The 288,358-nt window shown below is 37.6% G+C and overlaps 1 protein-coding gene and 1 pseudogene across 12 annotated transcripts; both read right to left on the bottom strand.

Moving 5' to 3' along the window:
* Positions 1-50,415: 50,415 nt before the first annotated feature.
* Positions 50,416-51,032, bottom strand: LOC115864244 (RNA-binding motif protein, X-linked 2 pseudogene; annotated as a pseudogene).
* A 9,426-nt stretch (positions 51,033-60,458) lies between these two features.
* Positions 60,459-251,142, bottom strand: NRIP1 (nuclear receptor interacting protein 1). Of its 12 annotated transcripts, none has more exons than XR_009563680.1 (4): positions 249,457-249,633; positions 231,053-231,130; positions 205,886-206,009; positions 60,459-60,558 (listed from the first exon to the last, which is right to left on the bottom strand). XR_009563680.1 is itself a non-coding variant. In XM_060297892.2 (4 exons), the coding sequence occupies exon 4, from the start codon at positions 159,169-159,171 to the stop codon at positions 155,701-155,703; it is 3,471 nt and encodes a 1,156-aa protein (XP_060153875.1). In that variant the 5' UTR covers positions 159,172-159,529; positions 205,886-206,009; positions 231,053-231,130; positions 250,981-251,142; the 3' UTR covers positions 155,154-155,700. The 12 variants fall into 12 exon arrangements, 8 of the variants coding, with proteins under 8 accessions (XP_060153875.1, XP_030733627.2, XP_060153874.1 ...); XR_009563682.1 differs by lacking the exon at positions 60,459-60,558 and adding an exon at positions 64,974-65,037; XR_009563681.2 differs by lacking the exon at positions 60,459-60,558 and adding an exon at positions 111,426-111,587.
* Between the last annotated feature and the right edge of the window lie 37,216 nt (positions 251,143-288,358).

Below are 288,358 nucleotides of genomic sequence, written 5' to 3'. Positions count from 1 at the left end.
CTGAAATTGTATAATATATAAAACATGCAGCCAACTTTGCTCTAAATAATCTGAAAACAAATTTATATTCAGGGTTTAAGCTTAAACCTTAATCTTACCAAAGATTAAATATATCCTGTGGTCCAGTAGTTTGTGTTCTGTAAATCTTTCTTTAAACAATCTCAAATGAATGAATTTATGCTCACAATTTGTGCATTGTTAGAATTGTCCAGTAATTTCATCTTAAGTAAATAACTATATTTATTTATGCCAGTAATGTTACAAACCTTTATCATTCTTCCTGAAATCACTTAGCTGGACTTGCCCACTCATTTTTAACAGATGGCCTAGCCTCCTACCTCACAGAGAAAATAGCAACCATCAGTCACAAACTCCACCCCCTACATTATCTGCATGTTCCTCTTCCTTCCAAAGATAACACCTCTATCTGTATTCTCGATTTCATCTTCCCCTCCCTTCCCTTTTCCTCTCTTCATGGGTTCTTTCAATAACTGCTTATCGAGTGCCTTCTAGTGTCAGAATATTCAAAGCTGGGGATACAGTGTTAACCAAAACAGATGAAGGCCCTCTCCTCATGGATTTTCCATTCTACTGTGTCCTCCAAGCCCTTGTTAACGTTCACCTCCTTTTTCATCTTCAATATATCCTCTCTTGGTGACTCTTCTCTTTCAGCTTACAAGCCTACGTAACTCATCTTCACACTAAACATGCATCTTCTCACTTTGCTGATCCTGAAGGTATGTGTCTCCTTCCCATACTGCTGCAATCTAGAATCAGCTGCAGTTTCTGTCTCTCCTTGCACTACCTTTTTTCACTCCTCACTGCACAGCAATTTTACTTTTGGTCTCTTACTCTAGTGAAACATTATTTATCCTCAGCCTTTGACTTAGTCCTACTTCCTTTGAATTCTCATGAATTCTAGGACAGAATGTAGTTTATTCTCTTTTTGCTGCCACCTGTTCCTCTGCCTGCACCTTTACTGCTGGACTCCCCGAGATTCCTACTTTGGCCCTCTTTTCTCATTCTATCCATTTTTCCTGAACCATCCTACATATGGTTTCAACTTCTACCTATGTGCCAATGACTCCAAAATCCTGTATATCCAGACCCTCCTAAATACCTTATCTACATTTTCAGGTAGCCAAAAGACATTCGCTCTTAAATGCCCACCAGCATCACATGTTAAAGAGATGGTACTTACTGCTACAGAGTAGCATAAAGAAAAGTATTACCAGCTATGGAACAGAAAAGCTCCAAAATGCCAGTGATTTAGTGAAATAGAAGTATTTTTCTTGCTTATATAAGGTTCAGTTGGTGTTGGTGGTGGCAGTGTAGTGCAGGGGTAAAGCTTAGGTCCCCCGACCTAAGTTTCTAGAGACTCTTTTATTTTGTGGCTTCCAAGGTCATCCAGCAGGGCTTCATCTGGCCTGCAGCTGGGAAGAGAGCTCATTAGATGGTGCGGAAGGCTTTTACACACCAGTTCTAGATGTGGTGTATTTCACTTTTACCCATATTCCAAGGAACAGAATTCAGTCATATGGTCCCATGTAGATACGAAGGGCTTGGGAACGATAGCCCATAGTCAAGCAGCCACTTTCCAGCTGTACGAGGGCAATGCAGATTTCCAATAGACAGCTAGCATCTCTGCCACAGAAGTCATGGGTGACCTCTGCAGAGACAGACTTTTGTTTCCAGTCAGTTGAATAAGGACTGGGAAGTATGAAAGTGGAGACTATCTGGGCACTTCTCTTTCTGGAAGCACAACTAGAGGTGCTAATTTAATTTAATGTTTACAGAACCAAAACTTGTTTGTTAAGGCAAGGAAAGAGCTTGGAAAGCAACTGGCCTCTCTGTCTTCTATCTTTATTCCTTTAATCCAAACTTTGCATAATTACCAGAATGTCATAGGTTTCTTCCCTAATTTTTTCCTCTGTAAATGTATAGAATTAGTTTTCTGCTAATAAAAGTAACAGATTAATCTTTCTGAAACTCAGTTAAGCATTTCATTCCCTGTGTTAAGACATTTAAAAATTTCCCCAATGATTCTAAGATAAAATATAAGCACGTACTGGGTCATGAAAGCCTTACAACAGGATGCCAGCCAACCTTACCTATCTCACTGAACTCACTTGTCTCCCATCAGTTCAGCAACATTCTAGTCTCCCTAAGGTTGGAAGAAGCCAACAACAAAGAGGATGCTGGGAATATCCTTCCTATGAGGTTTTGAGTTAGAATCAACCATTGAGAGGCACCATACAAGACTTGGAAGGTAGAGAGAAAAAGAGGGCATTATTCCTCAGATATTGCAAGCAGGTGCTTGGGTGGTTATGAGATCTGAAGCACCTTCTGAGTGGCCCTTCAGAATCATTCCATAGATATTCCGCACTACAGTTATCTTTATCTCCCCAAGGCCTTCCAATGAATATAAGCTTCTAATTCCCTGAATTAAACATTTCAACCTTGAAATTTAGAAAGTGTCTGAAATTTTCCTGAACAAACATTGATATACCCACCCAAGTGGACACACGCACACACACAAAAACACACCCTACGCTCCAGCCAAACCGAAATTCTTGCCGTTACTAAAATCCAGTTCATTGTTTTGATAGCTGTTGCTCTCTTTGCGTGGTGCAAATTTTCCCTGACATTTCTGCCTGAAAAATTCCCACTATCTTTCAAATTCACCCATCATCTTCTAACTGAAACCTTCCCTGCTTCCCCCAGTTACTGATACATTCTCCATGGGAAGCCCATAACATCTTGTTCATACCTCTCACAGGGTGCCTAAAACATTGTTTCCATACCCCACCTTGTCGAGAAGAATCATGTTTTGTTATACTTTGTGGCCTCAGTTGCTAGTGCAAAGACTGTCACATAGTAGGCTTTCAACAACATGGGTTATAGGTTCCACTTTTGAAAAAAAGGTTCCATTTTGAAATAAAATGTCATTAATATAAATGAACATTTTCTTCACAGCATACTCTCAAAATTGAGAGAGTAAACTTGTATGTGAGGAATGCATCTAAGGCTCAATGAAGCATCTTGGGAGCCCCTCTCTCCTGGAGTACGTGAATATGAACGGACAGATAAGCAAGTTATCCTGCCCGCTCCCCGCCCCCACTCCACTTGCCTTTCTCCTCTCAATCTCTTTATCACTCACAGATGTAATTATTCCATACACTGGCATCCTAGGAAGCAGGTTTTATCCCAATTCCTGACTCCGGGATCCTCATAAATTTCGCTCCCAAACACCTGCTGTAGAGGAAAGGGCTCCTCCATGTCGTCACATGAATGACACTGCACGGCTGACCTTCCCACAGGAGATGCCCTGGTTGCCCAGGCAAGTGGCACCACCTGCCGTCTCAGTGGCAGCCTGGGTGCAGGGGACCGTACTCCAGCCACATGTGCAAGGCAGTAGCAGCACAGCCAGGAGAGGAGCCCCAGCTGCAACGTCAGTTTCCCCTCATTAACACGGGGTCAAAGTGACTCTGCTATTTCAAATGGCTCCTCTTTAATTAAACTGATGCCTGCTTCTGTGTCTTGCCCTATCCCAGGAATTTTCAGACTGCTTTTGAAGTCAAAGACAGAGAAAAAAAACTAATCTGATGAGCCCTTTTGCTTGGTTTTAATTTCCATGAGAAGATTTATTCAGATGAAATACTTTTAAACATTTTAAACAAAAGTTACAACCACTTGATTCAGCAAATATGGCATTTATTGGGCATTGGCTTGACCAGGGTTGTCTTAGGAGCTAGAGTAGACTGATAAAACAAGATAAGCACGTTCCTTGCACTCTTGGAGCTTAGAGTGGGGTTTTATTGAAGAGTTTGGGGAATAAATAAAAGAATAAACGTGCAATATAAGAGTAAGTGGTATGAAGAAAAACAGAGCGGAGCAAAAGTATAGAGAGGGCCCATGGGGGTAGATGGAACACACTCTTTAAGCCGGCGTGGTCCAACAACGCCACTGTGATGCGGAGTCCTTAGTGTCAAAATCTGAATGCAGCAAGGGAATAAACCAAGAAAGTATCTATGGGAAGAGCATTCCAGGCAATGAGAAGAGAAAGGCCTGGGGTAGTAGAGTCTGGAGTGTTCAAAGAACAGCAAGAGGGCTAATGTGGCGTGAGAGGTGGGAGACGAGCTAGAGAGGTGAGCAGGGACCAGGTCACTTAGAGATTTGCAGCTGAAGTCAAGGCTTTAGTGCGAGCCTAAATTTCTATGACACTTGTGACAGGACTTTAATTAGGGCCATGCTCAACGTTCCTTGCTCCTCTTGGGGAATGAAAATAAATTAGCCAATCTAGAAGGAGTAAAACCAAGAAAGTTATTCCTGGTGCCAATTGTTCTGTAATTTGTTATGCTATCTATTTTCTGAAAGTAATTACCTTGTTAAAACATCTCATTTATTTACACCCAAAGGACTTTGAATAAACTGAAGTTAAATGGGTGTGGGTGTTTTTACAAAGTTGGGGGAAATTCCTTAGCCTGTGGTAGAAGAGATTTTGCCAATGCCCTTGTGAAATTCTTTTAACTTCCTGGGAATGCAGTCATGGTTTTAGATTTTTGATTAAACCTTAGAAGATGATCTACTGTTTTACATATGAGAACACTGTGACTTTTGCAGAAGTCATGCAGGTCACGGTGGCTGTTCCAATCAGATTTTGTCAGCATTTCAGGATGTGGGGTGGGCTTGGGAGCCAGATACACCCGGACTTACAATCCATCCATATTCCTTCTGCTACTCTGAGCCTCATTTTCCCCAAATTGGTTGATAATTGGAATCAAATGTAAACATCTAGCCTACCGCCTGGCTCATCACATGCACTTTAAACTAGTATTTCTGTCTCTTTAGTACCAGTCATTACACTTCATGAAGCTGGTGAAAAAGAATATTGCTATACTTCTTCTCTGCAGAATATTCCCCACGGCCACAGCGTATTTTGTTTTCTCCATTAACTTTTCCCTTTCTCTTACCATGTCTCTTAGAAGCGAAGTCAGAGTAAGAAAAACCCTCCCTTCTCCCCAAATATAACAACCTTCAAACAGAAATAGGCTGCTCTTGTAAGCAGGACCTCTGCCACATCATATACACAACAGACACATGGACCCCAAACCTATCTGGCAGGATTTTAATACCTACTATTGACCCTTCTAGACCCGCATGCCGCTACATTTTGGTTTGAAAGACATTTCTACACATGTAAATTCACTCCCATTGATGGATCAACCACTTAATCTCGAAGTACGTTACATGAGTGCTCTCTGGTTCTAGGATTCATAGTAGCAATTTGTAACTTGAAGAAAGAAAAATATACAGTGGCACCTAGCAGATATTTATCTCTGGCTTCTTATGTGACAAAACCCTCTGGAACTTTTGTAGTTGCTTCAAGCTTCTAAGCTCCCAGGGAAGCATCTTTGAACAGCAACAAACTTGCTGATATAAGGGAGAATTCTTGGGGTTGTTATTCCAGATTTCATGAATCATCAACGATCTGAGGTAAACCCAAGGTTTACCAACTGGCAGTTTTGTTCATTTGCTTCCAATTCATTGTCACCATTATGTAAAAATGGCCCACCCTACACAGGATACATGCCTAACTGCCTATTTGGTCATGAACTGCCCCCGGCAACTAGAGCCTCAGCCCAGTGCTGGGCTACATATTAACTTTTGGCATTGCTCCTAAGTCTATTCTTGTCACAAACTCATAGTATAAATCATTTTCAGTTTATTAAAATTCAAAGCATGAATATTAAAAATTTAAGTATCAAAATTGCAAGAAATTTAAGAAATTAGAAATTTCTTAACAATGTCAAGGTGTAAAACCCATTTGCTCTCTCCCATGGCCTTTGGTGCTCTTTCCTTCTAAGCAGGGGTGCTTGGGGGAACTTATTTCAGAGTCAGATTCCCTGGACTTCAAAAGATTCCATGTAGAATATTGGAGGTATTGAGGAATATATTTTCCTGCTTTTCCCAATGAGGTTCTAAGAAACTAGCAGACTGGCTAGAGCTGTATTGAAGAAAACAAGTCAGAAAAGAGAATTAGAAATCCACTGTGACATCATGGAGAAAAGGGAAAGTAACGCTTTTTATTATCATCTTTTTCCCTCTTCTTTGATCAGAATTCTTTTCATCTCCTCTGAAACTTCCACTTGCTTCTATGCTTCCAAAGCCCATGTCTACTGTATCTTACATGTAACCTTGCCATGTTCAATAAATTGAACAGAGAATTTTTTTTTCAGTGTCTCCATTTACAGATTCGAGTTTTGACCTTTCTCTTATATAGTAATATCTGGTATTATATACTCGGTATTAATAAATAGTAACCACTATTATGATAACCAATTCATCAATATTATCTTCATTAGAATTAGTGATAATTACCATCAATAGGAATTACATAACGTGAAAGAAATAACTGTCATCTGTAAGAAACAATATCCTACTTTGCTGAAAGATTTCCCACCTTCACAATGAAATATATTTCTCCTTTCCCACGAAAAGGAGATAACAAACATTTTTGAATAGACATAGCCTCATTCAGTGTGGACAATTATACCACTGACAAAAGTACTTTACTACATTCTGGGATAAAGTTTTAGGAGATATTTCCTATTTCATTCAGTAGATGAAGCATGAGTATTTGGTTCAGTAGATGAAGCATGAGATTTAAATCAGGATTAAAAAAAATTTCCCCTGAACATTTCACTTCCAATGGAGAGATTTGAATGTTAACAATTCATTTCTTCTTTGGCTCTCCATTGTCACCAGACCCTCTTACTGTCTTATGTTTAATATTTATAGGGTCATATTTAGATAAAGCAAGAAAATAAATAAGAGATTAAAAACAAGCTCATCATTGCATGGTACATATAAGGAAATGTCCTAAGTATCATTAATGACCAGGTTCCTTTCTTTCCATGCCACTTTTTTTCTCAGGTTTCTACTCTATGCACATTATTTGATGGGATAAGTATAAAATATTTATAGTAACATGTATATTACAGATATCCCCAGAGACATGAAGCAGCAAATGTGTGCTTTTTCATAAATAGAAAAAAAATAAAAATAAAACAAACTAAAGCAGTGGTTTCTAAAGCGTGGATGCTGGACTAGTAGTAATATCATTACTAAGAACTCATTAAAAATGCAAATTATCGGGCTTCCCTGGTGGTGCAGTGGTTGAGAGTCCGCCTGCCGATGCAGGGGACAAGGTTTCGTGCCCCGGTCCGGGAAGATCCCACATGCTGCGGAGCGGCTGGGCCCGTGAGCCATGGCCGCTGAGCCTGCGCGTCCGGAGCCTGTGCTCCGCAACGGGAGAGGCCACAACAGTGAGAGGCCCACGTACTGCAAAAAAAAAAAAAAAAAAGAAAGAAAGCAAAGACATGTGCATCCGTGGAAGTCAAAATGCCATTACTTAAATGCTACCTACATGTTCATAACTATTCCAAAATGAAATAAAAATTCATTTAGGTAAGCCAAGGGAATATCACTTAAAGATGTGTGGTTGGCAGAATTCTGGCTCCTTTAACATTTGTTCATTACTCCCAGGAATATATTAGATTATATAGCAAAAGGAACTTGGAAGATGTAATTAAGATCACTAATCAGCTGACTTTAAAATAGGGAGATTATCCAGGTAGACCTAATCTAATCACATGAGCCCTTAAAATCAGAGATCTTTCTCCAGCTGGTCGCAGAAGAGAAAGTCACTCAAAGCAGGAGAAGGATTTGACCTGCTACTGTTGGCTTGAAAAAGAAAGGGGTTAAGGAAATGGGGACCTCAGTCCTACAACTGGATTCTAAAAACCACCAGTGAACTTGGAAGCAGACTCTTCCCCAGAGCCTCCAGGTAAGAGCCCAGGCTGTCTGGCACCTTGATTTCAGCCTTTAGAAGGTGCTGAGCTGAGAGAACCTAGCTGAGCCATGTTATGCCCAGATTCTGACCTCACGGACGATAAGATAAGGAATGGGTGTTGTTTTAAGCTGCCGAATTTGAGGTAATTTGTTATGGCAGCAACAACAAACAAATACTAGCTGTTAACTTAAAATGCTGTTGCAAGTCACCCACATTTTGCAATGAACCTGCTACTTTTGATGACAAAAGAACCACTTGAAAATTTAACATTCAGAACATGAGGTCTTCCCTAGTGAGCTTTTGTAATAGTCAGATTATCTGAACTATCCCTTTGGCTTCCTAAAGGCAGTCACTCCTTCAGTACATTTGTCTTGAGGGCACACTCACTCTCCTTTTAGGCTGGATAGCAGCATCTAATATTCATATATCAATCTCTGGAAACTAGAAGGATGTGCCTACCTTTTTTCTTTGCTCTCCTCCTTCAGAGGAATCTTTCTGTGTAAAGGGAACTTAGTTCATGGGTTCAGAGAAGAGCCACAGCTAGCCACATTGCCATATCTTGATGGGCTTTAATCTATGACATATTGTCAAACCCCAGCATTTAAAGGAAAACAGAGTCTTTCAAATGTGAGTTCAGTCATTTTTCACTTTGCAGACATTTAATTTAGTTCTTTTTATTTAAGGGAAGCATGAAGAGGGCTCCTCATAAGTTTATGACATTACCCACATAGTGAAGTCCCCAAGCCCTTGAAGAAGCCAGTTTAACAAGGAGACTCTGGGCAAAGGTGACAGGTGGTATATTAGTTGCTAGGGATGCTATAACAAAGTACCATAGACCAGGTGGCTCAAACAACAGGAATTTATTTACTCATGGTTCTAGAGGTTAGAAGTCCAAGATCAAGGTGTCAGCAGGGTTAGTTTCTTCTGAAGGCCTTGTATGTGGCTGTCTTCTCCCTGTGTCTTCACAGGGTCTTCCCTCTGTGTATGTCTGTGTCCTAATCTCCTCTTCTTATAAGGACATCAGTCATATTGGATTAGGGTTCACTCCAGTGACATCATTCAACGTTAATTATTTTCTTAAAGGCCATATCTCCAAATACAGTCCCATTTTGTGGTACTAGGAGCTAAGACTTCAACACATAAATTCGGGGTGGGGGGTGGAGAGGGAGACACAATTTAGCCCATAACAAGTGGCATTCAGTTACTTACTTCAGGAGTATAGCTCATCTATTCATGGCTACCAATGGTCCTTCCAGAGAGAGCATCAGAACCTTTCTCACTTTTGTCAAGGGGCTCCAGAAGCAGTTTATCTCCTATGTAAGGCCAGAAAGGATAATAGCTATATTTGCAAAAATTAGGTAATAGGAAGTGATAGAGCCATGATAAAGCAAAGTCTACTGATACAAAGCCCAGTGACCTTCCTATTGTGTTGTACCGTTAGTTCTGCTTTACAACAAAAAGCTTCTCAAGAAACCATTTGCATTCTCTTTATATCATAGTTACTAAGACATTCCATTAAATTATAAAAATATTAACATTTATCCATTCAACTGTTTATCTCTCTTGTGTCCTCTCCATGCTTCCTGAAGTATCCATAATGGAGAGGATTCAATTTTATTTAATTTCATGTATTTCACTGAACATAAAAGCTAATTAAAATAATCCTTGACATTGATTTCATCGGTATGGCAGACACTGTAACTGAGTGGTTTACGTGCATTATCTCGTTAAACTCACAATAACCCTGTGAGCTAAACAAACGTCAGAAATGGGAACTGAGGATTAGAGGTTCAGTATCTTGCCAAAAGTCACACACCAGTATATAACAGAGCTGGGTCTATCAAGATATATACAACTGCCACTCTGATGGTGATTAGCTTCAGAATATGATAGGCAAAAGTTCTATCACAGAATGAAGAAAAGTGGCATCATAATTCATGAGTTCCAATATATAATGAAAAAATATATTGGCAAGAGGTAACTCACTAATTGTATTGCTATATAATATAAGCTCTGGCCATCAACCTGTCCTTACAAAGTTTGGACACTTCTGCATATGAAACAAATCATGGGCTTTTAGAGGTGGAAAACCCCTTTCTATTTTGTACCAAATTATAAGATCCTCTAGAAACATTATGTACAAATATCTAAAATGGAATTAAGAATAGAATAGAATTTTCAGACAAGAGGCACACTACTCCGGTACTCAGGTCAAAATCATTAATGTAATGGCTATGACTACCTACTTCAGAGACAACATGAAAAAGGAATGGGCATTTTCAAGAGGAAAAACAAACAAGCACTGCCTTGGAGAGAACAAACAGACATACATCAAAAGCAAACCTAGACCAATTCTTCTCCAGGAATGAAAATCAATCTAAAACTCACACTAGTAAACTTCTTGCTAGGGAAAATAAAAAAAATCAATATTTGAATGACACTACAAATTCCTATTGATCTATTACAAGTAAACTATTACCATTTCCTAGTAATATTTTTATTGTTCTAGCAGACTGTTGAGAGCAACTATTCTCTTTTCTTGTCAAGCCTTGAATTGAAACAACCTCATCTACAAATTCAGTGCCACGACCAGGAAGGACTCCAGCTTCATTGAGAGCCTGGAGGTGTAGGTGTGCCTCCCCGTCTCCAACTGTGGAGAGGCACATCGCCTTCCGCTGGTTAAAACCCTGAGGGCACAGCATAAATACCCTTCAAAAAAGTGAAGTAAAGAATCCAGATAAACATGTGCTGCAAAAATTTTCCACCAGCAAATCTGCACTGAAAGGAATGTTAAAGGAAATTTGGGGGGCACAGGAAAAGTGTATCAGATTGAGATTTGAATCTATGCAAAGGAATTAAGAACACCAGAAACAGTAAATATAAGTAAATATAAAAGAAAATTGTCCTCATTTTTAATATACTTAAAAGATAATTGGCCCACAGGCACATGAAAAGATGCTCCACATCTCTAATCAACAGGAAAATGAAAATCAAAGCCACAGTGAGTTATCACTTCACACCCATCAGAATGACTATCATCAAAAAGAACAAAAATAACAAATGTTGACAAGGATATGGAGAAAGGGGAACCCTCATACACTGCTGGTGGGAATGTAAATTGGTGCAGCCACTGTCAAAAACAGTATGGAATTTTCTCAAAAAACTAAAAGTAGTAGAACCATCATATTACCCAGCAATTCCACTCCTTGGTATATATCCAAAAAAAAACCCCAAAAACAAAAACCCCAAAACACTAATTTGAAAAGATACATGCATCCCAATGTTCATAGCAGCATTATTTACACTTGTGAAGGTATGAAAACAACCTAAATGTCCACCGACAGATAAATGGATAAAGAAGATGTGATATATATATATATATATATATATATATATATATATATATATATATATATATATACACATATATATATAGTTCATGTTTTTCCTCTTGAAAGTTATTTCCTCTTGAGCCCTCCTGGGGCTCTTCTCTAAATTTTCTTCCTGGGTGATCTTATTCATTTCAGTGGCTTTACATGTCGTCTTCATGCTGAAGACTCCCAAATTTTTGTCTCTTTTGAAAGGGGTTCCAATGCTGGCTCAGACTAAGCCAACCATGGTACTGCGTTCTGTGGCCACAGAGATTGGTTTAGGGAAGAGCATTAGACATGGTTAGAGCCTATGGGACTTTGATGGAATTTTTTCCAGTTCTTTCCTCTGTTCATGTTTTTCTTCTTGAAAATGCCCATTCCTTTTTCATGTTTTCTCTGAAGTAGGTAGTCATAGCCATTACATTAATGATTTTGACTTGAGTACCAGAGTAGTTTGCCACTTGTCTGAAAATTATATTCTATTCTTAATTCCATTTTAGATATTTGAGCATAATATCTTATTTCTAGAGAATCTTATAATTTGGTATGAAATAGAAAGGGGTTTTCCACCTCTAAAAGTGTATGATATGTTTCACATGCAGAAACATCCAAAAAGAAAAAAAAAATATATATATATATATATATATATAATGGAATGTTACTCAGCCATAAAAAAGAATGAAATTTTGCCTTTGCAGCAATGTAGATGGACTTGGAGGTCATTATGCTAAGTGAAATAAATCAGACAGAGAAAGACAAATAATGTATGATATCACTTATATGTGGAATCTAAAAAATACAACAAACTATTGAATAAACAAAAAGTAGACTCACAGACATAGAGAACAAACTAGTGGTTATCAATGGGAAGAAGGAACGGGGGGAGGAGCAATAGAGGGGTAAGGGGGAAAAAGGGTTATTATGGGAAATTATATGTGTGAAACTTTTGAAAATTGTAAAACACTATAGAATTTAAAGAATCTTTCATTCAATAAAAAAAGAAACCTTTAAAAAAAGAATATAGTACACTGTACTACACGCACACAAAAAATAGACTATTTAAATAAAAAATAAAAACCATATGCTGGGATTTATAAATGTATGGTAGGGTTTGTAAATGTATGATACAAATAGCACAAAAAACAGGAGGGAGGAATGGCAGTATACTGTCATAAAGTAGAGAAGAGATATATTATTTGAAAGTAAACTGTGATAACTTAAGTATGCATATATAAACCTTCAACACAGAATAATCACTAAAAAAATTGAGAATTGAAGTATAGATATTAATTTGAGTGGAGATAAAATGATAGTCAAAAATACTCAACAAAAAACATAACAGGAAAAGAAGAAGAAAACAACAACCAAAGGAAAAAAAAAGAAAAGAAAAAGAAAAAACCCTGAAACAAATAGAAAATGTAGAGTAAGGTCATAGATTTAACCCAATCACATTGATAGTTATAATAAAGGTAAGTGAGCATGTTGGACTAAAACAACAATAAAAGAAAATGACAATAAGAATCACACTTGAAATGTAAAATTTCAGATAGGGTTCAAATAAAAGGATGGGAAAAAATATGTATTATGCAATTATTAAATACAGGAGAGTTGGGTAGTTATATACAAAGTAGACTTCAGAGCAAGGAATATCATTAGGGAAAAAAAATGGACCTTTCCTTATGATACAGTGGTCAATCACGAACAAGACATAACACTAAGTAGACATGCACTCAAGAACAGAGCTCCAAGAATGCACTAAACAAAAATTAATATAACTGAAAAGAAAAACAGAAAAATCTGCAATTATAGTTAGAAATTTCAAAATTCCTTTCTGTTAATTCATCGAACAACCAGACAGAAGATCAGTGAGGCTACAGAAGACTTGAACAACATTCTCAAAGAACTGACTTAATTGATAGTTATCAAACACTCTAGCCAACAACACTGGCACTGGAAAAGTTACCACAGACCAAATAGACCTGAGACATAAATCAAGTCTCAAAAATTGTCTTAATAGACAGTTTCAAAATTATTATACTCAGAAATAATAGCTAACAATTGTTATTGTGGTAAATACACATAGCATAAAAGTTACCACTTTAACCATTTTTAGTGTACAATTCAGTGTCATTAAGTACATCCACATTATTCAAATTTTAAAATTATTAAAATAAATCAAAATATGTTCTCTGACTATAAAGGATTTAAACAAGGCATCAATAACAAAAAAAAATCCAGAGAATCCCCCAGTATAGGGAAATTAAACAAAACACTTCTAAACAGCCACAGGTCAGAGAGGTCACAGGGAATTTAGAAAATATTTTGAACTAACAAATATGAAAACATAACTTATCAAAACCTTAGTTGCAGTTAAAGCAGTGCTTTGAGGGAAATCTATAGCTTTACATTCTTATACAAGGAAATAAGAAAGATCTAATATCCATGATCCAACAATAGAGAAAATCAATGAAAGCAAATGCAGATCTTTGAAAAGGTCAATTAAATAGGTCTAGCTAGGCCAATCAAAAAAAAATAAAGGATCTAAATTACCAATATTTTGTAAGTTAAAGAAGAAATATCACTGCAGAAGTTACTAATGTTAAGAGAAAATTATAAGGGAATATTGTGAACAACCATATCCCTATAAATTTGACAACATAAATGAGAAAATTATTTGAAAGACAAATTACCAAAGCTGACTCAAAAAATAATAAAATTCAGTATGCTTTTGACATTTATAGGAACAGTTTTAAATTTTAAATTTTAATTTAAAATTTCTTAAGGAAAAATCCTGAAGAAAATGAGCAAATCAAATCCAGTAATGTTAAAATAAACCATAACAAAGGATAATTCATCCAAGAATGTAAGGTTGATCAAACATTCAAACATAAATATAATGTGGGACTTCCCTAGTAGTTCAGTGGTAAAGAGCTATGGATGTAGAAACAGCATAGAAGCATTTCAAAAATATTATGCAGCACAAAAGATTGAATACATTAAAGCTACTTTACTCAGTCATTGGTTGCCTGGAGCCAGGGATAAGAGGAATCAACTGAAAGGGATATACGGTTACTTTGGGAGGAGTGATGAAGTGTTCTATGTCTTGATTTTGGTGGTGTATGTGAGTTACACATTTGTTAAAACTCATCATACTGTAAGTGCATTTTATTATATGTAAACTATACTTCAATAAAACTTGAAGGGGGAAAATAAACAAACCTGGAAGCCTTTCTCCAAACTCTGTGATCATCTCATCCCCTCTTCTCAGTTCAATTCCCAGAAAACTCCTACTCTTACCTTACGAATTTGTGGTATTTGCCCTTAGACTTTATTCTCCTGATAAGCACCACCACTACTCTTGACCCCAGATTGTTCTGGAAAGCAGTATATAGACTTCTCAACTTTGCCCTCTCTAAGTCTGAAATAGACTGAGATACTTTTTGTTTTCCCATTTTGACTAGAGTTAACAACAGACCAAGAGAAGTAGTGATGATAACCAAGAATGGAGAAATTTAAGTATTTATCAAATTTTTCACAGAGTACTCGAATATACTATCCATTCTCAGGTTTATCTTAAATGATCAAAGTAAGCAAGATGCTGAATATTTGCCTTTGGAATCAGCCTTCAAAACTAAGAGTGCCCTAGATGTTAGAACAAGTTAGATCAATATCTTGGTCTTTCTGTGATAGTTGGTATGTTCTGCCAAGTCTGGTAAATTCTTGTTCCCTCCAACATCGGGTAATAGTAAAGGTTTTAAATGACTTTATAATAAATCATACCTGAGGTTAAACATCAATTCTATCACTTATGTGTATGACCTACAGGCAAGTAGCTTCAGATATAAAATGGCTGGGCTGCCTCCTTAAAAGAGAGCAAGATTATCTTTTATGGCCGCTAGGATTTCAGATTCTCCCTTATGTCCTTCCTGTCATCTCCTATTCATCTATTCATTGTAGGCTTCCATGTCTTCACACTGGAAGTCCTACCACAAATCTTGGGATCATATTACAGAAAAGCTGGCAACTAGGCAGTAGATTTAGAATTGATGAACAGGAAGTAAGGAAAGACTTAAAGTTTCTAAACAATAGGTGAGTGATGAAAGCAAAATTTGATAAGATTTATTTGCCAGAGATCAGAATTCTCTAAGAAGCACTCAATTTGATAAGGTTCTTAAGTGACTATTTATTTTCATATTATGATTTTTAGAAAAGGGAAAAGATAGAAGAACAATAGATAGGAAGAATCAAATATACTACTTATTGCTCGTGTATATATATATATTATTAAAATTAAAATGCTTATTGTTTCTCATAAACATCCATGCTTTTCCATCTCTGACATTTTGCTCATGAATCTGACCTTCTGGAATGTCTTTTCCTCCATCAAACCTCGTTAAGGTAAATCCTTCCTTCCCAGTCAATTCAAATGTCACTTCCTCCATAAACGTGACTTCGCACCACCTCCTGAAACGAGAAATCTATACTCTTCCCTCAGGATTTCCACCACCCTTCATACATTTCTTGTTCTAATCCAAGAATCTGTCTCTTCCTTGATAATATCCTCCTAGTCCTCATGGGAATAATTGATGGATGAATAAAGAATGAAGATACCATAGTTCTTCTAAACAGTCACTTTCCTGAGAAACTTCTAATGTCAAACACTTATAACAGACTAATATGTACCACATTTCTCTTTTTGAACTTAAGCTGCTCACTGCCATCTAGCCTATTGATCATCCATTATATAGTGATAGAAAACATGCATACTTATGGATATTCTTCACAGTTGAGAGTTCTGTTCCTCATTACGTTCAAATGTGTAAAACAATGGATACCATCAGTCCTTTCTTAATGAGTGCAAAGGGACAGCCTGCGCTATGGTTGGCAGTCATGGAATATTGTCCACAGGGTCCATCACAGTATATGACCATTTCACAGTCTATATACTGTACTAATCAGCTTTGGTTATGGTAACAAACGACTCTAAAGTCTAAGGAGTTTGCAACAATAAACATCCATTTCTCACTCAAGGTCTAAGAGTTACTATAACTCTGCTCAACATTGTTCCATATATCTTATTCTGGGATCCAGGCTGATGAAGAATTATTTCTGCTCTTGTGCAAATAAAGTCACATGGTCAAGCTTAACAGTGACATGGGAAGTGTATTTTGCCTAGTGGAAGGCGTTGACAGTCACATGGCAAAAGGAATGGATGTATACCTCTTAGGGACAGAGCACATGTTTGGGAACAATAATAAAATCCACCCCATGTGGTTAATTAAGCTGAAAGAGTGCTTCCACTCTTCAGAGTCAGGCTACGCTCTCGCCTGCTACTCTTCTCCAGCCATCCACAGCTTAAGACAATACATATAGCAATCATCACTCCCTTGATATATTTGCATAAGCACTTAAGTTCACCTCCAAAATGCAGGCTACAAACATATGGAAAGAGAAAATAAGGCAGTTTCTAGAAAGAGACCTTGGGGGTGTGGCTTCCCTGCCATCCATCAGATGCCCAGAATCAATTATACAGTAAGTGCTGGAGCCTGGATTTAAAAAAAAGAAAAAAAATCCGTCGGATCAGGAGTAAAGCCTAAATACTCTTTCATTCATCTGTTCTGAGTGAAAAATAGATGCAATTTAAATGAAACAAAATTCCTCCAACTAGTCAAGGATGATCACTTTGATAAGCCACCGATTGACATGTTAAACTTACTATTTTCATCAACTCTTCAAATCTTATTATACATGTCAACTGGTCACAGAGATAACCCAACTGTGATCTTCCTTCAACAGTCTATTGGAAAGGACCCCAGTTTTACCAATTCCTTTTTTGTTCACAAAAGAGAGGTAAGGAGTCCTAAACTGTGAAAGAACTGTTTTCAATCCAGTCTTGCATGCAGATGAATAACTGTGGAAACATGGACTCTAGGGGTGAGATGGCATAAAAGGAATTCTACCACCTTATATAAATATCCTCAGTGAGGCCTCCTTCCAATCTGCTTTATAGAGAGAGATTCAGAACTTTGAAGAACTGGCCAAACAGGCTAAATGCTGTGGAGGAAGCCATGGGAAAAAAATAAGCAAATGTCTGCTTAGACCTGAAGCTTTGTCTTTTTACCAAGTAATCATTAAGGTAAGGACTTATTGAATTTACAGGCTAGTCTCACAGAAATCACCATCTAAGGCAGGGGATATAGGCCCAGAATCCTCAGACAAGGTAAGCAACTCTCTCTGTCAGCAAGTAAGGAGAACCATTTCCTCTCAGTGGTAGCCAGTCTCCAAAATGGCTCCCAAGGATTCCAGTCTCCTGCTTACTGTAACATCTCCTCCCACTTCTTATCAGAGTTGGTATGTATGAGCAACAGGATATAGCAGAAGTGGTGGTGTGTCATTTGCAAGGTTAGGTTATAAAACCCTGTGGCTTCTGCCTTGGGCCCTCTCTCTCTTGAGTCACTTACTCTAGGGAAAGCCAGCTTCTATGTTGTGAGTTGCCCCATAGAGAGGCTAATATGACAGGGAACTGAGGAGGCCTCTGGCCACTAGCCAGAGAGAAAATGATACTCTCTGTGCAGCAGCCTATGAGGAACTGAGGCCTGCCAGCACCATGTGAATGAGATCAGAAGCAGACTTTACCTTAGTCAAGACTTCAGATGAGACTACAGTCCTGGCCAACAGCTTGACTTCAACTACATGAGACACATTAAGGCAAAACTGCCCAGCTAAGCCACTCCCAAAGTCCGTGAAATAAGAAATGTTTGTTCTTTTAAGCTGCTAGGTTTTGGATTCATTGTTATGTAGCAGTAGATTTTAATATACCCTTAATCTTGAAGTATGTCTGTTGGATCTTATTCTTCAAAGGACAAAGGAAAAAAAAAATGAAACTGTTATTTTGTTTCTTACTTGTTTCTATTTTTTCTTAGCATTAAATTACTATCAATATTTTATAATATATACCTTCTAATTTCTAAATGCATTAGAAATCTTAAATTAGGTATATATACATTAAAACATCAGGGTCAATATCTATCAATATAGAATTTCCCTTTGTACAGTGGGAGGTTAAAATTCTATTTTTAGTGATATATAATTCACTTTTCTGGCAGTGAGCAATATAATATGAAATGATAAGATCCTGTTCCCATTGCTTCTGTTAGACTAACACAACAGACACCAAACTTTTCTAATTTTTTAATAATTGTAATAGAGAAAAATCTACTGTAGTATTTATATCATCACCATATGTTACTTATCAGCATTATTTCAACACTAATTACATAACTTTTTAAAGCAAAGAGTTCTTATTAAACACATTTCATTGAGAGATCCTTATAAAAAAAGACAACAAAACTGAAAGTAAAATGGAAAAGAAATAGCAAAATAAATATTTCTAGTTGTTATTAAGACAACTTAAAATTTCATTTATAACCTTGGCAAAATCCAAGCTTGATGTGACTAAATTTTGAGAGTTAAGCTTTATGTGTATAGTACGAGCTAGTTTGAATATATACTTCCTCTGGCTGTACTGATCTAACTAGCCAATTGCCAGATTTTATCAAATTGTTCGGTTAGTAGTAAAATAAAAGCTAACATATACTGGATATTTATAATACACCAAGTTTGTGCCCCTGATACACTTGGGCATAGGTTTTATCATTATAAACTGGAGGAAACTAAAGCTTTTAAAATTATAACTAAATTGTCCATAATTCTAATGTTAGTAAGTGGCAGAAAATTTATACCCAAATTGTCTTTCTCTAGAAGACTTAGTTTTACAAGTGTGTACTGTGGTTTTCTACTACCTGACTGCCAATCTGCTTTCTCCATTCTTCATTATCATTCTTTTATCTAAACTCCTATGGCACTAAATATAGTCTTTGCCAGATAACATAGAACCAATGCTGCTGCTGATGGTTTCACATACTGAGTCCTTACTATGTTCCTAATAATTAATATTTGCTTTACAAGTATTTCTTCAGTTAATCCTCACAATGATTATGATAAAATGCATAAGGCATGATAATAACACCCATTTTACAGAAGGAGAAAACGAGGCACAGCCATCTTTCATTGTTTAATGTAGAAAGAAAGAAAAAAAATCCTTGAGTTGAGCCCCAGCTCTGCCACAAAATTCTATCATCCTATGAATACCTAAAGTAACATAATTTCCTTATTTATAAAGTAATGTGGTTAAACAAGAAATTTTAAAAATTTTATTCGCCCATACAAATATGTCTTATCTAATTGTAAACATCTTGAAATCTAGAGCTATATTTGGTTATTTGTTTTCTCATTACCTGCAAAAGTAGAAGCAGCTCAGAAAATACTACAGAATACCCTTGAACTTTAACTTAAAAGGAAATAAAAATGCCAGCCTCCGTATTAGAGGCTTGCATCAATCACAAGCCCTCTTTTCTGATGTTCTTGAACACATGAATGTCTCCTATGATATCTTGACTCCTATGAACAATATTTCTTTCAACATAGTAATGCATCTTCTTACTGATTTATTGCTATATATAATTAAAGTCCAAGAAATTTATGTAATTTTCTATAAAAAGTCTGCATACTATTTAAATATGGCTCCTGGGTACTTAATATTTTCATTATTATTTACCTAATTTTGTGTCAAACATGCTTTTTTTTAAATGTCAAAGCCAAATTTTGGCTTCCAGAACAATCTATTATTTGAAAGTCTATTAGATTAAATGATTAAGTGCTTTTCTAAACACTGAATAAACAATGTCATAAAATAAACTGCCAGTGTCAGTCTGTAATATAATTTCATCATAACAGTTAAGGTTAATTAGGAAGAAGCCCATCCTTCTACATCCAAATAGGTTTAACATAATGAAGAATGGATCAATTACTAGATATAACACAAGAACATGAATCCATATAATAGATTTGAATACTTGGCAATGATGTCAAAAAGTCAAGGTCATCAAACATGACAAAGACCAATTATAAATTTCAAATGTAAATTATGTATAACTGAAGGGAAAAATTATTTTTGTAAAATTGTTCAGATATTTATTGATCTAAACCTTTCAAAGCCAAGTTCAAAGCATATTTCTCTACTATTATGACATGTATTTCTGAGTAATAACCAGGATTAAAGGTGGAATATTAAAATGTCTATCTTTATAGAAGGTTCTCAATAATGACTAATCTTAAAAATATGACAAATATTTAATAATTTTAGTAACAAAAATAACAACAGTTTTAAATATCTGTTACAAAGGTAATGATATATTCATATTTAATATTTTTAATGATATATAAGCTTAGCATACCTGCTTAAAAAATGCTCCCAAAATCTGTCAAATAAACAATATTTTAGTAATTACCACATGCCAAATTTTTTTCTAAGCAATTTAATGCATTATTTCATTTTATGTGTGCAGTAACCATATGAAGTACTATTATAATTACCCCATTTAACACATCTGACACCTTTGAAAATTGATTTTTACTGGTTCTCCAAAATTGTCTATATGTCTTAGCTATGCCTGGAATATCTTTTCCTCCATCAAACCTCATGATGTAAATCCTTCCATTTCCAATTCAAATGTCACTTTCTCCGTGAATCTGACTTCCCACCACCTCCTGAAACCAGAAGTCTCTACCCTTTCCTCAGAATTCCCACCACTCTTGGTACATTTCCCACTCTAAAATCCAAGAATCTGCCTCTTCCTTATTAATATCTTCTTAGTTCTCATGGGAATAATAATTGATGGGTGAATGAATGAGTGAAGATTACATGGTTCTTCTAAATAAGGCAGTTTAATGAGAAATTTATAATGTCAAATCCTTATAATAGATTATCATGTACCACACTTCTCTTTTTGAACTTAATCTGAGCATTCATTAAAATTAAGAGAAAACATACATAAGATGTAGCTAATATAGCACTACAAAAACTTCCACTACAGAAATTTCCCAATAAAGCTTAAAAGCAACACTCAAAATGATTAATCACATACTCTAGAAAATTAACTGTCTACTTGAACATAATTCAACATTCTATTAACAAAGACCATAAAATCCAGACAGTCAAGAAAGTAAGCTCAATAATGTCCATCATCCAATAAAAACTTACTAGATATGTAAAGAAGAAGAAAAGAAGAAAAATAAGTAAATAGGCACAGATTCCAAAAAGGAAAAAAAAAAAAAAAAAAAAAGATGGAATTACCAGAGACTGTAAAGCAGTGATTCAACATATATTGAAGTATTTAAAGTACTGGGTTGGCCAAAAAGTTCGTTTGAGTTTTTCCATAAGATGTTATGAAAAACCCAAACAAACTTTTTGGCCAATGCAATAAAACATACACATAATAAGGAAACAAATAGAGAATCTCAATAGAGAAATAGAAACTATACTATAGGATAGGCTTAGCAGATTAGACACTGGTGGAGAAAAGATCAGTTAACTTAAAATCAGGGCACTAGAAACTATCTAAACAGTTTCTAGTGAATTGTTAGAATTCACTAGAATTGTTAGAATGGTAATTTCAGCAGAAAAATGAAAAATATAAGAGTTTAAAGAAATTTTAAAAATAAAAATCAATGATAGTAGTCATAAAAAAATGACTTTGAGAGACTCATCTGCAGACTTGAAATACTCAAGAAAAGAATCATGGAGTCTAAAGGTAAGTCAGTGGGAATTATCCAAGTTAAAACATAAAGATTAAAAAATCTAACATAAGCATAACTGGAATCCCTGAAAGAGAACACAGAGAAAATAGGGCAGAGAAAAAAAATGCTCAAATCTAGGCACATCAGATTCAAATGGCTGAACATTAAAGGCAAAGAGAAAATATTGAAGACAGCCAGAAAATAAAAGACAAATTATATACAAAAAAAGTAAGAAATTAGAGAAGTTTTGACAGAAACTAGGCAAGCCAGACTATAGAGTGACAGAAGGAAAATAACTGTAAAGCCAGAAAAATAAATTCATCAAATATAACTTTCAAAAATAAGGGTAAATATTTTTTCAGATTAAACAGAATTGAGAGAATTCTTTACTAACAGACCTGAGCTATAAGAAAAGCTAAAACAAGTTCTTCAGCAAGAAGAAATATGACATAAGACATAAACTTGGGTCTATAGAAAAAAAAATAAACATTGCTGGATATGGTTAAAATAAAGGTAAATAGAAAATATCTTCTTAATCACACTAAAAAAATTCACTGATTGTCTAAACAGGAATTGTCAAACTTTTTCTTTAAAGGATAAAATAGTAAATATTTTCGGCTTTGTGGGTCATTAAGGTCTCCCTTGCAATTACTCAACTATGCTGTTGTAGCATGAAAGCAGCCATAAATTACACAAAAATGAATCAATATAACTGATTTTGGCCTAAGGGTTGTATTTTTTAATGCCTAAAAAATATTTGGGCAACAATAGCAAAAAAATTGAGAAGGGTGCTTTGGAAGTATACTGTTGTAAGTTTCTGACATTATACATGAAGTGGTGTAATGTTACTTAAACTGTGATTAATCAAAGATGTATATTGTAAATCCTAAGGAAACACTAAAAATAATTTAGTAAGAGGTATAAATAATAAGCCAATAGTGAAGTTAAATGGAATCACAATAATTCAGAAGCAGGCAGAAAAAGGAAAAGTGGAAGAGAAAAACAAGTGGAACACATAGAAAACAACCAGCAATTGAGTGGCTTTTAATCAAATCACATATATAGTTACATATGTAACTATAAACGATCTAAACATACTAATTAAAATATGGAGATGGTCAAATTGAATAATAAAGCAAGACGCAAGTATTTACCATCTACAAGAGACTCACATATGAAGACATAGAGAGGTTAAAAGGTAAAGGATGAGGAAAACTCACTATGCATACACAAATCAAAAGAAAACTGGAGTGGCTATATTAATAACAAAGTAGACTTCAGAAGGAGTAGTATTACCTGGGATGAAGGGGGAAATTTCATAAAGTATTAGATTTACCAAGAAGACATAAAAATCCTAAATGTGTATGAATTTAGCAACACAGCTTCAAAATACATGAAGTAAAAACTGATAGAACTAAAAGGGAAAATACACAAATCCACAACTATTGATGGAGAGTTCAACACAACACTCTCAGAAACTGATAGAACAAGTAGACAGAAAATCACTAATCAAGAAGACCTCAGTAACAATAGCCACTGATTTAAACTAACAACAGCAAATTAAACATTCTTTTTGAGTGCATGGAACATTTGGAAGATAGACCATAACCTGTGCCCCAAAGCAAACCTCAACCAACTGAAAATAACTGATACCATACAGAGTATCTTCTCCGATCATAACAAAATTAAATTGGACGTCAATACCAGAAAGACATTCATAAAACCTCCAAATATTTGGAGATTAAACAACATACTTCTAAATATCACATGGGTCAATGAGCAAGTTAAAAGGAAAATTAGAACATATTTTGAATTGAAGGAAAATAAAAACAGAATGTATCAAAATGTATGGTAAGGTGCTAAAGCAATGTTTGGAGGGAAATGTACAGTGCAAAATGCTCATATTGGAGAAAAAAGAATAGTTCTAAATTATCTAAGAACAATAACCCTAACACCTGGTCTTCTCTTCCTTTCCATCAGAGTTAATTATCTTAAGGAAGATACATAAGTACAACAGATAGATTTTCCAAACGCATGCATGTGCATTTTGAAGTCAGACATTATAATCAATTAAGATGAATTCCTAGAACATCTGGTCACCAGCCAGGTATCCGATTTAGGACATATCACTTTAAGCACTAAATGCAACCGCTTTCAATAACATTTTGCTGCCTTCTTCCTTTGAAAGCAAAAATGTCCACTTCAAAACTATAGTGTTTTAATTTAAAGAAAAGTTTATTGTTTACTGCTTATTATTCTTACAGATAAAGATGTAAAAGGGCAAAACACATGATAGGAAAATATAATTAATATGTATATAATAAAATGATAAAGATATGATTATAAATAATGTGTCTTGAACTTAGGGTGACCAACCATCACCGATTGCCCAAGTCCAAAGGGATTCTGGAAACATGGGTCTTGAAATGCTGAAACTGGGAAAGTCCTGGGGAAATCAAAACAAGTTAGAGATCCTGCTTCACCTATACTCCAGACAGGTTTACTTTTAAGACATCTAAAAGACTAATTGAATGAAGCATACATCTGTAATGAAACATAGGGGTCTATTTTAACAATTTAAAAAACAAACTTATCAAATCCCTAAAAACAAAGTAATTCAATGTCTTAAAACACATGTTAAATTGATTTTTTTTTCTTATTTTCATGAGATCTAACTATACGTTTGTTGATAAATCCACAGGTTATGCCTCATGACCTCAGTCCTGGGCCCACTGATAGTTCCTAGACTGCCTCTGTGCATTTGCCATCTTTTCAGTTTGTTTTCTCTCCCTCTCTCTTTTTTTCATAGCTACCACTTTTATTTCTCGGCATTACTCTCCAAGATTCTTGGCCAAAATATACCCACAATCCCCAGTTCTGCTTTCCTCAGCTTCTCAAATGTGTTACAATGTAACCAAGGATAGGCCAACTACTGACTAGTTTTCCTTTTTTCTCCTCTTTAGATGGTGTAGTCAGTGCAGTGGTTCTCCATAGACGTGTGAGTGCTTGTGTGGTAGTGTGTAAGCCTGTATGGGGTGATCTGTTGGGGATACCACAACCAGCAAAGGGCTTCTACAAATGACAGAGACTCCCACCCCTGAAGACTCTACTTTAATTCCTGGAGAACTGGGCTTGGAAGTAGCAAAGAATAATTTGAAAAGACCTCATGATTGATTCTGATATATCTATCCCTAACTCCCCAAGTTCTACCAACACACACACGTGAGTGTGCACACACACACATATACATGTGAGTGTGAGCACACACCCACGCACACCACACACACCAACATAACAATGGAATCCTGATACAAACCAATTATCGATTTCATTCCTGCTAGTAGGTTCTCCAAACTTCCTTCTTTCCCATCCTGCCTCCCTCACACCTACCGCCTACACACACACACAGACATGCACACACACGCGCACACACACACACTCCAGGAAGACATTTTTCTTTGGGCAGAAAAACAATAGTGAAATAGAAGGCAATTCAAATGATGGTGGGTTGATCTTAGAAGAACTCTACCATCCAAGTGCTCCCCTTGCAGTCTAACAGCTCTGAAGAGAGACTGTGCTATGTTAAGCCTATTATTAACTCACAATAACCCAAAGAGGTAATTACTGTTCTCAGCATCACGTTATAGAAAGGAAAAGTGAGATACAGAGACAGAAAGTAGAATGGGGCTGAGGGGAAGGGACAGTGAGAAGTTATTACTTAATGGGTATAGAGTATCAGTTTGGGTGATAAAATAATTCCTCAGATGAATACTGGTAATGGTTGTGCAACAATGTGAATGCATTAATGCCACTGAACAGTATACTTAAAATGATATCAGATAATGATAATAGTATTGAATGCAAACAATTATTTCAAATCTTAGTTTACCTATTACATTTTTCAAAGCAAAACATATACACTCTTAAAAATATCTACTAATTTTAAAACATTATACAATTCAACTCTACCCACAACAAAGATTTATTCCCAGGTAATCTGAAAAAGGTAGTATACAGGACTGACTCAGTAGTCAGACTACCTGGATTGAGTCCTTCACCACTTGCTAGCTGTGAGGTTGGACACGCCTCCTAATTTCTCAATATATCACTTTACCCTTCTATAAAGTGATGCTGAAAACAGTAACTAATATTAGGGTTATTGTGAATTAATATATATAAAACACTTTGAGCAGTTCCTGGCACATAGCAAACATTCAGTAAACGTTGGCCAAAATGTTTTGTATGGTGTAACAAAAAAGATAAGCTTTTTACTATGTAAAACATTTATATACTGATATAGTATGGATTTTTTAAAATAACATACAAGAAAAACTTTTGATAACTAACAAAGAGAATATGCTAAAGAATTTGCAAAATAAATAAATAAAACTATTCCAGTTGTGTATATTTAAAGTTTTATAGATGATTTATTTTTCCATTGTATAATGATTCTGCAACTCAGGAGTATGGTTTATGTAGGTATGTCCTCTAAGCAGTAGACCATGTGCAATAACAAACAGCCATTGACACTTTTCACTTGCAGACTATTAATGGGAAACAACTTTAATTGCTATTTATGCTTAAAACTTAATGAAGATATGAATAATTTAAATTTTTTGCTATATATACACAAAAAAAGGAATATTAGACTTGCAGTGTTATCCAGCCATTTATTGCCTAGAAGCACATCAAATGGAATTTACCACAAAAACATTTATTAAAACATATGGACTTCTCTGGTGGCGCAGTGGTTGAGAGTCCGCCTGCCGATGCAGGGGACACAGGTTCATGCCCCAGTCCGGGAAGATCCCACATGCCGCGGAGCGGCTGGGCCTGTGCGCCATGGCCACTGAGCCTGTGTGTCCGGAGCCTGTGCTCCGCAACGGGAGAGGCCACAACAGTGAGAGGCCCACGTACCACAAAAAAACAAAAAACATGAATGAACTTTAATAATGAATATTAGGAGTGGCAATTACCTATTAAAACCATCACTTATTACAAAGAAGGAAATATTATACTAGAATCCCTGTTTCTCTTTCATAAATCTTATTCAGGGGTCCAGCCTTCCAATGAACTGACACTAACTAATTGTTTACTGTCTATACCAAAATTTTCTCCAACTGTTGACAAACCAGTCACAAGGGTACACAGCAGGGGATGGGACCATTTCTTCTACTAATCTTTTAGGCAATTTCTCCTGCATATCTTGGCAGGAAGCCTGTAACAGTTTGAACAGAGTTGTGCACAATATGTGCAGTGCAGCCAAAACTCATTAAGTGCCTTTGTCTCATGCATCTTGTGAAATACAATATTGCACTCCGGATGAGCAATGCCTCCAAATGTTATGTTAACGTTAAGATCACCAGAAACCATTAATTTACTAGTCAAATTACATCTCTCAGAAGCATTTAGACAATGTTATAGGGAATGATCTGCCTATCACCAAATATAAATGAAATTTTAATGACTGTTTTCCAGGTGCTTCAGACACAGGTTAAGAAAGTGTTCTACAATATACTTAATGACTAATTTGTTACAGCATTAAAGTTTATTTTAAACTTTAATTTAAATGTAACACTTTCTATACATTATTTTCCAGGTTAAAAGTCTTGGTAGCACTCTGTATTCATTAAAAGACTACTTTCTTTCAGAGATTTAAGAAAAGACTTCAATTTTTAGTTCCACCTTTTTTTTTTAATTCAACTATAATTGACTTACAATATTAGTTTCAGGCATATAACATAGTAATTTGATATTTTATACATTACAAAATGATCACCACAGTAAATCTAGTTACAATCTGTCATCATACACAGTTATTTACAATATTATTGCCTATATTCCCTATACTGCACATCACATTCCTATTACTTTTTTTTTTTAACATCTTTACTGGAGTATAATTGCTTTACAATGGTGTGTTAGTTTCTGTTTTATAACAAAGTGAATCAGCTATACATACACGTATATCTCCATACCTCCACTCTCTTGAGTCTACCTCCCACCATCCCTACACCACCCTCTAGGTGGTCATAAAACACCAAGCTGATCTCCCTATGCTATATGGCTGCTTCCCACCAGCTATCGACTTTACATTTGGTAGTGTATGTATGTCTATGCCACTCTCTCACTTTGTCCCAGGTTACCCTTCCCCCTCCCCGTGTCCTCAAATCCATTCTCTATGTCTGAGTCTTTATTCCCGTCCTGCTCCTAGGTTCTTCAGAACCTTTTTTTTTTTTTTAGATTCCATATATATATGTGTTAGCCTATGGTATTTGTTTTTCTCTTTCTGACTTACTTCACTCTGTATGACAGACTCTAGGTCCATCCACCTCACTACAAATAACTGAATTTTGTTTCTTTATCTGGCTGAGTTATATTCCACTGTGTGTATGTGCCACATCTTGTTTATCCATTCATCTGTCGATGAACACTGAGGTTGCTTCCATCTCCTGGCTATTGTAAATAGAGCTGCAATGAACATTGTGGTACATGACTCTTTTTGAATTATGGTTTTCTCAGGGTATATGCCCAATAGTGGGATTGCTGGGTCATATGGTAGCTTTATTTTTAGTTTCTTTAAGGAACCTCCATACTATTCTCGATAGTGGCTGTATCAATTTACATTCCCACCAACAGTGCAAGAGGGTTCCCTTTTCTCTACACCCTCTCCAGCATGTATTGTTTGTAGATTTTTTGATGATGACCATTCTGACTGGTGTGAGGTGATACCTCATTGTGGATTTTTTTTTTTTTTTCCGGTGTGTGGACCTCTCACTGCTGTGGCCTCTCCCGTTGTGGAGCACAGGCTCCGGACGCGCAGGCTCAGCGGCCATGGCTCACGGGCCCAGCCGCTCCGCAGCATGTGGGATCTTCCCGGACCGGGGCATGAACCCGTGTCCCCTGCATCGGCAGGCGGACTCTCAACCACTGCGCCACCAGGGAAGCCCCTCATTGTGGTTTTGATTCGCATTTCTCTAATGATTAGTGATGTTGAGCATCCTTTCATGTGTTTGTTAGCAATCTGTATATCTTCTTTGGAGAAATGTCTATTTAGGTCTTCTGCCCATTTTTGGATTGGGCTGTTTATTTTTTTGATATGGAGCTGAATGAGCTGCTTGTAAATTTTGGAGATGAATCCTTTGTCAGTTGCTTCATTTGCAAATATTTTCTCCCATTCTGAGTGCTGTGTTTTCATTTTGTTTAGGGTTTTCCTTTGCTGTGCAAAAGCTTTTAAGTTTCATTAGGTACCATGTGTTTATTTTTGTTTTTATTTCCATTTCTCTAGGAGGGGGTCAAAAAGGATCTTGCTGTGATTTAGGTCGAAGAGTGTTCTACCTATGTTTTCCTCTAAGAGTTTTATAGTGTCTGGCCTTACATTTAGGTCTTTAATCCATTTGGAGTTTATTTTTGTGTCTGGTGTTAGGGAGTGTTCTAATTTCATTCTTTTACATGTAGCTGTCCAGTTTTCCAAGCACCACTTATTGAAGAGGCTGTCTTTTCTCCATTGTATATTCTTGCCTCCTTTATCAAAAATAAGGTGACCATATGTGCGTGGGGTTATCTCTGGGCTTTCTATCCTGTTCCATTGATCTGTATTTCTATTTTTGTGCCAGTACCATACTGTCTGGATTACTGTAACTTTGTAGCTTTGTAGCTTTGTCTGAAGTCAGGGAGCCTGATTCCTCCAGCTCTGTTTTTCTTTCTCAAGATTGCTTAGGTTATTCGGGGTCTCTTGTGTTTCCATACAAATTGGGAAGTTTTTTGTTCTAGTTCTGTGAAAAATGCCATTGGTAGTTTGATAGGGATTGCATTGAATCTGTAGATTGCTTTGGGTAGTATAGTCATTTTCACAATGTTGATTCTTCCAATCCAAGAACATGGTATATCTCTCCATCTGTCTGTATCATCTTTAATTTCCTTCATCAGTGTCTTATAATTTTCTGCATACAGGTCTTCTGGCTCCTTAGGTAGGTTTATTCCTAGGTAGTTTATTATTTTTTTTGTTGCAGTGGTAAATGGGAGTATTTCCTTAATTTCTCTTTCAGATATTTCATCATTAGTGTACAGGAATGCAAGAGATTTCTGTGCATTAATTTTGTATCCTGCTACTTTACCACATTCATTGATTTGCTCTAGCAGTTTTCTGGTACAATCTTTAGGATTCTCTATGTATAGTATCATGTCATCTGAAAACAGTGACAGCTTTACTTCTTCTTTTCCAATTTGGATTCCTTTATTTCTTTTTCTTCTCTATTGCTGTGACTAAATCTTCCAAAACTATGTTGAATAGTAGTGGTGAGAGTGGGCAACCTTGTCTTGCTCCTGATCTTAGAGAAAATGGTTTCAGTTTCTCACCATTGAGAATGATTTTGGCTGTGGGTTTGTCATATATGGCCTTTATTATGTTGAGATAAGTTCCCTCTATGCCTACTTTCTGGAGGGTTTTGATCATAAATGGGTGTTGAATTTTGTCAAAAGCTTTTTCTGCATCTATTGAGAAGATCATATGGTTTTTATCCTTCAATTTGTTAATATGGTGTATCACATTGATTGATTTGCGTATATTGAAGAATCCTTGCATTCCTGGGATAAACCCCACTTGATCATGGTGTATGATCCTTTTAGTGTGCTGCTGGATTCTGTTTGCTAGTATTCTGTCGAGGATTTTTGCATCTATGTTCATCAGTGATATTGGCCTGTGACATCTTCTGTGACATTTCTTTGTGACATCTTTGTCTGGTTTTGGTATCAGGGTGATGGTGGCCTCAAAGAATGAGCTTGGGAGCGTTCCTCCCTCTGCTATGGTTTGGAGGAGTTTGAAAAGGATAGATGTTAGCTTTTCTCTACATGTTTAATAGAATTCACCTGTGAAGCCATCTGGTCCTGGACTTTGGTTTGTTGGAAGATTTTTAAGCACAGTCTCAATTTCAGTGCTTGTGATTGGTCTGTTTATATTTTCTATTTCTTCCTGGTTCAGTCTTGGAAGGTTGTGCTTTTCTAAGAATTTGTCCATTTCTTCCAGGTTGTCCATTTTATTAGCATATCATTGCTTGTAGTAATCTCTTATGATTCTTTGTATTTCTGCAGTGTCAGTTGTTACTTCTCCTTTTTCATTTCTAATTCTATTGATTTGAGTCATTTCCCTTTTCTTCTTTATGAGTCTGGCTAATGGTTTATCAATTTTGTTTATCTTCCCAAAGAACCAGCTTTTAGTTTTATTGATCTTTGGTATTCTTTCCTTCATTTCTTTTTCATTTATTTCTGATCTGATCTTTATGATTTCTTTCCTTCTGCTAACTTTGGGGGTTTTTTGTTCTTCTTTCTCTAATTGCTTTAGGTGTAAGATTTGGTTTTTTACTTGAGATGTTTCTTCTTTCTTGAGGTAGGATTGTATTGCTATAAAGTTCCCTCTTAGAACTGCTTTTGCTGCTTCCCATAGGTTTGAGTAATATTGTTTTCATTGTCATTTGTTTCTAGGTATTTTTTGATTACCTCTTTGATTGCTTCAGTGATTTCTTAGTTATTAAGTAGTGTATTGTTTAGCCTCCATGTGTTTGTATTTTTTACATATTTTTTTCCTGTAATTGACATCTAGTCTCATAGCGTTGTGGTCAGTAAAGTTAGTAGATATGATTTCAGATTTCTTAAATTTATCAAGGCTTGATTTGTGACCCAAGGTATGGTCTATCCTGGAGAATGTTCCATGAGCACTTGAGAAGAAAGTGTATTCTGTTGTTTTGGGATGGAATGTCCTAGAAGTATCAATTAAGGCCATCTTTTTAAATGTATCATTTAAAGCTTGTGTTTCCTTATTTATTTTCATTTTGGATGATCTGTCCATTGGTGCAAGTGGTGTGTTAAAGTCCCTTACTATTATTGTGTCACTGGCGATTGCCCCTTTTATGGCTGTTAGCATTTGCCTTATGTATTGAGGTGCTCCTATGTTGGGTGCATAAATATTTACAATTGTTATATCTTCTTCTTGGATTGATCCCTGATTATGTAGTATCCTTCTTTGTCTCTTGTGATAATCTTTATTTTAAAGTCTATTTTGTCTGATATGAGAATTGCTACTCCATCTTTGTTTTGATTTCCATTTGCATGGAATATCTTTTTCCATCCCCTCACTTTCGGTCTGTATGTGTCCCTAGGTCTGAAGTGGGTCTCTTGTAGACGGCATATATACAGGTCTTGTTTTTGTATCCATTCAACCAGTCTATGTCTTTTGGTTGGAGCATTTAATCCATTTACATTTAAGGTAATTATTAATATGTATGTTCCTATGACCATTTTCTTAATTGTTTTGGGTTTGTTTTTGTAGGTCTTTTCCTTCTCTTGTTTTTCCTGCCAAGAGAAGTTCCTTTAGCATTTGTTGTAAAGCTGGTTTGGTGGTGCTGAACTCTCTTAGCTTTTGCTTGTCTGTAAAGACTTTAATTTCTCCATCGAATCTGAATGAGATCTTTACTGGGTAGAGTAATCTTGGTTGTAGGTTTTTCCCTTTCATCACTTTAAATATGTCCTGCCACTCCCTTGTGGCTTGCAGAGTTTCTGCTGAAAGATCAGCTGTTTACCTTATGGGGATTCCTTTGTATGTTGTTTGTTTTTTCTCCCTTGCTGCTTTTAAATTTTTTTCTCTGTATTAATATTTGATGGTTTGATTAATATGTGTCTTGGCATGGTTCTCCTTGGATTTATCCTGTATGGGACCTTGTGTGCTTTCCGGACTTGATTGACTATTTCCTTTTTAATATTGGGGAAGTCTTCAACTATAATCACTTCAAATATTTTCTCAGTCCCTTTCTTTTTCTCTTCTTCTTCTGGGACCCCTATAATCCGAATGTTGGTGCATTTAATATTGTCCCAGAAGTCTGTGAGACAGTCCTCAATTCTCTTCATTCTCTTATCTTCATTCTGCTCTGAGGTAGTTATTTCCACTATTTTATCTTCCAGGTCACTTATCTGGTTTTCTGCCTCAATTATTCTGCTATTGATTCCTTCTAGAGATTTTTAAATTTATTGCATTGTTCATCATTGTTTATTTGCTCTTTAGTTCTTCTGGGTCCTTGTTAAATGTTTCTTGTATTTTCTCCATTCTACTTCCAAGATTTTGGATCATGTTTACTATCATTACTCTGAATTCGTTTTCAGGTATACTGCCTATTTCCTCTTCATTTGTTTGGTCTGGTGGGTTTTTACCTTGCTCCTTCATCTACTGTGTGTTTCTCTGTCTTCTCATTTTGCTTAAGTTACTGTATTTGGGGTCTCCTTTTTGTAGGCTGCAGGTTCGTAATTCCCATTGTTTTTGGTGTCTGCCCCCAGTGGCTAAGTTTTATTCAGTGGGTTGTATAGGCTTCCTGGTGGAGGGGACTAGTGCCTGTGTCCTAGTGGATGAGGCTGGACCTTGTCTTTGTGGTGGGCAGGACCGTGTCTGGTGGTGTGTTTTGGGGTGTCTGTGACCTTATTATGATTTTAGGCAGCCTCTCTGCTAATGGTGGAGTTGTGTTCCTGTCTTGCTAGTTGTTTGGCATAGGGTGTCCAGCACTGTACCTTGCTGGTTGTTCAGTGGAGCTGCATCTTAGCATTGAGATGGAGATCTCTGGGAGAGCTTTTGCCATTTGATATTACATGGAGCTGTGAGGTCTCTGGTGGACCAATGTCCTAAGCTCGGCTCTCCCAAGCTCTCCTCTGAGCTCTCAGAGGAGAAAAAAAAAAAGGAAGAGAGCAACCAAATCAATAAAAAAAATCTACCAGGTATAATAAACTCTAAATATTAAACTAGATAAACATAAAATCCAAAAGAAGTTAAATGCAGAAGGCAAACCCCAAGTCTACAGTTGCTCCCAAAGTCCACCACCTCAGTTTTGGGATGATTCGTTGTCTACTCAGGTATTTCAGAGATGCAGGGTACGTCAAGTTGATTGTTAGGATTTAATCCGCTGCTCCTGAGGCTGCCAGGAGGGATTTCCCTTATCAAGCATATCGTTTGCAAATATCTTCTCCCATTTAGTAGGTTGCATTTTTGTTCTTTTGATGGTTTCCTTCACTATGTAAAACTTTTCAGTTTAATGTCATCTCGTTTGTTTATTTTTGTTTTTGTTGCCCTTCCCTGAGAAGACAGAGCCAAAAAAATTTGTTAAGATCAACGTTGGAGAGTGGACTACCAATGTCTTCTTCTAGAAATTTTATAGTTTCAGACCTTATATGTAAGTCTTTAATTAATTTTGAGTTTATCTTTGTATATGGTATGAAAAAGCAGTTCAGTTTTATCATTTTGCATCTAGCTGTCCAGTTTTCCCAACACCATTTATTGAAGGGACTGTCTTTTCCCCATTGTATATTCTTGCCTCCTTTGTCATAGATTAATTGACCATATGTGTGTGGATTTAGTTCTGGGTTCCCTATTCAATTCATCTATACATCTGTTTTTGTGCCAGTAACATACTCTTTTGATTACTATAGCTTTGTGTTATAGTTTGAAACCAGGGAGCTTGATACCTCCAGCTTTGTTGATCTTTCTCAAAATTATTTGGGATATTCAGGGTCTTTTGTGGTTTCATTCAAATTTTAGGATTATTTGTTCTAGTTCTGTGGAAAATGCCATAAGCATTTTGATAGAGATTGCATTGAATCTGTATATTGCTTTGGATAGTATGGACACTTTAACAATATTAGATCTTCCAATCTATGACAACAGTATACCTTTCCATTTAGTTGTGCCATCTTCAATTTCTTTCATCAGTGTCTTATAGTTTTCAGAATATAGGTCTCTCACCTGCTCGTTTATATTTATTCCTAAGTATTTTATTTTTTTCATGCAATTATAATTGAGATTCTCCTCATTTCTTTTTCTGATAGTCTGTTATTAGTGTATAGATATACACTAATAACTTTACTGAATTTATTTATGAGTTCTAATAGTTTTTAGGTCGAGTCTTTAGGGTTCTATCTATATAGTATCATGTCATCTTCAAACAGTGACAGTTTTACTTCTTTCTTTCCAATTTGGATACATTTTATTTCTTTTTCTTGTTTTATTGCTGTGGCTAGGACTTCCAAAATTATTTTGACTAAAAGTGGGAAGCAGCTGCATAGCACAGGGAGATCAGCTCGGTGCTTTGTGACCACCTAGAGGGGTGGGATAGGGAGGGTGGGAGGGAGGCTCAAGAGGGAGGGGATATGAGGATATATGTATACATATAGCTGATTCACTTTGTTATACAGCAGAAACTAACACAATATTGTATAACAATTATATTCCAATAAAGATTTTAAAAAAATAACAAAAATTTTGAAAGAACAATAAAAGTGGTGAGATTGAGCATCTTTTATTGTTCCTGATCTTAGGGGAAAAGCTTTTAGCTTTTCACCATTGGGTATGATGAACCTATTTACAAAACAGAAGTTGAGTCACAGATGTAGAAAACAAACTTATGGTTACAAAGGGGGATGGGGGGAGGGATAAACTGGGAGATTGGGATTGACATATACACACTACTACATATAGAATAGATAACTAATAAGTACCTACCAAATAGCACAGGGAACTCTATTAGATACTCTGTAATGAGGTATATGGAAATAGAATCTTAAAAAGAGTAGGTATATATGTATGTATAACTGACTCACGTTTTTGTACAACATAAACACAACATTGTAAATCAACTATACTTCAATTTTTAAAATTAATTTAAAAAACTATGGGATGCAGCAAAAACTGTTCTAAGAGAGAAGTTCATAGGGATACAGACCTACCTCAAGAAATAAGAGAAATCTCAAATAAACAATCTAACTTTATACCTAAAGGAACTAGAAAAAGAAGAACAAACAAGCCCAGAATTAGTAGAAGGAAAGAAATAATAAGGTCAGATTGGAAATAAATGAAATAGAGTTTCATCTTCTATTAATTTATGTGTATTGCCAGGTCCACATTTTACTTTGCCTCCAGTGCTATCATTCCACATATGTATTGTCCTATGTTAAAGTCTGCTCCTAGAATATCTTTAGTACCCCAAATAAAGCCCACTAACAGCTACTTCCCTCTCTCTCCAACTTCTCTTGAAAATGCACCCCATCGATGAATTATCTCTGACTAGAAAGAAGGCAGAGTGATCTCCTCTAATGCCCTTTGTTAAACATTCTCAATTGATCCTTGATACAACAAAATACAGTTATACTTTCTTGTTCCACATATAATATATTAATTATTTAAACTTACATTTTAAAATTATGCTTTTTTTTTTGTCCTAGATTATAAACCTAAAGCCATCAAGTTCTTTGCCTGATTTGGCATGGAATCTAGATCATCACCATATACCAAGAGGTATTTAACAAGTAACGTGCAAATCATTCATTATCTACAAAATTTTATAAACATAAATAGCCAAGCTGATTAAGCAAAATACTAAAGAATTATGTTCTTCAACATCAGTGATTTCATTAATTCAATGTTCTAACTTCCTTATTATCTGAGACACATCCCTAATTGATAGGTGAACAATCCTTTATCGTTTAGTGACAAAATCAAATAAACTACATGACAACCTGAACAATAAGGCAAAAATTGATCTTAAAACTTCCTCCAAAAGACCCCGAATCAACAAGAAATAGATCAATTTAGTCATTAACAGTAGACAAGGCCATCACACCCAGGTCAAAAATTCAACTACATTTGATCTAACGATCAAGAGGTCATTTTTTCCTTTTGCCATTTGCTAAAGTCTACTCATTTAGCCTCCCTTAACTCAATTTTTAAAAATATTTTAAGACAATGATAACATAGCACTTATTGATTTGAAAAATATCCCAATTTATAAAATAGCTATAACACAAACACATTTTTATTGACTTTGTTTTTAATAGACAGTGGGCTAAGACTTAAAAGCACATTTTACAAGTGTAAAGTCCTCATATTTGAGCCACACAGAAGAAATACTGCCTCCTTACTTACTGATAGATAGTATTAAAGAAGAAGGCAAATAAAATGGATTGTACAAGCATCTGAGCTCATCATTCAATAGAATCCATGAGAATGATAGGTCATGTGCTAAAATGGTTATTTCTGGAGAGCTGAACATGGCAATATTGTAAGATCAGCCTTATTCAGATTTTGTGACTGGTGATTCAGAAAAAGTCAGGCTGGAAACAAATGTAGGCTTGGGACAACTTCTCAAATGTTAGGTGCTCTGAGAATTTTGTAGTGACTTCAACTTTTTATTAATTAAAAAATGTTTTCAGGGTATATGCCCAGTAGTGGGATTGCTGGGTCGTATGGTAGGTCTATTTTCAGTTTTTTAAGGAACCTCCACACTGTTCTCCAGCGTGGCTGTATCAATTTACATTCCCACCAACAGTGCAAGAGAAAACCATAATTCAAAAAGAGTCATGTGCCACAATGTTCATTGCAGCTCTATTTACAGTAGCCAGGACATGGAAGAAACCTAAGCGTCCATCAACAGATGAACAGATAAAGAAGATGTAGCACACATATACAATGGAACATTACTCAACCATAAAAAGAAATGAAACTGAGTTATTTGTAGTGAGGTGGATGGACCTAGAGTCTGTCATACAGAGTGAAGTAAGTCAGAAAGAAAAAAACAAATACTGTATGCTAACACATATACATGGAATCTAAAACAAAAAATGGTTCTGAAAAACCTAGGGGCAGGACAGGAATAAAGACGCAGATGTAGAAAATGGACTTGAGGAAACGGAGGGGGAAAGGGTAAGCTGGGATGAAGTAAGAGAATGGCATTGACATATATACACTACCAAATATAAAATAGATAGGTAGTGGGAAGCAGCCGCATAGCACAGGGAGATCAGCTCTCAGTGCTTTGTGTCCACCGAGAGGGGTGGGATAGGGAGGGTGGGAGGGAGATGCAAGAGGGAGGAGATATGAGGATATATGTATATGTATAGCTGATTCACTTTGTTATACAGTGGAAACTAACACAGCATTGTGAAGCAATTATACTCCGATAAAGATGTTTAAGAAAAATGCAGAATCTAGTGTCTTCTATAAGGCAACATTAAAGAGATTTGTAAAAATAGAAAATGATTCTACTCTTTCATTAGTATTTTTGGAAAATAAATTTTTTTAAAAAACCAAAAAAAAAATATTTTCAAAGCCCCCATAAAGGTTTGAAAAACTATGAAAGTTCAAATGAATGTTTGTCCTTCAAAAAGCAAAATTAGACAAAACAATCAAAAACCTGGAGAAAGACATCAGGGCACAAAACTAAAATATGACAATTGAAGGTTGATTCTGAAGCCAGACTACCTGGTGAAATTCCAGCTCTAGCACCTGTTAGCTGAGTAGTTAGGAAAAGTTTCTTTCAAGTAACAAATGGGGATAATAATAGTACCTGCTTCAAAGACTTCTGTGTTCATTTAGGTACAGCTATTAGAACAGTGCTGGGCACATAGGAAGTACTACATATGATAATGTTGATCATGATGACAACAATGACGACTTATAAACTTTTCTGTCATTAGTGCATTTTCTGAAAGCATCACCAGATTAGTTTGTCTGTATTTCTTTTATTGAGGTTCTTTGCACTTAAGCCAAAAGAGAAGTAGCTGCTTGTTTTCTGATATTCCTAATAAGATGAGACCTATTCCAGTGAAGCATTCTTTTTAGAAGAGTAGTTGAAATTCCCCAACGTGATGAGTCCTCCAGGGGAGAATAATGGTCTTCAACTTAAAATTGAAGTTAAAAAAAAAGAAATTTCAAAATATTAAAAGTACTATGATGATGTCTGAAAATTAAAATAATTGCAAAAGATAAAAACAGCCATTTCTAATATGGTAATTATTGTCTGAAATGAGTGCCAATTATAGGTCAGAGGAACCTACAAAATACTGCGTATTCTATTATATATTACCAATTTGGTTAAAGAGGGATGGCAGTATCTGTATGCATATTGTGCAAAGAGAACAAATATATTGCAAATATACCTCTATAGTTATATTACCTATTTTACTGCTGCATGTCTAATGAACAAGGGAATTCCACTCTTCATTATTAGCCTGCAAAACTGGCATTTGCTTTACAAGGGTATTGTCAATACAGGAAAGGGGAGATCTCAGAAGTTATCCACTCTACCAATCAGCTCATTTACCACTGGCACATGGATTTAAAAATTGCCCAGCATGGAATCAGAAGCCAGTAATACAGTGTTTTATATCTAGGCATGAGATATAAAATGGTCAATTAGCAGTGTCCTAATAAACAAATGTATTTTGAACAAGAAAGCATTTCAAAACCATTTTTGCTGTGTCCTAATGTTTCAAGCACTTTACCCAAATACTCTTACCATATAAGTACTCTCCCACTGGGAGGGACTGGTCCAGGATATTTCAAAATATCATTTTGAGGAGCACATTCTTGTTTCTCCCTAATCTTACAAGCTTTACTTTCAAAGACCTTTAACAACAGGTGCTAATAAGGTAGTTATCACAATTGGCTACTGTTTATATATATTTAACACTAAGTATTAGAGAATGTAGTGATGATAGATAGAATATATTATCATCATTATTTATTTTCCATTATTTTCTGGAGTGTCTGTTGCCTTTAGGAAATATTACTTGGCAAAAGGCACAATACTCTCCAGCACCACTTTTGCTGTGGTTTTCCGGAAATGCCAAATGCTACAAGCCTCCTGGGGATGAAGACAGTTTTGCAAACATGGATGAGGGCTTCATTTGCTGCCTTTTCACTTAAGAGTCCTCAACAGAACCAATTCTGCACTGATTATTTCTGACGCCATTCTATTTTGAAATGATTTCTCTAGCAAAATTTACGTTGGAAAAATCACAAACACAAGGAGAATGTTTTTTGTTCCCATAACACATTATTTAATAGCATTTTCTCCAAGTGACAGTTATTTTTCCTTCTGGAATATTCTTCTTATGAAGAACTATTTTAGATATGTAGAGGTATTGTTTTACAAATAAATTATGACAGGGATTTCTGTGAAGATGCTAAGTAACTTATATGAGAACCACTGTTTCAGATTTTGCAGGAATTTCAGAATCCTACTTTGAAGAGAATGTTATGGCCAGGATCACTGTAGCTAAATGGGAACTAAAGCAATTATCTCCTACAGACAGCCTTTAAAAGAAACCACCTTTACTCAGTTCTCCAGATACTTATGTAAAAAATGATGTTTGGCATTTGATTCTACTAGAAAACCCTCACCTTTCCTTCGGCTATTTGGTTATGTAGACTTGACCTTAGATATCACAGAAGAAATACAGACTTCAGGTAAATGAAACCAGAGTAACACATGAACATCTAGTGTTTCCAATTCTAATGATTTCTTGGGCAACTAGAGTTTACTTCACTTTACTTCACTCTTGATAAGAAAAATAATCATCAGTGATATATTGATAAAATACCTTTAAAATCCTGTATCTGACAGTTTAAGGTAAAGTTTATGCTCTGGGAGTTCAAATTTTACTGCCTTTTTAATAATTTGTAAATTATGTTGACACTTTTAAGAAAAATGTCCATATTATCTAAGTCCAAATTTTACCGCTTTATTATTTCTATTATGTATTTTGAAAATGGAAGTCTTTTGACCTTAAATAACCAAGTAATAAAATAAAGTAGCAAAAGAAACTGAAAAGCCATGCATCTGACTCTTTATTTCAAACCATTAAAACTCAGAAAAAAATTGATGACTTAATTCATAACCAATAGAAAAAATGAAAAAAATCCTTCTTTATACTGAAAGTATACAGCTAGAGAATAAAAATGAGTAATTTCTGGTTGGTCAAGATAATGGGTAGTTATTATTGTACCGATATATTTAATAGCTTAACCCAGATGGCACTACCTTCCTTCGTCTGTTCTTTGTGAGAAATTACTTGGCTATTTACTACACTTATTTCCCAAAACAGTGCTTATTATTCTGGGAACACTACTTTACAAACACTCTATCATAAAGAAAAATAGGAAAAGATAATGTCCTCCACCTTTGAAATCGCAATAACATTTTAATGTTAAAAATGATTTGCTTTTTCCTATATCAGTGGTAACACAAATACAGGCATATTTCAGAGATATTGTGGGTTTGGATCCAGACCACTGCAATAAAGTGAATATTACAATAATGTGAGTCACACAAATTTCGTGGTTTCCTGGTGCATATAAAAGTCATGTTTACACTATACTAAAGTCTATTAAGTGTGCAATAGCATTATGTATAACAATGTGCATACCTTAATTAAAAATACTTTATTAATAAAAAATGCTAACCATCATCTGAGCCTTCATAGAGTCTTAATCTTTTTGCTAGTGGAGGGTCTTGGCTTGATGCTGATGCTGCTGACTGATCAGGGTGATGGTTGTTGAAGGCTGGGATGGCTGTGACAATTTCTTAAAATAACACAACAGTGAAGTTTGCTGCATCGATTGACTCTTCCTTTCACAAATGATTTCTCTGTAGCATGCAATGCTGTTTGATAGCATTTTGCCCACAGTAGAACTTCTTTCAAAATTGGAGTCAATCCTCTTATGCCCTGCAGCTTTATCAACTAAGTTTATGTAATATTCTAAATCCTTTGTTGTCATTTCAACTATCTTCACAGCATCTTCACCAGCATCTTCCATCTCAAGAAACCACTTTTTTTTTTTTTTGCTCATGCATAAGAAGCAACTCCTCATCCACTAAAGTTTAATCATGAGATTGCAGCTATTCAGTCACATCTTCAGACTCCACTTCTCATTCTAGTTCTCTTGCTATTCTTACCACATCTGCAGTTACTTTCTCCACTGAAGTCTTTAACCCCTCAAAGTCATCTATGAGAGTTGGAATTAACTTCTTCCAAACTCCTGTTTATGTTGATATTTGACCTCTTCCAATGAATCACAAATGTACTTAATGGCATGTAGAATGGTGAATCCTTTCCAAAAGGTTTTTCCATTTACTTCACTCAGATTCATCAGAAGAATCACTACCTATGGCAGCTATAGCTTTACAAAGTATATTTCTTAAATAATAAGACTTGAAAGTCAAAATCACTTCTTGGTGCATGGCTGCAGAATGGATGTTGTTTTAACAGGCATGAAAACATTAATCTCATTGTACATGTCCATGAGAACTCTTGATGATCAAGTTCATTGTCAATGAGCAGTTATGTTTTGAGAGGAATCTTTATTATGAGCAGTAGGTTTTAACAGTGGGCTTAAAATACTTAGCAAACCATGTTGTAAACAGGTGTGCTGCCATCCATACCTTGTTATCTCATTAACAGAGGACAAGCAGAGTAGATTTAGCATAATTCTTAAAGGCTTTAAGAGTTTCAGAATGGTAAATGAGCCTCAGCTTCCACTCAAAGTCTCAAGCTCCATTAGCCCCTAACAAGAGAGTCAGCCTGTCCTTTGAAGCATTGAAGTCAGGCATTGACTTCTCTCTAGCTAAGAAAGTCCTAGATGTGGCATCTTCTTCCAATAGAAGCCTGTTTCATCTACATTGAAAATCTGTTGTTTAGTGTAGCTAGATCTTCTGGAACACCTGCTGCAGCTTCTACATCAGCACTTGCTGCTTCACCTTGCACTTTTATGTTATAGAGGCAACTTCTTTCCTTAAACCTCATGAACCAACCTCTGCTAGCTTCAAATGTTTCTTCTGCGGCTTCCTCACCTCTCTCAGCCTTCACAAAGTTGAAAAGAGTTAGGGCCTTGCCCTTGATTAAGCTTTGACTTAAGGGAATGTTATGGCTGGTTTGGTCTTCTATCCAGACCACTAAAACTTTATCAGCAATAAGGCTGCTTCGCTTTCTTACCATTTGTGTATTCACTGGAGTAGCACTTTTAGTTTCCTTCAAGGACTTTTCCTTTGCATTCACAACTTGGCTAACTGTTTGGCACAAGAGGCCAAGCTTTCAGCATAACTCAGCTTTCAACATGCCCTCCTCACTAAGCTTAATCATCTCTAGCTTTGGATTTAAAAGTGAGAGACAGCAGCACTTCCTTGCACTTGAACACTTAGAAGCCATTGTAGGGTTGTTCATTGGCCTAATTTCAATATTGTTGTGTCTCAGGGAATAGGGAGGCCTGAGGAAAAGGAGAAAGACAGGGAACAGCCAGCTGGTGAAGCAGTCAGAACACGCACAACTCTTATCAATTAAGTTCATCTTAAATAGGAGTGGTTGGTGATGCCCCTAAATAATTACAGTAATAACATCAGGGATCACTGAAAACAGATCACGATACACATATAATAATGAAGAAAAAGTTTGCAGTATTGTGAGAATAACCAAAATGTAATACAGAGACATGAAGCGAGCAAATGCTGTTGGAAAAATGGTGCCAATAGACTTTCTCAACACAGGGTTGCCACAAACCTTCAGTTTGTATAAGAAAACACGATTATTTGCGGTGTGTAATAAAGTGCAATAAAGTGAAGTAGGTCTGTACTAAAAAATCCTATTTGACAGAAATCCAACAAGAAGCTGAAGTAACATGCCAGGCATGTGGGAAAAACACTGTGGAAAACAGAAAAAAATGCAGTAACCCTTTACCCAATAAATTCCTAGCATTTTAACAGACGGCTTTGTTATTGGCATTCCCACATTATTTCAACAATTACCATGCTGTCTGCCAATCATTGCTTACTAAAATTTGTAAGGACAAAAATGATGCCCATTTCTGTGAAAATACAGTTGACCCTTGAACAACACAGGTTTGAACTGCATGAGTCCACTTATACGTGGGTTTTTTTCAACAAATACATACTGCAGTATTATACAACCTAAGGTAGGTTGAATCGATGGATGTAAGACCACAGATATGGAGGTTAGTGCCCTTAACTCCCATGTTGCTCAAGAGTCACTTGTATTGAATTAAGAAGTTCAAAAGTATGATACCCTTATTAATATTACTTATTGCATATTAAGTCAAATGAAGTATAATACTAATCCTGAGAAGTAGCCTCTTAAAATATAAAAATACCTCGCCTGAATCTATTTCTGCTCTGTACTCTTATTCCACCAACTCGGCTCCCTGTACAAATCTAATCTATGTTCAAGCTTATTTAAACATATGAAACATTTCAGAGTTTAAATATGAAATGTATCCTGTTACTCAAGCTTTCCCTACTAGCAAACTTGGCTTCAAGCAGACCCTAGAGGCAAACCCTGTCAGAGAAATATTCTCTAGGCCTACCTACCCTCTTCCAAATCCATCTCACTAGAGTAAACAAGCCGCGAAAGAAAATCCCCATCCCTAAAATGTTGCTTAGCTTTTGTGTTGCACTAGAGGGTATTATCGACATCCATTCAGAGTTGCGGTCCAGATTTCCCCTGTATTGGTTTCCACTACTACATCTATTATATGATATTCTTTTCAAGCTTATGTTTATAGGAGAAAATCTGAAATACTCAGCCATTGAGCAGACCAAACTCCTAAGCTCAATATACTTCTATCTTCTATGTATTTATGGTCCAAGACTGGTCTTCAGTTTAAAAGTAAAAGAATCAAATGAGACAAAGCATCAAAAAATATATTGCAACTCAATTTAGGGTTTAGTCTAGAAGGCCAAGGAGACTGTCACTTAAGAGAGAACTTCAACCTCTCAACAAATCAAAGTTTATTTTCTTTGACTAGTTCCTTAACTGAAATGAAAAGGTAATTTGTATCATTTCTTGACATGCACAAGCAACTAGTAAATTGAGTCAATCAGCCATAAGAGGTACAATAAGCATTAATGTAATTGATATTAATCATATCCACTGCAATTATGTAAATATAGCTTGGAATGCCATGTGTCAATTTAGTATGCTACTGGTGCTTTTAGAGAACCTATGAATTTCTAAACTCAAAGGCACTAAGAATGCTTGAAAAGCATTGGTATTGCCATTAGCTATGTTCCAGCTGACTTAGGTATTAAAGATCACCTTGACTTAAGATGGTTACATCCCAATAAACCCATGGTTAAGTTGAAAATATCCTAAGTTGAAAATGTATTTAATATACATAACCTACCAAATAACACTGCTTAGCTTAACTGCCTTAAATGTGCTCAAAACACTTACATTAGCCTACAGTTGGGCAAAATCACCTGACACAAAGGCTATTTTATAATAAAGTGTTGAATATCTCCTGGAACTTACTGAATACTGTATTGAAAGTTAAATAAAGAATGATCATATGGGCACAGGATGGCTGTAAGTGTATTGATTGTTCACATTTGTGATCACATGGCTGACCGGGAGCTGCAGGTCATCACCACTGCGCAGCATCATGAGAGAGTATCATACTGTATATCGTTAGCCTGGGAAAAGACCAAAATTCAAGCTTCGAAGTACAGTTTCTACTGAACGCGTTATCATTTTCACATATTGTAAAGTCAAAAAATCGTCAGCTGAACCATCATAGGCTGGGAACCATCTGGATAGGTTAAAAGCTACTCTTGCCACATCTCACAAATAAAGCTGTGAGTGATTCCATCCTAGCCCTCTGGTGAAGCACAATTAGATGAACTAGATGAATTTTTATGCCTTGTATTACATTAACAGCCAATGCATTGAGGTTCTTCATTTGCACGTGGGGGCATGAGAGGAAAGGAAGCACTGAATTGTCCTTCAGAATGTGTGGTCCTGAAATCTATTTTTGTAGGTGAGCTCTTTGAGATGCCTTCTGAATAAGGGCTCAAATTATTAAAACAAAATGCCATCGTCTATGGCAAAGAAAGAGTTTGACTACATGAATGAGACAAAACAGAAACCCCTGCGAGTTAAAGGAATGCTTTAAAAGAAGGATAAGACGGGGCTTACCTGGTGGCGCAGTGGTTGAGAGTCCGCCTGCCGATGCAGGGCACGCAGGTTTGTGCCCCGGTCCGGGAGGATCCCGCGTGCCGCGGAGCGGCTGGGCCCATGGGCTGTGGCCGCTGGGCCTGCGCGTCCGGAGCCTGTGCTCTGCAGCGGGAGGGGCCGCAGCAGTGAGAGGCCAGCGTACCGCAAAAAAAAAAAAAAAAAAGAAAACTAGGATAAGACAATTGTGTATCTGTCACATATTACAAAAATATAACTTCAGGAACATCCACCTCTGTTTCTGCTTTTGCAATTTTAAGTTTTAGTCAAAAACTCTCAGCCATATCTTTCTCTCTTCCTATTGCGGAGATATAGCTCATGTGATGTCACAAGATGAAGGCTGTTAAGGCAGCTGCTCATCATAAAAGGTCTCTAAAAAGCAATAGCTTCAGCTGTATCAAATCTTCCCTGTGGAGCCATATTCAGACACATGAGCCAAACTCATACCATGTGCCTTCTTCCTCTCATACCAATGAAAAGCAAAACACTGGGGGGAAAAGACAGTAAAATCAACATTAGGCCTGTCAACTTAATTATTTCAGCACAAGTTATTGAGTTTTATGTAATGGATTCACCCCAAATTATATGCTCCTATAAAAAAATCATCTTTGATAACAGATATTGTTATTTAACTTATGGCTTATTTTCCATTTAGAATCTCCAGGTATTTAATGTCACATGTTTTAGGCAATAGGACTCCTCTATATAAATACAATGCATCAAAAATTTAACCTGGGGGCTTCCCTGGTGGCGCAGTGGTTGAGAGTCCGCCTGCCGATGCAGGGGACACGGGTTCGTGCCCCGGTCTGGGAAGATCCCACATGCCGCGGAGGGGCTGGGCCCGTGAGCCATGGCCGCTGAGCCTGTGCGTCCAGAGCCTGTGCTCCGCAACGGGAGAGGCCACAACAGTGAGAGGCCCGCGTACAGCAAAAAAAAAAAAAAAAAAATTTAACCTGCTTGCTCTTCTAATCAGAGGCAGCTCTACTGTGAAGTGATCGAGGTAGCTACCAAGGACTTCATAGAGGAAGTTTCAAGTAATACAGTCAATTTTACTCTCACCTTACAGAATTAAGAATAAAATTCAGTTTTCCCAACATTTGATAAAACATGTGTTTTGTTTCTTCTATTACAATTTTAAATAACAAGATAAACAAGTGTATCACACACACAGGCAAGAGTATTATGAAGTCACAATACAGCTTTGGTTGGGTATCTCACTAATTCTAGGCCCACCTTTATTTCAAATGGATAATATTTGAGAAAAATGATTAGCCTCAATCCAAATGCCTAATATATCCAGCCATATTCACCAGAGCTATGCATTTCAGTTCAGAATTTTGTCATTTTATTTCACTCACAAAATTCTTTATGACTGAATCAATTCACTTACATCATATGTATAAATGATGATCAATGGTTTGGAAAAACCAAAAAGCCAAAAACACTCATATTCTTCAACCCAGTGATCCAATTCCTGAAAATTTGTCCTATGGAAATAACATAAGAAACAGCAGCAAAGTAAGCACGTGTTCAGTGCACTGCTACTTTAAGGGAAAAATAAATACTTCTACATGTTTGCTAAATTATTCTATATTCACTATATGACATTATATAGCTATTAAAATTATTGAAAGCTGTGTATTCTTATATTTAATAAGCAAAAGACTGTTTGAAGGTGCTGTTTATATTTGCTCACCTTTAGTGCTACCTGGTGTTCTCCCTCATCTTTCTTGTGAACTGCACGTACACTGGTCACCAATAATTTCCTAATGGTTAAATTCTGGGCCACTATCAACGAGTTATTTTGATTGACTTCAACAAGGAGCAAAAGGAACTCAACCTTCTCTGCCATCATCTTCCATTTCTCCACTCCCTCCCTACCACATATACTTTGCTCCTTTTCCTGTATGCTCTAGTCGTAAACTTGGGGGCCTTCCTTGTCCCCTAAAATGATCTCTTAAATATCTGTTGTAATCCTGAGTTCCTCTCTATCTCCTGCACCAAGCTGCCTCGTTCAGTCCCTCATGATCTCCTCCCTAAACTACTGCAATTGCCTCCCTACTCATCTCTCTGCTCCCAGTTCCTTCCCAGTCTACTTCATCCTCCACCTTCCCAATTTCTCACCATGTCACTTTCTCTTTAAAATCATTGATGCCTTCAAATTAAACTCAAATAGCTTGTATAGTATGCAGGGACTTTCTCGCATCTCGCATCTTTCTCGCATCTCTCCTTTTCTCAAAGGAGAAAAGGCCCTATTTCACATTGCTATGTGCTCCCACTTATACTGAACAACTTGCATCTCTCCTCATTTCTGCACCCGTTGGAATCCCTGCCTGCAACGTCTTTTCTTACCTTATTTGCCTCACTCACTCACCTGTGTCTCCTTTTACTATTCCAGAGTACTCTAAACATAACTTCTAATTTAACTGTTTACATGTACATCTCTTCCACTATATCTTGACCTCCTCTGGTCAGGCATTGTGTCATATTCATTTTTTTATCCCCAACTATGTTATAACCTCTGGTATTTAGTAGAAACCTAAGAAATATTTATTGAATGAATGAATGAGTGAATGAAAGGAGTAAATAAAGGACCTACAGCTATGTAAAATATGCATACATGTAGGCAAAGACTAGAAGTAAATGTGGGAAATAGCCAATTTCTGATAACTGAATTAAAAGTATTTCTATTTTCAGTTATTTTATGAAAATATTACAATTATAAATATCTTTAAAATCCATAGTAAATGCCTACTATAGAAATTTCCATTGATGAGTAAATACTGATTAGCAGTATTCTCCTTGCTTATAGTACTGGTAACTTCTGTATGTACTAGTGCAATATAAGTAGAGATCTTTTGAGAAAACTTTTAGGCCAAATAGAGTTCCTGTATAAAAAATTACTGGTCCAAAGTCACAATATTCAAAGTCATTCAAGATATTAGAATCTTGGGGACTTATTTGAAATGGACAGGCAATTTCTGAAAGGTTTGCTTAAGGCTTCTGTCCTAAGTAGTAACCCTGCTAGTTCATGTATGCAGTTCTGTCCATAGGCAGAATATGAAATTGCAAATGGGAGTGAAATGCTCATCAATCAAACATCAAATACTAACAAAATCCAGAAAATCTTTGCATTTTCAATTATGCTAGATCACTTTACATATCCCAAGCTCCCTAGCAGGTAAGCAACTTCTTGTGAGATATAATAAAATACCATGCTTTCTTGGAATACACACACACACACACACACACATATATGTATATATGAAGTAGAGAAGGATAGCAAGAATATGTGATCAGAAATAATCTATTTTAATCAACCATGATTAGTCATGTATCTCAACTGATACTACTTTCTGTAAGAATATTCTTTGCCCTTTATCATTAGCTGAAGGTACAGTGGAAAAAAAAAACAATTTCCATGACTACTGATATATAAAATCATATAGGAGCAGAAACCTAAATATTTTAAATATGTTTTACTGCTTATTAGAAAAATCACATAATATTAATCAGTTCCCTCTCTGCTGCCTGAAATTCTTCCATGGTAGCCTAAAGAGCTTAGAACCATAAAAGACTATAGAGATCATCTAGAGCTTCTAACTTTTGCACATCCTGCTACCTAGAAAATGGTAATATTTAAGCCAAATACTATGGGAGGGGAGTTACTACATGGTGGATCACCACAGAGAACTACTCTTAAATCTTAGGCATCAAAATCTCAGGAGTTTATCGGGACGTCCCTGGTGGTCAGTGATAAAGAATCCACCTTCCAATGCAGGGGACTAGGGTTCGATCCCTGGTCGGGGAACTAAGATCCCACTTGCTGCGGGGCAACTAAGCCTGGGTGCCACAACTACTGAGCTCCAGCACCTCAATGAGAGAGCCCGTATGCCGCAAACTACAGAGCCCACACGCCCTGGAGCCCGCGCGCCACAACTAGAGAGAGAAAACCGGCCGCCACAACTAGAGAGAAGCCCGCGTACCGCAACAAAGAGTCCGCACACCTCAACAAAAGATCCCGCATGTGGGTGCTGCGACTAAGACCCAAGGCAGATAAGAAAGAAAGAAATGACGAAAGAAAAAATCCACTGAAAAAAAAAATCTCAGGAGTTTATCAAAGGAGCCATACAAATCTGGTAATGTAATTTCAACTGTTGTAAAATTTTGAATGGTTGTAGGAATACAGAACAAAACAAATGATGCTCAAATTTTAAAGAAATTCTATTAAATTAATTTATTAACATATAATTAATAAACCATAAATTTAATAATAATTAAAATTAATAAAATTTTAATGAATAAAATTAATATATATTAATGACTTTATATTATAAAATTATACAAAATTAATAAATTAATTCCAGTCCCATAGCATTTTAAATATCACATTTCATTTCAAACTTTAAGGATCTAAGCAGGCTGCAGTCTTGGTCTAGCCCGTGGTCACTGGGATTGGAGAATATGTGTGGCTGTGCCTTCATATCAGCTAAAATCTATCTGAGCTTCACCTCGGTCCCAATCCCTGCTCTTCTTCTCTTTCCTCCTCTGGTCTCTGATCAAGGGCAGGTGGACTCAGAGCCTGGGTTCTCCTTCCTCAGCCCCCTCTCCAGATCCCTCCGTACCCTGCAGTAAGCTGTCCCCTGCAGCAGCCATCCCGGCCTCGGGGTAGCTGGGTGTTAGGGCTTCGTGCCCTCTGTAGACTCTAGCTTAACCTTGGTAGGTTTATGGGAGCCTAGAGCATCCTCTTTTTTTAAATCTGGCCTCTGGCTGGCAAGGACCATGGCTTATTTGTTCCTCTTCATCTTTAACTTGTATATCAGTATTCACTTTGATATTCTTTCTTCTCTGTTTTTCCCATTTGTGCCATTCTGAGAGTGCCTCATCATCCAAGCTTTCAGATGAACTAGACAAGGGGATCTGAGCCCCATAGCCCCTCTCCCAGAGCTTTCTGGTGGCATCATCTGCATCCTCTGAGGACTGAGGGGGACGGGATGGTAGCTAGGTATGTGGTTGACTCGGATAACTCTTCCCTTGATCTTGATTCCATTAAAATTGTCAATGGTCAAACTTGTACTCCTCTGGTCCTCATAGAAGATAAAGAAGAATCCTTTAGACTTCCCTGTCTTCCTGTCCTGCACGAGAATAATGCTAACAATCTCCCAGTACTGGGAGAATACACAGAGGCTATCTCCTTCAGTCAATTCATAAGAAAGGCCTCCCAGGAAGATCCAGGCACTGTCCTTGTACTCGGAGTGCCATGATGCCTCAGCTATCACCATAGTACCAGCCTCGCATTCATTCAGCTTGTCAACCAGCTGCACTTTGGTTAACAGGTTCATCTCCCTGGTCTGGGGCACCACACAAGAGCACCCCAGTGCCTGGGCAAAGCCCACTTCTGGTGGACGCAAGAGAGCACTGCTTCTGGTGAAGACCTTCAGGGCAGGTGACCCATCCCTGCCCTGCTCTCCCCACATGCCCTCAGCTGCCGTTCAAGTTTCAACTTTTCATGGTACCTCATTCACTATGAAGAAGTGTGCTACTGCTCACTAGTTTGAAAGCCCTAATCTAGTCCATTTAAAAAATAGATGATTAGGTTGAAACAAAGGCTTCCATTCTGAAAAGATGTCTGATCATAGAAGTTGTAACTTCTGTTTCATTTTTTTCCCTTATAATAAATCCATTTGAGAGTCTACAATGTGCTAGTTTCACTTTGGCTAAATTATTAAAAGTAAATATGTTACAAGGAAGAAACTTAGATTGAGCTTTACTTAATATGACTCATTGTATTAGAGTTCTCCAGAGAAATAGAACCAAGAGGATGTAGGTAGGTAGGTAGGTAGGTAGATAGATAGACAGACATATATCTATGTATAAACAGATTTACTATAAGGAATTGGCTCACGTTGTTACAGAAGCCGAGAAGTCCCAAGATCTGCAGCTGGCAAGCTGGAGACCCAGAAGAACTGACGGTGTAGTTCGTGTAGTTCCATTCTGAAAGCTGAAAGGCTCAAGACCCAAGAAAAGATGATATTTTAGTTCAGGTGGAAGGCCAGAAAAGACTGATGTCCCAGCTCAAAGCAGTCAGGCAGAAGGAACTCCCTCCTACTAAGGGAGGGTTAACTTTTTTATTCTATTCAGGTCTTCAACTGGTTGGATGAAGGCCACCCACATTAGGGTGGGCAATCTGCTTTACTCATTCTACCAATTCAAATCTTATCCTCATCCAGAAACACCCTCACAGACACATCCAAAATAACATTTGACCAAATATCTGGGCACCACATAGTCTAGTCAAGTTGACACATGAAATTAACGATCATCCCCATCAGATTTCCAGATTAAGCCCCAAAGCCACTCTAGTTCTGCTTCACTTTTTCATACTTATTTTATTGATGTAGAGAGTGATCCTTTGCTCTCAAAGACGGAAGTTCCCAGGGTGAATGCAACACATGTTTGTGTGTACAGCCTAAAATGGCAATGAATAACCAATACCTACTAACATAAGCAATGACTCCATTGAGTGACTCGTGGCATTTTGCAGAGTCTTAGTTTTATTTGATTTCTCAAAATCAGCCACCCAAATTTCTGTGAAACTACTGCTACTTCTGTAACCCACAAGTCTATAAGAACTGACCTTTTTTTCCCCCAAAGTTGTGCCTCACTGGGTATGTCAGTCATTTGCTAGTAGTCCCACTTGAAAGCTTCGTGAAATAGTCACTCAGGTGCAATGCTCATATTCAATCTCGTCATATGTCCAACCTGTTAAATTTGAAACCCAGAAGATAATCGCACACTTGTCACCCTGCTTTTGTTACTTCATTTCTATCATTATTGCTAGCACAGATAAACGCACTCAAAATTGGCATATAATAGAGAAGTTGAATAAGTATTAGAAACCCCTTTATACCTCTAGCACAGAAAACACACCTCTACAGTTGTACAACTTGACCCATAATTAAATGTCATGTAAGAGGCAAGATATATGTATTTCTAGTGAATAAGTGGACTTCTTGATTTATTTTACTTATGAAAGATGGACTAATGACATATGCTTCAGTGAGATGTTATCATGGATATAGCTGATAAAATATAACCCTGTGTGTTAGAGAAGGGATTTGAAAATACTTACTCAGCTCTGTCCAGGAGCTTAAATAATTTACCCCAAGTCTTTTCTATCACAAGCCTCCAGGTTATTCTACACCCTTGAGACCATATGGGAATCAGGAGGTGGAAGTCAACCACTGTCAGTTATAAATCTGAAAGGCATTAGATGGAGGAACACACGAGGAAAAATATCCTCTCCAGCATTGATATTACTTGTATCATCATTAACAACAACACAAGTTACAAGTGTCTTACTGGAAAAATGATGAGAACAGACTTTGAAAAGCCTAGCTAAATAGGAATGTGTAGCTATACATACATACTCCCTCTTTGTCTAAAAAGTCCACTTCACTAAAAAAAAGCTATATGAGGCACAGCAGGCCCAGTACCTAGGACCAGAATACTTTTTGAGGCCCATGAAAATGTCTTAATTCTTTAAAATCAGGAGAAAAATTAATTTCATGTCAAAGAAAATGTTTTAATGTATAATTATATCTTTAAATCAATGTAATCATAGAACATAATTTTTACTAATTGTGTTTAGGGATGATGGGGTCTATGAAGACAAAAGTCCTTAAAGTCCATAACAGTCGCAATGTGGTCCTACTCCCCAAAGCTATGTTTATCCTACGTAGCCCTGCCTTCCTGGCCGTAGCTGATTGAAACAGGGATAGATGCCTGACCTACGTCAGGTCTATCAGATTCTGTCTCCTATGGGTTTGGAATTGAGATTTAAACTTAATATTAATAAGTATTTGTTAGTTTATGGGACCTGCACCTTTTGTAGCCTTTGGTACAGTCATGTGTGTGATACAGTGATCTGTCCGCAAGAAAGAGAAAGGAATGAGAGATGATGTGGCCTGTGGGACAGAGAGAATGAGATGGGGAGATGCTGCCTGAGCTCCTGGTGTTCCCTAGTCTCTGTAGGCTGGGGCTGGTTGTCCAGACTTTCTTGGAATCTATGAGGTGTCCCAGTCTCCTTTCTTAAATTCTATTTTTTGGCTAAGCTGTTTGAAATTTTTTTTTGCTAATTTTAATCTAAGAGTACTGCATTAGTTTGCTAGGGCTGCTATAACAAAGTACCACAAACTGGGTGGCTTAAATAACAGAAATTTATTATCTCACACTTCTGGGGACTACAAGTCTGAGATAATATTATCAGCAAGATTGGTTTCTTCTGAGGGCTTTGAGGGAAAGCTATGTTCCACAATCTCTCTTTGGCTTGGAAATGTCTATCTTCTCTCTGTATCTCTTCATATTGTCTTCCCTCAGTGTGTGTCTGTGTCCAAATTTCCTCTCCTTATAACAGTCATACTGGATTAGGGCCCACCCTAATAAGCTCATTTTAATTTGATTAACTCTGTTAAGACCCTGTCTCCAAATAGGTCACATTCTGAGGTATTCAAGGTTAGGACTTCAACATATGAATTGGTGGGGGACACAATTTAACCTATTACAAGTATTAAAACAAGAGGGTAAATGTAGATTAAATTGTAGAGTGCCAGTGTATTATTGTCATTGATATTTTTGATATATTTCTTCCATTTTATTGAATTTGAATTTTTAAAAAGCACTTGAACACATAGAGGAAATATCTCTGTAGAAGCAGTCTAAGGGAAAGGATAATTGCACAGGGCAGAGGTGATGGCTAGAAGACATGAAAGTGGAGACAGCATCCAAAATGGTGTGGAATGGTTTTTTGGGAATGAATCTCATTTTCATGTTAAGAGCTGCCTGTGCAAAACCTTCATTCTAGTAACTTGGACTTTATAAACCATGTTTTGTTAAATAATTCTCATATATAGACAGAGCCTTCAGAGAATGTAACAGAAGTTCCTGAGTACATGTGTTAGCGTTTCTGCAATTTCTGGACTACGGTAAATAGCACAGTATATCATGTAATGTATAGCAAGAAGCTGGGAATCTAAAGATAGCATTAAATTAATGAAGTGTTGTACAGACAAGGGACATTCTCATTATCTTTCATTATTATTCTTTTTTTTTAAATTTTATTTATTTATTTTTGGCTGTGTTGGGTCTTCGTTGCTGCACATGGACTTTTTCTAGTTGCGGCAAGCGAGGGCTGCTCTTCGTTTGTGGTGTGCAGGTTTCTCATTGTGGTGGCTTCCCTTGTTGCACGCGGTCTTCAGTAGTTGTTACACGCGGGCTCAGTAGTTGTGGCGCACGAGCTTAGTTGCTCTGCGGCATGTGGGATCGTCCCGGACCAGGGCTCGAACCCGTGTCCCCTGCATTGGCAGGTGGATTCTTAACCACTGTGCCACCAGAGAAGCCCTCAAAACTGTTTAATACATTAGATGAAAGGGAAATAAATAAATAAATAAATGGCCCTTTATATGTTTCCTCCTCCTTCCCCTAAACTTGACTACCATAAACTTAATTTTGCCCATAATTTTCTTAGGTTTTAAATTTCCAAAACATGATACAGTATCCCATAATAGCAAAGAAAATGTACTGTAGAATCAGACCACCTGAGCTCAAAGCCTTCCTCTGCCTCTATAATGCAGTTGTAGGCAACCTATTTAATCTCTTTGTGTCTCAGTTTCCACCACTATCAAGTAAAAATAAAAAGAGAACGTTGGGCTTCCCTGGTGGCACAGTGGTTAGGAATCTGTCTGCCAATGCAGGGGACATGGATTCAAGCCCTGGTCCAGGAGGATCCCACATGCTGCAGAGCAACTAAGCTCATGCGCCACAACTACTGAGCCTGTGCTCTAGAACCCGCGAGCCACAACTACTGAAGCCTGTGCACCTAGAGCCTGTGCTCCACAACAAGAGAAGCCACCGCCATGAGAAGCCCGCACACCACAACGAAGAGTAGCCCCCACTCACCGCAGCTAAAGAAAGCTGGCGTGCAGCAACGAAGAACCAACACAGCCAAAAATAAAAAAAAATTAAAAAAATTTAAAAAAAGAGAACCTTATTCTTAGGGTTGTTAGGAAGATTAAATTAATTGCTAGAGATAAAGTGCTCGGTGTAGAGAGAGCGCCATCTAAGGCTTTGCTATTATTATTGTAGAGAATGAGCCCTGGCCTTCTTTTATGAAGTTTGCCTTTTATGACAGTCCTAAGGCAAATCTCAGCTGCTGACTGCCGTTCTTAGGTAGGTTAAAAGCACAGACTTACCTTGAGGTGAGGTTGTCTGGGTTCAGATCCACCACTTACTTCCCTAGCATCACAGAGTATGTAACTTCACTTTCCCCATCCGTGAAATGGAGATAATGGTACCTACTGTACAAAATTTGTTGTTATAATTGAATGAGTTAATTTATGTAATGCACTCAGTACATACCAAGTGTACACCTACCTTAGTTATCATTGCCACTACTGGCTGAATTAACCAGGTGGCAATCCCTGACACTGAGCAGAGCCACCAATGACATAGCACTGACCCTGGTGAAGCTCATGGCCAGACCACTGCTGGACTCGACAGAGTTTTGTGAATTTTCGAATACTCTTTACTCTCTTGGAATTTATAGTCAAAGTCCTAATCTGAATAGCTTTGACCTATGTATAAACACAATTTAGTTTTCTTTTTTGGTTTGTTTCAAACAATTTTTTAAAAATATTACAAGAGCAGTGCTTGAGAAACATAACTCTTAAATTTGTCACTTTAATTGTAAGTTAAGGACAGACATAACCTCAATGTAAAATACCTATAACCCCATGCCATGCAATTAAATATTTCTGGACCACTGCTCCCAAAGAATGGGGTGGGGGTGGGGGAATTATGTATGAAACATATATTGATGTTCATGCAGTATTTATAAGTACTTAAAATTTTTTGGCCTCCCTTTGGGGAAGGGAATCTAATTTTCTGATTAATTAGTATAAGACAGGGCTTCCCTGGTGGCGCAGTGGTTGGGAGTCTGCCTGCCAATGCAGGGGACGTGGGTTCGTGCCCCGGTCCGGGAGGATCCCACGTGCCGCGGAGCGGCTGGGCCTGTGAGCCATGGCCTCTGGGCCTGCGCGTCCGGAGTCTGTGTTCCACAACTGGAGAGGCCACATCAGTGAGAGGCCGGCGTACCGCAAAAAAAAAAAAAAAAAAAAATTAATATAAGACAATTAATTTCCCTAAGGTATAAAAATCAAAAGAATTTTACAGGTATTTGATAACAATTTGATGATCACTCTCTTCAAAATGTCTGTATATGTGACACAGAGAAAACAACAATGAGATGTAAAACATGTAAAACAAAGCTCTTATTTTATTTGCATTTCAGAGCAAGAACATTGAATGCAGTATTACTTTGCTGATATTATAGCACAAGAAAGAAATTTAGTCACACCTCTGATAAAAGAGATCATCTTGGAATTCTATACTTGTATAATTGGGGAACTCTAATGCATAGAAGTAAAAACATTTCCCACAGTGGTGCTAATTACTGTACAGTATCCATAACCTTTAGAGCACTGAGCTTAATTCAAACAGAAATAACAGATGGTGTTTCAGGAAAACAAGCGTTTATATTGCTTTTTTTCCCTTTTCATATGCAGCTATAAGAGAAAGGCATGTTGGAAGTTTATTGAGACCCAATTCTATTTTGTTTTCTATTCTGCATTCTATATATTTTATTCTAATAACAATGAAATTAAATTAATTTTAACTTAAGAAAGAATATTATACTCATCAAATATCATGTAGAAAATATATTTTATTTATCTTGGCAAAAGTGCCACTCATTTGATAAGATAAAAGAATAAGCTTTTCAAATGTATACTGTATTTCAGATCATGATTTATTGTTTTGTGCTCTATATTTGCTTTTGGAAGTGGACCACTTTGGGAGAATTCAGATTAGAGCAAGTGGAAATACTGGCTAGAACTTGAAACAACTGACATCTTCTGACATCAATTTCTACCATTTTCTATAAACAAACAAGAAAAACAAAGCCTGGATAAATCTACAACAATAATTGGAAGACTTGCAGGCAGAAACGCCCAGAGAGGCTCTCTCAAGTGGACCACTTTGGGAGAATTCAGATTAGAGCAAATGGAAATACTGGCTAGAACTTGAAACAAGTGACATCTTCTGACATCAATTTGTACCATTTTCTATAAACAAACAAAAAAACAAAGCCTGAATAAATCTACAACAATAATTGGAAGACTTGCAGGCAGAAACGTCCAGAGAGGCTCTCTCAAGGGGATGACAACATGATTTATAACAATCTTGTTAAACTTAAAATATATTCCTCCTGAGTATAGTTTTGTGTATCTGTCTTTACATCTACTCTTTGGCTTCCATTTTTATTTCTCTATTTCTATGAATATTCACTTATTCCAACCAAAAGATCTGGAAATCAATTTATTAGCGACTGAATTAAACAGCCCACTCCCTAAAGTTTTTGAAAAAGACTGAAGTCAAATTTTATTGTGTAATATATGGAACTCAATATATAGCAGACCAAGGTAGGATGACCTACACTATGTGAGCATTATTTGTATTAGCTGCTACTGCTATGCTTACCATCCAGAGAGTTTCCCCATCCTCCCAATAAAACAGCTGGATTCATTTGAATCATCAATACCCTCAGGTATAAACTGTGTCAACTATTTGCCCTAATTTTGCTAGTATATAGCCAGTATTAGAGGAGATGTTCTAATCTGATTTACTTTAACATGGTCAATTTCAAAAAAAAAAATAGATCAGTGATAGTTGTTCTTTACAGCCCAAACCCCACAACTGATGATACTTCTCTGAATTGATTTAGATTTGGTCCTGCTTGAAAATGACCTGTCTAGATTCCCCTTTGCCTTGTTATTCTAAGTCTCTGCTAAAACCAGCACGTACGCTATGGTCTGGCCATCAGGACTGCATTATAAGTGAGTTGATATCTTTCATGGTCATTTGGACAGATTCTAAAGCAGTCTTGAATTAAATGGTCTTTATTCTGTTAATGTCATGTTACACAGAAGTTCCAGACTGTAACATAAGACCTAAGGCAAATACACCAAGATCTCACTTTAGCTGGGACCACCCTCCTTGATATTATTCTTAGAATCTCACAAATAACCTCAGGAATTGGTTCATTCCTCATATCAGAATATATGAGGCCAGAATTTGGCTCATGTGATTAGACTGAAGACAAAATTTTCACTAAACCATGAACTCTATTTGGCAGTGGAAATGACATTTTTTTCAAAATGAGTCCCATCATGAAAGCCATTGGTCCACTCACTCCACATCAGTATAAATCCTTGCTGAGTCTAGAGATTTATGTTTTCAGTTTGGCCTTCCTTTTCATTACTGGAGAGCTTTAATTTCTTTTCATTACTTAGCGTTCTCTCATTTTCTTTCCTCACTTTCAATGCTCTGCATATATTACACACCTGTATTTGTCTTTGATAATGGAAAAAAAACTCATCACTTTCAATGCTCACTCAACATATCTTCATTATCTTGGGAATATCTTCACCAAAATATATTAAAATGTCACTAGAGAAAAATGAATGCATATAGAACATATGAATATTGCTGGGCTAGATCTGTATCTCTATCTCATTAGTCAGCATGCAGCCTTTTGGCTGAATGCCTACATTTCAAGCCCAGCAAAAAACAAACATCAAATAGATTTGAGAACATCAGGCACAAATAGAAAGAGGCCCTTTTCTGTGTTATTGTTCTACCAGTTATTTATCAATTTACGTCTTTTCCTTAGTCTTTTTTTTTTTTTTTTTTTTGCTTCAGAGTCAGGCAAATTCCATTTGTTCCTTTTTTCTACAAATATTTATTGTGTACCTTCTATGTGCCAGGAGCTGCTATAGACACTGGGAACAAAGAATGAATAAAACCAGTAAAGTCCCTGGTCTCATAAAGATTACATTTTAGTGGAAGATGAGAGTCAGCAAACAAATAAATACACAGATTGTTAAATAGTGGTAAGGGCTAAGGAGAAAAAAAAAAAAAACAGACAGGGTGAAAGGTAGAATGTGCTCTGGGGACAGGGGGGATGCTATTTTATGTAGGGATACTTGAGTAGAGACTTAAAGGAAAATAAAGAAGCAGGTCACATGAGTATCTGAGAAAAGAGTGTCCCTGGCAGAAAATGGAATGTGCAATAAAATCCTTCATAATATGAACCGATCAAGACTGGCTTGGAGATGTCAACTCCCAAGTAATGAACAGGTCAGAATTGTAAATTGTTTAAAATATCATACACTATTTTATTTTCTTAGATATTTTGCAAAATTCCTCCAAAGATATTGTTCAAGTAACCTTTACTCATAGTTTCTAAATTCTTACAAGTTTGTATTACAAAATTGATGACTCTAAACTTCCTCTCTTTAAGGTTGTTTTACATCTTTGAATCAATGGTGGGTGAGGTTTTATTGTACTGTGTAGTTGTTTGGTTACTTGCTAAGAAAATTTTCTGCAAGTTTCCAGACTGTGGGTGTATAGGGAGCACAAGCAGTATAACCAGATGTCCTCTTTCTCATTTAAGAGCTTAGATTTCAAGTGACACTTGCATATTTTTCATATAGACTGCTGCATTTCATAGTAGAATGAACGTTCTCTGCAACGAGCTGCTGTGATCTTTGAAAATGAATGTAAATCCCTATCCTCACAGGCAGTCTCCAAAGGCAATCTGAAAAATGCATCTAGATGTTTGAACATAAACAGTGAAAACAAGAGGAAAAGAGTCCTTACCAAATGGAGTAGAATACCAAATGAATGGAGTGCCAGCTCTTTTATTCTTGCAGAGGAACAAAATGTCTCCTTTTTATTCCTTTTCTTTAGTGTCTGTAACCATCAAATGATTTAATTAATACTTGGCACTTAGACAATAAATATTATACCCCTTTCTTCTTTGACCATAAGACCAGCAGGAAGATAAGCAAAAAAGTAAATATTTCTAGAGGTTCACAAATACCTGAATTCAAACTAATAGTGGGTGCAAATGAGAGATAACACTTTCATCACTGGATTTAAGCTGCTTTTTAACCTGATAAAGTCTCAACCTCAACAATGATTTTTCTCTAAAATAAATAACTTATCTGGAGGAAGAACAGATGAATTTACATCCTGCAGAAATAACTTAGGATGCTGATTCTCTAAGGTTTGTTGTAAGACTAAGAAATATTGACCAAGAACAACAAGAAAATTCCCATCCAAAATAATGTGAGCAGTTTAAAACTTTATTTTTGTATTTTGCCTTTATTCTCGGTACTTCCTGTAAAGAGCTTAGTAATCACTCTGTCATTTATCTTCTCAATATTTACATGTATAAAATAGTGAAGGGAAAATAATCATTTCTAATGACTAAAACAAAGAGGGTTTAGATAAAATTTTAAGGACCTAAGTGGATTATTGGAGCAATTAGACAGATAATCCCTGCAAAAATTCACAAATGTGGTTGAGGTAAACATTGTTTTGTTAGACTTTGAGCCTATAGATTTCAGATAATCACCTTGATTTTCTCTTTACTCTTCATGAAGACACACAGGCTAAGTAATTTGTGTAACATATATTATCTATATGCTGCTTTCAGTACCATCATCTGTTTAATCAACATTTATGGTTAGTTGACTTTCCTTAATTAAAAAAGGAAGATTAACTTAGCCATTAATTTGCAATCTAAAAGTATAAGCTTCCACCTTGCCAAACAAATAACTAGCACTGGCAAATGACTGTGTGATTCCACTTGACTGATTTTTAGTGACAACATGGCGTAGTGACCTTAAGAGGGATAACATGGTACAAATGCAGTGTAAATATATATCAGATAATGTTAAGTGAAAAAAATAGACCACACTATTACATCTCCACTATAATTAAAACTGTTAAAAGTAAGACAAGAAATGAATGGAAACAGGGAGAAAACATAATGGGTTAGTTCATTGCCATCATCAAAAATTTGGGTTCAACTAGATTTAGATTCAACTGAAATTTAGTGAATCCCTACTATGTATCAAACACTATGCCAAGTTCTTTCATTCTCCTTTATCTCATTATCTTTCATCAATCTTGTAGGAATGGTTTATTATTATCCTCATTTTACCTAAGAAAAAAATAAATTTCAAAGAAAAGACTAGATTATATAACTTTGTGAGAGACCAGAGTAAGCCAGGGTCTCTGATGTCTTTCATGTATTTCTTACAACACATAGTGGCTTAAAAATAAATATAACTCGAAAGCCTAATCAGTTCAACTATCCAGTGGTTTAAAAAATACACAATATATGCTATATGTAATACACTAGGCCTCACTGTCATTAGGTATGAGGCTTTCAGGAATTACATCTTGCATTACAGAGTAGGACAGTCACGGAAGTCCACGTGGATAAAGCTGCAATGGACTGTGGAAAGAGATCCAGAATATACCTCTGTGAAGAACCTTTATTCTGAACTCCTCTTCTCTGTCTAAAGGCAGAGACTCCCCAAAGAATTCAGCTATCATAAATCCCTTTTCCAGGGGATTTTTGTGGCCATGAAGAAGGTGAGAAAAGACCACTTGCACCTGCATAAACAAACATTATCACAAACTTTCTTATCTCTGTTTTTTCCTCTAAGAACCCATGTATTTTTTCTAAAGAAACCCATCTTTTTCTGAGAATCCTTTTCTCACCCCTGCCTTTCTACTTTTAAGTTAGATATATAAGCCCCTAATCTTAGCTGTTTAATGAGCCACTTCATTTGTGTACTCCCATGTCCAAACAAACTTTTTTTTTCTCTTGCTAATCTGTCTTTTTTGTCGGCTTAATTTGCAGTACCCCAGTCCCTTAATATAAGTGGGTAGAGGAAAAAGTTTTCCTCCCCAAGAGTTTGGTGATGAGAATAGGATGGTTGGAACTCATCAATCACTCTGGAGGCTGCCATATTGAGATATTTTACTATAAAGAAGCATATGCCTCTATACATTATGAAACTGTGTATTCATAAACTTGCCAGTATACTAAAGAATGCTGGTTTGTAGCAGACAGTTCACATTGCCTGCATGTTCTTTTTCTCTGGAAATTGAGGTCACTAAGTGTTAAGAGTTGTAAACAGGACCTCCCTGGTGTTGCAGTGGTTAAGAATCTGCCTGCCAATGCAGGGGACATGGGTTCGATCCCTGGTCCAGGAAGATCCTACATGCCATGGAGCAACTAAGTCCATGCCCCTAAACTACTGAGCCTGCACTCTAGAGCCTGAGAGCCACAACTACTGAGCCTGTATGGAGCCTGTTCTCTAGAGCCCACAAGCCACAACTACCGAGCCCACATGCTGCAACTACTGAAGCCCACACACCTGGAACCCATGCTCCACAAAAAGAGAAGCCACCACAATGAGAAGCCCAGGCACCTCAACGAAGAGTAGCTCCTGCTCACCACAACTAGAGAAAGTCTGTGCGCAGCAACGAAGACCCAATGCAACCCCCCAAAAAAAGAATTGTAAACAGTATGTGTGGATAGAACTAAGACTAATAAGATTGAAGAAAAAAATCCTATGCAAAGTATTTAAAGAATGTAGAATGTTTTTATTTAGGAAAAAAAGGAGAGTAATCTTGCCCTGAAGTAATTTTTTAGAGGTTTTCAACACATTGTTCCAAAACAAGAAAGAGGAAAATAAAGGACAAAATCCTGATGGAAATAAAAAGTTATAAAGAGTTGGTAGAAAAGAAACAGGAGAAAGAAGAGAGCAAGAGAGAATAGCTTATGTGGTTAAACTGGCTAAGATTGAATGGATTTGTTACAAGGAGATTTTTATCAATAACCACTGTAAAACTAAAATGACAAGGTTTTCTTGGATTACTTGTCTGCTCTTAATAACAGATTATAAAAGGTTTTTCTTTACCTTTTGAGTCTTTCACCTAGGAACAAAGATTCTGTGTCTTACCAGAATAATTTCTTGTGCTTTATGTTGTCTTTATCGTGTCCTGAAAATGAACAGAACCAAAACTAAGTTCTCTAAATGTTAAAAGAGCTAATTTGTGTATTTGTTTTAATAATCATATAACCTCCTATATTTACTTAAAAAATTATTTTTTATTGGGTAAAAGTCACATAATATAAAACATACTATTTTAACCATATTTAACCATACAGTTCGGTGGCACTAAGTACATTCACATTATTGTGCAACTCTCACCATCATCCATCTCCTGAATTTTTCACCTTCCTAAACTGAACCTCTGTCCCCTTTAAACACTAACTTCCCATTCCCCCTATATTTACTTTTTAAATCTTTTATTATCACTTTGGTTGAATAGTATTGTTTCATATTGATCTGTGATCCTGTTTAATCAAGTGTTCAAACCTTTTGACATTTTTGATAACTTCTCCAAATCAAATTCTAAATAAAGTCTTATTGACCTTGAACTGACCTTTAGATTTCCCAGAGGATCCCTGGAAATTTTCAAAGAATTTCTTTTCTTACCTTGTAAAAAGAGAGATGTCACACTAATTAGGTTTATTTGATAAGCTAAATTGCATGGGAAGCATTGTCAAATAAGTAGAGATACTTACATTCCTAGTTATATTTGTATGGGTATATGTTATTAATGTAAGTATGTCAGAAATTATATAAAGTTTTTTAGAAATTTGACAATGTCCTTACTATCCATAATATGTCTTGTTATAATTTTATCAGTCGTAATTCCAGTTATTTTTAAAAGTCGTATGTGACAAAGTCATCTAAATTTCCTTTTCAATTGCCTTATAATAAACTCTCATCAGATCTTTAACCACAGTCATTTAAGCCTTTAGTGATTCACACATAGTTACTGTTTTACTCTGATTCTTTTCTGAAAGTTCTTACAATCAGCTACTGGCCAAAGTGCTTCATCTTCATCAAAAAGGACTGTCTCAGAGACTCATGAAAAGGACTATGACAGGTATTCTGAAGTATAAGCTTCTAATGGCATTGCTTAAATAACTTTAAGATCATATACTGGAATGAATAAGGATTTCCACAATGAATGGAAAAGCTAATGAGTTCACAAAACCACTAACCCAAGATCAAACAGAATAAGAATTAATTATGTGGAGCTGAAAGAACTAATGAAGAAGGATTATGGTTTCTTTTTTGACTTTTTCTCAGAGTGTTACTGGTTTTTTAATGTTCTGTTTTCTTGATATAAAGAACCTCTTTCTTTTAAGCTATCTATACACAATAATTGAATAGATGGTACCTTGTAAGTAAAAATGAAGCATTTATCTTTTTCTTGTTACCTGATCCCTCCAGAATGCAGAAACTCTGGCAATATAGTTATTTGTGTAAGTTCAATAAGAATATTTTCTCCCTGTAACAGGACATAATTGAAAACATTAGTTTTACTAAAGCTTTCACTGGAATGTCATATTTGAGAATGATGTGCATAGCATCAGTTATAACCATACAGTTTTAAGAAACTAGGTTGACTTTATTTTTGTTTTTATTATTATTTTTTTGTGTGGTATGCAGGCCTCTCACTGTTGCGGCCTCTCCCGTAGCGGAGCACAGGCTCCGGAGGCGCAGGCCCAGCGGCCATGGCTCATGGGCCCAGCTGCTCCACGGCATGTGGGATCCTCCCGGACCGGGGCATGAACCCGTGTCGCCTGCATCGGCAGGCAGACTCTCAACCACTGTGCCACCAGGGAAGCCCCTAGGTTGACTTTATAAAGCCAATGCTTACAAAGCCCTCCTTAAAAAAACTGGTGCTGTATCTGATTTATAGGATTCCAAGCCTTACAAATAAGTAAGGATAGTAACTTCCTGACCAGCTCAGGAATTGTAGAATATTTGGGGAACCTTAAGAAGAGACAAATTCACCCAAATCTACAGATACTGCAAATAAAGTCTGATGGCGAGTTCTTGGCTTGACTTCCCGAATTCAAGAGGCTTTAAAAAGTTCCAGCATGGGCTTCCCTGGTGGCGCAGTGATTGAGAGTCCGCCTGCTGATGCAGGGGACACGGGTTTGTGACCCGGTCTGGGAAGATCCCACATGCCGGGGAGCGGCTGGGCCCGTGGGCCCGTGGGCCATGGACGCTGAGCCTGCGCGTCCGGAGCCTGTGCTCCGCAACGCAAGAGGCCACAATAGTGAGAGGCCCACGTACCGCAAAAAAAAAAAAAAAAAAGTTCCAGCAAAGCAAACTTCAAAAGGTCTATATAGTCAATTTCCATCCTTGCCACATTTATGTAAATGACCAGGCCAAATTTAATGAAACTAGACTTATTTTGTAAGCAAGAGTAATTTTACTTTGCCTATTTTTGATCAAAATTGGGGTGACCATAGAGAAAAAAATTATATTTTATTGAAAATCTGTAATGCATCCTTGTGGGTTATCAGATTCTAGTCCTATTCATTGTCTTTGAGCTGTTCTTGCCTCTTTCTAAACTGGATCCTACAATCTTGTTGGCAATTAATCTTTCTAGTTTTACTCCTACCCTCCTGACTTGGCATCGCTGAGGACTAAAACTGCCCTTTTCCCAAAGAGCTGCAAGCTGAAGCTAGATGAATTAGCACAAAAAATTCATCACCATAACTGTGGATCACTCAAAAATTTTACTAGAAACCTGCATCTTCCATACTCTGCTCCAGGGAATAACCATGACTGTGATACTGTCACTACCATCCTTACTATCCCATCTAAAGACACTTTGAATGGAACAACAAACAAAACAAAACCCCCGGGTTTGTAGTCTATTCTGGTCATTATTCTTTATTTTTCTTTTGTTTCCATAGAAATATCCCCCATTAAGTGCCTAATTGCTTACACCATATAAAGGTCTAACTTTGGTGGGTGCCCCACCGCTACTTGTACCACTGCCTCCTGAAATAAGATACAACTGTATAATTTTACTGACCTATTCCCAGGACTAGAATGCTGATTCAATGAGATATGGGGCAATCAGACAACCCAGCTTATTTATGAAACTTATGGGAAGTTTCAGACAGGGAAATTAAACACATAAAGCACAAAATTATAACAATGTGTATGATTTTTTTTTTTTCTGAACTTCCTTTATTTGTCTAAAGAGATTTCTCCCCAAAGAATTCAACTATCATAAATACCTTCTCTGGGGGTGGTGGTGGGGAATTTTATGGCTATGAAGAAGACAGAAAAAGACCACTCACACTGGCATAAACAAACATCACAAACTTTCTTATCTCCCATTTGTTTTCCTAAGAACCCATTTATCTTTCCTAAAGAAACCCAGTTGTCAGTCCCGTAGAAGTTTTTCCTCCTTCTCGCTTTCCCCTGTTAAATTAGAAATATAAGCCATTTACCTAAGTGAATAGAGGATAAGACCACCTCAACCCCTGCCACAGTGATTAAAGATTTAGTTCAGCAAAAAGAATGGGCTCAGAAGATTTAAAGGTAGTAAATAAATGACAATGCCCACTGAAAGGGGACAAAGGGACAAAAGAAGAGAAGAGAAATGTAGAAAAGCTGAAAAGTCAATAGAAACAAAGCACTCTTTGGTTGATATTAAAACAAGCCTATAAACTAACCATTACATAAATAAATATGGCAAAGTAGGGCTCAGTAAACTAAAATCAATTCTTTATCTTACATAGACCATTGGAAAGTAAACATTGGACTGAGAAGAATTTATGTTAGCCCAAACAGTATTTAGAAAATAGGATTCTCATCTATTAAATACATTTAAGTAATTTGTATTTAATTCCTTTCAAAAGAGTGGAATGAAAACATTCGTAAATGCTCCTTATTGTTCTGACATGATCAGAATGAAATTCCACATGCAAACTAGAACTTTCTAATTTCATGCTCAAACTAAATCTCAGATGAAGATGACCATGACCTCTTGGAAAGAATTATAAACCTGGAATAAGAAACCTTGGTCCTCATCTCCACAGTACACATCTATATTTTGTCTATATTTTCTAAGGCTCTTTGCCACTATGAATGGCTTTCTAGAACCAGCTCGATGAAGCTGACATGTTAGACATCCAAAGCTAATAAGTCAAAATGCCTAAAGAAAAGGCAATTATTTTGACCTAGAGGCCACAAAATATGGGCATTCCATACGATCCTCCCCCACTACCACATCTCCACATACACAAATCACACTAGGTGTGTCATTTCCTAAGGTTGGAAGACAGGTCAACTTATCCTCAGGCCAAGAACTATAGCTGGATGGTGTAATCTGAAAAACTTCCCAGGTATTTTCCTCCAAAAGTTTATCCCCACACTTGCTTTACAGCCTCACTGTTAAACCTCTCTTTGGGATCAAAGATCTCTCTTCAGATTAAATGACGGTGTAAAGGTGAAAACAACTGTCCCAGTGCTAGTCACATAGCACATCCTCAATTAAATGCTTACTGAAAAAAAATGAGCTATACCTCCGAATAAATGCCTTAAACAGTTACAGACAGAGTCACCATTTTATGGCCACTTCATAACCAATATTGACTGCACAATTCTCTTCTCCTCTTCTTTAGGCGTGTGGAGAAGTGCAAGCTCTGTCACCATTCTTTCTACTTATCCTGCTCCATTGCCTCATAACACTTGCTCCATCGATAATCCTGTATTTATCTTGTATTTTCAATCACTTGTTTTACACTGGCTTTTTCTCTCAGGCCATAATTATGGTCAAGTCTCTCACATACTAAAATGATCCACATTTGGCCCTGTTTGATCTTTTAATGAGTAGCCTATCTTCATCCTTCAGGTCAAAGTGTTCTTTAAGGAAGTCTGTATGCAGAATCCTCTTTCTCTGATCAAGTCTCTATTCAAACATTTTAATCTGGCTTCTCCCTTACAATTAAAATGTGGCAAAAATGGCTACCACAAGCTTCTTAGTTGCTAATTACAGGAGCTTCTGTTCAAAAGCCACATTATTTTATTTCTTGTAAAAAATTTTTTTAATGACACCCACCTTCCTGAAACCCACTTAGCTTCAATCACACACAATACTCCCGGTTTTCTTTTCTTTCTGATCTTTCTTTTCCAATTGGCTTTTCTGGCTTTGTTTTCTCCTTTCACCCCTCAAATACTGATGTTACTCATGGTTCTTTGCTCGACTCTACCTTCTGTTCTCAGTCTTCACACTTTGCTTGGTGACCTCAACCATCTTTACAGTTTCAATTTCACCTATGTTCCCAAACATCGCTCTCCAACACTAGCTACTCTACTGACTTCCTGTAAAATATTTATAACTGCTTCTCGACAGGACTTTCATAGAAACTTCAAACTCAACCTGTTCAGTGTGGACAATTTATCCAAATATTCTCATCTGCCAGGAATTTAAATTATGTCCATTACCAAACAACTCTCAAGACTTGTCCATTCTAAGTCATAAATATGTCTTGAATATGTCTCTTCCCCTCACTCTCCACCATTCTCCCTTAGCTCTTGTCTTGGACAATGATGATGCCCTAAAATTCATTTTTTTGGGCTTCTCAATTCATTCTCCTCCCTATGCCTGTCTGTCACCCACAAGAAAAAATCCAAAATCCTTAGCTTAGCAAACTCATTCAGACTTCTTCTAGTCTCCTGCCATTGCCCCACCATTCATGTATTCATTCAGTCAAGAAATGTTTATTATAATTACTTAATATTTATTCTTTTAAATATAACGATGAATAAGGCATAGTCCATGAACCTGTAAAATTTACAACCAAGTAGAGAGGAAAGACAAATAAATATTTTTAAAGTGATAGAAACTATGTCTTTGGGGTATATATTCAATACAGAAGTAGCATGAGAGAAAGAGTACGTAATTTTTCTGAGTGATATATATTAGGAAAAGATTCATAGGCAAAATTATGCTATACCTGAATCTTGAAAGAGCAAAATGGCGAAGGAGGGAGAGTTTAAGAAAGCCCTGTGCTCTAGAGAAACCAAATTACTTGAAGTTTCCTGTATTATCCCTGGGCTTTCATACATGTAACTATACATACTGCTCCAATGTCTTCTCTCTTGGACACCTAATACAATTTTTCTGAGCCATCTAAAATGTCACTTATCATGTGAACCCTTTTATGACCCTTCCATAGACTAAATCCTTTTCTTCTCCCTGATCCATAGCTTGCCCGTGCCTCTAACTGCATTGTGGTTGTTTGTTCCCTCTTTAGTTATTCGTAGCTAGGAATTATGTGGTTTTCATCTCTGCATCTTGATTTCTGGTAGATAACAATCACAGTTTCTATCATTATCTGTTGAATGCCCATAATTTACAGTGTCTGATGTACATAATCTCTAATTTTCACAAAAACCCTTAAGTGTACACATTATTATTATGTTTATAAGTGACAAAACTATGGGTCAGAGAGGCCATATTTGCCCAACTGGATACAGTTGGTAAGTAGTTAAGCTGATATTAAAACTTAGATGTCAATCTGTCTCCAAAGCCTATATCCTTATAAATGAACTACAGTATCATCCTAGTGGGTCCTGAAGAAATGTTGAAGGAATAAATGGATGAATTAATAAATGAATCATTGAATTTATGATTTTCTGGAGTTGAAATGATAAAAAATTAGGGCAAGCCCCATACTCATTAGCTCCCTTTCTTATATGAGTCACTGTCTGAACCCACAAAATTTCATTTGCAGTCTTGCTGCATGTATCCTAATCATCTGTCCTGATCTGTTTGTATCTTGAATACAACTATCCCATTAAAAAAATTGGGGTTTTTCATGAGCACTTCCACATCATAAAATTCCACCTGAAAGTAATTACATAATGGTGACTAAGCACAAGATATTATCTGCAGATTAAAAAGTCTTTTTGTCCACATAGGAAAACAACCTAATAAATAAAATGTGGTTACTGCTATAATTAAATAAGTTTTTGAAATATAGTCTCACTCTTCGCAGATAATTTACATATCTGTTATAATTCCTTCAGATGCAGTTATACAATAAGTAATGTGTAATATAAAAATACCCAAATAGGAATAAAGTTTGTTTTGGTGTTATTTGGTGTTTACCTTGTCTGGAAAACCTAGAAATCAAAAATTTGAGAATGATACATAATTATCATTTTGTTTTATGCATTTTGTACATATCTTTCATAAGCAAGTTCTGTACTTTGTAACCTCATAAAGAAAAATTGAGACTATCTGAACCCACTAAATAGCTACTTTAAGCATACTCATACCCCATTAATGCAAAATGAGGTTCTAGTGGCTTCTGTATTACTCAGTATACACTAAACTATGCTGTAGTAACACATAAACCTCTAAATCCAAGGATATGGTAGGTTACATGTCTCCAATTATGTCCATATCCTAATCCCCAAAACCTGTGAATGTTGCCTTACATGCAAAAGGGATTTTGCAGATTAAGTTAAAAATTTTGAGATGTGGAAATTACACAGGATTATCTGGATGGATCCAATGTATTCACAAGTATCCTTACAACAAATGAAGGCAGGAGGCTCGGAGTCAAAGAAGGAAACGTGAAGATGGAAGCAGAGAAAAGACAGAGAGAGGAAAAAAAGAGAGAGAAAGACAGAGACAGATTTGAAGATGCTATGTTGATAGATTTGAGGATGAAGGAAGGGACCACAAGGCAAGGAGTGTAGGTGCCCACTAGAATCTTGAAAAGGCAAGGACACAGATTCTCCCCAAAAGCCTCTGGTAGGAATGCAGCCTCAACAAAACTCTGATTTTAGGACTTCTGACTTCCAGCCATGTAAGGTAATAAATTTGCGTTACTTTAAGACACGTAGTTTAAAGTAATTTGTTACAGCAGCAACAGGAAAGTAAGACAAAGGGTCTTAACGTTTTAAAAAGTTGTCACTTTAGGCATGATACATGTCCATCACTGGACAGTGCAGGGACTTTCTTTTATGTATTATAGTTAGTCAAGGACCCACGTTGACAGAGACTCCACCAATTGAAAATCATCAGTTGCCCCAGCAAGGGGGAAGAGAGTGTGTGGTGATTTCAGACCCATTCTTCTATATTTTGGTCTACAAAGTAACACATGGCGCTTCTGTTTACAATCCTTTGGCCAGGAAAATCATATGATCCTGCCTAACTGAAAAGTTGCTGGGAAGTATAACCTTCCATAAGCCTGGAGGGAAAAACTGGACATTGGTGGGCACTAGTAAGGTCTGCCTCCACCATACCTGATGGAGTTGATGAAATCCTTGGTCAAGATAGGTGAAAAGAAATCTTTCTGACCTGGCCTGGTCTAGATTCTACTCTTTCATAGATCAGAGTCTGCTCTTCTGTGCCAGTTTGTGTTGGGATGACCAGCTCCTTGTATTGTCAGAACCTATATTGTTAATTACAGAGAATTCTCAATTATCTGAAATCATTCATATCTAGATGTCATGTAAAAAATCTTTATTAACTCTCTCTGTAACTCTAGCTATTGCAAAGCTATGCACAATTGAGAATCTGAGAAGTTTATTTCTCCGTATTGTGTGAAATACCAGCTGCAAGTGCAAATCATGCGGGGTTTGGCATCTCCTTATTTTTCAGTGTTGTTTTCTGTATCTTTATTTGAGCCACATTGGAGCAGACCAAAAAATTATAACCCGCTCTTTCTTTTTGTAGAAGAGAACAGCTCACAGGTAGACTGAATTCTGAAAACAGAATCCTAATGTACTATTGGACACCCCAAATTTTCACTAATGCTGCTAGAGTAGTCTAGAACTCTATGCTTAACCACTTCATGTAAATTTCATGTATATTACAATGTTCTCACTAGGTTGTGATGTTAAATATATGTGATTAAATGTTATAGATAAGAAAAACCAAGTTTTTTATATATAGAGAGAGAGAAATTATATATATACACATATATATATGGAAGGGAGACAACAGTAACACAATAACAGCTGGACCACTCTAGCTATGATAGGTATTCTTCTAAGAAGCTCCTCCTGTATACTTTCACACCCTGTATGAACTCCTCCCTTTGAGTGTGGGCTGGACCTAGTGACTTGCTTCTCATGAACAGAATATAGCAAAAGTGATGGGATGCCATCTAAGTGATTAGATTACAAAAGATTGACTTTCCTCTCACTTGCAGCTTCTCTCTCTGGCTGGCTTTGATGAAGCAAGCTCTCATGTTGAAGAGGCCCATTTGAGAAGCAACTGAGGCTGGCCTCTGGCCAAAAGTGTGGAAGCGAAGCCCTCTGTCTGACAGTCTGCAAGGGATTGAATTCTGCCAGCAACCATATGAATGAACTTGGAGGTTGATGCTCACTCAACTGCGCCTCAAGATTAGACCACAGCCCCAGATGAAACCATGATGTATACATGATGTATACATGAGATATGCTGAGCAGAGGACCCAGTTAAGTTGCTCATAGATTTCTCACCCACAGAAACTATGAGATACTAAATGTCTGTTGTTTTAAGCCATTAAGTTTTGGATAATTTATTGTACGGTAGTAGATAACTAAACACTAGGCTTTAGTTTGTTTCATCTTTTTTATTGGAAGAACTAAATAATTTGTAACTAGGAAAAATGAAATGATTTCAATGATATTAATATGGTCTCTTCTGAATTTTGGTGACAGAAAAGCATAGTACATTAAACTTTTAGGCATATCTCTTCTTCCCCAAGAAGGGAAGTATTTTGTGGGAAGTATTATGTATTTTTCCTTTAAATCCTTTGAACGTTGTCACAGACATAAAAAATAACCTAAGCTCATAGAGAGGAAGACTAGAGAAATCAACTTATTTCAGAACATAAATATAGATTTATTGTGGTCAACTAATGATACTATAATATTGACCAAAAAGTGCACACTCAATAAATCAATGAAAATCAAAATGAATTAATTCCAGTGCCATATGTTTGGAAAACGTGGTCCTTAAAAGCAAGTCAACATCAGAAGAAAGAAAAATTCATTTAAGAACTATTAATCATCTCCTATCTCCAAGACGAGAAAGAAAAAAATAATTGACATAATTAATAATCTACTAGATCAAGATTAAGAAAATAAGACACATGCTTAATAAAAGGAAATCATATTAAATATCAAACTATTAAAAGAGAATACCATTCTGAATATACACTTCTCAATCCAAATTCATTGCCATAGGAAAGGTGTAATTCAGTAAAGAACCCTATATTTTAGATCCAAAAGCTTGAGTTATAATTGAAAAGAACCCATATGATGTTACCCTTGTATATATTCCACAGTAACATTTCCTCCAGTTCCAAAGTTTAGGATTTTATTTCCAATAGTGTTTGAGAGGTCAAGAGTTAAAACAATGTGCCGTTGTTATACATGAAAGACAAGAATTTGAATTGCAACCTGAAATCAATTGGAAACTAGCCCAGTCTCTAGAGGACAGTTGTAATGTGCTTCACAGGGCTAACTCCTTAAGAATCTAATGCAACTACAGATTCAGCACACTAAATGAAGCTTTTCAATTGCACAAGAAAATGGATTTGCATGAATGACAATTTCTGCAATGTAATATATGCTTAGTCTTGACAAAAATCTTTAACCTTAAAGATAATATTAATCAAAACAATTCCAAGCAACATTGTTTATTGTGCTGTTATTTGGAATTATCTGGTAAGACTTTACCAGTTTGTCAATAATTAGGTGTTTAGGTTTTTACTAGTTTGTCAATAATTCGGTGTTTAGGTTTTACATAAATGAGGACTAGAACGCTCAATTCTAAAATCTGGGGAGGTTAGTAGCTTCATAAAGTTGGAGAAAATGTAAATCCCCAGGCTCGGTTTTCTCACTTCTTTTTTTTTTTTGAATTTCTTTTTTTTTTTTAACATCTTTATTGGAGTATAATTGCTTTACAATGGTGTGTTAGTTTCTGCTTTATAACAAAGTAAATCAGTTATACATATACATATGTTCCCATATCTCTTCCCTCTTGCATCTCCCTCCCTCCCACCTTCCCTATCCCACCCCTCCAGACAGTCACAAAGCACGGAGCTGATCTCCCAGTGCTATGCGGCTGCTTCCCACTAGCTATCTATGTTTGGTGGTGTACATATGTCCATGCCACTCTCTCACTTTGTCACAGCTTACCCTTCCCCCTTCCCATATCCTCAAGTCCATGCTCTAGTAGGTCTGTGTCTTTATTCCCGTCTTACCCCTAGGTACTTCATGACCTTTTTTTTTTTTTTTTCTTAGATTCCATATATATGTGTTAGCATACGGTATTTGTTTTTCTCTTTCTGACTTACTTCACTCTGTATGACAGACTCTAGGTCCATCCACCTCACTACAAATAACTCAATTTCCTTTCTTTTTATGGCTGAGTAATATTCCATTGTATATATGTGCCACATCTTCTTTATCCATTCATCTGTCAATGGACACTTAGGTTGCTTCCATATCTTGGCTATTGTAAATAGAGCTGCAGTGAACGTTGTGGTACATGACTCTTTTTGAATTATGGTTTTCTCAGGGTATATGCCCAGTAGTGGGATTGCTGGGTTGTATCGTAGTTCTATTTGTAGTTTTTTTAAGGAACCTCCATACTGTTCTCCATAGTGGCTGTATCAATTTACATTCCCACCAACAGTGCAAGAGTGTATATCAATCTGCTATTGCTGCCAAACAAACCATCCCAAACTTAGTGGCTGAAGACATCAGCCACTTATTCCTTTCTTTCAACCTGTGGGTTGGCTGATCTCAATTAGGCTCACTCATACATCTGCTGTCAGATGACTGATCGGTTGTGATTAGCTTATCTTGATGGCATCACTGGGAAAACTCAGCTCTTCTTCATCGGTCCTTCATTGGCCTTCTCATGTGTCTCTCCTGCAGACTAGTCAGGGCATGTTCTCACAGCAGTGGCAGGAATCCACAAAGAGAAGCAGAAATGCAGAAGTGTTGTTTCAAGTTTCTACTTGCATCAAGTCAGCTATAAGCCCATTGGTCAAAGCAAGTCACAGAGCCAAGTTAGGACCAAGATGGGAGGTTCTACCAAAGGGCATGGAACAATTGTCCATGGAAAATTGGAGCCATTAATAGAATCAATGAATCATACTGTCTAAGGTTCTTTTTCAGCATAAAATTGATTGATTATAGGGTTGGGGGGTTTTGTGGTTTTTTAAGAGGTCTCCAGCACAAAATACTGGGAAATATACTGAGCATGAAGAGGGAATATAGAAGAAAGAGAACCAAGTACCTCCTCTTTGACAATAAGACTCTGTGTAATTAGATATGAATAGCCTATACCTGAAAAAAGTTCGACATATTTTAATTAAAAGTTAGTGCCATACAACCGACTGATCTACCTTTCATTCATTTCCTCTTAATATTTTTCTATCAAAGTTTTTCAAAACAATATAATAACCAGGCAAGAAAAATTCAAAGGATAGCCAAGTTCAATGAATGAATGATTACATACATTAACTTTCACTTCTCATTCCCATTCACAGAAGAAAAAGAAATTTTAAAAAGGGGAAAGTGATAGAGTATTTTTTAAAAGAAAGAATATTAGGGGTTTTATTTTTGCACATTTACTTTAACGCTCATCAGAGCTTCAAAATAAAAAGGTATCTTTTCCTTGGGATAGCAGTCCCGACAAATATTGAGGAGTGATTTGTACCAAGTAAGTGGCACTGCGATGTCATTCCTAGGAACTCTTTTATAAACTACAACTAGATAAAAGTAGTCTTCCCTTATTGACCTCTTCTTTTAGGACCAGAGAGGGAATCTATTAAATTTCAGGCTCAAATTATGACCATAGACAGTCTTAAAATCCAAGGTTATAAGTCATAATCTTGGTCACTGGTTAAATCATCCAGTAATAAAAATGCATTTCTTCCCTGTTTTGAAGAATAACCCTGAGAACTAAGGTATGGTAGAGGACAAAGCTATGCAAGCACATATAAATCACAGTTATGTTTTAGTCATAGTCGTGATATCTCTGCTTCCAACCCCTTTCCTTTTCCTCTCAGGTAGATCCCAAGACTCTCAACAAACACATTTATAGTGATGTTTATACTTTACCCATATAAATGATATAAGGCAATAGTCAACTCTATAATCCTAATTTTCTAAGAATTCCTTAATTGGGTTAAAAGCTGTGATCAATTTTACTGATGCATAAAGCGTTTACTGAATCAACCATTATGCCAAGATGAGAAATCTGATAGTTTGGCTTCCAGAGCATTTATCTTACTGGTATCCTGGTGTATGGGGTGGGGGGATTGGGGGGAGGGGAATGATCAATCTATAGTGGACATTTGCATGTTCACAATTTCTTAAAGGTTCATATTGTATCTAGGCAAATCATTTGAATTTTATATTCTGCTTTATAACATGGCACTATTGGGTTAGCATAAAGGTGTTTGAAAATTTTTTTGACAGTTAAATTACTTCTTTTATTCCAAATCCCTGTGTAAATTGGCACAATAGAAAGTAGCTGTAGGCTCATCCTATGGTTTCAGTAACCCATGTCCCAGTTTGGGAAACAGGACACTAAGTCGGTCTGTTCTGTATTATCTGTATTTCCCTGACAATCGAAGTTTCATTTTCCAAAGTTAAAACAAAATCCTAACATAATTTTGGATATTGGATATTGAACCTGGAATTACTGACTTCAAAATCCTTATAGAGGTCTTGTTTTCCTCCTCTGTCAGGACCCAACTCTTATTTGAAAAAGTATATAAGGTCAGTTTCTATTTATCTCGAGATTTCACTTGGATAACACAAAATGCCACAATTTTGCCTTCCGATTCCCTGTCTGGTGAATTGTTGTATGCTGTCAGTAAAGTTCTTGAGCCTATGTCTGTGAAATGGGCCCCCAAAAGAAGGTAAAGAACCAGGTAAAACTTTATGCAGATCAAACAGGACGGGAAGATGATTTGGAGTTATGTTCCAAGATCGGTCAGATTAGTTCTGGATGCCTTTCACACACTCTCAAATTCCTGCGAAAACATAACACTCTTTTAAAATGTCATATTACACGGCCATTCATTACCTTTTATACTACTATTCAAGCCCATCATTTCAGAAAGTCCTTCCCGAATGCTTCACGGTGAAACCAGGTTTCTCTAACTGCCATTTAAATCATCAAACCAGACTATACTTCTTTGCTCTTAATTTAATTTTAATTTACATCTGGTGGAAAGTCTGTCATCCAAATCTCCCTACCCTGCCAGGAAGTTTTCAAAAATAGAGTATTAATTTGGGATGGGGAAGCTGGTGCAGCGCCAGCAGTGGCCAACCCAGGCAGCAGGGAACACATTTTACAGGTCTTGAGAAAGAATAGTGGTGAGAAGGGGAGTAGAAAGGAGGATAAACGAAACAGAAGAAAAACATGTTTTGTTTAAACTTTATTCCTGATTCATGAAACTAAATACTAAAATGCATTTTCAGTTTAGCACTTAATTTAAAGGAGAAAGCTAAAAGAAGCCCCCTGCTGGCCACTCCAATTTCTACCCTATTGGCTCCAAATAAAAAGAGAAAGGGAGAAAGAAAGACCTCTTTCTTTATCTATATTTAAGGCATAATTTAATCTACTATCATTATTTTTGTTGTATCATATCTCTCCTTAATTGAAATAAATACACTCATACCAACATAAATTCCTAACGGCAGTTTGGTAACTTGTCTTTCCTTGATCATAAAAAAAACAATTGGTCCTACATATTTTGTTTTAAAATTGCATTTAAAACTATATCACTAGCAGATTTCTTTTTGTTCTTTATACTGCATAAGAGCATGAACGTTTGTGTTAATTATCTCAAACTCATGGAGGTCTTTAAAATAAAATGATAATAAATCAGAGTTTTATTCAAAATTACTTATTATAACTGTCTTTTGTCTTGTTCTAGAAAATTAAGGTACTATGCATAGCAAAAGTCCCCAGGCTGTATTTGTTTCATGCTGTAACTTGAGTCTATGATGGAGTCACCCTATAGACTTATTCTTTAGAAAACAGAACTCCTTAGGGCAGCATGACCCAAGTTGCACAGGAATGTAAATTAAAATGATTGAGCATTTCTCTCTTTCCATAAAACAAATATTTTACTACATTGCATACTATAATAACCTTTCTCACATCCAACATAGAAATATTAACGTCTATCATATATAATTAAATACTCAAAGCCTATTTGTAAAGCAAAAGCAGAGCAGAAATGACATTTAGTTACATTTTCAAAAGAAAAGCGTGATCAATGAAACAGAAGTATTCGCATAGAGAGCTTGTGCCCTATGACAGGGACAGTTATATCAGAACAAACTACATATAACATTTATCTGCATTTTGTTCCAGTATCGGCTGAGTGCATTGTTTGGGCATGTGTGAAAAGTGCAGAGAGATTGACAGCTTCTTTGGTACCGACTTGGCCTTTGTCTAGGCTTTCTCTGACTTGACTGACCCCTTCCTCATTTCTACTGTCATTGACTTTGAGGAAGTACATGGCTGGGCCATTTTACATCCTCTCTGTTAGACCAAGGATAAGTCAGCTACTCACAGCCCAGTTCATGAGTCAATTTTAAGAATCTTACTATTATACATAATACTCTTGACTTCTCAGAGTTGGTGTGTGAGCATAAAGTTTGCCAGGACACAGTAAAGTTTTCCTGAGACAGGCCAGTAAACAACTTTATGACAGTGCTTCTAGACTGTTTTGCCTAATACCTACAAGTTGGTCATGAGACTGTCAGGGGATTGGAAATGTATCGCTTGACTGGGTTTTCAGGTTGATAACAAGAGGGTAAGCAACTGTGTCATCCAGAAGGTTCCAAAGTCCCGGGGTCATTCAGGGGCAAGTACAGCAGCTTCCCTTCCTAAGTCCAGGAGTTCTCCCACCAACCAAAGCCCAATAGGGGGCAGCTTCCCTAAGTTAAACCTAAAAGCCCATAGCCTGCTCAGCTAAAAGCCAAATGAAAAGGCAAAGTTGCCCAAGAGTCATGAGACAGTTGGAAAATCCCTGCGGCTGGCACACTCTGTAACAGAATCTGCACATTAAATCAGGGAGGATTTGTTTGGACCTCCAGTTTAGATAGAGAATAATGATTTCTCTCTTACTTTTGTTGTTTTGTTAGTTTATGAAAATTGAATTTCATTCTCTGGCCTGACTGCGTCCCTGCTCTTCTTTTTTTTTTTTTTTTTGTCTTAAAAATAAAACTAATTTTATTCTTAGTTTAGAGCAACCATTTCCTTTTTTAAGAGATTATAATATTAGCTAATATATCCTTTTTTAAAAATTTTTATTGGAGTATAGTTGATGTACAATGTTATGTTAGTTTCAGGTGTACAGCAAAGTGAATCAGTTATACATAAACATAAACCCACTTTTTTTTAGATTCTTTTCCCATATAGGCCATTACAGAGTATTGAGTTGAGTTCCCTGTGCTATGCAGTAGGTCCTTATTAGTTATCTACTTTATATATAAAATAGATAACCCCTGCTCTTTAAACAGCTGGACAGTCATTGCAACTTTCCATTGCAGAGATGTTCCTGATGGGGGCAATATCGAACCTGGTCAGGGGATGGCTTTCCTCTCCCTGGCTGTGGCTTCCCTGTGCATGACGCCATAGCCTTCCCAGACAGGACTTCACTGTCCTTAAAAGGAAAAAGGCCAGCACGCTTGAGAATTGGATTGAGCCAGTGAAGTAACCCCTGAGAATCACTAGGTACAACTTTAATGGTTCCTGTTTACTTTCCTGAGAAGAGATTATGAAAAGGAAATAAGATCACATTTTAAAGCATTTTCATAATGGAAATTATCACTGCAACCAAATACTCTTTTGAATCAAACAACCCTAAAGTGATGTACAATTCTAAGATCTGTTTAATTAATCAAAGTATTTCCTAATAAATAACAAAAATACATTCTATTTGTGTTTTAAAGGGTACATATAATGTATATTCTCATAAATATTTAAATATAGGCAGTCTGCTTGGCAGAGAAAATCTTAAACTTTTCAGAAGTCTTCATTACCCTGAAAAGTTTTGAAGGGAAATAGAATGTTAATAAAACAGCTTTTTACTTAATCATAGAAAATATCAAATGAAATGATTTTCTAAACTCTGAAGGAAAAATAGATATATTAGTTTATAGACTGCAGATGCCTTTCTCATTTCAGACCTATGACAACATTGCCTGCCTTAGTAACTGTGGAGTATTAGGAATCTTGGGAGATAGTACAAAGCATGAGAAAATTTTTATATTTACATGTATTCAAACACATTTGTATGTATGTGAGACTATATAGAGAAAATCTAATAAGCCTATATCAGTATCAGTATTTTAATACTGATTGGAATAGCTTAGGAGCTCATATTAATAAAAAACACATCCTGATTTACTAAAACTTTAATAACTATATATATACATATATACGTATACATAAATAGGGAGAATGCCATGTGACAATTGAATTATACAGCTGAAAGCCAAGGAACACCAAAGATTGCCAGCAAACTACCAGAGGCTAGGAAGAGGCAAGGAAGGGTGCCCCTACAGTTTGCAGAGGGAGCATGGCCCTGCCAACACCTTGTGGTGTTATACATCTCTGTTTATTCATAGCTTCTTTTATGGTTGCTATGGTCTGAATGTCTCTATCCCCCAAAATTCATATGTTGAAATTCTTACCCCCAAAGCTGAGAGTATTAGTATTAGTAGGTGTGGCCTTTGGGGGTTACTTTTAGGTGAGAAGCACCTAACATTGCACAGATGTGCCATCTCCTTAAAACATTTTATAGATTAAATACAACTCCAATAAACTTTCAGAAATTAATTTGACAAACTTTTTTTTTAATTATACAGGTGAGAATTGCCAAAATAGGTTTGTGTAAGAAGAGTAATGGGGACAAGACATTTTTCATAGTAACAGATACATTGAAAAGATATAGTAATTAAAACAGTATGCTGGAATAGATAGATAATTTAGTGGGACAGAAAAACAAACTCGGCAAAAGCCTCAAGTATTTATAACTTTGTAGTAAATGATAAAGTTGGAATTATAAATTATTGGGGAAATGTATTGCTGTTCAATAAGTTGTGATAGGAAAAATGGTTCAATATCTTGGGATAAAGCATATAGTAAAATAAATTCCAGCCGAACTAAATAGATAGATGTAGAAAAATGGCAACATGAGAAAATAGGAGAAAATATAGATAGCTATTTATGTGATATTACCATGAGAAGCCCTAAGTATTAATGCAAAGTAAGAAATTGTGAGGCAGTATTTCACAGTGTGGTTTATTAACTACTTCATTTAGAATCAGCTCAGTTATTGCTAAAGTTGCCAGGACCAACCAAAGAGTTATGGGATAATACCCCCTGATGGTGGAGCCCAGGAATCTGTGTTTTCATGAATACATTAGGAGATCTTGATGCGCATTAAATTTGAGAATCACTGCCCAGCAGGATAAAATTGATAGATTTACTACAGCTGTGAACATTTCTATAAAATAAGTACCCTAAATCAAGAGTCAAAAGAAAACCTGTCAAAAATAAATTGCAATGTTATATGACAAAGAGTTGAACAATAATAAATCAACAAAAGAAAAAATTAGTAAGAAAACTTTGACTCCGTTAAAAGAAAAGCAGGGGGCTTCCCTGGTGGTGCAGTGGTTAAGAATGCACCTGCCAATGCACGGGACACGGGTTTGAGCCCTTGTCCAGGAAGATCCTAAAAGCCGCGGAGCAACTAAGCCCATGCGCCACAACTACTGAGCCTGTGGCACTCTAGAGCCCACAAGCCACAACTACTGAAGCCTGCGTGCCACAACAACTACTGACGCCTCAGAATGAAACCTACTTTGCCAGCACCTTGATCTTTTCCAGCTTCTGGATCTGTGAGAAATAAATTTCTGTTGTTTAAACCACCCAGTCTCTGATATTTTATTATGGCAGCATGAGCAGACTAATAGAGGTAGTTTTTTCAGTCTTATCACCCTACTTGGTTTTAAACAAGTTTGTTAGTTTGCAAGATTCAAATCTACTTACCAAGAAGCATGATAGCATGATATAGCACTTAGGTGGATAGTAATAGAAATATGCTTTTAAAAAAAAAAAAAAACTTTTGTGAGAGAATCACCTTGCAAAGGGAGGGACTAATTAGAGGGAACACCATTCCTTTGGGTATGTTCTATTTACTTATTAAATAAACTTGTCACATTTCACGTGGGAGTGGATAGAAAGAGGATCAAAGTCATTGACTGTCAGTTTTTAAACTTTTCAATGACTTCACTGATTTATTGAATCTTTGAATATTGATTACTGGATTTAGAATTGATTACAAATAAATTTAACAATTCTATATTTATGTTTTAGCTTGCATTGGAGTAGGAAGAGGAACAAAGAAGATTTCAAACAGGTAAGTTTTAGATCTAAACTCACTAGTAAAATCACAATCACCGGAAAGAAACATCTTAGTGTTTAAAATTTCCATTTTTGATGTATGTCTTCATTTTATTTTACAAAAAAAAGGGAAAGATTCTGTTATTTCTGCTCTATTATATACTTCATATGAGAATAACTAAACTCATCAGGACTCAGTCTACTCCTTAGGAGAAACATGAAAGACATTTTTTTTTTTTTTATGAAAGACATTTTAAAAGATAAATGCCTACACTTCCATCCTACCTTTCTAAACAATCACTTTTTTTCTGAGTGATTTATTGAAAATGAAGACTAGATCCATGGATAAACATATGTGCTCAGAGCTACACATATACATGTTCTTTACATTTATTAACATAAATTCATATATATGTGTATATATAATATACTATACCTATATACAGGTATATAATTTTTATCTGCTTGGTTTAGGGACCAAGTATCTGTTCACTTTTCAGAAAACTTTAGGAAGTATTTATTTTTAGAAAGGCATGTAGAAGAATACAGCTCAATTTGGACTATAGCCACCATTTTCCAAGTGGCCAATTAGCCACATATGGATAGCAGATACCCTATTAGCACAGATCTACATGAAGGACATATGCATGTTTAGCATATTGTACTTGCAATCTTCTGTAGGTTTTAAAATTTTCAAAATAAAAAGTTGGAGGGAAAAGACATGTAGAAATATCAATACTTCCAATCACGTTCATTTTGCTTCAGATAATTTACTCTTTCTCATTCCTGCGGGGACATGTTTAATACACGAGCATTTTTGCTTTTCGAGCAGTGGTATCCCCTCAGGACCATATTATGGTCTTTCTATTCTTTGCTTAGTTTCATGGTCCTTAAAAAATGATATCACACATGGAAGCAACCTAAGTGTCCATCAACAGATGAATGCATAAAGAAGATGTGGCACATATATACAATGGAATATTACTCAGCCATAAAAAGAAACGAAATTGAGCTATTTGTAGTGAGGTGGATGGAACTAGAGTCTGTCATACAGAGTGAAGTAAGTCAGAAGGAGAAAAACAAATACCATATGCTAACACATATATATGGAATCTAAAAAAAAACAAACAAAAAAGGGTTCTGAAGAACTTAGGGGCAAGAAAGAAATAAAGACACAGATGTAGAGAATGGACTTGAGGACACAGGGAGTGGGAAGCGTAAGCTGAGACTAAGTGAGAGAGTGGCATAGACATATAAACACTACCAAATGTAAAATAGCTAGCTAGTGGGAAGCAGCCACATAGCAGAGGGAGATCAGCTTGGTGTTTTGTGATCACCTAGTGGGGTGGGATAGGGAGGGTGGGAGGGAGATGCATGCAAGAGAGAAGGGAGATGGGGATATATGTATATGTATAGCTGATTCACTTTGTTATACAGCAGCAATTAACACAACAATGTAAAGCAATTATACCTCAATAAAGATGTTTTAAAAAATGATAGGACATATAATAAGCAAACTAACTACTAGTGACACTAAAATGGGAAAGGGGTCCTTGGCATGGCTCAGAAAGTCCTGTATATAATTTTTAAATCAGTGCTGCAATTTGTGGTCCAGCAAGCGAGATGGTGTCTTGCTTGATTGCTCTGCCAATAAGCACTCGTCATTCTTGTCATGAACCAGAATCACAGCTTCTGCACTTTGGTTCCGGGAGGCGGAGTTTTCTCTGACCTCGTCTGTCTCCTCTGACAAGGAAACAAATTTCAGCTCCTCCGGGAAAAGATAACCCCTGCTGCTCCTTGCTTGGGAGGGAAAACACATTCTCCTTCTTTGCAGAGGTTGAAAGAAGAGTTGACTACAAAGCAGTATATAGAAAGCCTTCATTTTCAACTCATCTCCCTTTCATTTTTAGGCTGAGTGCAGCCTTGCCTTGAGTGATGGTGACAACGGGCTGAATTTTCCTTCCTTGCTCAACTGATCACTTATTTTGACAATAGTATCTTTTCGGTAATAAGAAATCAATTCTAATTTCCCCCATTTACTTAACAAAAATAACAAAAATATGGTCTGCTTGTTGATAGGACTGTCACATAGTTTTCTTTTTTTGTGATCCAGAATGCTGAAGTTTGGGAGATAGGGAGAAACACAGAGGAACAGCTTTTACTGGGGAAAAAATATATATAAAGCAGTAATGCAGCTACCCTAATTTGAATGGAACAAAGCCATCTTGTACTTCTTGTTCTTTTCAAGTACCTTTCTGGCATACCTGAGCTCTCACCGTTCCGAAGAATCATTAGAGACGAGAAAACTTTGTGATTGTTTTAGAACTTCAAAACTCCTGCCAGGATTGACTCTAAATATCAGAGGTCCTTGTGGAAGAGGATGTGAGGATATCTTGCTAAGCCAGCTATCAGCTGCATAGCCAGACCTTTAAGGTAAAAGTTAAGAACAAAAACTTATTTTAGCTCCTCAAATGAAGGAAGGAAGAAAAGCAATTTGTGCCTGATTCAGAAAAAGTTGTTTAAATGTAATGAAAACTTTAATTTGTGAGTGGATAAAAACATTCCATTATTAAGGCTTTATAATTGTATTAATATTCTCAATTATGAATATGTAAAATATATGTCTAAATATATGTGTATTTAGTTCCAAACTTGAAGTTTAAAGGCGATCTCTTCCCACTCTGTATTTGTATCTTTTAAAATCGAATATAATATTTATTCAGATTCTTTTTTTCTTATTCAATCTTCAGTGAAGAAAAATAAAATTTTCTTCGTAGGGAAGCAGAGATTTCACACTGGCTTTAATAAAATCAGTTTCACCACTAGATATAGAATATTTCCCTAAGGGTCACAAAAAGCTGAAGTTGATTTGTCTTCATCAAAGCAGACAAGTTATTAAAGGAAAGAACTGGTATGAGAATACTTCCACTAACTGAGCCAGGAGAGAGGAATGAATGAGACAAACTTTACATGCAAACACACATATAGTCCTTTTCTCTTTATATGCCTCTTTCTCTGCTGTCTCCTTGGTACCGTCTGCAGTAGCAGACATAAGGAAAAGTCACCTCAACTCCACTGAGTGATACTGAAACTTGAAGGGAAAGGAAACTTGAAATGTGCAAATATATTATTGTTCAACAACTTTGCAGATGATTTTATTACCTTAAGGTTTCATGGCTTCTGTCTCCTCTCTCTGTGTCATTTCTCTGCCACTATCTCTCTCTCATGCACACCCACCCAGAGGGACACACATATTGATACCTGGTGGGGATTTCTTACTTAAAGCTATTTCTTCTCCAGACTGAGAAAAGTCAAAGACCTGGATCCTTTAAATGAATGATTATTTCTTGATATTTAAAGTAAACAATCTGGGAAACCAATTTAAATGAATAGGAGGATTCTACCCTTGAACAACACGGGTTTGAACTGTGCAGGTCCACTTATACGTGGATTTTTTTTTTTTAAATAAATATGTACTACAGTGCTACACGATCCACCCTGGTTGACTCTGTGGATGCAGAGCCCTGGATATGGAGGGCCACCTGTGAAGTTATACTCAGACTTTTAATGGAGGGGTTTCAGTCCCCCCAACTCCACATAGTTTAAGAGGACACATAAGAAGCTTTCTTTTATCACTTCCTCATGCCAAAAACAGAAATGGGAAGTACGGCACACATGAAAATAATATTTAATATAATAGTTCCAGTTTCAAACTTCATCCCAATAAATGTAGACATAACAACTTCAATCTAGTTCTTCATTCTGGATACCAAATTCAAATGTTCTACCAAAAGTCTTAAGGTATCTCTGAATAAAACTATTTTTTCTCCCTAAGGCTAAGCCCTGTGGATAGAGAACTTGTAAAACTGGTTCCACTAGCAAACTATAAAACCTTCATGCCCTATTTACCACATTAGAAGAAAGCAACGTTCTCCTTTTTTCTCATTCTTGTTTTAGCCTGAACACATGGCTTTTTCTGAAGCTGTGCCAGGTTCAGGTCAGATACTATTAGGGCAGTGATGACTGTGGATTACTGTACACACTGCCCCCATGGTTTTGTCTGTGAGAGCCCTTTAAAGTCTCTATCTGGCCCTGTTTTCATGTGAATGTGTTTGTTTCAGCACCTCTGGAAAATATTAAGTAGTTGTATCATCAATAAGTGTTGTTGATTGCGTATCTCTCTATTTCTCTGGATTCTAACACACAGACTTTTGAGATGACCTACTAAGATAAAATCTAAGTGACATGTGTTAAAGAAAAAGGACACAATTTGATTGGAAAAGACTTAAGAAGAAAACGTGGAGGTTACTTTCTGCAATATGTGTCCAGGGTGACTGTTCTCCCAGGGCTTATTTTAGAACCCCGGCTAAATTCTTGGTGTTTGACTCACTGGAATGAAGAGTGAATCAAACACAAAGAATTTAGAATTCATTAGCTGGTGACATCCAATGAGGTTAGAATACTCAATAAAGACTATATATATATGTAGTTTAAAAAAAAGTGGGGAGGGTTTCTGTCTCAATTAAAAAAAAATTTTTATTGAAGTATAGTTGATTTACAGTGTTGTATTAATTTCTGCTGTACAGCAAAGTCATTCAGAAATATATATATTCTTTTTTTTAATATTCTTTTCCATTATGGTTTATCATAGAATATTGAATATAGTTCCCTGTGCTGTACAGTAGGACCTTGTTGTTTATCCATTCTATATATGAAAGCTTACATCCGCTAACCCCAACCTCCCGCTCTAGCCCTCCCCTACCCCCCTCCCTCTTTGGTTCAATTTTTTAAATGTTCTTAGTTCACTCATTTCTGAGGAAGTGAAAACCTCTCTGTAGTTCAATTCTTGCCTCCACACTGCCTTCTCCACCCTTGACCTACCTCTCTTTTATTCTTCTCTCCTGTGCTCCTAACCTTCCCCTCCCCATCAAATATACAATGGAGAGAGGGCGTAAAGTCAGGGCTTGATCATTTTCAGTCTCATCACCAGTCCTGACTTAAATGCTCTTGAAGTTTTTCCTGGTAAAATCGAGTAGCTGTCCATATTAATTAAACTGCTGAATCAATATCCCTGAAAATGTAATGGCTGAAATAAAATACAAGTAGATTTATCTCTCAAGAAACCGTCTGAGAGGGAAGGGGGATGGTGGGGAAGCTCTGCTCCACTCGGTCATGCAGAAACCCAGCGCAGAGTGAGGCTAGTTCTGACACCTTCAACAGGTGGCCCCTAAGGTCCATCCTTGTCATCACTATTTCAGCCTGTCGGAGAGGAAAAAACAAAAAAAGCTGTAGAAGTGAGTGTGCAAGTTTTCAAGGCAAGCCTTGAATGGCATCTATCACTTTTGCTTACACTTCCCTGGAGAGAGCTTAGTGTTATGGCCACACTAGCTGCAGAGGGAGCAGGAAAATACAGTCCATGGATGGGCAGCTTTATCTCAGTTATGACATTACCTTACTGCAGAAGCAATAGAGTACAGATTTGGGCGGACAAATTGTAATCTCCACCACACCCTCTAAGCCCTTTTATGGTCTTATTAAGAACATGAAGGGAACATGCAAGTACAAGAATCATTGTACTGGGTCCTTCGCAGAGCAAACTGTTCCTATGGCTTATATTAGTCATCTGTAATGGGAATGTATTTGCTTGCTCTCATGAATTAGCATATACTCCTATTTCATAGATGACTTATGAGAGTAAAATGAGAAAATATATCTGAAAGCTCTTTGGAAAAGCTAAAGGTATAGTCCTACAGTGTTAGAAATTGAATTTTTCCTTCATTGGAATATTACTCAGCCATAAAAAAGGATGAAATAACACCATTCGCAGCAACAGGGATGGACCTAGAGATTATCATACTAAGTGAAGTAAGTCAGGCAGTGAAAGACAAATACCACATGAGATCACTTGTATGTGGAATCTAAAATATGAAACAAATGAACTTATCAATGAAACAGAATCACAGATATAGAGAACACACTTGTGGTTGTCAAGGTGGGGGTGGGTGGGAGGGATGGACTGGGAGTTTGGGATTAACAGATATATAGGTTCAATTTTAAAAACTTGAAACTATATATAAAATAGGTAAACAACAAGGACCTAGCGTATAGCACAGGGAACTATATTCAGTGTCTTGTAATAACGTATAATGGAAAAGGATCTGCAAAAGAATATATATATATATATGTATGTATAATGGGATCACTTTCCTGTACACCTGAAACATTGTAAATCAACTACCCTTCAGTTTAAAATATATATATTATTCCTTCATTATTGAAATCACAGTTTGAACCTATGAAGCCAGTGCCCAACATTTCCATAGTCAAATAAGGTATAATAACTAAGAGGTAAACCCAAAAAGCAATCAACCTTCAGAGTCCAAACAGAAAGTATATAAGTAAGGGTAGAATATATATCGTAGTTAAGCTAGCACCCTTTTGTTAACAATGGGTCCGAAACATAAAGGCAGATTTAGCAATATAGACGGCAAATTTTATTCAATCATTCAGGATCACAGCTCAATGAACATCAAAACTGACTACCCTTCCGGTAACATCACTGAAGTTTGGAGGATCAATGAAGTTTGAAGGCAAAATATAGAGTGGAAGCCTAGAGAATGTTAAGACCCTCAGTGAATGAACACTGGATAGAGAGTGTTCAGAAGAAGACTCAAGTTTTGTCCAGGGAGTACAGACAAATCAAAATAGGAGGATAAATAAGAGACAGAGCAGACCCCTTCTGTGGGATCACACAAAAATGCAAATCATGGCAGAATATAACATACTAGTTAGACCCAGTTTTTTAAGACCTGTAAAATAAGGATAGAGAACTCCATGCCCAACCTCACATAACCACCTGGATCAATACTCTGATATGTCATGGAAAGAGACCAGCTAAGGTTAGGTAATGGAGGTGCCCTGACCCATTGACTTTGTTATGGCCTTAGAGAGCCAACGTTTTGCCATTAAATGTCAGATCAATTCCCAATGATTTAAACATTACCCAGAAGTCTCTAGTTTCTTGGAATCTTTAATAAAAAAAAATGCAAACTTCAAACAGTACCATTTTCAAGAGTCTAAGGAATTATTTACTACATTAGCTTAATCCATCTCGCTCACTCTTTAACATTCTTGTCTCAATTGCTTTCTACAATTTATAAAGCACTGCCTGCATTTTAAAAAAATCTATATTATTATTTTTAATATACGTTTATATCTATCTTTTGATGTTCAAGAAATAAATTTTCTCTCTGGGATTCTTATAAACAACTTACCACAGACTGTCCATTTTCTCATACAGCCCTTACCAGAATTATACTGCAATTACATATGAAAAGGTTTTTCTCCCTTTAGGTCAAGGACGGCCCATGTTTAATTAATCTTTTATCCACATGATGCCTTGCATATGTAGGTATTTGAAACATAAATTAGTACAGTTTTAGCCCAACTCCACTTCCCTCAACTCAGGCCGTAGGAGGGAGATAAAAGGAAGGCCCATTTATACGGCTACTATAAATTTGTAGGGGAACCTCTTAATTTTCCTCTCAGGAGTAAAGTGGACCAGTTTCTCTGGTTCTTCACAAGGAGAATCAAATTTGGTGTTCAATACTCCATAAAATGTCAGAGCTCCTCTAGGGGCGTGCCCTCTGTCTAGCAGTCCTGGATAAACAGGCATTTAGCGGTGATAATTCCAAACTTGCTCTTTTATATCTCAGGGATCATCAAAAGACTCCTGCGTCCAGAGGCTGACATATCTTCTTGATGGGCATGACCCATGTTATTTGAATGACCGACTGAATGAATAAACGAGCCAAAAATCGCCATCCCTAGATATCAACAAATTTCCAGCTGGCATCCGGCTGCCTGATGGTGTCACTGGCGTCAGGTGTGACAAGCTGTAATCTAAAATAACACCTAATTTAGATCCTCGTGCACTTTCTGAACTGCTGGGGCAAAGAAGGGAGACGATTACAGCTCCTTGAACTCCCAGACTCCCCCTCGCCTTGTACCTGCTGTACAATTATTGCTGCCTTGCCTGCCAAAGTTCCATTAAGGGCTCTGGCGCTCCTGGCGCTTGCATGGATACCCTACTAAATTTAATCACCATGGATGACTTATGCTTGCCAGCTGGGTGCCTCAAACCAAAGGAATAATATCAGACAAATATATGGGGATCTAGTTTATCTAAACGTATACAGGAAGAAAACAGAGAGGAGGGGCTTTTTAGCTGGTGGGAGACCACTTGTGCACCGTGTGAACTTTAAACTTGCTCTTTTTTTTCAGGGTAAAAAGTTCAATAAAAACTTTTTTTTTTTTTGAAGTTTTATCGTCAATTCAAATAATCATGCCAAGTGAGGTCATATTGCCAGAGGCAATAGACAGCTGTAGAGAATCCATCAGCCTTTGGCTGCCTCCGGATGCAAGATCTTGGCTTGTCTGCTGAGTTGGGGTTGTGGGATGTAATTAGAGGCAGCAAAGGCTATCTAGTGCCTACTGCCCTCCCATTAACCTTGGATGTGGCTGGGGCAACTCAGAAATGGGGTGTGGGGCTTGGCTACCCTTCACAGCTCTCAGACTCTCCTACCTGCAGGGCGAGATTCTTGGGCCTGACTTTAAAAAGAGTCTTCAGGGCAGAGAATTCACATACTGACTCATTTGGCACTGGTTCTCTGGGTTGTGTTTGACTCTCTGTTCTTCTTCCATTGCCTGAAGGTACAGAGACTTTACAAAAAGAAAAATAAGTAAATTAAAAAAAAAAAATCATCGTAATCACCCCGAACTGAGCCACTAGTGATTTGCTTTAGCCCATCACTGAGAATAGTGGCATAAACCTTTTTTTTTTTAATTTCACAAGTACAACATTTCTTATTTGCATTGTGATGTTTTCCATTGTAAGTAGAGGTAGCTGGCAGACAAAACCCAGTCCTTTATTTATTTCCTCTCTAGATGTTGATGAAAGTGTCAATGAGGCATTATGACTTGTTTCATGATGACAGTCCTGCTCTGCTTGGTGACCTGTGACCTCCCTCCTCAGGAGATATTGAGGTTAACATGACGGCACACTGGACATCTATACAGGAAGGAATGTATTCAACACCGGAAAACGTGGGAGGAATTTAGTGAATGAATGGGCCTTACTGAGCAGAGGAAACAGTTGGGTAATTTTGCCCACCAAAAACCCCGATGAACGATTATTTGCAGCCCACTGGTCTGTAACTTCAATCATCTGATGAGACATATTCACATTAGTGCAGTCTCTTGCTCAAATAATCATCACCCGCCTTGGCTGGCCCTTGTAGGAGGGAGAAGGAGTAGAGGAGGTTGTAAAGCAGAAGTAAATTAGTGTAAAGCAGCTGAGAGTGGTTGAGGAGCTGGGTGGGTAAACATCTGTGATGGCATAGGAGTCAATTACAGCTGTTGACACTTGGTCCAGGCAGTGACCCCAGGCCCTCTGCTACCAGGCCGAGCAGACAGGCCTCCAGCCCTCCAGCAAGCCATGATGACCTCCTTTTCCCACAGCTGTCTCTGCAGGAGGGTCTTGGGCAGGACCCTACAGTCACATCTCTCTCATTTCTTGGGACCAGGAAATGAGAAAATCATTGCTCACCCCACTCCAAACTTGCCTCATCTCAGAGCTCAGTATCCGCTCCATGCTTTGCAGCCACGCTGGGAGGATCTCTTTAATAGAAGAAAAGAAGGACAGAATGTTGGAAGGGAGCTCTCCTTGACAGATGGGAATGAGCGCAGTGTGAGTAACTAACTGGAGGCAATAAAGGTGTTAGCAAATAGCAGGAGGCAAGAGCGGGCCCGGGATGACTGGCTCTGCCACACACTGCGTGCTGTACGGGCGCCAGTGAGAGCTGCCTATCTCAGCTTCAGTGTTAAGAGCATGTGGCTCCCACAGATTCACAACGTAGTCCTCGGCTTTCTCAGTAGCACAAGCATTGACTGGGTCCCCATCCAACTGAGGGGTCTACCATCTCTTTGTTACCCTCCTTCCTAATGCCTGTTCTCCTGGTCATCCCTCCTTTCTTTGTCCTGGTTCCTTTGTTCTTCTTTTCCCTGTTCCTTATGTCTCGTTACACGATAGTCCCCCTTTTCCTTTGGGATTTTTTTTTTTTTTTTTTGCGGTACGCGGGCCTCTCACTGCTGTGACCTCTCCCGTTGTGGAGCACAGGCTCTGGACGCGCAGGCTCAGCGGCCATGGCTCACGGGCCCAGCCGCTCCGCAGCATGTGGGATCTTCCCGGACCAGGGCACGAACCCGCGTCCCCTGCATCGGCAGGAAGACTTTCAACCACTGAGCCCCCAGGGGAGCCCCCTTTGGGATTTTTGTCTTTTCTTAAAGCAAGGAGAGCCTCCTCATCAGTGTCAAGCCCAGCGTCATGTAACCAATTACCCTAAAATCACAGCCATCTAGCCCTACCCTCTGTGTTCAGAAAACCCAGTTGTTGCTGAGAATTGTATATCTATACAGTGTTTACACATGAACCGTAGCAGGAATTCTTAAGGCAAGGATACCATTGAACCAAAAAATGTCATAACACAAAGGAGTCTCAGACGCTTATTATCTCCTCCCAACTACATTCCATTTGACAATCAAGCAAGTCATGACTTGGGAAAGTTAAATGAGTTCCTAAGGCTTACACAAACCAGTAGAGTGAAGGACCCAGGCCTCTTGACTCCCTAATCAGTGATTTGTTTTTCCACTTTATGCATTTTAACGTAAAAATAAAAGCCACAGATTCTCTAGACCCCTGCGCTACCTAGGGGAATATTTCTTACCCCCAATCATGCTTGAATCCCTCTACTACAGAAATAAATACAGCTAATGAATCAGGGATGCTCTTTTGTGCTCCTGTTGTGTCTGACCTTAAGGAAGTTGCTCGCCTCCCTGGTTCTCTATTGTCTTTCACAGCTGAGGAGCCTGGACAGATCATCTAGGGTTGCTTCTAGTTCCAAAATTCAATGACCCTTTAAGCTTAACTTCTTTCACCAGAATACCTGTCATTTCTAGGTAAATGGTGTTCTCAGTCCTTTCTGCTAAAAGAGGTTAAGTAAATAAAAAGGAAAGATCAGGCTCTGCTTTTGGCCTAAATTATAACTTCAAGACCAGGGATGAAAGAAGTTAATAGCAATAAGAAAGCTTCCAGAGTCTACCATTTACAATTTAAATCCTTTACTTGGGAGGTGAAAAGTTCAAAGTTGAGTCATAGTCTGAGGTGGCTCTGCTCTTTCTTTTTAATTATCTGAGGTCAGGAAGTTAATAATACCAGAAATCCCCAGTGGAGACCTCTTGTGCACTGTGTGAACTTTAAACTTGCTCACTTTTTTTTAAGGGTAAAAAGTTCAGTAAAAACACAGTGGACTTTTCCTCTTAGCCTCCACCCATTCATCCCCCAAGGTCAAAAGTTGAACTGTAAAACAGAAACCCTTGTTCTCTGATCCACATTTAAACAGATCACTTATTAAAGGGTAAACATTCTAAATGCAAGCCAAGATCCAAAGTGAATCTGTTCAATAAAAATAAAAATATTGTAATAAAATGAGTCTTTGATCTTTATCACTTGCCTTGGAGTTGAACATCCGAATTTATTTTATTTTTTGAATCTCAGAGAGCAGTCACAAAAGCTCTTTCTTAACCTATCTCTGCCCTGAGATTGGCATATCTGGAAAAGGTAAACCTAAGACATTTTTAAAATAATTGTGTTCACAGTCTTATCTTAAGGCAATTTCTACAACTAATTCTACACCGTTATGTTTGTTTGTTTGTTTGTTTTGTTCAAACAGGAGTTCAAGTGTGGTTTAAACCTGAAAGATTTAAAGGACTGGGGAATTAAAAGGTGTTTGCTGAAAATGATGGGGGATATGGAGAGGATAAAGAAATGGATGAATCAACCCAATGAACCTCATGGGAATTAGGAATGGACTATATTTGAATCTTCGAAATGTTAAAGCTCAAACATGAAGCCAAGAGGACAGCTGTAGAGCTCTAAATACGTACAGCCGACCCTCCATACCCGAGGGTTCCACATCTTCAGATTCAACCAACGGCAAATCAAAAATATTGAGGAAAAAAAATTCCAGAATGTCCCACACATGTCAAGGGATGACTATATTTACTTCATAAGGATAAGACTAGCTTTCTTAAAGTAACCATGGCACATTTAAGAAGTATGGAAGAGCCAACTAAATATTAACCCAATCCAACCAGCTTGCTTAGAAAAACTCCCTAAACCAACATCATATTAAGCTGCTATTTCATGCAACACCTAAGTGTCCTTTTCTAATAAAGTAAATGATGTATGTGTCCATTCTTTTCATTGCATGCCCTTTGGAAACTCTTTGTTAAAAAAAAAAAAAAAAAAAGCCAAATCTGTGAGAGCACCTTTGTCACAATTTATCCAAAAGAGAATAATACCACCTGCTTGCCTACCTTAATAATTTTTGTACAGTCTAATGAGAAAATCACAGAAAACAGTGAGAACCTTGAAATAAAGATATATAATGAGCACATTCATAATAAATACCTTTCACTGATGTTTGCTTTGACAAATGTCAGTTAAGTTCTTGGACTTTCTGATTAATTTTAATACAAATTCAAACTAGAAGATACAGCTCCAAAGAAGTTGTGACCTAGGTCCATTTACCCTGTAATTTTCACAGTATCCTCTGGGACTCCTGGATGCAGCTGGATGACCCAGACCCAGGAATAACAAGCCAGGAAGGAAGTGGGGAGAGCACATGAGACTACTTCCTCTTGTAAGGAAGGACTCCCCTCTCAACAGTTGTAAGGAAGGGTGGAAATTCCTTATGAGTCAAAGTGTGACTTCAAAGTAAAGGATGAAATTTGAGAGATGTGATCATATTGATTAGGATGTTGACCAAGAGGAAGTCACTGAATTTAGAAGAGTGGACAGGGAAAATCAGGCATTAAATCAGAAGGTGAAGGGCATCTGGACACTGCTCACTTAGGCTGGTGTTACATTCGTGAGAATAACTTCTGGTTTCAATTCATCTTGTGAATATATTCCCATGAATATTTATGTTTCTTCTTTTTTACTTTTAAGTCACCACATTGTATTTGAGCTAGCTGTTTTCAGCCTTCTGTCTGACTGAATTCCGTATTTTTTTTTTCCTGCCAACCACTTCATTTTGTAAGAGGCTATTATAGGGTAAGACCATGTTGTGTTATGGGCATACTTATCCTAAATGTTCTCATAGGATAGAAATAGGACTGAATCCGTATAACATCAACCATACAGAACACTGTAAGGCGTGTATTATAGGTGGTATGAACAAAGTGTCATGACAATCCTGGGTCTTTGCCACGTTTTCTCATGCCCCCTTGCCTTACACATTCTGATCCCTCTTCCTGGAATAATCCACTAGTCCTTGATCCCTGGGACCCTGTACTCTGCCTCAGTACTGTTCTTCCTTCACGCCTCACCTTCCTCTCCCTCTCTGAATGCAAGTGTCCCTTCCACAGCGATCTGTGTAAGCAGTGACATCAGAGTAATTGTCTCACTGTATTGTAATGTGTAGTTAATTTTGCAGCCTCCAGCAATAACTTACAATCAGATTGAGAGAGAGAACTCCCACGCAATTCCTTGGGAGGTCCTTCTTCCAAAATACTGAATGAAACCTGATAGGAACAGGATCCAGTGTATACCTTAAGGGATGGCAAAGGTAAGCTGAGACTCAACAGGGTCTATGACAGACTGAATTCACGCAGTCCTGCCAGCTTTCTGAAACACCATGAGCACACCAGTTCTCAACTTTGGCTGTGCTTTGATATCACCTGGGAACTTTAAAATATCCTTGATGTCAGTGTCCCAGCCCTAGAAATTTTGAATTAATTGAACTGAGGTAGAGCAGGATCATTAGGGTATTAAAATGCCCCTGGGTGATACCTGTGACAATAAGAACTGAAGAATGAGGGGCACTGCACAGGAAGATGCTGTGAAATGCATACAGAAATTACCAGTGCCATTGAGAGTCACAAATGGACTGTCAATTTACATATACCTTATTTTCACAATTCTCTTGAAGAATAAGTCACTCTCCCATCTAAACTGATTTAGCAATTCTCTATTATCCTCAGGATAAAATCAAACATCTTGACCAGCCAACGTATTACACTAGCCTCTCCACAAAATGGTCCCATCTTTTTTTTCTTCCTTATTAGTATCGTTTGTGCTTGAGTCATGCAGAACTGCTTGCTATTCCCTGAATGTGCCATGCAAACCCTTCTTATATCTTCCCATGCATCTGCTCTTAGGAATACTTTTCCTCTTGTTCCTCCAGGTAATTCATATTCATACTTCAAGACCCAGATCAGGCTAGTCCTTCTCTGAATTCCTTTACTAGCGCTGCTGGTTTTATAAAGTGCTTCTGTTCTGCGATGCACACAACTGAATTCACTGCTCAGTCATAGCAGTTAGCACATTGGCTGAAACCAGCTCTCTATCAGCCACTGATGTATTGTTTTAGATTCCCAAGAGCAGAAAGTGTGTCATTTTTCTGGACCCACTTTCCCCTGTATCCAGCATAGTGTTTGACACATGGTAAGTGCTATGTGAATGGCTGTTGAATAAATGGATAGAAGGATAGACAGATGGACAATAGAAAGATGATAATATAAATAACTCCTTTATCTTTAATATCTAGAAGGACTCTCATGATGCTCATCATTGATGAGAGAGAATAATAACTTCCTGTTAGATTTATTTCATATTTATCTTCCAGAGGTTGGAGACCCAGGAGCCTGAGCCAATTATAGAAATATGAGACTCCAGGCCAGGGCAAGTGGCCCCAGAAAAAAGGGTTACAATCATGGTTTCCTTGGTTATGTTAGGATTTTCTAGATAAATAAATAGAAGCAAACCACTGAGTCATGTAGTGTTTCAAAATTGTGACATTTCTAGATGGTTGCTTAGTCCTGAGCCATGTCACTTTCCATTTGTTCTTTCCTCCCCTCACATTGGCCTTGGCTGCTTCTTCATAGAATCACAATCAGTTTAAATGAATTTGCTCCTCCTCTCCCAACCTGGGTTCCAGCTGAAATGCACGAGTTCATAGCTTCTTAAAGCTAAAAGAAATTTTAGGGATCATCTCATGCAACTCCTCCATTTTGCAGACCTAGAAGCACTTGGGGGAGGTTCAGGGAATGCACAGCCTATGGCAATTACCAGTGTAGCTGGGTGGTTCTGAGCTTCATCAGCATAGGAAGGCCAATGAGGTCACATCAACTGAAACATCCAAATCACTTAGGAACTTGGGTTCCCCCTTAAGATCTTCTCTATTTCCACAAAGCCCCATGGAGAGAGCCTGTGTATATGCTCAGAAACAAGCCACTTGCTATTCTTTGTCCCTGGCCCTTTCCCTAAGGCCCATTGCTCACTGGTTCCCTGCTCTGGGTCCCCCTCTGAGCATAGCCCTCCCTGTGTACTACTGTCTTCTGTAGAAGTGCTCCCAGGCTGCTGCACAGTAGTCTCTTTTTTTTGGGTGGGAGGACTGGTTGACAGAGTGAGAGGAAGGGTGGGGGTAGGGAAAGGAAGGCTGTTAAAAAACATAAGAATAAACTCTCCCCCAGCTTTTGAGCTGCACATCGTTATTGGTGAGCCAGAGCAGTACCATCCAGTGCTCTAGAATTTGGCTCTAAAAGCGTATCTGGATTCCAAACTTGTCCCTGCCACTTGTTATCTCTTTGACCTTCAGCAAGGTATGAAACCTTTCTGAACCTGAATTTCTATTTTTCCCTTCTTTATTATAGTGGAAATGATAATTCCTTCTTCATAAGATTATTGGGAGAAGTAAATGAAATACTGGTCTTAATAAATCAGGTGCTTAGCATAGTGCTAGAAGTTGGTAAGCACTCAACAAATGGTTTAGACATTATTATTTTCAACTTCGTCATTCTTATCACTGTCACTTTAGTTATTCATTGAAATAGCTTCTTTGGCCCCTAACCCTGATTTCAGTTGGGTCTTAACGGCGGTCCCTCAGGCCAGCTGGGGGAAAGCAATGTCTCCCCAACCTCTTCTTTTCTCCCTCAATGCCTTTCCCGCACCTGTACTCAACACTCATTTTTCCTCCTTTTCTCCACCCCAAGCAGTTTGGTTATCAGTTGGTACAAAGAGTTCCTCACATAGCCAAATTTTCATCCTGTTAGAGTATCAGCTAAGACATCTCCATTGTTGTACTATCAAAGTCAGCCTATACTTCTGAAATAAGGGAAGTCTTTATTAAATTCCAGTTTTCAATATAGGGGAAAAAATATATTTATATATATGTTTTGGTGTTCAATTTCCTCCAAAGAAGCTCTTCCCTTCTACAGAAATAGAGTTCTACCTTGACACGTGGTTTCCCGGAGAGAGTATCTCTCACCTTTAACCATGCCAGTGAGAACAATACCCTGGCAGTGAGCACAGCAAGGAGATGGAAAAACCTGAGGCCCTGGGTAACTTTGTGCTTGTCCACCCAGTTACTCTGATACGTCTGGACTGTTTGGGCCATGGTATTTAGACATCTCTCCTCTCCTTAGAGCCTGACATAGCAGTAGTGTAGTTTCTAAACATGGCAAGAAGAACATCTACCCCCATTGTGTTTAGACGTCAATGCAAGCCTAAAATACAATGTTTAGTTAAAATATTAATACTGGTTATATTCCCACAAAGAGGTTGGGGAAGCAAACATCTTCCCATTCCCAATATAGAAGATTTCAAAATTTGGTATTGCAAAAGATTTCAAGATCTCTGACTCAGCCAAGAATTAAACATTCATGGTCACCCTCTTGTTGTTAACTGAAGAAAGAGTCATAGATCAAAGCAGGGAAACTATGTGCTTTATACAAATAATTTGTGTAAGCAATAATTCAAGTCGCCTTTTAACTGCAAATAGATAATGGACTGATTCACCCTTCAAGCAAATTAGGGGTCTTTAGATCAAACAAGGAAGACTTATATTGAAATAACTGGAGAGATTGCCCCAAATGCTATTAGTCTTATAGTCCCAATCACAGGGAAAAGATTTTACTAGTTCAGGGCTTCCCTGGTGGCGCAGTGGTTGAGAATCCGTCTGCCAATGCAGGGGACATGGGTTCGATCCCTGGTCCGGGAAGATCCCACATGCTGTGGAGCAACTAGGCCCATGAGCCACAATTACTGAGCCTGTGCTCTAGAGCCTGTGAGCCACAATTACTGAGCCTGCATGCCGCAACTACTGAGGCCCGTGTGCCTAGAGCCTGTGCTCCACAATGAGAGAGGCCACCACAGTGAGAAGCCCACGCACTGCAAGGAAGAGTAGCTCCCCGCTCGCTGCAACTAGAGAAGGCGCGCGTGCAGCAACGAAGACCCGACACAGCCAAAATAAATAAATAAATAAAATAAATTTATAAAAAAAAAAAAAAAGATTTCGCTAGTTCAGGCTTAGGGTAAGACTGGGCAGCTCAGCTTAGTTCAGACATCTAAATCAGTTGTGGGATTAGCCTAGACTGTACACAGACTGACAGCCTTGATTTATGTATTTTTTATTATATATTTTTATATTATATGCTTGATTATATATATTTGACTGAACTTATATAATTTATGAATCAGAGTCCATGGATTATTCTCATAATGACTGGCCCATCAGAGAACAAGTTTTAGCACTCAAATGAATCCATTTGCGGTAGCTACAGACGCTCAAAACTCTCCTCCCTCACTCACCACACCCTGGAATGAGATCAGCCTTCAAGACTGAGGATACCAGCTGTATCTGATAAGGGGTGAATATCCAAATTGTATAAACAAATCACACAACTCAGTATCAAAAAACAAACAATCTGATTAAAAAATGGGCAGAGGACCTAGATAGACATTTCTCCAAAGAAGACATACAGATAGATGGTTAACAGACACATGAAAAGATGCTCAACGTCACTAATCATCAGGCAAAGGCAAATCACAGCCACAATGAGATATCACCTTACCCTTGCCAGAATGGCTGTTATCAAAAGGACAAGTAACAAGTGTTGGGGAGGGTGTAGAGAAAAGGGAACACCTGTGCACTGTTGGTGGAAATGTAAATTGGTGCAGCATCTATGGAAAACAGTATGGAGATTCCTCAAAGATTTTTACATTAGAACTACCATACAATCCCACAATTTCACTACTGGGTATTTAGCCAAAGAAAACAAAAACACTAATTCCAAAAGATATATGCACCCCTTTGTTCACTGCAACATTATTTACAATAATAAAGATATGGAAGCAACCTAAAAGATGTCCATTGATAGATAAGTGGATAAAGAAGTGGTGATACACACGCACACGCACACGCGCACACGCGCACACGCACACACACACACTAGAATACTACTCGGACATAAAAAAGAACAAAATTGTGCCATTTGCAACAACATCGATAGACCTGGAGGATATTATGCTAAATGAAACAGGTCCGACAGAGAAAGACAAATACCGTATGGTCACACTTATATGTGGAATCTGAAAAACAAAACAACCAAATAAACAAAACAAAACAGAAACAGACTTATAGATATAGAAAGCAAACTGGTGGTTTCCAAAGGGGAGAGGAGTGGGTGGTTGGGTGAAATAGGTGAAGGGGATTCAGAGATAGAAGCTTCCAATTATAAAATAAATAACTCACAAGAATGTAATATACAGCATAAGGAATATAGTCAATAATACTGTAATAATTTTGTATAGTGACAGATGGTTACTGGATGTGTTGTGGTGATCACTTTGCAATGTATTTGATTGTCAGATCACTATGCTGTACACTTGAAACTAACATAATATTGTACCTCAACTATACTTTAATTAGAAAAAAAGAGGGCTTCCCTGGTGGCGCAGTGGTTGAGAGTCCGCCTGCCAATGCAGGGGACAGGGGTTCCTGCCCCGGTCCGGAAAGATCCCACATGCCACGGAACGGCTGGGCCCGTGAGCTATAGCCGCTGAGCCTGCACGTCCGGAGCCTGTGCTCCGCAACGGGAGAGGCCACAACAGTGAGAGGCCCGCGTGCACAACCGTGAGAGGCCCGCGTACCGCAAAAAAAAAAAAGACAAGACTGAAGACACTAGGCTCCATGTGACCAGAGATCCCATGCCAGGGGAGAGTAAGCTAAAAGTAGACACAGGTAGCTATGTATGACTCCTTTTTGTGAGCTTACAGGCCTCCAAGGGGCAAAATTGCTGATTTGATTCCAAAATGTTGTATTTATCTTATCAGAAAGAACTACTAAGCAGAATGATTTGCCCAAGAGAATATATGGTCACCATAGAGTGGAGAAGTGACGTCTTATCATTCAAATAATTATTTAAGCCTATATCTTTTTACTCAAGTTTTTTGTTGTTGTTGTTGTTGGCTTTTTTTTTTTTTTTTTTGCAGTACGCGGGCCTCTCACTGCTGTGGCCTCTCCTGTTGCGGAGCACAGGCTCCGGACGCACAGGCTCAGCGGCCATGGCTCACGGGCCCAGCCGCTCCGTGGCATGTGGGATCCTCCCAGACCGGGGCACGAACCCGTGTCCCCTGCATCGGCAGGCGGACTCTCAACCACTGCGCCACCAGGGAAGCCCCCTCAAGATTTTAATGATGAAATTATTAGAAAAACTAGTACGTTTTTATGGTACCTATCAGTACCATAAATAATGACTTTTCCATGCATTATTTTTGCCTTCATTTCTTTTAAGTTTAAATGTTTCTCCCAAATTTTCTTAGATCATAGCCTTTGTTTGATAATATTGTGAGATGTATCTGATTTCTTATTCACAGTTGTATAAAGTGTCTTTCCTTTTTCACCATGACATTGCACTATCCTTTATCTAGACATCAGCTCTGTGACAGGGGGTATTTGATATTGTGACTAATCTAACATCCACTGAGTCAAGGGTAATAACACAGTCCTAACAGTTGTTACACGCTTATAATGTGTCCGACACCTTCTAGGCGTCTTATGTTTATTAACACATAATGTGCAATGTATATACATATACATGCACGGTTGCTTCTCACAACAACCTTGAGAAATAGATAATTTTATTACTCCCATTCTACGAATAAGAAACCTGAAGTTAAACAATTCAGCCTGCAGCGTGCCACTAAGAAGAAGCAGGGCCAAAATCCAAAACCAGACCATCTAGCCTCGTGATGCAAAATCTACCAGTGGTGCTACCTACGTTTAATCAAGACTATTTGGAAAGAAGTAGTAAAAGTACACGAGTTAAAAAGTTATAGAATCATAGAATCTGAGGAGAAAAGACCTGAATATATCAGAGAAAATAGCCCAAACAGATGACTGAACAGAACCACTTCCAAAAGAAGAAGGTTAAGGCATTGGTGAATAAAAGGCAAACTTCTGAAGCAGAAATCCAGCTTGGCCAGATATCAGACTCACTAGCATATAATTCGCTGGATATGATGTTGTAAGGCGGTCAGGAGGGGAATGATAATGTTCGAGGAACACAAGCGCAAAGAGGGTTTTTGTTTGCTTCTTTGGCAGCACTGAACTCTAGGAAATGATTGGGGAAATTCAAATTTCTGAGAACGCTTTTCACAAGAGAGACAGAGATTAGAGTTTCCAATGAAGAAGGCATGCTGCAATCGAAGAAAGCAAAGTGCAATAAAGCTCTCAGGCCAGATGGCATTTATCTGAGTGTTCTGAAGGAAATAACATGTGAAACAGCAGAGATGGATGAGGGCACATACTATGTTTGTAAAAATAACAACTGTTCTTGAAGTTTGTCCAGTTTCTAACACAGAGTCTATATTTTTTAAAAAGGAACCAAGAGAGATTCCAGGAATTCAGTCAAGTGAACTTTGTCTTCATGTTAGGATACTGTTTGGGAGAAAAAAAAAAAAATCTGAGGACTATACCAAATAAAATCTGGCACTGAAATTTGACCAGCTCCCATCAACTCTACAGTCATGGGGGTTTCCACTTCTCCAACCTTAAAACTGATGACTACTTAGAGCAACATCACGTATTTGCCTTTCAAAAGGTTTGAGAATGAAGAAAGAGAGGCGTGCTTGGATTTAAACCTAGCTAAAGAAATTAGAATCATTTATAGGGTATGTTTATGTCAAAGAATAGAGATGAGCGTGCCTGGAATCTGATGTTGGGATGAAACTACAGTTTCACATTCATTATTTTTTAAATGATTAGGAGGTCTGAGTGAGCCATAAGCAATTGACTCTCATGTGACTGACACTGTGTGGGGCAAGCAGTGCAAAAAGAAATGGTAACCACATGATTGTACGGTCATCATCACTAACGTTTATTGAGTGCTCACTACACTGGCAGGCGCGGGCTTCCCTGGTGGTGCAGTGGTTGGGAGTCCGCCTGCTGATGCAGGGGACGCGGGTTCGTAACCCGGTCCGGGAGGATCCCGCATGCCGCGGAGCGGCTGGGCCCGTGGGCCGTGGCCGCTGAGCCTGCGCGTCCAGAGCCTGTGCTCCGCAACGGGAGAGGCCACAACATGAGAGGCCCGCGTACCACAAAAAAAAACACACACACACAAAAAAAACTACACTGGCAGGCGCACTGCTTAGAGTCTGAGATCCATTATCTCAGTTATTCTTAGTCTGTGAGTGACAGCATAGCCTACTTCAGAAACATCTGCTGTTCAGAAAGAAAAATGTCCTAAGGGGTCAGACAGGATATCAGCCACGGTCAGAGTTCAGACGAGCTCCAAACAAAGTTCATCCAAAATGTTCTGAACAAAACGTGGTCTCCATTTAGAACTGAGTGACGCCAAGTGGAATCTGTTCTCTGCCCCTCAATCCCCGGGACCAGCCAGGAGCTCTTATCTTCTAAACCTCCAGATAGTCAGGATGATGTTGATTCTAAACTCCATCTGAATCACCGGCCCCGAGACTGGAGAGTTCTTACTGTTTTTTACATTTCCTGGTCCTTAAACCCACTTCCTCACCTAACATCTGTCCCTTGCTAATTATAACTCTTTTGTGTTTGTTTGTTTCCTGAGTCCTCTGGCTCAGTGTCTTCCCGTGGCCTTCATCTCTGTTGCCCACCTGGGATTTCAGACCCATGTGGATCTAAAGCCTTGTCTCAAGCTTTGTCTGAAACTTTCCCAGGCCTTTGTCCACAACCTTCTGCCACCCAACCCAGTGCTGACAGACAGAACAATCTGGAGCCCATAAAGATTAGAGCTGTTGGATTAGTTAGTGACCCTTCCCAATTAAAATACTTAGCTCAGGGTTCTTCACACAATGCCCAAAGTACTTTCTGTTCAACAAAGGCTTGTTGACTGAATTTACAGCCTGTGCTGTAACATGAACTGCAGACCAAAGTCCAAATTACAACACATGACCTCTATGGCAAGAAAGAGTGAAAAAATAAAACAACCTTGGACAGATGCCAGATGACGCTGGACCCATGAGAAACTCCAGAGAGAGAAAAATGCACTAAATAGAAATAGCAGTGCACACACCACAGCCTTGCTCTCTGATCCTTTGTGAACTATGATTGCTCCCCTTCACAAAATTATAAGCCTATTGAGAGAAGGGCACAATGAAGTGTCAAGTGCTGGGTGCCTACCTTCCTCATCGCGCCTGTCATCAGGGAACTTGGCAGGAATTGAACTTACACGTTAACCTTGTGAGTGGCCAAGCACTCACGATAGACTTGGGTACCAAAAAGCCACAACAAGCAAAGTGTGAAGCTTTGTCAACTTCACATCACATCTTGACAATTATTTGGAAAAGAGTCTTTCGGCATTTTCATCTTATGTATAAATTATTCTATACAGTCTCTCTTTTTCATCACCCAAGTCTGGTTTCTTCCCAGTCAGAGCCTGTCTCTAGCTCTTCAAGGAGCTTACTTTTCCTCTTGGTTTCTCTAAGCAACAACTCTCCCTAATGCCTGGTGTGATGGTTAGTTTATGTGTCAACGTGGCTAGACTATAGTACCTAGTTATTCAAATCATAATCTAGGTGTTGCTGTGGAGGTATTTCATAGATGTGGTTAACATCTATGATCAGTTGCTTTAAGTAAGGGAGACTATCCTCAGCAATGGGGGTGGGTCACATTCAATCAGTCAAAAGGCCTTAAGGGCAAAACTAAGTTCTCCCTGGGGAAGAAGAAATTCTGTCTCATGTCTGCAAGATCAGCTCCTGTCCAAGAGTTTCCAGCCTGCCAAACTGCCCCCTCCCCACAGATTTTGAATCTACCAGCCTCTAAAATCAGAAAAGCCAATTACTGAAATAAATCTCTTTATAGATAAAATCATATATATATGAAATCTTTTTATGTATTATATATGTTTCTATATATACATATATAAGTTCCCTCACTTATAAATATCAGAGTTCCAGCAGCAAAAATCATTTATTCTCAATATTTCAAATGAATAGAGTTTAATGAAGGAACCATGAAATTGAAGTGTGAGCAGAGTTAAGGAAACAAAGAAGGGAAGGGTACACACCAGAGACTAGAGACAGAGGGAAACAGTTACCACCACAGGGCTGAAGGGGCAAGGGGAGGAAGGAGCTGGGTTCACAGCCCAGTGAAAGCCGAGCCTTGAGCGGAGCCTTCTCCTGGCCTCCCTGCTTCGGGGGAAGATACTATACGAAGGGAGCAGGGAAGAAAGCTCTGACCTCTCTTTCTTGCTCTGTAATCTCCTGTCCAGGGAGTCAGCCTGCAGGTGGTACAACCCAACAGAAGCCAGCCAGGAAGGGAGCCTGGAGAAACTGTTAGTAGGAATCAAACTCCGAGGGCACAGACCAAGCAAACAGGGGAGAATACATCTTGGGTGGAGAGGGGGCCAAGCAGAAAATATCCATGATAGCCTGGTTCTCCTAAGACTCAAGCTACAAGTTCATACCAGTTTCCAGCTTTCATAAAAGACTCTTTTTAATTTAACTTCTTACTTACTAATCTACCATATCCAATTAATCCCTATTTTTTTCTTATTCAATCCTATCATTTTCCCTCATTCCAAGTCTTATTTTTTTATTATTCAGTTACATTCACAATATCCCAGAATTTAATTGCTCTCCCTACAATATTTATCTCTTTTATCAAGCTCCCCCTGAACCCCCAACTCAATTTTAATCGATTAATAAAGATACACACATCCATTTACAGGGAAAGCATAGACAATGATATTTTATAAAAGAATCTATATATGTACAGTAGGCTTGGGGCTAAATATTTTATACCCATCAGATTATAATCTACCACAATTTGGAGAACATAAAGTATGCATTCCAAAATATGTGTTTAATGGGATAATTTTCTTTCCTTTATGTGTTCATCTCCATATGATTAAGAAAAGGAGACTTCTCATATCTCATTTATTATGGTGGAAGAGAGAAAAGGGCCTATTGTTATGTATAGGCAAGGCGCTAACTATAGAAGACACATATGCGGTTATCTGTCCAGCCCTCTCAGGTGGGAATTGCCTGTCTTCCTCACCGCATTTATGAGGTTATCATAAACTGTTCTAGGGCAACAATGGATTGGCCCAGTAGTAAACACTAGACTCAAGATGACATCATCATAATCCCTACCCCAGACCTCATCTTCCTAGCCAAAGCTTATAAATCCCAGCTGGGCACCTGATACAAATGGGAAATTGGAATACATCCTTGAGAATATTTATCTAGAACTGGTAGTCACTCTTTGGGTTCCTGAACTATGATGTGTAAAACTAAGAGGCCAACTATCAGTAACCACATATTCCATCATGTGGAACAGAAAAGTGGAGGCAATAAGAGAGAGAAAGAGAAAGAAAGAGAGAGAGAGCGTGTGCACGAGAGAGAGAGAGGGAAATAAAGCATAACCCAGAAAATCAAAGAGGCAAGAACCACACGGAGTCCTAATGGTGTTAGGTCTCTATTTCCAGTTCTGCCTCAAATCCAGATGCATTTCTACCCTGGGTTGTCTAAAGCCCCCACTTTGCTTAAAATAGTTTTTAGTTGGATTTTGTCCCACTAAGCCAAAGAGTGCTGATAAAAAAATTCCCACCATTTAAACTCATCGAATGGAAGGATGAGCTTCAAAGAGATCAATGGACTTGTCAGGAACGTGTAGAAAAACTTATGAAAGAAAAATTCAAGCCACACTTACTAATTTCTTGTCAAAGATTCTGAGGGACTAATTTTCTATTTCTACGATGTTGTCTTCAGGGGCAGGAAAATTTAAACCTATCTTTCCCATTGGGCTTTACACTAGGAACAACAATGAACCTTAAATGATTCAAGCATGGACTCCTAGGTGGAACAAAAGCACGATTATATTGAATCCTCATTTTAAAAGCTAAGTGAGTCATATTTCTCCTACAACACTTTGAAGTGGAGTGAACACAGTACAAAATCCAAAAGAAAGTCAGTTACTGAAGTACAACATGATCAGCCTATCACAAAACAACTAGGATGTCTGTGTCAGATGTTCAGGGCCACCGTACGGACAGAAAGGATCTCTATCAATCCTAGTTTCTATTTCTCATCTGAGTTTTCTACAGTCTCTAAAATATCAATATCTGCTCTGTTTAAAGGAAACATAAATCTAGTAAATAAGAAAATACATGAATTAATAAAGCGACTAACTCATCTGTTCCATTTTTAGCACCCATAGGGGAAGAACCAAAGGACAAAGTACCTTGCACAATGGCCATAGTTGAGTAAAGCTTACAAATATATTACAGGCAGTACAAAATAACTGAGGTTCCTAAGAAGGGAAACGTCCTAAGGAGCCAATACTAGGAGCTTCTTCATGTATAGGGTACTATGGTCTTGTGTTTAGGAAGTTGAGTTTTGGAGCTGGACTGCTTCGTTTCCAATCTTCAGTCTGCCATTTATTATCTATATGACCTTGGTCAAATCACTTATCTCTGTGCCTCAGTTTCTTAATCTGTAAAGCAGGAATAAAAACAGGGGTCCCACAGTTGTAGTTGAAGATAGTAAATGAGTTCATAGATTTTATGCACGTGGGAAAAAAACTGCCAGATAGTAAGCACTAAACAGATGTTAGCTCTTATTATTAAGAGGTCATGAATCACTTAGGTCTGTACCTTGAAATAAAGCACACACACATACACACACACACACACACACACACACACATATCTGTTGGTTATTTAAATTAAAAAGAAAACATAAATTAACAGAGTAAATTTTCATTAAAGCAGCTAATGGCATAGTATAGATCAGCTGGGAGAATGAGTTTATTTCACACAGTATTTCTAGTATTGTTCCTCATAAAACAGTAGGACCTCATTAGATACATACATTTAAAGGGAACATTAAAAATACATAATGTATAACCACACAGTTTGCTTAATGTTGCTTTTTAAAATTATTACTCTTCAAGTTATTGTTAGTTTAAGGGGACTGTGTGAATGATTTTCTCAAGGAAATCAATAACCCTGTTTGTTCAGTCCCTTGAGATCACTGGGTCATAGCAACTACCAGTATTCAGACGTTTGGGAACTGTTCAGGGAAAACGCAGCAGCTTTGAAGTATCCTCAAGTATGAGAAGGGCATGAAGAAACAATTAATCATAAACAAGTCATTAAAATTAAAAGTGTATTCTTAAGTAGTTTCTTGATTAAGAACAAATGCCTCATTAATCTGGAACATATTGACTTGAGAACACAAGTAAAGTCAAAGAGAGTAATGACTGACGTGACATGGAACACAACATGCTGTGTGTTCCCATCTCAAAAGCTTTAGAAGAACAGGCTCCCCAAAAGGTCACTAGACACAGTGAATTGAACAGGAAATCCAGTGTCACCCAATGATGCAAAGATAAACTTTCAAAAATCTAGACAACAGAGAACATTGTGTACCAGCATCGCTGAAAATTTCCATCTATAGATTGAGTGCTGTCCATTTATTTCAGAATGAAAGTAAGTCTAAACCCAAGATCTAAAAAATAAAAAACAAAAATATATGTTTATAAAAAATAATAAGACATCTAATTTTAAAGAAACTTAGTGTCCTTCTCCCCCACCCCCGTCTCCCAAGTTTTAGTTAAATTTGTGAACAGAAGTTAAAAACCAACACAAATAGCTTTGAAGGTAATTCTAACAACATAATTGGATGTGAACTTTCTTTGGACCAGACTCAAGTGGCATTTCTTAAAGGAGCATATGGTACTGAGAAAATAAAATAATAGATGCCCATCAATATGAGATGTGCATTAAAAATCACATACATAATTTTAAAAAACAGATCAGACATTAAAATTAAACATCCATACAAGGATGACTATGCAGTTTTTTAAGGACTGAATCTTGTTTGGAAACAGCCATTAAAATATACCATATATTCTTCTGAAAAGCTTCATGATTTCTAGTCCATGGAGTAAGGGACTTTTTTGGTCTCAGTCACTGCTAAATCCTCAGAACAGTGCTTAGGGCATAATCATGCTCCCCATGTATTCGATGAACAAAGCACTTCAGCCATGGCTGAAACTATAGCTTGGGTATGTATGTTGTGATCTGTAATTTTTACAATCAGCTTCAGGCCCTCACACTCTGCAGCTGGCCCCTTACCCACGTCATTCTACACCTTTCCTGTACCCAGCATGATTTTCACAGAGATGTCTCCTCACAATGAAGAGAAAGAAAATATCATGAAGGATGGTTGTAGTTTTAGATGAGTATCATGTGCAAAAGACTTCCCAAATGCCATTTTCTATAGCGTGGTACAAAAAGTTATGATAATTTTTCCAGGACCGGAGTAAATTCTTCTGAAGTCAATCAAAATTTCATATGATTTTCAGGGTCAGATTCCAGGTAGAACACAACATTATCCTTACTTAAATCGTACACTTCATTTTAGACTTCAGAACAAGGGAAAGACAAAATTTTTCTAGAAAGATGAAGCGGTGGTATGAAGAGAAAGAAGAGACATTACTTGCAGCAACTATAATCAGACTTTATTTTTAGTAATATTTAAACTCTACCTTTCCCAAGGTTTTAATCTTAAAAGCAGGATGGATAAAGAGCCAGCGCAAGAACATTTCCTATTTATTGAATGTACACCCATTTTGTGTAGAATAGAAATTATGATAGCCCATGCTCATGAGAAACAAACAATCTAGTTACAGGGATACATCTAGTAATCAGGAAACATAATCATATACTTCCTTATATTATCTTAAGTATTAAATTGTATAGAACAAATTCTAGATGGCCTAGAGAGATAATTCCAGCACCTAGCACATTATCCAGCATATATTAGACATGCAATAAATACTTGATAGGTCACTGGAAGCTTGAATGAATGAGTAAACGAATGAATGAATGAATGAATGCTTTTAGGAGTGAATCCTGTTTAGAGTCCTGGAGGATGACGTCCAGCACTTGGTTGATGTTTCCGCAAATGACATTTCAATTTTTCCTACCTCTCCATCTCCGTGCACATGACAGAAACTGTATCAACCTTGTATAGAAAAGATGGAAAGGTAAAAAATCCAATTGACCTCTTCACAGTATTGGTGGTCTTGGAGGCTCATATTGCAGTGACTCATGTGGCCTGACCAATCAGATTCTTCCTGTTAGGAATTCATTCTAAGAGACTCAAAGGGTTGTGATCAATAGGCTGTTGCATTGGAGCCTGAGGCCATGCGAGATCAAGGCCAGGGCAGCCATCTGAGGCCCTGTGGAAAAATAAGCAAAAGAAGCCAGTAGAAATGAGAGAGAACTAGAATAAAAGCAGATTAAAAGGCAAAGTCCAGAAAAACATGGTCCTTGAAAGAGAGACAGCTTGAGAGAGGTGGACTCTGTTTGGAGAGAAGGGCTGACTCAGTCCTGCAGCTTCCGTTTTATCTGGATTACAGGAAGACCTCTTTCCCTTATTTGAATTAAACTACTTTGGGTCAGTTTCTATTCCTTATGATTAAAGGAGCCCAATTTAAACACTTAACTTTTGGTAATTTATTCTTTTTTCCCATTGTAATTTGCTAATATTGTCTTTCCCTAACTTTAGATAATATAAATATTGGCTTAGAAGTTCTTTCTTAAAGTCTTTTTAACTATTTGGTTATGCTAAGAGAGTTCACTTTCTTTCTTAATATTTCACAGCAATTCCAAGAGAAAAGGTGAATTTATTGTTCCTGTGAGTCTCTATTCTGTTCAAATGTTTAAATTCAAAAAATTTAAATTGTTATAAACCAAATTAAGCATACAAGAATACTATCCATAACCTTGAAGAGAATGCTTCAGGCTAGCAGCAGATATGTTTATTAAAACAAAATATTTCATCAGTCTTATAGAGCTTTTGTGTGAACTTAGCAAATTTAGCATTTATACAAGGCCCAAGGACCACTGGAAAAGTTCTAAAAAGAATTCATTATCCAGGGCTTCCCTGGTGGCGCAGTGGTTAAGAATCCACCTGCCAATGCAGGCGACATGGGTTCGAGCCCTGGTCCGGGAAGATCCCACATGCCGCAGAGCAACTAATCCTGTGCGCCACAACTGCTGAGCCTACGCTCTAGAGCCCGCAAGCCACAACTACTGAGCCTGTGTGCCACAACTACTGAAGCCGCATGCCTAGAGCCCATGCTCCGCAGCAAGAGAAGCCACCACAATGAGAAGCCCGCATACCACAACGAAGAGTAGCCCCCCCTCGCCACAACTAAAGAAAGCCCACGTGCAGCAGCAAAGACCTAATCAGCCAAAAATAAACAAATAAATTTATAAAATTTTAAAAAAAAAGAAAAGAAAATAATTTGGCAAAAAAAAAAACGAAGAAGAATTCATTATCCAGTTGTTCATGTCTACAATGCAAGGACAAGTTTGAACAGAATATTCTATCCAGTTTTTTTTTTTAAGTGCTTTGTTAAAGCAGCTTGGGGTATCACTGTTTGAAAGTTAACCCCTGATATGTGTTTGGCTGTTGGGTGTTTTTGTTTTGTTTTGTTTGTTTAATTTGCACATCTTGGTCATTTGAATGATCTAGGTGATCTGAAGCTGTTTGCAATAGAACACCCAAACCTTCATCCCCAAAGTACGTGGAACGGGACCTATCAGGATAAGGCAGGTGCGGAAGGAGCCTCCCTAACCCTGCTGCCAGCGACTTTCTGTACTTTGCTCCCAGAGGCCTCATTAAGAAGAGATGCCAGGTTACATGCTCAATGAGGAGATAGATCCTTGAGTCCTTTCTTACACCCAGAGTGTCTGGGTGATAACCAAAGACCTCTGAGAGTGTGACCTATGACCAGTGATGCTTAAGAGAAGCACATGCTAAAAGGAAGTGAAATGTACTTGATCTTTTGGTGACCTCAACACGTATAGGAGATAGAAAGCTAATAGTCTTGTTCTTGGAATACTTATTCTACTAAGATTTAGCAAAACAGCTTGAAAAGTAGGTTATTAGGTTTCCTGCTAGGACTCGAGCCATAAGACTGCAAACAAACCCCCCAAAGGAAGAATAGATTGAGGTATTCATGCTATAATCAAAAGGGTAGCTATTTATATGCACAGAATCCAAATCACATCTAAAATTTTCCATCTTGCACATCAGATTTGACGTAGAAAAAAGCAAATTTATAAAAGTTATAAAAGAAAAATTGAAAAATTTTGAAGTATGAAAAAGTATTGTATCTGGAATTTCAAATCTAATTCCAAGCTGTGACTAATGGACGTACCGCATGTTTCTGGCTTCAAACCATATGTCACTGGAAGTGCAGAAAGGAGATTTTGAAAAGCATCTTCCCTTATAGTAAATATTTGCATTTTGACAGATTTCCAGGTTTTTTTTTTTCCACCCATGTAATGAACCCAACATTCTCTTCCTCTTTCTTTATTTATCAAACCCCAATGTTCTCAGACTTCAGTCTGCAACCGGAATGAAGGTGCATTAATATCTGCATACAAAGTTACAGGTTTGGGCTTCCCTGGTGGCGCAGTGGTTGAGAGTCCGCCTGCCGATGCAGGGGACACAGGTTCGTGTCCTGGTCCGGGAAGATCCCACATGCTGCGGATTGGCTGTGCCCGTGAGCCATGACCACTGAGCCTGCACGTCCGGAGCCTGTGCTCCTCAATGGGAGAGGCCACAACAGTGAAACGCCCGCGTACTCCAAAAAAAAAAAAAAAAAAAAAAAGTTACAGGTTTCTCTCTTCTACCTGCTTATAGTCTTAGGCCCAGAAGAGTTTTCCTACCACGCAAGAAATTCTGGCACTTTCCAGTGTCTTGAGTGTTGAAAAGCCAGCTGATTGTGCTCGTTCAGACTCTCCTGGCTTTTTGCCAGGTCCATGGGGCATCAGGGTGCCTGCCTATCTGAGGTCACTGACCCTTAAGAAGAATATGACTTTATCCAGCACAGCTGCTGGTGTTCCCAATGTTACACAGCACTGGGGTGTCATCCTGGCACTATCTTTCCTCCTTAGAAAATATTTCCAATTCCTTTAGGGATTAGAAATATTCACAGAACTATCCATTGCCCCCACCCCATCAAGGAAACAGATGCCATATTATCCTCTACATTTTCTTCATTTTCATCTCCCAAAGCCCTCTCATGTCTTCAGACACGAAACTTCCTCCTCTCTCCTCCTTTCTCCAAATGCAAATCAGACATGCAAATATATGCCTGGGAGGGTTGCTGAATCCAAAAAGCTGTTCTCAGTTTAGGCTTAGAAAAGACCACAGTCTACATCTACATTTGCCCCTGTGGAACACCAGACTGCAATAGTTAATAAAGATGAGATGCAGAGTCACCTTTATACCTTAGTCTTTTGTATTTTCAGGAAGACGAGCACCATGGTTCCTTCTAGCTTGCCAAAATAATTGAATGGAAATGTGCTGAACTAGGGGTAAAACTTTGTGCTGGCTACGTAAAATGACATGTGCTATTGTTCACAGGAAATAATGGCAAACAGAAAGATTTTACGTCTTGTCAAACAGATGGAAGAGGCATGGATAGAAAAAAGAGAGAAAAACGGTAGAATAAACACCAGCGGTGAACTCCACTGAGAGAATTAATAGGTGTTATACATTAAAGAGATGGCCCGAAGTGGTTTATAACTGTGACAAGATGTAATCTGTTTTACCAGTGTGATTTTATGTCATCTGGAATTATGCATGGGATATACAGTACAAGGAACTTGGAAGTGGAAAAAAATGAGCTTCCAACAGAAGCGTTGAGTTGGCCCACTGATTTCAGGTGTGCTACCAAATAGTGAGATGACTCAGGAGTGACCCAGGACAAAAGGGTCACCCAGCTGAAGGCTTGCCAAGTGGGAGCTAAAACAGAGAAAAAAAGGGAAGTAGATACCTGAATGAAGGACAGTTACAATAGCCTAAAAGGAAAAACAAAAAAGGAAGAGTATGTACTGGAAAATGACAACTCCCTAATTAAGAAAAACTAAATTTAGAATATAGTATGTACGCTTTATAAATCCTTAATTATCACAGCAAAGAAGAAAACAGTTTTTAAATTAGGCTCTTGGAAAATATTTAGATTATTATTTTCAAAATAGAGACAAATCTCTAAATATAAAATCTTCTGAGTCCATCCTACTTTTCATCATGCTAGAGATGTGAGACTTACATATTATTTTCAGATGCAAAGTTCTGCTCAATTAAATAGAGATATGATTGACATCTTAAACATAAACTGGATCGTCAGGCTCTGTTACTTGCACGGAGTCTGAATCCGTGCCATCCCCTTTTTCAGAGTCAATACCTATGGATATTTCACAATATTGTGTTGACCTAGTTACAAAACAGAAAGTGTCGTTTCTAAATTCCGTGTGTGTGTGTGTGTGTATCTCTTTGTATGTGTGTGTGTGTGTACGTGCGTGTGCAAGCATGCTGGCTGGTGGGGTAACAAGCAGCCTTTGGTCTATAAACATTCCCAAGGAAGAAATGCACTACTAGGAAAATTATAAGACATAAACTAGCATGATATAAAAAACCATCAGAGGGCTTCTCTGGTGGCGCAGTGGTTGAGAGTCCGCCTGCCGATGCAGGGGACACGGGTTCGTGCCCCGGTCCGGGAAGATCCCACATGCCGCGGAGTGGCCGCGCCCGTGAGCCATGGCCGCTGAGCCTGCGCGCCCGGAGCCTGTGCTCCGCAACGGGAGAGGCCACAGCAGTGAGAGGCCCGCGTACCGCAAAAAAAAAAAAAAAAAAACCATCAGAATTTACACATCCAAGTATATGTGTAGCTCTTAAAGTATCCATTTGGGAGACTGCACACTTATTCTAATAAGGTCGCCATTGCTCCAAACATTTTTTAGAGTTTCTTTTTGAAGATGGCTTTCATTTTCTGTGCCACATTTTTTTGAATGTTCAAATGGTAATGTATGTTCATCTTCTGAGTATAAATTTGATTTAGAAATAACCAAAAGAGTAAGTCAGAAGTAAATCAGGAAAGGCAATTAAATTGGGCAATATCATAACGAGGTAAGGTGAATACTGGAAAAGTTCTGTGGATGTATCCTTTGGGATATACTTAATTTCGCGAGCTATTAATTTTGTTACACATCATACTTTCAAGGGTTTTTTTTGAGATGATTTTTTTGCCCTCACTTTCAAAATTAGTAACATCCTGAATTCTGCTCCTGAAAAACATACATACACATGTGTATGTGTGTTTCATTACATAATGAAAACAAAATGTCTACAGGATTATTTACATTTAGCAAGAAAAAAAAAATGTTGCTCCAGATGTAGTTCAATCCACCATTAATAACTAAAGCAAAATACTTGCAACTAACTCAAACATACACTTCTAAAAAGATACACCAAAATATGAGAGTTCTTGTAGCTAATTCTTTCCATCTATGTAAGGACCCACTCTGCAAGATGCTCTGACAGGAATTTTACTAACGTTTATGGTATCATATTATTTTATTAAGGATTTTCTCCTTTTGAAAATATTATTTTATAACCACTCCCATGCTATTCAGTTGTAACTGTTAATATTTGTGCATTTTTTTCCTGTGATCTGTATGGGAAATTTTTGATACAAAATGCAGTAAAATAATGTTTTGGTTTAAATTTTAGAACTTGAATTTGATATAAAACCATTCTACTAACCCTTAACTTATATCAACTCAGCCAAACTTCTTCAGGCAAAATGTTTCTCCCTTCCACTGTGCTCAGTGGCAAAGACTGCTGACTCTGGTGTTTTGCAGCTTCTAAAATAATTATTCAATATGATATTAGGTTATAGAATGTGGGCCATAAATCCTAAAGCCTAGAGAGGCCCTAAGAGGTACATTCTACTGTCTTTCAACTCTGCCATGCTCAAGCTTGCGTCTTCTGTCTCTCCTGGCTATTTAACTTGTTTTCTGAACTATAGAATACATGTTTCGAAAGTCAAGCCTTACCAATGTCAAAAGTGGCAAGAGTACTACAATTGTAATACAGTGAAAATCTGCAGTGAGGTTAGGGGTCAAAGGCTAACACAGATATAGACATGGCTGCAATAAGGTGGTGGATTTATGAGCTAAGTTTTCCTTCTTTCATACTTGTATTTAATTTACTTATTTTTCCAAGGGACATCATTTCTCTGAGATGTAGTCTCTCAAGCAGGGTTGCTTTACTTCAAAATTATTGGTGTTTGGGACTGGATAAGTCATTGCTGGGGGTGGGGTTGGTGCTGTGTTAGGCACTGTAAGATGTTCAACGATATCCCCAGCCTTTGCCCACCAGATGCCATTAGCATCCCTGCCCCCAACTGTGACAGCCAAAAATGATTCCAGACATGGCTCAGTGCTCTCTGGGGGACAAAATCTTCCCTCCTTCGTCTCCTGAGTTGAGAACCATTGCTTTAGAGTAACCATGTGGATATTTAGAGTAAGTTTCTGACAATAAGTTACAGAAGGGGGTTCACATCATGTCACTTACCATCCACGTTCGCTTAGCGTTTTACTACAAGTAGTTTAAGGCCAAGGTAATATACCCTAATCCATGTAATATAAATTCTTATCAACTACGTTCCTACATCCTGATGTTCTTTTTAAACTGTGAACCTGTGCTCTCATAGTTACCTAAAGTGTTCACAAGAAAAATGTACTGATTATAGACAATCAAAATTTTGATATGAAAGAATATCATCTCGAATATCTGCATTATAAAGGATATCATCTCATATATGTGCAGCATTTCATGGCCACAAAAGTTGCTGTAGAGTATATGGGTCAGAATTACCATCGGTGAAGTAATACCTGAAATACCTTTAGATTATTATAGGCCGGGCCAAAGCAAGCAAAGCTCATTATATTTGAGAGCACTCCTTTGAGGTTTCTGAAGTATCACCAGTCAGATGGCATTTGCGGGAAACATAGGTGTGAGACAACCAAGTGAGCACCTAATGAGACTTCGAATACTGTGAGAACAAGCCTGATTCTGTATGTTATGCTCACAGAAGTTCCGGGTCTATTCTTGCCTAGCCCTGGGATTTTATTAGGCAAGCAACAAAAAAGATGAACTTCAAATTTCACTCTGAGTAGTATCAGGCTTTATGGAACATAAAACTAACTCAGGAACAAAGCAAACCTTGAATAATAAACAAACTCTGATGAAAAGTGAATAAAGGAGCCCAGAGTGGCTTTCCAATTTCCTTGGCAACCAGATAAGCAAGCAGAAATCATCAACCAGCTAAAAAACTCCCCTCCATACACACTTCATGCTCGCAAATACCTGAATAATAAAGATGATAATCAGACTGAGTGACAAAGTGCAGATAAACTCACTCCGGCTTTGCAAGTACAAAACCAGTTATTCTACTCTTGATGTTTTAATAAGTAGAACTTTCCAAGGATCATCAAGGTCACAGTGAACTATGTGAAAGTTTGCAGAGCCTGGGGAGGGGGAAACTGGCCTAACATCACCAGGGTCATCCACATTTGTGACCCCTGACAAATTCCAAGTTTCTGAGAAGATGGCAAGAGGAGAATGCTGCTTTACCAAAGGTTAGAAATATGGGAATACAGAACGTGCGTGTGAGCGCAAGCTATGCGGCTTTTGCATTCCAGCAGCTTCCAAAGCTAGCTATGAGAGGTCGGTGGATCACACCGAGCTGGAGAAGCACAGCAACACTTAAGATGTTTTGCTCTCCACACCCCGACTTGCTTAAGGTGTTCACTCTGTGCCATCTGAATCCCAATCGCATCTCATTTGCAAATGACGCATGGAAATCGCTTCTCCAAGTCTTAATACTTCTTTTCCAAATAATACTTACTTTCACGTGGCATCCCTTTTTTTTTTAAAACTAATTATTCTTGGGTGCAGCACATTTTGTAACCACCTAAGAACACACTGATCCCAAACTGAACATATAAATAGTTATAGTCACACACATCAAAAAGCTGAAAGTTAGAGTGGGCTGAAGAAAAAAGTAGGAGCTAGAGAGAGAGTACGAGATTGGATAAAACAATAAAATAAATGAAGAACAGAAGTCATTTCTATGTATGAAGTAGGAGAGAGAAACTATTTCCTGAGGCTTTGGGGGAGGCAGATTTCCCACACAAAAGATGGCAGTAGATTGAAAAACTCACACGAATTGCTTTCCACTTTTCAGAGATTCTAAAATTGTAGGCATCAAATACAGCGTTAAAACTACATACGGGTTCTTTTCCTCATAAGTAAATTACATTGCCTTAGTACTACGGTGTGTGGTTCAAAAGGCAAGTAATTATTTTTAGTGGCTGAGAAGAGATTAGCTCCACAAATAAGGGGCAATTTGGCAAAAAGAAAAAATAACGTAGCCAATAGAATTATGTTTCTTTGGGCTTGCACTTAGAATTAAATTCTAAAACTTGCCCAAACCCCCAGAACCAGTGTGCAAATATTGTACTCCACCTTCTGTCCATCCTTACCAATATCATCCTTCACCCACAAGACTTTTCACCCTCTTCCTCCAGGCACCTCAAATATCTCCAGGACAAGACACTATAAACAGATGCCTGTGGCCAAAAGCACAGAGCTTTGTCGATAAATTCTTCTGAAATCCCACAAATGGAACCCGAGGGAGGCAAGAAGGCACATTTCATATTTAGCAGCTATAGCCTGAAATCTCAGGTTCTACATAAATTATTTTGTGATTAAATCCTAATCTGGTCAGTTTAAACAACCAAAGACCCAGCTCAATAGCCCATCACAATCCCACCTTAAAAATGCTATTTTGTTATTTGAGTGTCTTCTTTAAGTACTAATCTGTTTCTTTTTTTTTTTTTTTTCTGAAAATTCTGCCCCATGTTGCTATTTCTCTGACACTCAATATATTTTATTAAGAATTCCTATCATGTGTAAAAGATATCTTTGAATAATCTGTGCAGGAGTTCTTAAACAGTTTTCACAGCTATCCATAAAAAGCATGGATATTCATTTTAAGACACAGTTTGAAAGTTTTAGTGATAATTTGATAAGTAACAGCTATTGGATAACTAAAGAGAATAAACGTTCACGTATATAAGTCTTCCTTTTGTGTTAGATTTTAAAAATTACCATTTCATTCATGGTGGCTTCTTATATTAAATTTCTCAGGGTCACCAGACCTCAGATGCTAAAAGGGCAGAAGAAAGAGATAGATGAGAACAGCTCCGAAACGACAGTGAAAACATATGGTGTCCATCTTGCAAGCATGAGGCTCACGGGTATTATTGCCGCTCTCCCTGTGTTCAGAAAAGCTGGAATAAGCCAGCAGGCAGCCTGGTGTCTAGTCTGAAGAGTGCCAGAAACAGGTGGTGCCGACCTAACCTTTTCTTTCCACCACAGATACTCTGAGCAAATCCTACGTTCTTCATAGTATTGGCTTGAAAACACACTTATTAGAGGAAAACCAAGTGTTTAAAAAAGACAGTTCATAAGGAGTCATGATGCCTGAAATTGTTGTTGTTTTTCTTTTACTTTGTGAAAATTATGTAATTTTAAAATTAAAGTATAATATGCACATTTTAAGTGTTCACTCGTATGAGTTTTGGCAAGTGGTATATACTCCAATGGAACACCACCCAAGCCATAGATAAAACATTTCAATCACCTCAGACATTTTCCTCATACTCCTTTCCAGTCAAACCCCACTGAACTAAATTCTATTGCCATCCATTATTTTTGCCTATCCTTGAAGCAACTTACCATATGCATCTTATATCTGGCTTCTTTTGCTCAATATTATGTTTTTGAGATGCATTCATGTTGTTGCATATATCACTTGCTCATTCCTCTTTCTTGCTAATATTTCATTGTATATAATGCTCATTCCTCTTTCTTGCTGACTAATACTTTCATTGAATATAACAGAATTTGCTCATCCATTTTCCTGAGATACTTAGATTGCTTCCGGGTTTTCTCTGATCATTCTTATACAAGCCTTTTTGTAGACGTATGTTTTCACATCACTTGGTTAAACATCTAGGAGTGGAACTCCTGTTACACAGAACATTTAACTTTTAAGAAATTGGCAAACGATTCTCCAAAATAGTTGTGACATTTTACACTACCAACAACAATCTGTGAGTATTTCAGTTACTCCTCATTCTCACCACTATTTGGTAGTGTCAGTTTTTAGCCATTCCAGTAGGTGTGAAATGCTATCCCATTGTACTGAAATTGTATCTGCCTGAAGACTTATGACGTTGAGTATCATGTGTTCATCACCCTCATTCACGTATGGGATGATGGCTCATTCCTACATTTCCTTTTGCCAAGTGTCTGTTCAAGTCTTTTTTCCCATTTTTTAATTGGATTGTTTAACTTTTTATTGCTGACTTTTAAAAGTTCTTTATGTATTCTGGGTATGAGTTATTCATGAAATAAAAATGATAAGAATATTTTCCCAATCTGTTGCTTGTCTATTCATTTTCTTTCCAGAAATTTTTAATTTTAATGGAATCAAAACATTGTTTTCAGTGGTATTTTTAAAATTTTGTCTAATAAATCTTTGCATACCCCAGAGTGGCAAAGATATCCTTACTTGTTTTCTTCTAGAAGATTTTTTATTGTAATTTGTATATTTAATTTCACGTAGGGGAGGCAAAACTTTATCCTCTTAGGCTCCCTGGCTAGTTCTGAGAATTAAATTGACATAAGGCAAATTAACAGGAGAAAAAATACAGTTTTATTTTTACATGTACGTGGGAGCCCCATAAAAAAAATGAAGACCCAGAGAAGCGGCTAGGTCTAAGTGTTTATGCAATAGGTTGAACAAAGAGAGACAATTGTAGAAAAGTAAAGGTATAGAGAGACTAAAGAAAGGTAAGAGTTATTTTAACAAGGTCTGTTTGTACAGATTTCTTTCAGCCTTGACTCCCCATCTCTGGCGATAAGAATATTTCTTTCCTCCTGGTTTAAGAAGGACATCTTTCACATGGAAATGTTATTTCTTCCTTTCAGGAAGAAAAGGGAGGTCAGAGTGTTCTTCTTACACCTGCTGTTTTTCAAGTGTCTTTAGCTCAAAATATTCCTTTTGCCAACATGGCATATTTGGGTGGGGTGAGGGGTAGATTCTACCACCTTTCTTTCATGGTCCATCTCCAAATAATTTTTGGTGTATTGAGTGAGGAAAGGTCAAAGTTCAATTTTTTTCTAATGGATAGCCAGTTGCTGCATCATGCTAGAAAGAACTTTCTCTTTCTCACTAATGTGACTTGCCATTTTGGTCAGATATCAGTATATTTGTGTATGTATATATTATATATTTATATATATGTGTGTGCATATAACCTGTATATGTGTGTATACATCATATAACGTGTGTATATATCACATTCATGTGTATGCACCTATTTTTGGATTTTTAAAATTCTATTCCATCAATCTATTTGTTTGTTATTATGCCAATACCACACTGACTTGATTATTGTGACATTGTATTAAGTCCTGAAATCAAGTAGTGTAAACCCCTCAGTTTTGTTCTTCTTTAACAATATTGCTTTGGCTATCCTAGGTCCTTTGCATTTTTGGACTGATTTGTAAATTCTTTTAAAAAGTTTGCTGATATTTTTATTGAAATTGTATAAAATCTATAAATAATTTTGGGGAAATGGACATCTTAACAATACTGAGCTTTCCAATTCATGAATATGGTATTTATTTAGGTACATTAAAATTTCTTTCAGTAATGTTTTATAATTTGCTCATCTTTTGTTAGGTTTATTTCTAAATATTTAAGGGGTTTTGAGGTTATTTAAATGGTATTTTTAAATTTCATTTTACAATTGTTAAAAATTAGAAAATATAGTTGCTTTTTGAGTTTTGGACCTATATCTGAGAATTTGCTAAAGTCAGTTATTAGTTCTAGTAGTTATTATTTTGTATGTGTGGATTCCATGGAGTTTTTTTTTTTTTTTTTTTTTGTGGTATGCAGGCCTCTTACTGTTGTGGCGTCTCCCATCGCGGAGCACAGGCTCTGGACACACAGGCTCAAGGGCCCAGCCACTCCAAGGCATGTGGGATCTTCCCGGACCGGGGCACGAACCCGTGTCCCCTGCATTGGCAGGCGGACTCTCAACCACTGCGCCACCAGGGAAGCCCTCCATGGAGTTTTATACACACATAATTATGCCACTTGTGATTAATGACAGATTCATTTCTTCCTTTTGAATCTTTATGTCTCATTTCTTTTTCTGATCTTATTGTAGTAAATAAAATTTCTGGTCAATGTGGAACAGAGGTGTTGACAGCCATACAAATATTTACTTATATATTTTCTCTTTCTGTTGCTCTTTGTTTTTTCTTGCAGATCCTGGCTTCCATGTGGTTTAATTTCTCTTCAGTTCAAAGAACCTCTTTAAGCTTATTTTGTGGCACAGATATGCTACAGACAAACTCTCAACCTTTTTTCCCTCTGAAACTGTCTTTATTTCATCTTCATTTTTTAAGGCTATCTTTACACAATATGAATAATAGGCTGAAAAATCTTTTCTTTTAACATTTGAAAGATGTTGTTCTATTTTCCTCTAGCCTTTACTGTTTGTGATAGAGTTCTTATCATCATTCCCCTCTTTGCCATTGTCTTCTTTATTTGTCTGTTTTTAATGTATTCTTTTACATTTGGTTTATGGTACTGTGTCTATAATGTACTAAATGGGAGATTTCTTTGTATGTACTCCACTTAAGATTTGTTGGGCTTCTTTGATGTTTTTCATCAATTTTGGAAAATTTTTGTTCATTTTCTTTTCTTACATTTCTTCTGCCCCATTCTTTCTCTCCTCTCCTTAGACACCAATTACACATATGTTATATCACTTGATTTTGTCCCATTGATCTCAAGATATTCTACTCCATTATTTTCACTGTTTTTTTTTTTTTTTTTTTCTCTGTGTGTTTCATTCTGGATAATTTCTACTGACCTATCTGTAAATTCACTAATTCTTTTTTGTGCTCAGTCCAGTTGTCAATAAACCCATTAAATGAATTCTTCACTTCTTGTAACATATATTTCATTTCTTGCATTTTCATTAGACTTTATAAAAATGTCCATGTCTCTAATAAAATTCCTCATCTATTCACACATGTAATTCATCCTTTCCACATATTGATCATAACTAAACTCTCTTTCTGATAATCCCAACATGCGGAACATCTTAGTATTTGCTTCTATGGACTATTTTCTCTCTTTAACATGGATTAGGTTTTCTTCTTTCATCACCTGCCTCATAATTTTTTATTGTATTTTGGACATAGTATGTAGAAAAACAGTAATGACTAAAGTAAAACATTATTTTTCCACAGAAAAATCATGCCTCTTCTTCTGCCAGAGGGCAAATTTGGTGAGCTGGGTCAATCTAATCCAGTATCAAGCTGTGTTTAGACATTTTTGCAGGTTTATATTCAGTTCACCACTAACTTCAAATTATTTGATAACAGGATCAGGAATTTCTCTTCAGTTGTACTTGGGAATTTTAGCACCAGTGATACTCTGGAGATTTCTTTGTAATTCTCATCCAGCCTCCAGTTTTCTGAACCATGGGCCATCTCTTTTTTGACTGATAGCCTTGTGACTAGATTATTAGTCATTGGGGAGTTCTCTTTGCATTTCTGCCAGAATTCCTAAATTTTAACCTTGGACCTACCAATGACTGATTGTCTGACTTGGGTGAACTTATTAAACTTTTTCTTCTCATTGCTAAAATAGGATAAGGATCACCACTCCCATGTTTATTAACCAGAGACCTAGCATTATAGAGCTAACATGCATTTAGGAGAAGCACAATATGTTCTGGTTGAACTGAATGTGAAAGTCAAAGTCAGATTTGTTGTAGAAAATCAAATATTCTTTTTGGATTGATCTGTCTTTGTCAATAATAATTTTGAATTTAATACTGTATAATCAATTGTTAAACTAGTTTTTCTACTATAGGTCCATCCCCTTAGAAATAAGAAAGTATTAAATCAGTCTGAGTTATTAAAAGAAACAATGGGAGTACCAAATCAAATTTTAAAAACTGTACGGACTCCAGAGATAATTTTATTATTTGAAATTTTCTAAAGACCTCTAGAACTTTAGAAGTTATGATATTTTCATGCAAAAACATGAGACACACAACATAGATATTTACAACCTGCTGCAAGAAAGAGGTAGATAGGAAGAGAGGGAAGGAGATCAATATAGAGTTAATATTCAGCATTACTTCATCAACCATCTGCAATGGCTTCTCATTTATTACTCTAGGATAATAGTCACATAGAGTAGCACAGGGAGTTTCTGGTGCTCTCTGTCTGTAACTGCAGTTTAAAAAGAGAAGTTTGCATTGTTGAAATTAACCCATATCCACTGTCAAAAGTACATGATCCAGTGGCTAGCATGTAATGAAGCTATTTCTGAAAACTGTGTTGTAATTAAATGTCACAGTCTTGCATATATTTCAGACAACTCAGCATTGAAGTCAAGTCAGGTCACCGATAGAAAGTTATTGGTCAATGATCCCATTAAGCAAGTTAAGGGATGCTCTATATTCAAAATGACTTCATCTTCTCTAAGGATAAAACTATCACATGATCCCAAAGGATGTCTCCTTGTCCTCATGAGAACTCCATTAAAAATTAATATATCAACCAATTACAAAAAACTGTAAGGAGATTTCACATTTATTGTGGGAAAATTTTATTATAATGAGAACACTGCTAGGAAAAATAATCCCCAAATAGCAAGGTATAAGGTCAAAAAAAGAATTGAAAGAACCTTCTCTTCACCTTATTATCTCATAATAAGACCTAAGAAAATATTTGCAATGCAAGATAGTTTGTGATATACAATTTACCATGCCTGTATTTGTAAAGCCCTGTGCTAAAAGCCAAATAAACTCTTGAAGTGTTTCCCCTGAACTGGGGGGACATAAATTCACTTTTGTAAGCTCTTCTTGTAAAGATGATTTCTGGTGTAGGATAGACTGAGCACACATTTATATTCTCCCTCTCACACCAAATCACACAAGATAATGACAGCTGAAAAAAGAAGTATTTTAAAAAGTACAAAAAGTAATTTTAAAAATATAAAAAATAAAATCAATGAACCACAAAGTTTTGGAGTTTCTGAGCTATAGGAGCATATACAATCAGATCTTTAGCAAAACAAAACTGGAAGAAACTATTAGTTATAACATATGTAGGAGGTAAGAGGTTATAACATATGCTGTGGAGGTAAGAGGTTTGAAGATCTCTAAGCCTAGTATCAGTAATTCCAAGAATTAAAGGAAAACTCTGGAACATCTAGAAAGAATCTTAATTAGAGACCTGCATTTGGAGCAGTGGGCTAGTCAATTTCTTCCTTTCTCCTTCTTTTGTGCTATGTGGGCTTTAACAACTGGTTAAAGAAGAGTACTGGGGTTGGAGAGGCCTTATAGTGATCAGGTAGCTACCGATTTCGGGGAAGGGTGGGTACTCCGACACTTGGAAGACAAGCTTCCATTCCAAATGCTTCCTCTGTGCACTGGAGGTAGATTACAGAAATACAAAAGGCACAGGAATGGTGATTCTCAAAATCAAAGCTAAAGACAGCCAAGAAGCGCTAATCATTTTAAGAAAGTCTACAATATAAAAGCCAAGCAATAGCAAAATGAATGAACCCCCCTAGAAAAAAAGTTAATAAAGCTAACAAAAAGATTTAGAATAAGTATATAGTTAGATCTGAAAGAACATTGCGTCTATGAAAATATATTCCCTAGAGCTCTTAGAATAAAAACAAAACAGAAATGAAAAATTCATTAGATAGGCAATAATAGCAGTAATACGTACTATGTAGTGCATTAATGGGTTGGAAAACTGAGCTGAGACATTCTTACATGAAGCAAAACATATGGACCAAGGAGGAAAAATGTAAGTGTAGAGTTAACGGATATGAAGAATATATCCAGAAATTCCAAAACCCAGATTATAGAAATTACAGAATGAGAGAAAAGAGAAAATGCAGAGAAATATATCATCAAATAAATAGCAACCGAAACTTTCTCAGGCCTGAAGAAAGCATGAATCTTCAAATTAAAAGTGCTAAGCTAGACTTTAAATGAGCCAAAACCCCTGAAATGTCAGCCTGCCATCAGCACAACTTCTCATGAGCATAATTCAATACTAGAAGGTAGAGATTACTATCTTCTAAATTAAAGCAGGGAAATTATTTCAAACTTATAATTCACTCAGCCAAACTGGTATTTAAAGTAAAAGATAATATAAACAAATATTCAGAAAATCAAAGCCTGAGGGTTTACCAAGTTAAGCAATCCCTGAAAGAATTAGTTGAGAAGATACACCAACAAATAAACAATGAATCCCCCCAAAAAAGGCATTATGTATTCCGAATATACAAAGGAATAGCAGCAGATTCATAGAACGCCTACCTAATTGTCGATGGGCAGTGGAAAACCAAAAGCATAATAAACTCCAGTTAAACTCAATATGAAAGGCGGTAACATTAATGAAGAAGAAAAAAATGAAAATGAGGTAAGATTCTTGCCCTGTTGGGGGAACAGATACAGACTTTTTTTAATCCTAAATGTCAATAGAAAAATACAAATTTTAAAAAACTTGTTTAAACTTTAAAAATACGTATTAGAAGAATAGGATCTTTAGCTTCTCAATCACAATGTAAGAATAAATGGATCTTAGAGAAAATACTGATTTGAAATTATCATGCTTTCAGTCTTCCTCTTGTATATTTGAGGTTGATGCCAAATGCAATCATTTTCTGCCAAGGATGCACTACCTTTGCTGAAATGTTGTCTAGCTATTTGTCTTTTCGTATATTATGTTACCACATATGCTACATAGTGTCACAATGCCAAGAATTTTCTGACAATTTACAACTCTCCGAAGCTAAAGGAGATTATTAGATCTGCTACACAGTACAGGCTGCCATGTGCCTTCAACTCTCTTCAAGCTAGGTTTATTCAGGGGCTCCACTACAATGCACTTGAAAAAGCCCTAAAAAACTCCCAGGCCAGCCATTACTGGAGTATTGGGCTCTAGCAGAGTCATCTGGATTTTGCAAATGTCTGATTCATGCATTCTGGTATAAACTCTAATCTGAAAAACATTCCATGCTTGTTTAGATGAGGAATGTGCCCTGATGTGTAGAAATTTGTCTTCCCTTAAATCCATTTAGACACAATAAGAAGAAATTCAGAAAAGGACGATCACAGGTAATTTTATTAGCATCCCATCATAAAATGCAGCCATTTACAAAACTAGCTTGTCTCTCCCTAGTTGGTCCAATGAAGGGTCCTGTGGAGGGTGAGGCAAGGATAGACTTGAAAGAAAAACAAGATCCCTGGGGTACCCAGAGATAGTATTCATTTAAGTACATTGTACCTGGAGTCTTTTTGACACTATGACACACTTTAAGGTAATTTGTTTAAGTTTTGAGAGATGGTTGCTCTTTTACAGATGTGTGCTTTTGAAGTTATCATCAGACAATTATTGATATTTCAGTAAATTTAACTGTTAATTAGCTGAATAGGCACAGATATCATTCATACATACAGTGTGAATAGCAAAACTATTTGTTCCAATTTCTCTATAACCTGCATTATATTTTATGAAACCCATGTGAAATAAAAAAAGAAAGCTCCCCAGTAGATCTAATCTAATACATCTGTAAAATCAGTTATGACTTGGTAGACATGTGTTGAAATCTACCTAACATTCAGTTCTAGCTATTCTTCTATAAGGGCTTGACATTATTTAAATAAAATGGAAAATACTGAGTTTGCAAGAATGAGCAAATACTCAGCTTTGTCAAACAGCACATAGAAAACCCCTGTAGTAGATTCTTCATGTATTGAATACAGTCCTTGAAAAAGAAGAGGCAAGATTAGAAATAGAGTTATTGATATATCCAGCAAGACCCCTGGCCCCTGCATATGCCCAGACACTTATTCTACCAACAACAGCAAATGATTTCATCAGAAAACAAGAACATATAGAGTCAGTGCCTAACTGAATGGGGTGACATGGGTTCTTTGTTTAAGAACTGTAGGGACTGGACGATCCAACAATATATCTCATACAACACCAAACTTTGAGATCTCCTGCTATGTAGAGAAGGGAAGCAGAAACTCTAGATTTAATAGCATCACACAAAATGCTTGAAAGACCTTGGTACTTTGGTTTTTAGGATTTGTTTGTTGGATTGTTTTCGGTTTTGATTTTTTTATGTATATATAAAGCAGAAAAACTATTTAAGGTCTACTAATCTGTGGGAGTAATCCAATTGTACACAGTAAACATTTGCTTTTTAAGAGCTGATGGAAATGTAATTGAGAAAAAAAATTACTTTGAGAGTCTCTACTTCATAGGGCTTTTGTCTGAAACGCTGGGTCTGTCATGTATGCACAGACTCACACACACACACACACACACACACACACACACAACACAATGTTGCCTCGAAGGTATCTATTTGTAGCCCCAATCCATACTGCACAAATGCCGATGTTTACTCTAAAAATAGCAAGTATTTAGATCTTACTATGTTCCAGACACTATTCTAGGTGATTTACATATATTAATCATCACAAGAACTATATTATGATCCCCATATTTTATGCAATCAAACTAAGGAGCAGAGGTGTTAAGTCATTCCTTCAAGTTCACACAACCAGTAAGTGGAAAGCCAAGCTTTCAACTCAGAGGGTGGCCTACAGGGCCCACAATCTTCCCACTACATCCTACTATCCATAACTTGCTAAACTACTTCTCAGCATGATTGGGAAAGGACAAAATACATATTCCATAATTGTGTCCTCTGAGTAGTGGGCAAGAATGAAGACTGGGATTTTCCCGTAATGGGAACCACTTCAGAGCCACAATAGCAGCCATAATGGGGATTTTTACTTTGCTTCTTAGAGAGGGTGGGGACAGAGAAGCAGCTCTGCAATACTGGGACATGTCTGGACAGGATTCACATTATTTATGCTAGGTTGCATCACTAAAACAGGTTCTCAAAATAAGGTGGGTCTGTTCCAAGATCCATTTATGTTCTTATGTATTCATTTGATTTAATCTTTAAAATTGTATCTGTCTTTCTGGAAATTTAGCTAATTAACTTAAGAGATCCCCCCACGCTCCCCCCTTATCTTCTTCTCCCAATGTACTGTAACTCTATGGTTGAGCGCGGAACACAGAAGGTTGAAAAACCTGCATTCTCTCCCTGACTCTGCCACTGCATAACCTAGGTCGAGTCGTTTAACAGTTTTGTGCCTTGGTTTCATCATCTGTAAGTTGTAAGGATTTCTTCCCGATTTACAACTCTGATATTCTAGCTCACTGCATCCTTTGTGGACATTTCCGTAAATTCCATGAACATTTGAATAAAATAAGAAAAAACTTAATGAGAAGAGGGGTCATGTCCATCTTAGTCACCAGTGCATATGCAGAACTTAGTACTTAGTTTGAAGCCTTTAAATATTTGTTGAATTTTTGGAAATGTAAGAATATTCCATATATGTAATAAGCAAAAATAAAAGTAAAAAGCAAGTATCTCAGAAAAAAGCCCTACATTTGGATCAGTAAGTGGGGAATGGCCAGAAGTATTTAATTCACAATTTGAGGCATTTTCTAAGAAAGACCTGATGAGGTTCAGGCCATGCTATCCCAGAATATGGTACCTTGGCATGTTGAATATTTTAAGCTGAAGGGAGTTTGAGAAAATGGCAGAAGCAGAAAGGTCAACTCTCACCTGCCCTCCTTGCCTTTCTTCCCTGAAACAGGTCATAAAACTCCCACGTGAAATGTACCCTCCCTGTACCAAAAGGAAGGAAGACATTCTAATCACCAGAAACAGGGAATTGGGGGGCAGAGAAATCTACACAAACAAACCTTGTTAAACTAACCCTTACCTTCCTAGTTACTTCTTCATCATTTACTACTCCTAACCCAAATTCCTGTCTTGCTAATTCTTCACAAATTTATTGTTTTTGTGTCTAAAAGATCCTGCTCTGGTCACTTCTTTGAGTCTTCATTGTCTTGTAAAAACTCTCATATACAGGTAAAAATTCAATAAAATGTGGATGCCTTCTCCTCTTAATCTGTCTTTATCAGTTTAATTTTCCCAGACCCAGTCAGGGACCCTAAGAGGGGCAAGGAAAACTTTTTCCTCCCCTGCAGGTCTAATAAGAGTGCTTTTTCTCAGAGATTTAACTTTTAAAAGCTTGCAAATACCTTTGCTTTCCTTGCAGTGTTTATTGAATCATTATAGCCTGGGGGTTGCCAATAAATACATCTCATACACAAAGGAAAAGTGCTACATACATCACTGTCCTTACTCTTATAGTCCAAGCTCACAAAATACAATGGAAAACTAAAATGCTATGTAGACTTACACACTGCTCTTTCAACAATCACCCTTGTCTCACGAGTACCTACACTTCGTAGCACCTCACCTAGTTTGATTTGCTAACATTATATTTGGGCACACACACCACACACGTACGCTTAATGTAATTATTATCTTGGGAACCCCCAAATGACCAATGATGGAATGCTATGAAATCTTCTAAGCTGTTCTGCGAAGTTTCTAGATCAAACCTAAGCAACTATTACTGATTTTTGGCAGATATTTTGAACCTGAAATTATTAACTCGAATTCTCCCTCTTTTATCCATATTTTGCCCCCCCAAATGCTATTATCACTAAAAGTTTCACTTAGGTTCAGTCAAATTAGTTTTAGAAAAACAGCAAGAGAGAACTGTGTGTTAGTTCTACACTGTTCTGAGCGCTTATGAATTGCTCCTAAATAAATGAAGTCTTATGGCTGTCAAATTCTCCCACCTACCCTTGCGCTGATGGGATTAAAAGGGAATAATGGTATAACTTCTTAGAAATAAATAAACATTTGTTTGACTTGCCTGCTGTGTTTCCATTCCATGTTGGATGAAATGTTTTTCAGTAACCGAATGTTAAATTTCCATGCAATTGACTTAGATTAGAAATGAGAATTTTATATCTAGTGATATTTATTTTTGCTGTTAATGTGTATTTATTATCCTAGAGTTGATAGGGTTTAACAATTTTCACACAAATCCATTAGAAAATCTTGTCTCCACATTAAAATATACTCAGAAGAAGAAGAAAACTTCTCCGACTTGCACTTCTGTTGCTACCATCCTAATACAAGCAAGAATCATTTTTCTACTGGATTACCATAAGGGTCTCCTAACCTGTCTCCCTGTTTCCATCCTTGCTTTCCCCTACATCTACTTTTAACAGAGCAGATCAGGTAATCTTGTTAAATGAAGGTCAGACCATGTTATAATTCTGCACAAAATCTTCAAATGGCTACTCATTCCACCCAGAAAAAAGGTGAAGTCCTTACAATGACCACAGATTCTGCATGATCCTCCACTCTTTCCCACTGCTCACTTCACTCAGCTGCATGTGGTGCCCTTGTGGTTCTTGGGGTGGACTGGGTGTGCTCCTGCCTTAGAATCATTGCCCTGGTCAGAGCCAGTGTCTGAACTGCTCTTCCCTGAGATAACCACAAGACTATTCTCTCCCTCCTTCAAGTCGCTGCTCAAATGTACTGAGATCTTTCTATTCCATCACTATATTTCCCAAATTTCATTTTAGCATGAGTATCATCTCTTGAAAAAATATCACCAAACAGCAATTTGTTATCATCAAGTAACAAGATCCTTATTATTCTCATCCTGGCCTTCCTGTGTCCAACTGTAGCTGTGTTGCTAGTAAGTAACAAAAATTTGTTCAAGATTTGTTTCAGGGCTTCCCTGGTGGTGCAGTGGTTGGGAGTCCCCCTGCCAATGCAGGGGTCGCGGGCTCGTTTCCCGGTCCGTGAGGATCCCACGTGCCGCTGGGCGGCTGGGCCCGTGAGCTATGTTCGCTGGGGCTGCGCGTCCGGAGCCTGTGCTCCGCAACGGGAGAGGCCGCAGCATACCGCAAAAAACAAAAACAAAAACAAAATTTGTTTCAAGTAAAGGAGAGTGCAGAGACATGTATCAACAAAATCAGGTGGAAAATTGGGTAAGAAAAGGTCAGTGTTTACACAACTGAGTATAGCTTTGACTGTTGACTGGACAGCTGTTAAATCCAGAGCTTTGTATCCCAGAAAAATACTCAATTATCAAAAAGGCATTCATTCATTCACCAGCTGCACATTAAGATTTTCTAATATTTAAAAGTCATAGAGGTCACCACGCTTAAAGAGATATTATTGAACGTTACTGTTCCTTCATAGGAATTGATTCTTTTACTATTTATTCAACTGTTCATTCAGCTGAACTCACTGAGGAGAACTGTACTGCAAATATTGAAACGGGGTCCCGTTGGAGGTTGAGTGAATCAGCATAAGTAGGCGGGGAGCTCTGCAGGCAGAAGGCTGAAAACAAGCACCCTGAATAAAGAGCCCAATTTCACATCCAGGACACCAGCCTCAAGCAGTTTCATTATCAACAAGTCTTTCCAAGTTCATGGTTTGTGCTCAAGACATATAAACGTCCCATTTTGAACTTCACAACAATAACAAAATGTACTAAGAAACTAGTGAAGGGAGAGGGAAGAAAACTTCTAGTCTGAAGCACTAGGAAATGAAGTCACCACCCAGTTTTCCTTCCTGACCTCGGGCAAATGATTGACTTTGGAACTGACAATGGCCGGCTTAGAGCTATTCAGTGTCAAGTGCCGCCTGGTTTCATGTCACTGAACATGTAACAAAGAACAGGAAAAGAGAGACTGGGGTAATGGGGGAAAGGTACATATCAAATTACATCTTGAAATCTCAATCTTTCCCAAACAAATGTAAGCACTTAGGTACATCTGAATCATTCATTCTGAAAACCCAATAGAGCCTTTCCTGGGCAAGTAGGACAGATTAAAGCCAACAATAACTCCTGCTTTGCTCAACTGATTTTTCTAGACTGAGCTAACAAAACTGGTCTTGCAGAAACCTGCCCTTGCTTCCTTTCACCTACAGAATTAAAATGTCCCTCTTGGTTATGCCACAGAACCACAACAGAGTAGCCTGGGAAATCCTAGTAGGGAAGAGGCACCCAGAGCTGAAAGGTCTGAGTTAGGACTACATACTGACTGGCTTTATTTATAGCATTATGATAATTTTCATAATGAGCTAATCACCTGCCAAAGAGCATCATCACTGTGTTTGTGCCTCGTCATCACATTGTTACCAATCCACCCAGTCATCACGTAATTACGGAACTAAAGGTCTCAGGTTTCCTTCGGTTGTATTCACTTATCTATTCATTCACTGGTTTGATTGCTTACTCACTCTTCTTCCCCCAGTTAGCTACCCAACCAACTTTTATGAGTGGGACAGGCAGGCATGATCTAACTCATAGAGATGTGAAAGACAAGACACGTTGCACAACCAGGCAGTACCTGCCCTTCCAGGTATGGCAATGGAGATGTTGGGGCAGAATGGACTGACTGAACCTTTGCCTGGGAGAGTTGAGAAGCCTCCACTGGATCACTCTTTGAGAAATGATGAAGGGAAAGATAAGAATTAACCCGGAAGAAAGGGCATTCCAAGCAGAAGGAACGATAGGTATAAAGGCAAATAAACATGGATAGTCTTGGTATGCTTGGGGAAGGGTGGAAAAGTTCAATATGCTTGGAAAGAAAGCATAGGTAGGGATGAAAGGGAAGGGATAAAGAGCCGCCAGGGAGTTGGAGGAAATGAGACTAGAAAAACAGGTCACTGTCCAAACTGCTTTTCCACTTACTGGTTTCTCAGCCCAGTGTGATATGGCCTCAACCCCACCACTCCTCTGAAAGTACAGTTGTCAAGGTCACCAATGACCTTCTTATGACTGAATACTTAGGTCATTCTCAGACCTCATTTTACTCATCATTTTTGCCGGTAGCGTACCAAAGGCTGGAGAGTTTGAGTGGTCAACTCTGAGTACAGGTAGTAAGGGGGTGCCTTGTCTATAAAGAATTTAAAAACAATAATAAAAACTGATAAGTTTGGTCATTTTTTATTATCACAAGGTACCAGCAATTGATCAACAAAATACTCCTCCCCCTACTTTATAGCACAGGGAACTATACTCAATATCTTGTAATATTCTAATGGAAAATAATAGATATTTATATACACATATAACTAAATCACTTTGCTGTACACCAGAAACTAATATAACATTGGTAATTAGCTATGCTTCAAGTAAAATTTATAAAAAAATTTTTAAATAAATAAACTAATGTATTTTTTAAAAAAGGATTAAAAAATACTCCTCCCCAAAACTCTTTTATTGATCTAAGTTCTAGGCAATTGCTATTACTTTTGCATTTTAATAATATATATTATTATTATATATGTATATTATAGTATGCTATATTATATGTATATACAGATGCACAATTCAAATAAGCACCTTTTTATTACTTACTCTTTAACAAATATCATATTCTATCTGAAAGTTAATTTTAAGAGTCCACAGTTAAACAGTTCACCCCAGACACAGGTGGACTCATTTCAAGAGTAAATCCAGGGACTTCCCTGGTGGCGCAGTGGTTAAGAATCTGCCTACCAATGCAGGAGACACGGGTTCGAGCTCTGGTCCAGGAAGATCCCACATGCCGCAGAGCAACTAAGCCCAAGTGCCACAACCACTGAGCCTGCGCTCTAGAGCCCACGAGCCAAAACTACTGAACTCATGTGCCACAACTACTGAAGCCTGTGCGATTAGAGCCCGTGCTCCACAACGAGAGAAGCCACCGCAATGAGGGGCCCACGTACTGCAACGAAGAGTAGCCCCTGCTCGCCGCTGCTAGAAAAAGCCCGAATGCAGCAACGAAGACCCAACGCAGCCAAAAATAAAATAAAAACATTAAAAAAAAAAAAAGAGTAAATCCATAATGATTCAGAATCATTCAGGCTTGCGTTGGTCATTGTGTCTCCAACCCTACAGTACGTGTATTCCTATGTTTAATCAGTAGATTCAAAATATACCATGTCAACAGAGAGACTGTAAAGACAAAGAAATAGAAACTGAGTTCATTCTGTCATTTTTATGTTACCACATGTTAGGAGTTTTTATTTGTGTTTAAAATCGAAAACAGCAAAACAGAGTATGAACCTTGAGTTATTTTTTATTTGCTTGGCAAGTACAAACTTTAATTCATACATGAACTAGTTTACTGAGTTTGAATAATATCTTTAAAACTGAAATGCGTTTTTTAAATGGTGCTCATTTTAAAATTAAAGACCAAATCAAGAAGATGTTTATTGATTCTTACATGATGATGACTGAGATTTCACCATATGGAGGAGGGACTCTGCCCTGAGTATTAAATGCACCCATTACTGGTCAATGCAACGTTCACCACACTATCTTTCGGTAAATATTCTTTTCTTTTGGTTTCCATGATACACAGTCTCCCAGTTTTTTCTCACCTAGCAGTCTCCTTTGCAGGATTTTCTTCTTCTCATCCCTTAAAGTACTATATTCTCAGCGTTCTGCCCCAGGAGGTCATCTCTTCTTAAACATACAAAGTGCCTTGAGCAATCTCTTCAGCTTCAAAGGCTTCAGTTATCAACTGCATGCTAACAACCACCCTCAAACCTATACCTTTGACCTAAATCTCTCCTGAAATAACTTGTTTACCCAAACTCTATGCTTAATATCTTCCCTTGAACAGCGCTTAGACATCTCCAATTCATTTGTCCGAAATTGAGCTTCATTAACTTCACCAGCAATTTGGTGAAGTCCGGAAAACCTTAATTTATCCTTCTCCTTTTTCAGCCACGCCTACTCAATTACCAAGGCTGACAAATCTCTCTCCTAAATACCTCTTGTACCATCCACTTATCTGCTTCCTCACCATCACTACCATTCCCTGCGCCACCGTCACCTCTTGCCACGATAGCTCCAACAGCTGTCTTGTGCATTGCAGACCAAGAGCTCTCCCTGAAGGGAAAATCGGATCACATCACCAAACTGCTTAACATCATCTAATAAATTTTGTGGCTTTACTTTCAAGATCCATATAAAGAGGTCTCTTTCTACCTTCAGAAACTCATCTCTCAGCCATTCTGATTCGATTTCAGTTTTTGTTCTTGTTTTTTGTTTTGTTTTTTTTTTTTTTTTGCGGTACGCGGGCCTCTCACTGTTGTGGCCTCTCCCGTTGCGGAGCACAGGCTCCAGACGGGCAGGCTCAGCGGCCATGGCTCACGGGCCCAGCCGCTCCGCGGCATGTGGGATATTCCCGGACTGGGGCACGAACCCGTGTCCCCTGCATCGGCAGGCAGACTCCCAACCACTGCGCCACCAGGGAAGCCCCCGATTTCAGTTATTTTAATGCTTTAAGTTCTCTCCTACCTCCAAACCACTGTTTATGCTATTTCCATCCTCTAAATTTCAAAGTAAACATCGTTTCCTCTATAAAACCTGACTGCTATTCAAGTTTGGGTTAGATACTTTCCTGCTGCACCCTATCACAGCACCAAGTCTGTCTCTTCTAGTTTTTGACCCCCGCTCTGCAGCATGTGGGATCTTCCCGGACCGGGGCACAAACCCGCATCCCCTGCATCGGCAGACGGACTCTCAACCACTGCGCCACCAGGGAAGTCCTCTCCTGGTTTTTAAACTACCTAGACTTCAATTTTTTTTAAGAGCAGACACAGATCTGTCTTACTCCTCACTGTATTTCTAGAACCTTACACAGTGCTGTTATAGAGTGGGCACTAATAAATATTTTGTTAAATGAATGAATATACGCATGAGTCGCTTTTCCCCTCACAAGAATTTCTCTACACCATAGATCATGGCTGCTTTGTCTAAGGCTTACAGCATCAATTGCTCTATTTTGACTTATTTAAAATCCACCACATGGGGATGGAATGCAGAACCTTCAACCAACGTTAGAATCGCCCTTTCAATTTTAAATCTACTTATCAACAGAGATGGTCATTTTAAGTCTCTCTTGGTTCTGAGCTTCAGGGGAGAGTATATAGAGGGGATCTTTTCTGATTCCAGATGAAGAGATATACACAGAAACTACCGAAAGTCAAGGCACTTCTTACAGAAAAGGATGAAGCTTTCATCACTGGAGAGGCCCAGCTAAAGTCTAATGCCAAGGAAGAGAAGAAGAGGCCGAGTGAGATTTTCTAGCCAGCACGACCTTCCCTCCCTTCGTGTTTGTCTCAACAGCAGCAGCTGCTTACTGGTCCAGTGTTTACATGAAGATGAGAGGCAACTGCATGGATTCTCTGTCTCTATCCTGCCCCAGGCGGAGCTGAGAGCATCAGGTAACAGGCACCTGGACGGGGCTCCCCACGGGCCGTCAGGGTTTCTAATCAGCTTCTCTCAGCCGGCAGATTTTGAACAGTGGGTATGTTCCAAATGTGTCAGGGCCTATTTTTCAAACATCACTGCAGATTCATTTGTTATGTCTTGCCTTTTTTTAGACCTTGACAATAAAGGGACATTTTTAACCAAGGAAGGGAAAGAGAGAAGCTAGCGTACACTGATGTCTTATGACATGCTAGGATCCACAGTGAGATTAACCTATTTCTTTGAGATCTTTGGGGCCCTATTATCTATGACTCCTTGTTATTTTCCATTCCAGGACTGCAATTATATCTGCAAAGGGGGAAGATTCAAACTACGCTTCCATGTTTATGTGCTCTGAATTCTGACATATTTCAAAGTGTGTACCTTAAGGTAGACTTTGAGGAAATCCAGGGATCTCTGCTCTGTTCCAGGTGTTTATGTGTGTGTGTGTGTGTCCAACTTAGAATATGAATTACACAAGCCTGAGAATCTTTGTTTTATTACTCTCCAAAGGACAGTGAGTACTTCATACTTAAATTTTCACACACACGTAAATAAAACTCCCAAAGCTCTCTAATGTATTTTGTGCATGTGTACTGGAGCCTGCACCTACCCTAGGAAGACACTTGAGGAAGAGAATTTGGAGCATTAAAATGAACTCCTCTGTATTTCCTTTATTTCCTATGCAGCAACAGAATGATGTATAATTTTCCCAGAGTTGCTGTAACAAATCACCACAAACTTGGTGGCTTAAGGCAACAGTGATTTATTCTCTCACTGTTCTGGAGACCAGAAGTCCAAAATCGGTTTCACCAGGCCAAAATTAAGGTGTTAGCGGGGCCACAGTCCTTTTAGAGACTCTACAGGAGACTTTTCCTTGCTCCTTCCGGCTCCTGGCATGCCTTGGCTTGTGGCTGCGTCACTACTGCCTCCATGGCCACATTGCCTTCTCTTCTTCTGTGTCCAATGTCCCCTTAGCCTCTCACTTGTAAGAACTCTTGTGATTGCATTTTTTTTTTTTTTTTTTTTGCTGTACGCGGGCCTCTCACTGTTGTGGCCTCTCTCGTTGCGGAGCACAGGCTCCAGACGCACAGGCTCAGCGACCATGGCTCACGGGCCCAGCCACTCCGCGGCATGTGGGATCTTCCCGGACCGGGGAACGAACCCGTGTCCCCTGCATCGGCAGGCGGACTCTCAACCACTGCGCCACCAGGGAAGCCCCTGTGATTGATTTCATACCTGTCTGGATAATCTGTGATAATCTTTCCTTAAAAGCCTAAACTTAACCATATCTGCAAATCCCATTTTACCGTGTGAAGGAACATTCATAGGTTCCAGGGATTAAAATATGGCTATTCGTATGGGGGTCATATTCAGCCTATCACAGTGGTTCAGGCATCACCTTACTAAAAATGAATTTCTTCTGGGGTACAAGCCATTCAGGGGAAATCAAAGGTGAGAGGCACAAGCTGTGACAGCAAGAACCATTCTCAAAAAAAAAAAAAAAAAATTTAGGGGCTTCCCTGGAGGCGCAGTGGTTGAGAGTCCGCCTGCCGATGCAGGGGACGCGGGTTCGTGCCCCGGTCCGGGAAGATCCCACATGCTGCGGAGCGGCTGGGCCCGTGAACCATGGCCGCTGAGCCTGCGCGTCCAGAGCCTGTGCTCCGCAACAACAGAGGCCACGACAGTGAGAGGCCCGCGTACCGCAAAATAAATAAATAAGTAAATAAATAAAAATTTATTCTGACTCTGTGATTCAGAAGTCAATGAGGAAATGGGTTCTTGACTTTAGAAAAGGATTGTGTGCCAAAATTTTGTGAGGCAGTTCTGTAAAGCTCAGATCTTAGGACACTTTTCTACAGAAACAATGAAGCTTAAGACAGTTTTGATTCTAGTGAGCCACAAAGAGCTAATTCAATGTAACCGAGAAACATCGAAGTTTACTTTCGTCTTCTTAAAATCTGCTCTATGGAAATCATAAGAAAAGCAAAACTCAAAATGTGTGTGCAAAGATGTTTTTGGCAACACTATGTATCATAGCATAAAAAAAGGTTTGGAGAGAGAACCTTAAATAAGCAACAATATAGAAGGATTTTAATAAATTATAGAATATCCACATAATGGAAGGTCATTTAGCCATATTAAGTTGACGTAAAAATTGTTAGACATGAGAAAATGTGCATATGAAATTTCAGTGAACTGTCGTGACAACATGTGTTTTGCTTGTGAAGCTGTAATTTGGGCAGGGCTCATTGGGGACAGCTTCTCTCTACTCCACTTGGCATCAGCTGTAGCAGCTCAGAGGCTGCAATCATCTGAGGGTTCACTTACTCATACGTCCATCCATTGACGCTGTTGGTCAGAATACCTACACATAGGCTCTCCGTGTGACCTAGGCTTCCCCTCCTGGTTTCCAAGGGCTGGTGTCCTAAAAATGAGAGCCAGGCAGAAGCTGTATCACCTTTTATGACCTAGCCCTAGAAGCCATGCAACATCCCTTTCACCACATTCTATTGATCGAGGCAGTTGCAAGCCCTTGCCAGTTATATGTGGAGGGAAAATAAGACTCTATGTGCTGATGGAGAGGCCAGGTTCTGGCACCAGAAAGTATCTGGTGGCCACTTTTGGAAAATACAGTCTGCCACACAAGGACAGAGCATAATCCTGACAATGTTAAACACAAATACGTAATTACTGGCAGATTGGAAGAAAGTAGTAATCGCATTTCATATTAATAGAGATAACTAATAGTATTTATGTCTTGGGGGTAGAATCATAGGTGATTTTTGTGTTCTTCTTTGTGTACTTTTCTGAATTCCCCATACATTTTATGAGTAAATATAATTGTCATGACTGAAAATATCGACATCCTTTTTAGAAAAGAGAATATGTGAATAGCACTTTACATAATATTTTCATGTGTAATACATCATGTGATCCTAGCAATAGTCCAGTGGGCAAGAGATACTGAACAAATTTTCGGGCCCCAAATCTGAGACTGAGACAAATTCATGCTAGTTTTTGGGGGAGCTGAACTTCAAATTCCAGTCTTTTGATTCCAAAGTCTTGTTTTCCACTGTACATAGTTTCCATGGTTTCTCCCTTAAAGTGGGTTGGAAATTGCAGTTAATATACTTACAATCTAGGGGAGACTCTCTTCTATTTTCTTGCCCCTCATTGCCACAGTGATGGAAGGATGGTTCCTCCTCCCTCTTTATACCATCTCTTTTGCTCTAGAGGTAAGTGTTGGGAAGAGGTAAGATTAGAAACCCTTGAGAAGTTTCTGAAAACGTGCAGGGAAAAAAGAATGGGGAATGCAGGAGTTTGGGATGGGGACTTGGGAGATTTCTCTTGCAGTGGGAAACATCAAGCAGGAGTACAGGGATGACTTCGGTTCCTGTTGCCTATAGGCTCAAATAGCGCAGGTAGGGACTGGCTATGTCTTCATCTTTACCACGGTGATGCTGAGACAAGATGTGTGAGAAAAAATGAAGCAGGGCTGACTTTCCCAAGAACATTAGTTTCCATAAGAAAGAGGAGAAGTTTCTGGGGATGGACTAGTAAAGGAGTGAGTACTTAGTTCTAAGAGCTGATCATAAATAACTAAAGGATTTTCATAAAGTGGGTGCTGGTAACCCAAATTCCCAGCAAATCTGGGAAAAGAAGGGTGTCTAATTAGCTAAAGGATTCAAGAGCAATTAAATGAATTTGAAATGACCTCAACCAAAATTGTCTTCTCAGTTGAAATTTGTTTCAAGATGTGTTTAGGTTCAAATGGAATATCCAATTTTGGAAAGAGAAGAAAAGCTTTAATCACATAAACAAACTCAAACAATAAAACCAATAAATGTATATGGATGTAGTTATGGTGTCTGTTTCTGACACCACGACTGAACATCTCTCTATTGTTATACTGAGCTTACGTGAAAAGCACTCATCGTCATTGGTTTTGAATCCTTCAGTGTCAGGGGTGCCTACTCTCCAGCATGTACTAGACTTCACGCTCAACTCCATCATCTTCCTTAGAGTAACCCTATAGAGCTTGTGGCAAACCTAAGCTTTTTCCTTAGGATTAGTAGATATCATCTGAATCCTTAAGTTTTGTTAATTTTAGCTTCTAGTCCATAGTGTGAAGAGGAAAGGCAAACATTAAAATATAATCAAATTAAATTTAGTGATCAAAAGGACATTGTTCTATGCTCAGGCAAATCCTATATTAAAAGTAGATATTACTGAATGTTCACCAATGCTTCTGGTTCTTCTTTTTCCAGGTATACCACGTACATAGTTAAACTTCCTACCATCTTGAAGCTAAGCAGACCAGTGCTTTGGTTGGTGTAATGTGAGGAGGTGTTAAGTCTTTTAAATTTGGTGCTCAGTTCGCCATGTTCTTTTCTCTCTGCCAAGGCAACCAGTGACACTCCCAGACAGTGGAGGTACCACCACCCTGGATGAGCGTGACCATGAGCAGAGCCCGCTGCCAACTCAAGTTGGACATGTAGCAAGAATATGAAATAAACCTTTGAGGTTTTCAGTCACTGAGAGTTTGATACTGCAACATAACGTAGCTTACCTGGTTGGTACATCCAGTGAAACTGGTGAGCTTGGAATTGATGATTAAGCATTTCTTAAGCACAGGAGTTGTGGGAAATTTGAATTATTGGGAAGGTCAGCTCTGCCCTCTTAAAACACACATCAAAAAAGAAAAAGGAAGAAAGAAAAATGAAAAAAAATTATATAAAAATATATCAGAAATAATAAAAATCCCAATTTTTAAAAATTCTAATAAAAGAAAAAACTTGAAAAACGTCCACATAAAAGCCCTCACAGCAGCTCTATTCATAACTGTCAAAACCTGAAAGCCACCAAGATGTCCTTCAATAGGTAAATGGATAAACAAAATGTGATATATATACATACAATAGAATATCATTCAGTTGATTAAACGAACTTAAGCTACAAAGGGACATAAACCTTAAAATTGTATTGCTAAGTGAAAGAAGCCAATCTGAAAAGACTACATACTATATGGTTCCAGTTATATGACATTTTGGAAAGGGAAAAACTATGGAGACAAAGTGATCGGTGGTTGCCAGGCCCTGGAAAGAGGTGGGAGTGAGCGCAGGAGTGCATGGGAGGGATGAATAGGTAGAAATTAGGTTAGGAAATTTTTAGGGCAGTGAAACTGTGATGATAGAGTATATAATACAAAGAATGAACTTTGTATTAAAAATACAAAGTCTACAAAGAATGAACTTTATATTAAAAATACAAAGTCCAATACAAACCAAGGACTTTCGTTAAAATAATGTATATTGGTTCATCAATTGTAACAAATGTATGGCACTAATACAAGATGTTAATAATAAGGGAAACAGAGGGGGTAGCAGTGTGGAGGTATATGGGGGAGCTCTGTTCTTTCTGCTCAATTTTTCTATACACCTGAAACTGCTCAAAAAATTAATTTAAAAAAAAGTGTAAGAAAAAAACCAAAGAATAATTTTCCTGAGTTAAACACCAAAGAGCATTTAAATGATTACAAATTGAATATGTAGGTGGTGGCCGTTTGTTGCATTGAGTTTGGTCTGTTGGGTTCAATTGTGGAGCATTTGATGGCAGGAAGAGTTATGAATCGGAATATTATCCAAGGGAGGACGTGAAAAAAAATTAAATGAAATTCTCGGAAAAAAGAAAATAGATTTAAGTAAATTATGTTTAATAGGAGGTAAGAAAAGAGTCATTCAAAATAGCATGGGCCAGAAATACGTCATCCTATGGGTAGAAATAATGCTGCAGCACAACATTGCTTAAGTAGGTTACCCTGGAGGAATGTGGCTTTGAGTCCATTTATTTGTTGATGAGAAATAAGGTAAGTAAGAGGGACCCACTTTGGGAATGGCAGCCTGAGGGGCTCTGCAAACCCGTTCTCCAGCAAAACAACGTAAGTGGTAAAATTATTTTTTAAAAGTACTCTGGGGCTTCCCTGGTGGCGCAGTGGTTGAGAGTCCGCCTGCCGATGCAGGGGACGCGGGTTCGTGCCCCGGTCCGGGAAGATCCCACATGCCGCGGAACGGCTGGGTCCGTGAGCCATGGCTGCTGAGCCTGTGCGTCCAGAGCCTGTGCTCCGCAACGGGAGAGGCCACAACAGTGAGAGGCCCGCGTACCGCAAAAAAAAAAAAAAAAAAAAAAAAAGTACTCTGAAAATTTTCCTAAAGGAATACATCAAATGAGGAACATTATGTAAGAAAATCTCTTAAATCTTGCTAAGAACATTTGAGCCATGACCTACTCCTTCTCCCTCACCGTAGCTTAGTGTGATGGAAGATCCACTCAAGCTGGGTGTGGCCGTGAAAATGAGGGTCCCTCTCCCCAGCTCCAGTTAAGGGTGTCAATATCTCCTTGGAAGGGCCAGGTGACCAGCATTTCTCATCCTCTGCAAAACTCTGGGTTACAGAGGCTACTGTCGACTGAAAAAAAATGCATAACCTAAACATTGAAAATTATGTTTTATTCAGTGGACTTCCTGGGGACTCAAGCCCAGGAAGCAGCCTCTCAGCTCTGAGGAACTGCTCCTAAGAGGTAAGGGAGGAGCCAGGATATATAGGAGTTTTTGCAAAAAAAACAAACAGGGAGTCAGAACATCAAAAGATTACTTACTATTAATTAAAGAAAAACCAGACATCTCAAGTTAACGCATTCAGTGTTTTTCTATGTACTTGAAGATGCAAGAATGTGGGGTCATTGAAATCATTCCTTTGATATGCACCTGACTATCTAGGCCCAGCATCCTGTTTTTCTCCATCCTGAATCCCCTCAGGGTACACAGTCAGCTGCAGTGGCTGCTGGTTTGATGGCTGTAACATCCTTTGTTTACTGATACGGCAGGTGACATTTTGTTGTCAACACTACCTTCCAGGTGAGTGCCACTGAAAGTCAAGGGCTTTCTTCCTCTACTGAGCTTCTTCTCTAAGGGCAGACAATCTATCTTAAATGTGGCAGGGAAGAATAAGGGGCTGTAATTGCCCTAGGCCCAGCTCATTCATAGGGTAGAGCTTCCCCACTGGGAGTGGTGAACTGAGAAGACCCAAAGCTATCATGCTCACCCAGCATCCAATTCGTAAAAACAGGGATGTTACTCAGAGAGAAACAGGCCACTATCTCTGTCTTTAGCAATGGCACAGTGGCTCAGAAATTTTGACCAGGGGTTGAGACAAGGCATAAAAACGGAGAGCTCTGAAGCTCTCCCTTCATTTAGAACAGAGTGTGAGAAACTTCAAGCCTAAAATATTCTTGAAAACAACAAAGATCTTGGTGGTAAGCAATTGAGTGGAGGCTGTTAGCTCTATGAGAATAGTAAGCTAAACCACAGGTCAGCTAGTTTACCAGAGGGAATCAGGAAAAGAGACAGCTAAGAAGAGCCCTCTGGGAACAGAATAAATCTCAAAGACCTGCCTCAAAAACCACACTTGCAAAAGGGCCCAAATGTAATTGGGTCAGACAGTGGAGATATTTATGGCCAGGGCATTGTCAAAATAATAATAATAATAATAGTAATATATATATATACACACACACACACACACACACACACACATACATACAGAGAGAGAGAGAGTAATGAGAGGACAATTAGTGGAGCCTAACAGCTGGGTGTGACACCAAAAGAGGCAGACAGCAGAGAGATCAGGGAAAGAGCCAACTAAACAGGACCCTGCTAAAACCAACGTCATCCCAGGATGACTCTGTTGGAAAACATCAAAGAAGACCTAAATATGTGGGAAGACACTCTATGTTCACAGATTGGAAGATTTAATTTTGTTAAAATGGCAATACCCCGCACATGATCTGCACAAATTCAACACAATCCCTATCAAAATCTCAGCTATCATTTTTGCAGAAATTGCCAGTTTTATCCTAAAAGTCATATGTAAATTTAAGAAACCAACAACAGCCAAAATAATCTTGAAAAACAGATTTAGAAAACTCACACTCCCTGATTTCAAAAATGCCTACAAAACTCTAGTGATCAAGGTGGTGTGGTATTGGCATAGGATAATCACATACATCAATGGAAGGGGACTGAGAGTCCAGAAATGAACCCCTGCATTTACAGTCAATTGACTTCATACCCTCATACTTCATGGGTGGCAATATCCAAACCAAATGTTGATTGGTTGTCCATCCTGCTTTTGATGAGTGACCACAACAACAAAGTTCACAGCAAAAATATTCATAATAGCTAAAAAAGAAAACAACCCAAATGTCCATCAACTGATAAAATGACATATACATACAATGGGAAATTATTCAGCAGTAAAAGAGGAAAGTACTGATACATGCTATAACATGGATGAACCTTGAAAACACTAAGCTAAGGTGAATAAAGCCATTCAGAAAAGGTCACATATTGTATGATACCACTTACATGAAATGTCCAGAACATCTAACTCTATAGACAGAAATGATATTAGTTATCTAGTGACTCCATGAATACACTAAAAATCATTGAATTGTCCACTTTAAATGGGTAAATTGTACAGTATATCAATTACCTCTCCTTAAACCTATTCTATTAAAAAGAAAAAGAAAAAGAGAGAACGAGAGAGAGAAAGAGAGGAAAGAGAAAAAGGAAGGGAGGGAGGAAGGAAATAAGGAAGCAAGCAAGCAATCTGGTAAGTCGGATGATGTGTTTGAGCTCTGGCCTGTATTCCTGCTTCAGTAAGATTTCACTTGGTGATGATCAGAAACAGCCTCTAAGTACTATATGGTCCCATTAATCTAGTGGCATCAATGTCACTGTTATTTTAAAAAGTTGCACTTTGACTATTCACTTTGAAAGCTGCCCTTCGGCTTCTGGGAACCTTTCTTGCATTACTATCAGTTAACAATTTGGAGCAAAAGTGAGTCCTGGAATACAGCTTTTAGCATGATCACCTCACCCTTAATACTATTTTGCTCATTAAGGCCAGCTAGATAAATACGCATGATGCTTTGATGGTTGTTAGGTTGCTGTCTGGTTTGGTTTTAGGGGAAATGTTAAGTTCATAAGCTTCTTATCACTCTTTTCCCTGGTCTCATATCCCAGTCCTGCAAGTCTACAACCTTACCCAAGTATGAAGAGATGCTGGGGGAAAAAAAATAAAACCAAAAACAACGCAAAAAATCCCCACCTGATTTTAAATATCCAGACTCGCAAGAAACTCCTTACCTTTGATGAGAGGATGAGTATGATTATTTTCTATTAATATGGTTAAGATTAGAAGCCTTCTTGATTCGCTTAAGCTAGAAAGGAGCTCATAGGAAGAGAACAGCTTAGGGAGCATCCCCTCTTCCTTAGAAAACTAGGGACACTGTGCTTCCAACTTCTCTGTCCTCTAAATATGTCTCTAGCTCTTTCCACTATCTAATTACATAAAACATCCACTTAAAAATGTCCCCTTTGAGACAGAGGTTTCCATCTGTTTCTTCCCCATGGCCTAATATCAGGTAGAAATCATGAGTCATCAGTCCTTGGCTAGGGAAAGGGGACCATTTCATCTCCACTGAAAGCCAATCTCCTCCTCCTGAATATGCTCTGTATTTGGATTTTCCACTACCATTTGGACATATGATAAGAGCGATTTCATCTAAGACTTTATTCTTTCTCCTGGGGGTTGGGAACACGAAATGTGGTTTCTCTGGACAAATAAAATGCAGCAGTTAAAAAAAAAGTTTATTAATTTTATGTTATCAGAATGAAAGGAAATTAACATCTCTCAGTCCACTTCCACACATACAAAAGAGATGAGCTTCTGCTGTCACAGTGATTTAGCACACCTTTAAGCACCTGCTGATTCACTGAACATTTGTATTACTTTTCTGATACTCTAGAACCTGCTGACGTGGCTTTCTAGGTAAGTTGCCACTGTCAAAGCCCTCCGATGAACGTGAATACGTGTGCTAGTGGACTAGTTCGTATGTGGCACTGGTCTCTTGCATTTCCACAACTGTAGGGACTCAGGTTTCCTTGAGGATCTGAAATAGCCTAATGCTAAATCCAGGTCCTACCCTGGTGAGGGCCTTACCATCAAGGAGTTAGTTGCACCACACCCACCAAGAGAGCATGTTCTGCCTGGGTTTGATTCTCCATAGTTCAGGGGAGTGTAGCCCTGTGCATCAGGAACTTATTCATGATTGGCGGGAGAGGCCATGGATTCTTGCCTCAGGCCTATCTCAGTGTGGTGTTTGGAAGCTTCCCTGCTAAAGGCAAAAATTCTAAGATGCTCACCGCTGTTTGTAAGAAGATATGGTACAACAGGTAATTAGACCTACATTGGCAAAACCCCCAAAGTTCCCGTCCCATTCTCGAGAACCAGCTCCTCTTGTTAGGAATTTCTCAGCTGATAGCATCTCTGCAGATTAGAGAGGACAGAAGAAAGAATGCCTGGCTTGGCCTACAGAGACCATGAGCCCTAGGGCTAGAGGTAGCCTGGGAGACTGGGTATTGTTTCAGGGAAATGGATGCATCCCAACCTTGTAAATTACTTTGTTTCCCAGCCCAGGGGAAGGGGAGACAGCCTTTCAGTTTTTGTGTGGGGAGAAATCAACCTTCTTTCATTCTTTGACTGGTCATACATTTACTGAGTTAACTGTTACATATCAGGATTTGGACACACTTCACACTTCTTGCCTTTAGAAGGAATACAAAGTATGTTGTTAACCACTCTAATGAAGGAAATTAAGAGAGGTCTACACAAAGCATTATGGGACTGCAGAGGGCTGAGGAACACACTGCCTGAAGGAACTACAGAGGGTTCTTTGAGCGGCAATTATTTGTTAGGTTTTGAAGATAAATACAAATTTACAAGGCTGCAGATGGGGAGGAGAGGGCAAAGGAAGGAGGTATTTTAGGCAGAGAGTGTCACATGGTTGAAGGTGATGCCAAGAAGGCATCTTCTTGATGCCAGGAAGGCAGATGTGCTCAGGAAACTGAATTCCTACTGGGAAGGTTTTGAACACTAGAATGATTGGTGGCGATGGGCAGAGACGTGTTAGATGGTGGGAGAATGAGTTGAAAATGTGAGAATGCAGTCAGCGCCACAAGTCCAAGGGCACTCTACCAGATGCGGCAAGGCCAGCTAGCACATCCAACTGGGTGCTGCGAGTCTTATAAGAATTTGCTGCTCATGGAAAGATTGGCTACAATGGCTGCTAGGGGCAACCTGGGAGAAATCTATAGTTTTCTAATTATAGTGAAGTCATCTTACTGTTCTATCCTTAAATTACCATTTCAAATCGGTTAAGGGAAAATACAATCTCAGAAAACATACCAACACCAAAGCTCTACTCTGGGGCCCCGCTGGTGCAGCTTTCAAAAACTACGGGCTGGGCTTCCCTGGTGGCGCAGTGGTTGAGGGTCCGCTTGCCGATGCAGGGGACACAGGTTCGTGCCCCGGTCCGGGAAGATCCCATATGCCGCGGAGCGGCTGGGCCCGTGAGCCATGGCTGCTGAGCCTGCGCGTCCGGAGCCTGTGCTCCGCAACGGGAGAGGCCACAACAGTGAGAGGCCCACGTACCGCAAAAAACAAAAAAACAAAAAAAACAAACAAAAAAAACTACGGGCTATGAAACCCATACCATGTTAGGCCATTTCCTTTTCCAGATGTGTTTGGAGGTGAATGCGTATCAGCAAAAAAGAGCAAAATGAACAGTCCAAAAGGATTGTAGACTTTTCTTAAAGCTCAGAGCACCTAACCAACGAAGTTTGGTAAAAGCAAAGGCTGGACGGTAGAAGGCTGTCTAGGTCTTTGTCGGTAAAAAGGCTGTAAAAGGACTGTTTGGAATGGCTGAAAAATCCTCTTCTGACTACAGAAGTGTACTATTGATATTTTAAAATTTGGCTATTGCTGGAAGGGTTTATGTATTTACCTTTAGACACTCAAATGAGGGCATCATAAGTGCAGCAACACTTCTCCAGGACTGAAGTTTATGGGATTTGAATTTTATTTCCAATTATTCTGTTACCAACTAAAGAGTACATTAACTCTGGCTTTTTAGAGCAAGGGTCTTTAACTTGCCTACGAGGACGGCATCTTTAAAATGTTTTAAGTATTATCGTGCCAACCATTTAGAGAAATGTAGCAGTAAATTAACGCTAGAAGGTGCCAACAGATTCCTCCACCAACCCTTACAAGGTGCTAGCGTCAGATACTTCTTAAGTTTGATGGAATAAATGAAAAATGTCATGCTTAACATTTAAAATCTATTTTCTGTAAACAAATAGGTCACAGTTTAGTGATAGTAGTGGTAGGAGAAAACTTGTTCAAAATTATTTCTTTGTAAAGGAGTCTTCCACATTAACAAGCTTGAAACAGAACTTGGCACAGAGTGGGTGATCATAATCTGATTAGATTATGAAAGACTTTCCATATTAAAGTCATTGGCGCTAACTTATAGTCAAGAGGAGTTACTAACTGGGGTGGTTTTCTTCTTAAAAATCCCTCAATTTATTACATGATGAGCTCGTTATGCCTTTTTACCGTATAAATCAATAAACAAAACGTGGCTGTGCATCTCTGGTTCCAATGACAGTGTCTGTACAGACGGCAAAGCATAACTTTTCAACATTTTAATCATGTAGAACAGCTGTATGTATTTCTATTACCTGGATTTTTTTTAGACAGTGTTTATAAACTTGTTAGGGAGAAGGTGCAAAATTTTCAGATTTTAATTTGAGATTTTAATAGGCCTATTTTAGTGTCAGAAAACAGAAACTGATCTTCGGGAAAATGCCTTCCTCTTAAATTATTATTAATATATTTGTAAAAATAATGCCCTCCCCACCCCAGATCATCGGTTCACAGGTATAGTTCTTTTTCCTTTTTCTAAATAAATTGGTTTCTATTACTTATTACATAAGGACATTGCTTATCATTCTCAACTACTCATTACCTATACACATACAGTATACATACACATGTGTGCAAGCGCACACATTCATTTTTGCAAAACGTTTGGAGACTTTTTAAAAAAATAAATTTAGGGCTTCCCTTGTGGCGCAGCGGTTGAGAGTCCGCCTGCCGATGCAGGGGACACGGGTTCGTGCCCCGGTCCGGGAGGATTCCACATGCCGTGGAGTGGCTGGGCCCGTGAGCCGTGGCCACTGAGCCTGTGCTCTGCAACGGGAGAGGCCGCCACAGTGAGAGGCCCGCGTACCGCAAAAAAACAAAAAAACAAAAACGAAAAAACACCCCAAAATTAACACCCGTCGAAACCTGGATAAAAACCTAATAAAATCCTATCTTAAAACAAGTTTATATCAACTTTATTTTTGAACACTGTACAAACTTTTTCCCACTTCAAAAATCCATGATGACCATCCAGTTACACACCAGCAATAGAATCAAGGATGGGTAGAAGAGGCTATACAGGCTGATTCTGAGCTATGCTTCAATTGCCCTGTCTCTAGATATACTAACTCGCAGGCCACCTTCTTTTTTTTCCCTTGATTTTTCTGAGAAGGGCAAAGCATTCTTGAAGACTTGTTATTTTCATGACCAGAGACTTTTATGTTTATGGAAAACCTGAAAATCGGAGACAGCCCAGAAAATAACAATCATTTCAAACCAGAGACAATGCATTTTTTTTCCTCATTTATTCAAATTCACTGCAGGAAGTAAACACTAAAAGATTAAAAAACACAACAAAAAGTTCACACTGCAGTATGTACAGTTTCATGACATCACATGAAGAAATTAAATTTCTAATAAAAATGACAAATTATATTACTGAGCATATCGCGTCAAAATTGGTTGTGTAAACCCCAGAATTCATACCATGAATGGTAATGTGCCTGTACTCCAGTACACTGGAATACTCCTGGTATATTATTATGCTTCCAATGGGATTAAAAAATTCATGAAAGTAGTTGTGTGAATTCTTTATGTTGAAAAGTGGTTGACTTGATTTAAAAAGTTTTAAGACCCTTGGATTCAAAGCACATTCTTTCACAAAGCTTAAACCACGGAAGTCATGTCCAGAAATGGAATACTGTTATGTTGGGATGAATATCTGATCTGACTGCTTAAGACATTTTGCCAAATGCAGAGATGCACAGGGTCCCCCATGCACTTTTCATGCAGCAGGTAATCACAACTTAAATAAAAGGCTTACTCTATACATTTGTCCAGACTTGCAACTGTATACACACATGCACAATTTTTAAACCTGTCCGATTATATTTACACTTATACATGGAATATACAGAAACCAAAGAGATTAAAAGGCTTTTCTGTTGTATTAGAACAATACAAAATATGTATTTTTCATTAAGGAAATCACTATTTACATCACCTTTAAAAACCAATTTTAACATCTTCATGTAACAAGTCTATATATATATATATACATATTATATATATATATATATATATATATAAAATATATACTCTCACCAGTTTACTCTTCTGTAAGATGCAGCAGAGAATAAACAGGTAATGCTACCTTACTGATGTCAATGAGAGCTGTAGTACCCTTTCACAAATGACTTTATTAGGAAGAAATTGTCTAGATATCTAAAATAGTCCTTGAAAATGTGTATGTGCATCCTTGTATCTACATATGCATAAATGAACTGCATTTATGGATGTAGGCCCTTTCTCACCGCTCTTCTTTAAAATCATACTAAACTCAAATTGGGGACACTCCAGTAAATCAGAACAGGTTTCTTTGTGGTCATGTTTATTTATATATGACATACCTTCGTTTCTTTGACTGCTGACAACAGTAACAACAACAACAAAACAAATGACCAACCAAAGAAACAAACAAAAAAAGCAAAGCTGGCCCTTGATGTTCTTTTTCCTGACCTAAGTTTCACCCCCTTGTAAAAGCCCATTTTCCCCTAACCAAGGGGGAATATCAATATTTTTTTCTAGCATACTTCTAAGGCTCCAGACCTTTCACAATGGCAGAAAAAAATGACTTGGTTAAAAGCTTATTTATACAGTGTAGACAATAAGATTGTCACAGAATAAAGATGGGATGGAGTTGAATATCTTCACTGGCCCGTGGAATTTTCATGATGTAGCATAATATTCGCTCCTATTATTTTATAATATATCCAGTAACTATTTACAAATTATTTTGAGAAAAAAATAATCATTTAGGGTTTTAGATCATATTAGGAAATAACGCCCATTTTTAATATAAAAATCTTAGAAACAACCTCAAGTAGAACAATTTCAAATAGATTTCCTTCTAATTAACAGTCGATTATATAACAATTTTTTGATCGGTCAGTTGCTAACTCAGCTCAAAATTAAACCCAAAAATATCTGGTGAAAGAATTGTGGATTGTAAAAACTGAACTGAAAAGCATGGACTTGTTTCAAGATAGAAACCCCATGCGGCTCGATAATACATTAAGTTCTTCCAAGAAAACATCAATGTTTACTTTTAATCACTATTTTAAAATAACAGATCCGATGGAGTGACTGTGTACAAATCTGTCATGTATATGTGCCCTTCGTACTTTTTTGTTTAGTCAATCTGAGTTTAGTGCCTTTCTTGGGTTTGAAATAAATGTTTTCATCTTTGTCAGCACTGTTCTTAGGACAATGGTTTTAATAGAAGTTAAGGATGTATTCAGGAGGAGTCGCCAAACCATCCTGGAATCACCTGAGTTTGGTAAGTGGCCCTGTTATTCCATCCCTAAGGCTAATTAAGTAGATGTTACTCATTAGAACACACAAATAATCACAGATTTTCCTGAGATGTTGAGCCAAATATGAAAGTTGTCCCCTCCACCCGATTTTTTTTGGTCATAAAAAGTATTCTGAACCCGATTTCCAAAGTCATAGCAGTAATATATGAAGTACAATATTGCAAATTTTGAGTTGATGTGTGACTGTACTGGGGAAAATACAGGCATCAAATAGTTTGTTCACAATCCTGTGTTGAGAGAAGTCATACGCAATGGTTTCAATTTTCAAAATTCAAATTGCAGTGTGCAGAAGAAACACCTAGGGAGTATATTAAGATGCAGAAGGAAGGTTCCCAGGTCCACTTAGCAGAGATTCTTTTTCTGTAGATCTGAGATGCTGCCTAGGAATCTGCATTTTAAAACAAGTGCTCCAGATGATTCTAATGCAGGTGGTCTGAGTCCAACTTTAAGAAACCCTGGTCATAAGACTCACAGGTACCACAGAAACGGTGAGAAGTAGCTTTTACAAGAGATGGTGAAAACTGTCCAAAGAAAAGCCATTTTGCTTGTTAAAAACAACTTCTTATTTCAACTATTCAGGAAACCACCTGAAGATACATGTTAACTTTCCTAATTCTGTAAAAGGAGGAATATTAATTTAGTAAAGTAGTTAAAATACAAAAATGGAAATCTGCCTTTTTTTAAAGATCTATCAAACTTCCATCAATTGTAATCAATGTTTACTAAGTAGTACAAGGTTTAAAGAAATATAGTATATTGAAAAGGATTGGGGTGGGGCAGACACATCGAGGAACCACAAAACCCCTTCCAAGAATTAAAAATAAATGTGTTTTCTTTCTTTTTTTTTTTTTTTAGCAAAAGTGAAAAATGTAAGCATATTTTTTTCTAATTTGTTTTTGAACTGAAAAAATGAATCAGTATTAGGTTCTTTGATTCAATAATTATCCTTTAGGAGTTATTATTTAACAATTTGGACTTTAAAAAAACGTGTTATGTATGCTGACTTCTGAAAAGCAAAATAAAGTACCCTAATAAAGGCAGCAATGCATTAATCCACTGTGGGTGGAGATTCACATTTTAATTTATGCCTATTATTTATGATTAAAAAAGAATATCATTCATGGGCTACTCACAGTTGTTGTCTGATGCATAAGAAGGTGTTAAACAACCAATTGCTAGTTCAGCAGCTTCCTCATGACATCTAATGTAAAGCAAGAAGTAGTATGCATATTTAAACATCACAGTAACCAATTCTTTTCAAAATGAAAAAGTTTCAATTATACCATGCTTTTCTCAAATCATGCGCTTATTTATACAGATCTCAAGTTCATACTAGTTAGTTTTAAAAAGATCCAAAGATGGATGGCAGGTACATTTTATTCTGATTCTTTTTTTATTGTTAGCACGTTTCCCAGAAGTCCATAAACTTCTCCATTTGCACTGTGTGGGCGAGAGGCATTATTTCCCATATGGCTATTGTAAGTGCTTCTTAAATTAAAGAAAGAAGCTTTAGTTTCTGCAGCAGGAAGTAACTCCTCTTTGATTGTAACCTGTGAGATACTTTCAGCAGATGAAGGCTCCCTCCAAATGTCCTTGTCCTGTGTTTCTCGACTGGTAACAGAATTGCCTCCTTTCTGGAGCATGTAATACAGTATTGGGTTAGTTTTGGTCAGTCTCGGAGAGTCTTTCTCATACTCATTCTTATCCACGTCTGTGATAACCCACTTGATGGGCCCCTTCTCACTGGGCACGGAACACCCATTCACAAGCCCAGATTCTGGTCTAGACCCTGCGCAGCCCAGGTGCTCAGGGAAAGGAGGGCTCACAGGAGGTTTTCCCACACCGGGGTATGGAAATGTCCTGTGGCCCATGCAGCTGTTGGGCTGAGCTGCACTGTACATCAGTCCGTTCAAAGAAGAAATGCTGAAGTCAGGCTTGCTATTGGTCACAGTGCTTCTGTGTCCTTTTTTTTTACTGTCGACGACAGAACTACTCCTGTGCTGAGACAAATCTCTCACACAGTTTTCTGAGAGAAGCAGCTGTTTCAGAACGTTGAAGCTTTTGCTCTCTCTGGCCCAATTCCTGTGTTCGCTGTCACTCGCTGAACCATGGCTGGCAGGATATTTAAACTCAAGATCATTTCTGCTAAGCTTCAGCTCTTGCTGGTTAAGCAAGGACCCATACAGCACCTTCGGAGCACTGGGACTGTTTGCAGCATCGACTATGTTATTTCTCATCTTTTTAAATGGATTTTCTAATGGCTCAGTATGAAGCTTCCTTTTTTTAGGGACCATGCAAAGATTCTTTGAGTCTACAAGTGTCAGTTCACTATTTCTGTGACTGCTGTCCAGGTCATCAGCCGGGTGACTCTCTTGGTTTTGTCTCAGCAGTCGACTTAGCAGACCGTTCTTAGAGAAAGAAAAATCCTGAGGTGAGACCGGCTCCGATTTGAAGTCCTCAGATGCTGGTAAGACAGCTGTGCTTCCCTGCAAGGCAGGAGCCACGCCTAAGAAGGGGGCACCCTGAGCGTCGCGGCTCAAGGGCACATTTGTGGTATGCGTATGCAAGTCATCGTAAGGCTCAGATTTTATTTTCACCATCAATATTTGTTCACTTAAAGCTCTATCTGTATGTTCCTGAGTACTTTCATCTCTTAAGGGCATCTTCTCTCTCTTTTCGGGCTTCCCTTTGTTGGGGTTTCCCAGCAGCAACTGGAGGACGGTGCGCCTTTCAAGCAGATTTTCTATTTCAGAACCAGAAAGTCCTGGTTCAGGACCTGTTGCGTGACTGCTGAATGCTTTATTTTCTTCAACTGCATTTGTTTTATTTGAGAGCAGAGGGCTATTTAGTCTATCAGTCATACCTGTAGGTTTCTCTGTGTTTACACTCAGCAGCTGTTTACTGGGTCTCTGCTCTTCCCCTGACACAGAAGACTGCATTCCACATTGCGCTAAATTTTGTAACAGTTTACTGGCACTGAAAGTGGCAGAGTTTTGTGTGCCTTCATTTTGGACTGGTTTCTCCCCTTGCGATTCTTTGCTTTTTGTAAGGTCCATCAGGTGGTTCGATGCGGTATTCGTTGGCTTTTCAGACTGAGGGCCGCAGGCATACAGTGGGGAATTCCATTTGATGACCAGAGAGTGTTGGGAAAGGTTGATGGGAGACTCGGCTTTGGTGGATGCAAGTAATGGTGGAGTGCTCACTGGAGTAGTCCTGCTGGTACTAGGGCTTTCTATGACAGAAGTCCGCGTGTAATTATGTGTGCTGAACTTTGTCCCATCACTGTGTGGTTCCTGAGGGCTGTTGTTTCTTTCTACATTTTCTTCATTCTTATGGCCAAGTAGCAACTGAAGAAGGGTTACTTTCTGGTGCGAATTTAGCTTAGAATTCTTTGAGGTATCTTGATCTTCTTTGATATCTACTTCGGGGACTTTGGGATCCCAAGTGTTTAGCAAGGACTGAGTTAAGTTATCCAGAGAAACAGGCTGGTCAGGTTCTGGTTTTTCGATTCGGTGTTTGCAAGACAAGTCTATGGGAACACAGTTGGAATATGAACTTTCATCACCACTGCTATCATCTGTAAAACTAGGATTGTTATCTGAGTATTCATCAATAGTTGTAGGTGTACTGCTCTCCTCAAAAAGGCTTCCTTTCTCACTATGACTGTGTCCGTTCATTGGCTTAGGTATGGTCTGGCTTTTAAGGAGATGTAAAAGCAAACTGTTATTAGCAGCTTGTTTTGCATTGCTTCTTTCCAGTGAGTTCTTATAGCCTGCATTTTTGGGGGAAGAAGGAACAATACCCATCGGAGTTTGAAATGTTGTACTTTTGCTAGCCATTGGTTTGTTTGATGATGCTCTTGCCTGACCATTAAGATGGCTTGACATTCCTTTTGAGAACTGGAAACTGCCCACATCCTTTTGGCCATTTTCTTGTAATCTGGCCATAGCAGCAAGTCTTTCACTTGCCGCCTGATTTGCATTTTGTGTCTTTAAAGCGTGTTCTCGAGAATACTGCTGTAAATGGGCTTCGCTTGAAAGGAGTAATGCTAATTGGCTACAAGCAACACTTGGCTTGGGTGAAGTGGCAGGACTAGCCCTTTTTTCCACCATGCTCGCGACAGCCTGTAACCTCGCAGCACATGACAAGGGTTCACTCATGACCTTTGTGCCACTCTGTCCAACATGATGAGGTGACTCTACGAACCTATCTCTGATGAGGTTTTTAGTTACGTCAGGGAGACTGGTATCAGGCTTTTGATCTTTAGTTTTACTTTTCTTCAGCAAAGTTTTTAAGTGACTTGATGCGACACCGTAGCACCTTAAATCCTTCTCCACTTTTAAAGAATTATGACTGAGGGCGTATCCTTGCTCCTTGAGGCTCTGCCTAATCTGTTGTGACAGAGCAACAGTCTGCAGCCTAGAGCTGAACGACTGAAGCAAAGAGGCCAGTACCGTGTTATCCTGTTTGCCTTTAGGCACACTGTCAGCCATGCCAGCCAGCAAAGCTTCCTTCTTTACGTTTAAATTTACGATGGAATCAGACAGCCTCTTCCGCTTCGCTGCATTCCAGTCCTCAGAAGACTGCAAGAGTCTGGCTTTTTTGAGATGCAGCATGCCAGATCCCTGATATGTATGTGTATTGAGAACTGGACCATTACTTTGACAGGTGGGAAATGCATTACCAGAAATGTTAAAGTTCTGATCTTCTTCATTACAGCCAGCAGACTTTTTGTCGATGGCAGTACCTGATCCCTCTGCTGCCTGATGCATTAGTAATCCTTCTAGGTAAGTTAAAACAATAGAATCCTGGTGCACATCAGAGCCAAGCTCTTCTCCATGAGTCATGTTCAATAGAAGTGTTCACAAAGGCTTGGTTTCTATTCACTTTGAAGAATGGTTTTCTGTGGGTGAGTGAGATGTAACTTCAATTAGTGAATGTCGGTTTCTCACCTTCCATAGTAATTAGACAGAGGTGTACTGTTCCGTTCCGACCGGGATTGGTCTGCTGGTTGGCAATGACGAGACAAAAGGCAGGCAGGCTCCCAACGCAGCCTGACTGCAGAGCTGATAACTCCCAAGCAAGAAGCAGCAGCAGAATTCCTCAACACACAGGTCTGCAGCAGCAAGCAGATAGAATCCTTAGTGAATATACTGCTTCTCCTTCTTCACCTTTTGTTCCACAATAAATGCAAATATCAGTGTTCTATAAAATAAATAAATAAAAATAGTTAAGGAGGTGAAGCATTAGAATTATGCTGTGATACCTGGAAGCAGAAAAATACAGCACTTGTCAGTTTCTAAGTGTATATATACAATATACATATATATGCATTGTAGTCACTTCTTCAGTAATTTATGTTATTGTTATTCCTATTAAATTGGAAATCTCTACTGGAAATCCTATGGATTATTCCATATTGTTAAAATGATCCAATCAGAGAAAAGAAAATACTTCAATGTTACGTAACTGTCTTCAAAAGTCTACCAAGTTTCTGAATTTTCATAAACACCTTTCTGCAAAGTGATGTGAATGCTAAGTCTTTTCTGTAGCACCACAGCTCTACGAGGGGCTAGAATGAGCTTCCTTACGTTATGAGGAGCTTAGGAAGGAACAAGAGAAGTATCAAAAAAGGAAAAGAGATCCACGTGACATGGACTCAATCTAACGAGTGTGATGTGAGGTTGAGGCCGACACAACGGATTCACTTCTGATATCATCCCCCAAACATCAGACATCCCGTAAGTAATCTGGAGCATTTCCGTTTTCAAAGACTTGGAAGCCCCAACAAGTATAAGATTCTTTTGTAGGCCTGTGCAAATTGTGAGTCTTGGTCGTACAAACGTTTACATATCATCACAAGCTTATTCACCCCTAGTTCTTACCACAACTTATTAAAAACAGAAGAGTGATCCTTCAGATGCTCATTCAGGTCTATCAAAGGCTTAACGTATCTGTTTTAAAATCCCCACACGTGTGCTCCATGTAGAATTTTTTAAATGAGGTCCATTCCTAGCAGATGCAGAATACAGGTTACAGGTGAATCTATAGCCCTAAGTTTCTAGAATGTTCCTAATATATAATAAAATACTCCTCCTCCCTACCCATGCTATCTCTTCGTGTGTGACACTGTTATCAATAAGGATAAAATGTTACATGTGATTAAAAAAATTTTCTTAGAAGACTTAAAGTCATTATTTAAAAAAAATGTATTAGGGTACTTGCACCAATTTTTAGTTTAGAAAATGTGGTTACTGTGACACATAAAAGTATAACTATGTGTTTACACTAAGCTATCACATCATCCTGTAGAAGAGTGGGCAAGAAACAAATTTAGAATAGACCTGAAGGAAAGAGGAATAATCGTTCTCAGAAAATTCTAAGTTAAAGTGGTTATTTTTCATTAATTTCTTTGAAAAGAAAATTCTATAAACAGCACCAATTACATGAACAAGAAGAAAAAGAGCTTTTCATAGAAACCTGTTTTTTTTAAACTTTTTAAGGTTAAAATCGTTTGATTTAAAGCCAGTATTATTAACCTGACTCATTTTCTTTCAGTGGAAAGGCAACCAACCACATTATTTTTGAATCACCGACATATAGCTGGCTTACTTGATTTTACATACATATTACTTAAGAATGCTGCCAAGTGTTGAACACTACCTGAGTACCGTCAGTTACAAATACCTAAATGTCAACACACATTTAAAAATTAGGCTTTTTTGGAGATTTGCAAGCAATATATTTAACAACTGGAATATTTTACAAAATACTGTGATTCATTAGCTTGTCAGTGGATCTACTGGTTTATTTTTTTTTATTTTTTAATTTTTTTGCGGTACGTGGGCCTCTCACTGTTGTGGCCTCTCCCGTTGCGGAGCACAGGCTCCGGACGCGCAGGCTCAGCGGCCATGGCTCACGGGCCCAGCCGCTCCGCGGCATGTGGGATCTTCCCGGACCAGGCCACGAACCCGTGTCCCCTGCATCGGCACGTGGACTCTCAATGACTGCGCCACCAGGGAAGCCCCCTACTGGTTTATTTTTAACTTCAACAATGATTTTAAATATTAGAGCTTGTATACATGTCTATTTAAAAATATTCCATACTCTCTTCATAAACAAAATAAGGGAGAGACTTGACTTGTACAGCAAACACTTGTTAAAGTGATTTCTGCGGAAAGGGAAAAAGAATTATCCAAAATATTTGGTTTACGGAAGGTAAGAAGGACCAAAGGGAGTAAAAGTACTGAGGGGGCAGAAAAAAAAAGAATAGGAAAAAGAATTCAAATGAAGATCTCACAAATTTTGCAACTCTCATGAGGTTTAGAAGGAAAAATTCAGTTTAGAAACTAAAATACATTAATAGTCTGTCTTTAAACATTAGGTTCGTAGGCATGATAGGCAAAATGAAGAAAGATTTCTTTAATGAACACTAAAAATACATATATATATATATATATATATATATGTGAATGGGAAAAAAATAAAACCTACCCAGTGATAAATTAAAAGCTGACTGAACAATGTCTATTTCAACTTAGTTGTCATTTTTATAGGGTGATTCCATAAAATATTTAGAAAAAGTTTTCTGGTTTTAACAAAAAATTTAGTGTAACATTTATTATACCAAGAAATGACTTAATTTTGATTTTGGAATTATCAGTCTAAATCAAAATCAGCTCTTTATAATTTTAATGAATTCATTTAACCCTCAGTATACCAAGAAAAACAGTCATCACCATTTACCATCTGGGTCCAAGAACATTTCATCACTACTTAGGTCAACTTATGAATAATTTACAGAAGAATAAAGAGATAATGTAAAACAACTTCGTTAGAATTTTTAATAAGAATTTACACATGGCAAACCCAGTTCTTAATTCTATATTTTCCTGGTTTTGAAGGATAACATATCTGAAATGGGCAAGGCACTTTGGAACTGATAGCTCAACTACTGTCATGCACAAACCTGGAAATACCCTGTAAATACCAATTCCAGATTTCAAATACATGTCTAAAAGGTTCTAGCTTAATCATCACTTCTGAGTCTTCTTCTTGTACTTGTATAATTCAAAATGTGTTACTTTGGAAAACTTGGACAGCTCAAAATTATACTGAAGAAAGAGGGACAGAAATCTTCCTTGTTACGTAATTGCAAAATATTTTTTCTATTTTTTAGATTTATTAATACCAATTACAGTGATCAATTCAAAGAATTATGTCATTTTCATGTCATCTACTTCCTTCCAATCTCTTGTTACACACCAGCCGTGTGTATTTGTACACTTCTGTTTCAAAAAATGTGGGTGTGTCAACATCATAAAAGAACCAAGATAGGGCAGGCGAGGTTCTTGTCACAAAATACTGAATGAAGTCCTTCCTAATAAGCAACTAACTGGAGGAAAATACTGTTATTTCCTTTTTGTCTTTAGGACTATATTGTTATGGTAACTATGTGAAGTGATGGATATGTCAACTAACCTCACTTTGGTAATCATGTGCATATCAAATCCTCACATTACACACCTTATAAAATATGATATGTCAATTATATCTCAATTAAGCTGGGGGAATAAGAACTATATTGTTCACTCACTGATCCTTGAGTTTGAGAAAATTCATCTTGGATACTGTCATCTGAAGACAACAGTCCGAAATGTTGCTTATACACTCAATGTCACTATCATCAATCATGTATAGAATGCTACTATCAGTCTCTTCGCACTCATCCAGTGACTCATCTAATTGAAGCATCTTCCTATGCCAACTTTCTTCTCTTTAACATTAGGGATGGAAAATAAAAAATACTGAATTCTCAACTCTACTTACTACAAATTTAAAACAAAATAGAAAGACTACAAAGATAATCTCCAAACATTATTTTACACTCTTGAAAGATAATACAGTATTAATAGGCTATGCTATTAGAAAACTGAAGATGATACAATAATGACATATTTCACTACTGCATCATCTTTCTAGGCACTTTCATTAACTTCCTTTGGCTTATATAATCTTAGTCTTTATATCATACAGTTGGAAGTAAATGATGAATTAATTTCCAAAATGATAAAAGGGCAAAATGATTAAAGATACAGGAAAAATAAGATCACTAAGATTCCATAATGTATGTTTGAGTTATAAAAAGTTCCAATGGATACACAGGGTAATAACAAGATATAATGTTTTTTTCCTATTGAAAACGCATTCATTGAAACATTAAAAAAGAATAAAAGTCATATAATACAATCCTTCCTACCAAACAAACAACTTCAAACTAAAACTGGGTTCAAAGAACCCTGACTGTATACCAAGGGTTAATGTATTTCAAGATAATTTAGTAAAATTCATGTATAACCATTTTACAGTGTTAAAATTATAAATGAAATCCTTTTATTAATATAAAATTGTTTATAAGCATAAAAATGTCTTTAAATTTAATAAAATTGAGATTTTATTGGTCCACTAGCATGCAGCAAAAAGAATTATTGTTGTGGCAGGACAGAATTATTAAAAATAAAATCAAACTAAACCATAAATGAATTTCAAGCAGTCTTGGCCATATGAATAGATAGATTTTGGCAAAGATCCAAGTTTCAATATGCAGACTAGCTTAATGAAATATCTAGTAAAATGCTTGAATTCAAAGTACGTTTTTCTAAAAAGCTACATTTAAAAAAAAGAACTTGAAAAATAAGACTCAACATAATGTAACTTTTTTCTTAGCGCTTTAGTTGATAAAAGACAGTTGTAAATAATTTGCATATTAACAATTCCTAACTAGGTGTTATATTGATTCTCTAAAGCAAAATATTTCCATTGCACTGTTTTACATTTTCTATTTGGAAATGGTTTATTAATAAGCAAAGGGAAAATTCGCTGAATATTTAAACACTTTTATAAATGGTAAAGTCCAAGTAAAAAGATTTTACTTGGATAAATGAAGGACGCATCTAATAGGATTCTTACACGTGGGACTACCTTTGGTTGAAAATACATGAGAAAGGTCTTTCTCTAGCTGTATTTAAGGAAAGGATTCAGTATCTCACTAGTAATCAAATTCTCCACTAAAACCACATTTCAATGATTAAACATCTATGAAGTCAACTTTGTATGCTATTTAAATGACGTCTAATGAATACCTCACGACTTCCAATTGTTTCCATGAAATCTCCAATTTCTTCTGCATCATCAAGTAACACCTGTTTGAGTATTGAACTGAAAGGTATTTCTGCAATGCCACTTTAATGAGCCTTTGGATTCTTGGCTCTGATACCTCAAAATGCAGAAGGAACTGAGAGGCTACTCCTATTGGACAATATTACCTAAGTTTCACTGTAGAGTACTTTGGGGATGCAATTTTATGCACAAGGAAAGACAAACATTAAGATGTTTCAGTAAGCATTAGAAGAAAAATATGTAAGTACTAAGAAGATTCAAAAGTCCTAATTATTGAAACTTTTACTTAAGCAATACAAATCCAGGTAAATGATTCAGAGAACTCTTGGTGGTCTCCAAGGTGAGACTTTGAAAGAAAGTTTTAGGAGCTGAACAGGAAAAAAAAAAAAAAAAAAACCCAAGAAAAATATATCAAGAAGATGTAACACCAAACATTTTATGCAAATAGATGAGATTAGCTTTCTAAACCAAGGGCCGATGAAAAGTTAGAATATATAAAACCCAACTAATGTCATAGAACAATAAAGGAAAGTAAAATTTCAGATAATGGTCCTGGACTTCAGTGAAAAATATAGTGAATCCTCTATTATAAATTAAAAGTTAGTTTTTGAAAAGAAGTTAAGAAAAATAATAAAAGAAATGTTCGATTGTTGCCATTTTACAGCTGGGAATAATAATGGGCATCGTAAAGGAGGAGGCCTGGTAATTCATTTATTAGATATACTTCTAATTTTTTGAAAAATAAATCAGAATTAGTATATGTCCTTTCATATAATTTAAATTCCAAGACAATTTTCGTTGTAGCATTATCTATCAAAAGATGTTCAACCTGATGGGTGCCAAGAAAATACTTACCTGAAAACATTTTGCTCAACTGAGGGCCTTAACATTTAAAATTAGACCACAAGAGCTTCTGTCCCTGTCCCTGGGGTTCTCATTTTAGGTGTAAATACTCTTCAGAGATTGGTAACAGAAGCTACTGACACTGTAGTGAGTAAAACAGCTGCCCAGATTGCTCTCCATTGCAACCTGAGGGACTTACATATTTTTGCCCAAGGGCAAATTTGCTCCTACCTTCCAGGCCCATCAGCTTTAACTTGCTGTCAGCTGCTTCCACAGGAGTAAAATAGTGTCACTCACTTTCCCTATTAAGAGACTCACTAGGAGACGTTAGTGCTTGACTGACTTGAGTGTTCAACAGGACATATGTATCTGAGGACCTCTTCAACTCTAAAATTTTATTTCTATGATTCCAAGTAATGTATCAAACTGTAGTTGATAAAAATGACAAGCATTTTCACCAGAAAGATGACAAGCTGTCATAAAAGTTGTGGAAATAGCCCTGACCAGTATGTTCTATCGTCCTTTTAGTGAATTCTAGGGGAAGGAAATGATTTTGAAACAGCCATACACCCTTCCCATTCAATCCCCCAGTTGTTTATCTTCACTACTTTCTTTACTGGGGCACAGAATTTCAAACAGATGTTTATTTAAAAGCTAAATATGAGCTTATATTCAAACTGGAGCTTCTGCTTATCTCTCAATGACTATATACTGAATAAAATGCAATAGTAAAGATTTAAGACCCTTGATGACATAGACAAACGCATGAGAGAGGTAAAAAACATTATCCTGGAGACAGAAACATGTATCCCCTATAAATGATACAGTGAAATAAAGAAGAGCTTCTTTGTTCTGAATTATTCTCAAAAGGCTTATGTCTATGAATCAGATTCAGTAAGTCCACCATCCATTTTATTCTGCCTGTGTAGTTTACATAAAAATTTAATTTATAATCAAAGTTAAGAGTATAAAGTTCGAGATTTTAAATTAAAAAGGCTCACAGAATCAAAGGAGCTACAGACAGAGCTTAACTGCCAAACAATTTCTACTCCAAAATGGAACACCTTCATGGATGCTGTGCTGCATTATCTTGAAAACACAGAAACTAGAATATTTTTAAATAAAATTAAATTCTAAGTGTAATTTTTAGAAATCCAGGAAGAGAATTATTATATGATAAAGAATACCTGATACTCAGCATTAACATTAATGTCTGTTCACTGCCTTCAGTTAAACAATAGTTTCTCTGAAGAAACACAAAACAATTATTAACTAATTATTTGGTGGCACATAAGGGTGGAAAAAAGGGTTTAAATATAAAACTAACAGGGTAGAGCTTCTCCTTACCTTTTCCAATAGCCCTTCAAAGTAACTGGTGCTTTCTATCAGATTTGAAAAGCATAATAATTTCCAATGTCTATCAAAATATGAAATATAATGGAAAATGGTGATTTCTTCTCCTGGAATTGTTTTATAGTATGTGTGTGTATATATATAGATATATACATATCTCTATATCTATATACACGTTACATATATATGTGTGTGTATGTGTGTGTGTGTATATATATATATATATATATATATATATATATATATATATATATGAACATCCTTTGAGACTGGAGCATAAATCCTATTAAACTCAACTATAGTTTCCCTAGCCCTAAAATAGATTTGACATACAGACATAAACACAAGGTCAAGGTCATAGATCAGTAAGAAAGATTACCAACAGAACTGATGTAACAGCTGGCATTGATCCTGGGGCTTTTAGTACACTTACCAGACACTCTGCGTTTACTCACAGGGGTACACTCTGTTTTAAAAATGTTCCCCATCTTTGAAGACAAGATCTTTATGCGCTTTTTGTTATAAAGTATGTTCTACTAAAGATGTTGTACTGGATCACAGAGTGAGAGTAGTGTATGTATGTTTCAGAATCATGAGTTTTTACATGTGTGTATGTATATGTGTAGGTATTCTTGGGTATTTATTTATTCATTTGTTATAACTGATCCTTGCCACATGACAACTTTGAAACTGATTTTACAGGTTCCTGAATCGACCATGCTCCCCAACACCTCTAAGCCTTTGTGCCAGGTAAAATGCAAACTGTCTTATTTCTCAACATCTTGGGTCACTTCTTCCCTAATACACAGATCTAACTGCTAAAAATTGGTTCAACCAGAAAAACTTTACAATGTGTCCATAGTCTTCCATGATAATTTCCAAATTATACATATATGAAGAAACTTTGGTTATGAAGAGCAGCAATGGAAGTGACTCTTAATGGAGTATATTATTGAACAGTATAATTATCTAACAAAACCATGCCTTTTGTTTCAGCTGCTCAAACAAGATACTTAATTTATCTTAAATTACATTTATGAAACCAAGAGTTATGTGATGAATGTTCTTACTGAAGCATTCTGACCAAGAAATTATTTTTAAGAATGCATAATGCTGTTGGGGTAAATTTATAATATAAAAGCCTTCCTTGTTAAATTAAGCATCACCTGCTGTAACTTGATTAACTTGCAAATTATGATACATGAACATGTAAATGTTCTCGATTACCAGTTTTTTATTTTGCAAAATTATTTTTGATGAATTAAGTAGGCTGGAATGAAAATAACAGAATTATCCTATCCTAGAAGGTCTGCTAGTTTCTCGATAACAAAGGAAAAAGGAAAAAAAAATTATCAAATTAAATACCACTGAAAATGGAACTTCCTTTACCAGGCAGAAGCAGACCAAGGGTATATCAAAATTACCAGTAATGGACACCCATTTGTGCATCAAACTTTGATCACAAAATCTATTGACATATTTTTTAGTTTAAAACAAACAGAATTCCTTGTAAAATATACTATATTAAAGTCTATTTAGAGGAATCACTTACCAATGAATAAATATGTTCTGGGTGAAAGTGCCGCCTTGCTGTGTGAACTCTGACTTGATTTTCCAGAAATAATAAAAACATTATGACACCACGCTTGCCCATAATGGCCCAGAACACAAAGCTTTCTAGATTGAGGGCTTCAGCCAGTCTGTGGCAGAGAAGTATCGCTACAGACACAATCCACGGACAGAGAGACATCGTGGTGATATGTGTAAAGGGAAGAAAGAGGTCAATGAACTTAACAGGCTCCCACCCCAGGGGATCAGTGAGCAAAACAACAAGAATACGCACAATGTACCTGGAGAATTTCTATGTCTTTAAATACTGACAGGTAACGTTAATAGTAACAGGTAACGTGCTAAAATGCGTTCTTCAACTAGGGAGATAAAGCTACTGGCACACCGTCAGTAGGTTATTTATTTTAAGTGGTTTCATTTTGACTGAGAAACTACCACCCATACCTTTCCACAATGTCTCTCTTGCTCATCAGTACACAGAAGCAAACGTCTGAAGTAATAATCTTAGGAGCTATGGCCAGTGGCTGCCAACCTGAGACCTGCTACCCAGGTGTCAGGCACGTTCAGTCCATGAGCAGGGACAGTCTGCATGGCCCTGGCCATGGCCCCTGACACTCAGCTATAGACTGGAGTGTGGGTAGTGAGGAGGCTTTAGAAGAGGCTCCTACGAGCTGGAGAAGCAGCAGGAAGACCAGTCTAGGTCACATAGGTCTGTGCCTTCCTGACTTCACTTACTGGACCAAAAATATTTCAGAACAACCTCTACTTTAGCAATTAAGATCATCAGAAACAATTACTACTATCTACTATAAGCATTATTTAATAAAATTATTTTAACAGCAAAAAATGATATACTTTAGCTTTGTGAGAATTTCTATCATATACATCATTTTTCTTGTTTTCTTTCTTTTTATTCTGGTGGAGATAGAATGATGACACATGGGTTGGCACGTATATACCATACTGAAACTTCTCTGTTCAGTACTTTGTTCAACTCCAGTATCAATTACTTAAATTCGTATGTCAGTATTTCCTCTATTTATATTTTGCTTTATTGGTTTGGTAGTTATCACGCTTTCAATTGCAGCACTTAATATAAAATGAATAATTTGTTTCATATTTAAATTCTTGCCATTACCCATGAGGAGATGAGTAAGACGTAACAGTGGGAAAAATAATTGTGATGCAGAATAAAAAGAAAAGAATCTTCTGCTCAGTGCCCTTCCCTACCTCTTCACCCACACAACCCCTACCACCATCATCATTTGATGAAATATATCAGAATTAAAAGATGTTCCACTTACCCACAATCAAGCTAAAGGAATAAGATATCTTTTCTATTCTGTAAGTCTCAGCTAAGGGCTATACCCCCTCCCTCCTCCTTGGGCAGCCTTCCCTGAACTATACAGGCTGAGGGCAGTTTCTCATCTCTGGGACTCCACAGCACTCAGTAGATCTCTCAATCATCTCATCACAAAACTGTAGTTTGCATTGTTTATGCACGGCCCTCAACTAGAATGTAAACTCCTTCTGGGCAAAGATTATGTCTTTGTCACCGTACATCCCAGCACCTGGCAGAGACAGCATTTCCAGTAGAACATGCAACAAGTCAAACTCCTAGAGCCTCAGACTATAAAACACGGGGTGTACCATAATTCTAAGGTAACTTAAGCTTTGAAACGATGTAATAATGGTAGTTATAATGTTTGGTTTCAAATTCAAGACATCATCCCCCTCTCTGAATATAAATTAACCAAAAAAATTAAAGAGCAATAAAGTACTTTATTCTATGCAGGAAGTTCTGTGGGTTTGGAAAACATATGTGACTAGTATTCTGCTAGAAAAATACAAGATTTAAATATTTATGAGGGTCTTTAACATCTGTTCATAAAAAAATGATCATATTCATCCAGTTTCCTTTAACCAGTGTCTTCCTGGCTAAGGTTTGTAAGACATAACATGCCCATAGACTACAGACAAGAATGAGCAAATGTTTTAAAATTCTGGTATCATAAAGCTTTTCACCATTTTCCCCTCTCAAACTACTCACTTCACAGGAAGTTGAATAAAATCCATTTACACTAAAATATTTCATTGTTAAATTTTCTTACAATGGAGATGTATTTAAGAAATGAAGTATCACATTGAAAGATTTAATCCCTAAAATCAGACAAATCAAACTCTTCCTAAAAAAAGTCATAATGAAATGGGGAAAGAAAGCCTTTATGAATTAACTTTGTATCACATATTAACCACAAATGAGAAATTATTTCTCTTTGTCCATTTGAAAAATCAATCACTGAAGTATATAATACTTATATACCAAACAACTTGAACCCTTTAAATTGTGCAATAAAGATGAACTCAAATTGGTCAAAGCTATTCTTAGGATGATCTTTTTCATTTGAACCTGTATTTGCTGAAGAGCTTCAAGCATGAGCTTTTACTGTGGCTGGCTAAATAATAACAATATCCTGCCATAAAGTGATTCAATTAGAATATGTGAAAGTGATCAAATTACTTTAAAAGGACTATATCTGAAAATCTAAAAACCAATTCAACAAAAACAAACATTATCCAAGCAGATCTGGAATACTGATGCAAGAAGAGTCAACATGTCATTGCCCTGCCTTTCCTACTTCTTCCACATCTGCATACTGCTGTTAGCAGCAATGTAAAATCAAGGCAATTCACTCCTTTGACCTGTACTGAAGGGGTAAGCTTCAGGTCCCCACTTGCTTCATGGTAGGGTATCAAATCTAAATGTTTCTCAGGTCTGAGGAGGCTAAGAAGTCATGTAGGTCCAGAAAATATCTAACTTTGATGTAGATGGATACAAGTTTGAACACACATTTTTCTACAATGTACAATAAGATACTCTTTAATATATATTAAAAACAAAATATATCATACTATACTCCAAAAGCTATTTAGGCATTTGTTTTAAAGTAATCACACTATCAATTCAAACTTCCTTGTCTATCATAAAATATTGTAGGGTTTTTGGGCAGACACTTTATTCACTTGGACTAATGACTTGTTTTTAAAGTTAAACTGACAAATATCCTAGCCTCCATAATGCCGGGAATACAAATTTATGGAAGTTGTATAACAATGGCAGAACAGCTAATTTTTATGAAGAGAAACCTATTTGCCTATGATGGCTCTACCACTAGCTATCATTTTCCTAACAGCAAATAGATTCTACAAACATAATGAGTGAGACCAATTTAAAAGTTAGGAGACAGTTGAAAGGTCATCTGCCTAATCAGTCATCCCATCCAATGCTTAAACACCTTTAATAATCTATTTGCTAACACTGGTTGTCTAGTTTACTTCTGAAAACTTCTAGTGACCATGGATTGTATTCCAAGGTGGTATCTTTTGGAGTCAGATGGCTCTGGGTTCAATTTCTGGCTCTTCCATTTGCCAGCTGTTTGACCTCCTCGGGCAAGTTAACTACTCTTGAAAGTTTTATTTTTAAGTGTGAAAAAACCAATACCTATTTCACAGAGCCACTGTGAGGAATAAATCTGACAGTGCTCAGCACAGTGCCTGGGCACAACGCAGGTACTCAACAAGGATTATCCATTATTTAGAGAACTCATTCCATATTTGCACAACTGCAGTAGTATGATATTCTTCCCTGACCTGGGCTATAATCTGTCTCCTTTACTCTGATCATTAGTCCTTTGTGGGGCCACAGAAAACAAGGCTAATCCTTCAATTATCCTTCAAACATCAGAAATATTATTCCACTGACTAAGTCCATCACCTTGTTAAGGTCTAGATAAGACAGTTAAATTCCACTGTTGAAGGAGTCTAGCAAAGGACAAACAAAGGAAGACACATGCACCTGGGTGCCAGTCTGCAAAGATGCAATTCTTTATAAATTCTCGACCGGCCAAAGTAGTGTATAAATGTTCCTGGGAGTTCTCCACCACAGGCTGTTGACTCCTACTGAGTTTACTATACATTAAAAAAGCCCTGCTTCTCCCCAAGTGCTTTAAGCCATACCTCCTCCTCAAATGAAATGCCAACATATGTTTTCTTTGATTTTTCTCCTGGGGTTGGTTAATATTATGTTACCTTCATTTGCATTTTAACAAACAAGCAACTGAGAGATCGGTTAATTGGCCAATAAGTGGCTCATCCAAAATTAATTTAGGGAGACTTCCCTGGTGGCGCAGTGGTTAAGAATCTGCCTGCCAATGCAGGGGACACGGGTTCGAGCCTTGGTCCGGGAAGATCCCACATGCCGCGGAGCAACTAAGCCCGTGCGCCACAACTACTGAGCCTGAGCTCTAGAGCTCGTGAGCCACAACTGCTGAGCCCACACGCCACAACTACTGAAGCCCGCACGTCTAGAGCCCATGCTCGGCAACAAGAGAAGCCACCACAATGAGAAGCCCGCATGCCACAATGAAGACTAGCCCCCGCAGCCAAAAATAAGTAAATAAATAAATTTATTTTAAAAAAATTAATTTAGGGTCTTCTGAGTTCCAGCTTTCCCTATTAGTTTAAATTGCCACAGACTATAACAATGGTGAATTTGAAAGCATTTGGTAAAGCAAACGACTCTGTAGCACCTGGAGAACTTTGGATTACTTTTCCTACTCTAAAATCTGTGTCTGTTGTTGTCTCTTGTTTTTATTAGAAAGGCCACAAAGCATAGCAGTTAAGAGAACACTCTTTGGATTCCTCACTCTGCCATTTGTCAGTGGGTGACTCTAGTCAAGTTACCTATCCATTCTGGGGCTCCGTTTCTTTAGCTGTAAAATTAGAATCATAATAGTACCTACCTCATCAAGATGTTCTATTACATGAAATATGCCTGGCATTTTCTAAGCATTAGATTAACGTTACGTTATTCTATGGACGCAGCCCCAGACTAGAGGACTTTCTCAAAAAAACTTTCTTCACTTTCACCCCACATAAAGCTCCTTGAGAGTTGGGATTGTCTTTGGCATTTGTATCTCCATGCCTGATATTTTCTGTTAAATGCTTGAACATATTCTACATATATCCTGTAAAACTAAAAAAATACTTTGGATCTGTAATTTAATAACCTAGCTAATTAATTCCTTAATTTTGTAAGACATGTTTACTTAAACCAAAGAGTCATTCATTTCATGCACAAAAGATACCTATCATTTTTCCTTCCCTAGACTTTTTTCTTCATGAAGAATCAGAGGAATGGACCATGTTGGGAATGTGACTAAACTGGACCAATTTGTTTCCTCTCTTGGGATGTATAATTCAAAGTGACTGAAAACCTTCATTTTGGGGTTGCTTTAATAGGCCACATTTCACAGATTAGTACACAGAGGAGTCAGGATGCTGAGAGAAAAGAACGAAGTAGGTGCAGAGAGAGAAGCAGAGATGAGGAAGGCAAAAAGGAAGAGAGAGAGAGAAGAGACAGCAAGGAGTTGATGAATGGTTTTCCAGTTTCAAGAAAGTGCAGTGCACTCCTATCACTGGGTTCCTGAAGAGCCTGCTACATGCCTCTAATAAATCTCCCTGTACTTGAGCTTTGTTGAGTAGGCTTCTGTTCTATGCAATTGCAGCATCCCTAAGATACGGCAGTAGTACTATGTAAGAAAAACTACACCTTTAAATCCGTGGTTTAAAGACCTCTGCACATATCAACGCTCCTTTCCCTCACTTTTCCTACAGTACCTCTACCTCATGTATGGTCTACCTCCAACATATATCTCCAATTTTCAAATGGGGACAGCCAATGACACAAAGAGGTAAATAAGATGTTCAAGGTCACACTGAGAGTTTGTAGGGACAGAGCTGATAAAAGAATTTCAGATTTCTTATGCCCAGGGGCCTGAACTAACCAACAAACCAGATGCCTCCCTTGATGGAACTAAAGTATGCCAATTATCCAAACTGTGTAGGAAACACTGACCAAAACAGGGGTTAATTGGACATTGGTTGTTTTAATTCCATAAGCAGCTCTTTCCCTGAGCTATCCTGGGAGTGAATAACATACCTTTTGCAGGGATGGGAAGGAGGCCAGCACAGGCCATCTGGCTGAACGTGTCCTTTCGTCAAGTTATCCCTGCAGCGGTGTGAAACTTACTGATGTTGAAGAACTTTACAGTTTAATTTGTTTTATCATTTTCCCTACTCCATTGAATTTAAAAGTAGGTAAGTCTTTATTTTCATATGAGCCAAGCAGTTTAACTGACTCTGAAGTTACTGAATCTACATGAATGTATATATTCATGAACAATTCACTTAGACCATGGCCACTAGTAAAGAAATGAAGACTCATTTTTCTTTTCACATGAAAAGTAAAACAAAATATTGATCTTCCTCTCAATCAAGGAAAAGAAGGAACCATGAAAGAACACAGGTAGACTATTTCCTTGTCCATTTTCCTGACTTCGTCCCCTTTGTCATTTTGCTAAGATGACAACAAATCTGGACTATTCAATTCAAGAGCGCTTCCTAAGACCTGAGTCAGAACCCATCAATTGGTTTCAACTCATGACTCTAGTACCACTAGCCAAGGGCATAGCCAAGAGCTGTTCCAGCCCTGAAACATGTACTTTTTTTCCTCCATCCGTTCTTTCTTCCTGCCTTCCTCTACCCCTCCCAACCTCTCAAATGGTCTACTTTCTCTAATTCTTCTTTCCATCTTTTAATTCCCAAGTCTTAAATTAATTCTACCTGACTTACTCATGGTGCTGCTGGCGTTCAGAACTACAAAGGCTCCTGATACTGACGTGAAGACCATATTTCCTATGTTGGGAAATGTGTATGAGGTGGGATGGGGTGGGTTATTAATACTTAATAATGCAAGTATTAATGTCCAACCGTGGGTCAGACCAGGGTTGTCCAAGCCCTAAATGCTGAGCCCTGAGCAACCTGCAAGGCCTTGAGAATGAATGGATGAAAAACAGGCAAGCTCAGGGGGAATGCCTTAATCTAATACACAGCCTAGGTACTATGCCTATTAGCTAGAAGACGGTAAGGGTCCATGCCAGGGAGCTATAGCACGAACCAGATAAGAGGTAATCAAATCTTAAGGGAGATGCTGGTATTCAAGCTGTATGTATGAGCAGACTGGAAAGTGAATTCTTAAAGTGGAACCTAGCACAAAGGCAGGTGGATGGGTTATACTGAAGTTGGCAAGGAAATAAAGACCAGATGGTTCTTGCTCAGAGGGCCAAATAGCAAAATATCACATAAGGGGGATCTTGATTCAGCCACCTCTACCATCTCTAGCAAAATATGCCCATAAACGGTCATGGCATCTAACAGCAAGCAGCATCACACTCTTATAGTGCCTGCAGTCAAAGTTCATTAGTGAAGCTGGGTGGGTGGGAAGCAGGGTTACCCTGGGTCAGGCAAGGCCAGGTTATACCTAGGGATTCCAGGTACTTCTTTAATTTCATTTGCTGCTGTAAACTACGGGGTTTCCACCTGTCTCCAATTCTTCTTAAATAAACTTTGGTGGGGCCCTAGATAACAGCCTTGGCCCCAAATGTTTCAACAACAATTGCCCAAAGGTAGGAGTCAGAAATAACAACTACTCCATGGTGGAATAAACAAGAAGAAGAGGCAGAAGGTTCCACTGCTACAGTTCTCTAACTATGTCTCACTCAATTTCTTCCTGTATATCAGGTAAAATGCTTCTTCCTTTCAACAGGACCTGTGTGGGATCAACATAGGGAAGACACTGAATCCGGCCAGATGGACCAACTCTTGGAACTCTGGGGCTATGAGAGACAGAGAAGAAAGAAAAAAGTGACCAAGTGTTGTCATCTTTTTGTGCCTCACTTTACTCATTTAAAAGCACTAGGCTCAACAAGAGCCTCTTTAAGGTTCTACTGCATCTCCCCGGCTCTAGTTATTTTAGCTCCATATTTCGAAGTCCTTGAGAATGTTCTCAATACAGCTAAGAATAATCACTTTGCCTTTCTTTTTCTTCTGCATCATTTAGGACTGATGCTCCTTTCGGGGGTAAGTATGTGTTCCCACTCTAGATAGAATAAAATGCTTTCTTTCATCCTCCCTCTTACCCACAGAAGGGAGATGTTTATAAGTGTTACTCCAATTTTTTTGCAGTCGAGCTTTAGAGACAATTTCATGGATATCAGAAGGAAATAAAAAGACTTGCATAAATGATACCAATTTTCAAAAAGTAAACAGAATAAAGAAATTAATGTGCTCTTTTATGAGAAGAAAGAAATCAGAAGAAACATGGCCTTGTTCCATTTACTTTCCTCCCCAGCAATCTTAGAGCCCAGCCATATGACAAGAATTTGCCCATATACTCCCAGCATTAAAGTAGAAGATGACTACAAATGTTGTCCATTTATATCTGAGATGGTCAGAAATCTCATCCAAAATTAAAAGGCGGTTTTTCCTTTAAGACTTTCTGCCACTTCTCTGACCACTGTTTTCGCCTCTACTCTGAATACTCAAGGAACTCAGCCTATTTTTAAATAAATTACAGAGGCAAGGATATCACTTAAACAATTTAACCTACAAATTAAGTTTGACTGAGTTTTGTGGTTTTTGATATAGTAATAGAAATGGTTTATAAGTTTCTGTATTATACTTACATAAGAGAATACCATTCAAACTTTCCAAACCAAAAACTTAGTATTTCCCCCCCCAAAATCTAACTGTAAACACAGGTTTGCTACAAAATTATTACTGAAGTTGATTTACCAAGTAAGGTGTCTCCTCCGCCTACCCCCTCACAAGTACATACACTGCAGGAATACTCAGAAGAGTGTCACAAAGGGGAGAGAAAAAAACTCTTTCAATCTACTAAAAACATCTACAGTGTACTAAAAAAGTCCCCAAATTTGTCAATATTTTTGTTCTAAATATATTATTCAGTAGCATAAACACTGTGCAGTAGAAACGGCTGGAACACATGTTCAGAATAAAAGGGCTAGGTCGAGTTCTGTATAACCAGCAAAATGGAAGAACAAAATTATACATTGAAAACTGCATACTGGAACAAAACTAAGTAAGGACGTGCCTTGAATCTCTACTATATAATCAAGAAAAATGGTCATCAGATAGTTGATACCAGTCAAACCTTATTTGTAAAAATTATGTCTGAGAAGGGATAGAAATGGTTAAACCTTCTTAAATCAATAATCGCTTTTTACTTATTTAGAAAGAATTCCAATAGGAAGAGCACTTCTATGATTAGAGAGGGTAAGCTTTGTGTTTTGCAGTGTTAAGTATTTAGACCTGTGTGTTATCAGTGATGGACCCGGGGACAAAAGACGACTGGAAAAAACCAACTAAAATCGAGAACAGTAACAACAAAAAAAATCAGGACTGAGAAACTCAACTTCATAAACTATTTTACAGTCCTATATTGGCTACTGACAGGACTAGACACCATTCCAATCCACCAGCTGTCAATCTTAACAATTGAAGATGAAGAAACTCTTAGAGTCAAATTTTCCACAGCTTACTTCTGAAAGACCTTCTTTTACACCTTCCAACAATCTGTATAATAAAAAATTCCTTCCAGTTTTCATTTCTAAAAGATACCATGAGCTTTAAAAATAAAAACACTGGGGCTCATCCACTAGCTCTGTAACTAGGTAAATCTGTTTGAGTCTCAGTTTAATGTGTATGATACCAACTTATCGAATAGGACAGTTGTGAAAATTAGATAACATATATAAAACATCCAATAAAGCAAGTTCTCAAGAAATGCTACCTTTTCCCTCTTTATGCTCCTTATATCTCTAATAGATATTGCTAATAATTTACATAAATGCTTTTTTAAATGATAGCTTACTCTTTTTTTCTTTATTTGTTTATTTATTTTTGGCTGCATTGGGTCTTCATTCCATTCTATGAATCTAATGACACTAACTTGTCCATTTCACTATTACTGGACGTTTAAGCAGTTTCTAACAGTTTGTATTATGAATAGCACTGCTGCGAATAACTTGTTCACATTTCTGAGTTTTTTTTTTTTTTTTTTTTTTTGCGGTACACGGGCCTCTCACTGTTGTGGCCTCTCCCGTTGCGGAGCACAGGCTCCGGACGCGCCGGCTCAGCGGCCATGACTCACGGGCCCAGCCGCTCCGCGGCATGTGGGATCTTCCCGGACCAGGGGCACGAACCCGCGTCCCCTGCCTCGGCAGGCGGACTCTGAACCACTGCGCCACCAGGGAAGCCCCTGAGTTTTTTTTTAGGATAAGGACTCACTAGGTCAGAAAGTATAATACTCTTTTTTTTTTAATTTTTAAAAATTTTTTGCTGTGTTGGGTCTTTGTTGCTGCGCGTGGGCTTTCTCTAGTTGCAGCGAGTTTCTCTAGTTGCAGCGAGCGGGGGCTACTCTTTGTGGCGGTGCACGGGCTTCTCATTGTGTGGCTTCTATCGTTGCAGAGCACGGGCTCTAGGCGCGCGGGCTTCAGTAGTTGTAGTGCATGGGCTCAGTAGTTGTGGCTTGTGGGCCCTAGAGTGCAGGCTCAGTAGCTGCGGCGCATGGGCTTCGTTGCTCCGCGGCATGTGGGATCTTCCGGGACCAGGGCTCGAACCCACGTCCCCTGCATTGGCAGGTGGATTCCTAACCACTGTACCACCAGGGAAGTCCTACAGAATTGTTTTAATGTAATTTTATACTAATTAGGCAAAATCTATCCTTTCCAAAATTAAACAGTATAATAGAAACTGAAGTAGTACCACATTGCAAATGTTTTGGATACTCTGGTATATTAAACTATCTTTTTGTAAAACAGTACTACAAACCAAGAATCTGCCATTTCTAATTCCTAGCTACCAGAATCTGCAATTTAAAGTAGACCCATATATAGGTATTTTACTATGACTTGATACTTTAAAATATGTGACACTGTTAGTGATAACATACCTATTGATTCCACTATCCCACTGTTTATAAGATCATGCATTCAAAGCTAACTGCCACAAAAACAGAAATATAGGTCAATGGAACAGGATAGAAAGCCCAGAGATAAACCCACACACATATGGTCACCTTACTTTTGATAAAGGAGGCAAGAATATACAATGGAGAAAAGACAGCCTCTTCAATAAGTGGTGCTGGGAAAACTGGACAGCTACATGTAAAAGAATGAAATCAGAACACTCCCTAACACCATACATGAAAATAAACTCAAAATGGATTAAAGACCTAAGTGTAAGGCCAGACACTATAAAACTCTTAGAGGAACACATAGGCAGAACACTCTATGACATAAATCACAACAAGATCCTTTTTGACCCACCTCCTAGAGAAATGGAAATAAAACCAAAAATAAACAAATGGGACCTAATGAAATTTAAAAGCTTTTGCACAACAAAGGAAACCATAAACAAGATGAAAAGACAACCCTCAGAATGGGAGAAAATTTGCAAATGAAGCAACTGACAAAGGATTAATATCCAAAATTTACAAACAGCTCATGCAGCTCAACATCAAAACAACAAACAACCCAATCTAAAACTGGGCAGAGAATAACTGAGGCAGAAGAAAGGATAAGTGAACTGGAAGATAAAATAGTGGAAATAACTACTGCAGAGCAGAATAAAGAAAAAAGAATGAAAAGAAATGAGGACAGCGTCAGAGACCTCTGGGACAACATTAAATGCACCAACATTCGAATTATAGGGGTCCCAGAAGAAGAAGAGAAAAAGAAAGGTACTGAGAAAATATTTGAAGAGATTATAGTTGAAAACTTCCCTAACATGGGAAAGGAAATAGTTAATCAAGTCCAGGAAGCACAGAGAGTCCCATACAAGATAAATCCAAGGAGAAACACGCCAAAACACATATTAATCAAACTATCAAAAATTAAATACAAAGAAAACGTATTAAAAGCAGCAAGGGAAAAAAAAAAAAAAAAACAAATAACAGAAAAGGGAATCCCCATAAGGTTAACAGCTGATCTTTCAGCAGAAACTCTGCAAGCCAGAAGGGAGCGGCAGGACATATTTAAAGTGACGAAGGAGAAAAACCTACAACCAAGATTACTCTACCCAACAAGGATCTCATTCAGATTTGATGGAGAAATTAAAACCTTTACAGACAAGCAAAAGGTGAGAGAGTACAGCACCACCCAACCAGCTTTACAACAAATGCTAAAGGAACTTCTCTAGGCAAGAAACACAAGAGAAGAAAAAGACCTACAATAACAAACCGAAAACAATTAAGAAAATGGGAATAGGAACATGCATATTGATAATTACCTTAAATGTAAATGGATTAAATGCTCCCACCAAAAGACAGAGACTGGCTGAAAGGATACAAAAACAAGACCCATATATATGCTGTCTACAAGAGACCCACTTCAGACCCAGGGACACATACAGACTGAAACTGAGGGGATGGAAAAAGATATTCCATGCATATGGAAATCAAAAGAAAGCTGGAGTAGCAATTCTCATATCAGACAAAATAGACTTTAAAATAAAGACTATTAGAAGACACAAAGAGACACTACATAGTGATCAAGGGATCGATCCAAGAAGAAGATATAACAATTGTTATATGCATCCAACATAGGAGCACCTCAATACATAAGGCAAATGCTAACAGCCATAAAAGGGGAAATCGACAGTAACACATTCACAGTAGGGGACTTTAACACCCCACTTTCACCAATGGACAGATCATCCAAATGAAAATAAATAAGGAAACACAAGCTTTAAATGATACATTAAACAAGATGGACTTAATTGATATTTATAGGACATTCCATCTAAAAACAACAGAATACATATTTTTCTCAAGTGCTCATGGAACATTCTCCAGGATAGATCATATCTTGGGTCACAAATCAAGCCTTGGTAAATTTAAGAAAACTGAAATTGTATCAAGTATCTTTTCCGACCACAATGCTATGAGACTAGATATCAATTACAGGAAAAGATCTGTAAAAAATACAAACACACGGAGGCGAAACAACACATTACTTAATAAGGAAGTGATCACTGAAGAAATCAAAGAGGAAATCAAAAGATACTTAGAAACAAATGACAATGGAGACACGACAACCCAAAACCTATGGGATGCAGCAAAAGCAGTTCTAAAAAAAGCAGTTGTTTATAGCAATACAATCCTACCTTAAGAAACAGGAAACATCTCGAATAAACAACCTAACCTTGCACCTAAAGCAATTAGAGAAATAAGAACAAAAAACCCCCAAAGTTAGCAGAAGGAAAGAAATCATAAAGATCAGATCAGAAATGAATGAAAAAGAAATGAATGAAAAGATAGCAAAGATCAATAAAACTAAAAGCTGGTTCTTTGAGAAGATAAACAAAATTGATAAACCATTAGCCAGACTCATCAAGAAAAAAGGGAGAAGACTCAAATCAATAGAATTAGAAATGAAAAAGGAGAAGTAACAACTGACACTGCAGAAATACAAAAGATCATGAGAGATTACTACAAGCAACTCTATGCCAATAAAATGGACAACCTGGAAGAAATGGACAAATTCTTAGAAAGGCACAACCTGCCGAGACTGAATATCAGGAAGAAATAGAAAATATGAACAGACCAATCACAAGCACTGAAACTGAAACTGTGATTAAAAATCTTCCAACAAACAAAAGCCCAGGACCAGATGGCTTCACAGGCGAATTCTATCAAACATTTAGAGAAGAGCTAACACCTATCCTTCTCAAACTCTTCCAAAATATAGCAGAGGGAGGAACACTCCCAAACTCATTCTATGAGGCCACCATCACCCTGATACCAAAACCAGACAAAGATGTCACAAATAAAGAAAACTACAGGCCAATATCACTGATGAACATAGATGCAAAAATCCTCAACAAAATACTAGCAAACAGAATCCAACAGCACATTAAAAGGATCATACACCACGATCAAGTGGGGTTTATTCCAGGAATGCAAGGATTCTTCAATATACACAAATCAATCAACGTGATACACCATATTAACAAATTGAAGGAGAAAAACCATATGATCATCTCAATGATGCAGAGAAAGCTTTTGACAAAATTCAACACCTATTTATGATAAAAGCCCTCCAGAAAGTAGGCATAGAGGGAACTTTCCTCAACATAATAAAGGCCATATACAACAAACCCACAGCCAACATCGTCCTCAATGGTGAAAAACTGAAACCATTTCCACTAAGATCAGGAATAAGACAAGGCTGCCCACTCTCACCACTATTATTCAACGTAGTTTTGGAAGTTTTAGCCACAGAAATCAGAGAAGAAAAAGAAATAAAAGGAATCCAAATTGGAAAAGAAGTAAAGCTGTCACTGTCTGCTATGACATGATACTATACATAGAGAATCCTAAAGATGCTACCAGAAAACTACTAGAGCTAATCAATGAATTTGGTAAAGTAGCAGGATACAAAATGAATGCACAGAAATCTCTGGCATTCCTTTACACTAATGATGAAAAATCTGAAAGTGAAATCAAGAAAACCCTCCCATTTACCACTGCAACAAAGAGAATAAAATATCTAGGAATAAACCTACCTAAAGAGACAAAAGACCTGTATGCAGAAAATTGTAAGACACTGACGAAAGAAATTAAAGATGATACAAATAGATGGAGAGATATACCATGTTCTTGGATTGATAGAATCAACATTATGAAAATGACTCTAGTACCCAAAGCAACCTACGGATTCAATGCAATCCCTATCAAACTACCACTGGCATTTTTCACAGAACTAGAACAAAAAATTTCACAATTTGTATGGAAACACAAAAGACCCCGAATAGCCAAAGCAATACTGAGAACGAAAAACGGAGCTGGAGGAATCAGGCTCCCTGACTTCAGACTACACTACAAAGCTACAGTAATCAAGACAGTATGGTACTGGCACAAAAACAGAAAGATAGATCAGTGGAACAGGATAGAAAGCCCAGAGATAAACGCACACACATATGGTCACCTTTTCTTTGATAAAGGAAGCAGGAATGTACAGTGGAGAAAGGACAGCCTCTTCAATAAGTGGTGCTGGGAAAACTGGACAGGTGGATGTAAAAGTATGAGATTAGAACACTCCCTAACACCATACACAAAAATAAGCTCAAAATGGATTAAAGACCTAAATGTAAGGCCAGAAACTATCAAACTCTTAGAGGAAAACATAGGCAGAACACTCTATGACATAATCACAGCAAGATCCTTTCTGACCCACCTCCTAGAGAAATGGAAATAAAAACAAAAATAAACAAATGGGACCTAATGAAACTTCAAAGCTTTTGCACAGCAAAGGAAACCATAAACAAGACCAAAAGACAACCCTCAGAATGGGAGAAAATATTTGCAAATGAAGCAACTGACAAAGGATTAATCTCCAAAATTTACAAGCAGCTCATGCAGCTCAATAACAAAAAAACAAACAACCCAATCCAAAAATGGGCAGAAGACCTAAACAGACATTTCTCCAAAGAAGATATACAGACTGCCAACAAACACATGAAAGAATGCTCAATGTCATTAATCATTAGATAAATGCAACTCAAAACTACAATGAGATATCATCTCACACCGGTCAGAATGGCCATCATCAAAAAATCTAGAGACAATAAATGCTGGAGAGGGTGTGGCGAAAAGGGAACACTCTTGCACTGCTGGTGGGAATGTGAATTGGTACAGCCACTATGGAGAACAGTATGGAGGTTCCTTAAAAAACTACAAATAGAACTACCATATGACCCAGCAATCCCACTACTGGGCATATACCCTGAGAAAACCATAATTCAAAAAGAGTCATGTACCACAATGTTCATTGCAGCTCTATTTACAATAGCCAGGAGATGGAAGCAACCTAAGTGTCCATCATCGGATGAATGGATAAAGAAGATGTGGCACATATATACAATGGAATATTACTCAGCCATAAAAGAAATGAAATTGAGTTATTTGTAGTGAGGTGGATGGACCTAGAGTCTGTCATAGAGAGTGAAGTCAGAAAGAGAAAGACAAATACTGTATGCTAACACATATATATGGAATCTAAGAAAAAAAAATGTCATGAAGAACCTATGGGTAAGACAGGAATAAAGACACAGACCTACTAGAGAATGGACTTGAGGAAAGGGGGAGGGGGAAGGGTAAGCTGTGACAAAGTGAGAGGGTGACATGGACATATATACACTACTAAACTTAAAATAGATAGCTAGTGGGAAACAGCCACATAGCACAGGGAAATCAGCTCGGTGCTTTGTGACCACCTAGAGGGGTGGGATAGGGAGGGTGGGAGGGAGGGAGATGCAAGAGGTAAGAGATATGGGAACATATGTATAACTGATTCACTTTGTTATAAAGCAGAAACTAACACACCATTGTAAAGCAATTATACTCCAATAAAGATGTTAAAAATAAATAAAAATAAAAATGGGCAGAAAACCTAAACAGACATTTCTCCAAAGAAGATATACAGATTGCCAACAAACACATGAAGGGATGCTCAACATCACTATCATTAGAGAAATGCAAATCAAAACTACAATGAGGTATGACCTCACACTAGTCAGAATGGCCACCATCAAAAAGTCTACAAACAATATATGCTGGAGAGGGTGTGGAGAAAAGGGAACCCTCTTGCTCTGTTGGTGGGAATGTAAATTGATACAGACACTATGGAGAACAGTATGGAGGTTCCTTAAAAACGTAAAAATAGAACTACCATACGATCCAGCAATCCCACTACTGGGCATATACCCTGAGGAAACCATAATTCAAAAAGAGTCACGTACCACAGTGTTCATTGCAGCTCTATTTACAGTAGCCAGGACATGGAAACAACCTAAGTGTCCATCGAAAGATGAACGGATAAAGAAGATGTGGCACAGATATACAATGGAATATTACTCAGCCATAAAAAGAAATGAATTTGAGTTATTTGTAGTGAGGTGGATGGACCTAGAGTCTGTCATAAAGAGTGAAGTCAGTCAGAAAGAGAAAAACAAATACCATATGCTAACACATATATATGGAATCTAAAAAAAAAAAAAAAAAAAATGGTTCAGTAGAACCTAGGGTCAGGACAGGAATAAAGACACAGACATAGAGAATGGACTTGAGCACACGGGGAGGCCGAAGGGTAAGCTGGGACGAAGTGAGAGAGTGGCAGAGTGGCATGGACTTACATTTACTACCAAATATAAAATAGATAGCTAGTGGGAAGCAGCCACATAGCACAGGGAGATCAGCTTGGTGCTTTGTATCCACCTAGAGGGGTGGGATAGGGAGGGTGGGAGGGAGACACAAGAGGGAGGAGATATGGGGATATATGTATATGTATAGCTGATTTACTTTGTTATAAGGCAGAAACTAACACCATTGTAAAGCAATTATACGCCAATAAAGATGTTTAGAAAAGTAAAATAAAATAAAAATAAAATATTATGAAGCTAAAAAAAAGGAAACTGCCAGATTTTTATGCTGCACAGTGAGCTTCCCTGAGTGTTGCCTAATCTTTCTTTTTCTTATCTTCATTAACTAGAAGAAATAAACCTATTAGTTTACCAAAAAGTATCAGTCTTGTCAGTGATAAGAGACAAATCAATTTCAATTCTATTAAAGACATATGATTTTTAAAAATCTTAAAAATTTTCACTTGAATTTCAAAAGTCTTTTGATTTTTATAGTGAAAAATATTGTTGATAGTGTAAATGGTCATTAACAGGGATACTGTGAAGATACTTAACTTCAAAGATGCCTAAAATACATTAAGCTAAGAGTTCAGGTTTTGAATCTTCGTTCACCTAACTTAATTTTTCTGAGATTCTGGAGATAATGTTACCTAATTAATAGGGCTATAAAAAAGATTTAATGAACTAAGACATGCAAAGCACATAGCATTGTGTATGGTGTCCCCTAAGTATTCATAAGTGGAAGCAGACTCTATAGCAAATAAATTTCTTTCTAAGGTAAAAAAGCAAAAACAGCTCAGAAAAAAAAAAGAAAGAAAAAACTGAACTATACTGCTATGTCTTGCATTTTTCTGTAGTATGAAAAATAATCCAGAACTTGTATCATCAGAGTAGTATAAATAACAGTAAAAAGCCAAAGATTAAGCATTATTCCAATTTTATACAAATTAAAAAGTGGTACTACAATTACAGCTTCTGAGAGAAATAAAACATGGCACATCTAATTCACATTCATGCACAAAAATACATACATACACACACACTACATAAGAAGCATTCTGATAAGAGGCTATCACAACATGTACCTGAGAGATCTAAGTTTCAGCCTAGAGCCTGTCACTTACTACCCTATAACCTTGGCCCCTTTCTTAATTACTCTCAAGTTTCTTCACTTACAAAAGAGAGACAACAAGCTGTATCACAGAGAACAGTTGGGAGGGTTAAAGGCTATACAGTCCTGCGGGACCTGTGATGTCCATAGCTTCTATCAAATTACCAAACGATTACTCGAACCACAAAATATTAAGAAATGTCACAGGTTTGTCAAAAAGTTTAAAAACCTTTAAAGATATAAATGATTTTAAAGTATTACTATTTCCATGAATTCCAGTGTTTCAGAAGCCTGGTAGGAATTTAATTTTGTAAGAATTTTAATATTCCATGAACACTGGACGAAAGAGAATTCCTACACATGTAAACCCTAAACCAAATGCCTGCACCCATAGCTTAAGAAACTCCATCAAGGGCTTCCCTGGTGGCACAGTGGTTACGAATCCGTCTGCCAGTGCAGGGGACATGGGTTCGAGCCCTGGTCCGGGAAGATCCCACATGCTGTGGAGCAACTAAGCCTGTGCGCCACAACTACTGAGCCTGCACTCCGGAGCCCGCGAGCCACAACTACTGAAGCCCATGAGCCTAGAGCCCGTGCTCCGCAACAAGAGAAGCCACCGCAGTGAGAAGCCCGCGCACCGCAACGAAGAGTAGCCCCTGCTCGCTGCAACTACAGGAAGCCTGCACACGGAAACAAAGACCCAACACAGCCAAAAACAAATAAATAAAATGGATATATATTAAAAAAAAAAAAAAAAAAGAAACTCCATCAAATAAGACTGAAAAACTCACTGATGATTAGAGATATATTTTTTATATAACATTATCTGACAACTGTTGTGTTATCTGGTTTAGCGGTGTGTGTGTGTGTGTGTGTGTGTACAGTACTGCATTAGCTTCCGAATTGAGTCCCCTCCAAAACATTCTCCACACTGTAGCCCATGCTCTTCGTAAAAGATAAATCCCTTTGACTAAAAACTCATTATGGTTTCCCGTCTCACTTCAAATAGTCTAAATTCCTCTCTACAGTCTACAAGGTCCTGCATAATCTGGCTCCAGAGAATCTAACGAACCTTATCTCATGTCATTTAGCCCCTTGCTCATTATACCCTAGTCAGGCGCTGTCCAGCAAAACGTAATGAGAACTACAAATGTAATTTTAAATGATCTAGTAGTCATATTTTTTTAAGTTTAAAAGGTAAAATTAATTTGAATATATTTTATTTAACCCAATATATCTAAAATATTATGGTATCAATATAAAACCAATAGAAAATTCTTAAAATGTTTTACATCTTTTTATTGTCATACTACATCTTCTAAATTGCTGGGTAGTTTACACTTAGAGCACATCTCAATTCGGACAGGCCACGTGTGGCTCCAGGCTACTAGACTGGAGAGCATAACCCTAACTACACAGACTTCCTTCGATCCCAAAACAGACAGTTCTTCCCGGCCCTTCAGCCAGTGGGGTGCACGTGTGGGTCCTGATTCCCGGAAAGCTCTTCCTACAGCTGCTGCTTTGCCTCCCTCACACAGTTCACCTGAAATGTTACTTCCCAAGACAAGCCTTTCCCAACGGCCTTCCTAAGTGGGTCTCCCCATGTATTCCCTAGCAGAGCACCCAGGAGATCAATCGTCTTAGGACTTCTCTCATTCTGTAATACTTTTTCCTTGTTTTTTGTTTTTGTTTTTTTAATACTTGTTTACTGCTTGTCTTCTACTGTTACACCGTACTTACTGCTCCAGGAGGACAAGGATTAGTTTTATTCTATTTGCTACAGGCACAGCTGAGACACAATTTCTGCTGAATAAGTGGATGTCTATACATATTCTTAGTTTCTCTCTGACCGCTTAATTCTATACATAATACTAAAAAGCAACTGGCAGCATAGGAAATATACATACAATTACTTAAATTTATCATGTAAGCCAAGTAAAGATGATTACAAGGTATAACTTTAAGAAATCCTTCTGATTTTCAAGTAATACGCTTTTATAAAGATCAAAAGAAATAATCACTTCACTTAAAATTACAAGTACGATATAATGAAAAAGTAACATCTTATTTAAGCTGAGATCAAATCGTAAGAAATTTCTAATATTCCTCTCTTCTGTGCAGTCCAGAGAAAAGTACTGTGTTAATTGTTGTTTATTTGGCTTTTACATTTGTTAAACTCAGATCACCCCAGTGTCCTAAGGATCTGCAAAAGTCTATAATTGCTAAATAATTTCTATAATTAAAGGAAGAAAAGTCTAGAAACTATGAGTGGCACTTGAAGAAAATGAAAACTTTTTAGCTAAGATTTAAACAAATTAAACTTTACCTTATCTGCCCTGGGTTCTCATTTTCCAAATTATTTTCTATAATTCTAAAGTGAGGTCCATGATTCACTTAGACATTTTATACTGTTAGATGGAAAGGTGGTCATTGAAAATTATGCACAGTTTTTGATACATATTTGAATAAAGTCAATACTACAAATAAAAATCACATAACTGATCAAGGCAAAGAATATGTAGTTTGTGAGAGGGAATCATATTATTAAAGTTACAGACCCTTTTTTTTTTTTTTAGTTTGAAATATGAGACTAAATTAACAGGTAAAAAAATAGGAATAAGAGTTTAAACTCGGCTTCACCACGCTGCATATAGAAGATGAAAAGACTGTGTCATTCATTATGAGATACCCGAACAGCTCTGCTACATCATATTACGGTTACTTGACAAGTCCTCTTATTAACAGTGGTATAAAGCATACATCCACAGAGGGCATGACTATCTTACACTCAGACACGCACACCTACAAATAAATAATTATCAGATATATATAATGGTCCAGGCACTACACACTGTCTTCTCATTTAACCTTCATACTAACCTAGAGAGGTTGATATGATAATAATCCCCATTTTGAAGAGAAGCAAAGTGAAGTTTAGAGAGGTTAAATAGTTTGCCTGCAAACCTTGCTCTGTCCAATTGTTGAACTTTCAAAAAGCTAGGTGTGAATTTTAATCTACTAATAGGAGGGAAAGGCTTGGAAATAGTTTACTGCCATCCGTACGACTTATACGCTTCATGTAAACTTGATTTGGAGCATGAGCCAAGTCCCTAAACCACACCTCCACTGCCCACTGGTCTCCCCACTGCCCCTATGCTTGGTCAATTTGGTTTTCTGACAGTGTCTCTAGTTCTTTGTTCATTTCTCCATTGGAAATAAAACCAGCCCAGCTGGATGAAGGCAAGTCTAGTCTTGTCAGTCACTGCTTTTTGGACGGACCCTCTCAGTCTTTAACTTGGATACCCATCTGACATGTACTGCCAGGACCTACTGTATTTGCAAACCAAACTCTACCCCCTGGAGTCTAATCTTTCCATGAACAATCTGAATTAGAATATTTCTTGAATTTGGCAATTCAACATTTAATTATGTTTGCAGGGGGTCATGCCTGGTTAGTACCCCTCCTTGGAGGTCCCTACACGGCAAGAGTCTCAGTTGGCTGCCCACTTTCTTTGCTCAGCCTGATTACACTATTAAAGAAAACACTGCTGTAAGATATTAAATATTAATGGGTTATAGTGTAATTATTTGAGATTGTAAATAAATTCACAAATTTATTCTAATACAGATACTATAATTGTATATATTTTCCTCGTTTTTAGTATATTTCTTAAGTGATATGCAATATCTTTGTCATTCTTCTGGAGTAAGAATACACTGGTAGAAAAAGAAAAAACGAGAAAAGGAAGGGTACACTGGATCCACACTCACAGCGAGCAATCAGTAATTGTGTGTGTGTATAATTCATAACCAAACAGACTGTAAATTAAACTGAAAGTATATCATTTTAAATATATATAGTGATATACATAAACATATATATAATGATTTAATGTCCGTTTGCTTTAACTTACAGTCCATTTGGTTATGAATTAAAATTACTGTGGCTATAGGTATAAGATTTGGCTAGTAGCAACATAACAATTATTATTTTAGAAGGATAAAATCAGGCAAAGAGTTGACAGCATATGAAAAAATGATCACTTTTTATAAAACTAGGCAATTTGTATTTTAGCCCCAGCTCAGCTACTAAGTAGTTTTATAACAGTGACCAAGTATCAACCTTTGTAAAGGCCAATTTTCTCATGTGTTAAATATACTCTTTATATTAACTGATCTGTAAGGTTCTACCACTCAAAAACTCTGGTCTAAGCCTAGCTAATGTTGAACACCTAACAATAAAAACATTTGTCATTAACTGAGCTGAGAGAAGTTATCACCCACATATTTAAAGTTGTCCTCACGAATGACTTTCATTTCATGGCTTAAAGTATTAGTAACAGTCATAATAACAAGCCAAACGTTTATTTCCTCCAAAGATTTAAATCTCTCTGACTAAAGTTACAGTGCAGTTTTCTTGGATGTTTAAAATAATTTGTTGATATTGGTTAGTAAGCATAATGTATCTAGACTCATACAATGACTCTAAGAAGACATAGATTTCACCGCTTTAAAAATTCAACATCACAGCAGGCCAGCATATGAGGAAAAAGAATGGACGCAGGGCTTCCCTGGTGGCACAGTGGTTGGGGGTCCGCCTGCCAATGCAGGGGACATGGATTCGTGCCCCGGTCCGGGAAGATCCCACATGCTGCGGAGCGGCTGGGCCCGTGAGCCATGGCCGCTGAGCCTTTGCGTCCGGAGCCTGCGCTCTGCAGCGGGAGAGGCCACAACAGTGAGAGGCCCGCGTACCGTAAAAAAAAAAAAAAAAAAAAAAAGAATGGACGCAAAGTGAGGCGAAGAAGGACTCTAAGTGTGTCTGTCTACACATGCTTGTCTGTGTTCAGAGGAAGAACAATTTAAGCCACAGTCACTTGAACTACTCTGACTGAAAAAACAATTCTGCAAACACAGTTCCTACTCTGGTTCTGAAACACTGAATTCCCATTCCTTCAACACCTAGAATGCTTTCAGAAAGGAAGCAGATGCTAAAAACTACTACCGTGAGAACAGTGGAAATGTAAATAGACAAGAGTAAAAACAAAGTGTGTGTGTGTGTGTGTGTGTGGGAGAGTGGTTGAGTGTCCTTTATTCATTTGACTAACAAATATTTATTGATCAGATACTAGGTGCCAGGTACAGTGTCAAGCACTATGGCTATTTTGGTAAATAAAGAACACAGCTTTTGTCTGTAAAAAACAATCAAATAAAGAACACAGCTTTTGTCTGTAAAAAACAATCTCCCACTCCATCAAAAAGAAGTACAACCACCAACGCAAGAAAAGAAAACATAAACATAAATTTCCCCTACTTGGTAGTTCCTCCATCATCTTCCCATTCTGAGTTGTTTATATATTAAATATACACATTCCATGTACTTCTTTTGTAAGGGTGAAAGGTAACAGGATTTTCAAAATTTGTAAGATAATTACAAAATTAAAAACTAAAATTTTAACTAGAAAGAGTTCAGAACATCTTTTATGCTGGAAAATAAAATATTCTTAGTTCTATGGTTTATTTTTTCCTCTACATTTTCTCAATCCACATTTTTTCAAAAAAAAACTTCCCACAAAACTATGTAAGAGTACAATACTAATAATTTTGATGGCTGATATTCAACTGAAAACAGTTAGTAGTCTTAATTTGGTCACTAAGTTAAAAAGTTCTTAAAAACATCTCTTTTCCTTAATAGATAACATGACCTCAAATAGTTAATTTTAATCAATGTTTTATGTCAGAAAACCGTATTTCGTTAACTTCACAAATGCTTATAATCATCAAAGTAGTCTAGATAACCATTTAGAAATTTAGCTAATTTCATATTTTTCATCTTTATAATGAAAATAGTGATATTCATTCCTTATTTCTCAAGATTACTGGTAAAATTAAAGAACTTGTTGAATAAAAAAACAAACAAAAACAAAAACAGCAACAACAAAAAAAACCAAATGCTTAAAAATGTTTCTCCATTCACACATTTTTCTACAAAAGTACCTGGGAATAGTCGAGACCAATATCCATGGCCTCTGATTACACCCATCTTCCGTATCAGAATGTTTTTACAATGTATAATTAGTATATGCAGAACAATTACTCACACATTTAAATGGGAGTGAAATGTAATCTAAAAAATGTAAAGCTATATACTGATTTTAAGAACATAAAAGGAAACAATGGAAAACAACTTTAATTCCATCAGTGAACTATTTTGCTTGCTCTCTCTCCTAAATCAAGTGCTCTGATTGTAATCGAAGGATCAGGACAGGGACAGAAGAGGCAAAGGGCACTTGCAGTTCACACAAGGCAGGAGACTTGGACAAGAGGAATTTCTCCTCTACCCTCACAGTACAGATTTTCACATAACCTGAAGAGTGCAGCTACGACAACATCTCAAGAGTGCCTGAAAATGGCAAGGGGTCAAACCCCAATCATAGGTGCTTCAATCATTTTGTGAAATATTAAAACATTTATTCAATTCATATTAAGAAATCCCAAATTTTACACCATAAGTCTCTATCCGAAGAACGTTCACAGAATTAATATATATAAAAAAAAAACTGGAAGAAACATTGCAATTTCCTTTCCCACAGCAGAATCAAACAGTACAATATTTATACAACAAAACTAGTGAAAGAATAAACTAAATACATTTCTTAATTTCTTTAATGTAGCTTAAGGTGGTATAGTGGCTACCTTTTTTTTTTCTTTTTTTAATGAAAATCTCTTTCCTATTCTCTGCATCACGTTATGTAGGACCTTTAACAACATAACGTACTGGAAAATAATTAAAAATCATTTCCTAAACTAATTAGGTTCATAACCACCTCCCTGACTTCTCCCATTCATCTTGTGCTTAAAATTTTACATTACTGGCTAGAATTTCATCTCTGCCTGACACGTTTCAAGCAGTGAAACAGATTAGTGCCTCAGAACACTTTATAGTGTTTTGTTATCAATCAGGTTACGTTCCCAGCGATGCTTTCAGCAAAATGATCTTATTCGAATGAACTCTCATGGTCTGAAGTAAATAAAGCTGTAACCCACTGCTCTTGCATACTTTCCATTCATTTACTTCCTTTTTTAAACTTAGACTTATAGCACGTGCCATAGAAAGAGCGCGTGTTAAATATTCCTGGAGTGTCACAATATGTAATACAATAAAACAGATTACAACCCTACCTTTCTTTCACAGCAGTGGTGCCAAGCACAGGTACACCGGAGCAATCAATTTGTTCTGCAGACAGTAAGGCTTTCACAGAATACTAATGGAAAATCTCTTTTCTTTCTCCTTTGCCTTGACTCCCCAATGCCCAGGTCCCGACCAATACAAGGAAGAGGGCGGTATGTCTTCTGCTGAGATAACCACAACTACTAATCAAGTCTACGTGTACAAGGGCACAGGATTAAACCTCCACCAAGCCTGAGTCAGAGTTTGAGAGCAGCTAAACACATGCACAGCACGGTCAAAATTAAACACACACACACACACACACACACACACACTCATACACCATGCACAAACCATGAAAATACAGATGTGTCTACTTCAGTGAACTAATTCATCACACTTTTACCACTGATAGTTTTTTACCTCAGGGGCATAAAATTATCTCCCATAGAACTGAGGGCTTAGATTCAACGGTACCCAACAACAATTTTTTTTTTTTCCAGAAAACAAGAATCATGAACAATATTTTTTGCATTAAACTGTTCACTGTTTTTAAAAGAAGGCATTTTTCTAAATTGGACTATCCAATACAGTTTACATGGACTTACTCTTTCAAGTATTAATATAGGGTTAACAGACTCAGCAAGGATTCTTAAGAGTTTGCACTTAAAAAAGGGTATTATAATAGCTCAAATCCACTTATCCAAGAAAAACATGTATATTACCAATAGTGAAAAGATATCTAAAAGATCTTCATTTATCTTTTAGTTTTTACATTAAATATAATCCCATGGTATTTAACAAATATTTTCAGGTCTCAAAAAATTACTTAAAAAACATCTTTAGCATTTTATAATTATGACGGCATGGTGGTATTTATGATCTCATTAATCCAGAGTTTTGAGGTTCCTTTCAATTAAGCATTTTCACTTGGCTTACTTTTCTTTTATTCGAAATATGAAAAGGTATGCCAATCATTGAGTAGGGTGATGACAGAAGTTGTTAAATATTTTTTAACAATATAGCAATGCCTCATTTTTATGTGCCTGCCTTAATTTTCAAGTAACTCTTGAAAAGTACCGATAGTCAAAGGACTGCAAACTAAACAATAATTAAGAACAAAACACTCTGGATGACTGGAGAAAATTATGAGGAGGCTTTCTAAACCAGCTCTATTTTCATGTAAACAACTGCTTTAAACTGCTAAAATACACGTGTCTTATTCTGCACTCTTCCTTTTTCTAAAAAAAAAAAAAAAAAATCAGCAGAACAATTAAGAAATACTAAGCCTTCTATGAAGTATTGCAATAATGTTTAACCGAGACTGATGCATTTGTCCTTGACACACTGACCATGTCATCAGGCTACTGTCATGTGATATCATGTCATTTCCCCACCTGGCTAGTGACCTTGTCCTCTAAATGACCTAAAGCTTCCCTCAAGTAGCAGGAGGCCCCTCCCCGCTGCCTCAGCAAGGTCGTATGGGTCAGCGTGTCCTCATCTATAATCCACCACCATTTGTCAGCGGGGAGGCTGGAGAAGGCAGGCTTGCTACAAGGGGAGAATGCCCAATTAGGCAGCTGTCACACAAAGCATAGGCTGCAAAATTATCCCCTGTCAAAAGAAAGAGCAGCTGCGGGTGCCAGTTACAGCAACCTTTCAACCCTTTAGGTACTGGAAACTACACAGAAGTAAATGAAGAACAATTAGCGATAACAAATCGATGAATTAGGACAGTAAATTAGAAATTACTAGCAGGTGAGCTTGGGTCATACATGACATAAGGGCATACCAGACTCCATGCAAGGGCAGGGATGCGCAGAATCGCACTACCCATTTCCTTGCATGTCGATTTCCCTCCAGCATTTTCTTCTGGCAAACCTAAAATCCTTTAAAATAGCCCTAAGCTAAAAGTGTATATACCTTTTTACTTTTCATGGAGGACCCAAATACACTGCTTCTTGACAGGAGAAAATCTTCCAGAATATTAAATCTAGTCAATTCTAAACCGTTCCTCTAATACAATCCATCAGGCTATCCCCTGAAACTTAGTTATTTGTTGGCCACAAAGTCCAAAATATCAGTTCAAATAATCACACTTAAAATATCATATCCACCTTCCTGAAGTATGTGCCCTGGATCTACTCTGGTCACAACGTACAGGGAGACATCTTCTTTAAGAAAGCAACAACCAAATTCTGAGAAAACGTATGTTAATATCATAATGTTAAAGTAAAGTTTCTCTACATGATGTGAGATGTGATTTTGTGTATAAAGGAATAACTGCAAGATGCGCTTCTATGTATGATACACACAAAAAAGTATCAACTATAAAATTAACTTCTCTGATTATTCTGCTCTAATCCTATAGAGGTGATATGCATTAAGTCGTAAGCTTAGAAAGCCAATTTACTTGGACTCTTTCCAACTAATGTCTGGTACTTAGCACTCACAGCTAACAAAGGAGGAACAAAATGGGGAAACAAGTCCCACAGAGGAGAGGGAGGCCAATATGGCTTTGTTTATGGACATGGTTTCATTGTGCCTCAAAAAAGTCACGTTATGTTCACAAACAACTTTCTTAAAGTCCATTTTAAACTAAAACTGCTTTTCTTCCCCCTTAGGAAAAACACGTGTGTCTTTTTACACCAGTTCTTTGAAAGTTGAGAAACCTGAACGATATGTGCTATATTTTCTAAAGACTCAGGGCAAAGTGATTTACTATAATTCCAAATCACAAATGTAAAAGTGAGGCAGAGAAGGTGAGGTGATAAAGAAGCATTTTATTCAACCCTCCCCAACACATTATAAATAAATCACAGTTGCCAGCAGAAAAAGTTTCTGATTCCTACTTCCTAAACCAAACCATTTGATAAAATTTCCAGGAGATAAATGTTGTGGGGAGAAAACTTCTCCATTAAAAGTTTATCCAAGAATTTGATTTATAAATTATGTTTCACCCTGTTAAAAAACGGCCATTTATAAATTTTCTTAAGTTTAGAACGCAACCTTCTAAAAGTCAGACTAAGGAATTCAAAGTAATGGCATATAGACAGGAATGAAGGAGTTAATGCCTTTAGAATTCAGCTTTCATCATACACGGGTGACTATCTCTTTAAATAATTTAAATCCTCTCCATCAACTACAAAGCTGTTTTGAAGCCATTTAGCTTTGTTCTTTACATGTGTTCTAATTAAGAAATGACCTTGTCATCACACATACCAGAAATCCAGGATTATTTCCTACAGCAAAAATTCACAGAGCCCCCAGAAAAAGAAAAAGAGGGGGAGAAAAAAAAGACTTCTTCCTCAGTTCCTCACTAAAGGAAGTTGTTGGCTGGCTGAACGCTGAAGCAGTTTCACCGCATAATTTTTTGTTGTTGTTGAATGTCACAGGGCGGGTTAGTGTGACCTTGAGCTGCATCAGCAGCACAGCAAGGGTCGAGATGCCTGCAGGCGCCCTTGTACTGGATTTGCAAGACAAAAACCTTCAAACTGGCTGAAGGACATCTTAAATCTCTTCAAAGGTTTTCCGAACTAATCTGGGCTGCTCTTAGCAGGATCTGTGCCAGTGTGAGAAGCAAAATTAAAAACAAGGTCTTTGACAGGATGTTGTCTCCTCTTAACCCTTTCCCAAGCAAAACAGAACAAATCACAAGCATTCTGGAGACACAGTTTACCTAGAAGCATTCTTTCATAACAAATTATGTAAGCAAGCAATCACAAAGGATGAGGCAGCTATTAGTCCTTAAAACTAAACCCTCCCATTGAATTCGGGTGGAATTTTTTTCTGGCTCATATTTTTGTGTAGTGAATGGAAGACTTAAAAGAGTCTATCTGTTATCTTTTAGATTTGCAGCAAGTGATAGGTTAACATTAAGAGAGTATATTTCCATCAACATTAATGTCTTGCATTTTTTTTAAAAGAACAAGCTTTTAGCTGGTTAAGTCATAAACGTCATGCATGTTGCATACAGCTTACTAAAATTAAAACAGGGAAAAAAATTACGTGATATGTTTACTAAATTCCTTATTCCTAGCATGATGAATACACTGGTAAGAGGGGGAAAAATCAGAATAGTGAAAGTGAACATACGTAAAACAAGATAAGGCAATCTCAGTCTTATTATAAGCAATCAGCAGAACACTTTTTTATTGTAATGTTACAGTATTTCCAATGCAGGCCAAAAGAGAGGGTATTAATACCAGCAGAGGGTGTGAGTCTTCCCTGCAATACCCTTAAAGTTTAATTTAGTAGCTACAGCTCTCAAGAAATAATCTAGGGGAACAAACAGCTATAATATTTAAAATGCAATAACTTAAAATTAGTGTATCTCCACCTTATGATGTTAGTTTCTCATCATCAGATACAAGACACGTCATAATTAGTTGTAAAGAGTATTTAGTGTAAGGTGTACCATGTATTAAGGTCCAATAGGTTGCAAATTATACCCATTTAAAAAAATAGACTGAGTTCAAGATTATGCTGAGTGGCAACCAAACTCACTTGAGTTCAGGTATGCCTTCCCAAATGGCATACAAATGGGGTAGGAAGGAACACCCAGTAGGTATATGAGAGTGAACAGTACATGTGAATTTTTCTTTAGTCACTGTGCAAAAGAAGACAGAGTTTATGTGCTAAATGCAACGGCTCAAGTTTGCAAAAAGTACTCTAGGAACAGAGTGGGCTGTAACTAAGTTTTCAGCTTATCTGTGTCTGTGCCCTAGGTGGTGGTCAATGATGGTTAAAAAAAATGAGTAGGCATAAGAGAATGGCAGTCACTCTAGGTTACAAAAACAGCACCTAAAGGCAGGGTATTGCTGAGTGTGATACAGGACGCGGTGGTCCAATGTGACTAGAGATTAGGCTGAAAACGCAATCAGGACCAAGGACTTTGAATCAAGGTCATGCCAAGGAGCTGGCCTTTATCTAGTGAGCAGTAGGTTTACGGGCAATGGTATGACTAAATGCATGTTAAAAGACAAAAACAAAAACAGAAGCTGTAGAGTTGTTGATGGCTTGGAGGGGAAAAGTAATTGAAGCAAATTAGTGCAAAGAAGAAAACACAGTCAAAATAAGGCAGGGGAAGGAGAGTTGAAGAAACAAGACAACTCTGAAAAACAATGAAGCTTGGTTTAAATATTTAGTAAGCAATTTATATCACAGAAATAGTGTTATAAAATAGGGTATTTTTAATACCACATTCATTAAATCAAAAAAGGAAGAAAAAAATTATGGTGACTCAAGCCCAGGTTTGTAAAACACTGTGGTAACATGACATAACGAATTTTCAAGAAAACTAAGAACTCTTGAGGAGGTATTCAACAAAGAGTCAGAATCAGAATTCTGTTGGAGATTTGAATTTTGTATATTTCAAATGGCAATCTTCATTAAGTATCGGGTAAGGATTCTGCTGATAAGGCAGCGACATGTACTTTTTCAGAACAGTGTGATGGCATAGCTCCCTTGGCTATAAAAGGGAGAGACCTGGCTTAAACCATAAGGTCGTTGTTGGAGCTCAGAGTTTCATCAACACTAATGAAAATAAAATTAACTAAGCAAACATTTACTGACTGCCTACTATGTTTAGGACACAGAATTAAAAAATAAAAAGTTCCCAACATTCTATCAGCTTTGTGCTTCTAGTTTATCACTCATAATGATAAATCCCCAAATTACAGCTCACACCATGACACCACACAATAAAAAGATAATGCGTAAACAGAATATTGAACTGTCAGTGAATTAACAAGAGTCTGAATGAGCAGCCATCTTGGTGTTCCCATGCAGCTGACAGGTACACACAATGCATTCCCAAAACTCTCCGGGGAAGAACCAGTAAGTACCCTTTTAATTTGAAGAGAGTCATCAAATAGTGTAAGAGACTAACTGTCCTGCTAAGACCTCAGAAAGAACTTAACGGAGTATCAGCCAAGGTAAGAAGGTAGGGAGTAAAAAAGAACAGGAGTCACTAGGGCCAAGTAACTGTCTACCAGAAAGCAGACAGCACTTTCAGAAAAGGAGAGCCAGCATCAGGGATCAGGCTGAGGCAAATGGAGGGGAAGGTCAAACAAAGGAGACCAGAAGAAAAGATTTCCAAGGGAAGACTTCTCACTCCCCTGAAAAAGATACAAACTTTACTTTGTGAAATAATTAAGAAAATGACCAAATCTCCAAACCCTCTGGAGTACAGAGAATCATCACAGAAGAAGTATTTGGAGGTTCACAAGTCATAAAAAGGATTAGCACTTAAAAGCCAAGGTACTCACAATTTTCACTGCAGCACTATTTACAACAGCCAGGACGTGGAAGTAACCTAAATGCCCATCGACAGATGAATGGATAAAGAAGATGTGGTACATATATACAATGGAATATTACTCAGCCATAAAAAGAAACAAAACTGAGTTATCTGCAGTGAGGTGGACGGACCTAGAGTCTGTCATACAGAGTGAAGCAAGTCAGAAAGAGAAAAACAAATACTGTACGCTAACACATATATATGGAATCTTAAAAAAAAAAAAAAAAAGGTTCTCATGAACCTAGGGGCAGGACAGGAATAAAGACACAGATGTAGAGAATGGACTTGAGGACACGGGGAGGGGGAAGGGTAAGCTGGGATGAAGTGAGAGAGTGGCATGGACATATATACACTACCAAATGTGAAACAGATAGCTAGTGGGAAGCAGCCGCATGGCACAGGGAGATCAGCTTGGTGCTTTGTGACCACCTAGAGGGTTGGGATAGGGAGGGTGGGAGGGAGATGCAAGAGGGAGGGGATACGGGGATATACGTATGCATATAGCTGATTCACTTTGTTATACAGCAGAAACTAACACACCACTGTAAAGCAATTATACTCCAATAAAGATGTTAAAAGATAAATTAATTAAAAAACAAAAAAGCCAGGGTACTGACAGGGCATAACTAGGAATGATCTTACTGAGTATCCACAAATAAAATTACTTCTCCTTGAGTAAGCATCTCCTTCTTACAGCTGCCAAGCCAACACTGGTAATAGGTTCCAGCACATTCTATGTCTAGACATTAATAGAAGAGTGGGTAACATGATAGACCATGCAGACATATAAAAAAAAAAAAGGCAATTTATTAATACTAACCCACAAACACAAAAGCTAGGTTAAAACATTATTGAAATAAAAATACAGAATATTCTGTTGGCAATTAAAGTGAATTCCTGTAAAGCAGCAGTTCTCAAAGTGTGGTCCAGGGACTCCAAGGGTACCCATGATCCATTCAGGAGGAACGTGAGGTCAACACTATTTTCATAACACTAAACTGTTATCTGCTTTCCTGTCTCTTTCTCTCATAACTCTACAGTGGAGTTTGTCTGGGGCTACAGGATGTATGGCACTGTGTTGATGGCTACTGGAGTGCATCCTTGTGTACTTCTGTGTTTTAAAATTTTTCTCAGTTTAAATTTTTAATATGGTAAATATCGGCTGATATGACCCTCATAAACAAAAACTCTCTGGGGTTCTCAATATTTTAAGAGTATGAAAGGGTCCTGAGACAAGAAGTTTGAGAACTGCTGCTGAGCCGCAACAGTAAAGAAGTGCTTCTTGAGAAGTACAATCTTGGTTCTACTCTTCAAATGAAATCTCTACTTCCTGATTCTCAAGAACTTACATTATAACTATGACAGATAAACATTGTTCTCTGTGCAGAAATGCTTCCAAAACTCTGGTGGGAAAAGAAAAGCATGACCTTTTAAAAAGCCTACAGGGGATATGAAATATCTCCCATCTTTCCATGGTCAGTGCTATTCTGAATTTACACGAAGTAACGACTCCACAGATATTTATAAAGAAGCTGCTGTGTGTTGAGAGCTAAGGAGAGAAGGATAATTAAGCGATAAACTAGCCTTTTGTGGACCCAATCTTGTCAGGAAAAAATATAATCAGTGACATAATGAGATAGTACTATAAGAGAAGGTATGAACAAAGCGGAAAAAAGCACGGAAGGGCAAATTCTTGGGAAGAAGATGGGGTGAGAAGGCAGGCAACACTTTTTTTAGTGAAGGCACTCCACAGAGGTGGCATGTGAACTGGCTCTAACAAAGGTGAGGCTTTGCCAATTTGAAAAGAAGTGAAAAACATCCTTTAGGCAGTGGGAGGAGCATCAGTCCCAGCAGGGAAGCACAGCAGTACACAGTATGTTCTAGAAACTTTAGGTAATCCACTTAAAGAACACAAACTACAAGTAATTAGAAACTTTTATACAATTTGACAAAGTAATTTGATGTCTTTTGAATTTAATGATGAAAGATTTGGATGTATAATTTGTATGTTTGTTTCTTAATTTCCCATCTGCCAGAGATAGAAGCTTCTTAAAAACACAATAAAAGTGATTTACTAAAATAATGAAGCAAAAACAACAAAACAAAAACTCGCCCATCACCACAAATATTTCGAGAAGCTTAGTGGACAGGCTGCAAGATGGCAGGAATGAGGGAGTAGCAATAGCGGGAGATAAAAGCTTCAAGCTAGAAGCTTGCATAGATTGTACTATCAACAATCTCTCTATTAAGTAAATGCAAAAGAGAAAATAAATAGGGTTTGAAAATTACTAGTAGTCTCTAATCTAGAATGGGGAGAGTCTAATTATCTGAATAAAGTGCATAATAAGCTCTACTGTTAGAATCACACCAATTTCAGATGTGCAAACCACAGGCCATGTGGTTGAAGGGCAAATGTACCAGAGAATCAAGGAAAATTATCAGGTTCAACACGGTTAATTTAAGTAAAAAAAGACTACGGTCTGTGTAAGAAGAGAAAGTGAATTGACACTTTAATCAACACATTTTAAAATTATTTTAATTACCTCATTTGAAACCTTTCATGGGAGAGGGAAAAAAACCTTAGTTGACCCAGAGGCTTGGTATAGTGGGAATCTTCCTCCCAGAATAATGTTAGTTATGTCAATTAAGGTATTAAGTAAAAGACTTAGGGAAAATCAATTCTTCAAAGACATCAAATTCAGAAAAATGTTAATTATATGAATGTTTCCCATTGTAATGGTAAATTAGGATTGATTAAAGAAGGTCTGTTATTTTTCTATGGTCATTATGCTACTGGGATCGTTGAATTATTTTGATCAAAGGAGTAACACAGCAAATTGGAGTTTGGGGAAGATCTAGCGCCTGTGAGAGACTGGAGCAAGGACATCAGTATGGAGGCTTAGCAGCATAAGAGCTCCAGATGAGAAAAGAACTCTGAACCAAGATGCTGGTCATGGGAAAGGAAACTAAAGAGTGGGTGGAAGCTATGTCGGAAACTAACGATGCTTCATTTGAGCTGAACACCCAAAGTTTCTTGCCCAGGTTGTCCACGAATCCAGGGAAACATCAGTGAGATAGCCAAGTTAGTTTACGGCAATTAACCCCAACCGCAGTGACTCACCCAGATTCTGGATTGATCTTGCTTTCACCAGTACCATGTCCTCATTGAAAACTTTGTATAGAAGTTTAAACACCTTTTTTAAAGTATTATTTCTTAAATTAAAAACCTTACTTTGAGGAGTGTTATATAAAGTTTGGGGAAGACTTTCCATGTTGACAATTAGCCTCACAATCCAACCAATTGGATTGCTAACCCAATCTGTTAGAACTCACCAGCCCACATTTTCATCTCTTCATATAGATACTATATAGGACATAAAAGTTTTAACACTTAAGACATCTGTTGAAATAGTCATCAACAACTTAACTGAACTAGGGAAAATTGTACAAAAAAGCACTCTTCTCAGTGAGAAATCATGAGCTATAACAAAAAAAAACTCCACTTAGAAAATGAGTATATTCAAGTGTTTTAAACTAAACTGATTTATGGTCAATTACCTAATTCTACCCAAGATATTAACTTTTGTATTATCAATATTTATCAAAATTAGCTAATAAACGTTACGCACTGAGGTGAACAGAGCACAGAAAGCACATGGAGTCCTCTAAAGTACAATAAAGGGTGATTTTATTTTGTGACTTAGATGGGGTGACTATTTCTTTCAAAAGGGGGAGCTATCAAGTGAGTAAGGGAAATCTTGGTCTAAGATACTAAGAAGCTTTATAAACACTTCATGTTTCATATGGTTTGCAATATTCAATTAATCAAATCCTTTTCCTTTTTTCCTAATCATCCTCTTTGGCCTCTCATTCAGGACATCACTATACCTAAAAATATAACACGACTGGTTTCAAAGTGGAGCTGTATGACAAACAAACTATAGTAAAACCTTATGAAATATATTAGTCCAGAGTCTTCAACTGTACTCTGTCGTATACTAGCTATACGACAGAGTACTGGACTCTGTATCTGAAGGACAGTATCTCTGTCCAAAAGGACTAGATACTCCTTTTGGAGACTGACAGTCCACTGGCTAATGTCAGTTCTAGTGAACAGGTATTATATACTATGATGCAACATCTCCCAAACTTATTTGACCACGGGTTCCTCATTCAAAAGGAAAAACTGTTTAACAAAACACACTTTCGAAAAAACACACTTAACATATTCACTTTTAAAATCTTGAAATGTTTTAAAATATATATAAATGATATAGATAATCACTAATAATTCAACTTTAATTGCTTTCAAAGTTGTTCATTGTGTATTCTAAATAATCCATCTTCTATCTGGAAGAAAGATCTAGATTTGATCATTTTTCAAGGACAATTTATTGGCTATGTATATTTACCATCTGGCTACCTACAATTTATTTACCAACTGTTAAAAGTGGTTGGTGCTTACCACAAAACAAGGGTGATGAAAATTAAGAACAACAAACAAGATATAATTATATCTTGCTGGTCACAAGAATATGCATAATTATAATTTTCATTTTAACAGAATTAAAAGTTGACAATTGGGGTTCAATATCAACTATGTTTCAACAAATATAAAAGCAGATTTCAGACTATCAGACATTACCACATAATTATACCTGAATGAAAGAACTTTTAATATTTATAAATAAAAGTTAGGTAGATTTAAAATCTCAATTTAGAGGAAAAAATAATAAGTGATAATGTGAAAAATGACTAGCAACCAATAATTACTAATAGTTTTATAGCATTTTTATTTAATAAGTATAATGTTTTACAGATTTCCTTGCTGAAATTACAAGAAAGAATAAGCAGAGTAATTAAAATAAGACAGAAGTTGAATGATTAAAATAAAAACTTCATCACTAGATTTTCTGAACATAATCACAACAGTGAAGGAAAAGGAGTTAGTATTATCACTGTGCCAACCATATTATGCTTACAGGTAGAGGACAAATCTGGTTCAAAGTTGCCATCCCCCTTTTGAAACATCATGGCCCATTAAAACACCATGAATTTAGGATAGTCTATCTGCTATCTCTCTTCCAAACAACTAATTATGAGCACAATAATCAATCACTGTGGCTTTTCCCAGTTTACTTGTAGTTCTTCTGCCCATGCGTGAGCAGCATAAGGTCCAAGAGCTTAAGGCATGACCGATTCATTTAGGTTGTAGCTATACCAGAAAACAAGCAAGTTAATCCAAGTAGAATTAGCCACTCACTCATCTCTTTCTGTTGCATTGCCCACCTACTTATGATAATTTAATCAGATTTTTAAATCATTTCTCAGAAATGCTGATACAGTATCATTTGCCCTGTAAGAGGTAACCATTTTATATAATTCAAAAACTAATCACTGACTTATACTATAATAAGCCCACAATAACCAAATATCCTTCTATTTTTCCTCCAAACAATAATTAACTTTTTTATCTGAAATCAGATTGCTATTTTCGGTTTTCTATTAACTATCCATTTTCCCTTGTTTTTGGTAAAAACAAATTAAGCATCATCAACATAAATGCTATTCTTTCAAACATCTTAATCCCTATCTCCAGAAGTAATCTACACCTGTGAATTCTCAAGAATATTGCTTGTGTTTTTCTCATGGCATTTAACGTCTTTCTGCTGTTTGATTTTATTTACCTATCTATATTTATTCTTTCCCTGTAAGTTCCTTAGCTATGAGAGTGTATCCTATTCACTTAAAAAAACAAACAAACAAAAAACACTGCCTAATGAAGTAATTTGCACAGATAAAGCACAAAATACAAATCTGGTGATTATAAGCTAATTCGTAACTAAGAAAGGACTGTCTGAAATATATTAAAGTCACGATGATTAAGCCTTATGAACTCAGGAAAAATATTCTCACCATCCGTCTCCAAGGATTGAGTCTCTGCTTTCTGAGAAAGGAAACTGAGAAGGCTGTTGAAAAGTAGCTCTGATGCCATTTGGAGTCTTCAGATTCCCCACTCCTCCTTCAATCTAGTGTGTATCTTAAGAAGAGGAAAAAGATAGCTTGGCATCAATTCCAAACCAGATTCTGGAATATCTTTTGTGAAGTTCTGTAAACTTTTCTCAGTATCTTTTCTTGTTCAAGTACAATACAGAAAGAGTCATTTGACAGAAAAATATGGACTGTTTATGAAATATAAATTGATCACTAAAGGAAAGCAAAAGGTTTTTGGTTTCTAGATAATACATTTACTTGATAAAAGTAGATGCTTCAAGAAAACAAACTGTGAAAAAGGTTTATAGTTGCTAGGATGCACTTATTAACCTTTGTTAATTTCAAATTTCTATCAAACGAATTCAGTTAAGTTACATGTAAAAATTCTAAATCCTCCCAAGGATGTATTTCCAAATTTTTTTTAAAAAGGAAGAAAAAAAATAGCTAGTTTCTTTCATATTAAGCTTTGTCTGTTTCAAAATACTACCTATGTAACCTTCTCAGCACAAAATTCGGTAATAAATATCAAATGTTTTATGTCCATAGGAAGACTTGTACACCAATGTCCAAAGCAGTTTTATTTTTAATAGCCAAAAACTGGAAACAACTCAAATGCCCATCAACAGGTGAATGAATTATGGTATATCCGTACAATGGAATATTTACTATTCAGCAACAAAAAAGGATATATTATTGATATAAACAACAATATGGATGAATTTCAAAACAATTATGCTGAGTGCAAGAACCCAGACAAAAAGGAATACATAGTGTGTGACTCCATTTGCATAAAAATGTAATAAATGCAAATTAATCTACAGGGAGAGTAAACAGATCAGTGGTTGCCTGGGGATAGCAGGGTGGAAAGGTACAAGAAGAAGGGATTACAAAAGAGTATTATCTTAATTGTGGTGCTGATTTCATGGGCATACGTACACACATGTCAAAAGTTATCAAACTGTATGCCTTAAATATATGCAGTTTATTATATGTCAATTACATCTCAATGAAGCAAAAAGAAATCATATTTCTTAAAATGTTGTATACCCCTTGATGTAGCAATTCCAAGTGTAGGATTTATCCTAACTGGAAAAAAAATAGAGGATATGTACAAATATCTAGCTATAAGCATATCATTATGTACTACATAGCCATTAAAATGTTATATAAGGTAATTAAGTTTCATGGAATAATATACTATATTATATATTAAGTGATAAAAATGGGAAACAACATTATGTTTAGCATAACTGAATTTTTGTTTTAAAATTATACAAAAATAGATATAGTAGTTATTTTTGCAGAACTGATTTTTTCTTTTCCTTTTTCCTGATTTATATTTTCTAGTTTCTTTACAATAAGTGCATATTACTTTTGTAATAAATAAAACAAATTAAAGGATGAAAATAGCAACAGCCTACCACTGTCCACTCCCTAGTATATGTATAAAACAAACACCCCTAGGATGTAGTGCACATTACAGATTTCTGGGTTATCATGTCACCCTCACCAGCGACCTAACAAACAATAGCGAGAAAAGGGCAGGTCTGACAGGATGAACTGGAGTCACAATTAGTAAGCTATATGCTTTACCAGTTACAATGCACTTCATGGACAAGACCTCACTGAATCTCCATAACTCAGTGAAACAAGCAGAGAAGGCACTACCCCATTTTATGAAGGAGAAACAAACAGTGTGCAGGGCTGGTTAAGTGTCATGCCCCAAATTATAGATCCTGGACTCAAACTGAACCTTGACTATAAATCCTGATAGGAATTCTGAGAGAGCAGGGAAAAATCACTTCTGATAATCTATAACTACAAGGCAGTACTTTACCCGTGAACTTAAAAATAACCATATTTACAATCAATTTAGTATTTCTATTAGAATGCGCCAGGGGCCTTGGAAATGTCCTAAATTCCCAGTCCCCAGAATCTATACCCAAGACAACCCCATCTTGCCCCTTGTCAACATTATAATTGTTCAATTTTTAGTCACATTTCTTTCCTTCTTGAAAAAAACATGTATTACCTTTTGTTTTCAAGCTGGAAAAGAAAGTAACCATAACTATATTTATGGATGATGGGAGGAGTAACCTACAAGTTGATGTCAAAAGGTCTAACTTAATTTACTTTAAAATACCACCTTTTGGGGCTTCCCTCGTGGCGCAGTGGTTGAGAATCTGCCTGCCAATGCAGGGGACACGGGTTCGAGCCATGGTCTGGGAAGATCCCACATGCCGCGGAGCAACTAGGCCTGTGAGCCGCAACTACTGAGGCTGCGCATCTGGAGCCTGTGCTCCGCAACAAGAGAGGCCACGATAGGGAGAGGCCCGCGCACCGCCATGAAGAGTGGCCCCCACTTGCCACAACTAGAGAAATCCCTCGCACAGAAACGAAGACCCAACACAGCCAAATTAATTAATTAATTAAAAAACAAAAAGTTGCAAAATGTAATTTAAAAAAATAAATAAATAATAAAATAAAATACCACCTTTTTGGCTGTATCTTTTTTGGCACATGAGCAGACAAGAAATAGTCTCTAAACAGGCATATTCACCAAAGGAAACGACCAATTCCTGACAAGAGTAAAAGTAAATACCTCCAGAGGAGCTGGTTGGTATCTGCTGACAAAGCCTTGAAGCATAAGGAACCCTTCCTGCTACCACTCTTACCAGCACTCCCGCGACAGTGAGAAACTTAAACAAAAGGTAATGACAGCTCTCATATACTGGGCAGTTACTATTAACAGACACTGCACTAAACCCTTTATATACAACCCTATGAGATGATGATTATAATCCTCATTTTATAGATGAGGAAACTGAGTTTAAGTTACCCCAAATCACAAAACTAGTAAGAACTTAAAGTGGAATTCAAACTCTGGTATATTTTACTTGAAAACAAGACAGGGCCTTGGCAGTTCTCTGGAGCTGACTTTTTTCTAGTACTACTGACTTTTTTCTAGTACTACTGACTTTTTTCTAGTACTACTCACTTACCATAGTCTCAATTTGGGTAGTGCAAAACACCTGGCAATAGTACATAAAGTTCACGAGTCTACATTTTTCCATGCAGAGAGGAAAAAATATTCAGTGCCCACAGTTTATGTCTGATACTTTGCCACATTCTAGAATTGTTTTAATGGTTGGTCTCTATTAAAGCATTATTATAACCCTTTTGAGCTAAACATATGACCACAGGAAGGATAAATTAGAAGAATACTTAAATAAAAATTAGCAAAAGATAATATAAAATAAACCACTATCATAGATTATTAGTAAATGGAAAAATTAGCCTTAAATCCAAATCAATGAAATATGCCAGATGTGTTGTAAATCATGTAGGAAGGAAGCATGTCTATGAATAATAAAACATTCAAATAACTTTCTTATAATTATACTGTGGAATATTATGTAATCATTAAAAGATATGTTTCCAAAGAATATTTAATGACATGATACGATGATCAGAATATGACTGCCAAGAAAGCAAGATACTAAACTATGTATTTGATATTAGAACAAATTATAGGGGCAAGGCACTGTGCTAGGTATTGGAATTACAAAGTGAACAGGACAAGTGCAAACCCTAGTGCTGAACTACTTACTCTCCACTTTATTCTCTGTGTGACTTTAAGGCCTCCAGGTTTTTTAGATACCAGCTTTTCCTCATCTCCTCACAGTAGCTTTTCCTCACCATTTTATACAAAGTAGCTGCTGCTTCTCTCTCTCTCTCTCTCTCTTTTGTTTAAACTCGTTATTTTGTTTTCTGTTTCCTTCCTTTCTTTTTTGTCTGTGTCTACTGAGCTAATCATGCAGTTTTGTCCTACATTCTTTTGATAAGGTATATTACATTAGTTGATTGTTTCAAAGTGAAATAATCTTTCCTTTCTGGGACACATGCCTAAAACTGATACCATACTTACTGGTGAAAGACTGAATGCTTTCCCCCTCTAACACTGGGGAAAGGCAAGGATGACCGGCTCTAGCCACTACTATTCAACACTGTACCAGAGATTCTACTCAGTGCAATCAGGCAAGAAACATAAAGACATACAGATTGGAAAAGAAAAAGATAAAAAACTCTTTATTTGCAGGCAACATGATCCTGTACGTAGATTATCCTAAGGAAGCAAATAAAACAAAACAAACAAACAAAAAAGCTATTAAAATTAAGAAAGTTTTGAAAGATTGTAGAATACAAGATCCATGTATAAAAAGTAATTGCATTTTTATATACTAGCAAAAAACAATCCAAAAATGAAATTTTAAAAGTTCCCCTCACTCACAATAGTAGCAAAAAATAAAAGACTTATGAATAAATTTAATTTAAAAATGCAAAAGCCATACACTTAAAATCCAAAACACTGTTAAAAGACATTAAAGGTCTAAATAAACAAAGATCCATTCCACGTTCATGGACTGGAAGACTCAGTATTGTTAAGATGGCAATTCTCCCCAAATTGATCTATCAAAATCCCATCATGCTGTTTTTTGTAGAAATTGATCCTAAAATATATATGATAGTCTAAAGAACCTAAAATATCCAAACAATATTGAAAAGGCAGATTAAAGTTGCAGGACTTCACCTAATTTCAAAACTTACATAAAGCTCTAATAACCAACACAGTGTGATACTGGCATAGAGATAGACATTTGGATAATGAAACAGAAGAGATAGCCCAGAATAAATTCTCACATTCATGGTCATTTGATTTTCAACAAATGTGCTATGGCAATTCAATGGGGAAAAAAGTCTTTTTAATAAATGGTGCAGGAACAGCTGGATATTCACATGTAAAAATAAACTGATAAATAAGTATAAACATTTACCTCACAACATACAAAAACAGTAACCCAAAATAGACCATAGCTCAAACTGTAAGAACTAAAACTACAAAACTTCTAGAACAAAGCATAAGGGAAAAAAAAAAAAAAATCTCGTGACCTTAGGTCAGGGAAAGATTTCTTAAATATGACAAGAAAAGCTCAATCAATTAAAAAAATGGACTTCATCAAATTCTCTAAAAGACACAATTTAGATAAAAGACAAGTCCCATAATGGGAGAAAATATTTGCAAATATTTTCTCTATATATTCTTTATCATGTATACATGGTAAAGAAATGGTATCCAGCATATTAAAAGCCTTAGCCCTCAAGAATAAGATGATAAATCAATTTTTAAAAACAGGCTAAAGATTTGAAGACTTCACCAAAGATACATGAATGTTTAGTAAATACACAGAAAGATGCTCATCATCACGACCTATCAGAGAAATGCAAATAAACCTACGAGATTTCATTATACACCCACTAGAATAGATACATATTTTTTTTAAAAGACTGAATAATTCAAAGGTTAGGGAAGATAGGGAGAAACTGAAACCTTCACACATTGCTGATGAGACATAAAATAAAATAGCATAGCCTCTTTGGAAAACAGTTTGGCAGCTCCTTAAAAAGTTAAACATAGAGTTACTATACAACCCAGAATTCTTACTCCTAGGTATAAACAGAAGGGAAAACTTATGTCCACACAAAAACCTATATATGCATGCTTACAACAACATTATTCATAACAGCCAGAAATTAGATGCAACCTATGTGTCTATCAACCAATGAATAACAAAATGTGATAACATTCAATACAACGGAATATTATTCAGCCATAAAAAGGAATGAACTACTGATATATGCTACAATATAGATGAATCTTGCAAATTATTACGCTTAGTGAAAGAAGCCAGTTACAAAAATCATATATGATTCCATCTATGTGAAATGTCCAGAATAGGCGAATTCAGAGACAGAAAGTAGATCATTAATCACCTAGGGCTGAAGATGAAGGAGGATAGGAGTGACTGCCAATGGGTATGGGGTGCCTCTTAGGTTCATGAAAACGTTCAAAAATTCAATGGTGGTGTTGGCTGCACACCCGTGTGGCTATAAAGAACACTTTAAATGCGTAAATTTTATGGTATGTAAATTATCTCAATAAAGCTGTAAAAAAAACACGATGATTAGCTAGAAATTATTAAAATATCAAAAGTAATTTCAGAGTAGAAACCTGGACTTCTAATCTGACTTATTTGCTTTTGAGCATGTCTGACATTTCATCTGAACAGGTTTTAGTATTCAATTAATTGTAACTAAATATAAATCACATAAGAAAATCAACTGTGTTTTTACACACCAGTGACAAACAGAAAATAACATTTAAAAAACATCCAACAAGAAAATGTGTCTAAAGAACAAAAGTAACTTGTAAATATTGCAAATTCTATATGGAGAAAATACTGGAAGACATTATTAAATGCAACCTAAATAAATGGGATGACATACCATGTTCCTGATAGAAAGACTCAATACTATAACGTGGTAATTCTCCTCAAACTGAACCAATACATTGAATGCAATGCCAATCGAAATCCAAAGGTTTTATAAGATGATTCTAAAATTTACAACGGGACAGCAAAAGCCCGTAAGAGACAAGCCATCCAACAAGAAAAAGCATACTGTACAGAATGTGCTCTACCTATATGGAGACTTATTTTAAAGCTTTACCCCATTAAGTTAGTGGGCTCCTGGAAAAGAGACAAACTGACCACTGGAGAAGAAACAGACCTTCACACATAAGGAAAATGATATTTAATAAAAGTTGCATTGCAGATCACTGAAGTAAGGAGGAATCATTCAATAGTGGTGAAACAACTGGTTATCCATTCGGGGGGAGAAAAAGAAATTGGATCTCTACTATATACTATATAAAAAATAAATTCCAGAGGAATTCAAGTTTTAAGGAGAGAAATCAAGTCTCTAACATTTTTAAAACAAAATATAAGAGATACCTTTATGAACTCAGAGTAGCAAAGGTTTTCTCAGGACATAGAAAGGGTTAACTATAAAGCATATGATTAATAACTTCAACTGCATCGTACTTAAAAACCTCCACTCATCAACAAATACAACAAAGAAAAAGATAAACTACAATACCACAAAGCATGTTGCCAAAAAAGATTTTGGTATCCAGAATGTATGTGTGTGCATGTGTGTGTGCGTGCGTGCGTGTGTGTGTGTGTGTGTGTGTGGTATAACATTTTAATTAAAAATGCAAAGGAGCATCCCTAATAAGGGGAGTCAGAGCCCAAGCAGGATGAGGCAAGTGTCCGTGGTGGAGGGAGGGGACAATGTGGCGTGGGAGTCCACACCCAAGCTCTGGAAGGGTGGTTTAGGGTGAGCAGAACCCTGCATGGCAGTGGTCCAACGATGGGTGTCAACGCCTGATCAGGGTGCCCATAAAGAGATGCACGATGCACCGTGCTGTGCAATGTAGGAATCCAAGTGGGGTGAGGAGGGCTTCCACATAAGTGGCTTTGAAGCTCAAATAGAATTGTGGGGTGGTGGAGGGAGACTGATCAAATAAGTAAGTAAATTTAGGATAACAATAGGCAAGTTCCCCACTGTTAGAGAGGAGGTACAGAAAAGGGAAAAAATGTGGTTTAACTCTATAATATGGGAATGAAATTGGAGGTAGCAGTATGGTTGAGGAATGACATGTCAAAAGGACACAGAAGCCAACTTGAAGGGGATCCCACCGGCTAACTCAGGGTAAGATGAGCATCAAAATAAATAACAACAGTAATGCATTATAGCTCATTGAATAAAACACAGAATCATGTGCTCACAGTGATACAAATAAATTAATTAATTAAATGAGAGTTTGACCAGGACGGGGATATTTACAGTTCCAAAGCACCTTCACACAAAATAATTACTAATTACAGAGGAAAAATGAGTAATTTAACAGTAGAGAAACCTGGCCAACATCCTCTGAATCAAGTAATCCAAGTGAACTTCAACAGTAATAGGTCAAAATGAAACCAGGTGCCACCTTACAAGATGAGAAGACAGTGTAACATCTGTGATATTCCTGCCAAATATGCGTAACCTACATCTACTCATAAGGTAACAGCAGACAAACCTAAAGGAAGAGACATTCTATGAAATAACTGGCCTACATAGTCTTCAAAAGTGCCAAGGTCTTGAAAGTCAAACAAAGGCTGAAGAATGGTTTCAGATTGGAAAAAAAGACTAAAGAGATGTGACAAGTAAAATGCAAGGCGTGATTCTAAATTGGAACCTTTTACTATAAAGGACATTGTTGGGACGACTTCTGAAAAGTGAATGAGACCTGAGGATTAGATGGTAGCAATGCATCAGTGTTAATTTCTTGATTTTAATGGTTTTTATTGTGGTTTTTAGGATAATGTTCTTGTTTGTAGGAAATATACACTCATTTATTTAGGGGCGATGGAGCATCAAATCAAATCTTCAGGGAAAAAAAAATGTATCTTTACTGTACTTGCAACTTCTCTGTTAAGTGTGTTATTTTAAAATTTTAAATTTAAAAAAATAACTGCATTTAATGTACGATCTTAAGTACATAATGGACAAAAGACATGAACAAGCATTTTGTGTAAGAAAAATACCAATGTTAAGTATCACATGAAAAGATGTTCAACCTCATCAGCAATCACAGAAAAACAAATTAAGACCACAATAAGATGCTATTTTGCAGCCTCTAAATAAGCAGAAGTTAAGAAGCCTGACAATTCTGAGTTTTAGCAATGATCTGGCTCAACAGGGGGTTCTGATACATTGCTAGTGGAAGGTAAAATGGTCCAAAGACTTCAGAAAACAATTTGGCATTATTTCATACAGTTGAACATTCTCTATGCTTCTACTCTTAGGTATTTCTCCTCAAGTCTTGCACATGTACACCAGTACACATACAAATGATTGCTGATACACAGACACATCTGTATCAATGTATAGATACAGCAAAATAGATATATCAAAAATGAATAAAACGAGCAAACAAAAACCCAACAACAATAACCCAGATGTCCACCAACAGGACAGAAAATAAATTCATACAATGGAATATTACTCAGCAGTGAAATAAATGAACTACAATTACATTCAACAATATAAATAAATGTCCAAGAAACACAATGAATGGGAAAAAAAAGTCTCAGAAGACTACACACAGTATGCTACCAATTTTACAAAACTTAAAAAAAAGTAAAATTAAACAGCATATTATTTAAGAAACCATGTGATAATAAAAAGAAAGTAAATGATTAACACAAAACTGAAGAGTAGCTGGGGGTCAGGGAGGGCAGTAAGGGTAAAGGTATAGGCAAGGAGAGGCACAATGCTGACAGATGCAACTGTTATTAGTAAAGTCCTGATCCCATGCTGGTTGGTGGGTTCTCGGGAGATCACTTTGATATTGTGCTTCATAATTTAAATATATTCCTTGTTTATATCATTCATGTTTACATAATAAAAAAGTAAGCTGCTATAAGAGTTTTACTTCGACAAGAATCTTGTTTAGGTAAGCATCTTAATCATTTGCACACATGAACAAATGCTAACTGCTAGGCAATAGATTTTGCAAACTCTCCTTTTTTTAAAAAACAAAAGCAAAGGAGAATATAAAGAAATACACTCTAAAGAACTTGAAAGCAAATTTGTAGATTAAAAACCTATAGCTTGGTCGATCAAAGAATGAGTCTAATTCATATCTACCATCAATTTGGTCGCAAATGAAACTAACATAAGTGCTTGCTTCATTACTGTAAATTTGCAGAACTCTCTCATGAGAGATGGTCATTTTGCAAAAATTACTTAACATGAGAAATAGGTAAACTGAAGTAATCCAGTACACTTCATGTTCTGAACAAACAGATTTCCCCTCTAAATATACACATTTCCCCTCACGGGTCATATAGGCCAAAGGTCGTATATTCAGCATGATTGGCCAAAAGTGTGATGAGAAAAGCCTAATCCATTTTAAAGAGCGGTATTTCTTTGCTCAATAAATAATTTCGTGTATTTATTACACAGTACTTTTATCTGACAAAACAATTATAATTTGTTTCCTCAACAACCTCACATTATGGACAGGGCACATTTGATCAAGCGATGCCTACTACTTCATGTCCCGTAATTTTTTTTTAAGTTTTTAAATAAATTAGAAATGATAATGTTCTAAATCAAACTTTCTACCTAAATATTTCTTGAGCACCTATAATATGAAAGGTACTTTACAAGGTGCTTCTCAGCATTTTATGTGATGCACGCAGATTGAAAACTGTAGCTAGGTGCGGCATCCTTATTAAATGTAAATAAGTGCAATAATCCAAGATGTCAATAAAGACATCGTGGACTAATTCCTCTTCAAAAGAAAAGCCATTCTTATGGATAAACTCGCCTAAGGTATACTGTACTGATCTCTCTCCTGACTTGGATCACTACTGAATAATATGCCTGTGCATTAGCTATAGGCTGCACAATACTGAGGAAGTTGGGGTGTGGGAGGATAATCTGGACAGTTAACAGCAGAACGTCTTTAGAAGGATCACTTATTGCATCATGTTCAGAGTAAACAGACATACTCTATATCCGTATCATTGGTCCTTGTGGTGTATTTCTTTTTTTAATGTGTATTTTTAACATGATTTGGGGCTTCAAAACTGAGGTACTGACTCAAGGAATAAATATATTTAATAGGCAATTTTTGAAACTAAAATATAGTAGGCACTAAATAAATGCTCAGTGTATAGATGTTTCTTTGAATACTCTATTTTAAAATTAGTTCCAGTGTTTCCCTGTATTTGTTCAATGGAACGTAAAATAGTCCTGCCCCCGCATAACACTTTTATTTCCCCCTTTTGTATTCTCTCCTTATTGCTGTTGTTTGAATATATATACATTTTTGAAGCCTTTTCCTGTTATTAATGGCCAAAGTCATCCTTTTAAAAAATATATATTGATCTGTCTTCAAGAAATATATATATAAGTAATTGTTTATTGGACATCTCAAATTTAATATGTCAATAACTGAGTTCTTGTTCTTCCTAATCTCAGATAATATCAACTCCATTCTTCTAATTGTTCAGGCCTCAAACCCTGGCTGCCATCCTAGAGGCCTCTCCTCTTCTCACACCTCACATCCAATTCCTCAGCACATTCTGTGGGCTTTCCATTAGAAATATTCAGAATCCAACTATTTCTTACTGCTCCCATCCTAGTCACCACCATTTCTCCTCGATTATTACAAAAGCTTCCTAGCTGGTTTCCTTGCTTCTGTTTTTAACGCCCCTTTGGTCCATTTAACACAACGGCCAAAGTGATTATGTAAGAATGTTACACTGGATCACTCCTCTGCTCAAAACTGTCTAGCGGCTTCCCCCTCTGACCTCACTTCCTGTGATCCTTCCTTATTCACCCCACTCCAGCCACAGGGCGTTTAACTAGAACACTCTTCTCCCCAGAGAGCTGCATCATCAGCTCCCACGCCAACTCAACCTTTACTCAAGGCATCTTCTGGGTGAGACTTCCCTGGACATAATCTGAAATTGCACACACACCCCACCCCAGACCTTCCATGTTCCCTTCTCTAATTTTAAGTTAGCACTTGTTAATAAGAGGTCATGAAATTGAATTGCTTTATATTTTTGTCTATCTCACCAATAAAATGTAAGTTCCAAGGGGGCAGCAGTTTTTTCCCCTTCTGTTCACTGCTCTATCCTCAGAGCCTCCCCCTTTCTTACTGGCTGGCAGAACACCTTAGAAGGTGAATATTGATTGATTAGGTCAAGCTGCTTAAGGCAAGTAATGTTTACTCTGCCAAAAAGGCGTTTAGGCACAGGCCTATGATACAATTATGGCCAATGAAGTTTACTAGAAAATGTTTCTCCCCACTTTAAAAAAAAAGTGGCATGGAAAAATAGCTATCTTGCAACCATGAAGAGTGACATTGTCAAAACACTCAAGATGGCAGAGAAGAAATATGGAAAATACCTCGTGGGTCCTTGATAACGTTATTATGACAATTAATTAACGACCAGTAATCTAAACTTCCTGTTGAGTGAGACATAATATACTCCTTACTGTTTAAGCTATTTTAGTAAGGTCTTCTATTACTTATATCTTAATCAACACAGAAACATTTTTCAAATATTCAGTTTCCCGAAATGTGTTAGGTCGAGCTACAGTGAAGATGGATGTGGGATGTTTTCCCCCTTTTCTATGCTGCATGCCTAGAGAACATGTCATATGACAATAAACAAGATCTTTCAATGTGAATCATATTTCCTCATAGGAATGACTGTATAAACAGTGCGTTTGTTCTTAACTAAGAATTGAAAGAAAACATATAACCAAAGCAAAGGCATTCCGAATACAGAGCTTTAAAATACTTCAAATAATAAAATTATATTCTAAACCACTATATGCCTAGCCAGATTCTGCAAAACTATTAGTGCTCACCCAAAGAAAGGAAGAAACGGAAGGAGAGAGAGAAAATTAGGTGGTAAGAAGGAGGTGAGGAGTTCCCAAGGCCAAATAAAATCAGATGATGAATTAAATAAAATAATTATGCTTCCTTTGTGTGTGAACACACACTGGAAGGCAGCTGTGGGACACCTTCATTCATTTGAGATGCACCCCTTCATCCCTGATTGGAAAAGAAGGTGGGTTGACAGTCAGTTACAGTTTGAGTCAAAGGGCTTAGAGTCATCAGGTTTTGCTTTTTAACTCAAAGCCAACCCATCAGTCGTTAACAAAGCCCAAACTACAGCTATTCAAAACTAATAACTCTTCATGTTCTCAGTATAACAACCTACCAAACCTTTTATGCCTCCTCATAAAAGTCTTATCAACTGAAAATTCCTATAAGGTAAAATCCCTATACCATTGAATAACTTACTCTAGACATACTGGGCCCAAAATAGAGGTTATAAAAAATTAACTTTATATAGAATACACTTAACTCTATCCTAAATATTATACCTATAATATATGGTAATTATATAATTAGCAATCTTTTATTAGCTGTCATTTTGAAAAATTATTGGATGAATTACAGCTCTAAATAAAATTATTGAAAGCTGTTGAGAAAAGCTGAGATTTCCTTTAAAATCTTCTCACCACATTTTACAACAGTAAACAAAAGCAATACAAATTATTGTGTTGGTGAAACTTCAAAAAGTAGTCATGAATCAACTTAACTGAGGGCTTTAATGCAGAAAGTACATCTGATCAGCCTAGGGTTGACTATTACTGACCTCTGGTACAATCTTTGCCTCTTCCTGCTCTACCTCGTGTTTTCTTTGGGTCACTCCACATACAAGAAATGAAACAGGAAGGAAAGCAGATGCACGAATAAAGACTAGATTAAAAGCACAAAGCCATGGAGTGACCACAAAAATGGATGCCGTCGTAGGCCATTCAGGGTGCTATAATAAAATACCATAGGCTGGTATTCTATTATAAAACAACAGAAATTTATTCCAGTTTTGGAGGCTGGGAAGTCCAAGAGCAAGGTGAGGGCGGATTGCCTGGGGAGAGCCTGTTTCCTGGTTCACAGACAGCCATCTTCTCACTATACCTCACACGGTAGAAGGGGAAAGGGATTTCTCTTGAGCCTTTTTATAAGCATTAATCCCGTTCATGAGGCCTCTTCCTTCATGACCTAATCACCTCCCAAAGGCCCCGCCTCCTAAAACCATCACCTTGGGTGAGTGGGTGGGAGCGCTGTTAGTATTCCAACATATGAATTTTGCGGGAGACACACATTCAGACCGTAGCAGATGCAGTGTAAACATCTATTTTTACAAAACATAAACTAGGTGCCATTTTTACTACAAGAGATTCAGAGCATTGTAGTATTTTATTTTAATGTAAGTCAACTAAACGTTATATAAATAAAAACATTTACTCCCAAAAAACGTTATACAAATAAAAACATTTACTCCCAAAATTCCAACATTAACCATTCAATCAAAAAAATTAGGAACTATATTTCCCACAAGTACTCAAGGCCGTGTCCAAAAGTTATCTATCTGTGGACTAAAAAGAACAACTAAAAATTACTACAGACCATGTGCCAGGAACTACATTGTGCTTTCTACGGTTTAATTCCTTTAATTTTCAAAACAACCCTATAAAATTATCCCCATTTTACAGATGGGAATGCTGAGCCTTAGGAGGCAAGACTACTAGCCCAAAGCCAACAGTCACTAAGTACGTGGCAGAGGTAGGATTCACACTTGTTCAAAACCATCACACACCACAGTGTCTCAATCCTTGTCAAATTCAATCCACTTACCTGTAAATACTGCTTTGACTTGAATATGGTTTTCTGAAGACTTTTTAAAAGCCACAAATATACTTCTATATTTTAATGACTCTCAACATGGAATGCAAGTTTTTAAAACAACTATTTGGAGGGTTAATTCCCAGCTATTATGATTAACTTTTATTAACTAGATGGCAAATAATACCAGTTATTGACAACAGTGTTAAGTCATGTATTATCTCCTTTAATTGTTACCTATAAAATAGATATTATGTAACTTTACGGATGAAGAAACTAAGGTTCAGAACAGTGGAGTGGGTTGCCCAAAGTCATACAGCAGGTCAGGAGTACACCATGATTCCGATTCAGGTCAGTGTGCCTCTACAATGCATTCCACAGACCACTGACCAATAAAGGCTCCACCATGGCAAACCAGTTGCCTTGGTCAACTTGTCTCCTGATCATTTCACGAAAAACTAATAGTCTATTTTTAGATCACAGTCAAATTTTCTGCACCTAGAGCTATGCTGAAGACACAAATATATATACTAGCCCTTACTGCCCCCACTAGCCTCTTTAAATAAAAATACATTTCTAGGGTAGACTAGTTTCTGGCAATTTCTATTAACAAATTCACCAAAAACGGTTGACCCTTGTTTGGAACTACATGGGTCCACCTACATGTGGATTTTTTTCAATAAATATATTGGACATTTTTTTGAGATCTGTGACAATCTGAAACAGTTTCAGACAAACCACCTAGACTAGAAATATCAAAAACTTAAGAAAAAGGTATGTCATGAATGTATAAAATGTATGTAGATACTAGTCTATCCTTACAGAGGCATAAGGTGAGTGATATCTAACATAAAATTAATAATGTGTTAATTTTCTGTTTTATAACTTTGCCTTCAAAGAATTACATTACTGTACAGTATGCTCCCCGAACATGAGTGTAATACGGTATGCCATAAAAATTTTATAAGGATTCATTCATTAGTGTATAGGCTGGGCTGCCGTGAAACAACTGTATTGATTACACTAGGCTACCATAAAGTGACCACACTGTTCTTCTACATTATCAACGTATGAATTGTTATGTCTGCAAATAAATATGAAATTTTCACATGATCTTTTCATGTTTGATGTCTAATGTTAATAAAGCATACAACATCTACAACGTTTTACATCATATAAGACAATATTGACGTAGGTACTGACAGACAATTCATCTTAACAGATGATGTAACTTAGCATATGGATGAATACAGCACAGTACTATGCATTTTCTCTTCCTTATGTTAATAACATTTTCTTTTCCCTAGCTTACTTTATTGTAAGAGTACAGTACATAATGCATTTAACTACAAAATATGTGTTAACTGACTATTTTATCGGTAAGGCTTATGGTCAACTGTAGGCTATTAGTAGTTAAGTTTGGGGGGAGTCAAAAGTAATATGCAGATTTTCAAATGCACAGGTTGGGGGGCTGGTGACCCAACTCCTGTCTTGTTCAAGGGTCAACTGTACACTGTTTTTGTTACTACCACAGCATAAGCATCCTGAATGTTCCTTCCTGGAATAAAGCCTGTTAAACCTCTTTGCAGGAAAATCTGTACGACTTTTTAAGTAACAAAAAGCTGAGGAAATGTTGATACTTTAAAATAAATCTTGACCCAGTAAGAACTGGCGCTAGGTCTTTTATCTTCTTGCAGTCAGCAAAAGTACAAATCTATAAAAATTCAAATAGTAGTTAAGGGCATGCATTTTGAAGTACTTACACGTGGGGTGAGTTATTTCACAAACTCATACGTACTGAAAAAATGTTTTTAATCTGGATATGTGAGCAGAAATCACTTTTAAAACCTATAAATGCTATACAATGAAAGAAAAAGCAAGTCCATGTGGGGTTTTACCAACTGTTCTTTGGGGGGGAAGTTATTACTGGCTGTTACGCACCTTGCTAAAAATATCGTTCAGATGCATTCAGAAGCTGCTGTTTCTAACCCTGTATTAATCTAGATCTTTGAAAATCAAATGATGGCCAGTTTAATCACCCAGCAAAAACAAGCAACTGTGTATGTGGAGGGCAGGATTAGAGGAGGTGGAGAGAACTGGGTCAGTAGGTGGCAGATGTTAACTGGTTCAAATTTGAAAGGTGTTCAAAAGTATAGACCAGAGTTTATGAAAACCCTTAAAGTGGAGGAGAAACAAAGAAAGAAAATGCAAAATGTGTGTAAGAAAAGATCCTAATTTAGAAGGGTGTGCGAGTAAACACTGGTCATCCAAAAACTTATTTCTTTTGAAAAATATAGAATTAACAACATTGTCAATAACATGTTATCTTTCTAGAACGTTACATTGGTGACAACGAACTTTATTTCCTCATTTACTTTGTGGACTATTCCTGTGATGTAGGTTGTATCCTCCTTTTTCAGATCAGGAAACTGAGGCTCAGGTTAAGCAATTTGCAAGCAGTCCCCATGGAGAGCTACGGCTCAAATATAAATCTTACGATTCTAAGACCAGCATTTTCCTCATCACATATTGAACTGTGGCCATGATGGTGGCAACTCTTTTTAAGTGTCTGCGTAAGAGGTAAAAGAGAAATATATCCCTTGGGTTAATTATTGTTTTCAATAAAACAAAGGAAGAAAAGAACTACTTCTGCCTTCTCCCAGGAGAAAATGGGAATCCTATCCCTAATAAATGTTTTCTTTTAAAATACAAGCTTATAAGCTAGTGACTAGTGATCATGTGATAAGCCTATCAGAATAAAAATCTAAATGCCGAAACTTGAATGTCTTAAATAGTTCACATAGATTTATTTCAGACAATTTTGGTGGGAAAAAAAAAAAAGCATGATAATCTTCATTTTACATTAAAGTAACCAAGAGGAAAAGAGGTTACATTATTTTGTAGAAGACTTAAGCTAAAATAATAGTATTCTGTGGTCACCAGACTAGGTTTAAATTGGATGTGACTTTGTAACAAATACTGTCATGACGTTTTCACCCTTAATAGAAACTCATGGGAGTACTTAAATAAAATGAAAATGTTATCCATTTCTTATTTCCTGAAATTACCGTGAAAATGGCAGCTTAGCATGAACTCAGTATTAATACAAAACCTCCATGCACATATTTTTAATACACTCGTCAGTGTAACTTTAATAATTTTCACTGTCAGGTTATATCTATTTCTATTAGAATAAACACAGACTTTCTTTCAGAATTTTTGTCTGTAATATAAAGTAAAAGCAAGCCTTAAAAAAAAAAAACAAAAAAGGCTTAATATTTTCTAAACTTTATACCCTAGGTAATAAAGTAACGGTTCTCTACTGACTGCCTAAAAGCATCCGGGCGGCCTAGAAGGTTAACTTCCCAAGCCTCTTTAGTGGTCCGAAGAATGTTATCCGAACTGCACATCATATTTTCTTACGAGTAAGGAAGACTCAGAAGCCACAATCATTGCCTCCTCCTCCTTACAAATTCAGTTTCTGTTACCACTCTGTGTCACCAATATCATACAGAGAACCATAACAGGCCCACATTTTCAGGGCCTATTTTATGTGTGATGACAGCATTCGTGGTTTAAGATGCTGGTCTTATGAAACTCATCTCCCCCTGAACCTCAACCTACCTCTTCCTTTAAGCTAATTTACAGCTATCATCCAGGTATGCATGACATTCAGATTTTGTTTTTGAGGGGAAAAAGATCTCTGAAAGACAGAAACTTCTTCTATTCCAAAATACTGTTCTTAGCACCAGAACTTATCCCCAATCAAATAAAAAGCTTTTCACAAATTCAGTCCTGTTTAAAACCTGCACTAGCCAGGTAAGCTATTTAGTTTTAAATACTCCTAGGAAATAGAACTGACAGGGATGGGGTCACCTTTAAGAAATTTATGGAAATCTGTGAAAAGATGCCCTTCAAAAAATGTATTTAACCCCAATGTAATTCAGTATGAGGAATTAAGGATCAATTTTGGAAAGTTAACAAAACTTTTAAATTCATTCATCTTTGAAACTGTTGCAGTCCAAAAAGGTAACTCATTACGTTCACCAAAGGCATCTGGATTTTTGTTGTTTCAGATGAACAGTAAAGAGATTTATTAGAATACACATTCAGCTAACATTAAATCAATCTTGCCATCATTCAGGTAAGGAACATTAAAACAACATTCTGTATACTTCACATTAAGTTAAGCCAAAGAAATTTATATACACAACAAAATACAGTTTGGGTATTATCACGAACACTTGTATCAAACTCTGGAACCTACAAATTTCTGACATACACGCTATCATTTCATCTTCACACAAACCCCATGCAAAAACTACTGCACAATAAGTTTAAATAACTTGCATAATATACAATGAATACAGGATGAATTTTTAAATCCTTTGCTTGTCTCTAAAGCTCCAGGGTATACCCTGGAGTTGTTTTTTTCATCAACACTTCAATTTATCACCCTGTATCACCCTGTATATGGGAGGCATCAAGCTGTGCTTTGTAAATCACAATTTTATAAAAGATATGGTCCCTTCCCTTCAGAAGTTTACAATCTTGTTGAAAAGACCAATAAAATGATGTCATGTGAATGGTACTCATCAACTACTGAAAGAGTGCAAGAGGGCATGTGTTCCTTTCTTTAGGGTGATCATACAAATCACAGGATGGGTAGTGTTTTGGTAAAAGAGAACTAGAGACAGAAGAAGATCACAACACATCTGAGATGAAGATGGCAAAAACTGTGGCAGTTTAAGAAGTGTGCAATTAACATGCTCAAGGATTAGGCAAATGGAATATGATGCAGGAGCTGGGTAGAAACAGGACTTGGCCTTTATCTTGTGGGCAAAGGTCTTTGTGTTCAGGGTAATGATTATTTCTTCAGAAAGTTTTATTGTGCTGTAGTGTGTAGAACATATTGGATAATAAAAACTAAAAGGTAAAAGACCAGTTAGAAAGCTACTACAGTAACTGTCTAATAAGTATGAAGTACTAAAGCTTGAATTTAGAAGATGGAAGTGGAAAAAGAAAAAAATCAATCTCATAATTCTTCCTGTTCTAATAAAAATGATTATAGAAATAGTCATATACATGGTCGCCTGCTATCATGTGCTGAATATATAAAGGCATAATATAAAACCAAAACCTTGCAAACAGACTTGCAGGAAAGACTTTACGTAAGTCATCTCATAAAGTTACCTATCCTATAATGGAATAAACATTTATAACATCTGCTTTGAGTGTATTCTAGAGTAGCAAATACCATTTCTTAATACTGCAAGTCTTTGATTACATTTTTATGCTATTTTAAAAACATTTATTGTAGATGACCCCAAACTGAAATTTTCAAAAACTACAATTAGAAAATATCTGTATAAAACGGAACGATAACCTATACTTTACTATATAGACACCACTTCTTAAAAACCACAAGGTCTGCCTGATTCATACTAATTTTAAGATACCAAAATACAATGAATGTCTCTATATTTTACAGAAACACAGGATATCTCTTATAAACGTATTTCTCAAACTGATTACCAATATTTTATGACGAAATGGAAAAATGCACGTATGTATACTCCAAAGATAAATTACCTGACCATAATATTACACTCTATTTGTGGAAAACCTCATGTTTACATATTACTTTTAATAGGGATATACATATCAGTTTGACGAATAAACTAATTCAAATTATCAAAATGTATTATTTCAACTAATTCAAATTATCAAAATGTATTATTACAAATATAACTGAAGATTTTTGTTTTCTCTTCCTTTAAATATTCCCTGCCCCAGAAAGTCCATAAAGGCAAATTTTCAGGAGTGAAAATTAGTGTATCTTCTTCATATATTCAATAAATATTTAGTCAATAAATACTTATGAGCTACTTCTAGATGTCCAGTGTTCTCTTCAACCACTTTATTGAGGTATGATGTAGATACAAAAAGCTGTACATATTTAAGGTATACAACTGATGGGTTTAGAGTTAAGTATACATTTGTGAAACCATCACCATTATCAATACCATAAACACATACATCACCTTCAAAAGTTTCCTCCTACCCTCTTTTTGTGTGATAGGAACACTTAACATTACTCTTAGCAAATTTTTAAGTATAAAATACACTATTGCTAACTATAGGTAATATGCTGTACAGTGGATCTCTAGGACTTCAGTAATTGAAAGTTTGTACCTTTTGACCAACAGCTAGCTCTCTGTTTCCCCCTCCCACACTTCCTGGTAACCACCATTCTACTCTCTACTTCTATGAGTCTGATTCTTTTAGATTCTTCATATAAGTGGGGTCATGTAGTATTTATTCTTTTGTATCTGGCTTTTTTCTCTTAGGATAATGTCCTCTACGTTCACCCATGTTGTCACAAATGACAGATTTTCTTTTTTTTTAAGGTTGAATAATATTCCACTTTATGTAGATACATTTTCTTTATCCGCTTATATGTGAATGGACATGTGGGCTGCTTCCATGTCTTGGCTATTGTAAATAATGCTGCAAAGAAATAAGAATGCAAATATCTCTGCAAGATCCTGATTTCACTTTCTCTGGATGTATACCTAGAAGTAGGATTTCTGGATCATACAGTAGTTTTATTTTTAAATTTCTGAGGGAAATTTATACTGTTTTCCATAGTGGCCATACCAATTGATGCCCAGAATTATTCTAGGTTCTTTCAGATATATCAGTGACAAACACAACAGAAAAAGATTCCTGCTCTCAGAGCACTTTCGTTCTAGAAGGGGAAAACAATCAATAAACAATTAATTTAAAATATTCATAGTATTTTAAAGGTGACAAGTGCTGTGGAAAATGAAAAGAGAGTGGAGATGCAGCTCCCACTTTGAGTGGAGTGGTCACCAGCACTGGCCTCATCAAGAAGATGCCACGGCCTTATCAGCTAATGCAAGAACTTTAGTTTTACTATAACTGAGGTGAAGGGCTTTTATAAGCAGAGGATTGATTTTCTTTTTTTAAAAAATACCATGTACTATTATAACTGGGTGTCAAAAAGTATAGTTGACTTCATTTAAAAGGGAGGAGGGAGTGCTATTAAAAAACGTGTTGGTGGGAATGGCTATAAAAAAACTACCTTATATCAGGAACCCAAAATAACCACTAACACATGTGATTATGGCCAGTATTGCTTACTGGGCTTTACCGCTTATGACAGCCCGCCACACATGACCATTTTCACAGACTAGTAGTTCCTTATTCACATTCCAAATTCTGAACACTAAAAAGTTTAAAGCAAACCAATCTGGTAGCAAAATCTGACCCAAGTTCACGTGAGACAACTGACAGCTCTTGCTACATCTCACTTGGCAAATATATACATGAAGAAACATTAACTCTCAAAATCTAGGTAAACTTTAAATATCCTCATTGATGAAAAGTCATAGGTACATCTATATGTATACATACAACCTTTCTTTAGCTGCCCTATTTTACTCAGAAGATAGTGGGGTTACATCATATGTAAATTTATCATATTAAAAGTAAACCAGCCATGCTCAAAAAAAAAAAAAAAAACGAAAAAACAAACTAAAATTCTATCTAGCATATAACCTCGAGGAAGATGGACGATGTTGATCTGTTGTTACAGATTGTGATTTTACAGTTTAAAGATATGTATTTTTCATACAAATGTCCTGTAAACACTGGCTAACTGCTGTATCTCATGTTCAACCAAAAACAAAACAAAAAAAACAATGTTATTTATTCCAACACTGAAGGAAACAGGCTGTTTGAGACCTACTGAAACATACTATATAAGAATCTGCATGGCATCTTTCTATTGAATTTTTTAGGATAATTTTAACTAGATATGAATTAGACTAAAGCACTATCTTTAAAAAAATCCGAGATGTAACTTTATAACCATGCTGTCTGCAAGACACAGGTGGCTACTGAGTACTTTAAAACTGACTAGTCTGAACTGCGATGGGCTGTAAAGTAAAAATACACCCTGAATTTCAAAAACTTAGTATGAAAAAAAAAAGAATGTAAAATATCTCATAATTTTATACTAATTAAGCAATGGAATAATAGTTTTCAGATGTTGGGATAAATAAAATATTGTACTAACTTCACCAGTTTCTTTTTCCTTTTTTTAAACATTCCTACTAGCAAACTAAAAATCTGAGCTCACATTATATTTCTATTGAACAGCTCTTCTCTATAATAAAGACTGAGAAAAAGATTAATACAAAATTTCTCAAGTACTTACATTCTAGAATGAATAATTTCACTTTAGATCACCAAACAGAGTAATACAAACACAGATAAAGGTAGCAAGAAACATTTATCAGAAACTCAAATGCATCTACGGTTTTAGATATTCAAAGAGGTTTCCAAAAAATTCAACAATAAAGTAAAAGTCTTCATTATATGATATGTCTAATTTGTTTCAAAATCCATTTTCAGTATTTCCTTAGTCATAAGTATGTATAGGAGGGTTCTATGTCCTATTTCCCTTCACTAGAGTTAGGGTAGATCTAAGTTTCATGAACCAAACACATATCATAATGGAATCAGAAAACAGACAACTTAACTTTAACAGATGGGAAAATTTCATAACTCCTAAAAAACAACTTTAGAGTTTATGTAAAGTTGGAGAAAAGTCCATTGCACAATAAGAACCATCATTAGTAAAAGATACACTGATTGACATTTCCTAAATATCCTTAAAAGTGCTCCAAGTACCTATTTACTGAAGTTAGACATATATATACTCCACCACATAGCAGTTCCATTCCTGTGCATAGACTTATCAGAAATGAATGCTTATTTCTATCAAAAGATTAAAAAAAAGGTCATAGCAGCCTTATTTTAACCCCAAACTGGAAAGATATTCAATGTTCATTTACTGTAGAAGGGATAAATGATGGTATAATCATACAATGGAATATATACGACTGGGTGGGGGGAGAGGGAGATGATACACACATGGATGACTCAAAGACATAATGTTAATCAAAAAAATCAGACATAAAAGAGTTCATACTACATGATTCCAATTGTATAAAGTTCAGTAACAGGCAAAACTAATCCAAGATAAAAGATGCCAAAGACTGGTTCTTCTGTTGGGTGAAGGCAGTATTGACCAGGAAAGACACCAAACAAAGCTCCTGGGGTAGAGTGTAGTGTAGTTACGCAGGGTACGCTTACGTAAAAAATCTCTGAACTAGCAAGAGTGCCAATTTAACTACATGAAGTTAGACTTCTGTAAAGTGGTTTTTGTTTTTTTTTTTAAATATAAGTAACTTTTTTTTAAAAAAAGGGTCTGACATATCATGAGTTATTTTCAAAAGAATTACTTAAAATCAATTCTTATTCAGAATTTACACAAGAATTTTTCTACTCAACTCTACAACTAAACTTAATTTCTTTGCCACTTTTTATTAATAAAAACTAGTAATCAGTTCAATTCTATTCAACCTACTCTTAATTTTCAGATTATCTGATAAATTTTCATAAATGGATAATTCCCAATGTCTTTAAAAAGTGTAATAATTTTCTCTATAACTAATAGTTATGAACTATTTGAATGTTTATGTCTTTAAATATGTAATTATAGTAGTTAATTCTTAGTTTAAAAAGATAACTTTAAACTCCACAAAATTCAGGGTTTCTGATCATATCCTTTCTTTCATTGATAAAGCATACATAAAAATTAAATTTAGTATTTGGGAGTTCACTAGAAGTCCTTTTACAGTCCTAATGTGCTTATTTAGATTTCTTATTTGCTTTTACCCTCCCCCTCTGACAGGAAGAGGGAGAAAATGCTGTTTTGCTAATAGTGAATAACCTTGAACATACAGAGTTCAATACAATGTTCTATGGAAATATAAAAGACTATATTCATCCAATCCTAGAAACTCATAGTGCTTGACAAGTGATTATTTAAGAAAATTTGTAAAACTGATTTTTGTGTCATTTCATGTGAATATAAATCATGACTATCCAGTTAATAGAGTAATATGTACTCAAAGAACTTGACCTATTCACTACAACTTTAACAAATATATTATCTTATTAAATGTATGTATGCATTCTTCCTTCATCTGTGTCTACTCCAAGCAAGACAGCTGCTAAGTTTTATAAAAGACAAACACAAGACTTGTGGGGAGGTATCAAGGTGGACACCAAGAAGGAAACCCTGGGGCATGGCTGAAGGGAACTGTGTTCACCACTGACCTCAGCCAGATCGGCTGGTGTATCCACACCGGGTCTTGGGGTTGTAAAGGACAGAAACACAAAGCAGGTAAGTTTCTCAACTGACAATCTTAATATCCTTCCTTCCTAGTAATACATCACATGTCCTGAGACTCAGGGTCTATGAGCAAATGAATTATTATGCTGCACCAACCTAGACACATGTGATAATGCAGAGGGAACTTAGCAGATGGATGGTCAGAGGCAGAGTCAGGTGACCTGGGTGAATATGTCCGTGGGCCCTATGAAAACACAGATGGCAGCTGGTCCCTACGCTAGAAGGTAGAACTGTCATAGGCAGTAAGAACTTTAAGACTGCCTGAATGCTTAATGTATATTTCACATGGTCTTAGATAAACAGAAACTTTTTATAACTCATTTTCAAATCAAAACATTCTTTAAAATAGTACTATGCTGAAAAGGTAAAATGTAAATATCTCAGATGTTTAAAAAAGGCAAAACTGGTTCCATCTAAACCAGATTCCTTTTACTCACACAAAATTCATAATTTACCAACACTGAAATGTATCCCTCTCCTCTGTTACAAATGTCAAACAACTAGTTTATCAATATCTGAAACTTAAGAAAACTAAACAATTAAATATGGCATAATATTCTTTCTTTCCTATAACTGAAAAGGCTTAACTACATTTTAAAAAGTGGAGCAGTGAGACAAAATACAATACCTTCTGGATGTGTTTCTCCCAGATGTTAAAATAATGGATCCTGAGGATAGAGCTTAAATTGCTCACAATCCAAACACTCTGAAAATTAATAAAAATAAGTGTTACTTCAAGTTGCATCTTATCTCAAAGAATTTCAATAGCACGTTTCACAAACAACCCTTAACTACTGACTGAAAAACAAAATCTGAAAAAATGACAAAAAAAAGATGTATTGCAAGTAAAAAAATTCCTAATTATACATGTTTTCCTTGGGCATAGCTGTTGATCACATCTGATCAAAAATACGCATTACAAAATTATTTATACCCAAACACTACTTATCTGTCTTTACACTGCATTAAAGACTATATCACCAATTCTCAAGTGTGTGAGAAGTTAATGTCAATGACCAAGAGGAATTCTGATCAAGGATTCTGGGAGAAAAAGTATTAGAATTATTTGGTAGTCAACACAAGAACTGAAACACCTCATTTTTTTTTTCTAGACCATTAGAAACAAAAAAATGTTAAACTTGGAATTAGAACCTTCCTAGATACAGAATGACATCGACATGTGGACAGTTTATACTTTTAAGAACGAAAGAGTGGGTGAAAAAGTTTTAGGCCAGCAAGACCCAGAGTCCACACTTTAACACTGTGGTGGCCTTGGAAACTGTATATTGACCAATAGGCCAATGGACAGTGAGACCAGTTGGTGATAAGACAGGTATGGTGCAAACTCCGAGATTCCACCATAGCAGCATTCCACTCGTATCACCCACTGCATTTATGTCTGGTTTACATTTTTAGAATTCTCAATTCCTATCCCACAGCCTATGATTGGTTCTCAAGGATTATAGCTTAGCCTCCAAATAAATCCATAAACCTAAACCTTAAACTCCCCAAATAAAGTATTTTTCATTATCACTTAATTTTACCAGTGCCCTTCAGTCTCCTTAAAACCATATATAGATTACAAATTTCTTTGAGTGATGCTTCCTTAACATCCTAGGGAGGCAGGCTGTTCAACCACTCTGCCTCTGGGTCACTTTCTCTGTATCCTGCTTACTGTTATTCTCCCTGTGACTGTGAGCCTTGCATTCATCTTTGAATCCTCCAGCACCTAGCATGGTGCAAGGCATAGAGCTGATGCTGAGTGAAAGTCTGCTCTATGAATCACCGAATCTGAGAGACTTTGTCAACTCATATACCATGCTGAAGTAAAAATAATACCAGCAAAGGGAAGCAGGTAGTTATATGAGCCAACTACAATGAAGAATACTCGCCTTTTTAAAAATTTCATACTTCATACATACCCAAACACACACGCACACTCAATTCTCATTCTCGCTCCCTCTCCGTCTCCCTTCTCTCGCTCTGTTCTTCATTAGCAAGACTCTCCTGGTATCTATGTCAATACTCTCCCAACCCCTACAATCAGCCGGCTGGTGGCAGGGCTCCTTTCTGCCCAGGTGAATTGGGATTCTAGCCCTGCTGTCTGAGGTCCTGCACCAATTGGCACGGTAACTGGACGTTAACACAAACCCTCTACGCACACCATCAGCAGCTCCTAAGCTACCCTCCATCAGCAGCTGGGAATGTCACTTATATGTGTAAGTCAAAAATACCTAGAATGATAACTAAGGCAGAATATTCCTAGAATTTTACTAGTAGACAGCTGGCATTGCCTTAAAATAGAAAAAACAAACAAACAAACCCTGAAGAGACCTAGTAGTGATTAAAAAAAAAAAAAAAAAAAAGCCTTATCATTTCCTATTAGGACACTACTTTTTCAGCAACCAAATAAAAACATTACCAAATCATTTTATGTAATAAAATTTAACCTTACTTTGACCTTCCTCATAAAGCAAACAAACCTCTCGATCCAATAAAGCTCCATCTGAACTATGTAAGATGATAAGCAATACCTTAATTGCATTCATTTACATGACTTTGAAACTATTCTGGGCTGAAGTCACTGACTGCAAGGTCACAGAATACAAAAAAGTAAAATGTGTGCAATTTACCAAGGAGGAGGAATGATGCACTTGGGCAGTGGGGAAGACCTTCTCCCTCCCTCATCAGGAGACACCCAAAGCTTAATGCAATCAACAGGTGCAGCCATCTCTAACATCTCTATCTGAAATATATCATACATATACACACTGATTTTATAAACATACATATAAAATATAATAAGAATATGTACTTGGTAAGTCCACCATATATTATGGTTTTCTTATTAAAATCAATCTCCCTGAACAGAGGCAAAGGGCAATTCTATGCCTTAACAGCATTTAAAATCAAAATATGAAGTAGGGCTATTATTTTTTCCATTGTTTCATAAAAATTTCTAACAACTAAAATTCAGGTTATAAAGCTGTAACAATTTTTAGGACAAGAACTGCAAACACAGGATGTTAAGTATACTAAGCATTTCTGCTTTCATTTTTCATAACCTAAGCAAATACTCAACTAATTTGCTTAGAGGAGCAGACTTTTACGTCTCAAAGCCAGTAATACCACATTAGTAAAAGTAAAGAAATACAACTGACTGACAGAAACTGACTACCATAAATTACGAGGGACAATGTGTATTCCTCAAAACCTCAGAATATATCATAACACACAAAAACAAGTTAATCCTACAAAATATTTCCCTTTAGTAAAATTCTAACACAAACTAGATGTTATTGGCACTTGAATTTACTGGAGAAAAGAGAAGGAAACTAAATGTTAGGATCTAGAGACCTTTAAAAATGTCTGTAATATTAGTACAAATGTAGAGCCTCAAATATTTTTTTCGGTTTAATATAACATCACCAGGAGATTCATTTAAGAAGTTTCTGTCCATTAAATTAGATAAATCTCCCACATTTAATGTACTACCAAAGCATTTCTATACTGCTCAAGCCAAACTTTTGCAATTTAAAAATGATTTAGTGAAAAAGCAGCAATGATATTATAAAATTTATGCTTCTTCACCTTCTCTCCCTACCTAGAAGGGCAAGACTCTTTTCATGTAAATCTGTATTAGATCCCAATCATTTCAACTGATGATACTCCACAAAGAACACAAGGATGAAAATATATTTAAGTACTATATTCTTAAACAAACTCCAACACCCTGATGCCACTTTGTCCTGTTTAAATGAGAAATAAAATAAAATCTCAATTTCTCTCTATATGTTAAGCCAATTCACTTTGGAATACCTTAGTAGCAAAATAAATGTATACATGTATTTTAAAAAGTACTAGTTACTATTACGATCCACATATAACTTTCAGTGACCATATCTTCTTTAGATATTTTAATCCTATCTACAAGAAGTAATTCAGGCTTTAACATGATATAGATAATCTGTATAACTATGTAACAAGCAATTCATGGTTCACATATCTTGACAAGGATAAAAGCACTGGGGCCAACCAGCCTCCTCTAATATTGCTTCCAGTGTTCTTGGTCACATTTTTATCTGATTTCAGATCTCAGGCTCATGGTAATTTTCTGATAAATATAACTTTTGTTATTTCTCAAACACTTCCCTCTGTCCATCCAAAAGACTGAATGCTTTATGTTCCTAAAGCTCATTGATTATGATCACAATATTTATCTAAAGTTCTATTTCATACACATAAATTATCCTTTCCTTGGATATTAGAATATGTTAAAACCAATTTTTATAATCACAGTCTAGCCTTTGTGTGTCTTTAAATGAGCTACAACCGTGAACTGAAAATGAACTATATTAATGGCATCACTCTTACAGCTCTCAAAGTTGAAGAAAAAAGTCCAAGCTTAGGTTCTGACACACTTCATTTTAACAGCATGCATCAGCCTCAGGTGAGCATAGTAAATCCTGCCCACATAGCAAGTATGCATGTGTGTGCTCCTCTTTCCATTTTCTCTTTTCTTTTCCTTACCTCTCCCTAGGAAGTCAATGAACTAAATATTACACACTGTTTAAATATATACAGTGGTACAGAGATAAATGATCTATCTTGTCCAAAAAAGAGGTACCTAAATAAAGAAACTTATCAATTCTCAAAGTAAAATTAAATCCTGGACTGACAGGTTGCTCAGATAACACTCAGAAAAGAACAATATGACTCAACCTGTAAGGAACAGACCAAAAACACTCCATAAGATGAAGTGTATCTAGAGGAGTCCATATCTCCATTTGAAACGCTTGCTATGGAATATGTTAACTGACAGTTCCATCTAGGAAATATTTTTCTTCCTCTCTCACCTGTTCCCCCACCCATCTTGCACTCGACTCTATAAACAGCAGTTATCCCCCATTATAAAACAGTTGACGGTTAAAAAACAATGAGCCAACGAAGAAAGTACAATATTCTATAACTGACATTTACTGCATTGGCCTTGGACTTCTAATCTTTACCAGACGGGCACACAAATCAATCCATCAGCTCATAAAGGTGTGCTTTTTTAACCTCTAAAACAGATGGGATTGGCCAGAAGTGTCTGGCATGTCAAACTGCTAATCACTGCTGCCCTTTGCACAAAATAACCCTCTTAAGTTGAGGCATGGTTGCACGGGAACCGACATTAGTCTGTGGGAAACCCATTTAGCTGTCACACACTCCCTGCCACTCCTGCTCTCCCTTAATTAAGCCTAATGCCTTATGCTTTGACCTTTTGTTCTAGCCTATTAACCCTATCTAGTACAAGTTCAATTATGTTAAACTAAAAACTTTGCTGTAAAATATTAAATGCCAAGCTCAAAAAATCATGAGGGACATCCTCACAGCCCTTAGTTCTATGCACCCTGTTACTCCATGCATGTGACAGTAAAACCTCACTTTTGAAGTGATACTGATTCTGATAGTCTAGAAGAACCACATGATCATTCTTGTTCACCCCCTTATTTTACAAACTGAGGCCAGAAAACATTAAATGACTCACCCATTTCACAGCTTCAGTTGAACCACGCTGAAACCTATCTAATCTCTAGCTCTGATCCTTTATTCTCCATCGTGTCTCTGATTTATAGTCAAACCACCCAGGAGTGTGTTAAGGATACTAGTATTTTCAACACATTATTACTTTTCACCACCCACTAAAATTCACTACTACACAAATAGGCCTAAAGCAAAACAAATGAGCACGTCCACAGAGTTTTGAGGTAATATTTCCTTTCCTCCCCACACCAAAATTTTCTATCTGCTCATGACTTTTCTTTTTTAAAAGGAACAATGGCCATCTGAGAACTGCTAAATTCTGCAACACTCCCAAGGCAATAGGTGCAAGTACAAATTTCTTTCTTCACTGATACTTCATTTAAGTATTCAATAGAACAAATGACTGAAGCTACAGAAAGCAATTACAACTTGCTACTTATCCTCAAATGGAAAAAGCTGGTTATCTTTAAAAATACCTTTTTTACACCTATATGTAAATTGATTGCTCTTCAACATTTACCAGAATCCCAAAAAATAAAATCAAAAAAGTTTAAAATTCACTGTAAAGTAAAATCAAACATAGTCCAAACTAACATGCTATCATCACAGGGGAATTTTAGTTTTAGTATATAGTAATAAGTGCTATTCCCCTTTCCACTTACTTCATACAACTAGAAAAAAACTGTTTTACCACTCTCACTATGACACGTGAAAACAAACATTAATAACATCAAACAAAATTTGGATTTCTACCTGTGATTCATGTGAGGAAATGCATATTAATTTCAGATTTTTGAAAGATTTAAAGTCAGATTTTAATTTTATCCTCTTATTGACTGCCCAAAGACCCATTTTTATCTACTTTCAGTATTAACCAATACCGTCATTTTTGCCTTTAGCAACCTGGAACCTTATAGGTTAAGATAATATGCCATTAAGTGGAACATATAGCAATTTTCAAAAGAAACAGTGATGAACAACTTCAATGACAGAATTTACTACTTTTTAAGGGATAAAAGTAGAATGTGTACAAAAGTAAAACTCAAAGTGAATGTGCTTATGTTATTAGAATGGTACTTTCTTGGCATCGTCAGAAGGAATATACACAAGAATTTACAATATGAAACATAACACAGGTGGATGAGCAGTCAAAGGGAAAACAAACACTGACAGCAAGAACAACTAGCAGCAAACTAATGATTCAGAGTGTCAGTCACCTTTTTTTCCTGCAAAGGATATGGTTTTTTTACACACACACACACACACACATATATACACACACACACACTTTCTTTTTTATATTCTTTTCCATTATGGTTTATCCCAGGACATTGAATATAGTTCCCTATGCCATACGGTAGGACTTTCTTGTCCATGATATTGTTAAATTTAAATGAGATATCATGCCTTAATTACAAGAGTCAGCTCATAAAAATAGAAATTAAGTTTGGGTCTCAGACACTGAGGAATTTAACAGTGGGAAAGTTATACTAGTGCATAGAATCCACATACTCTACAACATATTGACTGACACAAAGGAACAACTGAGAGGAAAGAGCAGCTCAGCGCTGATGCAAACACAAAGTAGAATATACCACATTAATAGTGAATGTGCTCATTTTTCTACTTTTACTTTGGACAGTAGTCCATTAGCCTGTATATCTTCTTTTACTATGATTTATGTGATTCACAGCTATTTACTTGTGAATAGAAAAATATGTGAGCCCTGAGAGGTGTTTTTTCTGTTTACAAAAAGCATCTATTTCTAAGCATGCATAAAGTTTAGTAAAAACTTTTGTCTTCACAAGCAAGAAACTGGGTTAAAGTCATTTTAAGAGCATCTGTTAAATCTCAGTGCTGTATACGTATGTCCCAGATAATCTACACATTTTCTTTAGCATTTGAAAATTAATTGCTGGTCTATAAATTTCTGAGCTCTATTTTAAAATAATTTTCTTTTCCAACTTAGCATTATTAATCAAGTTGAACGTGATAATGCTCTAACAATCAGAAAATTCACCTCTAGTGAAGAGCAAATCCTAATTTTAAAAAATAACAAAAGGGCTTCATATACTACTTAAGGTCTATAATTTACTAGGTTTTGAATCATCAAGTCCTTCCTGATTCTAACTTTTAAGATTACTGAACGCCAAAATTAATGCTAAACATGAGATTCTGAGATGCCTCCAGTCTCCCAAGCAGTCAAATTCAATGCAATTAAATGTGCTGAGCTGGTGGATCCTTATAACTACTGCAAGTAAGGCCAAGGAAATTGCCCATAAGGCTCTAGAAATATTGTTTCATTTCTTTAAAAAAATTAAATGTTGCCCCCCCCAAATTTCTCTGAACATGCATTCTAATATGTTATAAATTGTGTATTTTATTTTTTACTTTTTATTTTTTTTGCGGTACGCGGGCCTCTCACTGTTGTGGCCTCTCCCGTTGCGGAGCACAGGCTCCAGATGCGCAGGCTCAGCGGCCATGGCTCACGGGCCCAGCCGCTCCGCGGCATGTGGGATCCTCCCGGACCGGGGCACGAACCCGTGTCCCCTGCATCGGCAGGCGGACTCTCAACCACTGCGCCACCAGGGAAGCCCTAAATTGTGTATTTTTGAAGAAACTTAGTATTACAGAACAATGTCAAGTAATTATAATGTCACCAACAGTTAGTTTCACTTTTTCCTTCATAATAAATATGCCTGGAAAGAAGATGATAAATTTCAAGGAAGAAATATTATTTCTTATAGACGTTCTAATTTAAATAGACCAAAGAAAAAATGTAGAACAGCAGCTATTATGCATAAGTTAGTCATAATATTTAGCAGTTTTTAATGTATAAATACACAAAGGCCCCATTCCTAACCCCCCAAAAAAGCCAGATTTCACCAATAGTTGGGATTGGTACAGTTCAATTCAACAAATGTTTTAACAACCTTCTGTATGCCAGGCATCTACAGCACCAACAATACACTGATGAATAAGCTCCTATTCATGGAACTTACCCTCTCTTGAGGAGGACAGACATTAAACAAGTGTGAAACTATCACAATCAGGGGTACAAGGAATTGTGAGAGACAAATATGATCTTGTTAGAGGTTTGGAGACTGTACTGAGCACCTACACTCTCTTGTCCACTGTCCCATGAGTGAGAATATTCCTTTCCAATTTGCTTCACCAAGGTGAGGAATGTGGTCAGTCTGTGGCCCACATCAACGGCTACCATTAGGTTTCTTCTCTCTTGCTCTCTTTCTAGAGGGGTGGACCTCGGTGCACTTGGTTCAGGGCACTGATCACCCCTGATCTACACAGTGCCCTCGCATCCGATATGCTACCTTCTCAAAGGAGAATACAGAGTGGGGCCCATAACCTTTGTATTATGTTCCCAACTGAACCAACAGACCCAACCACCTCCACTAATGGTTTTAGAATATTACTCTTCGGTAGTAAGCGCAGCTGGCCTGTGATCGTTCTGGTCACACTAGTCAACTAAAGTCACCTGGCTCTGTTAATCGACAAAAGTTTCCCTACTGAATTTTAAATAGAACTCAAAAATGTATATGACACGTAGAGACAAAGCTAATGCGTGAACAGATGCGCACCTGTACTGTAAAGCTTCTCTTCTTAAATTCTCACCCTAGAAAACACACCCCAAGTTCTAGACTATCAAATGAATCACAAGACTGTCCTGAACACCATATTCTAATAGCATGAGAAGGAAACAGGCTACAAAAAACAAGGCTGAGGGCTTCCCTGGTGGCGCAGTGGTGGAGAGTCCGCCTGCCGATGCAGGGGACACGGGTTTGTGCCCCGGTCCGGGAAGATCCCACATGCCGCGGAGGGCTGGGCCCGTGAGCCATGGCGGCTGAGCCTGCGCGTCCAGAGCCTGTGCTCGCAACAGGGGAGGCCACAACAGTGAGAGGCCCGCGTACCACAAAAAAAAAAAAAAAAAACAAGGATACGGTCGGTCCGGCTCACTCCCTCCTTAAGACCCAGTCCTGATTATCAGAGGTCCTCCCTTGGGGTTAGCTTAGCTTTAGTATACTGCTGGACCCATCACCAAAGGTTATTAACTATTCCTTAACACCTGGTACAGAAAGCCCCTCTTTCTGAGATTGCTTTAGCAAAAATAAACAAACACACAAAAGAGTGTGAAATAAATCAAGACTTGATTTCTCACCCTGGGTTTAGCCAGTTGCCAGCTTGTTGGTTTTAAATTCTTAGGTGCTCAGTGTGTCCTCCTCCGTAAGATGCAGACAAAAAATGTTTTGGAAATTTTAAATTAACAACAATGTCAAAAATGTTGGAAGATGAGCAATCATGTACCCTACTGTGTCACACGGATACCTAGCCGTTAAAAAGAAAAGAACAAGTGAGAAATTAAGAGAACAAAAGGGAAAACAGGGGAAAAAGGAAACAAAAATAGAGGAGGATCAAGAGAAAAGAAAAAGGTGTGTAAGTGAAATAGCAGCACTTATCACTATTTGATTCACAGTCCACACCAACTACCTATCCTATGTGCTCTTCTGCTAAGTAAGATGCCTCTATACACCGACTTGTTTGAAAATGAGGAAGTAGGACAAGGTACCTCTAAAACAAGCACACTTAAACCCAGAAATTCCATAGCTTCTATCAAATTTCCTTCCAACCTGATATCTAAGGATTCTATGAAAGTACTTCAGTTTGTGAAAGCCCAAGCAAAAGAAGAAGCAGAAAAAAAAACAAAAACAAAAACAGAAGAAAACATAACGTTGATTCAGGTCAGTCAAGGATTACCAAGACAGGTAAGAGTAGCATTTTACTAACAGACTGAACAATGCATTGCTTTGAGTTCTGCCTCAATAATACCAAACATCCAGATATTGGGAAAGAACCAGGTGGTGAATAATAAACACCTTCCATCTTCAATCCTTGACCTCATGCAGATTCAGTCTATTTCAATTAACTTTTTTAAAAGGCATGGATGTGTTAGGGAAATAATATAAATACATATCTGAACTCCAGAAAAATTTTTTTACCCAGATTGTTCACTTACACAGTTTCTCTCTTATTTGGCCAGATACAATATAGTTTCTTAATAAAAGAATGTTCCTTTGCAGCTTTTATACAAACCCTTTTGTTTATCCAACATTTATTTGGCATTTCAAAATCCAAAGCACACTAGAAAATACTATGTATATGAGCATTATTACTCATCTTTGTGTCTCCAATACGGTTTCAACCTGACTACCTTTTAGTGTAGAGGGAACTACTCAGCTTGAGTCTTTTGGTTCAAAGTTCCATAAATTTTAAATGAGGAAAGTAAAAAGAGGTGGAGAGGTTTATAACTCCAGTTCTCACGCTCCAACAATAAAAGAATATGCCTGATGTGTACTTTAAAATACATGATGTGCTGCAAACCTCCCTAACTCCAAAATTTCTTTCCTGACCATGGTCTACTCCCAAAATGAAGCCAAATACTCCTCATCTCTTGATTTCTGCATCCTTCTGATAAATTCACAAATGCACTGTCAATTTCCTCTTCATATTACAGAGACTAGTTCATTAGCATAGCACAGTCTTTAAAATAAAATTACTGGGGGTGAACATAGGACAATAAAAATAAAAATCATGTTAAGAACCGTAACAGTCAAGAGATTTAACTTTTCAACCAGGAAAAGCTATGGCTCTGAATTTGCTACAACTGCTCCTTGAAGTGCACAAACATAATTTGCCTTGGGAACACTTGGATTAAGACCATGACAAGCTTTTTAAATGAATTATATCAAGAAACACAGTTGCTTTCTTTGCCTCAAAGAACACTGTAGCAATTCTGAGGTCCACTTCACAGGAGCTAGGAGCCTTCATGGCTGCCCTTGGTGACTACATCTTCCTTATGCAAGCGCAGGAGCAGGACATCAGCTCTCTGAGAACTCACAGCAACTGCAGCAGAAACATCGCTTGGAAACAGGGTGCCTTCCCAGTGGGAACTGATCTTTGAGAAGCCAGGCTGGGTGAATGCTTCTTGAGTCCTGCGGCTCTCAGGTTGGGAGCAGGGTTTTTTTTTTTTTTAAATCATTTTCTAAAAATCAGAGAGAGACTGGTTTTCTCTTCAAAAGATGGCATGTTCTCATGGAAAAGCAAATTATCATCAATGAAATTAGCTGTGTGACCTCAGGCAAGTTACTCAGGCATCTCTCAGACCAGGTCTATGTAAAGTAGAGAAAATGATACCTATATGTCACAGGGGAACTGTAAAGCAGCCAGCACCATGTCTGGCACAAAGCAAGTATCCCCAAATCCTCTTCCTTTCCCTACTCCTCCCCGCAATAAAAAAGGAAAAGGCAAAAGACAGGTAACTAAATAAACTTTTTATATTTCAAGTTTTGACCCATCATCTCTACTCCTTTCAAAACTATAACCTTGAAATCTTTACTGTTTACTGTCAACAGCAGCATATATTGATATAGTCAGAATTTCAGAATTTAGAAATGAAATCTAACCTCCCTGTTCTACAGATTCTACACATGCTGCCCAGAGACATAAAAGGCCTTTCCTTTCATCAGTATCATACATTGATTTAGTAGCAGAACCTAAGCTAGAAAAATATGTGTGGAATAACAAAACAGAAACACTTTTTTAAAATATGCTTTTCAAAAATCAGACCTGAGCCTATATGACCCATTGTGTAAATATTCCCTTTAGGGGAAAAACTGCAATTGTGATTAGTTTCATTTTGAGGGTATTTCTTATATCTCATTTGTAAGTGTTTCACATGTTTTCAAATACTTTTTCTTGCTGTTCTCCACCTTCTTCTGTCCTCCTTCCTTCCCTTAATTTGTTTATTTTCCAGGGTATAAATCTACCACTCTATTGTAGATTACTATAAATTCATAAATTCGGGAATCAAAAAAGAATGCTTAAAAAGTATGCTTTTTAAAAACCAGCTATAATCCCTTAAACATTTCATATCTCTCTATTTCTAGGTAAATTCCTTAAGACAGAAGTCTCTTTTAAACTTCTAATCCTCAAACTTTGATTGCGTTCTGCTATATGTCAGGCTCTCTTAACCACATTATGTCATTAAATCTCCACAATTATAGTAATATTCTAATTCTAAGATTGTTTATAAACATAATTTCCTTTCTTACTATTGCAATGCTAAATTATCATCTTTTTTTAACGCAGTAACATATTTAACATGTTCACATGTTATGTACAATACAGGCAAATTCAACAATTGAAAGCACACAACTACAAGAAGCTAGCTTAGCCGCTACATGGCTTAGCTTCTCTCTTACCTAAAGCTAATCACCTTACTTTTACCTAGTACCCTCACATAGCTGGTAAAGAAGGTAGAAGTAAAATAATCAAAGCAGACTGCAAAAAACCCCACAAGTTCCAAACTCCTTAGCTCCTGAGCTATCCTCAATCCATCAGCAAATTACAGATCTGAAAACAAGGAGTAGCCCTATCATTTAACAGGAGACTGAAAAACGACTTTCTTAATTAGAAGTCCAAGGCTGAGAGACTCCTTTCCACCAAAGCTCTGAATAAACACCAACATCAGGTCAATCAGAGCTGTCCTGGTCCCAGTGGGATCTTAAGCTGATGACTCAAATTCCCAGCGAGCTTCTAGTTTAATTTCTTGAAACTCTAGGCTTAGTCACACAGTGACCTGGAATTTAAGGCAAATAAGGGTCTCTTCCATCCTTAAAGATATTTTTGCTGAATGACACAAAGTTAAAGAGGGAAGATGGGTTTAGAGCTTTTTAGAGTTTTTACTCCCCGAGGTGTACCAAGTTAAAAAACTGGGGACAGTGAACCATGCTAGCTTTGAATTTCAAACACAACTATTAACCCTGTCAGAGAAGCAAGTCCATTTCCAAGTTTTAACAAAATGCCTTTTTTTTTAACCCCCGCACTATTTATTGAAAGAGGAAGGAAAGAAGAATGAAAGGGAGGGAGGGAGGTGGGGAGGGAGGGAGGGAGGGGGGAGGGAGGGGGGAGGTGGGGGGGGGAGGTGGGGAGGGAGGTGGGGAGGGAGGTGGGGAGGGAGGTGGGGAGGGAGGGAGGTGGGGAGGGAGGGAGGTGGGGAGGGAGGGAGGTGGGGAGGATGGATGGATGTCACAAGCACCTTCCTAGAAAAAGTTTCAACATATTCTGGAGTTCTTCTTGAATTTATTTCAATCAAAAAACATATAAATTATAATTTCTTTAACAGGTAATTATCCATACATTATCTTCAATAACTATCTTGTTTAGCTTTAAAAAAAATCTTAGTACTACTAAGTAAATACAGTGGAGTCCTTTTTTTCCATAACTTCAAAGAGTAATTTTTTTCTACATTTCTGAGTGCCCGTCTTCTAAATTCTTCAAATCCGCTTCTCATTATATTACTCCTAGAGTTCTAGGCTAAATGTTATCTCTAGCTTGGTTCAAGGTGCTAATTTTAACAAAATCCTAATAACAATGGTAAACTGTATCATCTTTACTTTTTCCTCATTTTTGTTCTCAATGTTTCATGAATTTAAGAAAAATTATGTTTCAGGTGTAATGATATCTTAAAATGCCATGTTTTATTTGTAGTATTTGCAAGGTAGTGTAGGGATCAATTTGAATTTTAAGGTTCATAATGCAGAGTATGTAATATAACAGTGACAACAATTAGTATATCATCCTACTTATCTCAATACCTATACTTATTATGAAAAATTAAGATTACTCTTCATACCTGTAGCAAAACAATAGGAAATTTCTATTGTAAATAAACTCTAATTTTTAGAATCCTAAATATTCAATTTGAACATTAAATTTCAAGGAACAAAAAACAACAGATGGGTATCTGTATTACAGTTTGCAAAAAAACCCTGCTAAGATTTCAGAGGTCTCTTTGGTCCTAATTTTCCCCCTACCCTTGAATCACAAGGTAATGTGCTTAAAGAAAGCATTCTTTCTGGGGTTATTTACATGAAGTTATCTTTATGAGAAATCTTATGAAAGAGTTCTCCAGTTCACCACCCAAACCTCAGCACTCTGTTTTCCATGTTCGATAAGACCCTTGGAAAACACCACATCTCAGAAGAATAAAGAAAAGGTGGTCTATTTTTAATTCATTTCCTTCCAAATAAACTATTACTCCCTAACTCCTGGTTCTATGCTGGTACCCAATTTTGACCTTCCAGTTTAGATATATTTAAGAGACATTCAAAAACAGTGTACACATGCACAAGTGGGGAACCTGTCATTTCTCCCCCTCAAACCACCACTATTTTTATAATATTGATGACCTCATAAAAGGAACTCCATTACCATCAGCAATTCATGTCCCTGCTTCAGCACCAGATGCAACCAGGATATGGAAACAAGATCTCTCTCCTCCATTTACTTTTTATTCATTCCAACCCCTGGATATAACCCTCAGTTCCATTCCATTGGCCTGCTTCACCATCTGACACGCTTGATTTTTACCTTCTCAAGTCTTAGCGACCATCCTGGTGTCATATTTCCCTAATTGTTGTGTTAATCTAAATATTACAGAATGAGTTTGCTCATTTTCCCCCAAGACAGTCCCCTCAAAAAACTGCAACTTAAGGAAATGCATCTTGAACAATTTAATTCTCAGATTCAAACTCATTATCCTGAAAGCCCCCCACCCCTCCCTGCCCCATATTCTGTTCAGAGTGTTCTTTGACTTTTCAATAGTAATCAAAAGTTGCTTTTCATAAAAACATTTCTCTAGTTGGAAGACAGGTACAAAGGGTTTTGTTAGAACAGTAAATGCTTTTTTCTCTAGTCTTCATCCATGTTAACAGTAAATCACTATGAAACCAACCAAAACAAAACCCACCCTCACTGTGTGTAGCCACGTGAAGGGGCATATGGAAAAAGCTTAAGAGTAAAGAACCTTCATCCCAGCACAGCCAAGAAGGGAAGCTACAAATGAAGGCAGCTTTCATGGAAGAAAACATCCACAGATGTAGAAGCTACTTATTTTAGAAAAGGGGACAAGACAGCAAGAGAGCAATAAGGAGAGAGAGAGGTGGGGTATAGACAAACAAACTGGAATGCCTCTTCTGTGTTCACCTACACTTTAAAACCTGACTGTATCCGGCAATCTAAAGTTTGAAAAGCAAAACTAAACCTATCACAATTTAAAGTGAACAATTTTCTCTTGATAAAAATTAGCTGTTTTGAACTTATTTGGGGCAGAATTATTTTTTTTAACCTTATACACAAAGCTATCATTGCTTTTTCAAAACACTTAAAAATGACCTGTTAAGTTTCTTACAATCGTAAAATTTTAAAACTGAAAACCTAATCCCTTTAACATCATATATCCTAAGCCACTCTGATGTAAAATTACTTCTATGCCACTGTCTTCTAGTACTGGTTTGCAATGGAATCTGTACAATTAATAATAACCTTCTTCCTTCTCATCTTTCTAGAAAGCCAAGAATGACATATCTCCTTATCTCCCTATTTGTGCCATTAGATTGACATATTTTGCCTCACCTGTCACCTTCCATAAAACTCTGCTTTCAGATGAGTTAATTCATTTTTTAGTTGTCCTCAATGTTCTAAAATAGTGATGTTTGACAGAATTAATACAGTGCTCTAGTTCTCTCTGTTCAACTGGTATTTAATTAAAGATCTTGGAGGCATCTTTGTCTCCAGTTACACTGCTTAAAGAAGGAATGTTACTTCCTACCCGGACAATGTGCTAAACCACATGGCAACAGAGCTGCCTTCCTAAGGTCTCCCATTTAACAGATTGTTTTACCGTGTTTAAACAATACTACTACTACTTGCTACTTGCTACTACTACTAGCAAGACAGATTACCACTTTATTTAATGTTGATTTTACTTTTCACATCTCTGAACCACAACTCTACTACAGCCTACATTCTCTCTTACCTTTAAAGTGGCCAGCATTTCTGAACTTGTAATGCTCCCTTATATTTTTATTTGATCATTGCTTTTGTTTTACCTGGACCTCAAAAAGTCCTAATGGTATTTAATTTGTAAGATTTCTTGAATCTCTGGTAACCATGCAGAGACTCTTTAAGCAATGAGAGCTACCTGGAGCACAAGCAGAAACTTTCTTGTTTCAAATTCTTTTGAATTAGAGTCTTTAAGCAGTGACAGCTACCTAGAGCACAAGCAGCAAATTTCTTGTCTTAGACTCTTTTGAATTAATATCTTTTGGCGAATAGCCCACTCAACATGTCATAATTTTCCACTGTAAAGGTAGCATGGATAATTTAAATTGGCACTTGCTATTTATTACACAAATAACTGTTCTCTTGGAATGCGTTTTGAAAGCTAGCATTTCTCAATAATTCTCTGGCTATATCGGAACCACAAGAGACATGTCAATTTAAGCAAACTTCAGGAGCAATAAACTAACAAACAAGACTCTAGGTGGTGGTATAGGTTATTTTTTTTATCATGATGTTTTGCTCTTAAAAAACTGCAAGAGTCAGAGGAGCCTTTAGCCTCTTTTACAGACACCTTTTTATTGCAACCTTACAATATTTTAGGGTGTTAAATTAGTAAAAGTTTAGAGACACATTCAGGAAATGGGTCCAGACATTAAAACTGGTTTTCAACTACCTCAAAGGCACTGTAGAGAGCGCACTGGAGTAAAACCAACAATGAGTAGTCCTCTTTTTTGTTTGTTTTTAATACGTATTTTCCTCATGCTCCTAGGGCACTTTCAGGGCTAAGTATGCAAAGAGGTCTTTCCCCACCAGAGTGTACGAAACAGACTAAAGTAACAATCCTACAGCCTGCAGGATAGGGGCTTGCTCCATTGACTGAAACTTCTTTGTCTCTAGGAACTAATTCCAGGCAGAAAAAAGTTAGCACTGATGATGAAGCCACTACTCTCTGAACCAGCTAAACTCAAACCACATTACCAAACTGCTGGGCAAAACCAGAGCAACTTACTTCGAAACTGAAAAGCACTTCAAAATACTCCAGGTAGCAACCCACACTTAGGTGCCAGGCAGATGAAGCAGCATTTGTTTAAAAAGTCCACTTATTTCAGTGTCTCTTCAACAAAGGTGCCAAACTAGTGATTAAACATTGAATAATCACATCAGGAAGATGCCACCCACTTGCTAAACCCATGATTCACTAACAAGCAGGTTCAATGCAATTCATAACTTTAAAGAATGAACTACCAAAGCTCTTTGCTTCACAAATACCACTCTCCACCCCCCCCCCAAATGTAAACAGCAATCATCATCTATAAACGGACAACCATTTTCACTTTGAACACCTATGGATGGTCTCTCTTCCTCTAGAAACAGTTTTCCCGCACAATCTCACATTTAATCATTTACATTACCGGAGACAAACTCCAACTCAGTTCCACCAACTGAGTGAAAAATCCTTGTGGCTAAGAACGTCTTAATTCTTTTCCGAAATAAAAATGCTTTATTAAAAAATTTAAAACGCAAAACTACTTATCATTCTGTTCTTCTACTATCTTCAAAACCCAATTGCCATCCCTAACGAGATAGAAGGTAGAAACTCCTGTAATGCTTCAGAGATCAACATGTGTCACAGACTCCCAGCTTGTTCGCCTCTAAGACACAGTTGATTCCTTTGTTCCTTCAGACTGAACACCAACTCTTGATTAAAATTTGGAAACTACTTTGGAAAGGATATGACGGTTTGTAGAATATTTCCAGGCAAACCCTTCATAAAACAACAACATGCACTAGTAGTATTAGAGGACACAGATATGAGTGAAAAACAAGCCTCCAGAAGCCTCCCAGGACCTGCACGGAGCTCACCCTAGATGTGAGCCCGGTTTCTGGCTCAGGGGTAAAGTGATGGTTGAGGCCTCGGGTCGAAGAGGCCTCTCCCTCGGGAGGGGAAGGACAAGTACCGACGGGCTGGGCTGGACCCGGGGGTCCTCCGGGGGTCGGGAGCGCGGTCCCTTTTCTTACCCACTTTCCCCGGCCCGGGATCCGCGAGCACAGAGCTGGGAGGCACCCGAGTGAAAGGCGGGGAGCTGCGTCCGGCGCCGCCCAGGACGCCCGGGGCAGCAGGAGCGGCGCGGCGAGAAGCGCCCGGGGCTCGGGGCCGAGGGGACAGACGAGCGGGGCGCGACTCCGGCCCACGCCCCCCCGCCTGCCCCGGCCCGGCTCAGGGGCCACCCGGAGGCCGCCCCCCGGCCCAGGACTGGCACGGACGCGCCAGTGAGCCGGGGGCCAACTCCACAACTTGGCGGCCCCGCTGCCCGGGCCCCCCGAGTTCCCGGGGAGATTCGGACCCAGCAGGAGAGGCGGAATTTCCCCGGAAACCACCCCCCCGACACCATCTCGTCCCGCCACCGAGCCCACCCCGCCGTCTGCGTCCGCTCCCGCCGCCCGCGGCGCCGGCCCCGCCGCCCCGACGCCCCCGAGGCCCTACCGGCCAACGCCAACGCCGCCGCGGGCCGCGCTTCCCGGCCGTTTCCGGCGGTGCGGGCGGCCGCTCCTCCGAGCCCCCCAGCCGCGGCCGCCACTCACCCGAGGCCGCCGCGGCTCCGAGCCCGGGGCTCCGGCAGGCTCACTCCGCGAAGGCGCCCCGCCGCCCCGTCCTCCCTCGGCGCCCCAGCGAGCTCTTGCCTCCGACCGGCACTGCCGAGCGCAGCGGCTGACGCGAGGCCACGGGCGGGCGTGCGGGCGCGCGGGCCGGCGTGGGGCCGGGTCGTCCCTCCGCCTCGGCCACCGCCTCCTCCTCCGCCGCCGCCGCCGCCGCCGCCTCCCGAGTTCGGGGCTCTGCTGCAATGTCTGCGAGGCTGACTTTGAGCGCCTCGCTCGCCGCCCGCCCGCAGCCGCGCTCCTCCCTCCGCCGCTGAGTCCGCCGCGGCCCAGTCCCTCCCCTCGCCGCTCCACGCCATTCAGCTCTTCAGCCAAGTTTCTTAACCCTTTTTTCCCCTTCCTTCCCATTGTCACCGGGGCGGGAGGAAGGCGCCCGGGTCCCGGAGGCTCGCGGGAGCTGAGGGGCCCCCTCGGTTGGCTGGTTTTCCTTCTCGCCCGCCCTCCGGTCGGCCGGGCGGGGACTGCGGGGCCCCGAGGCGGCGGGAGGATCGCGGCGGCGGGGAGAGGTGGGTGCTCCACGCGCCCGCGCCGTCCCCCGCGGCTCCCGGCTCTGTCCAGCCGCCGCCACGGCCGAAGGCGCCCGGACAGCTCCTCCCGGGGCCCCGGGGGGACCGATCTCGAGACACAGGCCAAAGGCTTGTGTTGGGGGCACAGACTGGGGGCCGGGACTCCCCGGGTCCCCTCCTGGGTGCCGGCGCCCTAGGCGTCCCCCTCCTCCCATTTCGCCCACGACACGCGTCCCCTTGGCTCCTTCTCGCCCACCCCCAACTTGCACCACCTTGTAATCTGTGTGTCTTGCTTTGATCTTGGGGGGCACGGGCACTAACTGCGGGTCACTTTGACCCCACGCCCAGCACGTAGGAGGCAGCCAGGGATAAATGCGGAGTGAGTCCGAGAGGAAAACTGGGAAGGAGACCTGAGGAGCGCCCCATTCAGCTCCTCGGACGGCGGAGGACCCGGGAGCAGGGTTTATCTTCAGCTGCTTTGTCACTGCGAAGTCTCCAGCGGAGTCAGTTCTCGAATCTACACCATCCCCGGGAAGAATCTGACCCTACAAGACAAGGCAGAAGGCACCGGGCTGCCACTTCTCGGGCAGCTCTCCGCGGTTCAGGCTCCGAGTAAGAAATAACAATTACATCACGAGGCCGGGGCGGCAGCGCCGAGGAGCCTCCCGGTTTCCTGCAGCTTGATCTCGCTGAACCCGCCTCTAAACTGGGGGGCATACGGATTGGTGAAGAGAGAAAGTGGAGGGAGGAGAGAGTCATCCGAAACCATCATTTCCCCCTTCTCCCTGTATTTGCTGTTTTAAAATCTTGTCCTCAACGCTCCCCAAACATCTAACTAGAACTATTAACACCCCCTCAACACCTCCGCAGATGTCAGGTTTCTTTTTGACTCTAGCATCTAGCATTTAGTAACTCGCCATGAAAAGAAAAAAAAAAAAATTACCAGGGGAAATGAGGACCGTTGCTGAAATTGTTTTTGCTTGCTGCGAAAACGCTAAAGTACAGCTTAGCCTCACTGTGAACTCCGAAATGACATGCCTGTGTTCAAACACTTATTACACAAAACAAGTGAGTGGATGAGACACTCCATTCTTACGTGTAGGTTTTCAGACCCTTAAGAATTCGATAGCATTTGAAAATAGAGTTGCTAGTGCACTTAAAAAAAGAAAAAAGAACTATCCAAGTCGTAAAAAGTATTCTATGCCTGTTATGTAATGGCTGTGTTGTGCGTGTAAAATGTCATTTAACCTTTAAAAACATGAATAAGAGTTTGGGGTTACCTTCACAATCTTAAAAAAGAAAGCATTTTTTCAAATTAATGCTTAATAATCCAGCCCCTAGCACAGTGCTGGGCACATGGTAGGAAGATTTTGCTTCATGGTGATAGTGCATTTTAGAACAATTATTTTACATCACCCTAGTGATTCAACTGTGCAATCTGTTGCCATCTTATATAGTTTAAACCTCATATGATAGCTTATTATTTGTATGTAGCACCGTTTTAAATCTGTTTCAGGCAACTTAGTAAAGTCAGCTATTCTCTAGCGCAACATATATCCAGGATTGATGCAAAGCAACTGTTCCAGTTAAGTGATGGTCAGCATAATTGGAGCGTGGCCCTTTAAGGAGTCAAACTTCTTTTTTTTAAATCGTTTTTAACTGTTGTTAAAGATTTTCTGAAATGTATGATAAATATTTCTGTTTTCTTAAGCAGTTTGTTTGGCTTTTTCTGGAGAATTCAGGGTTAATTTTATTTAAAGTATTCATTATAGTAGGTGTTAGTGGATTTAACAAATACATCAAGTTCCTGTTCTCTATCAGGCTTCTTCCTAGGTGTTAGGGATGCTCCCAGGAGGTGTATAAGCCATAAATCGCTGCCCTGAAGGACTCCAGGATACTATGACTGATTATCTCTGCCTTTTGTAGTCTCTCTCTCTCCCCCTTCCCTAACTGACAATCTGTTGACTTTTCTGTCTTTTGCCAGCGAGCCTGTCTCCAACATTCTCCTCCTCTTCTGATTGGCAGCTTCTAGTCTGGTGCAGACTGAGAATCCAGATAGCCTCACTTGTCACAATTCAGTCTAAAGTAAAACTAAATAGGTCCCGTGTGAGGAACTGATGTGCTTACCAAGGAGAAAGGCACATGAACTTTAGTGCATAGACTTTGTGACAGATATTTGGACTACTCAAATGTTGCTTTGAAAAGCATTCTTTTTGCTTCTTAGGTGCGTTTTAGATCATTGTGGTTGGTAGATAAACAACCTCCAAGTAAGTAAGATTACACAATTAATACAACAAGCCGAATACTGGTCCTGCCCCTTTTAACACTAGTGTTAAAAAGTCTACTGCAGTATGTTAGATGACTTAATAAAGCTGCTCACCTCGTTATTCATCTGTCTTCTCAACCCCACAGAAATCCAGTCATTGGAATCCTGAACTCTTTTTGATAGTACATTAGTGTTAAGTAAGTTGCACACCTTTCGTGGGATTCATTTTTACTTAATCATTCTAATTGTGTTGGGGCTATTTTGTTGTTCTTTGTTTTTTAAAAATCAGTACCTCAGTTTCCTGGCTAAGAGAGTCATTGCAAGGATACTGGGGCATATATGTAATATAAGAATACCTATGCAGTAATTGTATTTTGAAGACAACTCTCATTTTAACTGATTGTGATGTGAAAACGATGCCCTTGAGCTTTTATACTTAAACACAAAATTATTTTTATGAACTCAGGTTCCTATGGGATCAGATACGTATAGTTCAGGCTCAATATGTTTATCCACCACAAAGAAGTAGTCTGGGAGAGGCATGCTTATGATGTACTCCCTGAATCTCTCTCGTTATAGCATTTTTCACACCAGTTGGTGACTGGGTGTTTACTTATCTATATCCCATTCTAAAGGCAGGCACTCTGGGCACAGGGTCTGTATCCCTCTGGTTCACATATGGACACTTCCAGCACCTATCCCTGTGCACAGCAAACAGTAGACCGTAGATATCCAGTAGATATTGGGCAAGATACTGTCATGATTCCCGAGAAAAGTCTTTGTTTCTACTTGGGGTACAGGTGTGGGGTAAGGGAGCTCAGAGAAAATTTTACAGAGAAAAGAATGCTTCAGCTGTCTATTAAACGGTTAGAATTTACCAAGTAGCCAAGTGGGAAACAGGTTCTCAGGAGAGGGAAAAGACTGTTTAACAGTGGTGAGGTGTGAAGAAAACAAAAATATACATTGAGAAGTATTGAACTCACCTTATACACTATGAACTAGTGACTAATGAACTATGACAGCTGACAGAAATATATACAGATGGAATTCCAGTGTAGTTACGCTGTTATAGTCCCTCAGCCTCTAGAGAAGCACTGTCCAATAAAAATATAAAGCAAGCCACAAATGTGATCTACAGATGTACTTTTAAATTTTCTAGTAGCCACATTTTAGAAATACAAAGAAGCAGGTAAAATTAATTTTAGTAATATATTTAACTCAATGTATCAAAAATATTTCAATGTATACACAACATAAAAAATATTCAATAAATATTTTACATTCTTTCATTCACACTAAGTTTTCAAAATCCAGTGTGCTTTTTACACTAGGTTTTTTTACTCCTAGTGTAAAAACTCCTAGGTCTTTACACTAGCCATGTGTAGCTAGTGGCTACCGTATGGGGCAATGCAGCTCTCTAGAGGGCAAATGAAATCTTTAATAGTACAGTCAAATGAAATTTTCTTAAGATGAAAATCTGAATCTTATGAAGTCTATAATTTTGTGTTGATTACTGGTGTTTAGCTCTGCTATGTTATAGAGACCACTTTCTTCTGTCTAGGCTTTTGTGCCAATTAGAGAATCAGTGAAGTTTACATTTTATGTACTGTGTCTCCATTAACCATACTGTGGTTACAATTACTTTTATTTCTGTTAACTCTGGTGGTGGACTGTAAATGTAAACTGGCCATACAGCATTAAAAAACACTGTAAATTTGGGGTTGAATAAACTTTTTTTTAAAAGTCTTCCTTAGATCACAGAACTACTTCTATGCTAGTTACTGTCAAGCATCTTCCTGGCTATAGAAGCCCACGGTTTTGCTCTCCAGTTCTTCCATGCCCACTTACTTAGGGAGTATAAAATCCACCCTAGCCTTTGTTTGAGGCAGTCACCCGTCTGAAGCTGCAGCAGTAAGCATGTGCTATAGCACCCTGAGTACCGAGAAAGGTCTGAAGAGCTAAGATGAAGATGTTTAGACACCCTGTCTGCAGGTTACTGTGCAGTTTTCCCTAATGAGATCGGAGCCCTTTTACTTTCTGTGGAGCATGACAGCCAAGGACTGGCAAAACCAGGGCACTCAATTTATTCACTAAAATGAATCCTGAAAACTGGATCTTAAAAACAAAAAACAAAAACAACCCGAAAATGTTTGCATAGAAGCAGCTGAAAGTGTGCAAGGAAAAGGCAGATACTTTAATGAAAGGCAAATGTGGACGATGCCTTCTCATTCTCCAAAAAAGAAAATGTCTAGTATAGTTAAGGTGTCCAAAAAGCCAAGAAATCCCAATGAAGCTAAGGAAAACCTGTCAGTTTTGATGATATGTCAGCTTAGTATGTACGTGTAAATATTACATGGAATCCTATCCTTTTATGTAGAAATGGGTCATGTAGATCTCATTAAGCAGCCTGTCATAAATGACTACAACATTTCAGGATTTCACAAACGTACATCTGTATAATAAATCAGCTGGGTAAAACATGATCCTATTAATTTTTAGAGATTTTACTCAGATAACCTTCAACTAAAGCCAAGTACGTACAGTCAGCCCTCCATATCTGCAGATTTCACATCCACAGATTTAATCAACCATGGATGGAAAATATTCCTAAAAAAAAAAATCCAGAAAGTTTCAAAAAGCAGAACTTCAACTTGCCGCTTGCCCACAACTATTTACACAGCATTTAACATTGTGTTTACAACTATTTACATAGTATTTACATTGTATTATCTGTTGTAAGTAATCTAGAGATTATCTAAAGTATAAGAGAGGATGTTCCTAGGTTATATGTAAACACTACTGCCATTTTATGTAAGAGACTTGAGCATCTGAGGATTTTGGTTTTGGGGGGGGGGGTTCCTGGAACCAATCCCCTGCAGATACCAAGGGATGACTGTATCTGTTTTCCTAAATTATTAAGGATTCTGTGGGGAAGAAAGCTATAAAGAAAACATGATGTATGCTTGCCATTTGTGCAATTGTTTGACTCTCAAAAGACATAGACGTAGACTCTGACCAATATGTTTCAGATTTGTTTAGTTTAGGAAACATAAAATTCTTATATAGTTTATCTTTCCACAAAACCAAATTAAAATTACCTTCGCCCTCAAACACACACACACACACACACATACACCCCCCCCCCGCAAGATTTCACACAATGCAATGGGGAAAGAATAGTCTTTTTAATAAGTGTGGCTGGGACACTGGATGTCAACATAGAAGAAAAGGAAATCTGACCATTTCTTTGAACCATACACAAAAATTAACTCAAAATGGATCATAGACCTAAATATAAGAACTAAACTATAAAACTCTAAGAAGGAAATATAGCAATAAATCTTCACAACATTGGTTAGGCAAAGCCTTCTTAGGCATGACACCAAAAGCACAAGTGACAAAAGGAAAAAGAAGTATATTAGACTTAAAATCTTTTGTGCTTCAATGTACACTATCAAGAAAATTCAGGGGCAACCCACAGAATAGGCAAAAAATTTGCAAATCATATATATATCTGATAAGAGACTTCTATCTAGAATATGTAAATAACTTACAACTCAACAATAAGAAGACTAGTACCCATTTTTTTTAATGAGCAAAGGATATGAATAGACATTTCTCCAAAGAAGATATACATTAAGGACATGGGAAGATGCTCCATTTCATTAACCATCAGGGAAATGCAAATCAAAACCACAATTCAATACCTCTTCACACTCACTAAGAATAGCTAGAATCAAAGAAAACAAAATAGTTAAGAACAAGATTGACGAGGATACAGAATAATTGGAACCCTCGGACACTACTGGTGAACATTTTAAATGTTGCAACCACTTTGGAAGAAAGTCTGGCCATTCCTCAAAAGGTCAAACATAGAGTTGCCTATGATCCAGCAATTCTACTCCTAATTTTATACCCTTGAGTATTGAAAACTTCTCCACACAAAAACTTGTACAGTAATGTTTACACCAGTGCCCTTCATAATATCAAGAAAAGGGAAAAAACCCAAATATCTATCAATTAATGAATGCATAAACAAAATGTGGTATAGCCTTATAATGAAATACTACTCAGGAATAAAAAGGGAATGAACTGCTGATACATGTTACAACATGAATGAACTTGAAAAGATTATGCTGAGTAACAAAAGACCACATGCCGTATGTTTCCATTTATATGAAATATCCATAATATGCAAACTTATAGAGTACAGTAGTGATTCCCTAGGGCTGGGGAGGGGTTTGGAAAGAAATGGGGATTAACTGCTAATAGGATTTCTCTTTGGAGTGATAAAAGTGTTCTAAAATTGATTGTGATGATGTTTGCATAACTCTGTGGATACACTAAAAACCACTGAGTTTTACACTTTAAATGTGTAAGCTGTATGGTATGTGAATTATATCTAAATAAAGTTGTTATGTATTTTTTAAAAAACAAAATAAACAATAAAAAACATTTCTAGCTTCTCCTTTTGAAAAAAAAAAAAAGAACTTTGACCTGTATCAATATATAAAGTCTGTAAATGTTTTAAAATATGCTACAATTCAAAATTATTTTTGCTCAATAATATATATATATACACATATATATGTGTGTATGTGTATATATATCCAGAAAATTACATGTTGGATATTAACTTTGGCTGCTTTATAATTCTTAAATGACACAGTACAGTAAGGATGAAGGATAGTTTTGTCAGGACGGCCCAAGTGTCAGTAATTTAGTGTACACACCGTACTAAGAGACAGAGAGAGAGAGAGAGAGAGAGAGAGAGAGAGAGAGAGAGTGTGTGTGTGTGTGTGTGTGTGTGTGTGTGTGGTCTTCCATCAATGCCAATATAGAATTCCAGAGGTGACCTAGGAAAAGAATTCTGGATAAACAGCATATACCATTCATGTCCCAGAAAGGCTTATACCAGATACAAAGCTCAATAATTTACAGTAGTAACTACTCCTACAAAGCTAAATGATTTATCCTGTTAGGTAGTTCAGTGTATTATATTTCCTAAAAGCCACATATCGAAGAGATCTAATTCCAATTTCCATCAGCTAGTAACTGCTTTTGGTTGCTAGTAACAGAAACAAGAACTAAAATTGACCTAACCAGTGTAGAAGTTGATTTTTCTCCAATGTAAAAAAAGGTCACAAATGCATTTTGGGATCTGTTTTGATGATACCATCATTATTAGAATGATTGCACCCAGAATTGCTTCTATTCTCTCATTGTTAGCTCTTAGCTTTCATCCTAAAGTTTGCCTCATGATGTTAGTTGCCTACTGGAGTTCCAGTCATCAAATCTGCATTCCAGGCAGGAAGAATGTCGGTGGCCTACCACCTTTTAAAGGAGTTTTCCTGAAAGGAGCATCCAACAACTCCTGCTGACATCTAATTGGATGTAACCAGAGGGGGTGTGAGGTATATAGTATTTTAGCTAAAAATAATACTCAAATAAAATCAGGATTTGGTTTCTAAGGAAGAAGATGAGACTAGATATTGAGTGCGTATATTAGTTGTCTCATGCTAAATAACAAATCATCACAAAAATTAATAGCTTAAAACAAGAAACACTATAATCTCAAAAGTTTCTGGTGGGTAAAGAATTCAGAAAGAGCTTAGCTGGATTGTTTTGACACAAGGTCTCTCCCGTGGTTGCAGTCAGGATATTGGCAGAGTTTGCAGTCATCTGAAGGCTCACCTGGAGGTGGAGGACCCAATTTCAAGAAGACTCCCTCACAAGGCTGTTGGCAGGAGACCTCAGGTCCTCACACGGCTATTGGCTGGAGGCCTCAGGTCCTTGCCACACAAACCTCTCCACAAGCAGCTTGAGTATCCTGATGATATGGCTGCTACCTACCCCCAGAGTGAGCTATCCAGGAGAAAGCAATGATGAGGTCACAGTGTCCTTTATGACCTGGTTTCCTAATTGACACAGGATACTTTCACTTTTTTCTATTAATTAGAAGTGAGTCACTAAGTTAATTCCACCTGTAAGGGGAAAGTCATCTTAAAGGGAAACATATCAAATGATTTGTCGATGTAGTTTAGAACCTCCAGGTTAGGCTATTAACAATTTTCTGGCATGGTCTGCCTCTTTGGTTTTCCAAACCAACATGCACACCTTTGTTTTCATAAATAGATAGTCTCACTGCCTCTCCAATGGATCAAGACCTAAGTCTCTTTCTGTTACTGTTGTTTCGATAACTGATATGCAGCCCTCTCTAAGAGGCCCAGATGGGGCTCTTGTAGGCTGGTAACCAATTAACTAAGGCACATTTTCAGCTACCAGCACACATAAGATTTAGTGATGGAGAAGAAATGGATCATTGCAATAAGCCTGTCCATTTGGTGACATTAGTTACCATTCCATTATAATTATCAAAACCTACTGAGCAGGAATAACCAGGACCCTCTGCCTCAGCATTTCAGGAAGTTCCTTTGTTGGCCAAACTGGAAACTCCTGGTTCTTTCTCTTGAATGTTCTCCTTCATACCTTGTCCTCTATTGCTCCTGGATCTGCCCCTGGGAGGTTCATCCTCGTCAATTTTCCTCAACAAATATATCCGAGGTGGGCACGATGAGAAGGATGCCCTTTTTGGAGACTTCATGAAATTTGAAATATTGGGGCACAGGAATTGTTTTAAAGTTTTAACAATCACAGACTGTTGCAGACCAAGTCTGGAGTTTCTTTGGGAAGATAATTCCTTCAAACACTTAGCAGACTTGATTTGTTTCGATTCTATTCCATGTACAAACTACCATAGCCAAAAGACTTGCCCAGACATGGTTTTGAACCTGCAAATTCTCATCTTTTATTTACTGGGCTCTGTTCTCTGCCCATCCCCCTGGCCCTTAAATTAATGGTGGCTACCTTGAGAGCATCTGAAATAATAGGCTTAGATGGGGAAGCAATACAGTTCATCATCTCTTGCCAGCAATATCGCTTCTGCTTTATGACAAACTAAGAGCCTTACCTCCTGCTAAGACTGTAGTTTCAGGGCTACAGCTTAAAACTTCTTCAAGTTCAAATACAAAAGCAGATGAGTTGTTCAACATTGCAAGTTCTAAATCACTGGACTCTCCATCAGTGTAGTTAGTGGGCATGGGCAGAGAATGCCTCTCTTAGCAAATCTTTGCTTCTTTCCACCTCTACTGAGTTCATCTAGTTCTTAAGATTTTGCTAAAGATAGCAAAAATGAACCACCACCTACCAATACTATGAATTTGTTCTACTATTTCCCTGAACATTATAGCCTCAGTCAGCAAACATTCTGCTTTTTAAGGTAAGCAAGTGACAGATCAACCAAATATTTGGCCACCACATTAAAATTAGACCCTCACCACTTACTCCCAACTGCTTCTACTAAATCAGTATTACTTGTACTTTTCAACATCTCATTTCTGGTACCAATTACTACATAGGTCATGGTCCCTGGTTTCAGGAAACAAAATTAAATTTTGCTGGGTTAAGCAAAAAAAGGTTTATTATAATGTAATAGATAATTTACAACATCTTTTCTGGGCCCCAGGAACCAGGTTTAGAGGATACATAGGAGAAATGTCCAGCTGTACAATGGGATGGCCAAATGGAAACTCCACTCATCATCTGTCACTTAACACTAATGAAGATACAGACTAAATCCTAGATCCTCCATCATAGTTCTGTAGAAGAACCAAACTCCTCAACCCCCTTACTTGCCAGAACAGCCCCATAGATTCTGTCTCATGATGTTCATATCTACCTTTCTTGTCTTATACAGGTGCATCTGGTTGGTGGAAACCAAGTCATATGTGAAACTCTGGTTTCACCTGAGTCTGAGAAATGTCTATAACATTCACCTTTCTGGTCTCTAGTAACCAGAAAGTCATGCTAGAAAGAGAGAGAGTGGTGTTTAGTGTGTTATTCTGCAGTATTTACTAGAGGTGGAAGGATTATTTCTGAGTTTTAATTATAGTTTAATTAATAAACAAATTTGAGGAAAATCGTAACAGTATATATAATAAAATTAATAAACAGCATGAATTAAGTTGACCCAGTATGCTTCCCATTTGCTCTAAGGTTCTTTTCTTGTTTTGTTGTTGTATGTTGGCCTACCTTTCTATTTGAAAGCCAGTAATAACATTTCAAAAATGTTTGGTATATATGTCCTTATACAGATGAATCAGTAACTGCTCAGTTCCACTCCCACCCTCTTTCATTCTAATCATGTGGACTTCTTGGTTCCAAGTGGGGCACTAGCAAAGCTTATATGAATGCCTGAGGAACAGGACTGTTTGGTTGTAAGAAAAAAAGTTATCTGGAGCTGAAAGTGGGTCAAAATCAAGAGAGAATGTGAAGTCAAGTATCCAGCAGAGTGCAAGACCCAAAGTTTCTGAAGCACATGAAGTATCTTAGGTTGTAACATGAACAATAATTCATCCAAGGATCATTATATTTGGGTAAATTTTGCATTAATCATATTTCATAGTATTCTAGCTCTTGGAAAGTTGGTCAACCACATTAGCCAGTATACAATATCATGATCATGTTGGGATACAGAAAATGTGCTTACTCTTGGAAAAAGTGTTTTTGGTTTTAAGGAAGAAAAGCCTATTCAATTAACTTGAGAAAAAAGGAAATTCCAAGGGGTAACATATATGGAATCCAAGAAAATGTTGTCCCACTAGTTCTCAGGAGACCATTGCCCTTGATCCTGGTGCTCCACCAAAAATGTGCCTTCGTTATCCGCTTGTTCAGACTGTCTGTTGGTTCAATTCTCCAAAGAGAAATGTTGATTACCTATAGACCAGCCAGTGGACCACTCCTTTCATGGACAAGTCTATCAGCCCTGGTCTATCAGCCGGAGCCAATGAATGGAGGTGAGGGAAAGTTCACTTAGTACAAAGGATTGCCTTTCCCAAGACTGTGAATAGGGCTGATAAAACTAGAAGGGTAAGATGGGGTGTAGTAGATCAATAAACTAATGTTTCTAGCAAGGTCATTATCTTTTACACTGTGAAAATTGACTTCTAATATTGTAACAGCATGTTAATCTTATTTGCAAACTGCTTACAAATTAATGTGTGTGATTCTCACATACAAAATATATTAAACATATTCATACTTTCACCAATAATTTACTGATTGCCTACTAGGTACCCTGTGTTACACTATATCAAGTTCTCTTGATACCAAATGAACAAACCAGGGTTACTAGTTTTGTGACATCCATAGAAGGAGACAGCTAATATTTAGTTTGATACATTCTTTAATAAAGATATGGTTAAGATACATGTTATGGAGGAAGGAGGTGTTGGTTCATATGTTGGGTGTTCAAGGAAAGGCTTCTTCCTTTGAGAAGTTCACTATTGAACTCGATCGTGAGTGATGAATTTACCAGCATACTTTTTCTTTTCCTATATGGTCATCCCTGATTCGCTTTGATAAAGCTGCTTTACTCTAACGTCCTGTCATCAAGTCATTTTTTACAGATGTTATTACCCTTCCAGGAAGCTTCACTGATTGTCAATGTGTCAGTATTTAGGGCTAGAATGGTACTTGACCAATTAGAAGCAGATTCAGATTCCTCCCATGGGGTAAAATTTATTTTTCTAATGCCAGACGGCTTTCATGCACCTCAGAACTTTTCAGGTCTCTTTGTAGTAGTAGTTGTTGTTGTTTCCATGATCTCTTCCTTGGTATCAAGGCCAGCCTTAAACAAAGCTGTAACATGTGTCAACCTTACCTTTGTTACCAATAAACGCCCTTTTTCTAACTCATTTTAGTACAACTTCATAGTTACATTGTATATTTATGTACCAACTTTCCTTCTCACACACCATCAACTGTAGTATGTACTACTAAGAAAGAAGACTGCAATCAGATAATGACATAACGCTTTCTTATAACATGGAATTTTAATCTTATATTTTTTTTGAAGAACCGTTTTAAACTTGTTTATACATAGATTTAAAAAATCTTTTTATCACTCTTATGTATAGATAAAAGTGAAATATAAGTAAAATACATTCTTTAAGATATTCCTAAATTGTTTTCACATTGAATCTGTCTCCAAAGAATCACTTTTTGACTCAGTCATCGATGTCTATGTGTTGTATTTTTAAAATGCAGTTTAGTCGTTTTTGTCATCAGGAAGCCTTGGAGATGCAGCATTTCTTAAAAGAGTGCTCCGCTACTATCTCTGATTTTTTTTTCCAAATTTCTGACCTCCATTGGGCATGTTTTGATGTAGATACACCGGCAAATGACACCCACAGACAGTGACTGTGAGATACATCCCAATGTCAGAGATGTTAAAACATCAAATGATGACTCAATGGTATGTGGCATAGAATCAAAGATAGATGATGTTACTTGATAACTTCCAAAGTGTTATTGATTACATCTGTCTCTTGAAGATCATCATAATTATGTAAGTTAAGTCAGGTAGGCATTACTTCACATTTTACAAGTGAAGTACTGGATGTCCCTCAAATTTAAATAACTTGCCCCAATGACAGAAGACTAATAAGGAGTAGAGTTGGTAATATGTTCGGTAGAACTGAGACATTTTATTCATAAACCAAGTCTCTTTTCACCACTTCATGCTACTTATCATCATGCTTCTTGGATATTCATAGACCTACCCCCGATTCTCAACCTGCTACCTGTCACTTATCTCTAACCATCAAAAATTTAATCCAATGGTTTACAAACTATGCTCTAGAAAAATACTGATGTATCAAGACTTTCTGCTTTTCAAAATCAAATAAAGATCATCTTTTCCAAACTTGCATGGGAAAAAATCAGCTGTCAGATCATTCTCTAACTAAAATTTTTCTGATTTTTTTTTTTTTTTGTTAAACCTAGTTTCTGCTACCAGTTAAGCATACTCGAATCTTGTTTCATAGGGTATTGAATTTGCACAAAACATATAGCCATTTTTAGTTTACTGTAGCAACATTTCAGGTTGTTACGAAAAAAGCTTTGCCACGATGTTTCATTTCTTGAACAAATATGAAAACCTTTGATTTCATTCATTCTCCTAGAAGCCTGCTCTCTTCCAGGGACATAGATATACCAATGGCTCAGATACACTAATCCCTGTTAATAAGTTGGCTGGTTATTATGTTGAACTCCTTAGAGGAGCTTTTAGAAAATTCACAAGGAATGAATTGAAGAGTGGGAATTTGAGACACTTCATAGGCCAATGAAGGTTTTTTGGTTCTTTTTTGTTTTTTGGGGTTTTTTTGCTAGTTCAGGCATTTTCAAATTTCTTCAGTTACATGATGTGAACAAGACATTCTAATTTTTAGGATAGACTTACCTGTGATCAACACTTTTCTTCCAGCCCCGTTGGAGGAGAGTAGCTCAATCCTGCATCAAAGAACCAAATTTACAGGTTCTTTCTGCCCAGGAAAAAGCTGATGCACTTAATTAATCTTTCCAGGAAGCCAGGCTGACTCTCACTACTTCAACGCATTGTATGTTTAAAGCATGTAGAATTTAATCCTGTTTGAATGATGTGTGAAAGAGAATTGACATAAAATAGCGAGAAATCTCTGAAGTGAACCGAGCTACATAATTTGGGCGGGTGCATTCTTAATATCACTTTTAAAGGAACTTGAAATATATTCAATGGTGGAAAAAATTTTAGTATAGGTTTGAAAACTATCAAACAGCATCTGTTGCCTTCTCCATTTTGATTAAAACATGCTCACAGGGAAAATAGTGGTTTGTCTGTTAAGTCAAACAGTAATGAAACATTTGCTACAATAATCTCTTTAATTTGGAAGACATTTGGCAATAAAGTGCACTCATTGGATCATTAGCCTGTATTTTGATCCTTCAGAGTTAACTGAGCCCAGCTAAGTCTAATATGGTAATGGGCTCTTTGTTAAAACCTAGGCATATGCATTTCTCATGCTCTATTGTGTTCTACTCTGGTAAAGAGAGATAAGAAATGTTATTGTGATGGCATTAAAGGTTTCTCATGGACATATCTGAACACCATGAGCCTGAACTGTCTCATTTAGTCATGTCCTGTTTCCACATATCATATGGATCAAAGGCACCATGATTATAAAACTCAGGTGAGTAATGAGGATTATAGGTATTAATCAAGTCATCACAAAGAGAGTTGGTAATTAATATTCAAATATAGTGTATACGCTTTTTGAATTAGCCTATGGTAGTGAAAATGAAAACACGAAACTTCTTGCATGTGAAACAAAATAAATCCAGTAACAAATACCAGTAGAAATAATTCATATTATCACTGTATACAATTATTTTATAGAAATTAGACTAATTGTTTTAGAATGCGCATTAGCTCTTATTTCTAAATCATTGTTTTAAATGTAATGTGTGTGTGTTTGTCTATTCATATTCACACACATCATCCCCCAATACACACGCACACAAAAACATATTATGATGGATTTTGTGTTAACATCTACCACTTGCAGTAAATTAGGCACGTAACAAAAACAAAACAAAAAGCTATCCTTTCAGCTTCTTCTAGCCCCCTGCAAAACCAGAAGGGTCATTCACACAGGTATACTTGAAAGAACTGACCTGTCTATGCCCTTCCAGAAGATATAAGTGGCTGGATCATCATGTTGAAAGTCTTCATTGGTTTTGGGGTTTTGTACTATTAAAAGAACAGTGAAGTGATGACCTTTTTAGTGGCTTATGCCATTACCATAGGCTGAGATGGTCTTTCTTTTATATTTTCTATCAAAAGACAGAGTCAGCTCAAATACCACACTATACGTAAAATTTTTCCTTCTCTATAAGGTATCTCTTATACTTCTTTGTTAGTATTTACTTCATCCAGGCTTGGATATGGTCAAATTTCCAAATGCCCCATACCCTGTTAGACTGTGAGCTCCTGGAGCTCAGGGAGGAGCTGTGAGCAGATCTGGGAGCAGCTAGAAACAATGTCAGTGGGGACAGCATTGGAGTTGGTGTGATGGAGATGACATGACACATGGCAGGGGTGACAGGAGCCGAGACAGAGGAAACGTTGCCAGCAGCCGTGACAGTGGTCAGTGGTGAGGAAGCAGAGAAGATGTAATAGAAGTGGAACCAGAGGAGAGGTCAGTGAGATTGGCCTCAGCTATGTCCATCAGTAACAGACTCAGATGCTGGAATATTATTTCCATGCCTCTTCCCACATCATGGCTCTTCCCACCTAGAATTACATTTTTGATAACAGCGTGTGATTGCATATTTTCAGAACACATTCTTTTATGTTGTAGAGGTGTTACTAAACTTCATCACTTAACATTGTTTCTCTGGATGAACGCTTTATCATCTCTAACTGGATGCCAGAAACATAGCTTCCCAAGGATCTTCTAGGCAGAGGGTCAGCGAATGGAGCAGATTGGTGTCAGACAATTAACTTGTCAGAGATGATCCTATACACCAGTTAGTTGTTAAGAATCTATTTCTTCTTGGCCAAGTATTCCCAGGGATTAGCACAGTGCCTGACACATATTTAGACCTTGATAAATATTTGTTAAATGAGTGACTAATAATAAATCTGGGGTTTATGGGTGTCAGACAGGGTGCAAAATACTCCACAAATATTGTGTCCTTTATAGTAGATCCTATTATTTCTATTTTATAGATGAGTAAACTGAAACTTGAGAGATTAAATAACTTGTTCAAAGTTACACAGCTAGTAAGTGGTGAAATTGGGATTTGAACCAAAGAAACCTATACCCAATATAACACACTACTTCCCTATGCCTAGAGCATGTGCAAATGAATCATTGAATGTTCCACATAAGAGACCATCGTTATTCTCTAGGTTAATGGTGCTCCAAGAGTACAAAATTGCTTAATGCAAGTGCAAAGGCTCAGGGCACTGCCCATCCTTATAAAAAGTTTGCTTATGAAACCACAACTAATTTTTGCTTATTTTTTACATGAAATTAGATGGAATGCTCTATCAAAATTTTCCAACTTTATTTTTAAACTTAACACATCTACATGATAAAAAGAAACTTAAGACGACAACTACTTCAGCAAAGAATTGATAAGCGAAAGACCAGATGCTACATATTTTTCAACTGCAAAAATATCACGGGAAGCCAGCTGTATCTTCTAAAATTTCATGATGTCATCATATGGCTTCGGGATCTATTTAGGTGGTTCATAATCTTATTAGCTTATCTCTGTTTCCAGTCATGATCTAGGCTTTAATTGCATAGGTTTGTTTATAACATTGTTAGAATTAGAGTTCTGGTCTCATATTTCATGCAAGAAGCATCTGACAGGATGATGCACAAAAGTTGCCACCCTGCATAGTACCTAGTGACCCACTGCAAACTGATGTCACTGTCCCATTTTTCTGAAGTGGTCTTTGCTTCCTGGCATCGAGCTATCACACAAGTGACTCAGAGTTTTGACCTTGTTCAACTTTACCAGAAGTCCAAGTCTAGGATGATGATTTCAAAGTGTGATGGAAGAAAAGTGTTTCAGTTCAGCAACTTTCAATGTCACAGTGAAATTTACCATGTTTTCCAGGCATCAGTTACACTGCCAGATTCAGGGAGATTTCAATTATATTAGGGATGGAAATAACTTTGCATTTACCACACTTCTACTCTAAATTTCACTATCCCATCTTCCCATCCCCCCAACTTTATTCACTTTTTTATTCAGTCTCAAAACCACATTTTTTCACAGGTCAATATTTTTCTATTAAAAAATTTTAGGTAAGCCAGTGCTAGATATTTCCTGAGATTCCACACTGGGGTGGAATTTTCAAAATTTTTGAATGTAGAAATACTAGCATTTATTATCACACATTAGAAGAGTCTGCTCCTCATGGACCCACCAGAGCTGGGTTGTCTTCCTAGGGAATGTATGGGCAAGTTAGCTCTACAAGACATGATCCCTACCTGTACATACTGGTTAGTCAAACAATAATGAGACCATCTTTCTCTCCCTCAGTAAATTATATGAGTAAAACATATTATTTAGGACTCTTTTCTGTACAATGAAAACTCAATTCAAAACTTCTGTAAAGGAGAAGGAACTCGAATTGATTAGCTCATGTAACTGAAAAGTCCAGGAGTAGGAATGGGTTCAGGTGGGGTTGGTTTATGCAAGACCCAATGCCCTGTGGGTCTTGATTTCTCTCAGTCCTCTTGGCAGGATGAAACCATCCACCCCCAGTGTGTCTGCTGCTTTCTCATCTTCATTCACAGACATAAGGTGGTGAAAATATCTCTTGACTTTCAATTCCCCAAATTCCTAGTCCAGTAGAAAAGGACAGATACAATTCCTCAAAAGAACAATATAAATTGTCTCAAATCAGTGTTTCTGGCTGTGATTGACCCGACCTGGGCCATGGGATCACTGGGAACAAATTACTGCTGCCAGGAAAATGTGATGCTTTGATTGGCCAGTCCTGGATCACTTGCCACATCTGGAGTCGAGGTAGCATTTTCCCCTCAGGGACCTTAATAACTGAGACTGGAGAGGAACAGAGCCCCAAAAAGATAAACTGAAAACAGTTATCAAAATAGGATGAACGGATATTGGGCACCTACTAAACCATATGTGTCCACTATGGTACCATTGCAGTTATCCATTCTACTTCTTCCTATCTTTGCATATTTTTCATTTCTCTTTCTTCTCCCAGTTCTTTAAGCAAGCATATTAAACAGTCGTTCTCTGGTTTTGGGGGAATTGTTTGCTTCTGAGCAATCATCTTACATCTGGGCTTTCTGTATTCGTTCTTGAGTCATGCACACACCACTTGACTTTGTTTTATGTATTATTACGTTTTGTTGTTGTTGTTTTCTTTGGTTTCTATTCTGAAACATCGCATGTCAATACCTGCTACCGTATTTGTTTCTTCACTTTTTATTCCTCAGATTTGGGGATAAACGTTGGAATGTTGAACGAGTGGCCAGTAAACATCCAAGGGGTCTTTTATGCAGATAATATTTTTTTGGTAGCAAAAGAAAAAAAACAGTGCTTTGTCATCATTAGAGTTCATAAATGTGAAAGAATTAAAAGTAAAAAGAAAAAAATAAATTGAAATGTTTGAAACATCTCATTTTAATCATTAAACTCAACATTTTCCTTCTAAAACCTTTCATATGTACAATTAACAATAACAAATAAATTTATTGGAATTTTGCCTCCCCTTTATGACTATGCCCACTGGAGCTGTTAATGAGCAGGAAAATGATTAAGAGGCAGGTGGCAGAGGAGCTAAGGACGTGAATCAAATAGCACAGGCTCAACAGTGAGTGCTAAATAGTTGATACCTGGGTAGAGACAATACACAAACAGGGCACACGGATATACAGAGCAGAATACTATTGTTACTAATGGTCTCAGGGTACCAGCTACCAGACAGCAAGAATGACTTTTTATATTCAGTTCTTACAATGATACAATACGTGTTTTTGAGCCAGCAGATTTTAAAATGAATTCTCCTGGAGGCCCTTGTATATATCTTTTTCATTCAGTGAACTAGCCATGAGATAATGATAGAATGGGTACTAAAGTGTGTCACATCTTTACTTCAACAAAACCATCATATATTCCTATTGACTTATTAGTAGGCTGCAATGTTTAAAGCTGATAATATCTGTGTAAGGAACTAAATTCAAAAGATAGACAAAGTATACAGGAAAAGTAAGTTTCTCTCCATCCCTCAACTCTCCAGTTCCTCTCCAGTAAAACCCTCTATTACCAGTTTCTTCTGTATTCTACTACAGACAATTTAAGCATCTGCAAACACAGGTACCACTACAAACATAAATGTATTATTATACATGCATTTATAAACACATTATTATGCACCTTACCTTTTCACTTATTAATATATGTTAAAATTTTCGAATGGTTCAATTACTTACAAAGATGTTGAAGACCAAGTTTCTAATATGAATTCTACTATTTAGAAAAATAGTATTATACCTGCCATGATAGTAGGCATGAAATAACTAGACCAAAATACCTTGACCAATAAACGTATGGAAAGAAATGCAAAATAAGAATCAAATGGGAAAATTCTTTTTCCTATTAAATAAGCAAATAACAGTAACAACCATAAAATAGTAATAATAAAGCCTATAATGGCTACAGTCAATTGCTGAAGCCAGGAACCTGGGAATACTTTCTGATTTCTTTCTCTACTTCAACGACATTTAATCTTTCACTAAGGCCTGCCTTATCCTCTAAGATAAACATATTAAACCTCTTCAGAGGATATAGCCAAGTTGTAAACAGATTCCTGACCCATAGAAACCATAAGATAATAAATATTTGTTGTTTTAAACCACTATGGATTGGGGGTAATTTGTTACATATAGATATATAACCAATATACATCTAATAGCATCTTGTTTTTATAGTCATGGTACTTTTTAAACTTTGTAATTGATTATTGTGATATTTATTTAATGTTTATTCTCCCCCTTTTAAATGGCATAACCAGAAGAACAAGGTCCTTGTTTGTTTGTTCCCCAAAGTATCTGTAGCATTTATCACAGTTCATGAAATTTATTTGTTGAATAAAAGAATGAATAAATGCACTGATATTCCACCATGTGGTTGATGGGAGAGCATAAACTGGTATATGCTTGTCTTCTGTAGGAAGGTTTACCACTTTATATCAAAGGTCTTAACTATGAAAACTCTTTGACCCTGTGTTCTAATGTTAGGAAGTTATCCTGGAATATAAATGTTTCTAATAGCAAAATAGTATAAATAACACTAATAGCAAATAGTGTTTCTAATAGCAAAATAGTGTAAATAACTTGTGTCTAACAATAGGGGATTAAATTATGACACATCCTCTATATCCATTAAAAATCACATGTAGAAAAATATTTTTCAACATGGAGCATATTCACTATATGTTACCAAGTGAGGTAAACAAGTTACAAATCAGATATATAACAATAACTCATGTTTACTGAGTGTTTAGAGTGTGCCAGTCACTGTGATACACACCTTTCATGTATGATCTCATATGGGCATATATATATGTAGAATTAGTGTGTGTGTGTATGTGTGTGTGTAATAGACCTGGAAAACATCTGGAAGGGTATACCACTAAAATGCTTACAGTGATTATCTCTGAAAGAAAAGGTGGGATCCTTACTTTTGCTTTTTGTTTCTTTTCTTCATTTCTCTATAATGAGAAGGAAGTTAAGGCCAAAAATGCCAAAGCAAAAATTGCCAAGTGATAAGGGTCACAGATACCAAAGCTAGAAAATGGAGCCAGATAGACAAAGAGCAGAGCAATAGATCAGGGTTTAGGCTGGGATCCAGGACATGCCTAAAATAAGGAGCAATTGTTAATAGCACTGCTGGGATATGCTGCCACTTTCCTAGGATAATAAGGATCTTGTAAAGTTTGGGAAAGACCTTGGGTAGTACCTTGCTTAGGCTCTGACACGATCAAGCATCTGAACCGTCCAGACTGAACCGTCTTGGTCCGTTGCAGTTTGGTCTGGATGGGCAGAAAGTTCCCAGGTCAGAGGGGTTTTCAGTGAGGAGTCTGTTCTACTAATTCTGCTGGATTGTGTGACCTGGTATCTGCTTGGTGCCAACTGCCCAAGACATTTAGACATTGTTCAGGTTGAAGCATTTAAAAACATAGCCCATGTCACCTATCTACTCTGGTTGCCTCGGCTTTTCTAGGCTGCCGTGTTTAGATGCCTTGTCATCACTGGCCTGGAGAACTGCCTCAAATTTGGCATCCATTGGCAGAATTTTCTGTCCCATATGCAGTGTTGATTTCAGGCAGGACCAGGTTTCTAGAGATGTGGGCATTGAGATTTCACTTGCCAGGATACTCTTGTAGCATTAGCTGCACTGATGGTGGAAGGTTAGGTGGTGTTAGGATAAGGGTCAGAGCTTTCAACTGTTGGAATGCTGAAGGCTCAGCCAGGGGCCAGATCCCCCATTTCAGCTCCTGAGGAGGTCTTTAGTTGGATGTTCAGAGTGAAAACGTGGGGCATGCACCACTGTTTATGTCTGGAAAATCACAGGAACTAGTGGACATTCTTGATTGTCCTTTCCTTCCATGATTAGTGATATTTGTGTTGTTCTAAGAATTCTACTTCCAAACTTCTCAGTATGCTACCGGTATTAGTGCAGACATGGTATTGTTCACATTACGTTTAGAACATTCTTAATCAGGAGCTGGTGGGAAGGATCTCAATGATACATATCAAGATGTCAACACTTATAATTTGGTTTGGCCCAGAATCCATAGAATCAACTGTTGGTACACTTAGTGGGAATCACAGTGCCTTCAAAAGTTTAGAAAACTCTCTTCCATTTGCCATCCTCCCACGTCAAGGATTCAGCTTGCAGACTTTGGAGTCAGATGATGTCAGATGACCAAACTCCATAGCGCTGGTTTAAGTATAGGTAAGGATCCCAAAATGAAGTCTCATTAAGGCTACGGCAGATGTTGGTGTATGAGTGGAAACCCCAGACTTCTTTTCCAAAGGGGGTGCCATGGGGTTTAATGAGCCTTAAATACATGTCTCTATCTACGTGACTTTGAATATATACCAAGTGAAGATACTTGCTGAGCAGAAATTTGCATGATGGGCAGAAGCAGCTGCACAGAATAGTCTCCCATGGCTAGTTTGTGCTACCAGATTTCCCAACTTGGAGTCCCCATGGCACTGCCTAGTCACATGGGAATAGATTTGTTTTAGAGATCGCTGGTCCACTGGATCAGTGTGTAGAAAAAGCAGCTTCTTGATGTCTCTGAGTCTATCAAGGATCAGAATTGGATGTGGCTCCCTTCTAGCTTTAATTCCAAGAGTTACAGAACATTTGCCTCCCGTCTTTATGTATGGTGTGATGAGGGTATGAAACAAGACCTGGCCTGCTTCCATCTTCAGTGGGTTGGGTGACACTGGGATTGGGCACCTGCACACAAATTTGCCCATTATCACAGTTTTACCCCTTCCTGCCTAGGCAGTGAGTGCAGCCTACAGGCACTCTTTAACTTTTAAATTCTGTCCTCTAGTGCCACAGTCCCTAAGGACCAGGCATGAAGATTGGCTCCAACTTCAAGTAGCTTGCTTGGAAAATGGGAAGGAGAGGGAAAGGGTAGGTCAGCAAGGTTCCCTGGGTCTTGAAGAGACTGGGTGCTGATGCTCATACAGGACTGGCAGAGATATTTAACCAAATTGTCCATTTAAGGATTTTTTATATCAACAAAGGGGTTGCTTGTTAAGCCATTCAGTAAGAATGGCTTGTTAAGCTTGTTAAGATTTGTTAAGTCTTTCAACCCATTCAGGAGAAAATATCATTCATTTAGTCCACACGTGCCATTTACACCGGTCAACAGATGTTCTGGATTATTTATTTTAATATGCGCACAAACTGGAAGCAAAGAACCATATATAAAAGCAAATCTGTTTTTAGTAAATGTACTTTTTTTCATAAACACAATTGGTAGCTAGAAGTTTTATTTGTGAAGCAATTAAAAATTAAATGATTGTTCCATAGTAGATCAGTGTATCAGAATTAGACCTGAAACTAAATCTCCAAATATTTAATACTGAGACTTCTACCTGGCTAGATTATTCACCACCATATAGCATAAATTTGTTTTATTGATCTAAGTAAGATGAAAAAAGATGAGATTTCCTGGGAAAAGTATGGGCTATTTCTTTAGTATCAATATTTATATTTGACACCTGTCAAGTCAAACCCACACTTGTTTTTAGTCATTCCAAATTACTAAAAACCATTGTTTTATGTTATCATTTTGGAATGTAAAACCATCGATCTTTCTGGAAAAATTACAATAAAGCATGTTTGCTCACCCTTCCTCATGACCCAGCTCTATTCATCTTGGGGGAAAAAAGTTCTCTATAAAAAAGATCTAGGTCATTATCAAGAAAAATGTTTCTTCAAAGCTCTATTGATTGCCAAAAAAACTATTACTGTGAAAAGAGAAATCTTCAACTACTCCTAAAATAATTGACTGGACATGTGTTATGTGTGACCCAATGGCACTAAGAAGAATTTCATTTAATCAACAAAATAGATCTTTCACATAAAAATTGGCCTCCTATAATGACATGCAATAATCACCAATTTATAGTGGACTCCATTATTAAAAAAGCCATTCTGAAAGCAATTGGATTTTAAGTGGTCTCTTTTTTTTACATCATCAGATTCACCTGCTGTCCAGACTAAATTGTCTTGGTCAGCTGCAGTAGGGGCTGGATGGGCAGAAGGTCCCCAGGTCAGAGGAGCTCTCAGAGAGGCATCTGTTCCACTAAGCCCTGCTGGTTTGTGTGACGTGTCACTGCTTGGTGCCGACTGCCCAGGATTAAGACAGGGTGCAACTTGAACAAAAAGGATGACCCCATGCAACTATTTGGAAGAGATTTTTAAAAAAATAGATTGAGATTTAGGAACCTTTGGCTACAATCCAAGCAGGTCACTTTTTTTTTTTTTTTTTTTGCCCTTGTTTTCTTATCTAAAAAAATGAGGAGGGAATTAAATTGGATAATGTCTAACTCCCTTTTCACCCCTAAGATGCTACGATTTTGGTAATGCACGTTAATGCCTGTTAATGTCAGTGGATGACAATGTGTTTATGTGTGTCCATCTGTGGAGACATTTTTATTTTCCACCAAGGTGAGATTCCTTTTTCAGCCTGTTTCATTTTATGAATAACTCTTTCCGCTCAGTCTTAGCTTAGTCTTTCACTTCAAGTTATCAGAAATTGAAATTTTGTGAGCAAAACTTATTTCAACAGCAATAAAAGTAAAGGAATGTAGGACAATCAGTCCTCTCCTGTTCAGAGGGCACTCTTTGAGAACATGGCAGTACTGACCCAGCTGAGATTTCTTGTGGTTTGGGAAGAAAGGAAGAAAGGAGGGATGCTATATGCTCTGAAGGGACTGGCAGTCTACAGCCACTCAGAAGTGAAAAAATGAAATTGAAACCACAAAAGCTGGCAGAATGAGTACTATGAAAACACATTGTCTGCCATCAATCATTAGAAATAGTCAGTTGAAAATAATTAGAATAATTGCTGTATCGAAAAATCAGGATTATCCATTATTGTTCCCAAGCATATTTGAATGTTTACAAAGCATGCGTTTACCTTGATTTTATCATTATCTTGACCCTGAAATTGCTTCTGTGTTTATACGTGGTTATTAGATCAATTACTTTTACTTTCATCTCTTTTGTTCCCCATCTCGATGATTCAGTTTTGTTCAGTTGATCATGTTGGTAACTTATTCAACCTGATTCAGTGAAAAGACCATTGGAGTCATGAAATCAACCTGTTTTATTGTACAAAGAGGTCTTCCTTCATACAAACCCAGGACAAAGGTTCACTTTGCATCTTTTCATCTAAATTTATCAAAATTTCTCTGGCTTTCATGACAGAAGACCATGGAACTCTCAGGTAAGCTGGTTTCTTCACAGATTGCCAAAGGAATGCAAAATTGCCTTTACTATTGAATTAAGTTCGACCTATCTCTAACTTCACTTCTTTCTTACACACACACACACACACACACACACACACTATATAAAGAAATACTTGCACAACGTTCTAGAAAATTTGGGAAAATTAAAGAAAACCAAAATTAACCGTAATCCTATTACTCCAAAACCATAAACATTTTTGTTTGCTTTTTATCCTAGTCTTGTTTCTAAGACAAACACGAACACTCACACATACAAACACAAACAAAATGGGTCCTATCTCTTATCTATCTATCCATCTATGTCTATCTCTTTACAATTGAGGATATGTATGTACATACATATGGATCATACTATATATGCAGCTTATCATTTTTCCTTTTCTATTCCTTTTCAAAAATTTCAACAATGTGTAAAGGGCATGTCCCTGTATTTATCAATATTAAGTGGTCTTCAAAAACATGATTTTATAACCTCAAAATATTTCATCAAAATATTGACCGTATTTTATTTACATATTTATTTATTGTTGAACTTAACATTTTAATTCAGAATTTATTTCATTCTTTAGGACTGCTCCAGATTTGCATTTCTGATAAGTCTGCTGCCCTAACCAGCTACTTCTGTCCTGATCTTCATATTTATTATGTCTATGGCTCTATTGTCTTCACCATAGTCATCTAGTCAGGACCAGAGTCAAGGGACTTCCTATATCATTTCATTTTGATGACACTGCATATCAGTAAGAAAACAACTCTTCTAAACAAGTAGTTCCTTTCTCTTTGGTGTTCAACTTACTATCTTCAACTGTCTAAAAGAGAAGAAATCTGATTGATCCAAAAAAGGGAAAAAGAATTAGCAGTTTCCTTTGACTCTTCCCTGGCTTATAGAAGGAACTACACAAATTCAAGACTGTGGTTATCTCTGAGGAGGGAGGGAGGGAGGGAAGGGAATAAATAGAATGAGGGGTGGTATAAAGGGACTTCAATACGTCTGTAACATTCTAGCTCTTGAAAAAAAAACAATACTGGAAGCACATTCAGCAAAATATCACTATCTGTTATATTTGAGTGGTGAGCAGAAGAGTATTTGATATATAAACCTCCGTGCTTTTCTGTATGTTTCAAATGTTCCATAATTTTATTTTATTTTATTATTATTATTTTTTTGCGGTACGTGGGCCTCTCACTGCTGTGGCCTCTCCCATCGCGGAGCACAGGCTCCGGACGCGCAGGCTCAGCGGCCACGGCTCACGGTCCCAGCTGCTCCGTGGCATGTGGGATCTTCCCAGACCGGGGCATGAACCCGTGTCCTCTGCATCAGCAGGCGAACCCTCAATCACTGCGCCACCAGGGAAGCCCTGCTCCGTAATTTTAACAGTTCTTAAAAATATTTTGTGAAGTTCTGTTGTAAAATGTCATCCAGGGGAGACGGAAGTGCTTGCTTTGGGATGGAGGTGGGTTGGGAGGTGAGGCCTGAGAAGCCTTGGCTAGTGGTTGCTGGGGGAGGTGGGGAAGTCTGACTGATGGTCACAGGAAAGTACCCTTGAAGAGAGGGGGCAACTGCCCAGGAGGACTGAGTAGGTGGCTAGCCACCGATGCTGGGAGGGTACTGTTTGAGTGTCTAGCCTCTGGCAGTGCAGTACTCTCTTGAAGGAGAACTTCCTGTTGTCTGGTCACACCATATGACAAGTGTTCCTATTCTCAGGACTGGAGAGGACTTATGCTCTGACACTCCACTTGTCACAAGCCAGGTGTGAATCACAGAGACTTTACTTGGTCCTGTATGATTATGCCAGATGGACATCTCCCCAGTGGCCCAGGATGGCCAGAAATAGAAGGGCCTGTCATCGAATGCAAATATGGTTGGAAAGTATATACATCCACCCCATCCCCCAGTTCCCCCCCATTCCTTCCCCAACTCCCTTTGCACCGTAACGTACTATTCTTAAACCTGTTACCACTGAGACACATGTCCTCCAAAGGTAGCAAAGAATCAAATACAAGAGCTATTTGTTGGCAAAAAGAAGTTGTTTATCTTACGCACAGTGTTGGCAATGATAGCGAAACTGGAATTTTTCTCACTCTTAGTGGGATTGCAAATGGGAGCTATTTGCCAATATGTGTCACGAGCCTTAAAAGCCCTATACCTTCTGGACTTCCCTGGTGGCGCAGTGGTTAAGAAACCACCTGTCAATGCAGGGGACGTGGGTTTGAGCGCTGGTCCGGGGAAGATCCCACATGCCGCGGAGCAACTAAGCCCATGTGCCACAACTACTGAGCCTGCACTCTAGAGCCTGCGAGCCACAACTATTGAGCCTGCGTGCCACAGCTACTGAAGCCCGCACAGCTACTGAAGCCCGCACACCTAGTGCTCTGCAACAAGAGAAGCCACTGCAATGAGAAGCCTGTGCACCACAAGGAAGAGTAACCCCCACTCGCCATAACTAGAGAAAGCCCGTGCACAGCAATGAAGACCCAATGCAGCCAAAAATAAATAAATAAATAAATACATTTTAAAAAAGGTATTATACTTTCTGACCTAGTGATTCCTCACCCTAAAAAAAAATCAGAAACGTGAACAAGTTGTTTGCAGCAGTGCTATTCATAATACAAACTGTTAGAAACTGCTTAAATGTCTAATAATAGTGAAATGGACAAATTAGTGGCATTAGATTCATACAATGGAACATTCTACAACCATTAAAAATAATAGAATAAAAATCATTCACTAAAAATGACTTAAAATCATAGTAAGGAAGCATACTTGTTTGCAAGAGAAAAATATTCATAATATATTTTGTTCAAGGAAAAGAACAGGATACAATATGGTATATACATATTAGTTCTAATTTTATAAAATATGTATGCATTTTTATATATACAAATGACAGAGGAAATATGTTAAAATGTTATTACCTAATGATTTTGTCTCATTCTTCATTCGTTTCTATTTTGCAAATGTCCTACAATAAACTCATTTTAATTTCTATAATAAGGAATAAACTTTAGAAAAAATTTTTGGAAACTAAAATCAGAAAGATATTCTGCATTCTTCAATTCACTTTTATAATAGTCATTTCATGTAGAGAGAGAATTGGTCTAGGAGTCAAAAGACTAGAACTTATCTTTCTTGTAACATTTGCTTCATGTGTCTCTCTGGTCCCCAGATTTGCCACCTGTAAAACTGGGTGATAAAACAAATCTCAGCTAGTGAGTTTGTATGCTGAGTTGATGCTCAGCATTTGAGCCCTCAAAATCTGTCCCCTTTTTTTGTTTTTAGTTTTCTTTCCTTTCGGTCCCTCATAGCAGCCTGTTGGTTCACCCCTCTCCTGTGAACCTCACTAATGCTCCCATCCCCGCAAACCCTCCTCTCATTCCATGTAAAAAGCACTGCCTCCTCTTCCTGCACTTACCCCGTGCACTTACCCCTGCTGTTGTTGTTCCCATCATCCCCTAGACTGTGAGCACCTTGAGGTTAGTTCTAATGTATTCACCTTTATCTCATTAGTGCCCAGCACAAAGCCTGACACATGTCAATAAGTATGCGTCTAGTGAATGAATAAAGGAAACTATGTATTGTGAAGCAATCTGCAAACTGCAAAGCGCCCTACTTCATACATGCAAAGGTCTTAACATTAAGTGTCCATTAGCAAAACAATACAATATGTGGGAATTGAATAACAAACTCAAGATTATAATGACCATTTGTATATTCGACCCAATATTCTGGAGGTTTTAAAAAGAATGAGAAATTTTTCTAGCCTAAACCACAAGGAAAAGACAAAACAGACTTGATATTTTTGAGCTGCAATTAAAAAGAAACCCACTAGGAAGAACACATCATGGGAAGCACTTAGAAAAAATGAGCAATATCGATACTTAGTGAGAAAAGCTTAGCTGATGCCACTCTCATAATATCATGGCCGTTAAATACGCTCACAATTCAGGAGTGCAAATTCGAGTAAGCCACAGAGTGGGGTCACTGGTGGCAGTCTAGTGTTATGAAAGCTAATATAACATGGGGATGTGCTGGCATTTACCACTAAGCCTAAAACGCTGTGGTGGTCAGCAAACCATCTAGAAGCTCAGACCAAGCCGGGCCCACAGAAGGCTTTGTTCCATTTGGGGCTTTATATTTTCCAAGTGATTGGGAAAGTTGGAAATGAACCAGAGAAGAGCAACAAAAATAATTAGTGTTGGCAAATGGACCTACGGGGAACAAAAGGGAAAAGAACTTGGAATTATTTGAGCTGGAGGAAAAATTGCTGCAGGGTGACCTCATAATCATTTTCAACTGATGAAAGGGTGTTATAAGGATAATAGGTGTTGGGAATGGAGGGTACCAGTGAATTATCCTCCTCTTCACTTCTGGTTTCCAAATTTCCATAACCAAATTGAGAACAGACACAGCAATCAGGTGAGAATTCAAGGATAGAATGAGCTTTACTACCCTGAACTGTCATGGTTTTTTGTATTGGAGGATGTAGCTTGGGCCTGAGACCCAAGTAAGGTGTTCTAACACTTTGTTGACCACTCAACTTCCACAACTCAACTTCACAAATCTAAACTCAAGACACAATCAAGGACCGAGTTGGGACTAAAAGCCCCACAGGTTCATGGGTGCCTATAGTCTATCTCACATATAGTTCAAGGGAAAGAGAGAACCAAGAGAATAGGTTACACAAGAGTGGTGATTTTGGCCCAATTTCACCAAGAAGAAAAGCTGTATCAAAGACAGAGATAGGAAATGTCTTCCTCTAGTGCTTTTTCCCAGGAGGAGAGCTCGAGTGTTCTTCACCTTAGAAACAGTGAGGAGTTGAGTAACAAGCATTATCTTTCCCCCTCAACAATAGGACCCAGGGATTTTTTCCCATTTTTTCATAGAGACCCACTTACCAAAAGGAAGTTTTCTCTTAAAATCAAGAAGATTGCTGAATGTTTCTGAAAGAATGACAGAGCTCTCTGAAGGACAGTTTAAAAGTTTCTCTGCAGATCTTCTGGCTGTTGTAACCATATGATCAACATTATTCAAAGTGTGTTTCTTGGTAACAGTGGTTTCATGGGGTGTTAACAGGGAGGGATTACATGGAAAATGTTCTGTGATCAAATCCATTTGAGAAACACTAGGTTAAACCAAGTTAAATCATATTGTTTACTGAAGGTCCTAATAAAGCTTTTAGCTTTTAATAGTATAATATTTGTGGTGAATCTCCCGTTTTCCAGAATCTTTCTTCATCTCCTTTTTTCTTTTCTTTTTTTTCTTTTGGCAGAGTACATAGCTTGGCTTGTGTTTCATGAAATGTGCTTTGGAAAATGTAGCCGTAGATGGTTTCACTGACTTAACCTGGAGACAGACAAAAAAGTTGGACCTCGTCTACCAGCCTCTTCGAGCTCTACTATTTCATGACTAAGTTTGGTGCAGTGATTCATCTTATTGCAAACTGTAATCACAACATTTCGCCATGTGTAAACCTAGCAGTGAGTGGTGCAACTTTTTAATGGAGACGAGACTTGGACTAGACCCGGCTGACTACCTCTCCTTGGTAGACAATACGGCTTTGGATCAACACTGTATATGGACAAAAGCATGGAGACACACAACACCCCGATTCATTTGCAAATGTTTCCTTTGTTTATCTGTATTTAGCAGCAATGAGATGTTGCTCAGATGGTTGCAGTAGGGTGCTAATGAGCTTAACTATAATACTGGACAGTGTGACTTTATTTCATTGCCATTGACAGTTGTATTAGGGGGACTTCCCTGGCAGTCCAGTGGTTAAGACTTCGCCTTCCAATGCAGGGGATGTGGGTTCGATCCCTGGTTGGAGAGTGGCCAAAAAGGCCAAAATATAAAACAGAAGCAATATTGTAACAAATTCAATAAAGACTTTAAAAATGGTCCACATCAAAAAAAAAAAATCTAAAAAAACCCAAAAAACAACAAAAAACAATTGTATTAGGCCTTGATTTGGGGGGACCCAGCAAGAGCTCGGCTAGAACAGGGAAAATTCTTGGTTGCTTCTGCACAGCAAATCATGGTGTGCCTTTCCCTATAGTAACATCATACCACTCTAGAGAAGAAAAAAAACTTCCCCTCCCAAGGAAAGGATATGATTAACCCCAAAGGGCCTGTGGGATCTTTTGTTTTTTTACACATAAGAGCCTTGTGACAATTTTCAGATTCTGAAAATGTTCCCATGAAAGTTTTCTGTTCTTCTGGATAATGAAGTAGCATCTGAAACAACATACTCCATTCAGTTTGGTGCTTTGGCAGGAAGTGGCTGACAGAAATTGCTTCCATAGGCAGGAAAACCCGCTGAGGCTGCACGACCGTGGTGGAAGGAGGGCTCTCTCAGCTGCTTTCAGGGTTTTGCAGCTCGGTTGGTTAGTCCAGAGGATGGTAATTAAATGATCCCTTCAAGGGAAAGAAGTGCTTCAAGAAAAGCAAGATTTATGAGTAAATTAGGAGAGCTCCACAATTCGGGGGCCACATGCTACGTGTCACCCGGAGTGCAGACTGTTCCCTGACTCAGAGGCATACCTGAGCCCGTCCGAGAAAACTCAGTCTTATTTTATTTCTTGAGCAGAGCTCCAAGTTTCTGACAAGTTGCTCCACTGTCAGCATATGTGTGTACCACCTTTTATAAGAGCTCACTGAGAATGAGAGGGCAGATTATATTTCCAGCTCTGATGTACTTGTCCTGGCTATATTGTTTGGAGCTGCCATTTAGGCAGAAGATTTATCAACCACTTTGTCAGTTCTGTTAGTAAGGAACTGTATATGAGGACTGTCTTGGATGAAGTGATGAGAATGAGGCATCTGATAGACAAATGAAAACTCAGATACGATCCCAAAGATAGGTAAAAGCTGGCCACACATTGCTAGGAGCCAAGATAGCCAGATCTGCACTCAGAAGTTTGCCGGAACAAACAGAGCTAAATATACACATATTTCTGTTTTCTATTAACCCTCAAGCCTTCATCTACTTTACTGAGAACCCTCATGCTTTCAAACAAAGCTATAGTCCTGAAGCATAACCCACGTCTATGTAAATACTAGACCTTCTACACAACTAGAATTCATCTGGTTACCAATGACCTGGAATAAATGAAAGGAACTGGGTCGTGCAATGTCTTCTTCGCACGACATTTGCAAATAGCGGCAACGAAGACCACCAGCCCAGGCTGGGAATATTTCAAGGAAGTATTTATAGCTTATTCTAGGACTTTAGGGAAAGAAGTGATTTTTTTAATGTGGTACTATAAATAGATAAATAAAAACAATCACAAATAATCCTTTTCTTCATCTAAAGACTTATCATCTATTCATGACAATTGGTACACAGTAATATTCTCCAAAGCCAAGGAGCACATAAATCATTTTCACCCAAAGAAGTTGTCCCAGCAGGAGGGTTTTCAAGACTCTCAGAGAAAGTAAACATGGTTAAAGAGACAGCAGTTGGCCAACTCTGCCATATGTAAGGAGAGATGAGAAAACAGGGTAACGTCAGGAAGGACAAACATGCGTATCACAGTATCATTTGGGCTCTTCAAATAACCATTGCTGTGATTTCTAATGGTTATATAAAATAAAGACAGCCTAGAGAAAAATGGGCAAAGGGAATGAGTAGGCATTTTACACCTAAGTGGCCAGTAAATACAGGGAAAAGAATATGTTTTGTCAACCTAAGTCGTTACCAGGGAAATGGCAAATAAATTAACAATGAGCTATCACTACTTGTGATTGTCTTATGTCCAGTTGCCTGTTGCGTTGTAGGGAAAAGGACATCCTGACACATTGCTGTAGACATGTGCACTGTCCACGCTATCTTGGGATGCACTTTGGCAATATCTATTAACATCAAACATATGTCTGTGTATACTTACCCATTTACTCTTATGGATCAACAATCCTACCCTGAGACACTAGTCTATAAAAGTAAAAGCACCAGGATATAAAGATGTCTATTGCCTCATTGTCTGTGATAGCAACAAAACTGGAAACAAACTGAATACTCATAAGTAGGGCTATGATTGGATAACTTGTGGTATGTTTTTAGTAGGGTTTTATTGCATAACCATTAAGAAGAAATGCGTTAATTTTATCCCAGTTGCCTTTGAAAGATTTCAACAATATGTGGCTAGGGGGGAAAAGCAACATGCGGAAAAGTATATGGAATATAAATTCATTTGGCATATGATTGATTAGGAGAAACGTGGATGGAAGGAGGAAAGAAAAAGAAAAAGAGTAGAGGTAAATAATGTATAAAACTAAAGTTGTTGATGGAATTTTAAAAAATCATATTACAATGATCATTTTAAAATGATATCATATAGTAGTTATTTATAAACAGAGACATTAAATGATGGTCACTGAAATGTTAATGAGCTTCTGAGAGCTAGAACTTCAGGTAAATTTTAGTCTTTTCCTTACACATTTCTGTACTTTTTTTTAACAATGAGTGTGTATTATTTTTATCAGAAGAATAAATATATGTTTTCAATTAGATAAAAACTTTAACATAAAACCTCACTATTGTTTCTATAAAATGTTTCATACAGATTAGCATGAATTCTGCAAGTGACTAATATAGGCAGTGGGAGAGAAACGTGGAGAAAGAAGCATTTGAGCCAAAATGTGCATTCTTTTTATTTCCTGCACTCTGGATCTATTCAAATCTCATCTCCTGCCGAGGGATTCAGTGCAGAACTAAAATATGATGACTTACTTGGCAACAGCAAAAAAAAGAGCATTTACTCAAATGCAATAAAGATAAGCAATAAGTTTCAGTGATGCATATAGTATGTTCTCTGCTCGCCTGCTTGTTCTTTCTCCTCTCAGCAGAAGTTCAACTGAAAATAAGCTCAAACAGCAATTTGCCAAATTAGCTAGTCACCTCACTTGTGACCAAATCGCATCCTACAGAGAGATGCTGAACCACAAGCTTTCGCTTCCTGCAATATATGTGATTTGAAGAGACATCATGTAGCAAGTGAAGGGGTAGCCTAAACAGTTTGAATTATTTGGAAATGAGATGCAGGAATATTTGTGCATGATATTCACACATAATTCCCAAATTAGCTCTCCCCAAACTACCCACCTCCCAAAGATGCCAGTGCAAAAATTATACATTTTCTCTTTCTCTTGTCCTTTCCCAACCTCAAAAGAAGGTAACTGCTTAGTGAAAACCTAAAAAGCCACCTATGGGAAGAAAAACAAAGAAGAGACTACAAGTTTGATAAAGCAGTGGTGGGAACATCAAGAATTGGATGTTTTTAATGTGGGTAAGTCAATCTTTATCCAGAGAGGCTAGGGATACTTATCGTTTGGTTTCCTCTCTTCCTGATTGGCCCCTGCCTTTAGGACCGTGAACAACTCTGAACCAATCTTTAGGCACAGAAGGTGTGTGGTGTGTGGTCTGGGGTATCCTGATTGGCTAATATAAAGCAAGAGCCAACCCTCTGGAGGAAGAGATAGTGTGGGGTGAACTGACCCATTGGGAAGATGGGCAGTTATACAAAAGAAAAAAATGCTAGGCAAACCAAAAGTATCAGCTGTTCACTATGTTGAGATGCTCTTGAGCAGGAATATCCCAGGTGCCATCCTGGGACACTTTTTTTCTACTCTGTCTTTTAACATATATGACCAGTTTAAGCAGTATGTAAATTCGAAAGAATTGATTCTCTTCATAGGGATCCAGAGTGAAGATTTTACCTCCAAAACTTATTTTGAAAAATTCTTTCTTTTTCCTTCTTTTTTAAATCAGTGTACTTGTTTTATTTTTTTTAATTTTAAAAAAATTTATTTAGTTTTTGGCTGTTGGGTCTTCGTTGCTGCATGTGGGCTTTCCCTAGTTGTGGTAAGCGGGGCTACTCTTCGTTGCGGTGCCCGGGCTTCTCATTGTGGTGGCTTCTCTTTTGTGGAGCATGGGCTTCTAGGCACGTGGACTTCAGTAGTTGTGGCACGTGGGCTCAGTAGTTGTGGCTCTTGGGCTCTAGAGTGCCACAGGCTCAGTAGTTGTGGTGCATGCGCTTAGTTGCTCTGTGGCATGTGGGATCTTCCCAGACCAGGGCTTGAACCCATGTCCCCTGCATTGGCAGGTGGATTCTTAACCACTGCACCACTAGGGAAGTCCCGAAACATTATTTCTAGAAGTAACTTCTTTTTGTTTTTCTTGTGGCACAAACTATCTACCTTGAGAAAAGTTGACACTTGATTCTTTACAGTAAATCATTTTTGTATGCTATTAGGAAAATCAAAACGTTACCCTTTAGTACTTCAAATTATTGATTAAAATTCTCCCACAAGATTTCTCGCCAAGCAAATGCAGAAATGTCCTTTATTTGGGAAATACACCCTAACAATTAGAACAGGAATCCTTTCTGGAAGTTAAGCCAGTCCTTAGACTGCCTGTATTAGTGTTCTATTGCAGTGGAAAAAATTACCACAATCTTAACAGCTTCTAACAACACCCACTTATTATCTCAGAGTAGTCAAGGTCAGCAGACCAGGTAGACTCAGCTGGGCTCCCTGTTCAGAGTCTCCCAAGACTGAAATCAAGGTGTTGGCCTGGCTGGGTTGTATTATGGAGACTCTGGGGAAGAATGCACTTCCAAGCTTATTCAAGTTGTCGGCAGAATCTAGTCCCTGTGGTTGGAGGACTGAGCTCACCATTTCTTTGCTGGCTGTCAGCAGGGAGCCGCTCTTATTGCTTAGAGATCACCCTGCATTCCACCTTGGGTGGCCCCCTCCATCTCAGAGCCAGCAATGGGGCACTGAGTTCTTCTCGTGCTATGAATCTTTCCGGTCTCCTCTTCTGCCACCAGTTGGAGAAAGCTCTCTGCTTTCAGGGGCTCATGTGATTCAATCAGGCCCACCTGGATAATCACCCATTCCTGGAGTCTATTGTACCATATAACATAACATAATCTTGGGAGTGATATTTCATCAAATCCATAGATCCTGGGGATTAATGATTAAGGCAAGACATCTTTGGGGATCATTTTAGAAATTCTACCTACAAACTTGTCACCTCCTCCCCTCCTCTTCCTGCCTTCCTCTCCCCCTCCCCCTAACCAACATTTTATTCAGTGCTTGTTATGTGCCTGACAGTTGCTGTGCCACGCACTTTATATGAGTTATTTTATTTAACATTTACAATATCTCTATGAGGTGGGTACTATAGTCAGCTCCATGTTTGGATAAGGAAATGAACTTAGGTAGCCAGGTTCCTTGCTCAAGGCTGCAAGCCAGCAAGTGGTGGTACTAGCATATGACCCAGGCCTGACTCTAGGGACTTCATTCTTCAGCTGTCTCTATAGTTTGTCTATATATATGATCTCCCAATCGTAATCTTTTAAAATAACAAATTACAAACTTACCTAAAAATATCAAAGTTTCAAAATTTTATTTAGTTAACATTTTTATATGTTATGAATTATGTCATGTGGATAATATATACTAGACTCATGTTGTAAACAAAACAAATCAGTTTAATTTTCAAAAGTAAGTATAATTTACCATATTTTAAATGTAAAAGAGGAGTTTCTGTCATTTTCGTGACCTGAACTTTGAATTGTGTTGCTAGTGGAAATGGGTATTTGGACACAGCCAAGGTCACAACTGGCAGATTATCTGTGTGTGTATATTATTAACGGCGCCACTTCTGACCTCTGGGTAGAAAGTTCAGAGAAAAGGGGCCGCTCTGGGCGGATGAATTGGAAAAAGGCACCCTATCTTCTGGGCTGACACTTGTGTAGTGAAATGTGGATTACCTTTCACCACCACCCACACCCTTGGCAGGCTGCTCCAGGCACATACAGCTTGAACAAACATAGGCTGAGGCCCAGTCGGAGATGGGCACAATCTCCAAGCCCCACCTTGCAAAGAGCAGCATTCATTTACAAAACTTCTGCATGCATTATGCAATCTCTTGCTGTGGGCCTAAATTCCTGGCCTGTGCGGGATCAAATATCTGTCCAGCTCCTTCCATTACATCAAATACTGAGGAGACTGGCCCAAGATACCAATGGACATGTTCTACAAATTACACTGAAGCTAATGAAATGAATTTATGGCTATCAGTTTAAAAAGGCTTTGGCACTGTACCTTTGATTAGACTATTCACATTAATCTTTTCCATTTTATGATTTAGCTATAGAAACACAGAAAAGGGGAAAAAAGTCAGAAAAATATCTTTTGGGTATCTCTAAATTGACCAGTCTACAATTTATAACTAAGTCTAAGAGTTAAAACCCAAAAGACAGGAATAAAGGATTTATTGTGTATACAAGTCAACAATTATAAACACTGTCATTCAAAAGCTGGCCTGTTTTCTCGCATTTAATGTAGAATTTATGAATACCCATAAACTGTTCATATTTCACTTAGCACGCTTTTGAGTTTTTAGTACTAAGACATTTGTGTTAATGCGGCACGACAGTGTCAGGATTTCCAAAGTGAGAGGCTGAATTACTCATTGTCTTGAAAGGAACTATTTTTTTTCCCCACTTTTATGGCATAAGCAGTAATGAACACCACCAACAAAAAAACCTTAAAAAAGTTATTGCATCAGAAAAAACGTTTCTTCAACACTCACAGTATGTGATTTTCATTTACAGTGCTTTGCTTCTAATCTCTCACTTTAATATAACATTCAAACGTTTGGAATATGAGTCCCCAGGGGCCTGGGTCAAAGTCCAGCCCAACAGATTGGTACTTTTGCCCACAGGGCAGCAATAAAAACTCAGTGACTTGTCATAACATCCAGTACTTAAACCTATTTAAAGGTCTGATGTATCTGTTTGAGTTAAAGTTTTTTCCAAATTAAACTTTCAGTGACACAAAAATTTCCAATTTGATTTTTAAATTCTGTTCATTTTGGAATTCCTGTTTAGAAGCAAGTGGTTCATTATTTCTCTTTTGATTAAATAATAATAAAAAAAATACCATAGCACTCACCGTAGATGACACTGTCAGCCAAAGCTATTTCAATGCTTAATCATGAAACAGATCCAACATTTAAACAATACCAAAGATTCATTCACTGAAACAGAGGCCATACAACCTAGTATTCTAGGGTGAAAAAGCACAATGTTGATTAATCAGCCACCTTTGTTGGGAGGAATTTGTATCTTACACTTGAAAAATAAACTCTCATCATGGGTTTATGTTTTAAGCTCCTCCACTGAAGGATGTAAGTCATATACTGTGATTAGTCCATCGTCAGATTCATTTTCTGCACCTTCTTCATTTGCTGCATTGGGTGCTCAATAAATATTGATGCACAGAATACTGATGCAGAAACACTGCCAGCTAAGCACCATCAAAGAAAGTCTCAAGGATCCATGAGTCCAGAGAGTAACATAGAATAACCCATTATATTGGCATCTCACTTGATAAAGGGGTCTAATTCTTTGATTGTTTTCCTTTCAACCAGGTGAAGTGAAGATAGTGCGAATTTCCGGATGATGAACATCTTGACCAAAAGTCACTGGATTCATCTAGATTATATATCTGTCCTGATTTAATTCATCAGCTAAATACCAAATATCCATATGGTACCATAAGTCCTCTTAGCCTGGCCTTTAGGTTTAAGATACATTCCTTTGTCCAT

Source organism: Globicephala melas, chromosome 4 (assembly GCF_963455315.2).
Source record: "Globicephala melas chromosome 4, mGloMel1.2, whole genome shotgun sequence".
In the NCBI taxonomy this organism is placed as follows: Eukaryota; Metazoa; Chordata; class Mammalia; order Artiodactyla; family Delphinidae; genus Globicephala; species Globicephala melas.
Note: the sequence above shows the minus strand (reverse complement) of the source record. Positions and strands in the feature narration are given on the sequence as shown.

What these genes read in the sequence shown, in the direction of transcription:
- NRIP1 (XM_060297892.2), bottom strand. Translation starts at nt 159,171, where the DNA reads ATGACTCATGGAGAAGAGCTTGGCTCTGATGTGCACCAGGATTCTATT.